Source organism: Thamnophis sirtalis, unplaced genomic scaffold (genome assembly GCF_051295495.1).
Source record: "Thamnophis sirtalis isolate CommonGarterSnake01/CBP01778 unplaced genomic scaffold, rThaSir2_p1.2 scaffold_3, whole genome shotgun sequence".
Lineage (NCBI taxonomy): Eukaryota > Metazoa > Chordata > Lepidosauria > Squamata > Natricidae > Thamnophis > Thamnophis sirtalis.
Window position 1 is genome coordinate 82,726,985 of NW_028261383.1, and position 288,358 is coordinate 83,015,342.

Here is a 288,358-nt window from a genome sequence, read left to right on the forward strand (position 1 = left end):
ACATGATCGCCAACGTCCGATGACGGATATGGCATGACAACAAGAAGTATAGCTTCGAATCAGTTTTAATTCCGAACGACTGCCTAGACAAGTCCCTGCAGGTTTCTTGGCAAGGTTCCGAAAGTGGTATGCCTTTGTCTTCCTTCTAGGGCTGGGGGAGAGGATCTGGCCCAAAACTGCTCAGCTGGCTGGGATCAGAACTTGCAGTCCCTCAGTTTCTAGCCCAGTGCCTTAACCACACCAAACTGGCTCTTCCAACAGATAATATGGTGCTAATACAGTATTAAGCCTGGAAGTTGCATGAAGAAACCAGAGGGAGGATGGGATCATTGTGCTGGAGGTGTTCAAGCAGAGATTCTGTACCTGTTTATCAGGGATACTTTAATTTGGATTAATGAACTAAGTAATGGAGTTGGACACATGACTAAGTTCACAGACATACTTCAAGTCTCTTGGTTCTTAATTTTCTTCATCATTTGCACAGTACTTGCTAAATCATAAACAATAACTAGGATTAAATCAACCAAACTTAGTAAGTTTTGCAGTTCAACCTCTAGATCTTGAACTAATAAGATTTAAGTGTGCTAGGTGAAATCAGCCAGACGCTCTCCTTTAAACCAGATAGGAGCCACAAAAATTGAGATGACTACTAGATGATAGCAATGCTATACTTTAACCATGCAATGGTTACTGACTTAATGGCTTAAGTCTTTGAAATATTCACTTTAAGCAGTTGTTGGGAGACTGACATTGTAGTCTGTTGGTTTACATGAGCTTCTTGGCAGTTTCAAACTGGATCCTTCACTCACAAGCAATTACAATTTTTTTCAGTATTTCCAGGTTATGTCCAAATTGTTCACTTGGGCAAATTATTCAAGTTTAAGAACTACTGTAGTCCCTCCCTATGGTACACTGCAAGGTTTTATACTTTATTTTTGTGCATTGGTAAATTTTAAATCAATAGTACAATACACAAAGGAGAGGAATTCATAGAAACAATGATCGAAAGACCATCTGAGAAACTTAATCTCTTCAGTGTAGGCAGGGGAAAAATCCAGTAACATTGCAAATACTTTTGAATAACAGTAGAATAGCAGGGAGGAAAATTCAAGGATATAGGAATAGAAAGTAAAAATATGGAAGTAGATTTCTTCTTTCCTAAAACCCAATTTGGTCACAAATCAAAGAAAATGAGAAGAAATGTTTCATTCTAAAACTAAAATAAAAGTTTTTTTAAAAAACCAGAAAAATATATAAGAATATAATCTGTCTATAACTCCATACAAATTACAGTAAAATCCATGGAATACATATAAAATATCCAAACATCAACACAATTATATATAAGCAGTCATTGAAACAAAGAATCACACAATCAATGGTGACAAGTCATCCTCTCAAAGGCTCTCCAAAATAAGTTTTTAACAACTTAAGTCCAATAATGTGGGAGGTGATATGTTATATCAGTGTTTCTCAACCTTGGCAACTTGAAGATGTTTGGACTTCAACTCCCAGAATTCCCCAGCCAGCGACTGCTGGCTGGGGAATTCTGGGAGTTGAAGTCCAAACATCTTCAAGTCGCCAAGGTTGAGAAACACTGTGTTATATGAACCCAATTGATTATGGTTTATTCTGTTAAATCATAGTTAACACACTATGACTTGACACAATGTGTAAAACTTGTTGCAATGTATGCTAGACTCTGAAACAAACCTCCCTAATTTCAGTGAGTTATGCTCACTTAACTAATGAGCTCAATTTGCAATATTATTTTGCCTCCAATCACTAAACTTGTATTAGGTTTTTAGATATCTATTTTTATCATCCTTGGTTATAAGGGAGATAGCCTTTGACTTAAATAAAATTACAGGTTTCCTTAATCTGATGCTCTCAAGATGTTGGCCATGCAGATTGTGGCTGAAACTGTCTCACATCAGGTTGGGAGACAAAATACTTCCTCTTCCTCTTTATAGGAGAAAGACATACATAAATCTTGGCTCGGTAGGCAATTTTTTTTAAAAAAACAATTATTATATTGTAAATCCAAAAATATTATCAGATACACAATGGCGGCAATATAGGAATATTCATATTTTATACCAATGCCAAATCATTTTAATTGTCATATGTACAATATAATCAAGCACTACTTGATTTTGTAGAAAAAGTGTGTAGTTGAACTTGGAAGATTGTACAATCCTTCCATTTTGGAGAACTGTTTGCCAGACGTTGGAAATGCGTATCATAAGTATTTTCTTTTATTTTCTTTCACATATTTCTATTTTACTCCTTTTTGACTTCTGAGGCAAAATATTACAAAAAGAGGTTGCTCTGAAAACCACACTGTTTTTGTTTTATTCAATGTTCTTTAACCATAGTTGAGTAACTCATAATTGGCTGGTTCACAAATAACAAAAGATATAAACAGAAGACCTATAACTTATAATTCTTAGATTAATTTCTATTTCACAATATGTCATGTTTACATGTCATGTGAATGATATGTGGAACCAATTATATCTTGACATAATATATTTTAGTAGAAGAAAATTATTTTCCATTTATTTTCCTAAAATGCACACAAAATATTCCAACTGTATTTTGCACTGTTTTTCCTATCCAAAGAGCACAGTTTCTTTTTTATTCTTCTTTGTGTGTTCTTGCAGAACTCCACAAACAGATGGGTGAATCATAACACAATTATCTTTCCAATTTGTCACATAACCTTATCTTCACATATAACTTGTATATACTTCCTGTTATGTCCACACGCACAAATGTTTTCGTTCATGCAGACATCACTATCATATTCAGAATTCTTTGGGGAAGGTTTAGTCTTGCTTTCTCCTTGGGGAAAATGAGGTGAAGGAAAATCATCCTATTATCAAGATTTTGTTAACAATTCTGCCTACAGCAATAGGAAAACAATTATCTTCCCAGTACTGAGCTTGTTGCAAAAATAGAGAATTGGGCTTCTTAATTAGGATCACTAGGATCAGGAGGAGGAATTTAATTCAGATGTGGTCCATCCATGGGATGAGCTGGGTTTTAAGTAAGATACTAAAGAACAGGGCGATACAATCAAATTAAGTGCTGTACGTTATGATTCTTGTCTTTTTATGTACACTGAGAGCATACACAGTGTATGCTATTAAAAGCAAGGATGGGGAACAGAAGCCTCAAGGTCACATGTGGCTTCCAAACCTTGTTTTTCCAAAGTCCCCATTCCTGCTAACCATAATTACAGAAAATCAAAGGTAGGTGAGAGGAAATACATTAAAATGTAATGTAAACCTTTAAATAGGTTGAGATAGTTTTATTCGCTACCTGAAACATAGGAACATAACCCAAGAACAACGGCTAGCTAGTTAAAGAACACGGTTAACTATTCTGCCTCACTGCAGAATGTAAAATGAGGTTTCCCCTTCGGTTATAGAGGAAAGGAAATTTTAATTACAGTGGATGTTTTGCCGCAAGATTGCTGAACTTAGATATTCAAAATGACAGGAGCAGTCTTTGCTTCCTCAATTTTACTCAGGCTGTTAAAGGCTTATTTATTTGTATAAAAGCAACTTTCACTCAATATATGTATTCCTTTAAGCATAGGGATACATGAGCAACAAATAGATTTATGTGGGAATGTCAGAATGATGAGGTTCCTCTCTGGATTTGGGGTCAGTAACTCTGCAGGTCTGTAAATAATACCTAGAGTTTTATTTGAGAGTGGAAACGTTTAAAGAGGTCAGGAGGTAAGATTAACCTATTATTGAGTCAAATTGTGTATGAATGATTTAAGAATGCAATAATAAGTTAAACAAATCAGCAAAAAGATGTAGGGGCATACAATTAGCTTTTCATCCACTTGCAAATAAATGGTTTTCCATAAAGATGCAGAGAATAAAGAAAGCCATTAATGAAGTTAGGACATTAGCCATTTGAATGTTAATAAATGTTTTAAACAAATAGAAACAAGTAAATAGCAAGCACTTGAAACAAGTAGTTACAAAAGAAAAGTTTCTATATGGCCATGGGTGGTTAGGTTTCAAGAGGAAGTTGATCAAAGCAGCTAGAGTCAGATACAGCTGTGGTTTGACATTTGGCAGATAATCTATAGGTGATAATAGTAATAACATTAAAATATTAAATTTATAGCCTAGGCAACTAACTCTGGCTGAGATAAAATAGCAACATTAGTCTGTCTTAAGCTTTGTCTTTGTTTTTTGTAATAAAGTTGTACCCCATCACATTTATAATTCTGTTGGACTTCTAGGGAAGAAATGGCAGACTGATGAAAGATGGAGCCAATAACTGCAGTGAATTGAAGAGCTTTTTTCTTTATAATTTCTCTCCAGACAAGGAAAGGACTTGAGATCACCCATAAAAATTCCAAACAGCAACTCCTTGCAATGAGTCTGTCTTCACTAGTTTTAAAGATCTGGGCAACAAGGAGATAGCCATCTTGCTAAAACTTCAGCAACATCTTTGAAATGACACTTCCTTTTCTAATTACTTGAAAACTGCTTGTTAATTTCCTATTTTGCTCTTAGGAACCTTGGAATCAAAAGGTTTTACAGCATCATGTGAGTTTCCTTCAATCCTTAGCAAAAGCAATTTTACCTTTAAGTTTAAGGAATTAACAAAATGGAATAAAAATGAAAAAAGTGATTAAAGTTTTGATATTAGAAAAGTACAAACAAACCAAGGATCCAGATAAATTTGAAATATGATTTTGGAATTAATTATAAAAAAATCCTCCTGTAAGAAAATACTTTTGTTTTGATTCTTTTAAAAAAGAATACAATAATGCGTTAAAAAATGGAATTAGATTGGAACTAGAGGGAATTAGAAGTAAATACGGATTTTAATTAAAGGAGAACAACCTTCAAACTCAATTTAGAATACAATTACAGAATGAAGCAAAGTATTTTAATATTGGACATACTGAAGGATATTTTTGAGCAATGGACCCAGAAGTTAATTTTAATATTGCCTGCCTTTATAGATTATTTGTGTTGAAAAGCTGCCATGGAAGAGGAACAAATTCTATTTGGTAAAATCAAGACTGACTTGAAAGTTTTTTCAAAATTGACAAATTAGGAGAATGACATAGAAAAAGATATTATACTGGACTACAAAAGAAACCAAGTGGTGTCTTAATAATTAAAAGGGATATTAAAATATTAAACTAAGAGAGTGTTCTATATGATTCCCTACACTGGATTTATAAAAGGCACTTGTTAAATTTTTGAAGAATTTTGTGAAGAAATGGTTTTAAGATTGTAAAGGAGAAGGAATGTATTGTAAATTTATTTAATCAAAGTCAAAATAGATATGTTTTTATTTCTGGTAATCCTTCATGGACTTTTGTTAACATCCGTGACCCGACAAATGCGCGAACGTCAAAAGCGCGCCGACAAAACCGCGGCACTAAAACCGCGATGTCAAAAGTGCGCTGACAACAGCGCGCCGACAACAGCGTGCCGACAGAAGCGCGATTTAAGTTAAGGTAAGGTTTAGGGTTAGGTTTGGGGTTAGGTTTAGGGTTAGGTTTAGGTTTTGGTTTAGGGTTAGGGTTACAGCGTGCTTCTGTCGGCGCGCTTCGGTCGGTGCGCTTCAGCGCTCATTCGTCGGCGCGGTTTTGTTGGCGCGATTTTGTCACCGCGGTTTAGTCAGGTGCGCTTTTGTCGTTCGCGCATTTGTGGTGGAACCGTTAACATCAGGACTAAGTTGATGAGGCTTTATAGATTTGTTTACAGATAAGAGATGGGATATAGGAAGAAGGGATTTTTGGTTTTTATTGTATTTTAAGAGGTGATATGTACTAAAATTGTTTATACTTGTTGTTACGAAGGTGGAAGACACTTCTTTATATATTTCTTTTCTTTTTATTTACTATATTCCTATTTCTTCTTTGGATTCTACTTGTCAGGCCCAAGCCCAAAGATGACATATAAAATCAATCTAGTCCAATCCTTTATTGTTTACACATAATGGACATAATCTTGTCAAACTAAAGCTATAACCTTCTAACCTACTAGATATATCCTGAGAGATTCTAGGGTATGGATACCCCAAATCTCCTCCCACATACTCCATCTAGCTCAGGACTGCTGCAATTTCTTAATCTAGGTCTCTTTATAAAATTATCATCCTGTTATTTTTCTTGTTGAGAGTCAATTTGGTGTAATGGTTAAAGCGCCATGTTAGAAACCAGGAGACCAGGAGTTCTAGTCTTCTTTTCAGAATGAAGCTTGCTTGGGGACCTTGTGTCAATCACATTCTCTCAATCCCAAGAAACAGGTAGTGGCAAGTCACTTCTGAAAAACTCTTGCTAAGAAAATGGCACAGAACAGTCCAGGAGTCAATGACAATTTTTGACTCAAAGCTAAAAAATTCATACGTCACCAATCCATCCTTATTGGTTGATTATAAATACACCCTGTTGTTTTGTTAAATTCTTATTTCAGAAAATTGGTCCTGCCCAATGAAAAGCAAAAAAATAATAATCACAAAACAAAAACGCCTTCTAAATCAAAAAGGCAGAAGGAACCAGCAATTCATGTTTTTAAAAACTTAATTATGGCTGCAAGGGTTGATTCCATGTTCAATTCAATTTAACTGGAACTTCATTTTTGATGTGCTAGGTTAAAAGTGCATGCTTTTAGTTCTCATGCATACACAATATTCTCTAAATACAATCTATTCATAAAAAAATGCCATAGAGAATCAAAATTCTTTCTCTTGTGCTTCCATTTTAACTACAGCTCAGAGGGGGAAAAACCATTCTCCCAGTCTGGTAACTCCTTCTGAATTACTTGTGTTTATTGCCATTAATAGGGATTTTCTTTTCTTTAAAAAACACCTGGGACTTTCTGTCTGTCCTTTTTGTCCCATTTTAGCACTTTAATGGAGATCAGATCTCAGATCAAATCTAGACAGCATATTAAAAAGCAGAGACATCACCCTGCCAACAAAAATGTGTATAGTCAAGGCTATGGTTTTCCAGTTGCAATGTATGGCTGTGAAGGTTGGACCATAAGAAAGACTGAGCACCAAAGAATTAAGGCCTTTGAACTATGGTGCTGGAGAAGACTCCTGCAGTCCCTTGGACTGCAAGGTGATCAAACAGGTCGGTCCTAGGGGAGATCAACCCTGACCGCTCTTTAGAAGGCCAGATCCTGAAGATTAAACTGAAATACTTTGGCCACCTGATGAGAAGGAAGGACTCACTGGGGAAGAGCTTAATGCAAAAGAAGAAGGGGATGACAGAGAATGAGGTGGCTGGATGGAGTCACTGAAGCAGTAGGCATGAGCTTAAATGGACTCCAGAGGATGGTAAAGAACAGGAAGGCCTGGAGGAAGGTTGCCAATGGGGTTGCGATGGGTCGGACACGACTTTGGAACTAACAACAATAACTCAGATCAGTGGAACACGCAGAGGCACTGTGACATGTTTTCTCTTCTAAATATATGTTTTCATCAAGAACTCAGTCGTATGGAAAACAAATTATTCTTAAAAAAATTATCCTAAAAACCTGTGCCATTGAAAAATGGCACTCTCAATCTTGCACCCTGAACATGTAGAGATACTTAATAAAACCTTGCTGCAAATGCAAAGGATTTAATTTGTTATTTGTATTAAAAAAAAACCTTGAAAAGGGTATATGGGTGAGACAGCTCCCACTGGTTTTCTCTGGAATAGTACTGTGTCCCATCTTTTTCCACCTCTTCCTTGTGACCTTCAATTAATATATGAGGCAAGAGACAGACATGGTAGTAGCAAATCTTACAAAATCTGGAGGAGGGAAAGGCGGAAGCAAATAGGAGCAATTAAAACATGCTCTTCAAACAAAGAAAAATAAATAATAGAAGAGGAATAGAAACCTTGACTTCTCACAAAATTCATACAAAACTCACAAAGACCAGATTAAACGGTGAATGTGATGATGGCCAATGCCTGCACTCACCACAGAAAAAAGTCCAACTTTTTAAAGAGACAACATATAATTTCCAAACCTTTTCTGTGTATTCAAAAGGTTCTCACACTGATATTTTGTTTTATGCACTTCGCACACACCTTTATAGAGATAAATACAGACAAACAAAGAAGCAAACCCACCAATGCCTTAGCACAACTTCCACACTTGTGTTTGCATTGAAACTATAACAATCTAAAAAATTCTTCCTCCCTACTTTGCAACTGAAACAAAAAACTGTTCACGTGGAATCCAATTGAGAGGGAGACAGTTAAACAAAACATGATGTTTTATTAATTATATATGTAATGTATCATGATAGTATTTGCTTCATATTAGTTTTGATGGGTTTCAATTGTAGATGTGCAGTAGTGCAACAAAAAACTGCTATAATTTTAAAAAAGCAACTTCTAAACTTCTTCAAAGTTCTTTCAATGTGTGCTGTAAAATGCATCATTAGAACTCTGAACAATGCTACTTCTTTGAAGACTCTTAATCAGATTAATTTTGCTCCTTGACCAAATTAAAAGGAAAAGGTCTGGAGGCAATGATATAATCAATTGCTGAATTGAAGGAGCATATTTCATTCAAATGTTGTGGCCAGAAATTAAAGTAGCCCAGTTTTATGTTATTGTATATTCTCTCTCTCTCTCTCTCCCTCCCCGCCATCTCTCCTTCAGAAGTTTTAGTTGACAATTTTGTCCAATTTATTATAATTATTGAAAAGCCTCTGCCAATTTTTCTTTAAGTAATGTTATCTTTTGATTTTGAAAAAGAACAGTCCAGCTGCTTCTGTGGGAGTGTTGGCTGCTTTCAGTTGTTGCCAGCTTTTCATGGGGTTTGTGTGTGTGTGTGTGATTTCATTATCTGCAGTCTAGTTGATTTATTTTTTTACAAAGTGGGAAACTTCTGAGGCTTTATCTCGTGCTCATACATTCCTTTTTGACTTGATCTGCTGTCAGAGATGAATACAACTCCTTCTCCAACTGGCCTTCACCCCTTGTTTTGCAGATGGAAGCGCCTGCATAATTGCAGGTTCTGCACTTTCACTCATTGTCCTCAGATATATTCCTGGAGGCAAAAGATTGGAGCTAGGTCACCCTTATCTCTTCAAATAGATGAGGCTAGCAGATCAAGGTGAAGAGCAAAGTTTTTAAAGAAAACATCTGGGTTTGCACTCAGACTGCCCTCAGCAGTCTTGAATCAAAAAGAGTCCCACTGCCACCACCTCTCCTCCCATGAAAGGCATCCAATGTATTTGTCAATTTCCCTATGCACAGTATGACCCCTCAGTTTTACTATTTCCTTTGCTCCATGTATTTAACCGTTCCCAGACCAAACCGGTGTTTCATAAACTTTGGAGCCTCCTGCACAATTCCCCGAGACTGCAAATTTCTCATTTGCATTCCTCCCAGAGATTCTTACATTTCTCCTTCAGATTATCTGCAAGGTTTCTATCCACATTGGGATTTGGACAGTATTCTTGGTTGGCCTTCCCTTTTCCTTTCCTGTGTTGATTATTGTGGTCCTTATATTCATGTCTCAGTTTGTTTCTGACCAGGGAGGAAAAGAATTGGGGATAGTCTTTGTTCGACACAGAAAGATCATAGTTACAAAGATCATTCAAAGCCAAATTCCCCTTTCCTTTCCAATGACCTTCAGTCATTGCTCAGTTGAGCTCACAACAGAGCAGCAGCAGCTAAGAATTGGAATGGAAGGGACCATATTCAACAAATCTCTCTAGCTAAAATAGACTTTTAGACCCAGATTGTTGTCTTACACCAAGGGTATCAAACTGAATTTCATTGAGGGCCATATCAGGGTTGTGTTTGACCTTGGGGGGCTGGGGTGGGTGTGGCCAGCTCAATGTCACTTGTGTCGGGAGTGGCCCGAGCACTCTGCCAGCAAAAATGGCTTCCTACAACTTTCTGCCACCAAAAATGGAGCTTGGGAGGGCCACACGCAGCCTTCCCAAACTCATTCTCACTGGCAGAGGCACTGCGGGTCAGTCCTTTGCTGTTTTCAGGGCGGCCCTGCGGGCTAGATCTAAGCACTCTGAAGGCTGAATCTGGTCCTCGGGCCTCGAGTTTGACAATCTTGCCTTACACAGACTCCTAAACAGTGCCCTTATGTGGCAGTGGAAATGCACATAGACGCAATCTCACAAAACTCACCCTATGGGGTGCTGCAGGTGTTGCTCCTGATTGCAGTTCAAAGATTGTGAATCTCATTCTAACACCAGTTTCTATAGAATCAAACACAGGAAACCACGCCCCCTGCAAACAATTAACGCTCACTGCAGTTATTATTTATTCAGTGTACACTGGAGGAATTTCCCTCCAGAAAATAGTGGGAGGGATTCTTACAGACTAAAGGATGCACTCATAAATACATTTCAGGAAAGAAGGAAAAATTACAGTCATAGATATACATAGGTGATAGATAATGTAAGCATAAATATTCATAATCAGTAAGCCTCAAGTTAATTATCCATTCATTTTCTGCTATTATCCTCAAGAAAGAGTTACAGCTAATCCTCAACTTACAGCAGTTCATTTAGTGACTATTCAAAATTATGACATCACTGAAAGAAGTGACTTATGACCTTTTTCACACTTAAGATCATTGCAGCATCCCCATGGTCACATGATCAAATTTCAGATGCTTGGCAACTAACTCATTTTTACGACAGTTGCAGTATCCAGGCGGGTTATGTGATCACATTTGCAACCTACTGTCAAGCAAAGTCAATGGGGAAAACTAGTTTCACTTAACAACTGTGTTACGAACTTACCAGCTGAAGAGGTTCACTTAAAAACTATGGCAATAAAAGTCATAAAATGGGGCAAAACTCACTAACAAACGTTTCACGTAGCAACAGAAATTTTGGGCTCAATAGTGGTTGTAAGTGGAGGGCTACCTGTAGTTGTCCTAATAAAAAGAAAATATCAGTTGCATTCCCACAGCAGTTTCGATAACTATACTGAGAAGTGAGGACTTCAAGGCCCCAATTAGCTTACATTCTTTCTACCTTTCTGCCTTGATAACACACTCCCACTCCTCCAGAAATTGTTTTCTTTACAGTAGACAAAGCAAAGCGTATCTTGACAGATAGAAAGCTTGTAAGTCACAAATGAAACAGCTGTTCATTTGTACAGATTTTTCTCCAAAAATATACTGTACACAATATATTAACCTTTGTGTGTATTCTTGATGAAGTAAGATTATGAAACACTAACATCCTTACAAAAATAAATCATTGCCATAAGCACACAATGTGAATTATTAATTTATAACATCTTGTATGACAGAGGTGTCAAACTGGATTTTTTCAAGGGCCGGATCAGCATTATAGTTCTTTGCGGGCCGGCCAGGATTGAGGGAAAGACAGGACAGATGCATCCTGCAGCACTTTGCTGGCTAAAATGGGGTGCCCCGTTTTGGCTGCCAGAGGCACTGTAGGCTGGTCTTTTGCTATTTCCAGGCCGGCCTCATGGGCCAGATTTAAGCACCTCTTAAAGCAGGCCTTGAGTTTGACACCCCTGTTGTATGTTAACAAGCTATTGAATGTGCATTTGGTTATCGCCAAACTCCAATTATATGCCAATGAACCCTTGAAATCCTACTTTTGCAAAAAATTGATTGCATTCTATTGTAGTACCATGAAAAAGAGCAATACTGATGAATCTTAATATGGTATATTAAGCAACAGCACACTATTTCACTGAGGTTATAAACATATTACTTGTATATACAATTTAAACAAAATAGCAGCACCCAATATTTATAAGCTAGTCTTGAAGCAAGATTTGGGAAACTTTAGAATGGCTTTGGGGTTGCTTTGGAGTAGAAAATCAGATGATATTACTGATTCCATGATACTATTTTCTTAGTGACCGTATATAACAGTAAGGGTGACAAAGGAGAGAGCTTTTGTCTATAATACAAAAATTGCACAACAAGCACGGTTTGAACAAATATAGCTCTTGCCTCAGCATGTTGGGAAGAACTGCAGTTTGAGAACAAGAAAATCTTTCAAAAGCATGGATTTTCCTAAAAGGATACCCTGGTCACATCAAAGATTGCTATTTCAATAATCTCAAACTTCTGCAACTTAACTTTTTTCATTTGGCAGGGTGCAGGTATCAGACTTATATGGCTTCCAAGCAGTGGTGAAATTCATTTTTTTTTTACTACCGGTTCTGTGGACGTGGCTTGGTGGGTGTGGCAGGGGAAAGATACTGCAAAATCACCATTCCCACCCCACACCAGAATTTCCACTACCACCCCACTCCGGGGCCAGCCAGAGGTGATATTTGATGGTTCTCCGAACTACTCAAAATTTCCGCTACTGGTTTTCCAGAACCTGTCAGAACCTGCTGAATTTCACTCCTGGTTCCAAGCATGCATCAATGCTTGGAAATTAAGTCCGATGAACTCACTTCCGTAGATGTTTCTTGAAAATCTTGCAATATTTTTCATTTATTTTCCTTTTAACTTTCCTGCACATGCACAGATTTTTGAGGTTTCAATGGCTTTGAAACCAACATCGTTTCAGTTAGTCTTAAAGAGCATCTAATTTTGGTGAATGGACCAAACTTTCCACTGAAGGGAAATTGTAATAAGAGTATAAAATACTGGAATACTAGAATTAGTAGAAACTTGTTATTCTATAAATATTTGTTTCCTGTAAACACACACACACACACACACACACACACACACACACAATATGCCTTTGGATTTGTAGCAAAAATATGCCACATTATGCCTTTGTTTCCTATAACTAATTTTCTGCTGTATTAGGCCTCTGTAAAGTTCCTGATACTTGATCTGTCAATCCTCTTTCTCTCCTGCCTAGCAAGTTGGAGCTGCACCTTTGATCTGGGCCAAGTGGCTAATTGTGAGAACAAAGGAAGAGATGAGTTGATAACGCTAATGAGAAGGCTTCTATCCTTTTGCAGGAAATACACAAACCTAATTAAGAGGCCGGAATGGGTTTAACTGGTATCTGAACAGTATCTGAACAGTATTAAAGGAGTTAGTTTTCTGAAGTGTGTGGCATTTCCTCGCATATCTTCTTGTATATGTCTGAAACTGTGTACCCAGCTTTCTAAACTTTGATCAAAGATTAAATGCCGATTCTTTCTCAAGCTTCTGTTTAAATTCTTATTTTGGCTCTCTCTGTGGGCTTAAACGTATTCTGGGACCTGACACCAAGTTTTCTTTTTCTGATACTGTGTGACAAGGAAACAGCAAATAAACGAAACTTTCTCTATAAGCAGGGGGACATTAATTAGGTTGAGTAGCAGGTATAAAACGCTTTTTTAAATAGTCTCTTCTTTCGCTGTGCCTTTTAAATTTTATCGTAAAATACGGCATTTTATTTTTTTCACAGTTAAACGAGCGGACGTTTTTCCTTTAGAAGCCACAGCTCGCCTTCCCGAGAATCAATGAAGAGAAAGTTTCACCACTCAGATAAATGAATGTATCGAAGAGATGCCAAGCGATACTAGTAAAAGCGCGTTTCGATGGTAAAGAACGCCTCTGCACTTTTATAGCTCTACGGCGCTCAGAAACACGTTCCTCAACAGACTCTCCCCCCCCTCCACATCTCTTGCCTGTATGAATAACGTACCGGAAGTAGAACCTTTGCAACTCGGAAGGAAAGTGGTTCTGCAGCGGCGGCGGGAGGGGTGTGTGTGTTCTGCTGGCTTGAGCCAGGCTGGGCTACCATGGCTGTTTCTCCTTACGTGAAGGACATGCAGGAGAAGTTCCGGGCTAACACGCGGAGCCGCGAATTCCCCGCGCACGGGGCCAAGGTCCACTCGGTGGCCTGGAGCTGCTGCGGACACCGCCTGGCCTCCGGCTCTTTCGACAAGACCGCCAGCGTCTTCGTGCTGGATAAAGACCGGCTGGTGAGTGCAGGGACGGAGGAGTGGGAAGAAGCGCCAGCAGCGGCTGGGGAGCTTTATTATTGGACTCTCCGACGGCCGATGTGGGAATTGGAGCCCCCCCTTTTTTTGGGAAAGGTCGACAATAAAGGATTGAAAACCAACCTGAGTTTTCCCCCCCAATGCCATCACTCTGCTTAACAACTAATTCCCACAACACTGTCAAATTATCTACTAAGACTGCATTGCTATTCTTCTTCTCTTCCTTTCTTCCTAGTATCTGTCTCTCCCCACTTATGACTATAACCATGTTGCTTGCATCTTTCAATGTATATTGTTTTTATTTGTTTCCTAGTATGATTTGATAGCTTATTAGTAACCTGGACTATCACTAAGTGGTGTATCTTTTTATTCTTAATGAATGTATTTTGTTTCTCCTTATGTACACTTGAGAGCAGTGGCACTAAAGACAAATTCTTTGTGTGTCCAATCACACTTGGCCAATAAAGAATTAAAGAATTCGGTGGGACTCGCTTTGGTTCCATTGGTTGGTGGCTTCCGGATGTTGGTAGCGGATGCAGATCATTTTGTCCATATCGATCCAGTCTTCTCTTGAGTTCATAAAACTCCTTGCTTGGGTCATCGGTGACGGTTTCTTCTTGCCGCTTTTGGGTGGCATTCGATTTTTACCAAGGATTGGGCTCCTTTTCTATAGTGATCACTTTAGATTACATATTTAAAAAAACATCAGCTGCATTGTTATCGCATACTATTCTGCTGAGTAGTATTAGTATTACTAATAGTATCCATATTACTCTGCTGAGCTCTATAATTTTACTTCAGTTGTTATTAAAAGATTTATGGGGGGGATTCTCAACAGTTTTCTCCAGTGTTGCTTCTTGAAAAGCATCAATTCCCCCCACCTTTCATAACCATATGTTACAAAAACATGGTCTTGACAGTACATATCTGTATTGTCAGTGTGATAACTTTCATATCAAAAATTTATCTGGATCTGTTTTCTACCGAGCAGCAGACACATTTTTATTTCATGGCTACAGTCACCATCCCTGTGAGTTTTTTGGGACCAGGGAGGTAAAGTCAGCATCAACGTCTCTTCTGTTTATTTGTATTTCTGTGTTGACAGAATTTATTATTATTTATTATTTATTAATTTATTTCAATACTGGGCAGCAGACCAGCTTTTCTATATATTTTTTTCACTTCCTTTCTATTTCCTCTGTTCCAGCATTTCTCATAATATAGTTTGCCTATGTTAAATGAATAAGATGACAGATTATAGGCTTGACACAGTTCTTTCCCAATTTTGAACAATTTAATTACTCCATATTTAATTCTAACTATTGCTTCCTGACCATCATATAAAATGACCAAATATACCTATGAACACAAAATCTTAAGGACTGTTCAGAGTTTCCGATAGTCAAAATCTTAATATAATCAATAGAGCAAAAAAAACCACATGTTTTTAGAACACTCTTGATTTTGACACTATCCTTATATACCAGCAATTTGATCCGCTATCCATGGATACTAGCAAAATGATTGCTTCTTCTGAATTCAGGTTGTTTATCTGTTAGCTCTTGTTCCATAATATGGTTGCAATATGGATTGTGAAATCCTTTTTAAAAAATTGATATGTGATATTAAAGACAATTGTTTATTAATTTTGAGTACTCTTCAATAAAGCTTCTTTTTAGTATTGAAATAAAAAGGGATGCTTTTAATTTTTTTGGCCATTGCTCTGTTTTCTATACAGTTCATAAAGCATAAGTAGCACTTCAGAAATACCTTATAAGAATTTAAAAATGATAGCTGATATTTCTTGCAGATTTGTTGTTACCAATATTCACTTTCTAGCATGTTTGTTTCCAGTTCATTGATCTAATCTTTATATCTTTGATTTTGAGATATTTTTTAAATATAATTCTTCTGTATATTTGGATTAGAATAAATCGGGAAGCTGAAAAACCATCCTAGAATGTGATAACAAGACAGTTACATGTTAATATCATACACTAAATTAATTGTTATCTTTAAACCGTATGAGAAAAGTTGTTTACAGAGGAAGACTATAGGGCAAGATACTGGGAGTACCTTCTACCTTATTTAGTCAACTGTTCAGTGGTGGGTTGCAGGCGGTACACCTCGGTACGTGCATACTGGTGCCTGCCGGAAGCAGCAGCTATCATACCAGAGCAGTGCTTTGGAGGGCCTGCCCACTCGCCCTCGTTCCTTACCTGTATTTGAAGGAAACAGGCCATCTGTGCACGTGTGCACAGTGTACGGCGCCTGCGCAATGCTCCACCCAGCAGCTGGAGCATTGCAGTCAGTGGGTGTGCATGCGTGCGCAGCGCGTGTGCCCGTGGTGCTCACCTGGCTCCCGTTGCAGCGAACCGGTTGCAACGGGTGTTGAAACCCACTACTGCAACTGTTCTTCAATAATTTTGTCGAAGTGCATATAGAGAATTCTTGAATCAAATCCTGCACAGTCAACTATCTATAGTGGCATTTAGATTATGATGAAGTGTATGTGATAAAATGAAGGGCCAGAAGAGTTTGTTGAAGATTTTTGTATTTTTTTTGCCCTTCAGGTCAAGGAAAACAATTACCGTGGTCATGGAGACAGTGTGGATCAGTTGTGTTGGCATCCTAGTAACCCAGATCTATTTGTTACAGCATCTGGTGATAAAACCATTCGAATATGGGATGTTCGAACCACTAAGTGCATTGACACAGTGAATACAAAAGGTATTTTTCTTCTTAATTAAATAAGAGATCTTGTGGGTAAAATTACATATTGAATTCTGTTACTTCCTGATCATCATATAAAATGTCCACTATATCTATGAACACAATTTTAATAAATGTTGCTTTTAAGGGAGAAACCTTTTTTTGTGGTATTTGACCAAATCATTCTCTTTATTTTCTGGCCAAATCTGAAATGCACTCTTATAATAGTTAGTTAATAAATGTTGTATTATAAAGTTATATTTTCTATCATCCTTGCTTTACAAATAGAAAAGCCTGTGTAAATTGTTCTTGCTGCAATTAGTAAATCAGAAGGTTTGTTTTCCCCCTTTCTCCTTTACAGGGGAAAACATTAACATCTGCTGGAGCCCTGATGGCCAGACTATTGCAGTAGGGAATAAAGATGATGTTGTCACATTCATTGATGCTAAGACACATCGGTCCAAAGCTGAAGAGCAATTCAAGTTTGAGGTGAATGAGATATCTTGGAACAATGACAACAACATGTTTTTCCTCACCAATGGCAACGGCTGCATCAACATCCTCAGGTACCTTCTCCATGGCCTTTACCAGGAAGGACAGCTAGTGAGTTGGCTGTCCTGTCTTTTGATCTAAGTGATGATGGGAAAGTATATTTGCCTTTGACATAGATGCAGCCTTGTTTATAGATATTTTTTCTTTATTCTGCCTTCCATTTTTGCTTCTAATTGGAGCTTATATCAGGATTGCAGTGATATTATTAGCATCTGTAAAGCTTTTTGCAGTATCTTCTCATTTCAGGATCATAAAATGTAAAGCAAATAGAAGACAATATATATAGCATAGGTTGAACTGTTGAGTTGTTGGTGCTCTCTGGGCTTGGCTGTTTCCTTGCACGCTGGCTTGGTAGAAAACAATCAAATTCAGAGAGTACCAAGAACGCAACAGTAATATAAAATATTATTCTATTTTCATGGATATCTCTAAATAGTGTTTCCTCATAAGAGTTCTTTGTGTACCATTCATTGTTCCTGCTGTACTAATATTAAGATCCAAGGTATCATGAATTTAATTCTTCACCTCTTAATGGTGGCCACTGCCACATTTTTCTTTCTTCAGTTAGATAATTAATTTTTAATTGCTCTTCAAGGAATGTGAGATAGCACACATGGAGATATCTCCTTGTTTTCTCAGCAATATTCTGAGTGGCTCTGGAGTTAAAAATCACCTAGTGATTTTGTGTGGTCAAGTAGGGATTTTTATTTCAATTCTCTGCTCCATTTTGACACTAATGAAAGGTGTTCCAGTGAAGGACTAGTAGGCAAGTATTTTAAAAACTAAATAAAAAGCATCATATTCTATTCTCTTTTTAATCAGTTTATCACTTAACCAGGAGAGGAATATTGGCATATGAGCTCAGATCCAGATTCAGACACCAGATTTGCTAGCAGAAGAGGAATTTCACTATTAGGGTCTGCTTAGATATTTATTATGCTGAAACAAATTTCCTTCTTGCATTTGAACTGACTTAAATAAGGGTGACTATTGTCCCGTGTGTTCTCATTCCCTATGTGTGCAAACCCTGAAGCAACGTCCCTTCTTTTTAAAATATCTCAATTTTATTTGCCTTTTAGCAGTCTTAGCAGATTAGGATAGACATACTTTTTTGCAGCAAAATGAACAGAATCTTCTGGAATCTTAAAGATCCTTATATTGATGTAGCATAAATCTTTATGAGCCACAAACTTTTCTGCCTTTGTTTAATTTTTTAAAATGTATTAAAGAGCCCATGCACTTTCTTTTATATTTGCTTATTCAGTGCTAATGTAAAGTAAGACTTGCTATTCAACTATGCAGCTTGTGATTCCTGGTATATAATAAGGAGCCTGCCTTACATTTAGAGATTGCTAAAAAAGACTTCAGGGCATGTCCTAGTTAGTGAATTATATGTGCATTTAATAAACTGTTTTTATTTCTTTTCTGCAGTTACCCAGAGCTGAAACCCATTCAGTCAATTAATGCGCATCCCTCAAATTGCATTTGTATCAAGTTTGATCCAACGGGCAAGTATTTTGCTACTGGAAGTGCTGATGCATTGGTTAGCCTCTGGGATGTGGATGAGCTGGTGTGTGTACGATGTTTTTCTAGGTGAGTTGTATTAAAAGCTTTTCCAGATGTCAGGCTTGTAGATAAATAAATGGAACTTTTCTAAGATTAATAGAATGAAACATATTTATAATCAAAATACTGTTCTAAGTGCAAAGTAATTGGAAGGATGCACTATAGAAATGCAATAGCGCAATGTGTGAGCTATGCAGTATAGCGTAATGATATATAGAGCCAAGGTGGCGCAGTGGTTAAATGCAGCACTGCAGGCTACTGCTAGATCAGCAGTTCAGCGGTTCAAATCCCACCGGCTCAGGGTTGACTCAGCCTTCCATCCTTCCGAGGTGGGTAAAATGAGGACCCAGATTGTTGGGGGCAATATGCTGACTCTCTGTAAACCGCGTAGAGAGGCCTGAAAGCCCTATGAAGCGGTATATAAGTCTACTGCTATTGCTACTGCTATATAATGGAAGTATATCCTAGGGCCTGTGATGATACACTTATCCTGAAAAAAATGGAAAACAGGAAGAGATTCAATGTAAAATTTATCACAGTTTTTAAATTCCATTCTTGTTCTTTCCCTGCTGCTGTGATTTATAGTATAGATCATATCAGTAGTAAGTTGATTAAAAAGTAAATCCTGCTTTGTCTTTAAGAATGGGTATTTCAAACAATTTAAAATCTAAATTTAGAATCTATTTAAAACAATTTGGAAACAAATTCTGAAAGAATTATTAAAAATAAATAGGAACGTCCCATCTTAGTGCTCAAGTAGTCCTCAATTTATGATAAAAATTGAGCCCAAAAATTTATGTTGTTAAGCGAGACATTTGTTAAATGACTTTTGCCCCATTTTATGACTTTTCTTGCCACAATTATTAAGTGAATCACTGCAGTTCTTAAGTTAGTAACATGGTTGTTAAGTGAATCTGCTGCCTTCCCCATTGATTTTGCTTGTCAAAAGTCACAAATAGTGATCACATATCCCCAGAACACTGCAATCATCATAAACATGAATCAGTTGCCAAGCACTTGAATTTTGATCACATGATCATGGGGATGTTGCCATGGTCGTAAGTGTGAAAAATGGTCATAAGTCACTTTTTTCAGTGCTGTTGTAACTTGAATGGTCACTAAATTAATTGTAAGTTGAGCATCATCTGTATTAAAGTGTAATTACATTTCCAGTATGAAGTCAAGTAAAAGATTTTCTGTTAGGAAAAAAATAGAGATCAGGATGCAAATGAGTAAACTATTAATTTATATCTAATATAAATTAGGTAGTATAGTTACTAATTGGTGAGAGTTACCTAGAACCAAACAAAGTAATAACCAAAAGCCAACATGGGTTTGTCAAACAGATCATGCCAGACAAATATTATTGCATTCTTTGACAAAGTGACAAAATTAGTGCACCAGAGGAATGCCATTAATATAACTTACTTGGACTTCAGTAAGGCATTTGATAAAGTAGACCATAATCTGCTACTTGATAAGATAGAAAAATGTGGATTAGACAGCATCACCACCCGTATTCAACATATACTCCTCAATGGAACTGCTTCTATGTGGAGCGAAATATCAGTGGGATACCCCAAGGTTCTGCTTTAGCCCCAGTAGTCTTCAATACCTTCATTAATGATTTGGATGAAGGGATAGATGGGGAACGCATCAAATTTGCAGACCACACCAAGCTACCAGGAATAGCCAACACTCCAGATGATACGCTTAAGATACAGAAGGATCTTGACAGACTTGAACATTGGGCACTATCTAACAAAATAAAATTCAATGGTGAAAAAAGTAAGATTCTACATTTAGGTAAGAAAAACAAAATGCACAAGTACAGCATATGTGGTATCTTGTAAGGCCACACTTGGAATATTGCATCCAGTTTTGGTCACCACTATGTAAAAAAGATGTGGAGACTCTAGACAGTGCAGAAAAGATGATTAGGGGACTGAAGGCTAAAACATATAAAGAACGGTTGCTGGAATTGGGTATGTCTAGTTTGATGAAAAGAAGGACTAGAGGGTGACACGATAGCAGTTTTCCAATATCTCAGGGGCTGCCACAAAGAAGAGGGTGTCAAGCTATTCTCCAAAGCACCTGAGGGAAGAACAAGAAGCAATGGGTGGAAACTAATCAAGGAGAGAAGCAACTTAGAACTGAGGAGAAATTTCCTGACAGTTAGAACAATTAATCAGTGGAACAGCTTGCCTTCAAAAGTTGTGAATGCTCCAACACTGGAAGTTTTTAAGAAGAGATTGGATAACCATTTGTCTGAAGTGGTATAGGGTTTCCTGCCTAAATGGGGTTGGACTAGAAGACCTTCAAGGTTCCTTCCAACTGTGTTATTCTATATTTTTTAAGAGTTGTCCTTTCCTGTCTAATAATATGAGAAATAGGAGTAATCCAACAAAACCGGCTGGTAGTAGATTAAGAACAAAAATCATACAGCACAAAATGTGTTACTACAAGATATTGTGGTCTGTCTTAGAGAATTTTAAAAGAACATTAATAATTGAGATACAAATTAGTTATTGTACTCAAATGACATCTACATGGTCAAATGCAATATTTCTACTTTTGAAAGACTAGAGTCTAAGAATGACAAAGTAGACTGTTTAATGGTGCCCAAAGGCACTTCTCTCACCTCTTATAATCAGTCTATTTCTCTTATTTCCTTCTCTGCTTCCTGATCTTAGACTTGATTGGCCTGTCAGGACTTTGAGCTTTAGCTGTGATGGCAAGATGCTGGCTTCAGCCTCTGAAGATCACTTCATTGATATTGCTGAAGTAGAAACTGGTGAGTATTGCTTTCTTGCTGCCTAGCTGGAAAGTAATTTAACCTTTATTAGGAGAAGAGATCAACTGAATGAAGACATTTTTAAAAGGATGGCTAGTAAAATATATGCACACATTGATATATCTTAATTTTTTCCTATCTTCTGCTTTGTATGATTTTTGGTGTCATTTTAAATGCTGTATATTTGGCAGATCTTTATGCTTAGGCTAGTATAATATCTAGGCATAATATCTATGAATGAAATATATGAAAATTCCTGTAGGTCTTAAGGTGTTTTGAAAATCTTGCTCTTTTCTTGTTGAGAGAGGGGGCGGTTTGAACTGCCCTTATAATTCTGAATAAAAGAAACACTTACTCAACAGTACTTCCTAAATTGCATTCTTGTCTATAATGTCTAAGGCTAGAGGGTCTGAGCTATGATAGTTTGTCCCAAAGGCAGTATTTAATTGTGTATTTGTTTTTTAGGGGAGAAGCTCTGGGAAGTACAGTGCGAGTCCCCAACCTTCACAGTCGCTTGGCATCCAAAACACCCGCTATTAGCCTACGCTTGTGATGATAAAGACGGCAAATATGACAGCAGTAGAGAAGCGGGCACTGTGAAGCTCTTTGGTCATGCCAATGACTCTTAAAAGAAATCTGCTAGAGACTTTATTTATGATTTAGGATTCTAAGCCAATGCAGAACATTCAGAAGACACACAACTCTCTGGGTTTGTTTTTCTTTGTGGCAGAGAATAGTGCCATGAATTTTAATTCCCTTGTCTGGGAATTTGATTTTTAAAAAGTTTTTGTGCATTTTTAACTGTTCTAGAAGGCAGAGAAGTTGAAATGATGTGGACTTCTTTGGAATGCAGAGATTAATTCAGTATTTTAAGTGCAGAATTACAAGGGAGCTATCAATATTCTGATATGCATTTGTGTCCTCCATCGTAACAGTCTCTGTCCTCTGTTTAATTGAGAGTATCAGAGGCAAAAACTTTTCAAACATGGGTTATACATCACTGTCATTTTCCTGTGTCTTGATAATGGAAATTCTGGTTGAGAATTATGCTGGTTTCTTCCAGCCATCTTTGAAACTCTCCTTTTCATAGTTAACTTTTGAGAAAAATGTATATATGTATGTGTCTAATTCTTTTTATACTGTAATACTGTAGTATAATGAAAGGAGTAAGGCTGGAAAATACTAATTTTTGTATGATCCCGTTTTTGTATCTTGGATAAAGATATTTGCTAAAATGTTGTGTGTTGTGGTTTAAAGGGCAATTTACTGAACTTCTAGGGGGAAAAATCATACAGTCTTGGAATACTGATCCTCCTGTCTCGATCTTCTGGGGAATGATAACAGCAGCACTCAAAGAGGCAAAGAAAGCAAGACTAGGGAATTTTGTTGCCTTGATTGAAAACTTTCTGGAAGCAACTTGTTGATGAGTGAGAATCAGGATATTGACTGGATCAAGCTTTTGTTTGACATAGAATGAGCCGTATATACTAATCGATAAAAACAGTCAGCTAGGTGTTCTGCAATTTATTTTTTTTTCAATCAAGAGAGTTGTGCGGTTGGAAAACAGTTTCCAGAAAAGGAAATATAGCAGTATTAATATTTTCAGTCTTGCCATATTGCTCCAATTCTGGTGTCTCAGCTCCATTTTCCTAATAGGAAAGCCTTTTCCTTCCTTGTAGAAAATCCAGACAGTTTATGGAAGAGCTTGATGTCATGATGTGATTTATCCAATTTGGTTTTATGAAGTGCTAATGTTAGTGAAGGTGACTGAAATCAATTCAGAATGTTCCCTGCATAAGAGAAAATAGTGGAGGCAGTTACTGGGGAAAAAGTTAAAAATGAGTTGGGGTAGCATTTTTTAATTACAGGCGTACTTTTATTCAGGTCAGTAATTTATTCTGTGAGTAAAAATACTAGAAGATATGGGGAAGAGACATCAGGCTTGCAATAGCTACTTCGTTTTTCAGTAGCTGCAATCAAATCCTCAAGCAAATCCTCAAATAAAATGGATCGGAACAGATGAAATTCAACTCAGAATTTGCATTTATTTAGTTTAGAACTTGCTTTTCAAATCTTTTTTTAAGAGGAAGCCATTTGTGACTGATGCCAGATACTAAGTTCATTACACAAAAGTACACACTTAACTCTCCCAGTATTCTTCTTCATCTAAAACTAAAAAACAAAAAGGTGTTACTGTTTACTGTTAGACACCTTGAGTTAGAAGCAATTGGCTCCTAATGCCCCTGTATGCAGTCATTTATGCCCTGCAAATCTACATGGGGTTATCTTTGAAAAGTATTTGGAAGCTACAGCGGGTGCAGAATGCAGCAGTGTGCACAATTCCGGGGGGCGGGGTGTGTGTGCTTAGATGGCACAACTACTGTTGTGTGAATTGCATTGTTTGCCAGTTTGCTTCCAGGTCCAATTCAAAGGTGGTTGGCTGAGTCATTTTGCAAACATCTTTATGCATGTTTGTGTTTGTTGATATGCTTTAAATATCACGAGATGGATTTAGGTTTAGATTGATTTATTATGACAAAGTGGAAATATTGTTCAATTTATAAATAATTAGCATGAACATCAATTTGATGGAACTTTTGGGATTTTTGTATAAAGAGCATGCAAATACACAAGGGACCATTTTTAATTTACAGAGACAGGCTTTTGTGCGCTTCCCGTTTTCATGTTGCAGGTTTCCCTGAGCTATTAAGATTGCCTTTCTAATTAGGCCTTTGAGCCTCCCTCAAAATTCAATATGCTGCATACATACAGAAATTACAGAAGGAATACAATGCAAACATCTTAGGATAATAAACTTTCTTCTGTATCATTAAACTAACCTGGATTTTTTTTTAATGAAGAGCAATACAGTCTATCCCTATATCTATCCCTACCTGGGACAGGTAAGCAAGCACGTGTTGACCTGAATACTGAAAAGGAAACTCAGCAGTTTAAATTGGGCTGTTTCCATTCCTTACTTTCCTTCACAAATGGATTTCTAAGCACATTTCTTCTATTGGCCTTTTGTCTTCTTGATAGGCGTTAGTTGCAAAGTCCTTGAGTCCATTTAAGTTCACGCCTACTGCTTCAGTGCTTCCATCCAGCCACCTCATTCTCTGTCATCCCCTTCTTTTGCATTAGGCTTTTCTCCAGTGAGTCCTTCCTTCTCATCAGGTGGCTGAAGTATTTGAGTTTCATCTTCAGGATCTGGCCTTCTAAAGAGCAGTCAGGGTTGATCTCCTCTAGGACTGACCTGTTTGATCGCCTTGCAGTCCAAGGGACTCGCAGGAGTCTTCTCCAGCATCATAGTTCAAAGGCCTCACTTCTTTAGTGCTCAACCTTTCTCATCATCCAACTTTCACAGCCATACATTGCAACTGGGAAAACCATAGCCTTGACTATACGCACTTTTGTTGGCAGGGTGATGTCTCTGCTTTTTAGTATGCTGTCTAGATTTGCCATAGCTTTCCTCCCCAGGAGCAAGTGTCTTTTAATTTCTTGGCTGCAGTTCCCATCTGCAGTGATCTTGGAGCCCAGGAAAATAAAATTGGTCACTACCTCCATTTCTTCCCCATCTATTTGCCAGGAATTGAGATGGCCAGATCTTAGTCTTTTTAATGTTGAGTTTCAAGCCAGCTTTTGCACTTTCCTCATTCACCCGCATCAAGAGGTTCTTTAGTTCCTCTTCACTTTCTGCCATTAGAGTGGTATCATTCTGCATATCTGAGGTTGATATTTCTCCTGGAAATCCTAATTCCAACTTTTGATTCATCCAGCTCCACCTTTCTCATGATGTGCTCTGCATGTAAGTTAAATAGGCAGGGTGACTGTACACAGCCTTGATGGACTCCTTTCCCAATTTTGAACCACTCAGTGGTTCCGTGTCCAGTTCTCACTGTTGCTTCTTGACCTGCATAGGTTTCTCAAGAGACAAATAAGATGATCTGGTACTCTCATCTCTTTAAGAACTTGCCACAATTTGTTATGATCCACACAATCAAAGGCTTTAACATAGTCAATGAAGCAGAAGTAGATGTTTTTCTGAAACTCCCTGCTTTCTCCATGATCCAGCGTATGTTGGTATCTAGTTTCTCTGCCTCTTCGAAATCCTGCATGTTTTGGTATCCAACATACTGCTGGAGCCTAGCTTGTAGGATTTTGAGTATAACTTTGCTAGCATGTGATATGAGTGCAATGGTGTGATAGTTTGAACATTCTTTGGAATTGCCTTTCTTTGGAATTGGAATGTAAACGGCCCTTTTCCAATCCTGTGACCACTGCTGAGTTTTCCAAATTTGCTAGATGGGAATTAAATGAAAATCTTCTTGATGGTAATTAGTTCTTACTACCATTGGGGGGCAGTGTAATGCTTAAGTTGGAGTATGGAATAAAATAACAATTTGGCTGTTATTCTTCTAATTGGTTCAGCTTGAAACCTCTGTGTTTGTGGTTGCTTTTTGTATTTTTCTTCCTAACAAATCACATAGTAATTTTCTAAAAAGTGTCAGTTTATTGGAAATAAGCCTAGGACTGCAGCCTGTGACAATTACAAGCTCCAATTATTGGTCTTTGTGTTGTACACGCACAAGTTGTTAGGTTTTTAAGCGGGAAGGCATTAATGCACTGTTCAGTGTTATTAACGTCGTCGAAGTGCCTTCAGCCATACAAAGTGAATGGCATTCATCACACACTTACCAACAGGTGTTCCCTTGACCTCTCTGTCAGTTCTTTGAAAAACCTTGAAAACAATGAGCTCAACGTCTAGCTGTCGGTTCATTATAAGAAATAATTGTTTGATATCTTCCATGATTTCTAAACAATGAGCTCAACTTCTAGCTGTCGGTTCATTATAAGAAATAATTGTTTGATATCTTCCATGATTTCTAAACAATGAGCTCAACTTCTAGCTGTCTGTTCACTATAAGAAATAATTGTTTGATATCTTCCATGATTTCTGCATGAAGCTGTCCAGCTTTCACTCTCCATTTTGAAACTTGAATTGGATCTTTTGAGTGTCTTATTTTCCCACCCCATTATTCCTCTTTCTGTCTAAAGTTCCTTTGGATCAGCTGGCGTGGCTGAAAGCAAGGGATTGTGAATTTAACCCAAACTGCCTGAAGTTGTCTTTTCCGGTTCCACCACAAAACCGCGTTCGACTAAAGCGCGCTCGACGAAACCGTGTAGCTGACGTCATCACAGCGCGACAACAGCACGGAGAAAAAAGCACGCTGTAAACGCTAAAGCTAAAATTAACCCCTAAACCTAAACCTAACCCCCCTAAACCTAATCCTAAACCTAACCCTAAACCTAACCCTTAACCTAACCCTAAACCTAACCCTAAACCTAACGCTAAACCTAATCCTAACCCTAAACCTAACCCTAACCCTTAACCTAACCCTAACCCTAACCCTAACCCTAACCCTAACCCTAACCCTAACCCTTACCTTAACTTGAATCGGCTTGCTTTCAAAGCGCTATTTAAAGCGCCCTTTTTTCTCCGCGGTCGCTGTTGTCACCCTGCTGATGACGTCAGCGACGCGGTTTAATCGGGCGCGCTTTAGTGGAGCGCGGTTTTGTCGTGCCATGGTCTTTTCCTTAGCATAACAAGTGACATAGGGAGTGAACAAGATATATTTTCTTACTTGGGCTCATCTCTGCTGTACCAGAATGCCCTTGTATGACATTGAAAGCATGCAAACACATTAAACTGTGATTACTATAGTAGTTGCAATGATATGAGCTGTGGTGGCACAGTGGTTAGAGTGAAGTATTGCAGGCTACTTCTGCTGATCACCGGCTGCCAGCAGTTTGGCAGATCTAATCCCACCAGGCTCAAGATTAACTCAGCCTTCCATCCTTCCGAGGTGGGTAAAATGTGGACCCAGATTTTGGGGGGCAATATGCTGACTCTGTAAACTGCTTAAAGAGGGCTGTAAAGGGCTGTACTATGAAGCGGTATATAAGTCTAAGTGCTATTGCTATTGCTATAAATGTTCTGTGCAGTTGCCTTTTGCAGAGTTTGGTAAATGTTGCACCAATCTCAGTTCACTTTCCGTTTTTGCAATATTTATTCTCTGCCAGGAAATTTTAGTGACATTTTTTGAGGTGATGAGTTCAAACGCAGTCCAGGATTTATGGGGATTCTAAGCCTGTACCCTGCAAGAAAGACAGCCCTCTCTAGAAATGAGGGAATCCACTAGACACTTGGCTTTTTCCCTATTCATCATAAATTGTCCAAGGGGATCATGAACTATAACTATCCACGACAAATCAGTTAATGGTTAGCCTTAATAGTTCAGGCTTTCAGGTAGGATCAAAGGGAGATAATCTGACATTGGTATTCATTCTGCTCATTATTCCATATGTTAATGACACAGTTATGGTTGGGTGATCTCTAAGCTGCTCTTGACCAAGCTGAGGACAATACTTTAGGCATCTTTAAATTAATCTGTATTCTCATTTTTACAACTTTGTATGAGAGAAAACATATTGGAGAAGACTCCTGAGAATATCATGGAAATACACTCCTCCTGTTTAGGACCTTCAATTGGCAAAATGGTGCATCACAGGCCAAAAGGTTTCGAATCAAGGTTCCTCAAATGGAGTTAAGCTAAAGAACGTGCCCAAAGTTCGGTACCCATTACTCCTATGTGATTGAAATGTCAGGCATCTTCATACCAGCTTTATTTGCAAAGTTGGGGCTGTTGTACTATCACTGTGATCATGATTTCTGATTGCACCTCCCAGGGTGTAAAGGAAAGGAAGATGGAGAGGTGTGTCCCAATCCTCTTTCCCACTTCAGTGTAATCCCTGTGCCAAATTGGTTGGTGGCAAGGCCTGATGGCTGAGTGGCAATGGGCTGCTTTGGAACGGAAGCCAAAATTTGAAATTTCTTAACGGTAATGGGCAGCAAGAGAAGGATGAGGGAGGAATTCGGATACCTGCTGGCCAAGTCTGGCTGGGGGTGTCAGTAGTTGACAGGTGAGCACTTTTATTCCTTAGAGAGAGTGGTCCCTTGGGAATATGCTAGGATGAGGAGCAGGGATGCAGTTTTTCTCACAGTCCATGACCTAATTCCCCCTCCAATCATCAAAGTGGTAGGGAATTCCATAGGTCAGCCAAAGGGGAGGAGGAAGAGGCTTCACTGGAGTTTTGCTGAGGGTCACGAGGGGTGGAGAAATGGGTGCCAGGCTACATTATATATAAAAGAAAAGAGGGAGATAGTGGTGCAGAAATGTGAAAACTAAAAATAAAATAAATGACAGTCATGGGTTGTCTAGTATAAATTAAATATCTGTGGAAAAGTATAAAAAAAAGATGAGCCGTATTAACTTTTGGGACCCTTCATATGCAATGTGGCTATATGAAATTATATTATTTACAGCAGGCCAGTCTCTTAAGTTCTCCTGTGTCTCAGACAAGAGAAATAAGTCCACATTCTCTTTTTTATAGTTTTAACTGGGAATCATAGTCACTGAATTTTGGAATGTTGATTTGCAAAGCCTTTGCTCCCTTCTATACTTCCTCCCTGGTTTTCAGTAAACTTCTCTCACTCAAGCTGTATTTCGGGTTTGACTTCGCTCATTAATCCATTGTGAGATAACTGGACTTATAGTGGAAACTATTTTGCCTTAATGTATCCCATTTTAATATAAGCCGCCGCACACTCCTGCTTATAGGCAAGAAGACCAGTGTGGTAGGATTTTTTAAAACTTATCAAATCCAGTGTACCATTTCTGTTAATAGACAAGAAATGTATCTAGGAAGCCCATAGGAAACCATGAGTTAGTCAAATGAAATAACTTTTCATATCTATCTTACACATAACCCCGAACACTCAAAATCTAGTTTTTTTGTCCTCTTTGGTTGCTGGCGGAGGACAGCCAGCAGAAGAGACTATTTGGAAAGGTACAGGAACATCACAGCTTGGGCTGGTACCAGAGGCCTGTCAGGAAACTCAGCAGGCAGCTCACTGCCACAGCTCTCCGGGAGACTAATCACAGCCATTACTTAATTTTAAGCTGAATAGGGTGGAACCCTTTCCCCCAGAGAGCTGCTATTATCCTCTCCTCCCTCTAATGGTTGCCTTGGTCCTAGCCTAGGCCCTAATACTGCCTTCAGGAAATTAGCAGATCAAGAGCAGGAGAGCTTCCTGCTCTCTGCTCAGGCAGGCTGCATTTCTGCTTGATGTCACCCCCTCAGCTCTGTGTGGCTTTTCTTCTATAGAATTTGCAAGGAGCAAAGCAAGTAGTATTTCAACTGTTATGCATCAGGACCTAACTGCTGAACCCACTTTCTGAACTAGAGGAGTGTTTCTCTCAAGAAGAAGCCGTGCTGTAGAAACCGCATTTAGAGAAGGGTTGAGTTAGTGTTGGTAAGGCCATGTTTTTGGATTGGGAACACATCTGGAAAATATGGATGTTGAAAAGGTCAAGATTAACCATAAAATCCTAGTCTGACAAATAGCTTTCCAGATGTTCTGTGCCATCTCTTGTTGGTCCAAAAGAAGAATTGAAAATAAATATGAGACTAGGGTCTAGTTGAATGGGGCAGTTCGATGGTAGATGCTACCAACCTCATAGTAGGCTTTTTCTAAATGATATCATAATCAACAATGATGACTGTTGTAGCAGTGACAGCAACTAATTATCCTTGGCTGATTTATAGCCCTTGCTCCAAAAGCTTTAGGCTTGCTTAATAGTTAGGACAACACCATGAACTCTGGGAGCTCTATAGTATATTGTCAAAAACATCTTGGAAGAAGGTAATGGCAAATAGTCTCCCTATTATTTTTATATAATTAATTATTCTAATTATTTTATATAATTAATTATCCTAGTCAGGACACATAATTCCCAGTTCAACTCAACGAAGACTTTACCATTTTGTATTAATGGAAATATGCCTGTATTAAATTAGGCACTACTATCTTTAGCAGTTAATATGGCAGGAGTGATGGATAACACTTTCTTATTAACAGTGGTTTCCATTTTTGGAATTCAATGGACAAGCAATTTGTCAAATTCAATTATTACTGATTTCTAGCAGGCAAGATCCTAACTTCTGTATGAAACACAGCAGGGGCCTTAGATGCCTTAAAAATATCTGGTAGGGAGATCAGATTTTGAACTTTATGAATCTCTATTTTTTTCTTTAATCTTCTAAATCTCTTTTAGTAAATCGTCAGGAACTGGCCATTAAGATAATGTATAGGTGATTTTACATTCTATTAAACTTGCATATCAAACATTATACTGTTTCTACATTGTGTTGACATGGATGTAAACATGGAGATTCATATTACTTTTTCAGACAAAGTAATACTTTTTCATTTTTTACCATGACAATCTGTGCTCTTAAAGAAAAGTTATGTAATTAAAAGTACAAACTTCCAATAGAAAAGAACATATGCAGCTCAGGGTTGAACTGTGGAGTCTCTGAACTTCATTGTTTGCTTACAGACATTTTATTGTCCAACTAGGTAATATTATCAATAATAATAAGTGTGTGGCAATACTTTTTTATTATTATTTTTGCTTTGAACATTAAACTTGTCAGGGATTGGATAGATGTTCTCTAATATTCCTTTCAAGTCTTATACTCTATGTAGCATTGGATTTGAAATGAGATGTGCTCCCTTGAGATGGGTTTGAAAGACAGCTTATTTTCAATGATTAAAATAGCAACTATTTAATACGATGTACCTTCTTTCTATTGCTTATAGATATAGGAATATGGAATGGTTCCCCCCTCTCAATTAGGGCGCCATTTTCAATAAATAATGGTGCCACAGTTCCCTGAAATATATGTACTTTCTATTGAGTATTCAGGAAATATTTCCTCTCACCCAGCATTAAGAATTCATGAACATAGAAAGTTGCCTTATTTTGAGGAAGATCACCAATCCACTTAGCCCAGTATCTGGAGTTTAAGGGCAATGAGAACAACCAGATACTCCCCAGAAGTTTTAGATGACATTCCCATGATCCCCAACTTCTAGCCAGATTGATTGGGGCTGATCTGATGGAAATTTTTCTTCAAATATTTTGGATTTCATTATGCTGCTTATTCATGTTCTGCTCTGATTGGTTATAGATCTGTAAGCATTTTAAAAATTCGGCATAACTATTAATAGCAGTAGACTTATATACCGCTTCATAGGCCTTTCAGGCCTCTCTAAGCGGTTTACAGAGAGTCAGCATATTGCCTCCAGCAATCTGGGTCCTCATTTTACCCACCTCGGAAGGATGGAAGGCTGAGTCAACCCTGAGCCGGTGAGATTTGAACCGCTGACCTGCTGATCTAGCAGTAGCCTGCAGTGCTGCATTTAACCACTGCGCCACCTTGGCGCAGGTAGAGAAGCCATGCTTAAAAGGTAGAGAAGCCATGCTTTATTCTCTGTAGCACTATCTTAATAAATGTTCACATGAAAATGTGCAGAATTCTAAAAGACATTACTGTGCCATGCATGACGAACATTGGCAGAAGAAAGTTCCACGTAGTGATCTTTGTAATGAGAGCTAAGGTACAGGAAGAGGTAACCTACCAACAGTTCGAGGCAGCAAACCTGCATTGAGCAAGTTATTGGCTTGCTTGGTGTTTTATCACTTCTATAGTTCTGACATTGTTGGAGAATGACTACTTTCTGCCATCTCTAAGCAAGCATATGGCCAGCACAGTCAGACCCTGCACACTCTAGCACAGAGTGAAAAACCATTGTTCCTAGTTCTGCCAATTTGTCATGAACAGATTGTGGCTACCAGGATTATATTCTGAAGTCCTCCTGGGGGACTTCATTTTCATCTCTCATGAATGATGTTAAAGGCCACAGGGACAATTTGCTCAACCACCTATTAGAGCATACAAACAATGGGTTTTGATGGACTTAATTCAACAAAAGCTGTTATTGAGCCTACTGATTGTCACACAAATTGCATGCTAAACTGAATTCCCATCTTGTACTGCTACTGCAATCCATTAATCATATATGATATGATGCTGCCAACTGTAAACACATTTTGGACTGCTGTTCTAGTAATAATCTTTTCTCTTAAGAACTTGTGGTAGATGAGTTCAGTGCAGAGGTATCGCTCAATAATATTTATGACTACTTTGGGATCTCTAAATATGGAAGGCAGGATGTCACAAATGCATATTTTAAAAATTCATTTGTTTGATATCCTGCCTTTCTTTAAAGGCTAGGTGACATGTGGACTGGCAGTGGTGGTTGGGGTGGGGAGAATGGATGGTTTTGTGAGTACACCTGCTGCTTGTGAAAATGGAGCTTCAACACTCACACTTGCCTTGTATGGCTTGGTTCCCAATGGGCAGCAGCTTAGTATCAGGCCGCAGGCCAGGGATTCCTGCAGCAGCAGATATAAGATGCACATTTCTCAATTGTAGGAAAACCCATGCAGCTGGTATCACTGGAAAGGGCACTCAAAAGTGACCGCCTCCTGCCGATTACCTCTCTCAGTCCAATTAGATCGCACAGGTTAGGTCTCCTCCGGATTCCATCTGCCAGCCAATGTCGGCTGGCGACTTCCCGGGGGAGAGCCTTCTCTGTTGCAGCTCCGGCCCTCTGGAACAAGCTCCCTGTTGAGATCCGGACCCTTACTACCCTCCCGGCCTTCCGCAAAGCCACCAAGTCCTGGCTGTTCCAGCAGGCTGGGGGGGGGGGGCGGGGGCTGAGAAGCATTTACCTCCACGGAAATTGTGAATGTTGGTTTTGTTTTTAATATGTTGTCTTTGTCTCGTTCTCCCCCTTTCCCTTGTCTTTTGTGAGCCGCCCGGAGTCCTCCGGGAGTGGGCAGCATACAAGACAAATAAATAAAAAAAATAAAAAAAAGTGTTGAAATTACTTCCCTAGCCAATTAGGTCTCTCAGGGGTAGACTGTCACTGCTGCTTCTGGAGCATCAATAATGTCTTATTGCTGTGTTCCATATCTATCTTCCTCCTAATAACTTCTTCTTGGGGCTGCCCTTGAACACTACCCAGAAGTTGCAACTAGTCCAAATGTAGCGGCATGTGCAGTTTTGAGTGCCCTGCAGTTGACCCAAAGTGCAGTGCGAGCTACACTGGTTTATAGTTGCTTTAAGATGCTAGTGGTCACCTGTAAAACCCTACACGCCACAGGGCCAGGTTACTTGCAGGGTCACCTCTGCCTGAAGGTATTGACCTGTCTTAACAGGTTAGATAAGAGTCGGTATGTTCCAGGTGCCTTTTCTTAAATGATAGCAATAGCAATATCACTTCCTTACATACCACTTCGCAGTGCTTTCTCTCTCCAAACGGTTTATTGATGAGGATATCTCAGATGCAAACCTTTTCCGTGGCTGCTCCAACCTTTTAGAAAAGCGTCCCACTTGAGATCCAAGGGATCCCTTCATTTTTAGCCTTCTGGAGAGCTGTAAAGACCTGGCTCTTCTCCCAGGCATTGGGCTAGGATGGTGTTTGAGCTATGAAGGTGATTAGCATGGCGTCTGGAGGGAGGTAGGTTGCTTTGTTTTTAACTGTTTCTTATGAATTCTTGTGAACTAGAATCATTATATGAGACAGGAAGACATATAAGTCTTGTAAATGAATAAATAGGTAAATAGGTCCCACAATTAAACCCCTGCCCCTTTCGTATGTGCAGCACAGGATATTGATTGCATAGTTTTGGCTGCCATCTTGACTCTCCGTGCACACTCTTGCTATTGTTACTTCAGCGTAGAAAAGACTGGGGAAGAGAAAAAAAATCCCTCTTTATGACCCAGTTGAGGATCCTGTCCACGTTCTACTGAAGAAAGGTGTGTGCGTGTGAGGGGGTCAAGTGCTTCCCATTAGAAAACTTTCAGGTTTGCAGGATCCTTAAATTTCTTTCTGTCAGAATTCCATTTTTTGCTTTGTTTTTTTTGTTCCTGCTACACTTCATTATGAAGGAAGAAGGCAGAAATATCCCAGTTAGATACTTTATGTGCACATTTCAAAAAGATTTCGAAGGTGGCTTTAAAACCTGAGCATCCACCCACAGCACCTTTGTGCCATTCAAGCGTGCAAGACATTTTCAAGGATCCACCCCAGCCTCCACTCCCTGAAAAAAAAGAGAGAAAAGCTGCTGTTGCTGCCTTGAGGCAAAAGTCAATGATTAATGTGACTCTTAATTAATGATGGTAATTATTGGATTCGTTAAAGCAGCAGGAGCAGCTTTTTTTTTAGACTGGCACAGGATTTACCTTTGAAATACAGACAGCTCTAAACTCAATGCCATCTCTGGCGTGTCCCCTCTCAGAAAAACAGCCTCCCTCTGTAGCCTATTCAGACAGGCAAGACTTCGGCCCCAGGCTTCTTCTAGCTCCCTGGTCTTTCTTCTCCCCAGGTGCATCACTGGGCCAATTCACTGTGTGTTATGAAGTGGTGCTTGTGCTGACAGTGTCCAGAATCTCTTCTGGTTGAATCTCAGAGACAGTTGACACAGGGCAATGTACAAACTTCTTTATTTTATTATTTTTCTCCAAAGACTAGGTAGAGCAGAATGGTCACCATAGGGTGAATGGATGGAGCCCTTCAAGTCTTCCCTGCCCCTTTTGCCTACATCTTTCACCCCACACAGACCGGGAAAGGAGCGTAACCAGTTCCCTGCCAGCCCCCAGGTTAAACAAAACAGGTTAAAGTCAGAAATCATGTAACCCTTTGGCTCAGATTCAGCTACAGCCTCCCCCCACACAGCAGCAATAACCTGAAGGGCCCGCAGGGAGCTGTTTGCACTGGATTGCCCATATAACTCATTTGTCCCATCATTGTGATAGATGCCCTTGGTGGTTGCAGGTGGGACGAGGACTAGCCAATTAGACACAATGATTCTAGAAAGCAGATGGCACAAGCAAGACAGAATGGTTCATACGACCTCTTGGCTTAGCGCGTGGGCAGTCAATTTCCTCAACAGATTAGTGAGAGGAAAGTAGAGAAGAGAAACTCCGTGCATACGACAACTAGCTCCTCGGCACCAGCCAAGGAGGGGACAGGATGCATTGGAAGGCTGGAGTCAATTACTCAGTGACAATAGTGAATTCCCAAAGGATGTCCAATTCTGGAAGCCATTTGGAAAAAAAAATAGCCCATATTTTAACTGATTCTTAGAAAACAGATTCAGAAATTTCTCCTGGTTTCATGGCAAGACATAATTGTTCCCCAAGGCCTGTACAGCACAGAGACAGATACACCCACTGGTTTGTCTTGTGCTCTCACATGGCCATGTGCTTGGAGAAAATGCAAGAAACATTCAACATGCCTTCTTACGTTATGCTATTCTCTCTCATTCACCTTTCACCCATGAATGCTTACAAATGGTCATTCTCTGACATATAAACATTCATTCGTAGCAAGGACAAGCAAATGCATCAGGGTTTGTGATTCATGTGTACTTCCCTTTGTAGGCAAACCTTCTGTGCAAGTTCTTTGGCCATGAAGAGTGGTGGAACCAAAAAGGGGTGTAATCCTCAGCCCCAGTCAAATTGGTCAATCTGAGCAAAGTGGATCCATGACACAGGATACGCCCCTTATGAACGTATACATGTCATATTGTTTGTCCAAAAGGGACTTCAACACAATGACACTGCTTTTATCATTTTGGCAAAAGCAGCTGGAGTCTATAGATACCCATTAGTCTGGGACCTAGAAGGATATCTTAACTTTTATATGTGGGATAAGGTAGAATTCTTCAAATATGGTGAGATTCAACTTGAAAATTTAGGGAAATGAATCCCAACACAATTGCAGGACATCAAGTTGGGAAAAGCTGGTTGAGGGAGACTGATCAAAAGCCATCACTGTACTTGTTTTGCCTTTTATTTCTTGTTCTTTTCTTTCCATTCTTTCTCTCACTCACTCACTGATGTCACATGCATGCATGTATGCATGCATGCATACATACAACACATATATTCTCTGCATTCAAATTGGAAGCTGATCCAGCTCCATTAAGTAAGATTCGAAGCAGAATATTAGGGTTTTCTCCTGGCTACCACAATGACCTGGAAACCACATCCCACAGCTCCTCCCACTGACATGATAATATCAGAGGTCAAAGATCACAGGGAATCAAAACGGTTCTTCCCCAGCAGGGATAAGGATGCTAAAATGAGGAGGAGCTGCAGCACAAATACACCTCCTGTGGTTCAGGGCTTCTGCTCCTATCCTAGTAGCAGAGGAAGAGGCTTAGATTTCTGATTTGTATACTTTTTGTGTGAATTGGGGCTAGGATGGCTTATTCACACATATTGAAGCTAGGTTTCATTTTGCCTCATTTCTGTGGGCATTGCTGTTTCATGTCTCTCCAGTATTCTAAGACGTGGGTTTGGGTTGTTTTTTTTTGCTTCTTGTTCTTGCCCAGAATGGAGTTCTCAGATTGGTGGGGTCCAGAGACTTACTGGTACTTACTTCTCTCTGCCTAAATACTAAACAATGGGTATAGTGGTGATTTTGTCAACTGAGAGCAACAGCATCACCATAGTGTGGGAAGCTGGCTTCAGCATCAGCCCTTTGCCCCATGTGAAAAGTGGATTTATTGCAATTTTCAACATTCACCCAGGAGGATTATGTAGACAATAAACAGCTTGTGTTCCCCTGGCAAAGTCCTGCCATTCTGGCACAGAGTTTCAACCAGTATGAAACTTTGCAGGACTCTCACAATCACACTCTTTTGTCCTATGGGATGACTGCAGACAAGCTGACATTATATTGACGAAACAGGTGCTAATGGGCTGTCCCCTTACCACCTTCAACCTGGTCCCCTTTTCATTTTGCCTGAGGACCTTTTCTTCCCAGCTCCATGGGGCTGTATGATGACCATCTAATGAGTGACTAGCAGAGACAATTAGACAGATAACAAGTGTTGGGGTGATTTACCCTGTTACAGAGATACCTATGCAAAACATGTTGGGCGGCCAGAGACAAAGACAAGCAGGCAAGGGGATAAAGGGGCGGTCCCTGACCCCAAGACGCTCCTCTATACAGCATGACAGAGCGCAGCCTGCAGAGTTTTTAGCGTTGATAGTATTGCAGTCTAACTGATATGGCTTTAACTATTAAGGAAGAAAGGAAGGATAGAAAGAAAGAAAGAATGGCGTATTTTGGATGCAGGGAGATAACTCCCAAACTCAAACTTGACCCCATCCCCAAACAAAAGTAGAAGGGACAGAGTACCAGGAAAATTTACCAAATAATCCAGGCCTTCCTTCTTCCCAAATAAACACAAGAATGAAAACTACAAAACTTCCCCATAGAAGGATGGACGTTTGATTTTGTTTTCGGCAGCGGCCAAGGACTGTTGGTACTGGGGAGAGGGCACTAGGCCAAATCAGCAGCGAGGCTTCCTCCTTGTCTCGTAGTCACCTCTTTTTTTGTGTAATGTTGTGGCTTCGAAGAAACGATGGGGAGAATCGGCCACGGAGTGAATGCAACAACTGTGCAGTGAAGGGGAGCTACTGGCGTATGCTGGGGTGTGGGTCGGGTGCCCACCACACTCCCAGGCCACCTTGGGCTGCAGATATTGAAAAGTGGGAAGTTTTTCTCATAGACCGTGAAGGACCCACCCTTGGGAATCAGCATGTGTATCTGGGTATGCATGGCTGTAGTCTTTCTAGACACTTGATGAAAGAGGAAAAGGAAACAATTTCTACCTTGGATGCAAGAACAGTTCTGCTAATATTTGGGTGGGCCATTATGTTTCCATTGGGAAAGAGATTATCAACGTCCTAGGATCAGGATACGTATGACAGGGATGGGCTTACTGGCTTTAACCCTTTGGTCTAGTAGACAACCAAAACTCCCTGGCTTGAGAGGATGTGCTGTTCTCTCTATAAGTGTTAGTGCAGGGCATTCCTACAACCTCCTAAAGAAAGCAGGGATCTTTGGTCGAATGCGTGAATGCATCCCGTTTCCTCAAGTGTCTTCATTTTTGGTCAGTTGACCTTTAAACCAATCTCCACATTCATCGCTTTCTGCAGCATGGGAAGGAGAGTGTGATTTCATGCTTTGTCTTTTTACTCTAAAAGTCTGCAAGTGTGTCAGCTAGAGAATTTTTTTCCCAATAAAATACAACTACTGGACGATGGAAGGGGAAAAATCATCTAAGGGCCCCCTAAGCAGCCCACGGTTTTTTTTTGTCTACTAGTAACTCACAATTCTTTGCAGTGGGCCTCCATGCTAGGCTTGTGGTAGGAGTTTGATTCTTTTCAGGAATGAGCTCTTCCTCCCCAAGGATGTGACAAGACTATGATTTGCCAACTGCCCTAAAGCAAGGATTGGGATGTGTGTGTGTGTGTGTGTGTTTGTGTGTGTGTGTGTATCCAACTGGTCCTTCCCTTGGTCAGAGATGGAATGTGCAGGGGCTACCTTGGCCCCCATGAATTAGGCAAGAACAGAGATTTACAGGCCACAATCTCTGTTTGGCAGTCAGCACAGGGTTAAGGAATATGGGGGAAGGAGGCGGGCTCAGAGGATTGTGCAGGGGCCTGGCCTCCCTCTGGTGCCTCCTCCTCCAAAACCCCATGAGGTTGCGTAATTGAATTTGGTCCCAGTTCCCATTTGTTTTTGCTTTGCTTTGACTTTCTAGTCAGCTGGCCCTTTGGCACCACAGAAGTCCACTCCAGCTCTGTGTCAGGAAGGGAAAGCCCAGGGGAGGGGAAGGAGATAAAACTCCTGGCAGTGCCCAGCCTGTGGTTCCAAGAAATCCAGCAGCCTAGAGTGATGATAGCAAGGGGGCAGGGTAGGGAGTACGTCCCATGCCTGATGTGCTTCTCTTGGGGACCGAGAAGAAGGCCTGGGAAAGGCCTGTGGCACAAAGACGTGTGTGAAGTCTCCCCTTGAAACAAAAACTGGAAAGGAAAATGCCCCATGAAACCCCAAAAGAAAGTCCCTTCACCACCCAGAAGCCTCAACCGAATGTTGGAGACTCTGAGTGGGACTTGGGCTGGTATGGCAGCTACTTCTTGAACATGTCCTGCAATGGACCTGGCAGATACTTGAGCACCGTATCCAGAATGCTCTCTTCATCCTCATCGTCATCATCTCCACAGCCGGCTGGGATGGCTTTCTTGGGTCGTGTCAGGCTCCCCTCACAGGGCTGTTCCAGGGCTGCCTTCTCCTCTGCCTCTTTCTCCTCTTTTTTCTTCAGGCCGTACTATGTGGGGGAAACACACAAGACTTCTCAGAGAAATGCAGGAGAAGGTAGATCTTGACTGCAACACCATTGGGCCTTGGGTCATAGGTGTCTTAAATTAAGATTGCACTAACTTAATCACTGAGGCTTCTGAAGATTAACCAGCTGCTCCAGTAAATGACATCAGCTGCTTCCATAGAGATAGTCTGTTCTTAGGGTTACAATCTGGAACTGTACAGAAAAGACCTTTAAATTTACTGATAATTGTGAGACAAAAACTGCATCTTCTGTTGACTTTATGTATTTCCCTTAGTGTCTAAGCTAAGGCAGACTCTAGATGGCTCACTAAGTACTGGAACAACACATGGACCCTGAATGAAATCAGAGGTAACACTAACCGCTTACCTTTCACGTTAATGGAAAATCTGGAAAAGTATTTTATGCTTTTTCATTCATTTAGAAAGTAACTTCCTTGCCGACTCAGTTAAGGATGTTTTACAATAACCATAGCTAGCATGTCAAATGAATATGCTGGATCTAGGCAATGAGAGTTGTAGTTTGACGTGACTTTAAGGCCCCATGTTGGTAATTGGATTAAATAGTGTAAGTTCTACACTGCACATCTGGCTAAAGCATTTGAAGGTGCTATGTGCCTGCATAACATTTCCCTCTCCTCTCATAATTGCTTCCTACAGCTGGGATAATTTCCCTTTAATTCTTTCTGGTATCAGCTTTGATATCCAACCATTTTTTCCCAAGCTGGATTTGTTATGGAAGAGCTCAATAGGAGCACTTCAGTCTTCTCAGCATTCAAACTATGCAGAAGACTGATGGAGTAATTGTATCAGTGCTGGTTCTCTCTGGTGCCACAGAATGAGAACTGGCCTAAAAGATATTAGGGAAATGAATGAATAGGCAAAACTTGTGATGAATTGGAGTCTGTCTTCATTGAGCTCACTGTTTGTAAAGGAGAGCCAGGCATTAATACTTTTAAAAGCAAAAAAAGGGCAGATACATCGAAGACAGAGCAAAGCGCACTGCCTCAAATTCTCCTATCTTTGCATAATTATTTAAGGGGACAGCACAACCTGCTTATGCTCAGCTGTTGCTGTCTTAATTTTAAGGTTTTAAAAAAGGCAGATGACAGAGACTGAATTTTAGTTATTTCCTGTGCCCTATATTATCCTTTTACAAGACAAATGAGCCAAGAGGAGAGGAATGACTGAGGGAAAGAAAATAGCAAAGGAGGATGCCAAAGAACACTCTACCAGCACCGAGATTCAGTGCAGGATTTGATGTCTCACGCCTGGCCCAAAGGCTATTCATCCATTTATTAAATTTACATGTCCCTTGAGACCACACTCCAAATCTTCATGAATGATTCTTCTCTTGCTACAGTGCAAATCATTCATAAATCTTTATGAATGATTTTCCTCTTGCTGCAGTGCAAATAGAGAAATGGGAGTCAGAGAAAAATCATTCATGAGAAAGTGCATATAATCTCAGGGGAGAGCCAGCTTGGAAGTTAGGCTGGATCATACTGTATCACTCTGCTGAAAAGGCTATCACTTCTCCAGGAGTGCCCTCATAGTTCTGCCTTCTGGAGTTGAGAAAAGAAAAACTAAAAGAAAAGGAAAAAAATATGTAAAAAGGAACAGTGGATGGCCACTGAACCAGTGAGTTTAGCACGCAGCTGAATGAATGACTGTTGCTAATAGCAGAAAACGGCTTTTCTCTTAACATCAAGAAGCTGAATATTGGCCAGCTTTAGTACATTTAAGGATTATCAGCAGCAACAACAGAAGTTCACATCAAAGGATGGCAATCTTATGGCCTGGCAGAGACCACTTCAACTCTAGTTGCTGGACTCCAATAGAAGCTCTTTAAATAATTATAGCTGGCCCTGGAATAAGAGCTACAGAGAAGAGGCTGTTCTTTGCAGAAAGAAAAGAAGGAATAATGTTTGGAAGGTAAATGAGTGTAAACGTGTTGTGTGCAGATGGGTTTCTCTTTCATTCATCTGGAACGACTGCAGCGAGGAACAAGCAATGTTCCAATGGGATACAAATAGATTCAAGGGCTCATGGCAAGAGACCTTGTTGCTTTAATTCACTTTCCCTCGGTGAAGAGGGACAAAGCTGTGAGGCTTTGTTCTCAATAGGCAGGGTCATCCTGCTGGCATAATGCTGTCAACCAAGGAGAAAAACAGGATTCGATCCCTTACCAGGAAGCAGATGATTTCACGCAGTAGTGGGTTCCGGATCCCGTCACAATCGGTACACTGCGACGGGGCCAGGTGTCCTCGCCGGGCATGCGCACGCCACTGCCCAGTGACACTCAGCTGCTCGGCGAAAGTTGGGCAGGCACCAAAGGCTGTGCGCGCGTGCACAATTGGCCCGTTTGCCTCAAAAAGCGGTAAGGAACGCGGATGGGCAGGGAGTCCAAATGGCCCACCTTTCTGGTACAGTAGCCGCTGCTCCCAGCTAGCACCGGTACACCCGTACCGGGCTGTACTGCCCGGAACCCACCACTGTGTGTTTCCCTTCCCATTCTCTGGATGCTACCCTGTTCCTGGGGAGGAATCATTTCCAGGTGCCAGAAGCCCTTTCCAGGAGCTCATCCCTGAAGGTATTTTTCAGGAATTCAGTTGTTCCATGCATTTCCCAAAGCACAGGGCAGTGAATTGGGCGTAGCTGGCTGCACCCTGTGGACATCTAGTGGAGAATGGAAATGCTGGACTAAAATGGGCCTCGGTCTGACCCAGCAGGCTACTTTTATATTCTTACCTTCAGGTGCTGGCTGCCCAGGTGCCATCTTTGCCCAATCTTCATTGTTCCCCTTTGGGGAAGCCACATTTCAAGTGCAATAGAGACCTGAAGTTGCAGCCCTTCAGTGGGAAGGCAGATGGGGGATGGGGCAGGGTTTCAGGGAGAGACCAGGGGGTTCAAGGAAGGAGAGGGACCTGGCTTGGGTCTCTAAGGGCTAGATGGAGCAACTAGGAAGGGTTTATCCCATGGACTGGAAGATCTCCATTCCTGCTGTAGATAACTGTCCAAGATGCTGGATCTGTAAGGGATATTATCTATTGAGTTTTGCAATATTCCCATCTCCTGTAATTGCTCTAGCCTGTGCTAGACAGACACCCAATGCCATGGGAAGGCTACATTAGATATGACATAGTTATATGACAGTATTTCTGGCTCTCTTTCTTCCTTTATTAAAAAGCTGATGCATGAAGGAGTTGGAGTGGCCATCCAAATGTCAAGCCTTAGGGTAGCATTACTGTATCTTCAGATGTTATTAAAGTACAACCCCCAGCAGCTGATGCATGGCTAATAATAAGGAATGGCGGCCTCTATAACAAGGCACGAAGAAGTCAAAATGATGACACTGATTATGAAATCATCATGAAAACGGCATGTTTATGTAATGACATCATGATGTCTGAAGCAATTATATTCCCCTCAATTCTTGCTCCTTCATGGATGCCCAGTAGGAGAGATGCTCAGAATTATAGTTTAACAACAACTGCTAAAAGATACAAATTTTTCTGGGTAATCAATGCACTTCTCAAATAATTCAGGTTAGACTGCGTGGCTTCTCAAAACTGAGTTTTTGTACTTTTAAAAAAAAGAAGCCAAGTCTTGGCCATCATGATCAAGAATAACCACTTCTCCAGTTTCCTAAAGCTAAGTCTCCCTACCCACTATCCTTTTCTTGCCATTTCTTTAAAACCACCCCAAGATCTTAGTGACAGAGAGATTACCGTATTTTTCGGACTATAAGACGCACATTAACTTTTAGAGGAGGAAAACGAAAAAAAAAAAATCTGCCTCTGCCGCCTATTTGCCACCACTGCGGCCCATTGGCCACCACCTGTTTGCCGCTGATCTCTGAGAATGGGTGGCTGCGGAAATGATAGGCAGCGGTGACCCCCACCACCTAGAACAGTTGATTGGCACTGCACAAACCCCCCCTCTCCCCATGCAGCAATATTTGCTCTATAAGATGCACAAAGGGAATATTGCGGCAGGGGGGCTCTTTTGGGGGTAAAAAGTGCGTGTTATAGTCTGAAAAATGCAGCAATTGGAAAATGGCAGGAAGGTGACCCACCTTATCACGGATTTGCTGCCGAACCTTTTCCCGTTCAGCCTCCATGCGGGCATGCTTTGCCTTGCGCTCTTCCTCTTGCTGACGTAAGGCTTCTTGTCGTTCTTCTTCCTTCTTCTGGGCATCGGGGTCTTTTTCCTCTTCTCCTCCCAACATTTTACCCATGTCCTTCGTGGCCCCTGCATATGGCATGGTTGAAAACATAGTAAGAGGGACTTCTGGGGGAAATCGTTTCTTTTCAGTATTTCCCAGCAGGCTGGTGTTACCCACTTCTACTATTAAGGAGAAAAATAAGGAGCGAGTGGATTGGTTCCACCACAAAACCGCGTTCGACTAAAGCGCGCTCGACGAAACCACATAGCTGACGTCATCAACAGGGCGACAACAGCGCGGAGACAGAAGCACGCTGTAAACGCTAAACCTAAAATTAACCCCTAAACCTAAACCTAACCCCCTAACCCTAAACCTAACCCTAAACCTAACCCTTAACCTAACCCTTAACCTAACCCTAAACCTAATCCTAACCCTTAACCTAACCCTAACCCTAACCCTTAACCTAACCCTAAAGCTAACCCTAAAGCTAACCCTTACCTTAAGTTGAATCGGCTTGCTTTCAAAGCGCTATTTAAAGCGCCCTTCTTTCTCCGCGTTTACTGTTGTCACCCTGTTGATGACGTCAGCGACGCGATTTAATCGGGCGCGGCTTAGTCGAGCACGGTTTTGTCGTGCCACGGAGTGGATTGACTGATGAAGTCTCTTCAGTCAGGCAAAATGACTGTGTGTCCATCAGCCTTATAAAAAAAAACCTGAAACCTGCTAGGGATTATTATAATCTCTACCAGGACCAGTGATTTACACTTTCTTTTCTAGATGGAAACCTAGATGGGTGTTTTAGGCCTGAAAGTGGGTGACTTTGGGCCAGTCACTCTCTCTCAGCTGAACATTCCTCCCATGTTGTCGTATTAGATTGCATGCTGCCTTCAGTTATTTATAACAATAGAGGCAGGATAAGAGCAAGCAAATAAATAAGTCTCTCTCCAAGGCAGAATCTCAGAACCAATAATCTCCTTTTTGGTTGTGAGAAGTCAGTATGAGACAATTAGCAAATTTCCTTGACGGATCTCTAGGGGGAGCTCAGATGTCACTAGACATCTGAATAAGAAGGGCCTTTTTCTCTTTCTCTCCTATTTGCCTTGGTTTTCCCATTACGGCAACACTGTCTAAGCTTGAATACAATATTATATAAGCAATACCTTTGTACTTAATAATAACCATGATTGTGTTATTGTGGGCAAATGCCAGGACAGTTCTATCTTCTTAAAGAAAATAAAATGAGAACACTTCTATATTTGCCATAAGTAAAGTTCAAGAACTAATCAGACAGCATAGTTAAGGAATTGAGCTGGGACTCAGAAATCCAGATTCAAATTCTATTTGACTTAAGAGCTCATGCAATAAAATTGCACCAGTCCTTTCTCTCAAAACCACTTTTTATGATGAAGATATAATGAAAGGGAATCTCCCTTCACCTCTCAGAAGCTCAAAAGCAGAGAGGGATAACTTGTGACCAAGTCCTCTTTTTTTTAATAAGCCTTAAAACTCTCTCCAATCACATATATGGGCATTCACATTCTGTAGTAGATGTCAGCTGAGAACTTAATAGGATAATATTTTTGGCCTTCTCTGTTATAAACTGTATGTTTCAACAATGGGAATGAGTTACTTTTAATTCTAGCTGTGCAAGGGATCTACACATTGGATAAGCACTATGAGTATGGGAGGCCCTGCCTAATTTAAAGAACAGAATTCCAGATATTCACTGAGCTTCATAAGGTAGGTTGTAGAAGTGTGTCACTGCTGGAAACAATATTTCTGAAGAACTTGGAAAAACAACTGTTGATACCCATTAGACTGAAAAAGTTTACAAAACTATTCCCAAAGTGTTTGTCCCCACTGTCAGGCAATTCATCACCATTGTTATATATCCCTAGGAGTGGATGACCAATCAAGATTACAACAAGAGCATGGCATATAACATCTCAAAAAAACCAACAACACCCAGGGTAATGTCTAGGGAATGAAAGGTCTCCTTTGCATTGACAAAATGTCAGAGTTCGTGATACCACTATCAGGAGAACACTGAGCAATAAAGGTATGCTGTGTGGCAGACTGAAGAATGCCACTGCTCTTGAAAAATATCATTCCTTCCTATCTACAGTTTCTGAAAGTCCATGTGGATAAGCCAGGATACAATTGGAAAAATGTTCTGAGGAGGGGACAAACGAGATCAAAATAAGATTTTTTTTGGCCTGAATGAAAAACACATTGTTCGGTGAAAGCAAACACTGCATTCCAGCCAGTGGTGGGTTCTGGATCCTGGCGTCCACCACATGAGAGCGTGCAGCACGTGCATGCGTCCTTACTTCTTGCAACGCCTCTGTGAGCCTCCGTGATGCTCCAGCTGCTCGGCGGAGCGTCGCGCAGGTGCCGTGCACTCCATGCGCATAAGCCCTGAAGAACTCAAATACAGGTAAGGAGCTCGGGCAGGCGTGCCCTCCGGAGTACCGTACTGGAACGGTACCTGGGCAGGCACCAGTACACCCATACCGGGGTGTACCGCCTGCAACCCACCACTGATTCCAGAATAAGAGTCTCATCCCATCTGTGAAACATGATGGTGGCAGTATCATGATTTCAGCCTATAGACCCAAATTTGCTGCTTCAGGACCAGGGCTTGCTATCATTGATGGGACTATGAACTGTACCAGCAAATTTTACAGGAAAATGTCAGGGTATCTAGCCTTCAACTGAAGCTCAAAAAAAGTGGGTAATGCAGCAATGACCCAAAATACACAAGTTGTACCTCTAAAGATTAGTAAAAGCAGAAGAAAGGAATGGCCAAGTCAAAGTCCTGATCTTAATCCTACGTAAAAAAAGAGAGGGCGAGAAGTAGATTGTCATGCAAGGAAGCCCACCATTATGCCTGAGTTGAAGCTGTCTGCTTCCACCGGAAATTCAGTCTTAAGTGATTGGAATAGTAGAACTAAGATAATATTGTGAGGAGGTAAGACTTACCCCCTAAGGCTTGTTTCATCACAAAATCCATTACTGCTGGCCACGTTAGTGAGCTCTACGAGGTTGTTGAATTATCATCCAGTGCTGCTGATAGAAAGCTTGGAGTCAAGGGCTACCTGGAAGGGAAATGAAATCAAATGAGCAGGATGAAGGGGGAAAAAATCATTGACTGTTGAACTAAGCTCCGACCAATAAGTCATCCATTTCTTCAGAAGCCCAGGTCCAATGCAAGGAATTTAATATAATGAATAGCAATGGAAGAATAACTGAGCTTTTAAGAGGCACAAGTGTACCAGACTTTAGGCATGTTTCAACATATTATGGTGTCATATCAGAGAAGGGTTCCTACTGGTTCGGATCAGTTCGGTCGAACCAGAAGTAGTATGCCATCGTGCGTCACAGAACCGGTAGTGGCCCAGGCTGGACACGCCTCCGAACTAGTTTCCTAGTCGCCGCCATCTTCTTTTTGAGTTCTGCGCGTGCGCAGAACAATTTCCGTTGAATTGTGCATGAGCAAACCAGCAGTAGCAATAGCAGTTAGACTTATATACCACTTCATAGGGCTTTCAGCCCTCTCTAAGTGGTTTACAGAGTCAGCATATTGCCCCCACAATCTGGGTCCAAGTAACCCACCCCTGTGTCATATCCACCTTTCTACAGAAATGAACAAAGCTTCAATTTTTTTAAAAAAGTCAAAAACAGCAATCTGTTAAATTTATGGATATATCCATCATTCTTTGGATCCTGTAGCTTTTCTGGCACCAATGATAATGTTTAGATAATGAACACAACAGAACTACAAAACTGCAAATTGTGAATGAGCATAAAATTTCAACCATGGAACTACAACGAACTACACACTCTTTAAAACTCTGCCTCTTGAATCTTTTTTAGAGTGAAAGACGTTTACCACAATATATTTTTAAGAATAAATGTAGCAAATAAGCAAATAAGCAATGCACACCCACCTGTCTGAGTTCTGTAATAAAAATGCATTAAAATTGCCTCTAAGTGCTGTTCAGCTAAACTTGAATTTAGAATGTTCCATCTTTTAAAATTTGACAACTGTCCATTAAGAACAGAGGCAGCTTATCCATTACAAAATTGCACTCTGTGGATTATGCTGACACTTCACAAGCACCATGTAGGAGTTACCATGGCTCAAATGAAGTTAGCATTTGCTGACAAAAATTCATGCCATGAATAATTTGTTACTATTTAAGCTCCATAGATAAAAATCAAAACTAATAATTGATTTTTGCTGCAACAAGCAAATATAGCTAACTCTCTAGAATGCATTTATCAATATTAAATTGAGCTGACCACTGATCAAGAAATAATTTTTGATCAAAATCATTATTTTTTAAAAATCAAAACTATTGCAAACCTTCTTGTTTTGAAGATTGACTTCTACCTATGTCTCTAGTTTATGACTGGCCCATATCTAATATTAGCTGGGAATATGGTTGCTGGAATATTAGATCTCAGGGTGTGATGAAGGAGAGTCAGTCTTGAAAACGCTTGAAAGCCTGCAAATCATACGTAGACTTTATAAATAATTTATGAGTGCCGTATTTCCTCATTAGGCATTTTCCATCTGTTGATACCAAATAATCCCTGATTATTTGTAAATTCCAATTTTCATCAGCCTCTGCCTACTTCTCCGAGTCTGAAAATTGAAGCAGCCTCAACTACATACAACAGGTTTATACTGCTCCATTTAAACACCCTAAATACCTTTTCTACTGATTACTTTCTTCAGGAAATGCCTTGCTGGGAGCCAAGGGAGCATTTATTAGGTACCATCTCTGGAGAATGAGATGCATGCTCCAGTGTATGTGTATTCAGAATGAAATCCTACCCAATTTATTGGAACTCAATCCTAAGTAAGTTCATGTTAGTTTGAATTATGAAAGAAGGCTTTGCTCCTAAGAGGGCTTAAAACACCATTCCGGATATAAAACTGGAAAGTTCATACAGACAAATACACACATATATAAAACTAGATCTCATTGCTATTGACTATAATTCTAACCTGACTCCCCCCGCCCCCCTCAGGCCAATTGCAAGAGTGATCTGGGTGGCTGGATCACATTCAACTACCTAGCATGATAAACTGACCTTAGTAAGTAAATGCAAGTCCTTTTTCCATACTCTTTTTTTCCTTGGCAATAGTTTGCCAGGGATCAGCTGATTCTAGGAACAGATCTTTGAAGAGCTGGAGCAGCCTGAAAACAACTGTTCATATGTGATATATCTTGAGGGGGCTAGATGTGAGCCAGGCTCCCTGCTACAAAAATGGCCATGAGCACAGCTAGATGATTTTAAGGAAGGAGGAGGTATATTCACATACCACTGCCCCAGTTTTCATTTCAGGTAGAATCTTTGTGTGCCATTTTTACTTAGGTTTGAATTAGGAGGACAATGAACAGAGTGTTGTCCTACAATCATAGAAATGATAGGGGCATAGTTTTGAAGGCTTGATCACGATACTTCGGGTACTTATTTATTACACCATAGAAAGAGCCATATTATAAGGCAATATGAATCCCACTGATCATAGTGGAACTTACTACCGAGCAGAGAGGACTGTAAAATGGAGTTAAACAATTGTTGTTATATGCTGCCCATATGATTCAGTATTTGGTTCATTCAGTGTACCGTACCAATGCTATTATGGAATGCGCAATCCAGAACCCCACAAAATAGCAATAGTAATAGCACTTAGACTCATATACAACTTCATAGTGCTTTACAGCCCTCTCTAAGCGGTTTACAGAGCCAGCGTATTGCCCCCAGTAATTTGGGTCCTCATTTTACCAACTTCGGAAGGATGGAAGGCTGAATCAACCTTGAGCTGATGAGAATTGAACTGCCAAACTGCTGGCAGTCAGCAGAATTATCGAAATAATTGCGTGGATAATAATAATGTGCATGCCATTCCGTTCTTCAATGTGTATTTCAATTGTGTCCATCCCCTAAAAATATGTTTGAAGCAACTAGAAGTAAAAAGGAGACAAAAGAAATTTTGGATTTTATCAGCCTCTTTTGCCATATAGCTAAACTGTTCACTCTAAATTCAAGCTAAACTCTTTATCATTTGGAATGTTTATGTCACTGCCACATTTACAAACTTCCATTTGTGAAAATGTGGCCTGATGGGGGGAGGTGGGGGAACCCAACACCACCTGATGTAGAGAGCTTAATCTGACTCATTTGCTTTAATGTTGAAATGTGGGTAGCTATTTATCTCTAGGAAGCTGTGCCGACAACTCACTTAGACCTGTAATTGCTGTGGTGAGCTGAGGTGAGGAATCCATATCTCTCTATGCTAGTTTCTAAAATGGAAAATATGAACTGATTTCTTTGAATCACGTTGGGAGTGATCTGTGTGCATGTGTGCATTTTCCGCCCCCCTGCTGTTGACTTTCTGGCAGCCTCCCCACAAAATTGATCCTGTCCTGTCTACCATAGATTATCTACCGCTGTTTCTTAGTAATTAAGATCATTTTGGAAGGCAGAGAACACTGCAGCGGTCCAGGTCATAGGAGATAATGGCTTGTTAGCACTGTGGCGTATTCTGTGTTACACTTAACATCAATGCTTTATTCTCTATAGTGCTTTTAAGCCCCACCACAAAAGCAGTATTTGTAGTCTTGGACTATCTCTCTCTGATGCAATGCTTTGGTACAAAGAAGAGAAAACTCATCCCAGCCAGTTGCAGCAACGTTCAGCAGAAAAGTGTCCCGTATACTCTGCTGACTTGAAGGAGACTTAGACAGGGGTGGGCTTCAAAAATTTCAGCAACTGGTTTTTTGCCTGGTTGCTGGGTCGGTATGGCCATTGTAACCATGGCCTAGTTGGCCTCCTGCATCATGGCTGGGGGGGAAGGGAGTTTTCACCTTCCACAGGCTCCGGAGGCTTTCCTCGAGCCTCAGGGAGGGTGAAAACTGCCTCCACTGGGTTTTGGAGGCTCTCCGGAGACTAGAAACGGGCCCAGAACTTCCAGGAGACATGTTTTCCCACCTCCCCGAGTCTCATTCAAAACAGGCTGCACGGAGGCTTCTAGGAAGGATGGGGTAGGAGGGATGGAATGGGCATGACCAGCTAGGGGTGGGATTTTGAGGTTCTTGCCCAAATCTGGGTGAACCCGTAGCAGCCCACCCTTGGATGTAGGATTATTAAGCTACAGTCTGCAAGAGCTATATTCTGGAAAGATAGTCTCATTAACAGAAATGGACTTCCTTTAGATTAAGTAGTAACAACTGCTTAAGTTTTTTAGAATCATGTAGAGAAAAGGAATTACCTTCATAGGAGAATGGAATTCCAACAGGATGTAGTAGAAGATCTGAAATCGCTTTTTCCAATATGAATACATAACTATCTGTGGGGCAGTCTATATCTTAATAAATGAGGCTTGGAAAATGAGGTCCGTAAAATAATTCCCACTGAGTAATAGGCAAGATAAATCCTAGCAATAATAATAAGCCAGGGAATAATAACTGTTGGAGACAGAAAGGGCCTATGAGCTCATTTGTTGCAACTGCCCACTAATGGCAAATAAAACTGGCTAATATATTCTGAGCCTACAGACCATCTGGTTGAATGCAACTTTCTTTTCACCAATCAGCAGCGTTTGTATTTTGTGTTTTCCAGATTGTGGGAAAGAGGCAAAATAATTATAAACTAATCAATAATGCACCTCAAAAATGAAAAGCAAGAGGCATGGAAGGTGACACTTTTGATTCAGCTAATTTCAGTCTGGTCAAAATGTGAGATTTTGAGTCACAGCAATCTTTTCTGAAGTCTCATTTGAGAACTGCATAATACTTTGGCTTAGTTCAGGGAAATAGGATCAACTAGTTGACATATTTGATTAGAAGCCTTCTTGCTTTGATACAGAAAGAAGACTGGACTTCTTTATATGGATAGTCCTTGAATTAGAACCACAATTGAGCCCAAAATTTATATTACTATGTCAAACATTTGTTAAGTGAGTTTCTCCCACTTTATGATTTTTCTTGCCACCATTGTTAAATGAATCATTGCATTTGTTAACTTAGTAACATGGTTGCTAAGTGAATCAGGCTTCCTCATTGATTTTTGCTCGTCAAAAGGATCACTTGACCCTAGGACACTGCAAATATGAACCAGTTGCCTAGCATCTGAATTTTGATCATGCATGGGAATGCTGCAATGGTTGTAAGTGTGAAAAACTGCTGTAAATCACTTTTTAGTGCTGTTGTAACTTTGAACGGTCACTAAATAAACTGTTGTAAGTCAAGGACTGCTTGTAAACCAAAAATAAACAAGGGATGGGGTAAGCATGATATAGAAACAACACTGCAGCACAGAAATATAAAGAAACTAGTCTACAGAAGTAGCCCTTGACTTACAGCTGTTTGTTTAGTGACTGTTAGAATTTAAAAGGCACTGAAAAAAGTTACTTTTGATTGGTCCTCACACTTATGACTGTTGCAGCATCCCCGTGGTCACATGATGAAAATTCAGACGCTTGGCAACTGGCCTGTATTTATGATGATTGCAGCATTCCAGGGTGACTTGATTGTAATTTGCAACCTGCTCAGCTGGCTCCCAACAAGCAAAGTCAATAGGGGAAGATGCATTAGTTCAACTGCGTGGTTGACTTAAACAACTAACAGTGTTTCATTTAACAGCAGTGGCAAAAAAAAGTCATAAAATTGGGTGAAACTCATTTCTAAACTATCTTGCACAGTAATGGAAATTCTGGTTCCAATTGTGGTCATAATTCGTGGAGTACCCTGTAAGGCAATTTCTCTTTTCTAATATCATTAGAGGTTTATAACTTTATAAAGGCTTACAAAATTATAGTAATAGTGGGCAGTCAATAAGCAGTGTAACTTTTTAAATAATTCATTAATGTAATAACTAATGCAGTGTTTCTCAACCTTGGCAACTTGAAGATGTCCGGACTTCAACTCCCAGAATTCCCCAGCCAGCCAGCATTCGCTGGCTGGAGAATTCTGGGAGTTGAAGTCCGGACATCTTCAAGTTGCCAAGGTTGAGAAACACTAAACTAATGTATCCATGAACTTTACAGGATAAAGTTGTTCTTTACCAATCCAATTACCTTACAATTTGAGTTCCAACATGTTTTATTTATCACCATTTTTCTCACAAATATTTCCCCTTTTGTAACAGGAAAGTGGGGTTAGGCAAAAATTTGGTAAACCTGTAACAAAACTTGGCTTTGAGCCAAGATTTCCTAAGGAGAATTTTCTCTCTCTTTAGAAAGAGTGTACCAGTTTGGTGTAGTAGTTAACGCAGTGTTTCTCAACCTTGGCAACTTGAAGATGTCTGGACTTCAACTCCCAGAATTCCCCAGCCAGCATTTGCTGGCCGGGGAATTCTGGGAGTTGAAGTCCGGACATCTTCAAGTTGCCAAGGTTGAGAAACACTGAGTTAAGGCATCAGGCTACAAACTGGGACACTCTGAGTTCTGGTCCCAACCTTAGGCACAAAGCCTGTCCTTTTGCTAGTCATTTTCTCTCAACCCTAAGAAGGAGGCAAGGGCAAACCACTTCTGAAAAACCGTGCCAAGAAAACTGCAGGGACTAGTCCAGGAAGTCTGAAAATTGGACCTGATTGAATGGAAGAAAAATAAGAGACCCGACTTTCTCTGCTGATATTTCACTGTGCCAATAAATAGAATGAGAACTATGGTAGCAGCTACATATTGTGTGAACAGGACAGAGTGAGGATTCAGGTATAATGACTGAATGTCACAGTATGAGAACTAAACCCTGAGATTTTATGGGACATCCTATAAACAGCTCCTGTCCATTCATCCTTGGACACTTGGGTAGAAACAATATTTTAAACACATGCAGTGAAAGAGATGGTTTCCCCCCCCAATCAACAAGCCAATGAGCCCTCTTCCCTCAACAAATTACCTATAGAGCTTCAGCAGCTTGAATTCTGTGTGAGTTGATGACAGTCAAACAAGCCCTTGTGTAGATATGCCAGGAATGCCAATTGCCTAGCCTCGGGACCAAGTTCTTCTGCATTGGCTGCCACACACACACATTCAGAAATTAGTTCTGCTGTTGTGTTCTTTATCTGCACTGCCCTGTTAAATACACAAGCAAGCTTGCTTCCTCCCCGCTGTCTATGCATGCATGTCTCAATGTGCCTTCAAGACACATAATCTTAAGATCTCCTGCAAAGATGTTTCTAGAAAAAACACAAAGAGTGAAATTAGATTTAATATGTGCAAGGATGGATAGCAATTATAATTCCAGATGGTGGGGAATTTAACCCTTTCGTCTCCTGAGATTTGAGGAGCCTGAGGAAAACACCCTCTTAGAACTGAAATTTCCTTTGATTCGGATGTCTGATATTTAAATGGGACGAGACCATCGTAACATGGGTATGCTGCCTGGCTGCCTGGGCATCATGGGAATTGTACTCTAAGACATCTAGAAGGCATTAAGGAAGAAAAAGCAAGTAATGGGATGGTCCTTGACTGTTTTACACGTATCCCTTTCATTTTTATATCACGTCCTTGCATTAAATATTTGCATTTTATAGTACGTATTCCCACCTCCCGTTTAATAGACATATTTCTTTATGGTCTCTCTCCATTTCTTGCACAAGCACACATAATTTTTCACTGTTACTCAGGCCACTAGAGGCTTTTATAATTATTCTCACTGGCTACACTTGCACACTCTCTCCTTCCCAACAATGCAGTTCTCTCTTTCTCCCACCCACACGGTGTCTACCAGCAGCCATATGCTCATGCTTTCTTGCACAAAATGGACTCATGAAGAGGCATATACATCCACAGTTTCTTTCACACCTAATCTATCAAACACCCCCTCCTCCTCCTCCTCCTTTTCTCTCAATTAGGTAATAAATATGACTCTCCCTTTTCATTTTTCCTGTCGGCATACCTTTCATTGGCTTAAACCTCTTTAGCTTTCCCCAACATATGATATATATTTATACACACACTATTAATGTTAAAGACGCTTCAGCTTGACTAAATAATGCAGAGTGGTGTGGGGGAAGGGAATACAAGAAGGTAAGTTCAGTTGAGTAGGTTGAAGTTGGTCAATTTACATTACTATGGGGCAATGGGTAGTAAGAGGAAACAATGAAGAAATACTATCTATGTTGGCTATAGATTCATGAACCATTAAAATGCTAATATGTGTGGGCATCTGTACTGAACGTTCTATTACGTAGTTCTAGTGAGGGTCATTTACTTTGACAGTATATAAAATGATAATGTCTGTGAGTATTTCCTCCTGCACATGACCAGCTCACCTTGAGCAGGCAGCCAATTTCCAAATTCTTTCACACAGATCTTGTGAGCTACCTACTGTATGTATGTATGTGTATATGTGTGTGTGTGTGTGTGTGTGTATGTATGTATGTGTATGTGTATGTATGTATGTGTGTGTGTGTGTGTATGTATGTATGTATGTATGTATGTATGTATGTATATATATATATATATATATATATATATATATATATATATATATATATATATATATATATGTACATAGATACATACATTAGGTATGTATGTATGTATGCATGCATGCATACATACATACACATACATACATACATATATATATAGCCAAGTAAATCAATCTTCAGAAATCCAGGTAACTCAACAGGGTGTTTTTCCCATATAAACCTCATATGCTTATCCTTTCCAATCCCGTCTCAATTTAGTAACGGTTGAGAGAGTGAGAAATACTAGTCAGCTTTTTGCATAATGTGTGAATTGTGTGTGCAAGAGAGTGAATGAGTGAATGAAATTCCATTTGGATACCAATTTCTAATCTCAAAAGAGCCACAGGTGGCAGCATTCTTCAGCATCTGTCTAGCTCTCCTACGGAAACTTCCATTGCAGAGTCTAGAAGCAATGAAAGTCAAAAAGCCAGCAGGATTTGGACTTTTGACACTAAGTAAGTAGATTGGAGGTTAGTTGACACAGCCATGTTTTGCACTGCACTGCACCAAACATGTGACCAACCAAAAAAGAAATCACAAAAAGACAAGCAAAACGTTCCAAGACAGATTTAACAATTTTAAAGCAGCATCAAGAAACGTTACATTATCAAACCAGCTAGTAGATCCCCCCCCTCAATTAAAACTATCCCGCAACTGAAATGCTCCCTCTTTACCATTTTGATTAAAAGCATGCACAAAATAAGACAATATTTTTTTGACCCACCTGATTTAGGCTCTGCTTCCCACTCCCTAAAAGGGGGCTGACTCCTGCTTTCCTTGCTTACTCATGTGCTGAACTTAAGATCTATCTGTATTATATAAGCATGCTTTATTTACTACTGAGAAAGAAACATATGGTTAAGTTGTGCTGAAGCTGCATTTTGTCTTTATAAATATATTCAGGTGATATTATATGAAAAAAATATACAGACTGCAGATCTAACAGGTGCATAAAGGTTGGACTGTAGTTTTTGTATCTATAAAAGTCAAACAGGGCACACATGTAGTAAATAAAGATCCAGGACAAAAACAAGCACAGCACTGAATTTCAACCAAGATTCTCAATTCTTCTATAACTCAACCCTGATTTCACTATTAGAACCCAGTAAGGGAAAAGGCAAGGTAATCAGAGAGGGGCTGTAAGGTTACACTGAATGAATTTTACACACCAACAATTTTGACATCAAAAAGATTATGATAAGTGGCCACACTAATAATCCTCGGAGAGTATGAACAGTTAGTGTGTGAACAGTGACATTAACATCCAAAGCCAACCTGAGTTTCCTCTCAAAACTCAAAAGTTCTGTTTCACATAAAGCCCAATATTTCTATGAAATTATTTACCAGAGGCACCTGTGTTCCTATGACAACATGCACACAATTGATGCCTAGTTATTGTTAAACAGTGAGAGCAGTTAATGAAAAATCAAAGACCACAGAATATTCTAAGAGTAGCGCATGCCACATCAGATTGAATAGGAGTGCTAAGCAACATTTTGTAGGAGACACACTTATACATTACCTACAAATCATGGGCTGTAAAATACATGAAAAGAGGTATATGCACAAAATAAAACAAGTATAAAGATGCTTGTAAGGCTAGTATGCTACTAAAGTAAGAAACCAGAAGATAAAGCCCCAAATAATTTGAAAGTCACAACATCCATGATCTATATGATGGGAGACAAGCTATATGAAACGGATGCATAGTTTATGCTTCAGAGAAATGTTTGCACACAAAATATAATCCATTTGTTTTATACAGCAACTCTTCTGATGTCTGATCAGATCTACTGCCTTTCTATGGCAGAATGATCACACTCCCTCCTCATTATCCAAAGAGTTATACTTGTGTGAGATGCATATTTGTGAAATATTTTTTCCCAATAAATATTCTAGGTAGAAAAATGGGCAAGAAGGTGAACTAAAACCAGCCTAGAAAAACTACAGAATTAATTTTCCTTGGAGTATTTCATGCAAAGATCGAGTTCAAGGTATTGGTGGATATTGGCATAAAAAAGAAACAAATAACTCCATTGCTTTTTAAAAGAAAAGTTGCATTTGACAGCCTCAAAGATCCTTTATGAGTGTCGTATATGAAAATTCACACACGCACACAGGGGTACATACATTCATACATACTGGGGTACATACAGTACATGCATTTCACAAATAAAATAGAAAATAGAGTGGGAGAGATTCCCTATTTGCCTTTTTGGTTTTTTTTCCTGCTGAAGTCTGAAGAATTTTGAATCTCTGAACCAGTCACTAGTGGCCAGTGAGGTTTTCGCTTGCTGATTTTCTTAACATCTCAAAGAGGAGTTTGAAGGTGAAAATTGCACCAGTTGTTCCAACTGCTGGAAGGAGACAGTGAGGTAAAAAGGGGGGGGGAGGCAATCCACTATGAAGGGAAGCAAGGGAACCATGCAGCAAGAGCAGAAGAGATGCAGACTCTGAAGATAGCTTCAGTCTCATCAGCTGACTGAAGGAAAAGGATACTGCTCGGAACCTTAGGGCTCATTTCTCACCAAGCTGGACAGAGTGGAGAAATTATGTTTATTACTTCTCTAGCAGATGAATTAAAGAGCCAGAGACAAGAGATCTCCAAAACAAGAAACACCTGGGAGAGGTCAACTGCAAGCGGCTTGGGGTAAAACATAAGAGTGGGCATGACTGGAAGTCTCCTTTTCCCTATCTGATTGAGTAAAAGGTATGGGCACAAGCTCTCCATCTCTCACCCCAGATTTGGTCCCATTTCCTGAGCTAGAGGAACAAGTGAAGGAAACCCATAGAACATTTTCCAGGGTTTTGCTTTTGTGTAAATAAGGCTGTTCCACTACCTTGTCTCTATGATCCTGAGGATGGACTTCTGCTGGCCTTTCAGTCCATTGCAGTTTGGAGAATATCATCCAACAAATACACTTCAGAGACATTGTGTACTGAGTACAGGAACATAACCACGTTCAAACGATGGATAGTCATTGGATTGGGTGGGGTGGTGGTGGTGGCAGAAGCTAAAATCTACAATCCTGTTAGGTTTGAGCCAAAGCTGGTTCTTCCCCATCCAAACCCAAACAGCCTCGGCAGCATCCTTTGGCTGGCCTAGGATTGAACATCACCACCATTTCTTTCCTGTCTCTGAGCAGCCTTCCCTCTGGAATATGGCCAGGTTGTCCTATTGCCCTTCCACAAGACTGGGAAGACATGGGACCATTCATGACCCTAAGGCCATTAGGGTCAGGATATTAGTAGGGGAGTTCTGGCATGGACATATCTGTCAAGTGGTTTATTACGAACATCAAGCATTGATGATGCAGTTTTAACTGTTTTTTAAAAAATGAATTTGTGTTTTGTTTGCCATTCAGAGGATCTTAGAGAGATAGATGGATTATTAAATCCACCTCTTGCTCACTGGCCACCTGTCCCATATCTTGTCTAGAGATCATCCCAAGGAGAGTTTGCTTTCCTATCAATGAGCAGACACAATAGGTTGCTCATTTATTTCAATGGCCGGTTCCAAACTACCAGAATGATGGAGTTGTGGGGAATACAGGTGCACAGAGCAAAAGGAGAATTTGGCAGAGCAGTCAGCTGAGCCCTGTAGACAGGCTGCAGGTGGAGCATGTGTATCAACCTTTCTGGGGACTTGCAGCGTTTTCTAATACTGGGGGGGGGGGTATCCATCCACCTCTCCCAACTAGTGCCTTCTCATTCGTTGGAAAGCCTACCTGTGACAGGTTGTAGGTAAGTTAACTGCCCTGCACACCATATATCCCCTTTCTCTTCCCCCCTTCAGTTTTCACTCTCCGGTTCATTCCTCCCGCTCTGACTCTCGGCGAAGACCGTGCAGTTGCCCTCCACCTTCCGTCTCCGCATCCTGCATTATCCAACCACCATCCGCACTGCCGACTTATTAACATGCAGAGCAGGCAGCTCGCAGCTCCGATCCGCTACGGGTAACGGGCAAAGATCGCAGCCTTCCTGCTGGGCTACCAGCCTCACTTCTGCCAACGAAGCAGGGAGGTCAATCCACAACTTGGACAGCTCCTTCCCGGGAACTCCCAGCTTGTGGCAGGCAGGGCGATTCCCAGACCAGCCTCCAGGCAGCGGCAAGCGGGGACCCTGTCCGGAGCGCTCCGAGAACTCGGCCCGCGCACTGCAAGTTCCCGCTCAGGGTTTAGCCGAGGCGAGGAGCGCTGGCGGGGGCAGCCCCGAAACCTCTCGCCCTTCTCAGGCTCGCAGCTGCGGCATGAACAGCCAAGCTCCCCCCGCTTTCCCCAACCAAACGCTGCCACCCCGGCCAGGGCGAGCTTCCCGAGGCGACTCTTGGCCTTGGACACTCCGCGGCTGGAGACAACCCTCCGTCCGTCCCCTGCCGCCCCGCCCCTGCCCTTCCCGCACGGAGCTCCCGCTTGACCCGCTCGCCCACTCACCCAGAGCGGTCCGCAAGCCCGCGGCCGGTAGAGGGAAGGGGCTGCTCTCTTCAGTCCGGCGGCGCCCAAAGCCCGCCTCCCGCTCTTCCCGCAGCCTGACGGTACCGCTCCAATCACTCCCCTGCAACCCTGACGCGCCTGCCCGTCTCTCTCCGTGCTGCCTGACGGAGTGGGCCGGCTCATGATACCGGGGATCCTGCAGGCTCAGCCTCCTGGGAAACAACGCGAGGCTCGCTCTGCCCCCCTCCCGTCCCCCCTTCGCATCTCCCCGCAAGGGCATTCCTGCTTTCCCCTCCGCTCGTCTCCCTCACCCCCTCCCGCCCGGCTGGATAGTATTAAGTCACGCGTCCGAGCTAGGAGCCGTGTAGCGTCGACTTCTTCACCGGTGGCTTATTTGGCTCTCTGGGGCCCCGGCAATTAGGCATTGACAAGGACCGCTGGAGCTTCGGAGGGAGTATTTCCTCTCCCCACTCCAGAGCGTGTGTGGCTGGGTATGCATGTAACAGGTCAGGGGTGCCAATGGGAGAAACTGTTATAATGCTCCAGCTCTTGAGACTGGTGTCCATGGACCCCTTTGCTCTTCTGCAAACCTCAACGATGATTGAAAAATACTGATCGGCAAGGCAAGGACAAACCCACACCCACACCCACACCAGGTCTTACTAAAAGTATCATGCTGCAGCTAATTGAAGCAGTGGGATGCAGTTTGCCCAAGCAGGACTCACATTAGCCTGTTCTTTCCCTATTCAAGAATTCCCAGGGAGCAACCCAGCTGGTCAAAAGCTTCTCTGGTCACCAATGGGACTTTCAAGAACAGAGAAATGCTGTGGGGTGGATCTGGTTCTTTTGAAACAGATCCTTTTAAGGGGCAGCCTGGATCTGAATCTGAAAAGTTGAATTCTGTCTCACTTCAATGGGGTTCCCTGAGGGATGAATTCTGGTGCACCACTATCCTTCACCTTTAGGGTCTCATCTGTAAGCCTGGAGTAGTAATCATGATTTGTAGGAGAGAGATGAGACTGAGCAAAAAATACATCACAAGAAAAAAGGAGAGAGAAACAGTTTCCTAATTTCTTTACTTTAAGGAACTTCAACAGATGGCAGCATCTGACTGACCTGCCTAGGTCTGGAGGCTGAGCCCTGATTAATCCTTGGACAGGAGACCAAGTAAGAAATTCCAAGGCCAATGCAAGCTTTTAATTTTTTTTACATGTGTTCATGAAGTCACCAGGAGTTTAGCCAGCTCAACTTGAGGATATTTTTACCCCCCTCCCCTTTTTATGGAAGGTATATTTATTCTTAAAAGTTGATCAAGCAGTTGGCAAAATTAGTATACAAAAGAGTGCTCAGGTTGTGACTCCATGGGCGTGCCTATACAGTGCCTCTTGAAGGCAGTGTGGAAGGGGTTGCTTTTCCTAGGTAGGAGTTTCCTAGATTTTCTAGTATAAGCCTGGTGGTATGAAAGACTCCTTCTGAGCAGGAATACTGTGGACATCTGTCATGTAACAAGAGAGAATTGTGGGTCATTGCTTTACAACGCACAATGACTAAGAGAACAAAATGCTGAGGTTCTTTGAGGTAAAGAACATAGGAAATGGTTTATTATTACAGGTAGTCCTCAAGTTACTACCACAACTGAGCCCAAAATTTACATTGCTAAATGAAACATTTGTTAAGTGAGTTTTGCCCATTTTTATAACCTTTCTTGCCACAGTAAAGTGAATCACTGAAATTGTTAGGTTAGTAACCTGGTTCTTAAGTGAATCTGGCTTCCCCATTGACTTCCCTTGTCATAAAGTCACAAAAGGTGATTTACATGGCCCCAGGACATTGCAACTGTCATAAATATGAACCAGTTGCCAAACATCTGAATTTTGATCATGTGACCACGGGGATGCTGCAAAAGTTGTAAATGTGAAAAACAGTATCTTTGAACAGTCATTAAATGAACTGTTGTAAGTCGAGGACTACCTGTATTATTTTGTTGTTTTGCAATGGAACCTGCATTGCCTCTTTTTGCCTGACAAATTTATATCCTGTCCAGATTCTCTTTGATTTCTGATTACAGAAATCCACTGATTATAGTGGATTAAAGTGGCTCTCCTCCCACAATGTCCTGAATATTAACTCTGGAAGCTAGTTGTCAAATATCAGGATTACATTTAATCCAAAAAGGTAATAAGATGTAATACTAGAAAAATGGCACTATTTAAAAATCAGTTGCCTCCGCTCTTGTGACCTGACGTTCTCATGACTATTTTGTTACATGTCTTCAAGATCAGCCAAATTAACCAATTGCAACAATTATTGTTTATACTTCAAACTCAACCCTAAAAAGTGCTACCAAGAATAGCCTTAAATTTAAATTTTTAAGTACCATTAATACCATTAAGTACCATCAATATGCGGACGATACGCAGTTGTATCTGTCCGCCCCGTGCCAACTCAATGAAGCGGTGGACGTGATGAACCGGGGCCTTGAGGCTGTTAAAGACTGGATGAGAGCTAACAAACTGGTACTCAACCCGGAAAAGACCGAATGGCTGTTGTGTTTCCCTCCCAAAAATTTGGTTAACGTTCCATCAATCAGGCTGGGGGGGCAAAATTTATCCCCCTCAGATAGGGTCCGCAACTTGGGAGTCCTCCTGGACCCACAGCTGAGTTTTGACCACCATTTGTCGGCTGTGACCAGGGGGGCATTTGCCCAGGTTCGCCTGGTGCGCCAGTTGCGGCCCTACCTGAACCGGGAGGCTCTCACAACAGTCACTCGAGCCCTTGTGATCTCTAGGCTGGAATACTGCAATGTGCTCTACATGGGGCTGCCCTTGAAGAGCATCCGGCGACTTCAGCTAGTCCAGAACGCGGCCGCGCGAGTGATCATGGGCGCACCACGGTTCGCCCATATAACACCAATCCTCCGTGAGCTGCGCTGGCTACCTGTTGATCGTCGGGTGCACTTCAAGGTCTTACTCACCACCTATAAAGCGCTCCATGGTAGTGGATCTGACTATTTGAGAGACCGCCTCCTGCCAATTACCTCCCTGCGTCCCATCAGATCGCACAGAGTAGGCCTCCTCCGAATTCCATCCGCCAGTCAGTGCCGACTGGCGACTACGCGGAGGAGAGCCTTCTCAGTTGCAGCTCCGACATTATGGAACAACCTCCCCGTGGAGATCCGTACCCTCACCACAGTCCAGGCCTTCCGCACAGCCCTCAAGAACTGGCTATCCCGTCAGGCCTGGGGATAGGATTACTCTCACCCCGCCCGAATGTTGAGTGAATGTTGTGTTTTTATGACCAATTTCCTTTAATCACGTTTCTTTTCTTTTTAAGTCTTGTCTTGCACTCCCTTCCCTTTATTGTTGTAAGCCGCCCTGAGTCCCCTCAGGGAAAAGGGCGGCATATAAATTTGCAATAAACAATAAACAATAAACAAACAAACAATAAACAAATTGTTCAAGAAAATGTCATGCAAATGTTGGAATTAGTTAACTAGTAAAATTTAAGATGATCTGTTCCTTTTTTTAACTTTAGCTCCTTTTGTAGTTGTATATGTAAAAGAAAATCATGCATACAAGAATACATATCCATCCATCCATAACTACCCTGCTATCTATTTTTCAGGTAAGCAAGCTTATGCAAAGTCTAGAAGAGAAAACAAAAAATAGAAAACTTTAGAAATTCAAGACATGAAACATGGTAAAAAGAAGAAATGGGTATGTATGTAGCTAAACCAGGTTTATACCAACACCATTTGCTATAGCTTTCTACATTACATTTGGGCTTTACAAACCATCCTTTCTTCCTCCACATTTATATATCACTTCACACACATCATATTCTGTTCTTTAAATTCCTTCACCTCCCTCTTTTGAACATTATTGTCCCCATCCAACATAGAGTTTCTCATCCCTCCGTATCTTCTCAACCCATTCATTCTTCTTTCGTTTATTTGTTTTGAACTTTATTATTCTCTCTTTTCTACAGAACACTTTTGCGTTCAGTTCACATCCATTCCAAAATCATTCAGTCTTGACCTCCTCTCTTCTGATTTTATCACATACTGTTTTAAATCCTCCATTCCCACATAATTTAATTTTTCTTTCCCCTGCCACATTCAGCATTTTGTTTCCATAGAACAAAATGGGCACAAGCACTCTGGTGCAGGAGTTTTCACTTATTTCAACCACATACAAACATAGATACAATGTCAAGGCTTTTTCATTTTTTTCTATTTTAATAAATATTCTACAAAATTGTACAATTTAAATATGTAATTTGCAATTGTTCACTCTGTTCTCTATGAAATACAGTTCCCTGATCTTTGGTATACTACATTATAGATTCATACTCTGTTGCATTAGAATCATAGAATTGGAAGGAGTTTTAGAGGTCATCGTGTCTAACCCTCTACTCAGGAAAGATCCACTATGGATGATATCTAGACACTTTTGAAGATCTGTAGTGATGGGAACCTTATTTTATGTGGTAGAGCTGGTGGATAGTGCACATAGATAGGGAGTTCTTCCTGATATGTAGCCTGAAATATCTTCCTTTAAAAGTTAATCTATTGCTTCTGGTCCTGCCCTTTAGAACAACAGAGAATAACCCATTCTTTCTGTGTGGCAATCCATCAGGTATTTGAAGACGGTGAATCTTTTAATGTTAACTGTTCCTTGCTTGCTCTTTTGCAATGATCTTTTTTCCTATATATATGTTATGCAATATCTGTCTGTCTTTTTTTTTGGCATGCACATTCTCTTAGTGTTTTTCCTCATACTCAGCTCTTTCACCTTATCATTCCACCTTTTCATTCCTGTACTTCATAGCATTAATTCTTTTTATTCTGTGAAAATGAAAGCTGTTTTAACATCATTTCCCCTTGTCTGCTTTCTATTCATTCAGTTGAGAGATAAGTCTGTCTTCTAATATTTTTTCATACAGGACTCATACTCTTCTTGCAGTCATTCTATTTTCATTTTAATTTCTTTCACTTCTTTGATTTTCTTTCCTATGAATTGTTCTGAAGATCTACTTGTGAAGATCTTACAATAGTTGGTTCAATATGTGGGAACCTCGCATCACACACTTATGCTTAACGCATGCATTTGAACAAATATTTTACAAATTTTTTTTTCTAAGCAGATTACTCATCAGTCTCCATTCTCATTCATTCCTAGGTCTCCAAATATCCCAGTCAATTTTTCCTGAATATTCTTGTTCTGTTCCTACCTATCCATTTATGACACTGACAGAATATTTCCTCCTGTCCCCCCAGGTAACATTCATTCAACCACTTGGACAATTTTTATCAACACTCATATCTGGTTCTCTAATATTATGTGCCATCAAGTCATTTTTCACTCTGAGCAGACATAAAATACTTGGAAATAGTTTTGCTTTTACCATGAGACTCCCAACTCCTCCACCCCCAGCCAAAATTTTGAGATTCTCCCATGGATGATATGGATGCCTTTAGAGGGAGGTACTCACCTATTCACACTGATAAAAAGAGATCTGTGGGATTCTGAGCTTGGTGGCTGATCCAAATGGACAGGTCTGTAGGGAGACTAGTTTCTAGAAATAGACTAGATAATAGTTTTGGTGGGCGTGTCTAATAGATAAAACTGTTTTTATATTATACTAGTTGATAACCCGGTGTTGCCTGGGTATTATTTGTAGGGGGAAAATGTCTGGACGAAACATAATTTCTAATGTTGGATTTTCCTCCTTACCAGAGGGAGTCCCCTTGTGGAGTACTGTGAAGCCGTTACCATGGCAACTCCACTATGCTGTACAGTTGAATCCATTTTATGGCAATACAGTAGAAGCCATTTTAAGACACAACAGGCTGTATCTTAACAGAACACACACCCCGAGGGTTGTTAGGTGTGTCTTACCCCTACAGTATTTTTTTTCAGAGAGTAAGTCATCTGTGTACCAAGTGTAGTTGAAATTGCTCGAAGCGTTCCAGAGTTATGCTGGAACACATGCGCGCATGCGCGCATGCGCGCGCGCGCGCACACACACACACACACACACACACACACACACACACACACACACACACACATATATATATATATATATATATATATATATATATATATATATATATATATATATATATATATGAAGAAAGGCTCATTCATAATACTAAGTGAATTATCTAGAAATAATAATGTGATAAAGATTTAAATATCAAGGTATATCTTTTCCTTTCCTTTCTTTTCTTTCCCTTTCTTTTCTTTCCACTTCCACTTCCCTTACTTGCCTGTTCATGTATTTATTCCTGTATTTATAAAAGTAATTCAAATAATTCCATCTCTCGGAAGATAACTGGTTATGATTTAAATGACAGTTCTAAGAGTTTGTAAGTTTTCCCATTAGCTCTGGATTTTTCTGTAAGAGCAAGAATGTTGTGTAAGAAGGTGCTAAAAAGTGGGGTGTGCACACTTTTTGCCAACTCAGATTAATGCTTCTGTGCAGACTCTTCCAAACAGCTGCTGATTTGAACTTGTTCCCACTCTCAGGAGCAACTGAGGGTCAAACAACTGGCTTCTATCAGTCTGAGTGAATATCCTCCCTCCCTTTGAACAGAAGATTCCCACATTTTAAACCAGCAGCTTTTAAAATCGTAGGATATACAGTTAAGTGTAACCACATAAGTGGTTAAGTGTATTGCAAAATAAAATGAAATAAAAACAGCATACTTCATACGTCTAGATATTTTGATCCCATTGCACAATGGATTGTCAGCTACATTGACCCCAATTTATTGCTGAGATTGGTGTAAAGCTGTTATTTTAAGATTTAAAATAGCTGGGGACCAGGTTATTCTTATCTCTGTCTCTGACTGTATTTGAACCTTAGAAACCTCTATAGAAACTTTCCCCCCAGTGTCCCCTTCAATGAAGTGGGGCAAATAATGACTGGGACAGGACCTTTTTAGCCAGGGCATTGTTTACAACAATCTTCCCAGAAATTCTTCCTTGCAACCACATTTATATGTGTCCAGTTTTAATGCATTTCCAGTTAAGATCAGGTAGTGTTTATGTTCTGGATCCCATTGATTGAACAGTGTAAACTTGTGGAACCCAGAATGAGGACCTTCTCTGTGAAGGGTCCTGCTCCCTGATACTCCTCCCTGAGATTCCTGTATCTCCCACCCTAATGACATTCAGAAAATCATTAAACATTTGGTTGTTTTCTTATGCCTTGAGACAGGGTGGATGTCCTCTAGCCTGTGTTTTATTTTAATTGGTAAAGTGTAGTCTTATGGTTGGTTGTGATTTCCCCACCCATGCAACTTGTTTTCCCTCTTTTAATTGCCCAAAGTCATTAGATAGGCACTCACATTATCCTTTTCAGCACAAGATAAAGACCTATTTATTCAACCAGAGCTTTTAAATTATGTATGCCTTTTATTTTAAACCTCTTTGCTCTGAAATTATACTTCTGCCTGAACAGTAATAATTTTATTGATTTCAATTGTACTTCAATGCTGTTAGTGCTCAAAGAAATGGTATTTTAGAGAAACCTAGTAAGAAACTAAGAGAAAGGAAATCTCTTTTGAGATTTATACCTTCTGAAAAAGAAGGGCCAGATAAGGAGCCCTATAGCTTGTTCATTGCTTCAAGACATTTAAGGGAATATGCATCATTAATCATTATCTCTAATCATCTCATTTTTTTTAACCTAGCTAATCGCTTTTTTGTGATCCTGGTTCACTCATTTCATATATGCAGGACCATAAAAATCAGAACAGAAATAGTGAGGGGTAAAACAAGGCACATGTCTGTTGAAACAGCAGGTTTACGCTCCTCTTATTTAGGGATGAGTGTTCCAGCTCTTAAAGGTAACAATTTACAAGCAAACATTCCAGTTCACCTAGGGATAAATGAACTTCCTTGCTTGAAATGGTAGAGGATTCAGAGCTTCATGAGAAATTTCATGGTTTAAGGTCTTGGAAGGCAGTGGCTAACACTGGCATCATCTTTGACATGGGAAGATCATAAGACCTGCTGAAACTTCAGCTGGCATTCCTGCTCTTCATCTTGCAGGGTGGTTCCATATAGTTGACATATCATTTATACCCTCTCTGATGCATACTTCTCCCTGCTGTGCCTCCTTTCACACATATTCAGCTCCACTGGCCATGGATTGCATAAATAAAACACCAGAGCCTGCAATCCTAGACAGAATTAGTAAGAAGTAAGAGCTTAGAAGTATTTGTTTCTGAGTAAGCATTTCTTCCACTGTGTGCATATTTGCACGAATGTTTATTATGCTGAATGATATTAGCTTTCTTCTCTCATGCTTGCTTTGGATTTTGGAACACAAGCTTTTTCCTAAAAATCTGATTTTGTAAAAATTAATGACTTAAATTAATTCTTTACTGTATTGTAAAAGTTAATGAAGCTGTTATTGCTGGGCAATATTATTGAAATGATGCCTACTGAGTCACAAAGTGTTGGAAGTGAATAAATGAATAAAAAAAATGACAATAAAATGGATACATTCAACAAACTATGCCATTACCATCAGGGTAAAAATGCACATTTTTTTCTAATACAACAATTGGCTATGGCTAATTATCCCAGAGAGTAGTTTAGCATACCGAACCTGGAAGTGTTATAATATTGACTGTTCCTCAGCCCCAGTGATCTTGAAAAAGCACTGCTTCCTTTTGCATCGCTAATGAACCACAGCAAGAAATAATACTTTACTTCTTTAATACTTCTTTAAGAAACGGTGGGAATGATGGTGGTGGCTTTGGAAGAAAGATTAACGAGACAGTGATATTATTCATTTCCTTGAGCAGGAAGGAGAAAGATGATGAAAAAGATCTCCATCAACCACTGCTGAAACCTGAGGACTATTAAATTCTGCACTTGCTTTTGTCAGAGCCTTTCACTTAATTGTTGGTGCACATAGCACAGCATTGCAAGGAGAGAATTTGGAAGTTGATTAAAACAATCCCTATAGAGATACAAGACTTTTGTGATGATAGGTAGAGATACAGTGGAAGGACTAAATCTAAGAAAGCACATTGTTGAATGCAATCACCGAGCTACAGCTCTCTGGTCTTTTACCATCTAACTACCTCAGATGTCTGGTTGTAAGACACCATTGAATAATCAAACAGTGCCAGTCTAGCAAAAGCCACAGTCTTTCTCTATGTCAATATTAACATAGCTAGTGCTTACAGGCCGTGGAGGCAACTTCGGGAAGATAAAGAAAGAGAACCTGAAATGGGTTTCCATTCTACACATGTTTAATGGAATTGAACCAGTGTTCAAAGAAGCTACTCACTGAGATAAGTGGGGGAACGCTTTAGCAATTATCTCCTGTCAGCTTCCTACTCACATTAGGACTGTTGCAGAAAAGTTATTTTCTCTGTCCCAGGTACTGATGCTTAAAGGGAACTATAGTAAGGAGACCATAACCCCAGAAGAGCAGATGAATAGGTTGAAGACAGGTTGGTCAAGGCAGGCTGCAGTTAAGCAAAATTCAGAGGTAATAAACTATGGCTAGTCCTGCTCAGGTTTCAATCATGAAAATGTGTACTCATTGGGAGAAACATTTTCAAAAGGCAGATTTGGATAATAAGCATATAGTGCCTCCCTTAAGCAAGCCCTACCGGAATAAAAGGCTTTTGATATGAGAAACATGCTGTTACATAACTACCAAAAATGGCTTATGCAAGAGACATTTCCAGCACCATTTCATTTCCTGAGCATTAAAATTGTGGGAGATTCCCACTGAACCTGTGACAGACTTTACTGCCTTACACAAGCATTGTAGCAAAACCCAGTGGCAAAGAGGTACAAATGTCGGCTATGTGTGCTTGTTTACTTTATGGGAAAGAATCATGATGGAGGTCAAGACCTTAAGTTCAAGTTGCTAAAGGAACTGTCCGTACAGATGGAGTAAAATAGATGTTTTCCCAGCAGTGATTCCATATAAGCAGGTTTATTGTATTCCCTGCATTTCGGTTTGGACTACAACTCAAAGCATAGTTCCCCCAAATGCATAATTTTCTGAAATACTGCTTCATTAGTGCATGCCACACCATATTTTTTTTTTTACTGTGAACTAAATGAGGTCTTCCTGCCAAAGCTACTAATAAAGGAATGGTTTTTCAATTTGAAAGTAGGAAAGAATCTCTTAATTGTCCCTTTTTTCTGGGCCTCATTTTTCCAAGGTTAAGTCAGTTCTGAACTGCTTCAGCCACATCCAGGTTGTCTTAAAAAAAAAGGTCCTTTGGAAAAATTATGAAACATTTCTCCAAACAAAATTTTGTATGCTTTATGTCCTAATTTACCCAGATCTGATATTTTCCCAACATCGACATGTTCCCCAGTATAATGTATTTTAGTGTGTATATTTTTGGGTTGTGATATTTTTCACATTTGAAAAAGTCAAGATTGATATTTCTGTTCCAACTTGGCAACAGTCAAGAAGTGTGAATTGGATAACTTTGTACTTCAGTGGAATTTGAACAAATTCTGTTCCTTACCCCTACTCTCTTTTTTCTGTGTGCTGAATATCCAGGATCACTTTCATTGCAGGGCTTCAGAAGTTATTGCCATCTGTGCTTTGAGAAGCTTCTTTGGAAACACACCCAATAAACATGATTCCATTTATTTATTTATTGCCAGATTCAGGTGCTGGGTTAATTTTTTGTACAATAGAAAGGCTAATTGCTAAAGTGCAACCTGTGGATGAGAAGCTACTGAAACTTTGCCCATTTCCTGATGTTAATTTCTTCCAATACCTTCCTCTGATGTAACATATCCTCTGCTTTCCTGCTATGATGCTGCTGTCAAGAGCAGCTGTCCAACAGTCCCCAAATGAAACTCATTAATGAACATTAAGGACTATGAAATTCTTAACATGATACTGCTGTGAGCATTCTCGGAAACACAAACCCTGATAGTCGAAGGATTTATGACAATTCTCCATGGCTAACTCACCATGGCCAAGTTGTCATGGACAACTCACCATGGCCAACTTGTCTGAAGAACTTTCCATGGCCAATTCATCAGAGCCAACTTGTCATGGCCAACTTGCCACAGCCAACTTGCAATGGCCAACTCATCACAGCCAACTCACCACGGCCAACTTGTCTGGGCAACTTGCCACAGTAACTTGCCACAGCCAACTCGCCACAGCTCACTTGCTGTAGGACACCTTGCTGCGGGACAAGAGCTATACTAATATCAAAGAAATAGTGGAATAGAATAATTAAATAAAGGATGAAAAAGGAGGGACAGAATGAAATGTGAATGGCAAAAATTAAAATATTTTTTTATTTATTTTAAATAAATAAATAGAATTGTTAAATTGTCCCACAGCGAGTTGGCTGTGGCGAGTTGTCCTGCAGTAAGTTGGCCACGGCAAGTTGTCCCATTCTGCAATCAAAGTAGAGCAACTGCATTCTTTTTTTCCATTAGTCCAGTCAAACCAAAAAACCCACAGAAAGATCTAGCTGAAGGCAGCCTACTGAAGCCAGCAAGCAATCCAATAATCAGCAAAATTATTGTGGGAGCAAGCTATGAATGAAAAAAACAAAAAACAAAATGACATTTTGTAGGGCTGACAAGTTTTTGCAAGAGCCATGTGGTGCCTCTGTAGATCATGCCCCGAAGTGCTACTATTCTGGCTTCAGCCTTCAAGTCTGAGACAACAATTAGCCTACTGCATATTATGTGGGAGATGGACTTCCTGGATGGTTTTCTCCCTACAGCTGAAGGGCGGTTAGTGTATGTGTGTATGCACTTCTCTAGAGAAATAGCAGAGATAACTGACAAAGTTATTTAACCTGCCTGCCTTTGTTTTGTTTTCCCCTTTGCACATCTGCCCAATTAAAACAGTCCTCTCAAGACTACAGTCTGTCTCACTGGCGTGCATTTTTTTGCAAAGCAAACACACAGAGCAATAAGGGGTATTTTTAACTGAGAAATGGCACAAGGGATCACCTGTAAACATTTAAACAACCCTCAGATCTCCAGAGAAATAATTTGCCCTTCCTAGCTGCATTCGAGGTTGAGCTTTTGGAGGTCTGGTTGAACTTTTAGGGAAAACATTTAGCATTGTCACTAAATAAATGGTTGTAAGTCAAGGACTGGATGGTATATGAGAATGACCTTGGGAGACAGGAGGAAGAGTCGCAGCCTAGGAAACTGTCATGCAAAATGTATCTCAGCCCAATGTCTATGGAGATTCTCAGTCATCCAGCTCATGGTTTTCCCAAAGATGCTTTTTCAAGAGGTAGCTGGACTTTCTGTTTTTTTCTTTGAAGACGTTTTTGCTTCTCATCCAAGAAGCTTCTTCAGCTTCTCCAGTTGCCTCTTGAAAAAGCACCTTTGGTATCTCAGTCCACAGGAAGAGGAGGTGTGGGAAACAGCTCAAAAGTGCCACTCCTTAGTTCTCTGGAAAGTAGAAATAAAGGAGGTAAGAAAAATTTTCAGTCTTGTGAGATTCTGGTACTGTAACCTCACAATAAAGGTAATGTTAACACCCATGGTTAATGCTCCTTTTTGGATTACAGCAAAGGGCTAACATTTGCACAGGATCCTTGCTCTGGCTCAAAGATGTCCCTTCTACCATTTGTCAAGGACACATCCACACAGCAGTGCTTCCATATTGTTGCCAGCCTGTTAAAGCTGCATTTTGGATCAGAAAGATCCAGCAGGAAAGTGAAGGAGGAAGACCTTCTATGCACACATTCTGTATAGCATATAGAAATGAGTCTTCAGAGGACTTGTGACCTGCTGGGATGCAACTGGCTCATTTCAGGACCTCTCCCTACTTTCCAAAACAGATGAGGATCTGTGTGCTTTTATGCCTATTTCTACTGTATCTGCTAGAGAGAACAAGCATCTATTTTATACAGTTATATCCCTTTCTTTTGTCTTCTGTTTAAAGGGAATATTGACCTTTTGGGAAACCAGGTGTAGGGTTTTCCATGGATATTCCCATTTGTAAGCAGGAAGTTGGGCCTCACCAATAATTTTTACTTATCTTACAGTTTGAGTGTTTAGTCCAAACATTTGATCGTAATCTGCTTACACACATAGCACTCACCAAATAGTATAATACATAGTGATCAGTCAAATAGCAAGCTGTCAGCCAACAATCAGCTGGTAAGAATTGAGAGGCAGGTGCTGTTGTGTATTTAGTGGTGTCTTCCCTCCTCACCACCTGGCACAGATGGTAAATAAAAGCAGCTGCAGGGAAACTGAGCAAGGTGGGGAGAGATGGCTGAGTTCTGGTGAGCAGAACTGAAGGAGAATAAAGAGAGCTCTTTTCCCGCTCTTTCTTCACAGTGACTCCAAAGAGCTGCTCAGGCCAAATCACCCATCATTTTGCTCCCTCTTAGGCTTCTCCAGGCCTGGTTTGCTGGCCTTCATGTGATGGCAGCAATTCTACTAGCCTTGTTGCTGCGGAATGGTCAAATATATGCTAGCTAGTCACTGGATTTCAAAATGTCTTCAGAATAGGAGGAAAATACGTCACCCAGGATGTGTGGGTAAGTCCCTAGTTGAAGCCAAACGTGCTAAAAAATGTTGGTTTCATTATGTTTGATCTTTAATAAAATTGCTGAAAAAATAAAGTTCACTGAAATTTTAATCAAATCATAATGGATCTGATATCAACTTCTTTTTTGGTATGGGCTTCTGCCCTGGTCCTCTAATTTTTAGTTAGTACTAGAGAAGCCTGAAGAATTGCATCTATCACTTTATTTGTATCTCCAACTTGCACATGGCTGCTCTCCTCAAAGCCCAGCGGGTAGATGTAAGTTAAGGTATCAGTATGATGATCTATCACAGGGGTGTCAAACACGTGTTGTCACGGCGTCATCCCACGTCGTCTCGCGACTTCCCCCCCTCTTTGCTAAACTGGGCATGGCCATGGCCAGTGCATGACACATCTGGCCCGCGGACTGCGAGTTTAACAGCCCTGATCTGCTGCATCAATGTTGGTGTAGACCTTTTCTGCAAATTTGTTCCATCTCCCTCTCAGCCCAATATTTAGGAAGATCTGCCCACCTCAAACACTTTTTGTCACAGAAATACTGTCAGGAACCTGGCTCTCTCGCTCTTTTTTTTATTATGGTAATTATTCTTGTTCTCCTTCTCCTGTTGCAAGTTGGGTGGGAAATTATAGGCCTTTTATTCCCTTTCATAGCAAATATTTCCTTTCAACTCTCTTGCTAATTACTTCCTTCCCCTTCACACTATTGTCCAAGCAGCATTAATAATCCAGACCTGAAGGTTCAAAGATTGCAAAGCAAAACAGTTCAGGTAAAGCCATTGTTGGATACAAACCTCATACACTCCGTCAGAACAGGTTATCTTCTGAACTCAAAGGGTTACCATTCAAAAATAAAGCCATAGGAACATGACTCCTTAGATTACTCCTGTCAGAGCCCATAGTTGTACAAAGAGAATGGCCCATTTGTAAGAATGCTTCAAACTTTTGCCTCATATGCTCTAAGCCAGTGATGGCGAACCTTTTTTGGCTCACATGCCATAAGAGGGGGAGCACAGACGGATCGTGTGCGGGCGTGCCACATGCATAATGCAACGCACGACCCCCCCCCCCGTGCACATGCATGCATGAGGCGCTCCCCCCCCATTTTTCCATGCTTTTTTCGCCCTCCCCAGGCTCCAGAGGCTTTATAGGAGCCTGGGGAGGGGAAAACAACCTCCCTCGCCCCCCCCCCTGGAGGAAGCTTCCCTGAAGCCTCCGAAGGGCAAAAAGACGCCTCCAAGCAAACTGGAAGTCACTTCAGGTTTGCTCGTAGAGTCAGTTTAAGCCCTCTGGAGGCTTCAGGGACCTTCAGGAGAGTCCTTGAAGCCTCTGGAGTGATTAAACTGATCCTACGAGCAAACCGGAAGTCCGTTCCTGAACTTCCTGTTTGCCCATAGGGCCATTTTTTTGCGCTCTGGAGGCTTCAGGGAAGCTCCTCAAACCTCCAGAGGGCCTCCGGGGGGGACAGAGGTGCTCTTTTCACCCTCCCCAGGCTCCTATAAAGCCTCTGGAACCCGAGGAACGCGAACTCAGCTGGCTAGTGCACGCATGTGCACTGGCCAGCTGACAGGGCAACGCCTTGCGTGCCCTGACAAATGGCTCCGCGTGCCACCTGTGGCACGCATGCCATAAGTTCACCATCCCGGCTTTAAGCAATCCAGATCCAAATGATCTAATTGAGATTGCTGGTAGGTTAATGAACATCAGTTAGGAAAAAAAGGCACAGCCAGCTAGAAAGTAATGAAACTACTGTGCAGAGTCCCAGGAACACATAACCATGGAAGCTTGAGAGTTGAATAATTACACATATCCTAAAAGCACTTTGCAAGAATCAGTGAATTTATAGAATGTGCTACAAAGAGATTTTTTTGGGATGTGTGTGTGTTCCTTTGAGTCAGTGCTGAATCAATGGTGACTTCTGGCCAAGTTCTTGCAGTTTCCTTGGCAAGATTTTGAAAATGCTTTGCTATAACCTCCCACCACTCTACTACCTGGGTCTGCTTTTCAAAAGAGGGTCATTACTATTTTCCTTTTCTTTCACGGTTGAGTATAGTTTTGCCTCAGGTTTAATGTGAACCAGGGAACTAAAGTGGAGGAAAAAGCTGGGATCATTGAATCTGCACCAAAGAACCAATGATTTATTTCTCAAGGCCACCTGCCTTGGCAGGGTTACAGATAGATACTAAGCTCCCTTTGTGTTCCTTTGTATGTCTGGGGCTTTGTATTCTTTTTAGTGTATCTCCATCTGTCTGCAGGTACCCTTCCCTTTAGCCAATAAAGCAGGAAGCAAGCAACACAAAAAAGTTTTGTGTTTGGAAGATGCAAATTCTAATGGGTATAATGTTGAGGGAGTCAAATATAAAGTGAAGTGCTGAGGAGATGTTACACACTGACAGAACCAGCAGACTAAAAGATTGGAGCATACTAGTGGGAATTATTTTTTTTAAAAAAATATTCAATTTATTATTAAATTTCAATTCAATTCAATTTATTAAATTTATATGCCGCCCTTTTCCCCCGAAGGGGACTCAGTATGATGCTTCCTTTCTACCTTCAATAGGCCCATGTCAAACAGCAAGTTTCCTTCTTAGATTCAGGCAAAACATTTGATTATTTCTGAGCCTTAGCTATGAACTTAGTCTCCAACTTCTAGTATCCCCCTCTTTCTCTTACCCTAGAATCACCAGGGGATTTCTACCCTCACTCCCATTAATAATACCTCCTGGCCACAGTCAGTTTAGTGAAGCCAAGTATGGATGCCATGATACCCTGGGAAGATGCCAGAGCCACTGGCCAAGCCAGCTTCTCAGTTCTCACATCTTCTCATCCTCCTCGAGGGATTGCTAAATGAAAAACCACCTGAAAAAGGACCTCATTCCTTCCAGAGTGGTAAATGTTCATTCCACACCTCTCTTTTCCTTTCAGTCTTATCACTTCATGTTTGTGTGTGGGTAGGGAACAAGGTTTATTGTATTAAAAAAAAAGCACACATCTCAACACCAAAGGATGGAAGGATTTTAAGCACCCTCCCCACATGCTTGGGTGCTCTAACACCATGGAGATAAGAACCCAGAGGTCCAATTACCTGTAATAATGGTGGTGGTGATTTTCCACTAAAGCAAAGGGACAGCCCAAGTCAGTCTGGCTTAGGGCTCTCAGATGAAAACAGTCCTGCATATAACAGAAATGCATATATATTCTTTTTTTAAATTATATACTCCTTTTTTAAAATTATGGATCTTTGTCATCTTTACTGGCCTAGACCTAATGCCAGAAGCTTCATGCAGATATTCCTTGACTTCAACCATTTGTTTAATGATTGTTTAAAGTTATAATGGCAATGAAAAAAGTGACTTCCAATTGGTCACTGCACTTAGGAATGTTGCAAATCCCTGCAGTCACATGATCTAAATCTGGGTGTTTGGCAACCAGCATGTATAGTAGTATGCCCCGAGGGTCATGTGATTGCCATTTGCAACTGTCCCAGCCAGCTACCCACAAGCAAAGTCAATGGGGGAAGGTGGATTCGCTTAATAACTGTACAATTCACTTAATAATTGCAGTCATTTACTTAACAGCAGTGGCAAAAAAGATTGTACAATTGGTTGTAACTCACTTAACAACCTCTTTAGTGCCAGTTGAGGTTGTAAATTGAAGACTGCCTGTAACTATCTCCCCTTAAGGGGGTTTATTTCATTTTAGATGTTAAATTAGCTACCGACAATAGGATACACTATACTGCATCATTAAATTTGTCTTTATTAGACTCTTCAATGGAGAAATGCATTCTGAAATTATCAGAATTTGCAGAAATGATGAAACTGCCCTGACAAACAATACAAACTTTTCTGAAAGCCTGGAGCCCTTATATGAACTTTCTGCTGAATGAAGGGTGGAAATGAAAGCGTGGAACAACAACAGCAAAAAAATCACTCTCTCTCTCACATGTTCCTCTTTCTATGAAACAGAAACAGCCAATCTTTTGATGCTAGAATTTGAAGAACAAGTTGTAAAGTGCTCTTATGAAACGCTTGCCTATTGATAAAATAACTGCCATCATGACCATGACCATTCATAAAATTTAAAAATAAATATAGCATATGAATGTATAACCTCGCTACCTATGCAGAATCTTTCTCGCCATCATAACTCTAGGATGTGTTTTAGCTTAGTTTTGCAGTTTTTTCCCCTCCTAGGTAGTAAACAGCTTTGGCTGCAGCCACCAATCTTTTTATTTTCTAAGAAAACCATTGGAAGCCCTGTGTCATTCTCAGAAATGTAAATGATTCTAAATATTTGTAGCAAATCAGTTCTTCCTTATTTTTAACTAAAAGCAAAACTAGAAAGTCGGTTGAAACAAGAAGCTTGGCAACTACTAAAGGATATATAAGTAGGTACAGTGATAGCTACAAATGTCAGTTTGACTTATTTTCAATAAGGGGGAAGATTGAGAATAAAATTATTGTCAGTACATTCATGGTTCGTTTTCCCACATTGTCTTTCTTGCTGAGTTTCTAAAATGTAAATGTTTGGATTCAAAAATTCTTGCTGCTGAAAACTCAGTCTGCCGTTGTGTTTTTTGCCATCGAGATGCAATGGAGAATTCTATGCAATCAGGCCAAAAATAGAGAAGTATGACAGAAGGACTTTTAAGTTTCTAGCTTTCATACATAAAAGAACATAATAAAACAAAAGGCTGGAGAACATACAAACGATGCTTGATAAAATGTCAGATATACTTTTGTAAGATTTCCACTGGCTGATCATGTTTTCCTCATGATTAGGAACAGAAATCAAATAAACGATACAAAGTCATGAAGTACATTGTGATTGATCACATAATCCAGGTTTCTTGGCTTGAGACAGTGATTTCTTTTGCAGGACACACATAATTTTGCTTACGGTTGTGAGCATCTCTCTATAGCTTCTGCCTGTCTATAGCCAGCCACATTGGGGAATTCTGGGTATTGAAATCTCAAAGTTGTCTCTCAAAGTTGTCAAGGTTGAGAAACACTGCTCTAAAGTAAGTCATGTTACCAGCGGAAGAACAGCATGGTCTTTTGCTTTTTATTGTGCATAATAATGTATTCAGGATACTGATAGGAATATCCTACAGGGCTTAATTCCCTGGAGAGATATCTAAGGATAGTTGTTTATCATAACAGCTTGAATGAAAATGTCCTGCTAGGACTGATAGTCTCAATGAGCCTGATTAGCTTGCATAGAATTGCTGGCAGGAAAACAGAGGTGAATGGATTGTGGGAAAAGAGAGAGACAATTGTGGGGGGGGGGATGGGGGAGGGGTTCATTGGGCAGATGCAACATATAGTTGAAAGTTTATGGAGATTCTTAGTCATCCAGATCGGGATTGTCCTGAAGGTAATTTTTCAAAAGGCATCTGGGCTTTGTTTTGCCTTGAAGACATTTCGCTTCTCATCCAAGAAGCTTCCTGGATGAGATGCAAAACATCTTCAAGGAAAAACAAAGCCCAGATGCCTTTTGAAAAAGCACCTTTGGGCCAATCACAACTTGGATGACTGAGAATCTTTGGGATATGGTTGAAAGCAGGGGTGGGCTTCAAAAATTTCAGCAACAGGTTTTCTGCCTGGTTGCTGGGTGGGCATGGTCATGGTGGGTGTGGCCCAGTCGGTTTCATTCACCATGTTTTGGGGGGGGGGGTGTTTTCACCTTCCCCAGGCTCTGGAGGGTTTCCTCAAGCCTCGGGCAGGGCGAAAACTGCCTCCCCTGGGCTCTGGAGGCCTTCCAGGAGGACTGTTTCCCCTCCTCCCTGAGCCTCCATGTGGGCCCTGCCTTACCTTGCATCGAAAATGGGTCACATGGAGACTCCTGGGAGGTAGCCGCGGCCAGCCAGGGGTGGCATTTGGAGAGTCTCCGAACAGCTACGGGTTCTCCCGAACCTGGGCGAACCCGTAGCAGCCCACCCCTGGTTTAAAGTAATCAGGTCTGGCCCCAGGGTTGGGACAAGGATGAATCCTTCACATTACATTATTGGAACCCATCAGCTTCCGATTGCTTAGCCAGCCCTGTGAATTTCTCAATAATCGGTGCTTGGCTCCGGGAGCCTGATAGTGATTAATGGGAAAGAGACAGAGAGGGGTTGCATCAAAAATGATTAAAAGGCCTGATAAATAGTCACAGTGTCCCCTGCTAATGGTTGCAATTTGATGAAGAGCTGTGTCTCCCTGTGCCTCGAGGTGAAAAACTGATCTGAGCGACAAACAGGAAAGCAAACTCAATCTGGAAGAGTGAAAGGATCATTGGATTGTGCTGCTGAGCTAAACACTTGAGTGACCCTCTGCATATTGAACACCGCACAGCAGCCTTTTAAGAGACATGCAGAGCTTTCAGGGCTGCACATCTTGTAGCCTATCAACCTTTGCCAATCTGGTATCTGCCTGACAGCTTGAACTTTTTCCCTTCCATCTTCCCCAGCTAACTGGTGGGGTTCTGGGACACAAAATACAACATAGCTAAGGGCTCTGGGATTGAAAAAGAGGACCTAAATGATTAGCATTTACTCTGACATGGATTTCTCCATCCCCTTCCCCCCCCCCCATCCGAGGCACTTTTCTTTAACCTTGTGCTCTGCAAATGTGGATGCTCTCAAGGGGTAATAACTATAGGCAGTCCACAATTTAGGACTATAATTGGGATTGGAATTTCCATCATAAGTCAGTGCAGTCGTAAAGCAAGTCACCACATAGCCAGACTTGATTTTATGACCATTTTTATGATGGTTGTTAAATGAATCCAGTTTCCCCAATCGATGTTGCTTTTCAGATTGTTGCAAATTGCAATATGTGACTGTAAGATGCTGCAGCTAACTTTAAATATAAGCCTAGTGCTAAGGGCCCCAAAATATGATCAATTGGCTGCAGGGATGGTGTGATGGTCATAAGTGTGAAGACAGGTCGTAAATCATTTTGCAAGGCCGTCATGACTTTGAATTGTCATTAAAAAAAAAAACAATTGTAAGCTGATCTGTAACCCAATCTCTCTAGAAGCCTGTCTTAAGATCTCATGTACTGTACAGTATGTGACAGTGATGGCTAACCTTTTTGTTGCTGAGTGGCCAAAGTGTGCATGCGAAACCCCAAAATGCAATGTGAGTGGCCCTGTGCATGCGCCCTGCCCCCCTGCCCATTTTTGGCTTCCAGGTTAGTGCAGGAGGCTTTCCAGCACAAAACAGAGCATGGGGGTAGGGTCTCATGTGGTGCCCCAGCACTCCATTTTGGCCTCCAGGTAGGTGCAGGAGGCCTTCCAGGCCCAAAATGGAGTACGGGGGACACGTGTGCACACACATGTACCCCCAAAATGCAATGTGAGTGTTAGATACTAGCTTCAGTTATAATGGTTTCCAACAAGGTGCTCTGTTCCGGCGGGAACAGGTTTAATCTAATTGGTTGAAGGGTCTGATAGCTCCCTATAAAGAGGCTGCTGTCAGACTCAACCTTTGCTGGATTGTTCTTACTTGTTGTGTTATAATAAAGAACTGTTCTTACCGTTAGCCTGTGTGTGCCTGTCCATTACCCGATCTAACACTGGCGATGAGGACTGAAAGGCAATTAGGCGAATCAAAGAGCGTAGCAATCCAGCAAGTACATCCAGACTGAAGCTCAGCGTGGCTTCGAGCAGACATTTTTGAGCGGCAAACTCAAAACGCCCTCAGAACGTCAAGGTCTAGGGTGCACATTGATTTTGCTGGCCCAGTTCATGGCCAGACATTCCTCGTCGTTGTGGATGCCTACTCGAAATGGCTAGAGGTAGTCCTGATGACCTCCACTACGGCAGAAGCGGTCATCAAGGTACTACGGAGACTTTTCTCCACACATGGCCTGCCCGACGTCCTGATCTCTGACAACGGCCCCAATTCATGGCCATGCAATTCGAGACCTTCTTAGTATCACAGGGAATCAGACATGCCCTGGTCGTGCCATTCCATCCGGCTCCAGTGGTCAGGTGGAGAGAATGGTGAGATCTGCAAAAGAGGCCATATCTAGGATGGGCCCGGGAAATTGGCAAACACGGGTTGACCATTATCTGCTAATTCAACATATCACGCCCAGTGCCACTACAGGGAGAAGCCCCTCTGAGCTTCTCATGGGTCACCGGCTAAGGTCCCACTTAGACCGGTTACACCCAAACTATTCTGCCGCACCGCCCCCTGACTCCACAAGCAAAATTCAAAACTTTAGAGTAGGGGATTCAGTTTACGCCCACAACTACGCCGGGGGAACTCTGTGGATTCCTACCACAGTGGTAGGCATCACCGGGCCTCGCTCTTATCTCGTAGAGTTTGAGGACAGTCGGAATTGGAGAAGGCACGTTGATCAACTCAGTTGCCGCCGCTCCAATTCCACTCTTAGCAGCCAGACGTAACTCCTGCTCGAGTTAGCCAAAGCCCTACCCAAAAGGAGCACAAAGTCACTACTTCCACAGCCAACTCAAAGCCAAAGTCACCAGGATATTTAGCTTCTTGTGTTGCAGGCCCACAGTGAGGTCTGAGCAAACCGGTTCTAGAAGCTCCAGCCGCGGCCTGTGAAAGGTTCCAGAAGCTTCCACCAAGCAGAGCTGTGGAGAAAACAGGTCCCTCCGACCTGTCCGAAGAACACCCTCCGACTGAACTCTGCAGGTCTGGCAGAGCTACCAAAAAGCCCACCTACCTGCGTGACTACGTGACCAGTAGGATTATCCCATCTAAGAGGGGAGGGGTGTTAGATACTAGCTTCAGTTATAATGGTTTCCACCAAGGTTTAATCTCATTGGTCGAAGGGTCTGACAGCTCCCTATAAAAGGGCTTGTGTCAGACTCAACCTTCACTGGATTGTTCTTACTTGTGTTAGAATAAAGAGCAGTTGTTACCGTTAGCCTGTGTGTGCCTGTCCATTACCCGATCTAACAGTGAGTACCTTCCGTACATGCACTCTGTCCCCCCCACACATATGTGGCAGAGACCTGAAGACCAGCTGGCTGGTGGGAGGCATGCGTGCATGCGCGGTGGAGCTGGGCTGGGCTATGCCATAGTTTGTCATCACAGGTATATAAAATTAAGCTGCCTTGAAACAGCAGATAAAAAACAGGGATATTGTGAATTACACAACAGTAGTCCTACTTTTTTCTTCCATCCATTAACCTTTATGCAAATGCAGATAAGTGACCTGATACTATACCTCAATGCTTTTCTCCCACCTTCTTTTGTCCTAACTCCTGTGAGCCAGTGGTCAATCCAGGCAAACTGTAAAATATGTTATATCCTGGGACTGGAATATTTAGTCAGGAGGAGTATATTTGAACACTCTTTAGCAATAATTCAGACCTGACACAGACAAACCAGAAGCGAGTTGTAGTGGAGGTTGCATGTAACCTTTGAGTGTTCCCTCTTCCCTCAGTGCTGCTTCTGATATTTCTTAGCCATTCTGTTTTTTTGCATGCAAGGAAAGGGTTGGGGGACAGAGCCCAATGTACAGACCAGCGGTGTCCAATCCTAGCAACTTTAAGACTTGTGGACTTCAACTCCCAGAATTCCCAATAAATCTTAATGCTACCAAGGTTGGGACACTCCTGGTATTGGCTTGGCATGTAGGTTTCTAGTTCATCCCCTGGTACCACCAGTTGCTATTAAAAAGGGACAAAGCTTATCAACATAGATATAGGTAGGCAATCTTTTTCATATGTTAGCTACAAGTCAGTCTCCTGGCAGCTGGCAGTTTGCAAGAGACCTTTGAAAATACAGTGTTTGGGGACCGTAAATGGATGTTTGAGGGCTATGTGTGACCTGAGGTTTATCCTCCCTTGGGGTAAACAGGGAAAATTAGACAGTCAAATGATTTGTTTCCTATACTCCTAGGCATCATACTAACTTGTCTATCGCTAGCAAAATCTCGCTCAATACTGCAATATGTGTACCTTGACCAATTGTCACCAGTTCTATGCATCTCTTATAAATCAGAAAGGCCAAAACAATGAAGTTACTAAGCACACTTCTATACCCATTCAATAGAGGAAATAAAAACTGAGGTAAAGAGAATGCTTAACCTATAAAGAATAGTGGTAAAACCTGCCTCAAATAGGAAAACAGCATAACAAAAAACAAGCTAAAATATTTCTGCTTAGTTTGGAATTCAGCTAAGATTACTTAACTGTTGTCCTGTTGGGACTGCCCCAGTGTCCCAACCAAATGATCTCAACAGCACAATAACAGCACATAGACAGTCTCCAGTTCAGGAGCTTCTACACTATTAGTAGAGGTAGAAATTATCCCTTACCTCTCAGCCCAAACAGCGATTATGACCCTAAATTAGCACTGGTTCTTTAGTGCTGGGGAAAGGCCTATACCTGGGAGTCAAGTTATCAATAATTTTTCTATCAGAAGTGGCAAAAGAAGTGAGAATCTTATTTTTGGTGATTATGTATGAACTGTGTACACAAGAATGGAACATTACATAATGCCAGCTGTTTGATTTGCACCATATCTTGTTTGTAGACAGGAAAACACATTTGCTGACACATACTATAACAGTTCTCTTAGCAGATATGGAATGTATCTTTAAAAACACAAACAAATATAATGTGTGAAGCAGTTGATGCTCTGGATCACAAACCACCAAATGAAGTTGTTGGGAATTCACTTAATTCCATGGAGCTACTTTCCATTTTCCCTTCAGAATTCCCACTTGCAACACAAATAGCATCAATCAAGAACCTTATGTTTTATGACTCAAGGAGGTTGACCTCATTTTAATATGCAGATCAATAGGCTAGGAGCTTGGGGATATTTCAGACAGGAACTTGGCTTGAATTTGAGCAAAGTATCTCTTAAGATGCTCATGAGTAGAGACAATCTTCTTGCCAAATCTCCTACAGGTAGTGAGAGAGGCAGATCCATTGTGACAGCCAGTTAGAATGCAAAACTTCCTTAGTTAGATTTCATGTCCAACCTGGGACATAGGACTCATTTGCTTTTCTGGCATTAAAAAGAAAAAGAAAAATCTGAGTGATTTATCCAAAAGCAAGAACTTTTTAAATATCAGACATGCAACTGGCAGCAAGTTCAGAGTTACATTCCCTTTGCAGCTGAGCCCCAGTATCTTGTTCTTCATCAAAGCTGATCAGTGAGTATTAACATGCAATTGATCAAAGGGAAAAATATATATTCATTCCAAAATTCAGTGTCCCCATATAAAAGACAGAGAGGATTTTGTCTTTTAATTTCAACCCATCTAGCATTTAGATCATTGGGTCCCCCTCTAGCCTCTTGATGGATACCAAAAATGGTTTAATGAGTTTTATTAAGAATACACTAATTAGAGCTGGGTGTGTTCATTAAGTTCAAGGATTAAAGATTAATACACCAATGCTTTTTCCTATGGGATCAGACTTCACTCAGAATAAAAGCTGCTCTGGTGGTTAATAGGGCTATGTAACTGGATATGATAATTATGGGCTATTCCTCTTCTAATTTCAAAATAATTCAGTGAGCAGAGCAAGAGGCTTTTGATCTGGCTTATTTGGCTTTATCAAGAAACACTGAAGACGAGATCTAAATGTTGCTACAATAAAACTGGTTATTGGTTGATCATCCAGGTTTAGCCTGGGTTTCCCGGGTGTAGATACTCTGCTTATCACTTTATGAACATAACACCACCTATGCTTTGTGTAAGCTTAGCAGGTTTATTGCTGCTGCTGCTGCTGCTGCTGCTGCTGCTGCTACTACTACTACTACTACTACTACTACATGCTGGAAGTACTTAACCTGGTTGAAAGATTAGCTGGTGACATCACTGTTGCCCATTACCTATTTATCTACTTGCATTTGCATGCTTTCAAACTGCTAGATTGGAAGGAGCTTAGGGCAAATTAACCAAAGTTCATTTCATCGTGTGGCTTGCTCTTGGATTTTGAACTGCCAACCTGCTGACTTTTCAGTTGTCAGCCTCTTAACCACACTAGGTTTACTACTTACACCACCTGTAGCAGCTTCCTAGAAAGGTCATTTTCAAAGACATACCTTGGACATACATAGAGATTTCTTGCCTTTTTCCCTACCTCAAAAATTTAGATATATTCAAGGTTCCTCACTTGATATTTCATTTTTATTTTACATTGATGAAAATAAGAAATTAATTTTAAGAATATAGGTGTTACCATGCTGCAAAGAAAAATAATAACTGTCAATAACAATATCTGATTCCCACTGAAGGCTCATAAACTAAATTAGAAAATGATTTGAGGGTAAATCCAATCCTCATTAGGAGATATGTTCTTTTTTGGAAGTATGAATTATGAGGCAGAGATGGGGGGGATGGGTCAGCTACGAAGGAATGAAAGGCAATGCACTACGTTAAGCTGGCATGGAACAACTGTAAGAGTTTTTTCACAAACCAAAATATTGGATTCACACAACATTCTAACAACAAACAAATAAATTTTGGGTTAGTTTGAAGTGTTAGCCCATCCATAAGTTCTTAAACATAAAAGTTAACCTAACCTAATCCTTAATAAGCAGCAATTATTCTTTACATCATTTTGTTTCTCTCACCGTCTATTAGGTCATCTTTATTCCCCTCTGCATTCACTTGTGTTTTTAAAGTTTAAAACATTATCATCTTCTATCCCACTAACATATAAAAGTAAAATGGGTCTAGAATTGAGTGGTGTCAAATTTAAATGAAATGACACCAATCCCTCTTCCCAAATTTATAAGCACAATTGGTATGAACTTTGCAGAAAAGAAAAATTCTAGCAAAATAATTGGTGAACATTTGTTTATTTTATTTATTTTATTTATTTATTTATCCAATTTATACAGACACCCATCTTAGCATACTCCGACAAAAAGAAATGATGCAGATTAAAAATGTAATAATAATAGTGAAAACTGAAGGAATCAAAATGTCATATGGAAAAAAACATCAAGAGTCTGGATGAAAACTATCATTACAAATAATACCTGGGCATCCTTCAAGCTGACAACATCAAGTGCACTGAAGTCAAGCAAAAGGTTAGAAGTGAATACATCAAGAGAGTGAAGAAAATCCTAAAATCCAAACTCAGTGGAGGAAATGCCATCAAGGCAATTAACATTTGGGCAATTCCACTCATTAAGATACACAGCTGGAATAGTGGAATTACTCAAACAGAACTAAAAGCCCTGGATAGAAAGACCAGAAAAATAATGAGAATGAATCATGTCCTTCATCCATAGAACAATGCTGACAGATTCTACTTGCCAAGGAAAATAAGTGGGTGTAGAATGTTGCAAGAATACTAAACAAATGAAGAAGAAAAAAAGGACATTGGAAGAATATTTGAAGGATGATGATGTAGTGACGCTAGTAAACAATGAGGGCTTCCTGAGGACTGGAGAGACCAAACTGGCTTACAAGAAACACAAAATGAAGAATAGAAAAGAGAGATGGCAAGGCAAAGCATTACATGGCTGATACATAAAAGAGAAAAAACACAGCAGATGACAACTAGACCTGGCAATGGCTAAGAGCAGAAAAGAGATGGGCTAATTCTGGCTGCACAAGAACAGGTGTTAACAACAAATGCATACAAAGCCAAGATAGTAACAGAGGGAAAATACCACCCCTGGAAAGAAGCTGAGGAAACAGCTGGTTTCCACCTAGTTAGCTGCTGCAACATCGCACAGACAGACTACAAACAATGGCATGGTAGAATAGCAAGAATGGTACTTCGGAAGATGTGCAAGGAATGCCACTTGCATGCAAGCAAGAATGGGTGGGATTATAAAATAAATGAAGTAATAGAAAATGAAGATGCTAAAGTGTTCTAGGATTTTAGAATTTAAATATACAAGCACCTCCACATAACACCTCAGGCTTAGCAATTTCAATAAGAAAGATTTTTTAAAAAGTCTGGGTACTGAAAATGGCAGTACCTGGAGATATTAGAAGAGAAAATAGTGGAGAAGATAACAAAATACAAAGACCTGCAAATAGAAATAGAACAATTGTGCCAAATAAAGCAAAAGTAGTACCAATAGTGACGTGTCGTGTGTGAAATTTCTAAAGCAACAGGAGCACCACTTGAACACCAACAGCATTAACAAAACCACAAACAGTCAATTGCAAAAGGCAGCTTTACTTGGAACAGCTTACATCCTGCAGCAATGCCAACCAGAGCCATTCTTGAGTAGCTTAAGTCAGCATTGACTTCTATCTATTTTATAAGAATTTCACCAGACTGCTTGCCTTCCTCTGGGAATAAGCAGATAAGGTTTTGTGGATCTTGAGGAAGGGAGGAGTCAGACTTATTCCTTTTGTGACTGCACAAGAACTCAAAGCTAATTCTATACTTGACCCTTCCTTCCAGCTTGACTGGCAGTTTCCCAATACTTTAATACATCAAACAACAATACCTGCTTAACCTGGATCTTGGGAAGGACGAGATATAGATAATAATGCCAAATCCAGTCTAAACATCTAACTAACTGTATAACAAGTCATTGTCGTCATTGTCATCATCATCATCATCATCCCTGGTTATATCTAAAGAATTTCCTTGATATCTGGAAATGATGAATTTATCAGATCTGAACATTCTAATTTAAAAAAACAAAAAACAAAACAAAAAATAAACCAACAATAACAACCCACTCTACTTTGAACCGTCAATATTCCTACAAGTGTCTTTAATAATGGTTAGGACTTGAATTATTAAGCTTCCATCAGTATTATACTGAGAATCTAACTGTAGATTACCCACAGATAATAATAATATATAGCAAATGGTTAAAAAAGGCATAATAAAGAAGGAAAAGAAAAGGGTCCTTTTAGCATCTCAAGAACAGTTGTTGTGTGCAATTGAAATGAAAGCTAAATTTGAGAAAACTCAGCATGACAGTAAATGGCAGTTATGCAAACAACAGGAGGAGATTGTTGAACACCTCATAAATGCATGTAAGAAGATTGTGCAGATTGTGTATTTAGAATGACACAATAAAATGCCAACTTAATTCATTGGAATCTTAATAGGAATTACACTTCAGCAGTAACAAAGAATTGGTGAAATCAAAATATTGAAAAAGTGGTTGAGAATGAAAAGGTGAATATCCTATGGTATTTCTAAATACAAACTGATAAATATTTGGCTCATACTATGACAGAGATTAATGTAGTTACAAAGTAACAAGTATAGACAATTGACATTGATGTCGCTGGAGATACCAGAGTCCATGAAATAAACAAGAGACAGAAAAAATATAATGACCATCAATATGTGCCACACCACAATATTTAGAAAAGCATTTGGACATAATAGGAATGAACAGAATCTCAACACATCAATTATAAAATGTTGCTTTACTTTGAATAGCATGGATGCAACAATGGCATTTTTAGCTATCCTAGATTTTTGCAAGGATCCTATTCAATCAGAATTATCTCATGGAATTATCAGAGTTATCTAATCATCATCATCATTATCATTATCATCACCACCACCACCACCACCACCACCACCACCACCACCACCACCAAATATAAGTTTGAAGTTATCTACTTCAATTTCCTGTCAAGCACAGCAATCATTACTATAGCATTCTCAACAAATGGCTACCCAGACTCTGTTTAAACCTCTCCGGCAAAGAAAAGTCTATACCTCCTAAGGGTGTCTGCTCCACTGTTGAACAACTCTTATCTTTATGATTTCCCCCAATATTCAACTAAACTTTCCTACCTTGTATTTTATGGACAGAAGAACTTTAGATTCAGAAGAAAACTTTCTACAGTGCAATCGTTATTGTAGTTCTTAGAATCATTTTCAACAAAAAGCCATAATCTCTCCAGGGGTAAACTCTCCCCTAATTTTCTGTATTTTGGAATTCAACTGTATATCCACTCAAGTTTCTTTTACAACCCCAAAGTATTTCACTATCTTTACTTTATTCAATAGCTCTTGAAATATCGTCAGACTAGTCCAGGGCAGTAGTGGGTTCTTACTGGTTTGGCTGAACTGGTCATCGTTTGGCGGCCTGGGTCGCTGGAACTGGCAGTGACCCAGGCCTGCCACACCCTTGGTTCTCTGGGTGGTGCTGTAGGTGCCACCATCTTGTTTTTTGCTTCTGCACAGAACAATTTTTATTTTTATTGCGCGCCCACAAGCAAACCGGCAGTAGTGACTGCCGGAACCCACCCCTGGTCCAGAGGTCCTCAAACTTTTTAAACAGGGGGCTGAGTCACAGTCCCTCAGACTGTTGGGGGACTGGACTGGCTGGCTGGACATGGCTAGGTGGTCATGTGACTGGGTGGGCATGGCCAATTTAGCAGTCTATTTTGCCTTTGTTCTTCCTGTACTTGCCCTACCCCTTCTCACCGATTGACCCTAGATCATATGGCTGTGCAAAACACCCTGAAAGGCTGTTTTTAAAGCATTCCTAAAGATTTTAAAGCGCTACTTTTCAAGCCAGCAGCAACCCCTCCCCTACTCACCCACCGGCCCTGGATCATGTGGCTGCACTGGCGAGATGACCCCTCAGTCAACTGGTCCTCCCCACCACTGTTCGGCCCTCTCTTCGGCAGCAGCAATGTGATCAGAAGTGCAGTTCAACAGGTGGAATAACTAACCAGAAGTGCAGCTGGAGTGGATGCCTGCTGGAAGATAAGGCTGACGGTGAGGGGCGGGGTGAGGAGTAGGATGAGGGGCGGGGTTGAATCTCACCACTATGCGGATTGGATACTTTGCATTGGCGGGTCATATCTGGCCCTTGGACCATAGTTTGGTCCAAGTTTGAGGATTGTTGGACTAGTCTTTGGATATTTTATGTACAAATGAATGTATCTTTCTGACTTTCCTGTAGTAAAGTGTTTCAGAGTCCTGTGGGAAGAGGCAGGCATGGAAGAAGATTCAAATGCAAGGTGCAAACAGCCCTCCTGGCTTTAAATTAAATCTTGGCTCTGAGGAATCCCTCTGGAGGTACTTTTACATGTTCTTGAAACCTACTGGAGCATTCCAATTGTATTAGGGAATGAGATTAAAGTGATTGTTTTCACACAATTAGGTTTCTATTGGACTTTACTCCTTCCACCATTTCATTCCAGGAATCTCTTGGGGTTTTACAAGAGGAAAACATCAAGTATGGTACTTACTGTTCCTACTATAGGTTACATGAATGTGTTGAAAGGAAAATCAGGTCATTTGAGTTTTATACCCTAACATGGTAAAAATAGGAGCTGTTATCTATTCTGTAGAAAGGAAGATGGGAGCAGCCGATCTGTGAGCCAGCAGGAAGGGAAACAAATTCTGTAAATCTGTCATTTCATATTATCAGATTAAAAGGAGGAAACTTCAGGAAGAAAGTCCACATATTAATATAAATGTGCTCTCAAAGGCCTACATGAGCGTCCCAAGTCAATAGCTTCAGAAGTCAAAATTGCCCTTCTTCTCCTGATTTCCTAGCAATTCTTTAATGATGTTTATCGATGGCATGTTTGCTTGCATTCATGGGCAAGCTATCTGCAGTATTTCAACAGATCGACAATAGGATCAGTCTCAAAAGAAGCCCTATAGGAGTGTTATCTAGCTGGTTCAGTCTCATTCATGAGAACCGGTTATTAAAATGTTGTACACATTACAGCGGCTAAGCAAAAATCTCCTATTTTTCTTGCTCATGCTGGCAGAGCAGGAAGGAAAGCCTGGAGCATTTTTGGCAGGGATCGGGCTCTGCTTGTACAAGCAAAGCCACAGACTTGACAGGATTGTACTACAGGCTTTCTGGACTGCCAGCTTGTTGAAGCGCAGTGGGAAAAATGCGAGTTTATGGCTTAGCTCTAATTGTATTGAAAACACTGGGAGTTAAGCTCCTAATATAAAGAATGTTACTTCTATTGATTTCTTTTTAACATAACTTGATGTGTGTAATTGGGGTTTATCAATGAAAAATTATCGCATTTTATATGTGACCATACACCCCTAATAGTTTGATAGGAAAAATCATTATATTGTATCTATTTGATAAAATATGCCAGAGTCTAGGATTACAGTTGCTGCTCCTAGACTTTTACGTTTGTTTATATATCAAGTAGTATGACATTACATATAGCTATTTTCACCCTCCACGTTCAAGAGGGGTATCAGACAGATTCTTTTATGCCTTCAGTCCTAGCAACTCAGATAACTTTTCTCACATTTTATTATCAAGAAATGCCACCTGTCCCCGAATTGCTTCTTTTTGAAATAATATTTTTGGTCAGTCCTCTCTTCTAAAGCCAATCTATTTCTCAAGGAGTTCAATTTAGATCAGTTTTTTAATTAGTGATACCAAGGTGATGAGAAAGATCAATCGTAATAAAATGTTAAGGGCTCGTGGCATTGCAAGGTTTGAGAAATTTCATCAGAATGCTGTTATTGTGATTCATTTTCCAAAAAAACCTTTAGTGAAATAATACAGTTTTTTTTTTTAAAAAAAGCCATCTTGATCCAACTTACTCTGATATTTCTCATTTGGAAAAGCTAACATGATTTATTGTCAGCACTGGCTGTTGCCTAATTTAGATAACACTGCTGGAGCATTGCAGGGGGGGAAAAGAACAGCTAGTGGAAATAGGAAGGATTATGAGAACCTCTTGACCTTCTTGTTGCAACAGCTGGAGGGCTTTTGATGGATTTCAACTACGGTTGGAGAACTTACGCTATAGTTTTCATGAATTGCCTGCCATAATGCAATTGTTACCCTTCATCATTTGAAGATTTACCAGTTTTAAAGATTTCTTGAAGAAATCATACATAATGGGGTTTACATAGATAACAGCTAGTTCTTTCAGTTAGCTAGCAGGCAGTTCATCTGGTCCTCGAGAGTAAACCAATTCAAAATAATGAGCTATTTCCGGTCTATGTCTCTACTTTCAATCTCTCCCCTTCATCTTGCCCTTCACAATGTTCTGTTGGATCACAGAGCATTTTTGTTGGAGAAAATTGAGCCAAGATAGGCATTGAGTAGCTTTATCTTTCTTATGTTACCCATTTGTATTTTGCTTTCTTCACTGAGCATCTGGATATATGGATTCTTTTATTTTCCTTTTCTTTGGACTTCTATAAAGGAACCCTATGCCAACCTGAGTTCATTCTGACTTTGTATCTTCTTGATACAAGTTATACAGTTCTAAACTTTTCATCTATGAACTGGTGTTTCCACTTCCTAAGCCTTTTTGTATAGCTTCACTGGCTTATTGTGCTTTCTTTCTTTCTTTCTCGTTAGGCATATTCACCTGGGGAAAGCTAAAATGATTATTTGGACAAAGCATCGACTCGTCTACTTTCATCTCACACCATGTCTTTTGGTGTGACTAATTTACTGATTTCAAACGATGGATAATCAAATAATGTATGGATATGTGTACAGCTGTCTTAGGGGTAATTAGGTTTTGGAAACATGTGTTAGATAATATGCATTTTTCACACAGCGCAGTAATAAAAACCTTGATTTTGCTATTTTTCCAAAGACTGGATGGTTTGGGCAATTTCAGGATAGTTCCTGTCAGACCTTCCGGTACTAATTGAACCAGGACCAGGAAATCAGCTGCAGGTAATCCTCGACTTACAACAGTTTGTTTAGTAACCGTTCAAAGTTACAACAGCACTGAAAAAGTGACTTATGACTGCTTTTCACACTTATGACCACTGCGGCATCCCCATGGTTATGTGATCAAAATTTAGACACTGGGCAACTGACTCATATTTATGACAGTTGCACTGTCCCAGGGTCATGTGATCACCTTTTGCAACCTTCTGACAAGCCAAGCCGGTGGGGAAGTCAGATTCACTTAACAACCATGTTATTAACCAAATAACTGCAGTAATTCACTTAACAACTGTGGCAAGAAAGGTCCCTTAACAACTGTCTCACTTTGCAACAGAAATTTGGGGCTCAATTGTGGTTGTAAGTTGAGGACTATCTGTACACAGGAAGGCTAAAACTACTTCTACGGTAACATACTGCTAACTACTTCTTACAAATTTGATTGTGTTGTGCCTCCTATCCTTTCTTATACTCCAATGAATCAGGAAAGTATCTGTCCGTTTCCAAATGTTATTTTGTTTCTCTGAACTTGAAGAAAATGTTTCTTATGTAATTTTTCTTGCATGTTTCCATCCATGTAATTATTCTTGTATATTTCCATTAATATTACCTTTCTTTCTTGCTACAGTTTGTTAGTAAGTAGACTGACAGCCTAACAGAAAATATGCCTGAAAAAGAGTAAGAAACCTCGATTCAAAAAGAAAGGAAGAAATTACAGAGTTAGGATTTACCAATAGTGTACATGCTCCACAATAAGGCACCAGATTTTTGACATCTGCATTAACTGAATAACCAACAAGCTACTGCCAGTCCTAATCATTGGTCTGGACAAAAGACTGGTTTGTTTCAACAGAAGACATCCCATTAATTACTAAACAAGATTAGGTACTCTGGCAGTTTGCTTATCAAGGCATCAAACTGTGCTTTTAAAAAAAATAATAATAGCAGTGGGCTTTGTTGGTTGGTTAAAACTGAGCAGGTTCCCTCGAAATTTGATTTGTTTTTCAGATTGATGGTTTCTAGAACCAATTTCCCCTTTTTCTACATGATTGTCTGTGTGATACTGAGCACAACACTCCTCAGAAAGTCTTTTATATTAAGGAAATTAATCCTGACCTCAACTTGAATTGCAAATCTATTTTGAAACAGGTATTTTAAAAAGCTACCTTTTAAAAGAATTGGAAACTAACTTTTTAAGTGAGAACATTTCTAAACTGTTGCTAATAAATGGGCCCAAGCAAAAGATGCAATTAGCTGCCCACCCAGGAGAAAATGAAAACAGAAACATAAGGCAAGGGAAAATAATGTTGTGCACTCCTTGGTGTTCTCTGACTTGTGTGTTCTTGCCGAGTTTTCATTCCCCAAACTAGGTAAAATTCATCAAGAACCCTAATGATGTTGCCTAGTTTGGGTAATGAAACACCTGCAAGAAAACAACCAAGCTCAGAGATCACCACGGACCCTTCATTTCAACCCTGAGCTACAAATATCTTCTTTTATCAGGATATAAATCTGTTCTTACCAGAGGAAGATGTGTTAAATTGTAAGATGCTATATATCTGGGATATCTATGGTGGGGTATATGATTTTAACATCTAAGAACCACTAGAGTCCTCTTCAGCCATTCAAAAGTCAAAATGTGGAAGACATTTAAGGACTTACATACCAGGCTTGCCTTATGGATCCTATGTTTTCCATAATGAACTGGGAATTCTAAAAGGAAATTATAACTTCCTTTTTGCTATGGTAATGTACCAGTGTGGTATTCAGCAGGTTCTGATCAGTTCTGGAGAACCAGTAGCAGAAATTTTTGTGTAGTTCAGAGAATTGGTAAATACCACCTCTGACTGGCCCTGCCCCCATCTATTTTCTGCCTCCCAAGTCCCAGCTGATGAGGAGGAAATGGAGATTTTGCAGTAACCTTCCCCTGGAGTGGGGAGGGAATGGAGATTTTACAATATCCTTCCCCTGCCACGCCCATCAAGCCAGGTCCACCAAGCCACACCATGCCCATCAAGCCATACCCACAGAACTGGTAGTAAAAATGTTTTGAATCCCACCACTGTAATGTACACCACACTTTCCTATTCCTTGGTGCTCAAGATAGAACAAAAGAAAACATAAAAGGATTACAACAGCATATATGGTAGTCCTAAATAGAACTCAAAACAAGTCTCTGGAATAGGAGAACCTTGATATATCTCTGAAGAATTATGGTCCCAGCATAATTCCCATGGCAGTGTTCCACAGCTGGAGAAAATGCTTTGGAATCCTCTATGCATCAGAATCAATGCTTACTTGGAGGACTGTAACTGCCTCCAATCCTATGTAATTATAATCCTTATGCAGTTCTTCTAATTCAGGGGTGTCATACTGGATTTCTTCGAGGGCTGGATCAGCATCGTAGTTCTTCACGGGCTGACTGGGGGGGATGGATGGACAGACGCTTCCTGCGGCACCCTGCCAGCCAAAATAGGATGTGGCCTTGCCCCGTTTTCAGCCTGGACAGCCTCCTGCAGCAGTGCTGATTTTGCCCAGCAGGGTGTTGTAGAAAGCCATCTAGGCTAAAAATGATGTGTGGCCCTGCCCTGTTTTGGCTGACAAGGTGCTGCAGGAGGTCGTTCAGGCCAAAAACACCCGCATCCCATTTTCACTAGCAGAGGCACTGCTGGCCAGTTCTCTGTTATTTTCAGGCCGGCCCTGCGAGCCGGATTTAAACACCTTGCAGGCCAGATCCGGACCACAGGTCTTGAGTTTGACACCCCTATTCTAATTCTTCTAATTAAAAGAGCAGGGGTACAGGAGGCTGGGATAATACTACTACCTGTGTTCCCCCCCAGGCAGGCTCCCCAGACCAAATACATGGGGATGAATTTACTAAAAGTAAATGTGTATCAAAATACTCTTAGTCAAAATACCACCCAAGACTGAAATGAGAATCTTTCCGGTCTAAGTTGCTCAGAAAGGATATTGAAAAACTGGAGGAGTCTCAGTGTAAAGTGATGAAAATGATTAAAGGCCTAGAGAGTGTGTCATATACAGAAGAGCTGAAAATAAAAGAGATTGCTTCCTTTACATAGGAAATAAATAAGATAGTTGCTAAGATGAGCAGAGAAACTAATGAATGGTACAGAGAAGGCAGACAGAGAGCTATTCTTCTTGTGATCTCCTAATACAACAAAGAGATGAATAAGATGGATCTCAATTTTAACAAAAGGAAGTGTTCTTTGACAAAGTGCCACTGGCTGATGGAACTCACTGCCTTAGTATATGAAGTATATGAAGATAACATTTTAAGAAGATGCAATGAAGATGGAAAGAAAGGCAATCTATTAGCATAACAGAAAAAGTATGAAACTTTTCTATCTTCAGTGATGGATGGTTAACAGACTAGCAAAATTAAAACTGACAACATGTGTGGCTAAAGGAGAGAATATTAAATAAAAAACAAATATCAACTTATATGTTGTTAAAAAGGCCAGTTCAAATTAGGAATTGCACATAAAATCTTGGGTTCAGATTCTGATTATCTCCAGGAAAAGGAAGGGAGTTTCAAAAATATGGGATGGGTATCAAGTAACACCGTGGTTTATTTTCTTTATTTTACTTCTACTTTCTTTCTGGACTGGGCGAATCTTCAGGGAATGATCTGATCCTTGATTTGGAAATACATGTGAGGAAGGATACCATGCTGCTTTCCCTCACTGTCCTTTGGAGGACAGTTTCTCTTGCTTCCAAAAGGGGGATGTTACCGCTGCTGTAACCTGAAACTGATCGTAAATAGCTTTTAGGGAGTACGTCATAACTTCAAATGGCTGCTAAGTGTCTGGTTGTACACCAAGAACTACCTGTATGTAAATAAAGACTCCTTATACCCATGTTGTGTGTGGGTCTATGGAACTGCACACATATTCTGACAGAATAACCATATTATTAGAAAAGGCTGTTTTCAGCAAAGTATCAAAGCATGTCACCCCTTTGAGGTTTATGTCGAAGGATACATTCCTATTTAGAACTCTGATTACAGCAAGCTTTTGCCTTGGTGGCACAATGGTTAGAGTGCTGTACTGCAGGCCACTTCTACAGACTATTGGCTGCCTACAATTTGGCAGTTCAAATCCCACCAGGCTCAAGGTTGACTCAGCCTTCCATCCTTCCGAGGTGAGTAAAATAGGGGCTCAGATTGTTGGGGACAAATTGCAGACTCTGTAAAACCGCTTAGAGAGGGGCTGTAAAGCACTGTGAAGTGCTATGTAAGTCTAATTGCTATTGCTAAGTGCTATTATGCTATATCAGAGGAAATGGAAATGCATTGGCTAAGTTTTTCTGACTTTAATCAAAACTAAGAACTAAAGTCATTTAGATAATAAAAAAGGTTCATAGACAATCTAATAAGAACCCAGAAAAGAACACAGTTAGTGTCTCTAATTAATTTAACTCTAAAAGATGGATAAGTAGATACAGCTCTCAACAATCATCAGGAGATCTGCGATTTGTGGAAATGCAGCAAGGAAGTGGGCAACTAAACCAAGTCTTCCAGGAATCCCTGCTTTCCTTTTCTATCTCAGAGTCTAAGGAATGATATCAGGAGATGTCAGAGAGTTATCAGTAGCTGGCACCAACACAAGAAGCTAAGTTAGGATACAATAAGCATTATAATATTTCCCATCTCAATCCTTTCACTGAGAATCTGCAAAGGAAGGGACCAGGGCACCGTGGAAGCTGTAGGCTTTGTTGTAGATGTTTCTCCATACTTTTGTATCTTCATCAATGATTGCTACTTTCAGGGATTTTATACAAGCAGTCAAGGCAACCAGCATGATAAACAGCAGTTTAATGAGGGCATTAAATGAAGATTGATCCTATTTGCAGAAGCTTGGCTAGGATGATTTAGAAAAAGGTCTTGATTAGCCACAATGTAAGCTATGACCAAAGAAGAACACATAGAGAAAGGTGACAGGATCCCTTTGATTTTGATTGTAGTGTGAATTAAAATTGTTAACAGAGGATGAAACTTGAAATAATCTCAAATAAATTCATATATGTAGCCAGACACCCCCCCCCAAAAAAAAACCCTCCCACATACCCCAGAAAGAAAGAAAATTGTAGGATGAAAGCTGGTTTATTGTAGCCAAAAATGTAAGAAAATTAAGCAACCTTGTTGTGCTCTTCCTCTAATGTAATATACACTTTGCCATTGTTGGAAGACAAGTCAGATCATTCCAAGCAGGAGAAAGATGCTGAAATAAAAAGGAGGCAGGCTGCAGGAAAGAAGGTCTCCGTTTTTTTGGTAGCCAGAAACGTCAGTGACAGCAGCGTGTTTCTGAGGTGGCTGACAAAATGGGATTGAGAATTGGTGGACTTTTGTACATTATTTGGGGCTTTGTGACTGAGATTCCTGTTCCTGTGCAAAAATATGTCCTTTAACATTTTAATGGCTGTTGCCAGATTCCTATGGGCTCATGTAGAGGTCATGGCTGGCTCTACAGGCAAAAGGGAAAATGCAAATCCCAGGTGTTTTCTTTGTGAGCTAATCTTGTCATTTTGGCTCCTTGCCTATTGTGTCGCTTATTTGGAGTTTCTGGCTGCTCTTTGTTTATGAATAGAGTGAGCCAGTCTTTCTGAATGGATACAAAACCTCCATTCCTAAAGATTAGTCTCTTCATGCTTCTGCTTGAGGGTGTTTTCCTATAGCAGGCTTTCTGCCTTTGAGAAGATGTCTCTCCTATTCTTCTTTGGGGGAAAAATATTGTATTCTGCCTCTTTTTAATATTAAAAATAAAGAATATTTTATTCTGGGAGGGGGGCTTTCTTACACCATCATTTGCCAACAACACCCCTCTGGTGTCTATGAAGGACAAATATACCAGACATCTGAAAAAGAATTAATGGACATAAATATATCAGGATTCAAGATAAGGGCAAAGTAATGGGAGAGTATTTTAACCCACAGATCATTCCATTACAGATTTCAAATAAACATTTTAGGGGGGGGGGGAGACTCCATTGCTACATACATAACTAGATTTCAGGGTATTTCAGAAGGTCTGAACAAATTCAGTGGGTGCTTTAACACATTAAAATTGTTAATTAGCAAGGTGATTGTAATCTCTTCCCCTAGAACCTTCATCTGCATAACCACTCTATCTCCTTCCCTCTCTTATTGCTATTTATTTAAGTCCTACATCAGTTAAGGGACTCCGTGTGAAGTAATTGAAAGCTGTGCCTTGTTAATTTTAAAAGGTGCTCAGGACACTTTCTGAGAAAGAAACAACGAATGACAAGCAGATATTCACATACAACCATTAATGTAAAGTATTGGCTTCCTTTTAGGGAGGATAGCAGAAACTATTTGATATTAATGATTTGGTTGCCTTTCTTTGTACTTCTGTTGTGATAAAAAGAAAAGCTATAGTTTTCAAAGTATACTTTTAAAACAGGGCATTAGCCTGAAACAAACCACTTATGCAAATCCCAAAAGCACACAATTAAAATTATAATGGATAAGCTTATCCTAATTCCACTGTTTCTCCCACATCACAACTTAATGGCAGAAGAGCAATTATAATTTTAACTTTAATTTGATAATGTTAAATTCTCTTTCCCACAATAGGTTATAACAAAATTTTATATCTAATAGTTCAGCAGTAAGATCGGAATAAACTTGCAATCTTCCTTCTTTTTTCCTTGGAAGGCTTCATATTAAATCCAAAGTGGAGAATTTTTCCATTTGCAAGAATGTTTGTCTTGATAAAAAATTATTGTGAGCAATATGCTACTGGCCTGTAGAATCAAAGACACAGAATCACCAATGGAAAAGAGTAGTGTGGTGAGCCTCCCTCCCTCATAGATACACTGTGCATAGATCAAATGCATACAGGTGGGTGCACAAATGCACAATTTTCTCATACTCACGCCTACATAAACAGCAAATATCTTAAATGGGAGCAAATGGGAAAAAAATCAGTCTCTCTTTCTCTTAATCCTCAACTAAAGAAAAGAAATATGAGAAACTGTGAAGATGGAGAGGGCTAAGTGATCCTTATTCATAGCTTTCATTCTTTGGTGATGCTCAGCTTTGTGGTTGACAGGCTTATTTCTCTGGGAACTAATTAAAAGTTCTTGATCCTCTGAGGCAAACAAGGTATTTATTTCAACTTCAAAATGGCCCAGGAACCTTGCATCCAATTCTCCCAATCACATCTACCCAGGGGGGACTTCTGAGTCAAAGGCTGTCTGAGGCTGGATTATTGCTGATATATCCCATCAGGAGGGAAGCTGAATAAAAGAAATATTAATCCCAATTTTACTGGGCTAATTGGCAACTGTTAAAAGAGCTCTCAGTCACTCTTGGTGATGGACAGTAAGGGAGAAAAAGGTTTTTGTAAAGGTTACCAGAGCATCACAACCATCTTCATCTGAGATGAACAGCGATGCTTGAGTTTTGAGTGTCTTTGTGTAAAAGGAGAATAAGAAGCAGCCATATGTATTAATTCTAGCCTTGCCCATACATATCTCAAAGGTGACAATAGATAGAATCTGAAGTCTTCTATTAATCAACACAATATTCCTCAGAAACGAAATGTAAACAACTCACACTTCTCTCTTCTTACAAAAGGTAACAATGGGCCCTGTGTGCAGACGTGTGCTTTCCCTCAGTCCTGATTAAGTCCTATATCTTGAATAGAAAGTCCGTCCCGAGTCTCAAATCAGCACAAGAACCATTTCCAATTACCAACTTCCCAGAGGCATTGGTGTTATTTTGATGCTGAACCCTTAGTGATACTCTTGAACCAAGAAGCTTCGATAAATCAAACATGCTGAGGAACCAACATGTTAGATTTGTAGGAAGATGGGTGTCAGACTGTTTGAGATCTCAATTACTGCATAATACCAATTCAGAACTAACAGATGAATAGAAAACTGAGAAGGCAAGAAAAACAGGCAGTCTTCAAAGGCAGGCAGAATTAAATTGCTTTAATAAAGCACAAAGGCAAGGCTTTAATTTTGTCAGATAAAGCTTGCAGCAGTGAGACTGCAAATAATGGGGAAATGTGTTCTAGGTTTATTTTGTTGTTTAAAATTTGAATAACCAAATTTGTACAACCATCATTATTTTTAGTACTGTAAACAACTAGAGAAATGTTACAGCACTATGTGTTTTCTTTTTTTCTTTGCAGTTTATAGCATTTTGTTTTACTTTTAAGTACATAATTTTTTTGCAACTACTTTGGAATGCAATTTATAAGTTGACTTTAACTGTTATTTAAACTTTTTATTTTTAAAACAGTAAAATTATATTAAAAAGTTGCTAATTTGGCTTACCTTTGTCCCTAGTGTACAGACAAGGAAATACAACTTAGCAAAGAGAAGAGTTAATGTACATCAGGGCTGTCAAATTCAAGGCCCGGGGACAGGATCCGGCCCATGGGGTGCTTAGCTCTGACCTGTGGAGCCACCATAGAAACAGTAAAGGACCGGCCCACGGTGCCTCTGCCAGCGAAAATGGAGCTTTGGAAGGGCCACATGCGGCCCTCCCAGGCTCCGTTTTCAGCTTTGACGGCCTCCTGTCACCCTCTGCCAGAAAAATGGAGCTGGGAGTGGGCCGCACACACCCCGAGCTCTGCTTTCACTAGCAGAGTGCGGCAGGAGACTGTCACAGCTGAAAATGGAGCTCTAGAGACCATTTTCACTGACAGAGTGCTGGGGCCACCACAGGCACCCCTGACATGAGTGACATCAAGTTGGCCACACCTACCCTGGCCATGCCTCCCCAGTCCCCGAGGTCAAACACGACCCTGGTGTGGTCCTCAATGAAATCGAATTTGACACCCCTGATGTACATGAATGGAAAGTACAAGTAAAAAAGGATTAGAAGCTACTACTAACATTGAAAATTCCAGTATAGAAGACAGTTTTATACTGCAACCAAATATGTAAAATAAATGCAACTTATGGCTCATGATAAGCTTGGGTAAAATTCCATGTTAGTACATATTAATTTACCTCTATTTCGCCCAACCCTGTGGGCAATTTCTACCTACTGTAGATTACAGACTGAGAACAACAATGCTTGTAATTCATGTGTGTGGCACCAAATTGAAAAGATTGCTCTGCAGGTGCTTCCCATACAGGTGATTTGTAATTAATGAAGTTACTTTCCAAGAACAGAAGGAGTGACATTTTGAAGCTGTATAAGCAAGCAGTGAAATAACAGCTTATAAACATTGTGTGTGGGTTGGTTCTGTATAACTGGGAATGACACTACTGAAGTTTTTTTAATGGGGATTTGCCCCCTTCCCTCCCTGAAAAAAACAACCTCCTGTCTTCAGTAGGGTAGCTGTGAAAACATTGAGTAGAAATACTTGTCTCAGCATCACAGATGATGACTAAGATGAAATAAACAATTTAATGCAGAGGGTTTTTTTTGGTCAGAAAACAGCATCCTCTCCTTAGTGTGAAAGCAATATTTGACAATGGGGTGAAGTTTGCCTGGGGAAGTCTTGATATTATATAAAAAAACTTCTTGATTAATAACATTTGTAGGTTTCCCATATCCAGAACCTTTCGAAAATTAAAACATTTCTTTCAAAAGCAGACATTCCTCACCTCACATTTCTTTTTTCTTCCTTTTACTGGGTTTGAAAATGAACATCTCTTTTGGGAGTGTTGGTGATGGCAAAGGAAGCAATAACAATTTTAAGGGAAAATCTCATAGTTTGCGTCTGAAGGCTGCAACCTTTCTAAATGAAAATATTTATTTCCTGTCTTACAATGTTTAATTTGCAATGATACAACACATTAAGGGGAGAAAGAAGAAAAGTAGATCTCGTTTGTGATAGAGAATTTTGATAGATGCACAATATAAAGATGGAAAGAGGAGCAGTGGAGGGGGAGATGGACCAATGAGAGTAGAGAATTTGTGACTGGTGGTTTTTGGGAAGACTCCAAAGTCATTTGTGACTCTGCTTGAAAAAACCTTGGTCTCCTTTTGGTAATTTGATTAATCTGTTGGTGGGTAAATTGAAATGATGGTTCACAGGACCATATCCCACAGTGAAAGGCACCAGGGATAGCAGCTCTGCCCAATTGTTTTCAATGTGGGCAGATAATCCATAAATGGTATGCAAATGCCCGACGCAGAACTAAATACGCCTGACTAATCTTAAACTCAGAGTGGGAATTAGAAATTTGAGCTTAGTTTCTCCATTTTAAATTCATTCTGTGTTATTTCCCAAGTTCTGCACAAGAAAATTATGCACATCCTGGCAGGGTGTTTGTTTTATTACATATTTTTGTATATACTTTCTCTTGTAGATCGATTTCACATGTCCTTTTCCTAATATGCATATTTTATCAAGAGATCTGTTCCTACAGTCCAACATTTGTATTCAATTTTTCTAACACATAATTTTTTCCCTCAGAAAATGCATCCTTATGGAGTTTAATGTATGCGTTTTTGTACATGCAGTCCCCATACACATTTAAACACATTTTTGGAATTGTAAAATTCACCACAAAATTTAACTATTAGCATCCATCTGCTCTGATTTACAGATACACTGGACAAAAGTGAACGGTAAGCGTTTATTAAACACAAGCCCAACCGATTTCATGTTCTCCAGTATTAATTCAGAGCTTTCTAGTCTGATTTATGAGATTTGTATGCATTTTATGGATTTTAGTTTACGTCAGATTTTCAGAATTTTGTCTTGACAAGGTCATTAACCATCATTTTATCTAGCATTGTGACACCATAATCAAGAACTTTCTGGTCCTAAAATCTCTCACTAGGAGATGAGCAGATATCTGAACACCGAGGATGCATCTGTGGCTTTATATTTAGTTCAGGCTCATTTTTTGGAAAAGGACATAGCTGGATATTGGTACAGAAAGTTTTAATGCTAGGCTAGAATAAAGAAAAGTGAGGAACAACAACACATCTGGCTTGTTTTCATCTGGTTCCTTAAAAGCATGAAAATCCTGCCATTCTTTCAGAATGGTACTGTAAAAACATGTAATATTTAGATAGATAAATGAATCAGTTAATTAATCTAGCATGCAGAAACGGACTTCCTCTAATTCATCTATAAACAGATGTATCCGCAAGGTAGAGCTGAACCATTTTACAAGTAGATATGCAACTAATTGGCAGATTTGTTTTCCAAGGTAAAGACAACAACCCTCCGGTATCTTTTTCTCTCATTTACCAAGAGCAACAATTTGCTAGATATTTGGATTTTCCCAACAATTCTGCTTTGAAGTACACCAGTGTACTCACGTTGTCCACATTTAATGGGTCGACAGATGTATCAGAGGAGGTCCATTTGATGTCCACTCACAAGGTGACTTACTACCTAACATGGAGAGTTAATCCAGTATTTATATGACTGGGATATTTGGCATTCCTAATAGGAGTTGTTGCTGGATAGATTTTAACTTTCATTTTGATGGCAGGTTCAGCTCCAAAAACAATAGCAATAGATATAGCAATAGCAGTAGACTTATATACCGCTTCATAGGCCTTTCAGGCCTCTCTAAGCGGTTTACAGAGAGTCAGCATATTGCCCCCAACAATCTGGGTCCTCATTTTACCCACCTCGGAAGGATGGAAGGCTGAGTCAACTCTGAGCCGGTGAGATTTGAACCGCTGAACTGCTGATCTAGCAGTAGCCTGCAGTGCTGCATTTAACCACTGCGCCACCTTGGCTCTTACACACCCTTACTCTTGTTCCTCACTCTGGGATCAAATACAGAATCCAAATACAAAGCTGTGATAGAGCTCCACACATTACGCTACACCCAGCAACATCACTGGATATAACATGGAACATGCTGAAATCATAACCCATAGAGTAGGTCCCCAAGAAATGCAGATCTGAAAGCTTTCTCCATCCTGAAAAAAAACAAATGTTTTGTTTGATTAGGAGATAGGTACTGGGCACAGCTTGTTCTGGTAAGAATCCACCCCCTCTTTCATAACAGTTGCTCAGTTTTAATCTTATGATTAGGAAACATATGCTTACTAGTGTCTCCCTCACCCATTCGCCTCCTAGGATGAGTACTGCTCTACATATATTAAAAGGATCTATGGAAGCTCAATGGGTTTAGAGAACAGAGTAGAACTGGGCTGCATATAAAACAGAGCACTAAGCCAAGTGTTCCTAGACTAACTCACATTACAGATCAGTTCATAAAGGGGAAGAAGTGGGCCAACAGGAGGCTGCATCCTAATGATTTTGGAAGTGGTATCTCAGGGCAACCTGCTGGGGACTGGGCAGGGGAGATGCATTGCGGCTGAGCTATTGCAGACAGAGAGACAAAATAATAAATTATTCTAGCTCCTGCTCTCAAGGTGGATTATTGAGCAACCTTTCTTGTTTTGGGCAAGGATTTATGGCACCCTCAGTTGTGCAACCCTGTTCACACAAGAAAAGTAACTGGATCTGAATGGGGTTAGTGTTGGCCAATCAGTTTGATCCACTTAACTTTCAGAAACCCTGATATTGTTTGGGGCTAAGTGAATTGTTCAGATTCTAGTGATGATAGCAGGAGGATGTAACGGTGATAGATAAAAACAAACAAAATATGCCCATACAACATCCCTAAGAAGGGAGCCTGTCCTTTCTGCTGCTCTACAGAGACCTAGCAAACTTGCAAAATGGAGTTTCTCCAGCAACTCCCTCCTACTGGTTACTGTTTTTTTTTTAACCCACCCTCCCAGGCTACAAGTATATACCTGTGTATAAAGCAAGGGTCAATAAAAGGGTTTTCCTAACTCTGCTCACTATAGTTCCTACTCCAATTGAGTGTCCACAAATGTCCCCAACTTATTTTTTCTTGGAGGGGGTGTTGAGAACTTAAAAACAAATGGCAGGAAATGCCAATCTCTCAACTTTCCTGATGGGGTTTTGGCCAAGCTGACCACTCCAGGGGTGGGTTCTGTCAGGGACTACTGCCGGTTCGCTCGTGGGCATGCTGCACATGCGCACTGCAATAAAAATTGCTCTGTGCATGTGCAGAAGCAAAAAAACAAGATGGCGGCACCTATGGTTGGGTACCTCTCTTGAATTCCCATGCCAATTGGCAGAGGCAGGTCTTAACACTTTTTCAGAAGACCAGAAGAATGGAGCCCAATCTCACCTCAGGTAGCAAGAGGTTCCATAAGGCAGGAACAGCAGCAAAGAAGGATTTTCTCCTAGCCCTGGCCAGTCAGAATTCTTTAAATGATGGGATCCATACGGGGCACTTTCTGCCTGACTTGATGGAATGGGTCAATATAATTGGGGTGGGATGGTTTCTCAGGTAACCTGGGCCCATGCTACAAAGGACTTAAAATGTCATAACAATCACTTTGAATTGAACTTGGAAACACACATCCAATGCAGCAGAGGTATTATATGCACAGCCCTAGAAGTGCCCACAAGGATACCATGATCAATGGTAGTAAAGCCTGCCGAGGTCAGGAAAAGCCAGGTTAGATGCACTATTCCCTTCCTGCTCCTGCCAGATATGACCCAAAAATTTGACCAATCTATTTCTGTCCCACATCTGGGACAGAAACCTTCTTGGCAGGGGTCCAATCATCCAGGATCCCTTGGAGCAGAGCTACAATACAAGTGTCTTCTCAACTACGTTCCCCAAATAGGGAAAGTAGGAGATTGGGCAAAACTTGTTCAGAAGGATCGGGCCCAGTGAGGGTGAACCAGTGTCTCTTTAAATGGCACTGGAACACACACACCCTTAAAGAATGAATTAATCATTTCTAATTCATTACTTATTGTTGTGTGAATACAGCCATTGTGCATATTCTGTAGGTTTGTTTGTACGTGTATGAGCATGAGAGCTTAGGTAAAAGAGATTTGCTATAAAGCTGAATGGAGGATTTTTTGAAAAGAGAATTTAGAACAGAGCAGTAGAAATATATCCTTCAGATATTACTGATCCACCAGTTCCAGCATTTCTTATCCAAATTATTGTGGCCTCGTAAACCTGAATATAGTGATGCAGAATAAATTGAATAATAGAATTTGACCTGAGTAAATTCTGAACCTGGAGCAATTCCGGACAACTCAGGACAGAGTATTACTTACTCAGTCAAGAGAGAGCGCTTCAATTCAAAAGACTCCATAAAGCTCTTGCCCAGATTTGTTGATTTGGATACCAGTAAGTAAGCTTATCGCAAAAGATTGGGACTTACTTGAAAAAAGTATCCTGACAGTAAGGAGAGAGAGGGTGAAGAAAGGAGCATATTGAATTCAGCAGAGGTGGTATTCAGCAGGTTCTGACCAGTTCTGGAGAACCGGTAGCAGAAATTTTGAGTAGTTTGAGAACCAATAAATACCACCTCTGACTGGCTCTGCCCCCATCTATTCTCTGCCTCCAGAGTCCCAGCTGATTGGGAGATTTTGCAGTAACCTTCCTCTGGAGTGGGGAGAGAATGGAGATTTTACAATATCCTTCCCCTGCCACGCCCACCAAGCCACGCCCACCACGTCATGCCCACGGAACAGGTAGTAAAATTTTTTGAATCCCACCACTGGAATTCAGGGATTGACAGAGTGAGTCCTTCGCAACAAGGCCACCACTGATTGCCTCCACTCACTTGACTTGAGACAGCTTCAGAAATCTGGAAGGCAATCATAGTTTTACTGTTAGATCCATCTTATTTCCTATTCTTAGTTGTTTGATGGTGATGAAGGTTGATGATGTTTTGTGAGCTGTTTTAACTATCTGATTGGCTTAACAACTATTTTATAAAAAGGAGCAGTGAATTAATCTCTTGTACTTCTCTCCATTCTCACCCCTGCAATCAGCTCCATCACTTCTAGGAAGAAGCTTCATTATTTCTTAGTATTAATCCTTCCTTTGTTCAAAACTCCTTCAATATATCCATCTTAGATTTGTAATAGTATTCCTTGCACTGTAATAGGAATATTTCCTCATTGTCACTGCAAACCTTCTCTCATTCTGACTCTAAAAAAAAATAGCTGAGCATTAAAAGAAGTAGTGAAGCTTGAAACCCCTACATCTTTTTTTATAAACTACAATGCATTTCACCTCCTCGCTGTATCTAAAAATCCTTTGCAAATTTTGTCCTGCATAGTTTAAAAAATAGTCAAAAATATAGGTATTTTTTTCCATGCTAGATGACAAAATGGCAGTGGTATCTGGTTTTCCTAACTGACCTGAGATAGGACGGGCTATTTTAGGAACAACCAATCTGTCACTTGAAATGAATTAAATGGTCAGTACCAGTCTTACTGAAAATCTGACCAATTATTATCTGTTCACAACATTGTGAAATCACAGCTCCCGGTTCCCTGGTGTTAGCCTTGATACACATTGTTCTTTCCAAGAACTAGGATATCAACACAGTATATGTGCAAATGCAAGCAGTGTAACATTTTGCAACAGAAAATAGAAATTTTGTAAATGCATAGATTTTCTAAGTGCTCTCCAAGATTTTTTGGTATGGCACTCAAGTGGGCTGATAACCACCCTGGCTGATTTACGCCATAATCACTCAATTTTGATTTTCAGTTCTTGATACTTTGTGATCTTCTCAAATTCTTTGACTTCTATTCTACTATCCTCTGGTATTAACACATCAATTCTTCACACTTTCCTTTTTTTAAAACCACAATTATATCTGGTGTGATATGAGTCAGGATTTTCTCACACTGTATTGCAAAATCCCACAAAATTTAACCTTGCTCATTTACAATGACTTTTTCCATTATACATTCTCACCAGTTTTTCCTCTATTGGTACATGATAATTTTAAAGATACTTCAGGGCAGCATCATTTTGGCAATTTTGTTATATCATTGTTTATTATCAGTTTGTCTGATCTTATTGCACAAGCTGAGTATATGAGCTACTGTTTTTACAATCTGCACTTTGAATCATTTTATCATTATTATTCCACTTTTTCTAAATACTGTATATCTCAAGGCAGTAAATATACCTAATACTCCTTCCTTCCCCTTCCCACTACCCCACAACAACTCCTCTGTGGGCTGGACTGGGCTGGGCTAAGAGGGAGTAACTGGTCCAAAGTCACCCAACCAATTTTCATACCTAAGGGAATTCTAGAACACACAGCCTCCTGATTTTTAGTCCAACACCTTAACCACTACATAAAATGGCTTTCATAATGTCCAACACACTGATAAATATCATTTCTATATTATTGCCAAGAAAACTACATGGATTTATCAGGTAGTCAGTAGAAGGCACACTAAGCTTAAGGGAGTCTTTACATTCAATCCAGTGAAAAATCCAGTAGAACAATAGCTAGAAATCTCCATCCATTTAGCACTCTGTCAATACTGCTGAAAATATATTGCAAACATCGCTGTTCAGGTACCACAAACATTTGCAACTGGCTATAAGGGCCCATAGTCTCAATATTCCAGTCCAGAACACAGAAAGTTCCCTTTACCATAGGGGTGGGTTGTTGCCGGTTTTACTAGTGGTTTGCAACCTGCGCGCAATCCCCACATATGGTTGCTTCACTCACACGCGAACCAGACGTGTGCTGCGTACGCACTGTTCAATGTAAATTGTTCTTCGCGCAGGAACAGAACAATTTACAATGAACTAGCACGCGCAGTCACTAAAATCCAAAATGGCGGTGGACCAGAGGTGGCGAGGGAACTGGTGTAGCAGGCCTGGGTCACTGCTGGTTCCGCCACCCAGGCCTGAATTCCACTACCGGTTTGGCCTAACTGGTCCGAACTGGGAGCAACCCACCTCTGCTTTACCACCCATGCAAGCCATTATTTGCAGGGGAACTGAATACTGGATACCATCCTTCCAGATTTCAAGCTGACAGTAGTGAAGGCTTTGAAAGCTCTTGTTCCTCAAGAACAATTCAAGAAGTAGGGGAGCTTTTACTTCCTACTTTATCAACTGCAGTGAAGTAGAAATTCACTGCTGTTAAATATGACAACTCAGTGGAATTAAAGAGTCACTCTAGGAATGCCTGTCATATCTGACATTTTTGCTCCCCAGGCTGGTTCTTAAAAGTTTCTCATTCTCAGCAGTGCTTCAGATCATTTGAAGATGTTACTCCTTAGCTGTCAAATGATGCTCTCATGATTACAAATAGTAGCAGGCAAGCCAGGCTGGAGAAATGTTGATGGTGGCTGATGCATGGCCCTTTGAAGGCCTGTTACATCACAAAGATTGTCTGGCCACAGACTCTTTGTAGTTCTGAATGAATAGTGTTTGGAAAAGGAGAGTATAGCACAGGTCAAAGAGCCAAAGTTACTGGATTATTCCTCCAGGAAAAGGCATCTCTTCTTTTTACTCCTGCTTTGAAGTAGAAACATTACAATGAAGGGTGGAAAGGGAAATCACTGATTGACATACTTAAGACAAGATATTTTTGTATTTTGAAGAACACAGGTTTTATTTTGATGTCCCAAACAAGAGGATGATGCTGTCTCATTTTTTCATGAGATTTCTTTTAGATGAAATTTGAAACATCATAGGAAAATATATATGTGCCTGATGTTGGACTGGTGGAAGCTTAAGGTGACATAGAAGCAATGAATATCCAGTAGCAAAGATCCAGTATGATGCTTTTAAAGTATAGGTTGTTTTTTTGACACCCCAATATTTTCAGTGATGGCACAGGGAAACATCCTATTTTAGGGGAATTTACTAGACAATGTTTGACTTCTTCACCCACTGTTTTAGAAAAGTTAAAATTTTCACTGTGGAGTATTAACATCCTCCTATGCCTCTCTACATCTGCTGCTCCCAGATGGTTTTGCAAGAAAAAGCTGGGAGAAATGGGCTGAAGTTTGATTTATTTCAATCTCAAACTTTAGGCAACACTGCAGACTACAGGGTTCACTACTAAGAGGGTCCAAGTTGATTAATATAATCAGGAAATACTTGCTGGAATGTATTTGAATCAAAGTTCACTACAAGCAATTTCCCACTTAATGGACTATAGTGATTAAAAATTGATACAACCAGCAACATGCCTCATCCCAACTATGAAAATCCCAATTCATGAATAATGGAACTGAAAAGGATCATCAGAATCATGACCTAACATGATTGTAAGGCAGTCAGCTGGAGGATTATAAGATTCTATCTTGGAGTGCAGCTAATGGGGAGAAAGGATTAAGTACAGTAGAACAAATAGATGTTACTTCATATTTTTGGTCTTTTTAAATTAAAATGTTATTGTTATGTTTTTGGTTGTTTTGTTGTATTGATTTTGTGCTTTTAGCTTTGTATGCTGCTCAGAGTCATGTATGTGAAATGGGCAGCTAAAACTAGACACAAAAACAGTTCTTCTCCTCTCCCCACCCAATGCCCTCACTCTGCTAAGTACATAATTCCTAAGGATACCGAACCCTGTAGTTGGATTGTATTACTATTATCCTTCTCATCTTTCCTCTTACCTACTCCTATTGGTATCTTATGACTATCACATGGGTGGTGATTATGATTGTATCTTATGATTTATGATACCCAGTGAAGTGGGTAGCAATGCTGAATAGGTAGCATAGGTTACAAAATAATTCTGCCTTGCATCAGACAAATACTCTGTTTCCCCAAAAATAAGACCTCCCCAGATAATAAGCCCAATCGGGCTTTTGAGTGCATGCACTGCAATAAGCCCTCCTCTGAAAATAAGCTCTCCCCAAAAATATTGCAACACAGCAGCAGCCATGAGGTGACCAGGCTCACTGCCTCTTGCACCTAAAAAATAATAAGACCTCCCCGAAAATAAGGTCAAGTGCTTATTTCAGGGGTCAAAGGAAAATAAGACCCTGTCTTATTTTTGGGGAAACACAGTAACTCAGCATTTGTATAGTGCTAAAGTAGCAGTCTGTGTGGGATTTGGTTCCAAATCGTCTGTTAAATTTATCAAATTATAAAATACGAAGAAAAATCAAAATCGTGGAAAAGTAGAGGAGGAAAAAAGGAAGAGGAAAAAATATGGCGGAAAGGGGAAAAACAAAAGGCATTGACTTCTGACTCTCTTTAATGCAGAATAAGAATAAGCCTCAAATTTTTACTTTTACATAATAATATGTACTACCCATTTCTATAATGACAAGCCTATAAAATCAGCAAAACGCAAAGTCAAAGTTTCTTTCCCCCCCCCATCTTAAGCACAAAATCCAGAAGCAGTTTCCAAGTGGAAACAAAGTTAGGTTTGATTAAGACAAAAAAAAGAGGAGGGGAGAAATATTTTCAGTCTTGCAAAATTCTGCTTATTTTGTATTTTACTTCATAAATTTTTATGCTGCCCATCTCTCCTTTAAGCTGATTTTGGGCATCTTACAAGTTATAAAATAAGTATAAAATAATTCAAATATTAAAACTACACAGATTAAGATTTTAATACTATACTGAAATCAGAACTAAGAGATGGACAGGATGGGGAATAGGTCTTCTATCCTGTGATCCACCTCCAGCAGTGAGCACCCCCTGCCCTTTAATTAGGGGTGGGTTCCTGCCAGTTCTAACCTCTTCTATAGAAGAGGTTCCACAAATCTACAGTGCCGTTTAGAACCAGTTCCAGCTCCCTCCCCCCGCCTGTCCACACATCATCAAGATGAAGAGCGAGAGGAGGAATTCGGGAGTTGAAGTCCACAAGTCTTAAAGCTGTCAAGTTTGAACACCCCTGGGGTTTTTTTCCTAAAGGGTTAGGGGTTCAAGGGTCTTGTAAATTGACAGCTTTAAGACTTGCACACTTCAATGCCAGAGTTCCTGAGCCAACATGACTAGAGGAGGAATTCTGGGAGTTGAAGTCCACAAGTCTTAAAGCTGTTAAGTTTGAACACCCCTAGTTTTTTCCCCCTAAAGGGTTAGGGGTGCAAGGGTCTTGTAACTTGACAGCTTTAAGACGTGCATGCTTCAAATGCCAGAGTTTCTGAGCCAATATTTTGGTTGCTAAGCAAGAGTGTTGTTAAGTGAGTTTCACCACATTTTACAAATTGGCCACTCCTACTCAGTCACATGGCTGGCAAGCCACTCCCACAAAGCAGGCCACACCTACAGAAGAGGTTCTAAATTTTTTTGAAACCCACCACTGCCTTTAATGTAACCTCATCATAAAGGTAGTGCTGTTGTTCCCGTTTGTGCTTGTTTGTATTACTTTGAATGGCTAACATCAATCTTGCAAGTCCCTTCCAAAGGAGAGTCCCTTCTGAAAAGCTTTCCATGCTTTCTGCCCCCACTCCATCTGCAGAATGAGCTGTCACTTATCAGACCATGACCTAGGCTACAGATCTCCCTCCTATCTCCCAAGGTCATTCCCACATACCATCACACAGTCCCTCTACAGGTAGTTCTTGTTTAGTGACAAGTGGGTTCAGCAAATTAGTTATTAAGTGAAGTGTTCATTAAATATAACCGTGACAGTGCTTATGATCTTACTTCAAATTTTCTTTGCTTTACAGACTGTGAAGGTCGTAAATATAAGAATTGGTTGCAAAGTTACTTTGACATCATTGTCATAACTGCAAACAGTTGCTGTACAAGGCAGTCGATAAACAAACACTGCCTGTATTTATAAAGTGGCACTCTGCTAAGGTCAGAAGGTTTTCACTCCTATTTAAATGCTCAGTTGTGCAACCAATTATGGCACACTGTTACTGAATCTCTATATAAATTACTACTAACCGTCAGATTAGCAATGCTACTATTCTCTGGTTACCACCCAGTAACCATTAGTAAGCTTCTCTAAGCTTAAAAAACTCGCTGTGAATGCTGCTGTAACTCTTGTTTTATTTCTCTTAGGGGCAAACTGACTAGCAGATGGTGTATGCTAAGAATTATCTGTACACAATTATTTTCCTGTCCAAATTTCCCAATTAGGTTCTGAAGTATGTCATAGGATGGGATAGAATTTCTTTTGCAGACTCCTGTGCTTTCTTTCAGTTATGGAAATAAACTTGGAACCATTTTTCATAACTTCCAGCAAAGTGCCACTTTCGTCCACTGAGAGGTTCTCCGTGGGAATCTGGAACCCATTCTATTGGGCGAGTTTCCAAACCTGTCATATCGCGCTTGCTCCTAAACCAAGAGCTAAGAATCTAGGAGCTCTGATTCCTAGCATTTATTAGAAAAAAGATAAAGATTAAGAATTCTACCAAGGATTATGTTTTCAAATAAGATGCCTATCTATAGGAAACAGATAGTGGCAAAACTCTTGCCCCTTTCCACCTGCTTTTTTGAGGTAGAAAGGAGGAGGTTGGTCCCCTTGGCAAGGGCTATATCTCTTCATGGTTTTGCTAATGGCTATTACCGTTCTTCAGTATGAAACAGAAATCTCACAAAACTTTTGCAATAAACTTGTACCATTTTATCTGCTCTAAAGTAATCTTAGTGAAACTATTGTTTACAAATCATTATCTTGCTACTTAATTAACAGAAGAGGTTGAGAGTAGATTTTCTGCAGAATATCAGAGAATGTCAGAGAATATCTCCCTAATTTCCCCTAGGCCTGAAGGAAGCTTTGCTGGCTCTGCTTCAGAGTCCCTTGACATCAGAAGAAATGAAGGTGGTTATCAGATAGAGGAATGTCCCCTCTATCTAGAGGTTTCCTTCTTTAGAGATTGTCACCAAAAGATTCAATTCAAGATCTTTTTCATATTTTAGCCACTCCCACACAGCTTTTCTTTCAACAAGGTGCATATGACTTAAAAGAAGAAAAAGACTGATAGCAAACATCAGCTATGTTTACACTTTAGGTGATTGCTAATATTATTATTCCTCAAGTAGTTGAATCTCTATGAGTTATCCATTAATTAAATGATGTCATTGTCACAATTTATACCATTTACATGATGAATATATCATGATGCATACAACATAAATTTCATAATTTGTGTAATTCTTAGTTGTGTATTTCGGGCTTAGGTTAGGTTTTTTTTGTTTTGATTTGGTTTTTTTTTGCTTGAAGTCACAAACCAGACATGTCTGCCATAAGTATGGAGTCCCTGCATATTTTACATTGCTGACTATGAGGGGATGATGCTCTCCATTTGAAGGCCATTGAGCCTGTGCTGTATGAAGACATTTCTGTGGTCATGTGGCCAGCACAATGTGACTGAGCGCTCTTACCTTTCCTATTTATCTCCTCTCATTTGCATAATTTCAAACTGCTAGTTTGGCAGGAGCTGAGATGAGAATGGGAGCTCACCCCATCATGTGGCACTTGGGTCTCGAACCTGGGCTGCTGGCTTTCCAGCCAACAAGGCCGAAAACTGCTGAGCCACCATACTGCCCTGATGTCTGCCATGGTATAGGCTTACCCCAAATTTCTTTTTTTCTTTTTCGTTCAAATTTTATATTATCTCTAGAATGATCCATTCCTACTTGGCAGTTTCTAAACATAAGATGCAGTAGCTCTTTAGCCTCTCTTACACCTCCTCCTCCTTTTTTGGTCATGCCCTGTATAACAGCTTCTTTCAACTTCTCTTTTTTCTCTTTATAGAAAGCCAGAACATTATTTTGCTCTAAAAATGTATTACATGTTAGTTAAGAATAGCTATCTTGATCTCCCATAACCTCACTATAAGGTGCATGCTCCAGAAGATCAATAATTGATGCACACACCTATAGTACTTGGGACAACAGAATATATTAATTCATACCAAATTTACTTCTTTAAAGTTTCTAATTCTTCTGTTGAAATCTGAAAAGGCAGAGAGGGAAGGTTAAATAAACAGGACTAAAACAAATGAACTGGCTTTGCTGGCTAACCAAATCTTTGAAATAATGATGGCTTTCATGACCTAGCAATGTCGGGATCCCATTCTAACATCCCATTAAGCCTCTCAAATAAAGTGGAAGGTTAGCCAAAATCTTCTTTAAACTGAGGGGAAAGTTTCTGAATTAATCTTAATCTTCCTATCCAGCTTGGACCTTTTGGAGGGCCTTGGAAGCTCAACAATATTACAAAGAAAATCTCTCCCTCTAGCTCTAAAGTTCAAGATATGTGGAGAAAAATATTCTGCTAGCTATTAATTTAGCCTTTGTGTTTCATCAAATATATTGGGAAATATAAACTTCAGCCTTCCTCTGGGAGCTGCAGCCCTCTTTCTTTGCAATGAGTGACCGAGGTGGGAGACATCATTTCCACAGGTGTAGGGATTTAGAAGCACCCCATGGCTCCAGGGATCAACTATGCTGGACCACATTATCTGCTTTACAGCTGCAAGAGTAAGAGAAAGGATGAGAGGCTTCACCTTCAGTAGGCTGCAGAAATTGCTCACCAGAGCACAAGCGGGATGTGAAAATGTGCAACTCTATCCATAGGAATTTATGATGCTGACATGGGGCTCCAAAGCTTAGGTGACTCATTTTGCTTTCCTGGGGCAATCAGAGCTAGCACAGTTTAAAATAAATCATGCACATTAGTTAATTTGTAGAATTTAGAAAGGTGACCAAATTGGTTTTCATTACAGAATTTGCATTATTCAATGCTAAATATTCAACAACTTATAATTTACAGTCCCTTCCAGGGAATTACCATCTTGATATAGAAGGATCAGTTGCTTCAACAATCCTTAGAGTAATATTAGTCCAAAATAGAACAACTGGTAGAGTCATGCTTTCCGGTAAGGGTAAAGGTAAGAGCAACCCACAAAGGGAATGAAAGCACATGAAGCTCTGAAAGCATGAGGAAAATAAAATTATTAAGGAGAAGCAATATTAACTGTGGAAGAAGACAATGGTAAATTGCAACACTATTGGTGTCAATTAAAATTTATTGTGAGGACATGCTAGAGATGGTGATCATGGCAGCACCTAAAAATAGTTTGATTAAAGTAGTTTTCATAGATTAAACCAGTTATTAGAATGTACCAGATTCTCCCTTCATTTTATTCCTATAGGTAGGAAATGATCAGGTCGAGCCAGATAGAGGGGATCAAACACATCATGAGTCTGATCACGTCCCTTCATGCCCACGAAAGATCCAAGTCCGGCCCACCTTGAATTCCATTGACTCTTATCTACCACCAATTTGCTTTGACCATAAGTAGTTCAGATTCTTGTAGAGAGCCTAAGCTTGCAAATAAACTTTTATATTCATCTGAACTGCCTGGACTTTCTGATTTTCCTATGCTTGACAGATAGATTGATTGACCGAATGTCCATAACAAATGTTTGGGGATAGACCAACAACTTAGCTATTAATTAGTTTTCATACTAATTTTACCTTCTTCCAACTCTGAAAAGTTATCTTCAGAAGTATGCAGTTTTTTTAGTTGCTCAGGCAATCAAGTTGACCATTTGTCCTCCAGTACAGCGGCCCCCAACCTTTTGGACACCAGGGACCAGTTCTATGGAGAAAGTTTTTTCTGCAGATCAGAGGGGGCGTGATTTTATGCATGACCCAACAAAAGCGCGAACGTCATAAGCGTGCCGACAACACCGCGGCGCTAAAACCACAATGTCAAAAGCGCGCCGACAACAGCGCGCCGACAGAAGCGCGATGTAATTTAAGGTAAGCTTTACTGTTAGGTTTAGGGTTAGGTTTAGGGTTAGGTTTAGGGTTATGTTACAGCGCACTTCTGTCAGCGCGCTTTTGTCGGCGCGCTTTAGGGCAAATTCGTCGCTCATTTGTCGCGCGGTTTTGTCACCGCGCTTTAGTCACCACGGTTTAGTCAGGAGCGCTTTGTTGTGCGCACATTTGTGGTGGAACCTATTTTATGTGCCGCCTGCATCCTGCAGATGGGGCTTCACTTGCTTGTGCGGAGTAGTTGCTGGCATGTGCAGACCGGTGCCGGTCCACGGACCGGGGGATAGAGACACCTGCTCCAGTAGATGGTAGGAGAATATGGGGAAAATGATGAAAGTGCAAAAAATATAGAGGGTTGCCTGCATCATAGCAATAGTACTTAGACTTATATACCTCTTCACAGAGCTTTACAGCCTTTTCTAAGCGGTTTACAGAATCTCTAAGCAGTTTACAGAATCATATTTGATTCCTAATGGCATGTGCACATTCTTGTCATTTTCTTACTAACAATAAATTGTTTCCCATGGTCTTCTTCCAGATGGTACATGTATGTACAGTAAGCGTGTATGTGGCATAGAATTCCCCTGGAGCTTTCCATCCAGTACTAAGCAAGCCGGACTCTGCTTTTCTCAGAGGAGACAAAGGTCAACCAGCTACTCCATCTGCTGAGGCAATAACCTGAGAGGTCAGCCCAAGCTTATTAGTGTTAGGCATTATCTACTGACACTTCCTCCTCTTTCCCCATGCTGCCCTCAGCAGGAAATAGCTATCAAAGTGCCTAATCTTTTGGAAGGATTAAACTTGTTAACTCAATTTTCAGAGGCTTTTTTTGTGTGGTTTCCCCTAGGCTGATATATAAAGAGATTTTCACATAGCCACTTATGTTTTTTTTAAAAATCTTGTTGCCTTTTAGTGATAATTGCATTTGGTGAGATGCCTGCTTGGGATGGAAAATGCAGTCTCTCAAACAAACAACAATAAAACCAGGCAGAAAGATGGCAAAGAATCAACCTAATCAGCCACCTCTAGATGGACTTTTAGGTCTGCATTTCAGGTTTTTATTTAAGTGAAACTCATACTATCAGTTAGGGAACTGTTCTGGACTATATCTCACCAATACATGGAAATAGGTAACCTGCAAAGAAAACAACAAATTGAAAAGGGATTTTTACCTTTAAGAAAAAAATTACCATTGCTGTCTCAGGAGAGAAAGATACTTTCCCAGAACCATCTGATGAAGTGAACTTCAACTGATGAACAATATGGAACTGAACACACTCAAAACCGTAGAAAGGGTGGTAGACTTTAGGAGAAACCCTCCCATACTACTACCTCTTACAATACTAGACAACACAGTATCAACAGTAGAGACCTTCAAATTTCTAGGTTCTATCATATCTCAAGACCTAAAATGGACACCTAACATCAATAACGTCATCATAAAAGCACAACAAATAATGTTCTTTCTGCACCAACTCAGGAAGCTCAAACTGCCCAAGGAGCTGGTGATACAGTTCTACAAAGGAAGTATTGAGTCTGTCATCTGCACCTCTATAACTGTCTGCTTTGGTTCTGCAACCTAACAAGACAGACACAGACTTCAGAGGATAAACAGAACTACAGAAAAAACAAATAACTGCCAACCTGCCTTCCATTGAGAACCTGTATATTGCACGAGTGAAAAAGAGGGCTGTGAAAATATTTACACACCCCTCACATCCTGGACATAAATTGTTTCAACTCCCATCCTCAAAACGATGCTATCGAGCACTAAACACCAGAACAACTAGACAAAGAATTGTTTTTTTCCTGAACACCATCACTCTGCTAAACAAAAATTTCCCTCAACACTGTCAAACTATTTCCTAAGTCTGTATTACTATTACTATTCTCATCATTCCTATCACCCATCTCCTCCCACTTATGACTGTAACTTTGTTGCTTGTATCCTTACGATTTATATTGAGTTTTCCTAATATGATTTGATTGCTTATTTGTACCCTATAACTATCGTTAAGTGTTGTACCTTATGATTCATGATGAATGTATCTTTTATTTTATGTACACTGAGAGTATAAGCATTAAAGACAAATTCCTTGTGTGTCCAATCACACTTGGCCAATAAAGAATTCAATTCAATTCAATTCAATTCAAATAAAATATGTTAGTTGAAGCTACCAGACTCTTCCTAAATTTTTACTGCCATAGAACAATGTGGCTCACCTCCTATTATGTGTCCTAACGAAAAATGGTTGTTCTTTATTGGTTCACATTGAAATTAGAGCTCAATTGTCATAAATAAAGGAAATCTATTTTAATTTTGCATTCATAGATGTGATACTAGCAATAGCAATAACAACAGCACTTAGACTTATATACCGCTTTACAGTCCTCTCTAAATGGTTTGGAGTCAGCATATTTCCCCCAACAATCTGGGTCCTTATTTTACCGACCTTGGAAGGATGGAAGGCTGAGTCAACCTTGAGCCAGTGCGAATTCAACTCTGGAAGTCAGCAGAATCAGCCTGAAATATTGTATTCTAACCACTGCACTACCATACAGTGGTGAAAATACTAGCACATTTTCCTTCTCAATAATTTACGACAGGAATTGTATAATATAATACACTATATGAGGGGAAGGTCATAAAGTATGGCATTTTTTGGATGCTTAATATCTTCTTATGGTAATGTTTAATATTTTGCAAAGTGCAGAATGCTTCAAGATTTCAAGCAAAAGTTTGGATTTCCGATGAAGTAAAGAAATCCAGTTTGTTCTCTACACAACTCCAGTTATAAATAACCTCATCACTTTGTTGGTTTTGAAAGGGCAGGATGGTTAATCAATTACAAGATGGACTATACTGATGGGTAGTTTATGTATCAGATACTTTTTACATTAGGCATTTTAACCATAATTGGAAAGCTATAGAGATCACTATTTATTCTCAAGATTACAGAGGGATGCATGCTTGTGCTGCTTCCCAAACTGGACCAATTTGGAATTTTAAAAACTTAAATGGATACTGTCTAAGGTGCTTGTTTATTAGCTTTCTCAAGTTCCTTTGGGGCAGGAAATTTAAAAAGCAAGATTATATCAAGCACAGTGGTATCAAGAAAGAAATAATCTTTTGGTGGCTTTTTCTCCCAGGCAGAGACATTTCATTTCCCAAATCATGGGTTGTTCCCTCTAATGCTTGACATGTGGTATTTATGGGCTAGCTTTTCTTTCCTCATCATAGTGTAATTATTTCTTCGCTGCAGTACTTAAAGGTATTTCCTAACAACTGCTCTAGCTTGTTAGATCTCCCTCTCCCTCTGTTTGTTTGTGTGTGTGTTTTGCCAAGCATTCATAAAAACTAAAGACTTTCTACTACCTTAAGGAAGAATATATTCCATAATTAAGGAAACTTTAGAGAAGCACTAGAATTATGTGGAATTTTCAAGAATAAAATGGAATAAAAATATGCATTTGCTTAAGCATTTTCATGCCTTCATTTCAACAGCAATTTAATGTCCATTTTTGCTTCCAGCTCTGCTGGGAATTCAGGATGCCAAAAGTTAATTAGGAACAAAGGGACAGAATGATAGCAGGAATGTTCATAAAAAGAACTGTCAATTCATTAACAGGATTTATTAATTGTCTTGCTTTTAAGCACATGAGTCAAAACTGAGGAAAAGAATATCAAGCAAATTCTTTAATTTGTGTTTGCTTATAAACATTTCAGTGCATATCAGAATTTATTTTTTTATAATTTTCCCAATAAGATGTACATTTCTCAGCAAAAGTTCCTTTAATTAAAAAAAAAAGATTTTGAAAATGCTGAATGTTGAAACTATCACCTTCAAGTTCACTCTGTGAACCTACACCTAAGGTTTCTTTTATGTTGCTTTGTTTACACAAGTAAAATGGGTTTTGGCAGCTGTCATGCCCACTACATAGACCCCTTTCTACCAGTGGTGGAATTCTACATTTTTCAGTACTGGTTCTGTGGGTGTGGCTTGGTGGGTGTTGCAGGGGAAGGTTAATGCAAAATCCCCATTCCCTCCTGATCAGAGAATAGATGGGGGCAGGGCCAGTCAGAGGTGGTATTTACTGGTTCTCCGAACAACTCAAAATTTCCCCTACCAGTTCTCCAGAACTGATCAGACCCTGCTGAATACCACCTCTGCTTTCTACCATCATTTTGGTTTGAAGTCTTGAGACAAAGTAAATAGATTTTCTGAGTCAAGAGACAGCTTCACATTTCAGTGTTATGAGTCCAGATGAGAAGATTTCTTGCACTGGAATAGAGATGCTTTAGAAGAATCTGCATGCAGAACTGAAGTTATAAGAAGAAATGCCCAGGAGGGAAATATTTTACATTGGACCATTTTGTCCACCAAGAGCTCTGGACATAGCAATAACAATAGCATTTAGACTTATATACCATTTCACAGTGCTTTACAGCCCTCTCTAAACAGATTACAGAGCCAGCACATTTTCCCCAAGAATATAGCACCTCATTTTACTGACCTCGGAAGGCTGGCAGACTGAATGCATCTTGAGCTGGTCAGGATTGAACTCCTGGCAGTTGACAGTCAGCAGAATTAGTCTGCAATACTGCATTCTAACCACTGCGCCACCAGGGCGCTTAAAGTCGTGTTAACTTAAAGGTAATATTGTAGATTTCTTAGTACAAGGGTGAGATGAATCTATGTGGTTAAAATGATAATCCTTTTCAGAAATTTATGAACAAAATGCATAAGTAGTGATGTCCTACCCTTATAAAAACTTTCAGATTATATTCTCATTTCTGGTAGCCTTTCCCTCCACCCCACTCCCCAGCATCTGATCCAGCTGTTCTTTCCAGAACAAAATAAAATTCTGGAGCCAAAGTGTAAAAGTGACATTAACAAAAAAATATTATGCAAAATATGCCTGAATAAGAGTCACCACATCTGAACCACTCACACAACTACTGATTTAGTCAGTTTTTTTCATCTCTCCAAGCAACTAATGATTATACTTTAATGTAATTGGAAAGGACCAAGTTTCAAATAAAACATTTCACATGCTTGTCAGTATTATGACCAAAATATTACTTTTAGTTCTGAGGTTTAGTCCGGATGTAAAGAATAGTCTTTTGTATACATGATAACTATAGTGTAACCAAATGTTATTCAAGAGCTGGGATTTCTGTTTTATATTTTCCCTTTCATCGCATGCCCCATTATTTAGCTTTTTGCTTTTGTATTATTATTGTTGTTGTTGTTAATATCATTAACCAAAATAAAGAATTTGCTTACTATTTCCTGCTCGTTGTAAGATTTTAGAAAAACACTGTTTTGTAAAAGACTGCATACTTAGCAAGGAATTACATTATTTTCTATTTGGTCTATATGTAATCCTCAATTTACAACCCCAAATGGGATCAGAACTCCCATCATTAAGTGATGCAGTTATTAAGTGAATTGCACCTGTTTTTACAACCTTTTTTTGCCATGGTCATTAAATGGTAAGTTCTTAAATGAATTACATGGTTGTTAGGTTAACTTGGCTTCCCCCATTGCCTCTGCTTATTGAAATTCCCCTGGAAAGGTTGCAAATGGTGATTGCATGATGCTAGGATGCTGCAACCATCATAAACACATGCCATTAGCCAAAATTCAAGTGTCTGAAATTTGACCATGTCGCAGGGATGGTGTGATGGTTCTAAGTGCATGGGCAGGTTGTAACTTTTTCAGTGCCATTGTCACTTTGGTTGTTAAACAAATGGTTGTAAGTTGAGGACCTGTGCTATAACCCATTATTTCAGGAGTGCCCAACCCCAGGCGGGGACCAGCACCGGGCTGCGGCAATCCAGAAACTGGTCTGTGCAAACAAATAGGATGCAGGCAGCGCTTCCCCCCCTCCTCTGGTCTGTTGAAAATCTTGTCTCCACAGAACCAGTCTCTGGTGCCCAAAAGGTTGGAGGCCACTGCGTTATTGGATTCCTTCTTGGAATAACATTACAATTATAAAGGCTGCTATGCACAGGAATCATGTGTCACTTGCTGCTTGCAGGTCTGTTTGAAAAATGAAATGTGTGACAGTACCTTTGCTCTTCAAATGACCTCTACGCTTTTGCATAGGAGGGAATAATTACGGAAAGCTAATTTCAGTACCTAGTCATGCATGTGTCTTCTCTCTCCCTCCCTCCCACCTTCTCTTTCTTGTACAGCAATCTTCATCTTTTACATTTCACCATCCTTTGTTTACATAATCCCCCTTGCAACATAAGGCTACAATGAAGTTTACTCTTATGATTTTTACTGATAAAATGTTGGGGTCTATTCATTTCAGATATATCTTTACAATGTGCTTTTTTTTTTAGTAGATATCAGCTCTGCTGGGATCCTGAATTTTCATCCAAATTGTGTATAGAAAAGCAGCATGTCAATGAAGGCATCCTGGTTTTAATACCAACACCTGGGATATTGGTAAGTGTCCCTTGAAAAATATACATTTCCCCTCTTAGGATTTCCTTGAAATGGTGGGAAAAGATATGTGCAGTCTATGAAGCCTCTGTGTACCTTCTTACAGAGAAAGGCTGTGGCTTAGTGATAATGTATATAACTTACATAGAGAAGCTCCCTTCAGTTCTTAGCATCTACAATGGGGTGGAAACAAATAGGCTAATGATAGTGAGGGCCATCTAGATTCTTTCAGATTTTGGACTCAGATGTTGGACTCTAAATGCCATCAGCATTACCCAGAATGGGTAATTGGGAATCCGTAGACTACTAATAGATTAATCCATATAAATTAATCTATAGGGATGCAGAACCCTATACTTCTACTAGTTCAGATGTAGAACATCCTAGTTCTACATCTGAACTAGTAGAAAAATGATCTGAATATAAAGCATTTTGTCATAGTTCTTAAGCATCCATAGAATTTGTGTAAACCAGTTCAAAACAGCCCATACAGTCTCCCCATTCTGAATTTGTGCTCTGTAAGTTTCATCATAATAGTTTTATTTTTCATTGTTTTCAATGAAATGAATGAAATTAAGATTAAATGAAATGAAATTTAATTTATAATAGTTTTATTTTTCATTGTTTTCAATGAAATGAATGAAATTAACTGAAATTAAAAAAGCAGTTCTTAATACACAATGAGGTCCTTCTGATGTTGAAGTAATTTGAACCCTGCCTGTATTCCCAGGCCTTGGGGTAGGGTGGATGCCCCCACTCCCACCCCCATTTAAGATTTTATTGCTATTTTGTAACTATCTTGTAATTCTCTCTTTTTATTCTATTATTCTAGTTTGTATTAGGTTTTTTTTTTACTGTTGTAATTAAAATGTTAGGGATTTTCAAACAGAAGTCGGGATCGTAATCAATCAGAAATGATCTAGTGTACAAGTGTCAAACTCAATACATCATGTGACGTATCTTGACTTTTTTGCCTTTGCAGAGTTGGGGTGGGCGTGGCCTATGCATGATGCATCTGGCCAGCAGGCTGCCAGTTTGATAGGCATGATAATGGATTCTGCATGAGCAGAGGACTGAACTAGATGGTTTCTAAGTCCCGTCCCCTCCCAACTTTATGACTTTATGATAGATTGGGCTGTAGTATATGTAGGTAGGTATAAAAAACACTGCATGGTCATTTCCCCTTTTCTGTGAGTGAAAATATTATATCCATGCTTGGCTGATGTTGATGCAGAGAGGAAACCTATTTGTGATTGGTGTACAGTAATAGGTGCATAGTTATCAGGGTTGCCACATTTTCCCTATCAGAATTGTTCTTTTCTGATGCTTTCTGTTGGCACGAAGAAAATCCTGACTATTGCGTGTACATAAGCTGCCCCTCTGGTATGGAGCTACATAGAGTTAATCTGGAAAGTACATCCCCATGCCATGATGCCAAGCAGTGGTGGGAGTCAATTTTTTTTACTACCGGTTCTGTGGATATGGCTTGGTGGGTGTGGCAGGAGAAAGATACTGTAAAATCTCCATTCCCTCCCCACTCCAGGGGAAGGTTACTGCAAAATCTCCATTCCCTCCTGATCAGCTGGGACTCAGGAGGCAGAGAATAGATGGGGGTGGGACCAGTCAGAGGTGGTATTTACTGGTTCTCCAAACTATTCAAAATTTCCACTACCGGTTCTGCAGAACTGCTCAGAACATGCTGAATAACACCTCTGATACCAAGAGATATTAAATTTAAAAATTTTAGCATGCCAATTTCATCCAGAGTAGTGGGCTTCTCAATGTTAAATTGGTTAATCATACCCCTAATTATTTTATTCCTGGTCAACTTATACCTCTGTGTGATATTTTTTTTTGCATTTGCTGGACATACATTCTGAAACTGCCTTAAGATATGATGCAGGAAGCCTTGCGAAATAGCACCACTCACTCATTTATGATGAGTCACTGGCAGCTGGATCATCTGCCACCAGCATTCTCCTAATCACATCCTCAAATTGTTTTTTGGCTCAATGAATAGACATCAAGTAATGTGCTTCTCCAATTGTCACTTTCCTAGATTGTTAAGATGCAGAAATCCTGCATATTTTATATTCAGTATGCAATACAAGAGGATCCGTCTTCAGAAGCAATTGTATGACAATAGTATTGAGATTTTCATTTAATTAATTGTATTGTTATTATTGTTGTTGTTGTTGTTGTTTTTATTTTGATGTGCCTTCAAGTCAGTCTTGATTTTTGGCAACCAGCTTTCTTTTAGGAATGATTTGTCACTGTGCTTTTCCTAGTGATAAGAGACAGTGATTGGCAGAAAAGTCATCCAATTGGCTTTGTGACTAAGGCAGAACTATAATTCATGTCTCCCAGTTCTAGCCTAGTACTTTTAACCACTAAATTAGCTTTCACCAAGTAATTTACATTTAGGAAAATGAATACAGGAAAGAAACAATTTGAAGAAATGTTTGTCTTAAATGCAGCAAGATAATACTAGTTTTCCATATACGGTATTTCCTATACAATTATTGATAGAATTGTGACATAGAAGTGATTTTTATAGATCAACCATGTTTCCTTTTTTTCTCTTAGTTTAGTTAAAGTCCAAATATTTCAGTTGCATATAGGCTGTGGTTGTTCCTTGTTTCTTGTGGAAGAAGGCTGCCATTAATATAAAAGTCTGCCATAGAAACACAACTGGCAGCCAGAACCAGAGCAAGCAGTGGCAGTTTCTTTTAAAAAAAGTGTGAAGAACCAGTGCTTTGCAGAAATGACAGAGGAACTAAAATCAGACTAAAAGAAAACATTTTCTGTTGCCTTGCTACTTAGGGTAGATAGAAATGCCCTACCTCTTCACCCTTCTGCTCCTGATCTCCCAGAGTAGACAGGGAGGATTTAATACGAATATGATGTATGCATGATGATTTTTTTCTACTCAGGTAATGAAACATCTACCAGCAAACAACCAAAATCAGAGAGCACCAAGGACTCCACAGTTCAACCCTGAATGAAATTTATTCCCTTCTATTGATGTGAGTATGTCAGGCATTGGGTTAAATTACATTGCTCTGTAAACCAAGAATCTTATAATATGATATTCCCGATTGCACAGAATGGAGCAACTTTGTTAGCTACTTGTAACTGAACTTCTCTTTCAAATCCTTTTGCATCTGATGTGGTAAAGAGAGATTGGGGATTGAAGCTACATCCTCACCTCCATGTATTATGAAAGAAAAAAAAATGTTTTCATTAGATGCTCGTTTTGTCCTTTCAAGGCCATAGCCACACATAATTTATCATGAATTAGCACCATGTAAAAGAGATAAATAAGGAGAAATATAAATCTATAGATGTTTGATACGAGAGAAAGTTAGACTGAACAGAAGGTGAGGGTGAATTTCTATGGAAAGAGCTGAGGAGTGGGGGTATATAATTTTAGGAGTGGTGGTATATAATGAATAATAACCCTAAAGGGAAGATACAGAGATATGAGACAGAAAAGAAAAGTGCCTGAACACAGAAAGGCAAGAGGTCAAGGTAAGCCAGATGAGAGGACTGATGCACAGTATTTAAAACATGGCCCTAAGCATCTTGCTGCAGTAGTTCTGTTTTGCAGTAAGATTTCCGGAAAATATTTTTCTACTTAAAATGCCAAGACTATAATATGAAGCTCCCTCTCTTCTACTTTTAAAGCTGAAGTCTTCCCACCAGAGGTGTCTTCTGATTCTCAGCTGCAGCCATGCTGATTGAGAAGTTCTAATCTGCAGTATGGAAGGCTTCCAGCTGGGAAAAGGAAGAATGGGGTACAATGATGAGAATAGGATAAAAAGAACGGATTTCACTGTCCATCTACAATCTTGTCATATTATTATCACAGGGTGACACATCACTAGAAGGCTTGCATAAGCAAGCGAGCAAGGGAAGAAGGAACTCTGCTGGGTTCTAGCAACTAGAGTGATAGTGAACCAAAAAAGAGAGGAGAAAATGTAATGGGGCAGATAAATATGAAGGTTGCCAAAGTTTCAGAGATGGCACAAAATAAGAAACTTCTAAATGTTCAGGTTTGTGGATGTTAGTTCCATGGAAGACCTGCACAGATTCACAAAATGTTAGGTCTTCCTTTTTTTCTTTTTCCCTGAGTCAGTGGGAACAATCTCAGTCGCCTTTGTTTCTTCTAAACTTCTAATAAACCTCTTCAGTTCACCCACGTAACACCTATCCTCCGCGAGCTGCACTGGCTGCCTATTGGTCTTCGGATACGCTTCAAGGCGCTAGTCGTCACTTATAAAGCCCTTCATGGTATTGGACCTGGGTACTTGAGAGACCGCCTGCTGCCAATTACCTCCAATAGACCGATTAGATCCCACAGATTAGGCCTCCTCCGAATTCCATCCGCCGGCCAATGCCGACTACCCGGAGGAGAGCCTTCTCTGTGGCTGCTCCGACCCTCTGGAACGAGCTCCCCATGGAGATTCGAACCCTCACCACCCTCCAGGCCTTCCGCATAGCCCTTAAAACCTGGCTGTTCCAACAGGCCTGGGGCTAAAGAGCTTTTGCCCCCCCCTCGAATGGTATGGTTGTTGTGTGCTTTTAAATTGTGTATTGTTTTGTTTGTCTTTTTTATCCCTTATCTGTACCCCCTTCCCTGACTTGGATTGTGAGCCGCCCTGAGTCCCCTTTGGGGAAAAGGGCGGCATATAAATGCAATAAATTCAATTCAATTCAATTCAACTTCTGACTTCCCACAGCCTCTCTGACAGCCTCACAGGTTTACAGGTGAGCTGTTTTATCTCTTTGTCCTGTGTTTGTCTATTTGTGACTCAAGGGAAAATAATGCACCTTCCTGGTAGGAACAGGTCATAGCAACAAAAATGTATCTTGAGACTCTACAGATCACTCCATACCTTCCCGACTCCCAAGAGGCATTTCCCCCGAGAAAATAAAAATGAAATAATGATTACAAGCCACAGATACTTTACATGCAAGAATTTTGTGGGAATGTTTATTTATTTACTTTTGGCTATGGAGGCAACCCCACAATATGGTGCTCAGGAAGGAAAAAGGCTGTCACAGCTCTTTTGCTCTCTTTGATATAGAGAGCAATATATAATGAAAGCAATTCCCCTGGTTATTCTGACCCACATAGAAGGCACTTACTCTCTGCATGTCTGAAGGGCTTTTGCCAAACTTGCTTGGGGTCCAAACTTCATACAAACATGTGCAAGAAGCAATACTCTACAACTGCAAGAGAGAGTGCCATAGGAATTTGGGCTTTTTTTGCTGCCACTTTTCTCCTTTTGTACCTCCTGTCTACTAGAAAAAAGCAAAGCTTTTATTCCCCAAGAACAACAGTGGGTGGTAAGTGAGGGGATCAGAGAGCACTAGGTGGGAGAAGCCATAAGCACATTCCTATTCTTGGTTGCATGTTTAAAGAAACAGGACAATTCTCTAGATTGTCACCCTAGCAACCCTCTCATCCAGACTGACCCTTACAAAGCTTAGTCCCACAGAGGGTAGGACAATGTTCAGGCACAAGGCAGTCTTCTGTTGCAAGTCATCCTGTTTTATTATCACATTCTTCTCACTGTATCATTCTTTCAACAGTGCATCAAGCTTTGGGGCTAACATCTTCATCATATTGGGCTGATTTATTTTCCCCGATTTCTTTAGTGAGAATATATTATTCTGTCTCCTGCTGTCTATGGGGCTGAGTAGCACACAGCCTGGAGACCACATTTGGATCTTGGCAACTACCTCTCTGTCTCCCTGCTTGTGCTCTTTCAAACATTTGCTGCTCAGTTTGTTTCCCAAGCAAAATATTGTGCATTCCCTGGCAGCCCTCAAACAGCTGTTAGGCAATCTGCCCAGGGAAAGTGTACTATTGAAGTACACACACAAAAACATTTCTCAACCCAATAACACTCACCTGCAGCTCTTTCAGAAGGCTGCCAGAGCTCTTTCCTGACAGAATTGTTGAGATGGGATGGGGAGGATCTCCTTCCCTCCTTCCACAAATCTGGAGGCTGAATATTGCAAACAGAATATTGATCTGCAGAAAGACTGCTGGGAGGGATGACAGTGAGACTTTCTCTTTCCAGTAAATTGGTTCAAAACATAGATGAGATAGATATACTTGCTTGGATGTGTGCAAAATTGGCATGGGGAGAAGGCTTATCTCAGATCATTCCCACCGTATTTCCTCCAAGGGTGGTGTGGAAATAAGACAAGCCAATAAGACATAATTAAATCTGATGGCCAGGCCAGGCCAGTATGAATATGAAAAAGCACAAAGGATAAAATGAAATCCCTCAGCCCCACAGGACAAAATTATCATGGGCTGAATGTTATTTGCTCTGTATCACTGTCTGGAAATCCTCCGGCAGATAGAATACCAAGGTACTTTTGAGAAACCAGTAGAACCAAAATAAATTGATATCTACTGTCTTTCATTGGGAGAAATTCTTCAGAGCAATCAAAGCAATTTCAGTACAAAAATTGCCTTTTTTATGGTTAAACTGCAGGATAAAAATGTCAAACATAAATAATGAATTTAAGTAAATAAAACTTAGCCTTGGAGAAAGGTTTTGGAAGAAGTTAATGTCTGCAACAAAACAAAGAATGAGATAGAGGAGAGAAAAAGAAAGATTCATCACTATTTTAAGATGTTTTTGAACATAGCAGCAGTGCAGGAGATAAAATAGGCAGGACTGGAACAATCTGTGGATTTAAAACCATTCCTTTGGATCCACATTGTTTTTGATCCAGCATCTGAGCAACGCAAATCCCATTGCCTAACAGGTAAACTAAGTGCAGAACAATTGGGTAGATGCCTAGGCTAGGATGAAATATTGGACACATTTTAAAAATGAAGAAAAGAAATATTTTAAAAAGATAATCTCCTAGGAAGCCATCAGGAGAGGTCTGTTCTCCATAGTGCTCTGCATAAAACACCTGTGGTAGCTTTGAGACGGTCTGCATAGGTGCCTGATTGACTATGCTCTGAGCATCCTAGAGAGAGGTATCCTTTACACCTGCTCTTAGAGATATGCCATGAACTGCAAGAAGGAAAGAAAGCTTCCTTTCTTGCTGCAAGTTCTACAAATAAACGAACAGGAAGGTATACTTGAGATGTATGGTGGGGCTACGGCTGCTAATGAAATTGATTTTACTCTTTTAGGTAACTTGTTAGAAAGAACAGGTTAGTTCTACCTACTCTGTGCCCCTTCTTAATGAAAGAACTATGCCCAATTACAGCATTATGCTGTTATTGTTACTGTTTTTACTACTGATTGCACATGAAAACATAAAATAATTGGTATCCCCCCTCTCCACTAGAAATGCTAGATTTAGACTCATCTAATTGAAACAGAATAAGTAAGAAAAAGAGTGGTGGGTCTTTCAGTGCTTGTTTAATTCTTAACAGCAAATAGTATTTGCTGTATGGCAAATAGTGTTAGCAGTAAATAGTGTTAGCATGACAGGGGGTATGACAGTGATCCACGAATAGGCAAAGATGATGTCAAGATAGAGATCAGGCCAAGCAAAAATCAAGCACTCAAAACCTCAATTCTTTTACATAGTTTTTTAATAGTTCCCAATATCCCAGCTTTCCTTAATAGAATCATTTAGTGCAAATAAGATCTATATATGCTGCTACTTATCATCTCCTCCAAGACATATGGCATCCCCTCTTCCATTCTGGGCATCTCAAATAATCTGGTAGTCTGCTGTTAGTGCTGCCCTTTCTCTTTCTTCTGCATTCAGTCCAAATATTTGGCAAGGCAGATTATACCACTGTAGATTGGGCAAGCAGTTATAATAGCCAGTTTGAATGATACAGAGAACAATATAAGACCTAATCTTCGGCTGGAATGTTGCTATGGCATGGAATGGAAGAATCCTGCAAAAATCTTAAAGCAGCCTGGAGGGCAACACATGGATATTTCTTGCCTTTTCAAATATAAGACTAGCAAGTCTATCCCCTACTGGAAAACATATGCTTTGCTGCTGATCTGCTAGGATGACAAGGTTTCTGCTGGTATCCAGAGCAAAAAAGATGAAGACACGTGCAGAGCTGTTAAAGGGCACTGTGTATGCTCATGTGTTTATGTGTAAGAGGATTTCTGGAGCAGAGGCAATTTTCAAAACAGAATCAGCACATAAAGGAGAATTTTGCAAGTGTGAGACTGAACGTTGAATGTTTTTGGAACTCCACCAAATTTTAATACAAGGTTATCTCACCTGAATCTCCTATTTTAATGTTGGAATATAATCTTAGAAGCTATATGGATATTTATTTTTCTGCTCTCAACTTCTCACTCTAATTTTTCCTCTACATCATTCCTCTATATTCCTCTGACCTAGAGTCAGGAACGACTATGTGTGAGGGGAACCTTTACCTTTACACAACCAAAGTATCATAGAGTCTCCATACTAACTTACACACATGCTAGTCTCAATTCCCATCTATGCCCAGTACCTGAAGAAAGAGCTGGACAGCTCAAGTTTCAATGAACGATTTCTTTGTTTTGTTTTTGCAGAAGGCTTTTGAAACTGCACATACATTCACATCAAATCTGTAGTATTGATCAAATCCACCCATCCATCCAATTTACAGAATGCCCAACTCCCAAGAGATACTGATTTACAATACACAAGGGGACCCCAACCTCAAGCAATTAAAAAAATGTATATCCACAAAAGTAAAGCAGTCAAACATATCCAAACCCAATAAAAATTAACAAAGGCTTGTATCCCACCCTACCCCAAGTTTGGAAGTAGACCCACGTTTTTTTAATGACTTCCAGAACAGCTGTAGTATGAGATACATATGAATGGAGGGATGCTCTTCCAAAAGGCAGGCACCACGACAGAGGTGTGCTCTCTAGATCCTAATACATGATACTTTGATTGAGGGGACCTGGTGCGCACACACTTTGCTCAATTTGACTGGGTGGGCAGAAACTATCAGACATAGCCTCCCAGACAATACCAGACTCCATGCTGTGAACAGCTTTACAGATGACACACAACTGATTTGCAACTGGAAGTCAATTAGCAACTATTATAATTCATGAAGCAGGGATGACACATGGCACAATGTGACCAGTCACTGTTGCCCAGGCTGCTGCATTCTGGAACAACTGGATCAAGTGATCTTTGTGGGTAGCCCCATACAGAGCATATTACAGTAATTCAGTCAAGAGGTGATAAGGGAATGAATGGCTGCCTGAAGGCATGGGCAGTGTATCATGTGGACCTGTGTAAAGGCTTTCTTGACTACAGCTGTCACTTATTCCTTGAATAGGAGCTATGAATTCAGAAAGACAACACCCCCCCTCAGTTGCACACGGGTCTTGAATGGGAAGTATAGCCCCATATGAGACTAAATATGAAAAATCCTCAGATATATGGAGCCCAAATAACCACAGCCAATTTTGTCAGGATTGAGCTAGTCTGTTCCTTCCCATCTAGATTGCAAGAACTTTCAGACACTGAGTCAGGATATTGACAGCTTCACCTGGACAGCTCAAGTTTCAATTAGACATTAGTCAATGGACCTCAAGTTGATGGATGAGCCTATGCAGCAATTTCATGTACATTTTGAACAGGAAGAATGAAAGTATTAAGTCCTGAGGCATCCCACAGATGAGGGATTGGCAACATGACTTCTCCCCCTTCATCAAAATTCACTGTGACTGGCCAAGGAGGAAGCAGAAGCAACATAAAACAGTAACTCCCTCTCCCAGCGCGTCCAGAAAGATACTGTGATTGAAGGTGCAGAAAACCATTGAAAGATCACCTCCCCCACACCCCAGCTCCAACAATGGTAATCAGTACATGTCTATAGTGGATCCAAATAATCTACTTCCTCCAAAGTCCTATGCCACTCTTATTAGACTAAGTTCTTACAACTTTCCCTTTAAAAAAGGGGAGATTGGAGACTGCACAATAGCTATCCAGCATTGTTATATCCAGTAAGACATCTCCCTTAGTGAAGCCTGGGCTCAATTACCAGTCTCTTCCGTCTTTATTAATCCAGGAGGGTCCTGAGTCTAATAAACAAGTGGCTGAATCAGAGGACCTTGATCATATCTTCAGGAGTCACAGGTTCAACCCCATCCAGATCAATCACAAGATTGTGCCCTAGGCACCTCAAATATTTCCACCTAATTCTGAGCAAACCTGATAAATATTGTCCCCAAAGGTCAAGAAAATTCTTCACAGCAGCCCTGAAGACGTTCCTGTGGACCATCCCTGCCCAGCAGAGAATCCCTCATCTTAAATAGGGTCAAAATGGTTATTGTAATTTGCCTAGGCTTGTTTAAAATGGGTGGCCCTATAAATCTTTTAAATAAATAAATGGATAGCTTATTGGTGGATGCCACCAAACGAATGGGTCAAACCTGTGAAAACTCAGTAGGTGTCAAAATTACCATCTCAGAAGTAAGTATCTGGGAAAAGCAAAATCAACTGTTTCTTTGAACTATAACAAGAGGGGCAGATAAAAATATTTTATATATTTTATTTATATATAATATATCCTCTAAGATATATTTGGCCTTTTGCTTCATCAAGACAGCTAGACAACCCATCCTGTCTCCTTATGCTGTGGCTTTGTATAGTACAACCTACTTCTCTCTATCATTGCCTTGAAAATGGGAGCTGGTTCTTACCTGATATGCTCATTTTTTTGGTAGAGTAGAGACAGCAGCCAGACTGGGTATGCTCCGTCCATTAAACAATTGGACTGAGTCTACACTTATGATGTCATCGGGCCCTTGAGGCTCCTCCCCAGTTTCAGATGAAGGAAAACTGTAGACTCAAGTGAGAATTGTGAGCAAAAAGTGAAAGTCCATAGTCACTGTATCTCTCTCCTACACACAAGGAATCCCCTCGCGTGACCCATATCAGGGTGGGGCTGGCTGCTATCTCTACTCTACCAGAAAATGAGCATTATCAGGTAAGAACCAATGCCCATTTTCCTGTTATCATAGAGACAGCAGCCAGACTGGCACATACCAAAGACTGGGCTGTCCACTAGGGTGGAAAATTGTAAAAAAGGTCTGTTAGGGCACAAGCACTTGTTATAGCACCCTGCGCCCAAAATCCGCATCAGCCGACGCATACTTGTCCAACTTGTAATGACATATGAAGACTGTGGGAGACGCCCAGGTGGCCACCCGGCAGACTTCTTCCAAGGTGGCTTGAGTGGACCAAGCTGCAGATGTTGCAGCGCTGTGTGTAGAGTGAACTGTAATGTTTGCAGGGACCTGTATGGATTGAAATTCATAAGACAGTTTAATACAGGCTCTTATCCAGCGCCCCAGACTATACGATGAAGCCTTGGTACCCAAGGAGGTCTGGCGAGAGATGGTGCAGTCGATGTAGATCTTGAGGGCATGATGTACGTCAATAGTGTGCCACTTGCGCTCCCTCTCGTGACGGGGAGACGGACAGAAATTAGATAAGGTCAACTCCTGACCTCGGTGAAAACAGCTATTGACCTTCGGTATGAATGTCGGGCCCAGACCTAAGACAACTTGGTCTGGATGGAACACGCACAAGTCATGCCTGACTGAAAGAGCAGCCAAATAAGAAATACTGAGGTTACAACCACTGAGGCTGAGGTTACAACCACCAAAAACAATGTTTTAAAGGACAACAGTTTCAAAGAAGTGGATCTCATAGCTTCAAAGGGTGGGGAAGTCAAAGCCTCTAGGACACGAGGCAAGTCCCAAGTCAGATATCTATGTATGGCAGGGGGACGCAGGTTGGATGCGCCACAGAGAAATCTCCGGATCAAGTGGTGAGAAGGCAGTTGTTCGGATGCCAGGCCGTCCAGAACAGAGGCCAGAGCGGCCACCTGTCAGTGTCGCGTGTTAGGGGTAAGTCCCTGATCAAGCCCCCTCTGCAGGAAGTCCAATATCTGCGGAATGGATGCCATAAGTGGGTCAACAGTCTGGTTGGAACACCACAGAGCAAAAGACTACCACATGGCATCATAAATGTGGTTAGTAAAGCTTCTGCGTGATGCCTGAATGGTAGCAATGACGTTGAGGGAGATGTTATCGGTTGTTAAGGCTTGCCGCTCAATCACCATGTGGTTAACTGCAGTCACTGGGGGTCGGGATGACGAACTGACCCTTGGTGTAGAGACAGGAGAGACCGTGGGATGTGCCATGGGGGGGGAGATTGACAGAGTCACTAGGTCGGCATACCAAGGCCGGCGTAGTCAATTTGGCTCACCCGTTTGCTGGCCAGGCGCTCCTGATCCGGTCCACCTGGGGTGATCCCGCATTGCTGGGCACTCCAAACAACTGCTGTAGAGTTTGTGGCTTTTTTAAAGCGTCAAAAATGGCCAACTATTTTTCTCTGAGGCTTTTCCGAGCCTCAAAATGGCCACCGCTATCTTCGCCGGCTTTTCCGACCCGCAATATGGTCACCGATACTAAGTGTGGCCAGGCGATCTGCAGAATGTCCACCGGACTCGCCTGGAACCGCTGTGTGTGAAACGGCCAGTCGCTCATTCCCTCCTAGTGCCCAGAATCAAGGAGCGCTGTGGAGCGCCCAGAGATCAGTTTCGAATTTCCCTCCAATTTGTAGAATAAAGGATTATTTAAGGAACCAATTTAAAGGAACAACAAAACTTTTTGGAAAAATTCACCAATTAAAGATATAATTAAATAATTTGGAGGAGAGATCAATTCTCACAGCCAGTCCAGGTTGGACTGAGTCTGAAACTGGGGAGAAGCCATAAGGGCCCGATGACATCATAAGTGTAGACTCAGTCCGATTGGTTAATGGACGGAGCATACCCAGTCTGGCTGCTGTCTCTACGATAACAGGAAAACTGGAGCACATCAATTTTATAGTATAGATGCTGTGCATTCAGCAGAAAACAAAAGCTGATAAAACATTGCATGTGCCTTCAAAAGTGTGCATTTCTAAATATCCAGCAGTCCTTCTCGTTATCTCTATCCTGATACTCTAGAGAGACTCGGGTACCTTTGGCAGGTGTGCTTATCTTTAAATAAACATCCACTGAGGCTCAACCTACACCTGGCGCTCATTCACATGGATGACACAGTGAGATTTATTTTTTAACGACATAGCACTCCACCTGGCAGAAGCCCAAGGGAGTAGAAGCTCACCATGGGAGCCCAAGAGAAGACAGTCACTTTTTAATGATAATTATGGGACTGTCATCTAAAACAAACTCCTGAGGCAGGAGGACTACAGAGAGATGAAGGTTGTGGGCTTTTGCACACCCGGATGTTTGTATGGAAGAGTCCATAATTTTGAAGGGCTTCTTGCCCAACGCTAGAAGGGTCACCAGAAAACAATGTACTAGTAAGAAAACTGACAGGAAATTTTGTTCTCCAGGGAACCTGAAAGGTTAGCATTGGAAATTCAGGAAAGAGAACAGTGTAATATAGTTTCCATTTGTTTTCAACCTCAGAATCACAAGACAATGTGCAGAGTTTTCAGCAATAATAATCAGAGTAGGCTCTGAGGGCCGCAAAAAGAGGACGGGGACTAAATGTAATCCTACAGCTGCAAGTAACCCACTCTTATGTTTATTGCTTGTCCATAAAACTCTGTTTTATTACTGCAGGTAACCGGATGATCCACTAGGACTCTCCCTATGTTCTTCTCAATGGCATGATTTTGCAAAGTCAGAGGACTCTTAGCAATAGCAATGGCAGTTAGGCTTATATACCGCTTCATAGGGCTTTCAGCCCTCTCTAAGCGGTTTACAGAGTCAGCATATCGCCCCCACAGTCTGGGTCCTCATTTCATCCACCTCGGAAGGATGGAAGGCTGAGTCAACCTTGAGCCGGTGAGATTAGAACCGCTGAACTGCAGATAACAGTCAGCTGAAGTGGCCTGCAGTACTGCACCCTAACCACTATGCCACCTCGGCTCTTAACCTCTTTCCATGTCCTCATGTCCATGCAACAGGTTAGCTCTTTTGTAATGAGCTTACTAAACCTCATCAATGTAATACCATTCTGCAATGTTATTATCCAGTCAGGAAGTAAAATGTTGAACCAACAATTAAGAACAATGCTAAAAATCAGCATCAACATCCTTAACATTCCTATGACTTAGTATTCATGTCTTTTAAAATGTTATCATTTTCCAATGAAACAAATGGAAAATTGATCTCCAGTCAGCTACAATATTTGCAACTAACCAATACAATAAAAAAAGAAATTACATAGGCAATAAAGAAATCCAACTGCATCTATTTATGCACCCAAATTGAAACTGCATCCAATAAGAGTCCAGAGACTGGGGACAGGAATATTTGTGTGATGGTAATAACCATAAGCTTTTGAAGAGATATGATACAGTAATCTAAGCATTTACTATATTTCTACTGCTGCAATAAAATTCTACAGTAAATGGAAACAGAAGGCTTCCAGCTCATATTTTCTATAGATCAAATATTTTGTGTCTAGGATTATATAGACATGAGAATATTCCTGTATCCTGACATAATCTGCATGCAGAATTTAGTCCAAAAATACACTACAAACCACAACAGCAGGACTTCTTAAGCACTTGAATCCAACTACTTCTTGGAATAGAATGCCCAACTTGAAAAGTTTTGTCCTGATTCATCCTTCAAAATCATATTATAAGCTTCATGATATGTCTATGAAATATTTAGCAAAGGAGCACTGTAAAATAAATAGCTCATAGTATTACTTGTAAAGAGAACAAGTTTGCTTTCAGGTTGTAACAAACTGGCACAGGGCAGTCTTTAATTCCTTCACAAATGAGACAGGAAGGGATATAATTTTCAGCTATTCTCATGCAGCTCTAAAAAAAAAGCTTCAGAAAATGGGGAGGACAGATACCAAAGTTACAAGGCAGAAGGGAAATCAATAAGCCTTTGATCATACAATGAAATTATTTAACTTATACTTTAAAAAAAATACTTTTGTTTCTATATAAATTTTATTAAACATTTTAAAGGGAGTACAAAAACCTAACATGAACTAACTGAGAAGAAAGAGAGGCAGAAATGATACCGAAAGGATAACAAAAGAAATAAAGAAAAATACCGAAAGGATAAAAATAAGTTTCTGATTTCCTTTGTAGCAAATATAAGTACAGTTATGAAGTTACTCATGATTATAAAAAGCTCATTTTTTTCTATTATCCATTTTTTCCTAATCATCAAAACCCCAAGTCATAAGTGTATTTTTTTCTGCTTCATGAAATATGTCTATAACTGTTTTCCAGTCAGGCACAAATGTAGATATTGTCTTTTCTCTAATCAAAGAAGTTAATTTAGCCATCTCTGCAGGTTTCATCATTTTCACCAATCATTCATCCATTGTGGATATCATCTTGAACATTTCCACTTTTGAGCATGACAGTTTTTTGTTACCTTATATGTGTATATAGCTGTTCCAAGGCCCTTTGCTATTAGATGGCACCAACTGTGCAACCGATGGAAAGGGTGTGGATTTGTGCATGTGTGAGTGTATTTGTAAAGAGACTACAGAAAACCTGATGAAGGCCTGAAAAAGATCATTTCTGATCACAAATCACAGAGGAAAAGGCAGTAGTAGCAATCTTTGGAACAAAAGCTGAAGAAACGTAAAAGACAGTTCAGCCTTGTATCTATTGGTTTATTAGATAACAATGGGTCCTTCCTGTATTTGACAAGAGAGAAATATCACACTGCTGAATTGTCTTAGCCACATCACTTTGGCAAATGAGGAACAGAGACATCACAAAATCTTATTCAATTATTCAAAAACAAAGTAGCTCTCAGAGGGCTCTTTCCACTGGAAACTCAACTCAAGGGCAACAAAATTCAAGAATTAATTACTGTGCTGTGTGCAAAGAATAGTCTTTTGATTTTAAAAGCAAATTCACATAAACTCACTTTAAAAAAAAACTATTTACATGAAGGGATGTCTGTTAAATTTGAATTTACATCATTTACTTCAATACACATCCTTAGTGTAATTATGTAACTGATGTAAATGACATCATTTGCAGCTAAGCAATTTAGCAGATATGGGTCTCACTGTGAAAGTCCTCTCACACTTAAGAAATAAATGTAATGTGCATGCAATAAATATTTTTGCATTCATTTATTCTTACCAGGCTGATTTTATGCACTTCTGTCTGTCATGGCTGGGAGGCTCAAAAGGTCAGGCTGCATCTGGTTATTGTCAACCATTTAGCACCACCCAGGGAGCATGTGAAGTTTAAGGAATGCTACATATGTGGGCAACTAATAGGTACACAAATTATCAGCATTCAGTGATGGTCTGGAACCATCATTTTACAATGTAATAACTCTCTGAAGTACCTGGAAGTAACAATGGAGATATCACTAACCTTTTGACAACATCTGGAAAAAATAGCTGCAAAATTGAAAAACTGCAACAACTTACTGAACAGACTGGCTGCGGAACATCCCCAAGTGTTGCTGCTAACACTCTACGAACCACAGCATTGGCTTTGGTTTATTCCACAGCTGGACATTGTGCCAGTTTGGTAACAGTGTCCACACCAAAATGGTTGATGCCCAACTCCAACACACAAGACTTATAATCTCTGGCACATTGCACGCCACTCCTATGCACTGGTTACCAACACTTAGCAATATCACACTGCCCTGTGTTAGAAGACAACAAGTTCTCATTCAGCTTTGGTCAAGACTGCTGAACAACAAGCTCTCCCATCCCCTTATTCACCAGGACAATTCATGGCCCATCATGAATTGTTACTAACTTAACACCTGCTGTGATCTACTCAACAACTGTGGCAAGAAAAGGCATAAAATAGGGGAAAATTCACTTAACAACTATCTCACTTAACAACAAAAATTTTGCCCTCAATTGTGGTCATGAGTTGAGGACTACCTGTACTCTTAAAAGAATGAAGATTCTGTCGCCTTCATCAAGTGTAGCAAGTCGGAAATGGGATGGGGAAAGGTGTTTGGCCTGCTACAGCTGGGCTCATTGCTGGTCCTGGGCAGTGACATAGCCATGGGGGCAAAGGTCACAAGGCATCACATTTCTCAGCCCCCCCCCTACCCCGGCTGATCCAGTGGATGGGTGGGAGGGTTCTGATTAGAGGGTTAGGATAGTCATTAAGATAGGCCAAGAAAGGAAGCAATGATGAAATAAGTAAGGACAATGATGAGTGATTTTTTTCCCCCAATGCACCCATAACAGTGAAGACTGCTATTTAGATGAGTATTCACAAAACGTATTCAGATTACTGTGGATACAGATGCATTTTCCCACCACTGTCTAAAGATGCCATTTAGCAAAATGTTGGAAAGCATCCTTTTCTCAGCCACAACTATCTCAGTGAGACAAGGTGAAGATCAGATGATGGTAATCTTTCCAATTCTCTGATGCAAATCTTTGTATCAGAAACTGAGCAGTCTGAAATGGTATAGGGCAGTGATGGTTAACCTTTTTGCCATTGCGTGCCAAAAGCGGGGGGAAGTGCAGAGAGGTTGTGCGGGGAGGTGCCCACACCCATAATTCTATGTGCCCGACCCCCATGCTCATGCACGGACAACACCCCCATGCGCATGCATGTGTGACCGCCTTCCCCCCGCTTTTGATCTGTGATTGACCCATTTTTTGCTCGCACCAGGCTCCAGAGGCTTTCTAGTAGTCTGGGGAGGGTGAAAACAGCCTCCCCCCACCCCCCTAGTGGCCCTCTGGAGGCTTTCCTGAAGCCTCCAGAGGGTGAAAAACAGCCCTATGTGCAAACAGGTGAAAAACAGCTGAAAATGAAGGCCAAAGTCAGCTGGCCAGTGCACGCATGCACACTGGAGCTGACAGGGCAAATGCCTCACGTGCCCTAACAAATGGCTCTGCGTGCCACATGTGGCACACGTGCCATAGGTTCGCCATCACAGGTATAGGGTCTCCTGTTTGAGCACGGGATTGGACTAGAAGACCTCCAAGCAGAGGTGGTATTCAGCCAGTTCTGACACTTTCTGGAGAACTGGTAGCAGAAATTTTGAGTAGTTCGGAGAACTGGCAAATAGGCTGGCCCCGCCCCCACTGCCTCCCAGCTGATCTTCTTTTGTTGCCCTGAACAGGAGAATGGCGCTGGAAAGCAGGTTAGTGGGTTGGGGAGGGAATGGGGATTTTGCAATATACTTTCCCTGCCATGCCCACAAAGCCACGCCCATAGAACCGGTAGTAAAAAAATGTGAATCCCACCATTGCCTCCAAGGTCTCTTCCTATTCGGTTATTCAGTGCTCTTTCTAGTAACAATCCAGATGAAATTTCTGTATCTCTATTTTTGCCATCTAGTGGTAATCTGGAACAAAGCCCCAATATGGCAATTCTAGTCTTCACGTTAGGCCCTATCAGGTCTGAGAGGTAGCTTGGACTGCACAATCCAGCAGAAAAAGAGGGGGTGCTTCTCAACAGCATCTGGTGGTAGAACAGAATGTTTTCCTTCCTCAGCCTGTAAAGTGACATGTCTGGGAAGAGCCAGGAATGCATGAAACTTCTAGTTCAACCTGAAATGTAAGAGGGACACAGGAGATTGGTAGGACACTAGGAGACAGAAAATTATTGTAGTAGCAGGGTGGGGCACAGGGAGAGATGGATCTGTGGGGAAGAGCTCCCCAAAGCTTTATGATGCTTGATGCAGCCACTCACTTCGTGTCTCTCTTAAAGTAGCTGCATTTAGTCCTAATGAAGATTTTTAATAAGTGCTTTTTGGCTACTTTTCTTAAAATATTTTTTGTTTAGTTTATGAGACTCCCGCAGGCTTTCCAATGTTTCGTTTCTCAGTCTCCATATCAACCAGAACTCAGCATCCAAGTTTGTTTTTGCATGCATCTGATGACATACATAAACATTTTTCTCAATATAGATTTGTGAAAATGTATTTCAGCATTTTGTGGGCAGGGAGGGATCAAGAGAGAAAGATGTTGCTAATTGCCTTTCTAGATTCAAGAAGCTGGCGAGAATGAGTAGTGTCAAAGTACAGGGGTTTAAGAAAACTGGGAATTCAGCAGGCCTTCTGGGGTCCAAATAGTGTGAAGACCATACACTTTTTCAGCCAAGCATAGCAAACCATCTGCTCTTTTAAAATTTAGTCAGAAATGATTTTTTTTACACCTCCTTTCCTTGAAGCCCTTGCATTGTTTCACCACAAAGTCATGAAATAATAAAAACCAACATATTTGTTTAAAAAAAAAGAGGTGAAAAGTATTAGTTCAGTTGCAAAACAGTTGCTTTGTGGGCAGAAGTTCAGCCCCTGACATCTGCACTTAATGGGATCTGACTTTGGGGAAGCTAAAGACAGGAGGGATGAATGACCAGACCTGGTTTAAGATAGCTTCCTCTGATTCTAAGTGGAAAAAAAACAGCAGATGAAGAGACACAGAAGACACAGGATTATAAGTGCCAAATAATAGCAAGGAATCAGGCAAAACATCAGTAAAGGGCACATATCTGAAATATTCTGATAAACTAGGCAACAGTCTTCATTTTGCAATTGTTTAAATCTGCTTATTCTTTTATAAAGGCAGCACTGCACGAAGCAATTTGCAATAATATAACAGGGAGGCAGCAGATCTTTTTAATTATGCAAAACTCTTCCTTGCAAAGCTTTCCCTACTTCTGTTTAAACTCGGCACAGATTTTTGCTCAAGCATCTCAATATCTGAATATTTTTTTTATCTGGCTAAATTTGATGTCTTTGTTTCAGAGACTGCTTCTCCTTTTCTATCTTCTACTGCCTGATTTATTTACTTTTTCATTGTTTCTCTGACTGCTGCCATGGCCCTCTGTTTCTTGTTCCTCTCCCTTTTTATTGTAGTGCAATAGAGAAATAAAAAGTACATAACCTTCTGATGTTGCATATACAAATAAAAGATGTGCTTGCAAGAAACTTGCTGAAAAGATAATAATAGCTCAGAATTGGGAGAAGAAGAAAATCTGTACCCTGATTTACAAGATCTAATAGTGTAAGAGTGGATATTATAATTTAAAGTTTCCTTGGATAGGTCATGTTTTTCTAATTATGTAGGTACTATTATTGTTATTATAAAATCTGCAAAATTATCCAATAGTCAAACAGCTGCAGCATAAATGAAAAAGTATGTACTAATAAATGAAAATCAATACATATAAATAAAAAGGTTTATATGTTCATTTATATCAGAAAAACCTCAATCTGAGACTCTATCATAGTGTTTTTCAAACTTGGTAACTTTAAAATGTATGAAATTCTGGAAATTGAAGCCCCAGAATTTTAAATTGCCAAGTTTGAAAAGGCTAATCTAAGAAAATGGCTCTAGATACTCTAGCAATCTAACCATCCTGTCTTGCAAACACCTTCGCAGAGTAACTCCAAAATTGCCACCAAAATTAAACCTATAGAACATAAAATAATTAGTTATACCCAATTCCATTAATTGTAACTAAATGAACAATATATATTCATGTATAGATCTCTAATACTTGATGATCTTTTGGCATAGCAAGAATGGATGGGAGAGAGAATTGTCTCTAAACTCCAGGCATGTAAGATTTGGCTAGCAGATCTGTTCTGGCAGTCTACTTGCTGGTCACTCACAGTTTTGTAGCCCATATTTGGTTGCTTTATAAGGCTAAACTAAGAAACGGAAAAAGATATCACAGATACCACCTCTGTAACATTGCAACAAAACTGCATGAATGTAGTTGAATTTGACTAAAAAAATATCTTCATCTTTTTACATTTATATTAAGTCAGATTTAATTTTTGTTATGTATTTTTAAATCTGGATTTCTTTACTATTTGGAGGGGCCTTGCAAGTGTAAGTCTTAGACCTGCATTCTTGATATGAAGTATACTGTTAGCCATACTGTGGTTATCTTCAGCCTATTCATATTTGGAAACCCACTTTTATCATACACATACACAGTAGCTTATTAGAGAAACCCATCCATAAATACAATTTATGATTTAATTCTTCTTCATGAACATATGTAATCTTAATTATGGCTGTGCAAACTTCAGAAAAGAGATTTTCTGAACTCTTTTAAAATAGTTGTATCTTTTTTTCCAAGCTTCCATACAAACTTGAAAAAAGATCTATATGCTTGAATCAGCTGACTTGTTAAAGCTACTGTGTCTGAGAAAACAAGACCTAGCTATTTTAAAGGGAGGCTATTCTTGTACTTGTATATGTCCTTAAAATATATTTTAATTTTTTTTTCAATTTTTGAAGCATTCACTGTCACGGCTGTACTACTTCTGTGACCCAGGTAGATTATGATATGACTGTAACCCCAATCTGCAGATCAACATCACTATGGTTATCTATGCTCTGATAATATTCTCAAAGGATTGTTCATGTTCTGATATTATTCCATAAGAATTAAAGCTGAATAGGCATGCACTTATCACAGATTCTCACACCAGAAAAAAAAACAACAATTTGGTAAACTAGAGATACACTATATTGCCAAAAGTATTCGCTCACAACTGAATCTGGTTATTTGGATGGGTGAGCGAATACTTTTGGCAATATAGTGTATATGGTGGAAATCTTTAAGGCTAGGGAATGAGTATTCATATAGCCAATGAATCAAAAAATGCAAAAAGACTTTGGGACTAGTATATATAAAAAGCAGGATTTCTGGGTATTGTTAAATAAGTATTTTTTAATATGAACTACTTCATAATTCTCTGCAATTAATCTACTTATCTAAACGTATTGAGATTGCTTGAATAAGTTTAACAGGGAGATTAATTATTGTACTTGGCATGAAGCCTTGACATATCAATTATACTACTCTAATGTGCTAAAGATATTTGTCTATGGATGTAATTTGGAAACTTCAGTTAGAACATAATGCATTGGCTTGAGATTTGACTGGCACTGCTCACTCAAATAATCTGTCAATCTCCACTGGCTATTTACTTCTGGATAAACTCAAAATGTTAGACTTCTCTAAGTAATTTGTAGTCCAATAATCAGAATAAAAAAAACAATTTAGAGCTCAGGCACTTTAACACGTTTTTAGTATTTCAATTTATTTTAAACAATCCATATTTGAATCATGTTTTTATCATCTGGTTGTTTTCTATGGATATCTTGTTTCACTTTGACATTTTGTCTTGTTTAATTTTGCATTGTGGGAGGGTGTGTAATGATGTAAACTTAAAATGTTTGTTTATGTGATGAAAATGGCTAAACTGAAAAAAGAGATATTTTAAGAAGCGATAGAAAAGTGTTTAGCCACCTGCTTCTCATATCTCAGCCTGCTCATGTAAACATACCTTGTTTAGCAATGACAGCTGCTAATGTGCACACTGCCCAGAGTAAAGCAAGCTGTTCTGCAAATCATAGACAATAAGACTGTAGCTCCACAAATTAGATAATAGATAGCTTAATGTATTTCTTCGAAACCAAGCTTTTCAGCACCTAGCTATTGCAGCTGCTCTTGCTGCTATGAAATGAGAGAATGGACAGCAGTCTTCCCCCAATCAGCACCCTCTCTTGCTGTAAGGATTTTAACTCCCAGAATTCTCACAAATGGTGATACCAGCTGGGGAATTTTGGGAGTTGGGAGTCCACATATCTGCAGGAACTCCAGAAGGAAAGGCTACGCTGCCAGTGTACTCTTCGAGCCAGGCTTTGAATTTACTTCTTTCAAGCAGACTCTCTGTTACAAAGGGGGAGACTAGCCAGACGTTATGATCTATAATCCCAACTACTGTGTCTTTTGTGTCTATGATGATTGAAGCTGATAGGAACTGAAATTATCACAAGGTTTTGAACATCTCTCTATAAAGAAAATACAAAAGGTTTCAGTATTGCCTCAAGATTTCTGCCAGCATATTTCCAAATCCCAGTAGCTGAAGTACAATAGCAGAAGAATGGTAAATTTCCATCTCTTGTATGGAGGGCACTCCAGTCCAGAGGCATCTGGCTGGCCACAGTGAGAAACAGAATATGTTCTGATGGACTTTGATGGCATGGCAAAGTTTCTCTAAAGGGCATTCTTGGAAATCCACCATTTCCAGGACTGCCATGCTATCATTGTGTACCTATTTTATATATATGGATAACATGAGATTGTCTGATTCTAGTATATAGGCTATGTAAATTTAATGTGGAAACCATCTAAATAGAATAGGTAGGTACACAATGATAGCATATCAGTCCTGGACATGGTGGATTTCCAAGAATGCCCTTTAGAGAAACTTTGCCAGGCCATCAAAGTCCATCAGAACATATTCTGTTTCTCACTGCGGCCAGCCAGATGCCTCTGGAGTGCCCTCCATACAAGAGATGGAAACTTACCATTCTTCTGCTATTGTTCTTCAGCTACTGGGATTTGGAAATATGCTGCCAGCAATCTTGAAGCAATACTGAATCCTTATGTATTTTCTCTTTAGACAGATGTTCAAAACCTGATAATTTCAGTTGCCTCTTCTGCAAATTTCCCAACTATCATCTCCTGCACAAAGCATACAGTTCAGTTGGTATACTTTATTCCAAACACCAATAATGCCTAATTTTAAATTAGGAATTAGAGGTAGTTCTCAATTTATAACCATTCATTTAGTGGCAGTTCAAAGTTACAACAGCACCGAAAAAAAGTGATTTACAACTGCTTCTCACGCTTACGATCGATGAAGCATACCCAGTCACGTGATCAAAATTTGGGTGCTTGGCAACTGGCAAGTGTTTTATAATGGCTGCAGCATCCTGGAGTCATGTGATCACCATTTGTGACTTTCTCAGCTGGCTGAGAAAGGCAAGGCAATGAGGGAAGCCAGATTTGTTTAACAACTGGGGTGGTTTGCTTAACAATGGTGACAAAAAGATCATAACACTGGGAGCAACTCATTGAACCACAATCTTGCTTAGCACTGAAAATTCTAGCTCCAATTGTAGTTCTAAGCCAAGGACAACCTGTACCTTGCTGGAAATTTTATGAATTCCTCTGCTAATGATCTCTAGCATGGAACTAGCTTTTTTTCACAGCTGCTACACAATAGATTAACATCTTCAGTGACTTATTCAGGATATCCTCAAGATTTTTCCTGGTTACAGATACTTAAGATTCCATTAGAGTACTTGTGCAATTAGGACTCCCTTCCCCCAATGGACATTTTTAAAGAGAATCACATTTGCTATTTTGTTGACCAATTTAAAGAGACCCTTGAACTCCTCACAAATCACTTTTCATGTTTTTTACCCTGAATAATTCAGCATCATTTATGAACTTGGCAGCTCGCTGCTGGAGATCATTTATGTTATAAATGTCAAGTTCATTTATGAACATATTAAAAGGCATGGATCCCAATACAGATCCTTAAAATACTTCACAATTTACTTTCCTCCACTGACTATTTATTTTTACTGTTTGCTTTCTGTTATTAAACAGTTAGCAGTCCCCAAAAGGACAAACTCTTTTTGTTAGATTAGGAAGCCAATATCATACAGGCTAATACTACTATTATGAGTTTACAGTAACAAAAGCATGCAAGTCTGAATGTGCTTTCCCCCTCCCTCATTTGAGAAAGACGGTGTGTGTGTGTGTTTCTTGCCTAAGACACTTTCTCAGGTTATGTTTCTGTTCCAAGCTCAGATTTCTTTTATCTGATGCTGTCTTGGCAGTGGCTCTTCCTCCTGCTCCTCAAGGTCATTCATTCTACCCATTACACTTTTATCCCTTGATTGCAGAACATTATCAAAACTTTTTGAAAACCCAAAAAAATATATCATTAACAGGGCCACCTCCATCTGCAATCCTGTTGAAATTCTTTTTAAAAAACTGTAAAAGATTGTTGAAGTAGTATTTCTCTCTGTTGAATCTATATTGATTTTCCTTAAGGAGGCTTATTCCTCTATCCATTTAGTTATTTTCTTTGATTACTGCTCCTGTCAATTATGCATGTCCAGCCTGTAATTCCTTGGATTTTTTTCTTTTAAAATTCTCTTTAAAATTTTCTTTAAAATTCACATTGGCTACCTTTCAGTCACTTCACATCTCAAATCTTAATGAAGAAATTACATATTTTGGCTGGGAAGTTAGCAATTTCACTTTTGAATTCTTAAGAACACTTGGAATGATGGTATCAGGACCTAATGATTTATTATAGTGTAATCTCCCAAGAACTTCTAAACTATCTTATTGTCCTTTAGTTAGTTCAGTTTACATTGGTTGTTTTGACCCATTCCCTTAAAAAGTCAATAATGTCTCAGCTATCTATCTAATAACTTCTGAACATCCCTTTCTTTCATTTGTTATGTAATAATCAGACTACTTTTTTGGCTCCTTTCCTGTTTCAGATATATTTAAAGAAGTTTCCCTTCTTGCTCCTCAACCTATTTGCATTACTTACTTACTTACTCAACACCTTTTCTGCCACTGTCTTCATTTGTGTTTTCTTTTTTTCTCCTCTTTTGCCTAATGATGGCACGTACATTGTGTAACAGCAACAGGACATCTGGTTACCATGTTGTAGAGCCAAGTGTGGCATATTGATCAAAGTATTTAACTTGGAGAGGAAACCTGGTTCAAGTCCCCTCTCAACCCTGGAGCTCATTAGAAGATTTTGAATAAGTCAATCTTACTCAGGTCAACTCCCTTGAGAAAGCTGCTGTTGTAACAATTAAATTAGAGAAGACCCCCATGAACCATGTCAGAGAAAAAAAAACACAATAAATAAATAACTATGTCTAAAGTGACTTCCAAATATATACAATGAGAAGAGTGTGGAGATTAGAATAAAGTAGCATTTGCAGTAGAAAGCCACACCATTTTGAATGAATTCTGCACTAGCTTATCTTTTCCAAAATGCATTTGATGTCTGTAGACATACTTCAACTAACCCACACAGTACCTGCACTTTCTATAATGCAATCAAGTGCCTCGCATCAAGGAACTGTGTTGTTATTATTGGAGATGGAACGGAGCTACTAAAGGTTATGCTGTTTTTTCTAGTTGTTTTAGAAGAGTCCGGTAATTGTATCTGCAGCTACCAAGCTATGCAGGAAAGCAAGTGTAAAAAGGAAAGACTACCTGGTTTATTCACAGCTGGGCAGGTGAGCCCTGAAAAATAGCATCTGAAAAGCCCATCTCCCCTGAGGTTTCCCATTTGCAAATCCTCTCCTCTGATCTGAAGTCAAAGACAAAACTGGAGAATATGTTGCAAAACAGGCACTGTAGCTTTACATGCACTTCTCCTGGGAAGAATTCAGTTACCACTAGATCAAAAAGCCTGGAGTTTGGTAGAAACTTGAAATCACAATAAAAAAAATTATAAAAGTGAAAAAGGGAACGCTGAAGGGGAAATAGTCTCAGGTTGGTAAATGCATCAAACACCATGGCAGGGAGCCAAAGAACCATCATGAAACACAAATTATCAACTGGCCTCAAGTCCTTGACAACATAACAAGAAAAAGAAAGAAAAGCTTTATATCATGCTACTTTAAAGCATATGTGCAAAATGTATTAAATGATTCATACATCCTCTCTATAAAAAATCTCAGCCAAAAAACCCATCAAAGAAAGCTCTGTGCAAAATTATAATATGCTTCTCCTCTAGGAGAGAGTTAAGAGAACAGGAGATACAATATACTCTTTCAGTTTGAGGAGGTGTTGGGTGAATTATTGCACAGAAGATTCTTGATTTGCATGTTAGCATAAAACATACCTACCCTTCCACATTGGAAAACTGTATGTGGCAAACTGCTAAGATAAGACTGTGGGCAAAAACAACAGTTTGGGGGAAAGAAAAGCAATCAGCGGCAACCTGAGCCATGTCTCAAGATCTACAGTTTATCGATTCTTGCTTTCCTAGAAGTGCCATTCATACATTTATGCAGGCCATCCACTATGGCTTTAACATTTCCCTGAGTGATTGTTTTGACTCTGAAATTCCTTCCGTTTAAGAAGTCTAAATGGAGAGAACTGGGGCTTTCCTCTTAAAAACTAGAATATTGGGCACAACTGTCAGCGCAACTCTAATCTAGGGCACTGTGGAGGAGTCTTCCAGCAGTTACATTTTAGGCTTAGCAGCTGATACATTGGAGGAATTGGGAGTGATGTGTGATTATGGATGTGGCTGCAGAAATACAACTGGCTAATAGAGATGTTTGAGAGTGACATCACAGCTGGAACCAAGCCTGAAGTGTGTTTGGAAAAGACAAAGTTCCTGTCAATGCCTGTGGAGCCCATTACTCATGGCTGCCTGTCTTTGGGAATTTGGAGACTTTGTGGCAGCTGAAAGGCAAATGGATCTGAAAAGTCATAGGCCAGCAGGGTCTCTTCTTGAGCACTATATTTAGCTGCAAAAACTGACAGAGACAAACTGTAATGGTGTGTGGGAAAGACCTTGGGAGATAGGACCAGGGAAAAAGCTGCCCAGGGAAGGAATGGTCAGATAGAGACTGCATATTCTGCAACTAAATAGTGGGGTGAGCAAGAGGCCCAAAAGAGATGTTCCCTAGTTTCTTGGGCTGTAAAGGAGGTGGTGGGAGATTTTCAAGATTTGAAAGATTCTATTCATGTAGCTTTACAATAAAATAGAATTATCTCATCTGGGCATGTTTCCTGCCTGATCTATCTAATAAAGCTGATCCAAAGCAAATGTCCTGAGGATCAATAAAGCAGAACTGGTGAGCCTTGAATGACATAACAAAAAGCTAAATAAAGTATTGGAGTAACCTTACTTGGAATTAAGAGCTTGCAGCCCAACCCACTGGGGAAAGCACTAGAATGAACAGTATTAATTTACTTTCTTATGAGTAAAATACCTGAAAATATTTTACTTCACCTCTTGTAGGAAAAAATGCCTTTAATTGGATTGTTTTAGATAGCACTAAAACACTTGGGTAAGTCTTCAGGTAATCTTAAAACAGATGAAGTCCACAGTTTAGGGCTGTGGTAAAGTATCCTTCTTGCCCTTGAAAGCTAAATAACAATAGAGTGGATTGTGTGCTATAGTGTGTCACATCTGAGCAAAATGAGAAAAAAAGAATAAACAAAGAAATAAAGACCACTCAAAAAATAAAATAAGACTTTTTATAGCAGGATAGGATTTTCCCAATTTGGTACCCTTCAGCATCAACTGTGACTATGAATTTTGTAATTGCAGCTCTTATACATCTGACTGATAAGAGAAGATTGCTATAAATATACATTTGTAAATAATTACTTCATTGTAAATTAAAACACCAGCTTTCCCAACAATTTTGTGTTGTAATCATAGAGAAAGAAGTAACTTTGTAATTGTAATATTTGCTGCAAAACAAATTATAAGCTTCTTCTTTCTATTTCTTTTGACACTTTTTTTCTTTTCCTTTCTCTTTTTTATGCTTTTTCTTTTTATTAGTTTGTGTTAGTTTTTAATGTCCTGATTAAAACTTTTTGTACAAGTTTATATATAATAAAAGGTTCCACCACAAAACCGCGAAGCCCTTATCCGCGCCGACGTAAGTGCGGAGGGCAAATCCGCGCCGTTCGAAGTGCTAAGGAAAAACGCAACCCTACCACGATGACATAATCACGGAGGGCAAATCCATGCCTTCCGAAGCACTCAGCACCCTAAACCCAACCCTAAACCTAACCCTAACCCTAAAGCAAACCCTAAACCTAATCCTAACCCTTACCTTAATTTAAATCGGCTTTCTGCTGCCGCACTGTTTTAAAGCGCCCTTCTGTCGCCACGCTGTTGTCGCGGCGGTGATGACGCGCGGTAATGACGTCGCGGCTTTAGCGACGCGATTTTGTCGTGCCACGATAATAAAACAGTCTAGCAGGTACATATTTTAAGGGAGGTTTCTATTCACTCCTTTTTTTACCTTTCCAAATAGTTTGATTGCTCCTAAAATATGCTTATAAATCAACATGTGCCAGCAAAGCAGAAGCAAGCAAGTAGGCAGCCACCATGCATATTAAGTGTAGATTAGGTATATCTAAGTTTTCTTCATATTGATGTATTCTATTATTAAAAACTTCCATTGCTAGGAAAACCAGAGTCTTTGTTGCTAAGTTGGTGTTCAGATGAATTGCTTATACTTTATGGTGGAAATATTCATGTGGATTCAGTTATAAAAGGTTCCATTCTTACTGTTCCCAATTCTGTATTTTATTTAAAAAAAACCAGGAAATGTAAAATAACAATCACCCCTGGAATATTACTTAGTGAAATAGGACTTTTAAAGTCTCCAAAGACAATACATAGCTGGAGTGGGAGCTGTTGAGAAATATGACAGTGGAGGAATTATATCTGGGCAGAAGTAAAACCTCAAGGCAAGCTGTGCAGAGATCACACATTAGGGAATGCGTGGATGCCAGCTTCATTTAGAATATTTGTAAAGGGGTGCTGCTGCTGACACCAGAGGAAGCTGAAAGCAGAATCAAGTCAACCGGGCATGGCTAAATATTAAACTGGCAAAGCACAATTGTTTGTCTCTGTTCTTAAATTTTTTAAACTCTATTCATTCTGTTAAAGTATCAAGCAGGCAGATGCTAAGTACAAGCAGAGTATCTCTCCAGAGCAGCTGCCCAGGAATATCATTATTGGGGCAGAAATGATGGCATAGTTCAAGCCAGTACTTCAAAACACACAGACAAAAGCCCCTTCTCTCAGTAGGATAACCATTTTCATCTAGGTGTAAAGAACAACATGATTTGGCCTTTGTGCTCTTCTCAAACTAGAGTTTACAGTAATTTAAAAGAAAGAAAGAAACAACTAAATTGGTGCTCCCACTGCTACACGGATACTGCAGGGAAACCTCTATTGGGGCTGGAGACTAAAACAAAGGTTGCTGGAATTGGGCATGTCTAGTTTAATTAAAAGAAGCACTAGGCATGACATGATAGCAGTGTTGCAATATCTCAGGGGCTGCCACACACACACAAAAAGGTTCTCCAAAGCACCAGAAGGCAGAACAAGAAGCAATGGATAGAAACTAATCAAGGAAAGAATCAACCTAGAATTAAAGAGAAATTTCCTGACAGAACAATTAATCAGTGGAACTGCTTGCATCCAGACATTGTAGATGCTCCAACCCTAGAGGTTTTTAAGAAGAGATTGGAAACCACTTATCTGAACTGGTATAGGATCTCCTGCTTGAACAGATAATTGGACTAGAAGACTTCCAAGGGTCTTTCCAACTCTTGTTATTCTGTTAAACCTGTGGCCTCTCGATGAATTAGAACCAGAACTCCCAAAAATTAATGACTCGGGTTTCCTGGGGGTTGCCTAGGATATTTGGCAATTTGGGAGGCAGTAGGTGACAATATTTATAGGTACCAGCCAGGTTAGTGAAAGGTGTCCTAAAATTTCCCTGGTTAGATGCTTTGTGTTCATACGATCACATCCCTGCTTATTGGCCTCAGCTGTAACACTGAGAGTGAATCCAACTGAAGCAGCCACCTGTTCTCCACCAGGCAAAAAGGAACAGGATTTTCATTTTAAGAAAGTTTTAATGCAAAGTACAAATGAGGATGGTCCCATTTCCCCTTGAATTGTGGGACAAAACAGATGATTTTGCAAAATGTTGCAAAAGTATCCCAACTAAAGCCCTTCTTCTCTCAGAAGTGTGAGCCCGAATCAGTTCAGTGGTAGTTTTTTTTAAAAATGACTTTTATTGAAGAAGTTTTTCCACCAGATTAAAAACAGTACAAATTCTAAATTAAGAATAAAGGTAGTAAGAAAGTAAAAACAAAAGAAAAAAAAGGAAAGGAAAGAAAAAGAAAGAAAAGGAGAGGAAAGGAAGATTCTGAAGAAGCAGCTTCAATCTTCTTCACAGTAGTTATAAATACATATAATATATCTCCTCGCTAATATTACATCATAATTCTTTTTTTTCTATAAACTACCTTTTCCCAAACCCATAAATCATAAGTTTGTTCTTCTCTTTTTTTCTCAGCAAAAAGTTTGTTCTTCTCTCTTCTTTTTCAGCAAAAGGTCCATAAGGGTAGCTCAGTGGCATAGTTTTCATCCATGACTGCAAATATCCAGCTTGCATCTACATCTACCCAAAACTGCACACTGTGTGCACCAGATCATGAAAACCACCAAGAAAGCCAAACCATGTGTGTCTGCATTTTTTCCTTTGTCTGAAGGAAAATTGAAAGTCACAGCAGGAAAGCTCTTCTTCTATTATGACAATGGCAATTGGCATATATTCATATCTGCCTAGAAATCATGCCTGCTTCTACACCTGCACATGGGTGCATGGGAAGAGAGCTATATTCCAAAGGAACACATTCTGCTCATGCTGCATGCATGGAGAAGGGCATAGCATTGCTAGGTGAATGCTATAGAAAGAGCATTAATGGGCTCTAGACAAATAACAATACCAACCATGATAAGAGTGTGTGCATTATGAGAAGCATTTAATATCACTACCTCTCCGAAGCCTAAAATCAGTCCCATGAATTATTTTATCAATACCTCTAAAATTTGAAATTTGGGGTTGAGAAAGATAAACTATTTTAATGGAAATGCAATGTAAATAAGCTGATGGAGATATAGTAGAGACTTTCCCTACCTACATGGATTTCCCAGTCAATTTACAGAATGAACATGAACATCTAAAGGCTGCACAGCTTCTTTCCTTTCTTTATTTCATTGAAGCCAAGTGTGTTGTAGGTCATGTTTAATCAGGTTAAGGGCCATTTGTTGATTATTTTTAGATTATTTAGTCAAGGTAACTCATTCCTTGTAGAGGGGCCAGTTGCAATGAGGGAAAGAGAGGAATCCTGCAATACTGCAAAGGCAGTGTTGATAAACCCTCATACAAACATCTGGTTCTATCATACATAATTTTTGTTGCTATACTTCAATGCTTATTGCTGAAAAAAGCAATTTGCCTATGTGATATGGTTAAAATATTTGGGAAGGACGGTTATGTCAGAAAAATGGTAAGGCAGGACCTAAAGTGCATATATCTCAGCAAGGTGTGAAGGTTTCTCTTATTTTTTCAGGGGTTGTCCACTGATGTCGAATTGTGAAAAATTTAGGGCATGCTAAAGAAAGTTATAGCTACAGGGCATAGTGAAATTACAGAATTAGGTCCCTTGAGATACAGCAACGGCTACTACTTTAGACTGTTTTGTAGAGGATTAGACAACGTCATGGAAGAGAAAGCCATGGATATTCTTTGCCTAATACTGTAGAATTCCATGCAACTTTTAGACCACAGACATAAGTGGCCCTCAGAGAAATGCTGTGAAATGAACGTTTCCTTGTCATGAATGACCAATAGTATTCTATGAGCCATGCACCTAAGGGAAAGAGGAATGCATCATTACTCATTTCCCCCTTGCTAATCTTCAATTCTCAAAACCACCAGCACTACAGCACCTCAGGGCTATCTGTCCTCGGAATCGAAATAAATGACAGTGAAAACTATTGCAACTGGCTTACAGGCACCACTCTGTCACAGATTTACATTGAGGCTGCTGCCAAAGGATCTTGCTAATCCTCCTACCCCACTTCCCACCTTCCTCCTCTGACCATATGACCTGTCTCCTTTGTTTGTTGCCCTCTACTTACATTTCCCTCGTCTTCATTTCTCTTCCAAACTTCCTTTCCTATTCCCTCCTTAACTTGGTCATCTGTTTTCTCAATATTTATCCTCTGCTTTTCCAACAACCATGCTTCCAAAATGTTATCTTGATCAATTGCCAGTGAGACTGGTGCTTTTGAAATAGCACTTGGATCATGTTGCCTTGTTAAGGTACTCCTTTATTCCCTTGAGTCTCTTCATAAAAATAAAACATTGCGTGGTGGGAGGGGACTCTGGATTACAGTATTGGAATCTTTATGTTTACAGGCAGCATGTATCTAAATATGGTATCAAGTAAGAAGTTTTGTTGCCCCAAGAGCTCTCAAGTGTCCCATTTGGTGGTCATAGCTAAAGGCAGAATGTGGATAAGACAGAGCCATAAAATAAATAGAATTAGTTATGTATTCCAACCCCAACATACATGCATACTCCTATATTTTTTTTCATTCATTTACCCACACCATTTCAATCGCTGCTTATTCAAGCTCCAAATTTATTTTCCATCTACAGCTTTTATCAGCATTATACTGAAACAATTGAGGGGGAAATTAAAATAAATTCACCAGAAATTTTTTGGATGAAAGCTTATGGAGAGTATGAGCTTTTAAATTAAAATCCCCTTAAATCTATGTCAGTTGATTTAATTCTATTTTGTATTCAAAATAGATGAAGCCCTCTTTTGCCTGATTTTATATTCAGCCAACACTTAGGGTCCAGATTACTAATTTATTTCCTTCTCTCTTTTTAATAGTGCAGGTACCTTGCTACTAGCCATTAAGAGTAGCATATCCAAGTATTCAAAAACTTTTACTACTGGTTCTATGGGCATGGCTTGGTGGGCATGGTGTGGCTTGGTGGGTGTGGCAGGGGAAGGATAGTGTAATATCTCCATTCGCTCCCCACTTGAGTACCCCACTCAAGTACCCCACTTGGGTACTTGAGAGACCGCCTACTGCCAATTATCTCCACTAGGCCAATAAGATCCCATAGATTAGGCCTCCTCCAAATTCCATCAGCCAGTCAATGTCGACTGGCAACTACCCAGAGGAGAGCCTTCTCGGTGGCTGCTCCGACCCTATGGAACGAACTCCCCGTGGAGATTCGTACCCTCACCACCCTCCAGACCTTCCGCATAGCCTTAAAAACCTGGCTGTCCCGACAGGCCTGGGGCTAAAGACTTCAACCCCACCCGAATAGTATGACTGTTGTGCTTTTTTAATGATGTATTGTCTTTATGTGTGTATCTTGTTTTGTTTTTCCCTCCCCCTGGATTGTGAGCCGCCCTGAGTCCCCTCAGGGAAAAGGGCGGCATATAAATAAAGTTAAAAATCCAAAATCCACTCCAGGGGAAGGCTACTGCAAAATCCACATTCCCTCCTGATCAGCTGGGAGTCGGGAGACAGAGGGGGTAGGGCCAGTCAGAGGTGTTATTTACTTGTTCTCCAAACTATTCAAAATTTCCACTACCGGTTCTCCAGAACTGGTCAGAAGCTGCTGAATACCACCTCCTATCCAGACTGCAAAATATATCTAAAGGAATCTTAGTCCTGATGAAAATCTTATGAAAGGGACCAAACTACAACAATCAATGTGAATTGATTTTCTAAAGTAGGGATGGAAAGGGAATTGATTCCTACATCAGTATTTCTTAAGCTACATCCCAAGGAATTACAATGTTTCCTGAGCAAATTGACGGTGTGGTGCCATTTCATCACAAGGTCCAAGACAAGCTTTTTGAAATGTCTTTTTGATCCTTTCATTTTACTAGTGAAACAACTTGCCCTAAGAAGAAATGTAGGCAGATCTTTTATCAGATGTAACACTGAAACAATTGAGAATATTTTTTTTTTAAAAAATCACCAGAAAACTTCTGGATGAAAATATATGGATAGCTTTTAAATTAAATGCCACTGACAGCTCCACTAACTTTTCTTTGAACACATTTTTAGGAAAGCAGATTTTCAACACTTTTTATAATCAAGACAAAACATCAAAATAAGCTGAATGTTGTTCCCATAACCAGTCTCTTTAACAAAGCTAACTCCTACGCTGATAAAATTTGATGTCATCTACAAGATCATACTTCCCTTACAGTTTTACCACCAGTGTATTAAATGTAATGGAAATGTAATAGATTATTAAATACATTTTACTTCATATTTCACTTTACAAAAATAGTCATAGACATTTCTTGTGTTTATAGATTGCCTCCCTAGCATCAGAATATTATAGCCAATTTCAGCTCACACTTTATGGTAGTAGACTAACCTGCCAATGATGGTAAGAAGCTTTCTCCAGACTGATGCCCTCAATTTCTAGCTTCACAGGTGCTTTTCAAGACAAGTGGAGGCCACCAAGTTAAAAAAAAAAGGTAGGCTATTATTATCACCATCATACAAATTGTGTTAGGGCAATGCAACACTGATTACTAAAAAGTTAATTACACCAAGGCACTAACTTTATGGTCCTAATTTTTTGAACATTCCAAAGACAATAGCTGGAATGGTATCATTGATTTATCTAACTCAGTATGGTTTATACTGACTGATCAATTTCTGGAGTTTTGAAAAGGCCCTTTTAGAATACCAGAAAATAAGATGTGAGTACTTTTACCCATATATCTATGATTCTATCACTCAGTTATGGTTCTTCTTTACTGGCATTTTGGGGGGATATTGGCACATTTGGAATTTTGAAAACATGTTTTGAGTATTCTCATGAAACGGATGTCAGCAAGACTTAATTTTCACCAGAAGGCACAAGCACAATCCCAGATATGTTTTTGCACTGTGATCAAGAGGAAAGAAAAGAGCTTCTTTTACTATGGGAAAAAGACATCTAGAGGTGTTGTGACTCCTCAACCCATATGAGAAAGTCTCCCTGTTTAGCAATGGGTGGCAAAGTGGACAATGAATGTTTCCACATAGAGCTGGAAAATCTAGAAAATGCAATACACAATGCAAGAAGAGCAGGGACTAGTGAAATAAGAAAATAGTTGTTGAAATTTAAAAAAAGGTTCTCCTCCTCTTGAATATATATTTTACAGCCAAAATTGTATTATAACACAATCCTATTTATGTAAGACATGTTGTTTGTTATCTATGACTAGGAAATACCTTTAAAGAAACTAGAATGGAATGCGATTTACCCATTCTGGTTTCCCTAAAGTTGTTCTTTAATCTTATGAATCTGCCAAATGGAATTGGGTTTCAAGTCTTAGGACTATGCATTATTAAATATGCAGACAACAATCCTTCCTTGTTTAGCTTTGCTTTGCAAGGTTTTAAAGTCTCTGATTCCCCCCCCCCTCCTAAAATCAATGTTTTAGGTCGACTGCAACAGTGATAATGGCTTTTCTTACAAGATTTAAGATTTCTGTTTAAATTACAACCATTCCTAGCAAAAATGCCTAACTACAATTTCCTATCAAATATTTATAAAGCGTTCAATCTTAAATGTTATCATTAGGCAATAGCAACTTTTGGTCTTGATAAAAGGCATTGATAAAATTTTATATTCCTATTGCAATATATAAATGGCCTTTGGCGACGAGTCCAGCCTACTTATATTTATGACAATGCATCATGCATTACATAAGGATAAATAAAAGAAGCAGTGTGGAGACATAGTACTAATTCCCTCTCCTTATAAGACATAAGAAGCATTCAGAAGGCCCTGGATGAAAGAAAGCTCTTTGTCCCATAACAAAAAATTAAGAGCTGTTTCAAAGATGACAAAAGGCAAAATATTGATTTTGCCAACCATCTCTGCTCAATGGATAAGCTATAGGAATGTTTAAAAGCATCCTGTTCATTTCTCTGCTTTTTATGTATTTCTGGTTTTATGGAAGAATAATGCACATGTTTTGTATGTAGGCAGACTCATATTTGGTACCTAGCCCTCATATCAAAGATGCATAGGACAAAGTCCAGAAAATGCCAAGAGGGCATGCAATTTCATAGCAGAAATATAATCCATTTCCATAAACAGGTCAATTCATGGTGTTGTGGGATGAAATTAATTCATTTCAATATAACTGGTTGTTTGAGTCATTTGTTCGGCTTTGCTAATTATAGAAAAAGGTAAAGAAGTATGCAAAGCATTGAATAATTCTGTTTAATGACCAGCTACACTAGTCATTAATTAGTTATAATTCACTACTAGGTATCTTTTTAACTCTTGATTGGAGTTGCTAAGTTATCTATATGCAAAGGCAGTCTAGTCTGAACTAGTGATTATAATTAAGCAAAAATAATATAGGATGAAACTGTAGTTCACTCATAGTAATGTGCAACAAAGTAAAGTAATATCTATAGAAATGGTATTTGCACTGGATTTGATCAAACTGGGATTCTTTAAACTTCTCCTATAATTTCCCCAAAGAAATCAGAACTGAATCCAAACATTTCATTCACAATAATGTCCTCTATTATTCTACAGCAAGTAAAGACTATGCCAGCAAAAATAAATAAAGTTTTGCTGTTCAATAAAACAAACATTGTACAAAGTGAGAAAAAGAGCAATGACTGAAAGTTCAAGCAATCATCAAGAATTGTTTATTAGATGTCATCCTATCATAGAACTTTAGGAAAGAGTTGTGAAATATTATACATGTGAATGTGATGCTATTTGTCAAACAATTCAGCAAACGAAAAAGTTGTCGGTACTTTCTATGTTTTAAAAATCCAAGTAACAAACAAAAACAATATGTCTTGCAAAAGAATTTAGCTCAAACTGCCCAACTAACTGGCAGCACTACAGAACGTGGATGATCTTGAAACGCTAAGTAGGGTCAGACCTAATTAGTACTTGGATTGAAGATCACTGCTAAATTCCAGAGCTATAAAATAGATGGAACTGTTTTTAAAAAATCATCCATCCTACGTCCATAAAGCCATCAGAAATCAATCTGACCCAAAGGTAACTTGATTGTTTATCTACATCTGGGCAGATTTTTCTCTCAGTCTGCAAATTCTATTCCATTAAAAAATAAAATCAACAGCCATTCCCATCTTACTCAGTGCGAATTATAATGGTATGGTTTCTAAATTTCACTTTAAGTTCAGGTTTGATGTTAAATCAGACAGCCTGCTTAATCAGGAGTTATCTTTCAAACCACAAAATTTGGCCCACACCAAATTTTGTAGTTGGTGATGCAAGCATTTATTCTCTCCTTATTTTTAGGTCTCCTATTTTACATGTCCATTTCTATATTCAATTATAAGATACATACGGTAAACAACTCTCATGTTGGGATACTCCAGTAGCAATAGCAATAACACTTAGACTTATATCCAGGTGGTTTACAGTCAGCATAGTGCTCCAACAATGTGGGTCCTCATTTTACCAACCTTGGAAGGATGGAAGTGAATCAACCTTGAGCTCATCAGACTCCAGGTTGTGAGCAGTTTGCCTGCAGTACTATATTCTAACCACTGTATCACCAGGGCTCCAATAACTGGATCTACAGGGGGTTGCTTGGTACTTAATATACTTTTCTATTGCTTCAAATATTCTATCAGGATGAACAACTGGGATAAGCAAAGGACACAAAAATTATCTTCTTCTGAAACTCTGCCACCTATTTTGAAGAGAGAATCTCCTCTAAAACATGCTAGAGCCAAGTTAGCAATCTATACCTTTCTCTATGCAAATTCAACGAAGTAGCTGAGAAAATTGCATTTGCTCTCATTGACAAATCCACAACTGCAAGAAAATCAGGAACAGCAACATATAATTGCTAAGGTCAACCTGGGAAGGCTAGTTCCAGATCTCCTGTCCACCACAGCATTTATTAATTGATGCCTTTATCTCTCAGCTCAACTGATGTTGCTGTGTTGATAAAATTAGGGGTGATCTCTCATGCAAACTATCTTGGTCTCCGAGAAAACAAGGCAGGATATAAATACAATAAATTGATAATCAAATAAGTAGCACAATGGGAATAGAATTAAAACACACCTACCTTTTTGAATTGCCAAGGCAGTGCTCCTTCAGACAACTAATGCAGTAGTTCCTCAGTCAGGCAGCACATGTCAAATGTAGCTCACACCCTGGAAGTGCACACAGATTAAGAGGACAGAATCAGATAGCCTGAAGTTGCATTCATATCACTGTTGAGTGCCACTGTTATTCTTTCCAGCAATTATACAGCATTCCTAAGATTATCTTTACTTTAGCAGCAGGAAGAACCTGCAACTTATTATAAGTATTATGGTAATTATTACTGTGAGTATATAGCCATAAGGTATGGAAAAGTGCACATCACATGTGCTTAGCAATGGGTCTCTTGGAACAGCTTGTCTTCAAAAATTGTCTTCAAATATTCTTCCCTCTCCAGCATATAAGCTTTGCTATCTGTTAAGGGACAGTTCTAATTTTTAATGGGAGTAGCAGTACCATGTGAAGTTTCTCTGTGAATTATTTGGCTGCCAAGGTTTCAACACTCTTGTATCAATGTATGATTCCTGCCAAGTTCTCCAGAATAACAGATTCTGTATCCAGTTCACTCTGATGTTCCCTCGAATCCCTACAAACCAAAATCCAAATGTTTGGATAATAATGAACATTGATATGGAGGAATCAAAAAGTGTAGATCGCAATACATTTATGTGCCAACAACATTATGTTGGCACATAAATGTAAGAAGCAAACAAATAAACAAATGAGAAATTACTATAGTTTCATCATCTGGGAAGAGACTAGCACTATAGGTAGTGGGAAGTATTAAACCTGTGTCACTTGCTCATCATTGCCTATTTATTTACGTAAATATATAGTCTTTCTTAAATTATTCCAGCTGAGTTTTGAGAGGCATTAAAAAAAATCTGTGCTGGACATTGTAATGGACATACATAAACACACACACACAAATACAGACACAATCAATCAATCAATCAATCAATATATATATATATGTATATGTATATGTATATGTATATGTATGTATGTATGTATGTATGTATGTATGTATGTATGTATGTATGTATATGTATGTATATCAGAAGATTTGAGTTGGTATCTAGTTTACCAATCCATAATGGATACATTGTTGTATTTTTAGACTTTTCATGATTAGGAGAGTGGGTCAGCACATCTGATTCACATATAGAAATTCCTTGCTTCAGTTCCTGGCATCTCTAGTTAAAAGGATTAGGTTGTGACTGTTGAGAAAAGGGTGCAATTAGATTTCTAAAAGCTGCTGCTAACTGGGCTAAATAGACACCTGGTTACTAAGCTGCAGTAAGGAACTTTCCTATGTTATGGAACTAGTGATACATTTTAAAAGGAAAAGTGTCATCTTAGGGATATCAAGCACACATTAACTGTATTAGGCAAAAACAAAACAAAACCCAGCTTTGAAATGTCAACCCCATCATGCACTTTTCTAGGAAATAGTCCCACTCTGATAAAACAAGAGTGTATATTATATTTCATGAAACTTTTTATTAGATATGGCATTCTAATCTTAAGACTTTTTCTTTCAAATAGTCAAAGGACCTTTGATTACTTCAAGTGCAATTTGGAAAAGGTACTCTTGAAAAGCAATAAAACTTGAAGCAAACACATCCTCCATATATCTACGATATACCCGTATTTTTCGGAGTATAAGACGCACCTTTTTTCCTCAAAAAAGAGGCTGAAAATCTGAGTGCATCTTATATATCAAATACAGCATTTTTTGCCTCCTGAAGCCCTGCTCCTTCACCAAAATGGCCGTGCCTAGCCTTATGGAGGCTTTCAGAGAACTCCTAGGGGCTGGGGAGGGCAGAAATGAGCAAAACATGGGCTGTGTTTTGCCGCTCCAGCCCCCAGCAGCACTCTGAAAGCCCCCCCCCCAAGGGTATTCATGCATTTTATTTGAAAAAAAAGGGGCCCATTTTCATGAAAAATGGGCTGTTTTGGGGAGGTTTGCAGAGTGCAAAAACTTTTTTCCCCCTTTCGGAAAGCTCTTTAGTTAGAGTGATTGATGAGAATTTCATTGATCAAGTGCTGTGCCAGTAGAAACAAAGACTTAGATGCTGCAGGTTGCCAGTGATTTCCTTCCCCAGCACATGGATAAATGCACCTGGAAACATCTACCCACCTACCTATTCTCTCTCTCTCTTTCCCTACCTACCTACTGTATTTCTCTCTCTCTCTATCCCTCTATCTACCTACCTACCTACCTACTCTTTCTCCCTCCCCCCTACTGTATTTCTCTCTCTCCCTCTATCTATCTACCTACCTACTCTCTCTCCTTACCTACCTAGTGTATTTCTCTCTCTCCCTCTACCTACCTACCTACCTACCTACCTACCTACCTACCTACCTACCTACCTACCTACCTTACTCTTTCTACCTACCTACCTACTGTATTTTTCTCTCTCTATCCTTCTATTACCTACCTACTCTCTCTCCCTCCCTCCCCCCTACTGTATTTCTCTCCCTCTTTCTACCTACCTACTTTTTAAAAAAAAAAAGCCTCTTCAAAACCTTGGTGCGTCTTATACTCCGGTGCGTCTTATACTCAGAAAAATATGGTTTGAAATAAACGGTAAAGGTTTCATGTCTTCTTTTTTTGAGCAAAAACATTTATTCTTCTTTTTAATTTTCAAAAAAGTGCTATATTTCTGATACACAAGAGGATGCACAGATAAATCTTAAGAATTTCTTTCATCTCCCTTTCTCTCTTCTCCAAAATATATTCATGATTATATAGATAGCACCAACTCTGATGTAATCAATCACTTACTTATTGAAATGTACTCTTTGTACTCTTCTGAAATACAAATGTTAAAATATGGCACTGATACTTTTTCAATTAAATTGCATATGCATCTTAACTTGAAATATTTTTTTTAAAATTGAAAATTGCACTGAGTAGTGCATTGTGATGCCATAGGAATCAGAATTTTACACAAGATACAACAAACCTCGTTCTTGAAACTCAATTAGCACTCAGGAGAACTTAGCATTTAGACTTATATACTGCTTCACAGTGCTTTTACTAAAGCTCTGTGAAGCGGTATATAAGTCTAAGTGGATTTTTTTTTTTACTTTAAGCAGATTTACAGAGTCAGCATATTGCCCCCAACAATCTGGGTGCTCATTTTACCCACCTCGGAAGGGTGGAAGGCTGAGTCAACCTTGAGCCTGGTGAGATTCGACCTGCCAAACTGCTGGCAGCTGGTGATCAGCAGAAGTAGCCTGCAGTACTGCACTCTAACCACTGCGGCTCTTGCAACTTGCAACTATAACCATTGTGGTAACTACTACTGTGAATAGCTACTGGTATAAAATTGAAGAAAAAAGTGCACATCACACATGCTTAGCAATGGTTCTCTTGGGACAGCTTGTTTTTAAGTATTCTTCCCTTTTCAGCATATCAGTTTCACTATCTGTTAAGGGACAGCTCTAATATTTCATGGGAGTAGGAATATCATGTGCTGTTTCTCTATGAATTATTTGGCTGCCAAAGTTTCATCATTCTTAAACCTAAAGCATTCTTCAGCATATGAATGCTTTATATTCTTTATTATGGTATATAGCTGGTATTATTGAGATATCTAATAACAAAGATCAGCTACAGAAGAATATAGACAACCTATTCTATAATTTATGGTGGTGCCAAGGTTAAATTTTAGGTTTCTTTCTCTTGTCTTTCCATGCTGTTTTTTTTCAACCTTGGACATGGAGGGCATCTACACCATGTTTTGATAATAGTCTTATCTACCTCAGGTTCTTTGTTTCTGGGGTTGCCAGCTTCACCTTTCAACACTCATAAGAAATCCACTCAGCATGAACTCAGTTTTCACTGAATTCAAAACTGGTTGGAAATAACCATCCAAATAATAACAGATAGGTATCTGATAAAACAACACCCCAGACTTAACAATTATTAAAAAGAAAGACAAAAAAGTCTGGATAGTGGACACTGCAATACCTGACTACAGCAGAATAAAAGACAAAGAACTGTAAAAAAAAATCCCACAAGCTATAAAGACCTGCAAATAGAATGACTGTGGCAGAAGAAAACAAAGACAATACTATAGTATATTAGGCCATTGGCGCAATCCCAAAAGATCTGGAGCAAAACTTGAATGCCTTTGGCATTAACAAAAATCATCACCAGTCAATTACAAAAGGCAGCTTTACTTGGAATAGCTTATATCATGCAACAAGGAAAATAGGAAACTAATTCCCAGACTGAGATTCGGGCCTGCTATCCTACCATGAGACTTAACTAGATGTCTGATGCAGTAGTAGCATAGATGGTTCTGCGGGGAGCTCTCCATGGTGCTGCTCTTTGCTAACTGCTTGCTCTACTTGTGAATTTTGCTTGGAATTGATTCCTGACCTTATCATTGTAAAAGTTCAAATCCCGATCCCATTCAAGATGACTGGGTAATAACAGCACATTACAAATTCCTCAAATATCAATTAATTTGTACTTGTACATAACTTTCCTTTATATTTTTTGCTTGTCAACAAATACCAATAATACAAGTATTCACATATACGCAAAATAATCCACACATTACAATTGAATGTGTCTGAAAAAGATATCACGCCAGCCTATTTTAATGGGATAAGCCAATCTATTACTTTTGGGTTTGGTATAGGACAGCGGCCCTAAACTTTTGGGCACCAGGAATCGGTTCCGGGGAGAGACGGTTTTCCATAGATCAGAGCAGGTGTGGTTTTGTGTGCTCCCTGCATCTTGTGGATGGGGCTTCGCTTGTTTGCATGGCCCGGTTGCTGGTTTCAGACGACGAGGAAGTAAGGATTGGAACTAAATAAAATAGTACAGTCATTAAACAAAAAGAGTAAATTCCTCAATGACAGCTCAATGTAGCTCTAATTGGACAGGAAATAACAATGCCATTTTCCAGGTGCTTTTTGCCAAAGCTATAAGTGCATAATCGACTCGGATTTGTTTAGAAAAATTATTTATTTTGAAAATTAATATGGCTGTCCATCTTACATATCAAACCATTCAGTATTTTCTATACTATCTGTCCTACATTGTGTAACAAATTATGTTGCCAAGGTTGGAATCCAAGAGCCTGAAATCAGACCAGATTATCATCAAAACATGGAACAATTGCCTTCCATGTACAAAACTGAGAAATGGAACGTTGGTCCTTACCTGAACGTGTCTTTTCAGTAGAACAGAGGGGTCACCACTGGGTATTTTCAAAGCCTTTGGTCCAAAGACTAAGGGAATTTTCTTTTAATGCTCCACCATTCCCTGTGGTTCCCAGTTTCCTCGAGGTCAACTGATGAACACTGCAAAAAAACAGAAAGCCCCGACCCACCGTCAATCTAACTAAGATAGCTAACTAGGGCGGGATGTGACCCCTCCCTCTGTCCTACTGAAAAGAAACGTTCAGGTAAGGACCAACGTTCCTTTTACAGTAGAACTGAGGGAGGGGTCACCACTGGGATGTACCGAAGCTCAGTCCCAGGGCGGGCCATCAAGATCCTGAGGGAGGGACAGCCACTACCTGTTGGAGAACCCTGTGTCCAAAGGATGCATCTGCCGATGTGAAGACGTCTAGCTGGTAGTGACGGATAAACGGGGTCGGAGACGACCACGTGGTTCCCCAGCAAATGTCCTCGAATGGGGCTCTGATAGCCCACGCTGACGTAGTTGCGACGCTCCATGTGGAATGGGCTGTGATCTCTGATGGGGGAACCTGACCTGAAGCCTCATAGGCAGAAACAATAGCCTGTTGTAACCACCTGCCAACTGTGGCAGAGGACACCCTGGCTCCCAAGGAGCTGGGCTGAAAAGAAACAAAGAGAGCCTCCAATCTGCAAACTGCCGCTGTTCATCTAAGATAAATACGCAAAGCGCGGCGGACATCCAGTTGGTGCCACAGGTGTTCTCTCTCGTGAGAGGGCGAGGGGCAAAAGTTAGGCAGGATAATTTCTTGTGCCCTGTGGAAGGAAGAGTTGATGTTTGGTAGGAACGTGGGGTTCAAACTGAGGACCACCCTATCCTGGTGGAATTGGCAAACGTCGTCCTTCGATGATAGGGCCCCTAACTCAGAAATACGCCTTGCAGATGTCACAGTTTAGTTTAGTTAGTTTATTGACATTTATAGTGACCAGAAAGGTGACCAGAAAGGCTACTTTCAGGGATAGGAATCTGAGATGAACCGTCCGTAGGGGTTCAAAAGGAGCTCCAGTGAGTGCTCTAAGTACTAAGGGCAAGTCCCACATGGGGAACCCGTGGACAGGAGGGGGACAGAGGCTGGCAGCTCCCTTAAGAAACCTCTTAATCAGAGAAACCTGCAAGAGAAGGGAATGACTGTCCCCGCCAAGGACCGAGGACAGGGCCGCTACTTGGCGCCATAGAGTGTTTTGTGAGAGGCCCCCCTCCAACCCTTTCTGCAAGAATTCAAGAACCTGAGTGACCGAGGCCTCGGTCGGACTGATGTTGAGTGGAACACACCATTTGACAAAGGTTGTAAATTTATGTGGTGGATTGGCGTTTGGAGGCCTCAATGGTAGCAATAACATGGGAAGACAGGTTTGTGTCCCTCAGGAGGCTCCACTCAAGTGCCAGGCAGTCAAGTGGAGCCATTGAGGCTCTGTGTGTATCAGGACCCCCTGGCACAGGGCAAGCTCCTCCTGAGGAATCCTCCATGGGAGGACGTCTGGACCAGGAACGTCTGGGCCAAATGGAGCCAGCAGAATGATGTGTGCCCTCTCTACCACTACCTTCCTCAGGATGCCCAGGATTAGAGTGGGGAAAAGGCATAGAGCAGGCCGGTGGCAATCTGCTCCTGAGTGCATCTGTTCCTTCTGCGTTCCGGGCCGGGAAGTGGGAGAAGAATCTTGGCAGTTGAGCATTTGACGGGCTGGCAAACAAGTCCACCAATGAGGTGCCGAATCGATGACAAATTGCTTGAAATAAGTTGGGGTAGAGTTGCCACTTGCTGTGGTCAACTGTCGTGCGGCTCAGCCAATCGGCCTGATGGTTGGCCATGCCTGAGATGTGTTCTGATGTAATTGATGCTAGGTGCTTCTCTGCCAAGGAGCTGAGCTTCAGCGCCTTCAGCCAGAGACCCTTGGAGTGGGTGCCCCTATGACGGTTTATGTGTGCTTTTGCGGCTACATTGTCTGTCAGGAGGAGCACATGACAATTGACGATCGAGTCCTGGAAGTGAAGGAGGGCAAGACGAGCTGCTTTCAGTTCCAGCCAATTGATATGGTGGTGCAGGTCTGAGATTATCCAACGACCCTGCACCAGCTTTGAGTTCATTAGGGCCCCCCAGCCATATAAACCCATCTCTGTAGTGATCATGACACAATCTGGCTCCCAAATTGTTGACCGTCGTTGGAGAGCAAGAGATAGCCACCACCTCAGCGATAGATGAAGTCCCGGAGACAGGGGAATGATGTTTAAAGAGTTGCACATTCGCCGACATTGATACAGAATGAGAGCCCACTGCAACAGCCAGGCATGAAGGTGGGCCCAGGGCACTATCCCTATACATGACACCATCTTTCCCAACAAGTGGGCCAAGGTCAGGATGGAAACTGACCGTATTGTGCGGACGTGATGTGCCAGCAACTGGAGGTTGGTGATGCATTCAGTGGAAAGTTGGACCAGTCTATTATTGCTCCAAGATGGAGGGTTCTCATCCTGGGCAGAAGGTGACTCTTGGGGAAATTGATGGAAAATCCCAGGGCGTGTAATGTCTGGATGGTGCGATTTAGGTCATGGACAGCTTGTGAGTGAGACTGGGCCTGAACGAGCACATCATCTAGGTAGCATTGGAGTCTCACCGGGGAGGCTCACAGGTGAGCCGCCAATGCCGCCAGGACCTTGGTAAATGTGCGCGGGGCGGAGGCTAGGTTGAAGGGAAGGACCCTGTATTGAAAGTATTGCTTGTTGTGGGAAAAACGGAGAAATCTGCAATGGGCTGGCAGGATTGGGATGTGAAGGTAGGCTTCTGTTAAGTCTACAGACGCCAGATAATCCTCCCGCCAGATCCCCAGGAAAATGGACCTGAGGGAGCCCATCTTGAAGTGCCTGTAAACCTGGTAGGTGTTGAGATGCTTCAGGTCCAGGATCGTTCTCCACCCCACCCACCCACCCGAGTTCTTCGGGACCACAAATAGGTTGGAGTAATGGCTCAACCTGTGTTCTGCCCTTGGAACCGGTTCTATCGCCGGATGTCCAGCAGATGTTGAATGGCCAGATTCATCAGCCGCTGACGTTCCAGGTCTTGGAACCAAGGGAAGGTCCTGAAGAAAGTCAGGGGAGGGGAGAGACACTCCAGATGGAGGCCGTACCTGACGGTGGACCTGACCCATGCATCCGAGGTTATCCGGTCCCACTGATCCATGAACAGTTCTAGGCGGCCGCCTTTGGGAAGACTTGGATTGGAGTCATTTCCCCCTGTGGAAGGGGCGGCCGCCCCCTCCATGAAAGGGCCGCTGGACTGTCCTTGGTATCTACCCCTATCCTGGTAAAACGGCCAATCAAGTTGTCTGTCGGCCCTATAGGGGGTGTACCTGTGTTGATAATTTGGGCGAGTGTCCTGTTACTTTGCATTAAAGGGTAGGACCTTCTTCTTATCCTTATTCTCTATGAGGATTGCATCTAGGGATTCCCCAAAGAGATTAGTGCCAGAAAATGGGCAGCCAAAGAAGCCGTCTGGAAGTCACCGAGGTAGCAAGTGCTTGGGACGCAAATTTAACGGAATCCAGAGTGGCATCAACAGAAAATTGATTGGCAGCAATAATTTTGGTGATATCTTGCTGGAGACACTTGTCCTGGACAGGAATGTGTTCCTGCAATTGGCGCAACCACATAACAGCAGAACAATTGAACTATGAAGCCACTGCAGCGGATTTAATCGCCCTTGCGGAAGCAGTGAAATTATTATGTAACGTAAGTTCCACGCGTTTATCTTCTGGTTTTAACTTATCTGCTGCATCCCGAGACTACAGAAGAAACCAGAGCAGCTATCGGAGTGTCTATGGCCGGAAGCTGCAGGGCCTGGGAAAAGGCCTGCTCCATGTTGTAGAAGCGGCGATCGTTACTCCCAGGGTTGGGAAAAGTGGAAGGGTGGGCCCATTGGTTCTTAATTATCTCTAGGAACAAAGGAGGGGCAGGAACCTCCTTTTTGTTGGCGGCCGTGTTGGCAAACATGGCCAAGTTAGGTCCCTAGGCTGAGACACCGTCGGATCTCCTGTCCCAATTTTGGTGGACTTTTTTGCCTTGTGTAGGAGGGTCTTGAACATAAGTGGAGAGAAAAGACCAGGGAAGGTCAGAGGATCAGGAGGAACAGAGTCCTCATCCTCTGAAAACCCCCATGTCGTGTTTAGCCTCCTCCCCCAGAATGGAGCTTTCACTGACTACGGATGGGGATGGAGGTCTGATGCTGTCCTGCCTATGAGAAGCAGAAGTAGAATGTCTAGTCTGGTGATCAATACGTGGCCTACTCTCGCTAGAAGGGGCACGTTCCCGTTGGGAGAGGCCTCTGGCTATGCCCTTGGTAATGGCTAAGGAGATGAGATTCTTGATACTCTTGGGAAGGAGTTCTAATTCATGCAGGTCATCCTCTGATGGCCCCAGTGGGGGTTCCTGGGGAGCAAGACTTGTAGGCGGAAAGAAATCACGATATAACCTTTCTAATGGGGTCTCCCCGTCTTCTCTGACTGACATCGGAGAAACAGGAGGGGATGGTGAAATCTCCTGTCTAGCTTGCCTGAGTGGCCTAGCAGGGGAAACAGAAGGAGAAGGGCTGAAACCCCTAGGAGGCAAACCAGAAAGGTGAGACCCAGACCTGACTGGAGATCTGGATCTATCGGGCCTGTTGGGTGGACTGGGCCTGATGGATTGGGTCTGCCTTTCCACCCTGGCAATGTGCTTTTCTAGTGCCCGCTGCCTTCTTTGTTCGTCCCTGACGGTGGCTCAAGAAGGATGCTGTGCAGCCGAGGGTTTGGAGGCAGCAGCCCTAGTTCTGGGCCTGTCCATCCTCTCTTCCCTTACATCCCCTTGGACTTGCATAGAATCTTCCATAGAATCCGCCATCGCGCACTCACATGCTACCAAGGAATTCGGCCCAGTAGGAACACCTGTCGGTGTCGAGACCATGAGGGAGCAGAAGTGGCCGCTAATTAGGTCAATGCTGCCTGCCGGCCTCAATCAGTGGCCACAATACAGGCCCGATTCTCTGGAAAATGGCCACCTCCATGTGTGCAGAGAAAATGGCCACCGGATCCTTCTTCACCCCTCTTGAGCCTTCAGGAGTCACAGTTCTCTGTTTAAATGCCGCGGCACCTTTTCAAGCCGCAGCTGGCTCTTAATAGCTGCTGCTTGCTGGATCAGGCTGCAGCTTGCCTTTTAAGTCGCCGCGGCTCACTGTGAAGGACAGCGCTTGAAAAACAAACTGCAGCCGCGGCTTGTTTTAAAGCCACGATGCGCGTAACCTAGCCACGGCTCGTTTAAAAGCATGGGTCTCACCTTAGCGCTGTCCTGCTCGTTCGGGGACTTGCAGCTGCTCCCTGGAAGCTGTTGGCGTGAAGCGTGTCACCCCCGTTCGCCCAGGGACTGGACAGAGCTCCTGGGCCCCTGAGATAGGAGGGATTGCCAAGGCAACCTCCTTACCTTGAAGACGAGACGGATGACCTGGTCTCTGAGGGATGCAGCTCAATATAATATTTAGAATTTATTCAGGAAAGCCAATTAACCAAATTAAAAGAGCAGAATAGCAACAGTAAATTTTTCCTCTAAGGGAACCGAAACCAGTGCTTGGACCAAAGACTGAGAGGAAACTGGGAACCACAGGGAATGGTGGAGCATTAAAAGAAAATTCCCTCAGTCTTGGGACCAATCAGGCTTTGAGAATACCCAGTGGTGACCCCTCTCTCTGTTCTACTGAAAAATAAGCCTATTATCACCTAGTGACAAATGAAAAGGATGCAAAACAAAACTTGGGATCATATATAAATGAATAGCTAGATTCTAACACTAAGTGATCTTGTTAGCTGGGCTTCTTTTTTCTGTAATAAAAGCAACTTATCTATCTGATCTGTGTCCTTGTCATTTTTGTTCTTCGCTCCCAAATGTAGTTGAGTTTCTAAAGAAACTATGACTTGGTCCAAGCTCTGACTGTTAGAAGCTATTTTGACTAATTGAACCATTGTTTTTATCTAGAAAACAAATTAAGGTACTGTAATATTGAGCACAGAATGCAATGAATCAACTATGTGGAAGTATATACAGGTAGAAATTCTAATTCCTTCCCCAGGTACCATACAACTTCAGGTACCATAGTTGTGAAAATAACTTTTCTGGCAAGACTCAACATTTTTCTTAGTAATAAGAAATGTATGAAAGTGTATCAATCTCAATGATTGCATGTCATCTGCACCTTCTACGTGGAAGGCTTAAACTAGACTCTGAATAATGCAGCTATGTGCCTGTATATACAGTGCCTCCAAGATATATTTCTCATAAATCCTAAAGAAACATGATTAATAATATCAATTATGTTGGAAGCGATATTTCTCTGATGTTGGCTCATTCAAAATTGGCTACTATTACACACTCTGAATTGTTATTGAAACTATGGCCCTCACTGCACTGTCTTAAGGGTCTGGCAATAGCCTTAGCCTGGAAAAAGGAACTATTTTATGAGTCAGATTTGGAACTAAGATATATTTGCATTTAATTGCCTTGAATTGCCAATGAGAATACAGCCTCTCTGGATGATATAATGCTGCAGTTGAATAACTTCCTCAACAAATGAAAACTGGGACTTCTTGTCATCCATATTAGATTGGTATTATATTATACTAAAGTTCAAGGGGGTTCCATTCATCCTTCATTATAAAGATAATCCATATTTGAAAAAGAGACAGAATAACTATGCATTGGTTATATAGCAACAATGCCTCCCAGAAACTGCTTTAACTTTGAAAAACCAGGTGGTGGAGATGGAAGAGGAGGAGGAAAAGGGTCAAAAAAGGTTGCCAAGACTTTTAGTTGGTCAGTCCTGGCTAGAGGGCTTGCCTAAATGTCCTCCAAGTTATGTTCCAACTCTCAAAATAAAAATTCCGATTCACTGTCCAGCAGTGAAGTAAAAGATATTTAATTTAGAGGAAGAAATCATGTATGACAGCATAGCTTTATTGAGAGAAATTGACATATTTTAAATTAGTTCGTTTTTATGCACCATTTTTTGACAACACAAGAACTGTGTTGAATAAAATTAAAAGTAAATCTACATTACCATCATTTCTCATGGAAGCCAAGCAGAGAACCAAAAGAAGAACAACTGTGGAATAGCAGCCTCCTGCTCATTTCCCCTCCTACAACTATATGGAGAATTGTATGCCTTGGAAATGGAATACAATAGAGAGTGTGTGTCAATGCCTTGGAGTCAGTGTTGATTCCCTGCAATTTCTGGCACTTTCCTAGAGGAACCAGCTTAAAGTCACCCAGGAGGCTTCATGCCCTAAGGCAGGACTGGAAATCAGACTCCCAGTTTCTAATATGCCTGAAGCATTGCACCAAATTGGCTGCCTCAACAGATAGAAGTCACTAATAGCTACATCACCTGTAAATTTGTCTAATCTTTTTAAATCTAAATTTGGGGCATTTAAAAATTCTTTAATTTGCCTGGATTCTTTCATGGTTTTTCACCTGAATCTGAACAATGGGTGAATTTTATGAAAAGAAACCTAAGACCTTTTTGTGGTAATGGGAGGATTAAGGAAGAAATACATAAAGGTTTCTCCATTGAGGGAAACTTAAATAAAAATGCTCAGATTACCCCTAAAATGTTAATGTGGAGGGCAAAAATGTCTAGTTATTCAAGAATAGCAATAGCAATAGCAGTTAGACTTATATACCGCTTCATAGGCCTTTCAACCCTCTCTAAGCAGTTTACAGAGTCAGCATATTGCCCCCAACAACAATCCAGGTCCTCATTTTACCCACCTCGGAAGGATGGAAGGCTGAGCCAACCCTGAGCCGGTGAGATTTGAACAGCCGAACTGCAGAACTGCAGTCAGCTGAAGTAGCCTGCAGTGCTGCATTTAACCACTGTACCACCTCGGCATATCAGATTAGTAATTTATAAAAAAAATAAGATTTTCTTCGTAGCCATGTCACCGATCAATTGCTATTTTTATTTTATTCCTCTCAAGAAATAAGCTGTTTCCATGTGTATGTACACATATAAGGTGACTTATTACATTAGTCTGTTGCCCAGCAGATGAAGGATTTTAACTGCAAAAAAACAAATATAATCTGTCAATCGGAGGCTTGTCATTTTTTTGTATATAAAAATCCATGAGCAATACTGTTGGGCCTATTTAGTAAGCTTGCAAAGTGCTTCAGGTAAACATTAAGAGGACTTAAGGCGTGAATTCAATTTCTCATCTTTCTCTCCAAGGTGTTAATAGCTGTGTCTAGTTGAGATCATTTCAAATGCAACTTCAGGGTATACAGCAAATCAAAAAAGCCAAACTCTTTGATGCTTTCAAAAAAGATTGAGAAATCCATTGATACCCATCATTCTGCCTTTGGGGGAAACAAAAAGCTTCATTCAGGAATTCTGGAGCAGTACGGTATGCAAATATGTAGAGAAGCTCTCAACTCTGCATGGGCATCTCACATGGTTAGCAGTAATGTCCGCAGGAGCAAAGCATCTTCACATATAGCTGCATTATCAAGGTTGTTGCTCACTTGGAAGTCAAAGCAACTTCTAGTGGAAGTCCAACTTAACTATTTTCTTAGAAGCATTTACACTGGCTATCACAGTGTAGCACAGATTTGCTTGCTTGAATAAGGCTAATGCCTCCAACATTTTCCAAAATAGGAATTATAGGTGCTATTAATATCATGAAATTAACACACTCATCACCATACAAAGTAGCCTTCCCCTACAGGTCTCCCTCCAGATATTCTCAAACTTTAATTCCTTTATCCAAGGGAAATCCAAATAAGCTTTAAATGGAGCAATGTTTTAAAACTTGTCCATCTGCATCAGCTTCTACAAGTTATTTTCAAGTTTTGACATTTCTACTGATAGTATCTATATTGTATAGTCATGACATAGATACAGTCCTTGACTTATGACTGTACTGGTACCTGCCTCATCATATGGGTTTAAAGTAAGTCATCATATGACCAATTAAACTTTATGATCCCTTTTCTGGCAATAATTAAGCAAATTTCCATGGTTGTTTAGTGAATCTGCAGTCATTAAGGAAATCTATAGTTTGCTATGGGGCATTTCTGCCAAAAACTTAAAGCCAATTTTCAGCAAAAATGTTATAAATTGTGATCATGTGACCACAGGATGTTGCAATGGCCATAAATGAGGGCCAGTTGCTGAATACCCAAAATGTGGTTACTTAACCATGGCAGGGGCAGCGGTTGGAACTTCAGAAATGGGTCATAAAACCCTTTTGGAGGGGTGGGGGGAAATCCGACAGAGTTTCAAATTGTCGCTAAGCAACCAGTCGTAAATCAAAAACTACCTTATGCACTTCAAAAATGTCCTTTTTCTGTTTCTTGACCATCTAATAAACATGAATTAGGATAAAACAACAAAGGAACAGATCTAAAGATTATAAATGTTTATATTTATTCAACGTAATACATAAATAAAAGTGCCTGCTTTTTCAGTCTTCCACAGTTTTCCTTTTTTTCTCTGTGCTATTGCTGACCTCTAGCAATAGCAATAGCAGTTAGACTTATATACCGCTTCATAGGGCTTTCAGGCCTCTCTAAGCGGTTTACAGAGAGTCAGCATATTGCCCCCAACAATCCGGGTCCTCATTTTACCCACCTCAGAAGGATGGAAGGCTGAGTCAACCTTGAGCCGGTGAGATTTGAACAGCCGAACTGCAGAACTGCAGAACTGCAGTCAGCTGAAGTAGCCTGCAGTGCTTCACTCTAACCACTGCGCCACCTCGGCCGTGTATCCACCTGGATAAACACATAAATCGAGAGCTAGGCCAAAGTGCTGCTTGGATGAGGCCCTGTTCTCTTCACGGTAGAAATCCTTACTGTTTAATAAGCTTCAGATACTGCATATATTCTTGTCACTCTTTATACAAGATTCCCTCTTTTCTTCAAAACAATGTCATTATCACATGTGGTCACAAAGTCCACTGTAAAACAATTTGATTAAAAGCCTCAACAATTACCCAGAGAAAACTAAGTTATCACCTTCTACATCAGGAGTTAGCCTCTTCCCCAAAGACCATCAAGATTATTTTTGCCAAAATCCAAGGGCACAATAGTATGAATATGTGTGTCTGAAATTCAATTCTTTCAGCTGCCTTACATTAATGCAACTACCAGGGCTTTCATTCATATATGAGTAACTGGATCATCCAAAAGAAATAGTTTCTCTTAGTTCTTCGCGGCCATGTTCACAGGTTTTCCTCTTCCCCAATCCTAAAGAAATTGGATTTATTTTGGATTAGCAAACCTGAAAATTTATCTTAATCACAAAGATGACTACAGTTATTACTCCAGTCTTTTAAACCCTTTGAAAAAAGTTAATAAAACTAATTTCCTCCACTAATTTGGAAAGAATGTTTAATGAGAAATGGTGTTTAATTGACCTCCATTAAATTAAAATGTGATTACTCCTTGTTTTATAATTGCCAAAGAAGAAACGTAGGACAGATAGGCAGACTAGCAAAGCATATCCATGAACAGCAACTATCAGTCAGTCAGTCAGAAGACACAATGAAAACTCCTTAATCTCACAGCACATGGATAGACTCAATCATAATTTCAGTTGGAAAATCGTCAGTATCCCAGACTAAGCTAAATTCAAAATGTTAGGGAACTCCTTGAAGGATGTCATTCAGGCAAATCAGCCATTATCAACTACATAGTTATTAACCATGTTTACAGGCCACTGATAATAAAAAAGCTAAGAAGGAAGCAAAAAAAAACAAAAAACAAAACAGAATATATTTTTTCTACAACCAACATCCAGAGAAGCAGGGATTAACACCAGACAAACAAGATAAGTAATCAAGGAACTACCAAGGAGAAAACAACGTGTTTCACTGACAGGGCAAACTAAGGTAATCCTCAATTTATGACTGGTTGTTTAGCATTCAAAGTTCTGGCACAGCTTCTCTGGGAATATTTTTGACCTGGATTTGACGTTCCAATGGTTACACACACCCCGGCAGTCATGTGCTTGCCCTTCAGGCATGGCAACTAATCTGCATTTATGGCCATTTGCAGCATCTGCGGCTATGGGATGACCACATGGCATGTTTTACAATGGTTTTGCTGAAAATCAGCGTTTAATTCCAGTTTTCGGTAAAACTAGCCTATAATGAACCATGGTTCACTTAACAACTGTGGTATTTATTTAATGACCTCCATGTTGACCTAATGACCACCATAAAAAGGTTGTAAAATTAGGTCACTCACATAGGTGACCCAGTTCACAATGGTCATGAGTAATGACCATGATGGGCAGGATCCATTACGCCGATAATTCACGGACTACCGGTACCTACAGAAACGGAGCAAATTCCACACTCATCAGCACTGATGTTACTTAGTCAAGTAATGAAATGTCTGCAAGCAAACATTCAAGCTCAGAAAACACCAAGTTCTTAAAAGAAGAAATGGCGTACAAGACAAATTATAGCTGCTCCTTGTATCATATCGAGAATGTAGCAACTAGATCTCTATTATTTGCTTGTACATAATATCCGTGTCATTCTGTGTAATTGTACCTATGAAGCTTTGCTTAGGACTTCTATAAATCTGATATGCAACAGTCCTACCAAAGAACAGACCGAGTAACACAACTCAGTTTATTCAGAGAATTAAACTGTATTGTTTATAGTTATCACCCATTTGGATGAGAGCATGTATTGCTTCATCAAAATGCAAAGACTTGCCCTTTCCTCTGTACCAGTGCTATCATTCCATGTAATATTTGCATTCCAGACTTTGAATAACATCAAAGCTAATGTATTTGAAAAAATATCCGAGAGACCCAGGGTCAGATTAACCTCCAAAGAATCAATTCCTTTAGTTGTAATTTAGTCCTCTCCTTACAAACTTTTCAATGATTGGTGGGACTGGAGTGAAGGTGAAGAGAACATTGACTCAAGCCATTCTGATTCACTTTGGATAGTAAGATGGGCAGCATGTAAATTTAATAAATAAAAAATGAATAAAATGTAGGAGATGACCAGGATGAGCCCAGGGAAGGAGTCAAACTCATCATCAGTCTCAAGTCCCTTCATCCATCCATCCGTCCGTCCGTCCGTCCGTCTATCTATCATCTATCTATCTATCTATCTATCTATCTATCTATCTATCTATCATCATCTATCTATCTATCTATCATCTATCTACCTACCTACCGACCGACTTACCTGTCTATCTACATATTCATATTCATCCTGTTCTTGACATAAACAGCATTATGTAAGACTCCAAGTACAGATAGTCAACTTATAACGACAATTGAGCCAAAATTTCTGTTCCTAAGCAAGACAGTTGTTAAATGAGTTTTGCCCCATTTTATGACGTTTTTGCTATAATTGTTAAATGAATCACTGCAGTTCTTAAATTAACAACACAGTTGTTAAGTGGATTTGCATTCTTCACTAACTTTGCTTGTCAGTGCAAAAGGTGATCACATGACTCTTGGGTCCTGCAACCATCATAAGTACATGCCAGTAGCCAAGCATCCACAGTTTAATCACACGAGCAAGGGGATTCTGCAATGAGCATGAGTGTGAAAACCAGCCATAAGTCAATTTTTTAAAGTGCTTTTGTAACTTTGAATGGTCAATAAACAAACGGTTGTAAGTCAAGGACTCCCTGTATACTTAAGGCCATGATCTTCTCATTACATGACATGTTCAAAGGCCATGTCACTTGAATGTTTCTTCCAAATGGAAACTGAAAGAGAAAATCTTGTGGGAAGACAACCGGGATGGTGATGGTTGAGATGCCAGGATAGATGCCAGGGCACACAGCTCCCTCTCACATTTGCTACTGTCTCTCAGAGGCTGCACTCTGCCAAAGGATAGAGCCGATCTGATAGGCCTACCATACAACTTGCACACAGCCTATGTGTATGCTGGGTGTGTGGGGGAATCCCAAATTACCCCCACACCCACCAGGCTGCTGCCAGAACCGCCCTGCGATCGCTCTTTCATTACTTTTGATTACATAAGAAGGGAACAGGAGTCTGTTTCCTCCCCCCACCTAGCTCTTCTTTTATTTCTGAGGCCTCTCCTCTCCTCCCCTCCCTTCCCCAATGCCAGTCAACGGGAATAATTAACGGGTGCAAAGAGAAAGACAATAGGTTCCTTGCTATTAATAGGCGCTGGGAGGGAAGAGGAGAGGAAATGGGAGGCTTTGCAGAAGCTTCCATGACTTACGCTTGAGGCTGGCCTGAAACGCAGCTCGGAGCCGTTTCCCCATTGCACACAAGACCAGAGGCAAAAGGGGTTGGCTAGCCAGAAAAGAAGAAGAGGAGGAGGCGAGGATCGACCGGGAAGGCCCTTAAACGAGGCCATTTCCCGCCTCGGCTGAGAGGACCCCCCCCCCGGGGGGGGGGGAACAGCTCTACGCGAGGAGACGACGGGAGAAGCTTTTCTTCCCGCGCGCGCGCCCAGCGTCTCTTCGCCCGGGGAGAACCGGGGATTTAGAAGCCGCGCTGGCCGGCGCGCAGGTTCCGAGAGCTGGAGAAGCGGAGCCGAGCAGCGGCTGGAGACACGCCCAGCCCCGAGGGGCTTAAAGGAGCCCGCTTTTGTTTTTACTTCGGTTCGGGGAGGGGGGGGGAGACACGGACAACCCGTGGGCCTCAGCGGCCTCGGAGCGAGAGGGAAACCGAAGGCGAGGTGGTGGATAAGGGGCAACGGGACTAGAAAGCGTATCTACTCACCTGGGCGCTGGGCGGCGGAAATTCGTTCTGCTTGCTGGCTGACGGCCGGCCGGCCGTGGGGTGAAGAGGGGCAGTTCGGCCAGCGGGGCTCACGGCGGCGTTGGCGCTCAGTCTGTGGCTCTCCCGGCGCCGCTGTTCTACTCTAGGCTTTGCGAGGGGAGGGAAAGGGGGGGGGAGAGAAATTGCAGGGCTTTCTAAAAATAGCCGCCTCCGGCGCCTGGCGGGGAAGTTAGCATAAGGTGACCAGATTTTCAGATTGGTAAAGAGGGACACCTTTGACCGGGGTGGGGTGGGGGGGTTGTTGATTAAAAATTTTATACGGAGCAACAAAAATTTTCATACAGCGCAAAATTAGTATTGTAATATTTTTTTTATTTCAACATAATTGCAATTTACAAATATAAATTGTAACTGTTGCCAAACATCAAAATTTTGATCGCGTGACCATGAGGATGCTGCAACGGTCGCTAAGTGTGAAAATGGTCGCTAAGTGTGAAAATGGTCATCAGTCACTTTTTCAATGCCATTGTAACTTTGGTCACTAAGCCCATTATACCACCTTTCTTGCCATGGTTCTTAAGTGAATAACTGCAGCTGATAAGTTAGTAGCATAAGTGAATCTGGTTTCCCCGTTTGGCTTTGTCAAAAGGTGATTATATGACCCCAGGACACTGAAACCATCATAAATACGAATCTGTTGCCAAACATCAAAATTTTGATCGTGTGACCATGAGGATGCTGCAACGGTCGCTAAGTGTGAAAATGGTCGCTAAGTGTGAAAATGGTCATCAGTCACTTTTTCAATGCCATTGTAACTTTGGTCACTAAGCCCATTATACCACCTTTCTTGCCATGGTTCTTAAGTGAATAACTGCAGCTGATAAGTTAGTAGCATAAGTGAATCTGGTTTCCCCGTTTGGCTTTGTCAAAAGGTGATTATATGACCCCAGGACACTGAAACCATCATAAATACAAATCTGTTGCCAAACATCAAAATTTTGATCGCGTGACCATGAGGATGCTGTAACGGTCGCTAAGTGTGAAAATGGTCGCTAAGTGTGAAAATGGTCATCAGTGACTTTTTTCAATGCCATTTTAACTTTGGTCACTATACCACCTTTCTTGCCACAGTTCTTAAGTAAATAACTGCAGCTGGTATTTTGGATAGAATCTTTTTTTAAATAGTCTAAGACAATTTAAAAAAAGAATCCACACAGAATAAAACTATTTTAAAAAATCCTATGCACAATAAATAAAATATTATTTTAAAATACATTAAAAAAATAAAAGAAAAAAACCCAGTTCACTTACCAGCAGGCACAAGTGAGCACTCCAAGTCAATCCAGAATGATGTAGATGTTAATACAAAGAACTGAGCAAATTAAAATAGTGAAATTAGTCAGGGAAATAGTTTTCAAAGAAACTTTGCCACCATTTTTTCCACACAAGCCGACCTCCAACCTCCATGCCCCTCCCCTCCGGAAAATCCAGGAAGGAACACTCGCTACCTCTCTAGCCAATATTTCCTGGAGCTCTATGGTTCTGGGTTATCTTTTCTTATAAAATGAGGTAAAAGGGGTGGGGGGGTGTCTGTTTTCTTGCTTAAAGTTTTAATATCTTCAATGAAAATACTGAGACAGAGAGAGGGTTTAGACAGAGTGTCTTTTGTCTTGCCCCGGTTAGGATTTCTTAAGCAAATCCACTGGGCTTTCAACATGAAGCCAGAAAATTGGGACTTTTTAAAAACACCCCGGGACACGGGACAAATTGTTATAAATCATGACTGTCCCGCTGAAATTGGGATGTCTGGTCACCTTAACCTTGGGCTCCCAGCCTTTCGTTTCCCTGGTGCAGCGGCTGGACATGAGCGGCAGAGGCTTTCGCTTCAAGCGGACGGCCAGCATGTGATATGCGCCATCCCTTGTCAGAGCTTGAGCAGATGTGTCAGAAAGATGAAAGGGAGGCAGTGGGGGGGGAGGGGAGGAAGGAAGGAAGGAAGGAAGGAAGGAAGATAGATAGATAAATAAATAAATAAATAAATAAAAGAGTCGCCGTTGCGCCTGCTGCCTGGGGAATCCCGAGGTTGCGGGATGAGGGCGTGGTTTAAATAACTTCAGCTTTATGCGGGAGGACGGAGAGCAGAGACATTGGTCCAGTTGAGAAGGGAGGGAGCCGGTGATCTCATGCTCTGGCTACGAAGAGCACAGACCAAAGGCGGCTTACCCTCAGGGTATTATAGACTGCTCGCTTGGACTGTGCAAAAATGCGTCCCGCTTAGTGATCCGGCGAGATGTAAACTGGACAGTGAACTGGACCTGAGAAGGAATCGGGTTTACTAAAGTCATCCCGGGACCAGGGACCAGAGGATCTGAAAAGTCTGAAGAATCAAATTAAGAATAATAACGAAATAATAAATAGTAGATTTACAATGGGGGTGCAGCATTAATTAAGAGGAAAACTGCAGTCCATCGTTAAGCTTGGAAGAACTGAAATCAACTCTGGTTTATTCTTCTCTAATTAATTGTACCCTGTTCTAGCCTCTTTCCCCAGAGTATCCTATTCAAGAAGTTATTTGGCCATATCATCAACTTGAACAGTTTTTTTAAAGAAGTGATCGGATATGTCAATGAAGACCCTCAGAAAGTTTGTAACACATTCAAAGTTCCATGTGATTGATGGTTTCTAGTTGAGAGAGGCACTAGTGATTAGCAGAAGTCAGTTCAGTTACAATTCAGGAATATAAGTAACACTCCCAAGAAGTGGTCACCTAGCTACCCGCAGAAAGATCTGAGAACCTTTAGTTTCATTGTCATCCATGACAACAGCATGCATATTTTCGATGTCTATGGAGATTCTCAGTCATCAAGGTCATGGTTGTCACAAATCTTGGATGAGAAGTGAAATGTCTTTAAAAAAAACACCAGAAAGTCTAGTTGCCTCTTGAAAAAGCACCTTTGGGACATCCATATTCTCCATTTTATCATATATACAAATAGGCTGGGTTATTAAGAGTACACCTCCTGCCCAGATACCATTCCAGAAGATGTTAAAGACACACCTCTTTACCATGCTTTGGGGTAGAACCCCCTTGTTAGAGGTTTTTGACATATATTGTATAAGTGTTGATTTGATTCTGGATTCTGTTTCTTTTCCTTATTTAATTTTTATTATCTTAATATATTTTGTTTTTATATTGTGAACTGTCACTTTGTAATTGAGCAGTGCCACAATTTAATTAAATAATAAAAAATAACTTTGTTGATATAAACCAGAGGCTACCACCTACTACTTTTAACTTGCCACTTTCCAAATATGTTGATCTTTCAGTGCTATCCCAGGACAATGAGAATTATTCTATTATCCATGCAGGGCACTTGCAAATTATGGGAAAGCTTGCAAAGCTAAGAAAATGTTCCAAATGATCTATCATGAACTTAAAATGTAATGCACTAAGCTAAATCAAAAGTCTTAAATATATATTTTTTCAACTGACATCATTTCTGGAATGCTATCATCAGAGGCATGAAGTGTTTTTATTTGGAATTCCAAAAAATTCTAAGAATAATTATGCATGATGTTTGGTAAATAGATTAATCAGAGAATAGATGCCAATCAATAAGGACAAAAAGTCTTTCCTTTTATTAAAGAAGCTCATATTCCTCATTGTTCTCCTGGAGCACCACAGTCTTTTTTTTTAAAGAATATTCCACCACATCCAGTTCATTTTTAAAATTATTATTGATAGTTTTCACTGAATACATTTTTAAGACTCTTCATCTTGCTGCTATATTGCTTTATAAGAATTGTTTGCATATTATGGACATCACCATGGTATTCTTTCAAGTGGAAGGGCTTCATAAATATATAAAATGAAATAAAGTAAATAAAAATAATGTCAACTTGTATTTTTTAAAGGTCGCTGAAGAATAAGAGTAGATAGAGCTGCAAATGGCAGTGTTTGGAAGCTGGAAAATGGATAAAATCAAAATATACCTCTAATAAACATCCTCTTAAATAAAAATATTAAGTTTTAATATAAATTCTCTGAAAGAAAAATACAGGAATAATTTCCTCATCAGAGCGTACTACGGCTTTACATTCAGCCGGCATGTTGAAATATTATTGAGACCTAAGTCCTGATGATATGTTGTCTCTATCTCCAAATGTTCAATATCTGGTTCATATTCATAGGTTCATTTCATTGTTACAAGAAGATTCACTCTGGAAATATTTGATGCAGCCACCATCAGGGACTAACCATCACAGCTGGGATGTGTTAATGAGCACTTTATTCCAGGTGGTAGGTCAACAAACAGGTGGAAGATGCAAAGCCTTGCCATTCAATGCTTGCCATTTTTTAAAAAGGAGATAAAATATAAAATTGGCTTGAACTTCAAAGAATTCATGGTTATTTTAAACATAACTATTGATGAATTTTATCAATTCAACAATACCTGGGTGGGGGAGAGGGAGAATGTTCTCATGGCTGTATAATAGTGAACGATGCCAGGAGATCAAACGCACAAACTTCCATTGCAAGACCAAGAAGTGAAAGAGCTTGGGGCAGGTGATCAGGCCTACCTGGAATTTGCCCATCAGTTACATTTCAAGAGGCTTTGATGGAATCACAAATAAGACAAAGAGACTAAAATTCAAAGAGATTGTGACTATTGTGGCATCAATCGTTTGATTGCTGGATATGAGTCAATACTATATAGATTGTATTCTATATAGATTTCTATGGTATCTCTCAGGAAGAGTATCCTGATGAACACTTTGGCTTTAGAACAACTGTAGACTCTGTTCTGTGGTAATCCACAGTTCTGTGGCATTGAGACTGACCGCTGTGGCCTGAAAAATATTTTCAGAGTAAACCTCGCTGAAGGACTGTTAAAGCTGAAGGGTAGGGGGAGCATTTATATTATGAATGAGTATTCTGACTAATGTAGGTTTTCCACTGAAACTGACAGAAGCAGAGAACTGTTTTGCCTGTATACACTCTAGAAAAAATGCACTGGCAAACCACTTCTAGTACTGTTGCCAAGTAAACTGCAGGATGTCAAGCTTGACTTGAAGTAGACTTTACTTTTGACTCTATTTATTCTCAGGCCATTCTTCTGTCTGTGTAATATTGAAGCTTGGTGTTTGAAAATTACTCTAAGAGAATCGACTTGATATTCTGTGTGTAGTGGGATTCATTAACTGCAAGGAATTCCCCAAAGAAATATGATGTATCCAAAGCATTATAAACAAGCAAACTGAAAAATACTAAATGACTTTTTAAAAGCCAGATATCTGGAGCCCTAGTTGCAAAGTACAGTTTTGCAGCTGGCAACCTGCTAAGATTGTATAGATTATGTTCTAACGTTCTTCATTGGACAGAGAAAGTCAACTCCTCCTCAATAGTGACAAATAAATTATAATAATCTGGCTTATTTTCGGCAGTGCAGAGACTGAGCGGTTATGATGCTAGGCTTGTGAGCTGGAAAGCCGGTTATCCAGGTTTGAGACCCAAGCACCACACAATGTGGTAAGTTTCTGTCCTCGTTCCCGCTTCTGCCAACCGTGCAGTTTGAAAGCATGCAATGAGAATAGATAAATAGGTACCACTTCAGTGGGAAGGTAACAGCGCTCCATGATGTCATGCTGGCCACATGACTGTGGAAATGTCTTCGTACAGCACTGGCTCAATGGGCTTGAAATGGAGATGAGCACCACCCCTTATAGTTACTAGCAACGATAGTGAAGTAAAATCCGCAGGGACTTCTTTACCTTTACTCAATTTAACAATTTATCAATTACAGTGCCCTTTACAGCTCTTTATAACTTGATCATAGTAAGTAATCACATCTGTACAGTTATGGTTGCAGTAAATATAAGAATGGGCAGGCTAATAGGGACAATCTTCTTCACCTCACACCATCCAGATATATTCGGAAAACAAATCCAAGAATTCCCAGCCCGGGATAATGGAGAAAGCTCTGAAATTAAATAAAAGAGCTTTGTGAAAGCTTACAATTTATATCCTGTTGCCAAGAATAGCCATTCATACATATCTAGGAATATTGCACCTTATTGCTATTAAGCCTCTGAATCTTAGGAATATTGTTTGCTTTTCCATTTTAACAAACAACTATTAAAAAACAAATCATGTCGCTTATTTTTATAGACTTTTTAAAAGCTAATTAATAGATCGAATCAGCTAATCAGTGAAGTCATAGGAAACCATAGGAAAAATTGTGTTCCAATATATTAAAGAAAAAACAGACGGCATATTTATTTTTATTCATTTTCTGTGAAGCAGGCATAATTTAACCTCTTAACAATATAACTTTTTAAAATATTGATATTTTAAAAATCACTTAGTAAGCAAACATAAAAACATTCAGCTCATGGTTGTTATATTTATACTATTATGTCTGATGCATCTGGACTGGCAATTGTAATTTCACAGTTCCGTTCATATACTTACATGGAAGTAAATGTAGAGTTTAGTTAATCATCTACCTGTAAGTATCATATTAGTAAGGAAATAGTGATAAACATCCTTCTCTGTGTAAAATTGTGCCCTATAAAAATAGATATTGCCTTGATTGCCCTCTGAGACAAACCCCACTTTAGTAGGGTACAACAGTGTTCTCTGAAGCATTTGATAAAATGAGCCCAACTTGACAGATAAATGAAATTTCTTTTTTTTTTGACTGCTAAAAACTAGTCTGCAACTTTATCATTTCATCAGGTGTTATTAAAATAAGGGTTTAACTATTAGACAATTTATAATTTGCTTATTGGACATAGAACATCAGAGAGAGAGAGAGAGAGAGAGAGAGAGAGAGAGAGAGAGAGAGAGAGAGAGAGAGAGAGAGAGAGAGAGAGAGAGAGAGAGTGTTTTACTGGATAAAACAATCATTTAACTTCTAGTTATGCTCAGTATTCCATAAAACAGAGGTGTGTTCTCAAGATAAAAAGAAAGGTCAAGAAGGATCTGTGTATTAGCTTTCAAGCAGAGATCCTAGTCAGAGCACACCTGACTGGGGAATTCTGGGAGTTGAAGTCCACTTCAAGTTTACAAGGTTGAGAAACACTGTCCTAGATCAGTGGCCCCTAACTGCTTTTGGGCACCAGGGATCAATTCCATGGAGAGAGGTTTTTCCATGGACCGGAGGGGGCGTGGTTTTGCATGCTGCCTATATCCCTTGGATGGGGCTTTGCTTTGCACGGCCCAGTTTCTGTCATGCTATGGCCCGGTGCCAGTCCATGGTTGGAGACCTGTCCTAGATCATTTCTGTCTTACTGAATCTCTGCATTGAACTGAAACCCACCAGCTTATTCATGGAGGTGACAAATAATTAGCTAGAATGACTGTATTGATATGTACTTGGAATTCTCTGTGCAATTATTTCCCCAGTGAATCCATTTTGTATTGAGATTTGGCTTCACTGTTTAGTAAGAGAATTTTTCATTAAAGTCTTCCCATGGTGCCCACTATTCTCTGTGTTGCAGAAAGTTTGTTAAGTTCTGTGTTTGCAGGTTGGTGAAGGGAGAAGAAGGTCCAACTGAATGGATCAGAGAGTATCAAGAGGATCAATCTCATGGGTGACAGCTTATCAAAAGCATTATTATTTATCAGGGAACCTCAGAAGAAAGGCTTGACTAGTGATGTTAAAATTGCCCCTGTCATAATTTCAACATTTTCAATTGTTGATATTTTTGTATCATTCTTTATTCTGAACATTTAAAAATGATTTTCTATTCCATATTTTCATCAAAATTAGTCATAACACAGCTATATGGGTGATGCCTCTTCTCGCTTCTCTGTAACTGCCAGGCACCAAACTAGACAATTATGTATTCTTATTATTCCTCTTTAAAGGTAAAGGTTCCCCTCGCACATGTGTGCTAGTTGTACTCAACTCTAGGGGCAGTGCGCATCTCCATTTCAAAGCTGAAGAGCCAGCACTATCCATGTGGCCAGCATGACTAAACACCCAAGGCGCACGGAACACTGCTACCTTCCCACCAAAGATGACTCCTCTTTTTCTACTTGCATTTTTACATGCTTTCGAACAGGGACAAGTAATGAGAGCTCACTCCGTTCTGCGGCACTAGGGATTCAAACTACCGACCTTTCTGATTGACAAGCTCAGCGTCTTAGCCAATGAGCCACCACATCCCTTATATTCCTCTTTACCTAATTATTAATGCATAAATGTGAATAAGTTGTGGATTCATCTTGTAATCTATAGCATTATTGCTTTCAGCTGGGGGCTAATGTGTAATTTGTTTGCACATATTTTAATTATTTTAAAAACACTGTTAGCAAATCCATTAGCAAATGGTAATCTTTTTTATCTTAATTCCAGGTAGCACAGTTTGAAACCGGAAGGAAGGAGCATGAGTGGAATTTGATTTAAGGTATTTATCGGGTTTTCGCCCCCAGCTTTCTGCAAAGCTATGTTGAAAGGCTCTTTTTTTGCCTTAGAAAATGTTTGAGCTCAAAACCTTAAAGTCTATCTTCTGCCATTTACACCTGAGAATCACTTAACAAATTGAGATCAGTAGCTTTCTGAACTAAGCAAAGCAAAGATCAAGGATGAAATCTGTCCCTCAGTGAATTTATGGCAAGGCTTCTCATCTTTACAAACATATTCAAAAACAAAATCTGCAAAAATCTTTGTTGTCTTAGTAATCACAAACACCTTTTTGGATATGCTTCTTATGTCCTAGCAATGGATTTTTTTTTTATTCCATGGGATCCATCATATTTCATGCTGAAGTTGAGCTCTGTGTCATACTATTTACCTAAAGCTATATAATAATGGAAAACAGTATACAATCAGCTAAACTAAGGAAATGAAAAAAAAATCCCCTCCAATACATTAGTTAAGGTAATGCACTGGTTTATTGATGAATTATGTAAAGCATCTGATACTGTTGTACTCTCTCCAAGGACTATTGATTATAAAGGGATCAAAGAAAACTACAGATTCAAAAGGAAAAAAAGAGAATTTATTAGCTGATGTATCAAATAACAAAACAAGAATATTGAATACTGAATATGGAATAGTGTTAAAAATAGAAATAAATCTACAAAATCATGCTAGGATACATTTTATTTTGCCTATTTCTGTTACATATTTGTAAAGTTATTTCTATTTTATATAATAGTGAATGAAATACAGGAAGGGAGCATGGAAGCACCGGAGAACAGCAGAGGAAAAGAAATCACATGAACAAATGAAACAGAAGAAAAACAACTAGATAAATCAACATTTAATAACTTCAAAAATAGTAAAATAGTACAAATTATAAATTCCAGAAACAGATAAAAACCTGGAAAAGGCCAGGCTTCAGAAGAATAAAATGCATAGGATCATCTAAAATAATACCAATTGATTCCTATAAATGTTTCCAGATTTTGCTGGTAATGGAACTACAAGTCCCCTCCTCCCTCTTCTCCCCAGTGTTTTCTTTTTCTATCCTCCTCTCTCATATTTCATTGAATAAACTTATTTTTTCCCCCCGCCAAACATCTATAAGCATCTAAGAACATGTCTGTTTCAAATTTGGAACATATTTCAAGGTAATGTTCTTATAGCTGCTTTATTACTTTTAAAATGAATGCGATTGTTGGCCTTACTAAAACATTGAGGTTATTTCAGTTTAAGGAGAAAAAGAAAAGGAAATTAGAGCTGCATTGGTTACTCACTGGCTTTTCAGAGTGATTCAAAGCTCTGGTTGCAGCTGATGATTGGAAGACTTTCTTTGGTGTGATACAACACATGGCTTATGGTATATGGTAGTTATTTACTATGTTCAACTATTTTACTAGTTTAAATGGTCGCTTAGATAGAAGCATAAACCTACCAATCTGAATAATAAGTGCCACCATAGCTAGGTCCCTACAGTGGGGGGGGGACACATGACGACAAAAAGGTAGAAGACAGGAGTTTCCCAAACTGGAATACTTTCAGCCCCACAATATTTTGGGATACACTGCAACTCAACCTCAAATACATTACTTTAGATGGCAAACAGGGACTATGTCATGGAGTCACTGAAGAGTGGTGCTGATACAAGAGCAGGGTTAAGACCATGCAGAGAACATCTTCTCTTTCCTCTCTTCATTCGTTAAAGAAAGCAAAGAATTCCTAAAACAGCATCATTAAGTAACACAGCCCTTCACCTCTAAAGCATGAGGAGAAGCTAGCCTTGTTTTAGCTCATGTTGCTCCTTTTCCACTCCCAGAAGCTGTCAGGGTGGCCCAGAAGGGACTGCCAATATAAATTACATCATTACTGCATCTCCACAAGGTGAAAAACATCACCTCTGCAGCCAACGTTTCTGATCTTGGGGAGTTAGGACTGCTTCGTACAGGTGTGACTCATTTGTGGTCCCTGATCCATCCTTTAGAGTGGAGAATTGGGTTAAAAGTTATTTTATTCTACTTTCACTATGAATTAATAACGTTTTCATATGGCTTGATTTATACAAAAAAGTGAGTTAACCATCTGTGAAGGATACACTTTTGATTGCTGTGTCATCAAAAAGTAGTCTTCTTAACTCCAGCCTTTTAATTTCTATTCAGGATTAAAATCTGTCTCTGGTTTCAAGTCTATATGTTGTTTTATCATTTTTCCATCCATGTATGTATTTTTGTCCAATATTTTTTCTCTTTTTGACATGTTCACCATATATGTTAATATGAATCAGGAATCTGGTGACATTTCCAATGTTTTGCATAATTATCCTTAAACATCTTTGTTTAATGCCAACTATAAAACATTTTATAAAGATTTTCTTTGTATGCCGTAGACATTATTAATTTAGAATTTCTAACCCATAATTTATGCCATTGAGCTAACTCAATTGAATGGCCAAACTTTTTAGCCCATACTATCATTGTCTCTTTTACTTGTTCATCTTCCATCTTAATACTTAACAAATGGCTATATATTTTCTTTATTAATTTTTTATCTGCCCCTGTTAATATCTAATTGAATTCTGTTAATTCTTTACTTAAACCATACATTTTAACATTCTTCTCATATCTCTTAGTATGTAATCTTAAATAGTGACTTTGTCTTTAAGATGCTAATGCTCAGTGATTGGTGGAGTCTATGGAAGATTGTAGTAGACCATTAAATCAGGTGACTAAATCTGACCACTGAAAGTAAATCTGAATTGTTTATGCTGGTCTTTGACCACAATACAGATTTTATTTAATTTTATTTGGTTGTAACTTATCTAATAGAAAACTACTTCCAGGACTTCTAGACTAAGGTCTGTGTTATCTGTAAACAATGTCTGATCCTATGGTAGTCTTTATGAGTGATTACTGGGTATGTCTTCTCAGCTGTAGCACTCATATATGTAGCACTTATATATGAGAAGACTAAATGGCCAGGAAAGGCTACAGCTAGAAGAAATATGTCTTGAGCACAAATCTTAGTGAGTTTATATGGTAATCAGATACTTAGTCAAAATCTCAGAGAAAAATTTGTGTCTGGAGGAGAAAAGTATAAGTTGGAGAACTTTTAGTAGTACTTTATTTTTTTTTACTAAGTCACAATTTGTGAAATCAGAAATAGGAAGCTAGACATTTCCTTGCCAAGAACTGCCATAAATTTCCACTAAAACCATTTGTATTCCCATTTGAATACAACTGGAATTCCCATTCAAGCAACAGCAGAGATCTGAATACAAGCACACTGATGTTTGAACTAATCTAAGTCATCTTTGCCCTAGTGGAATTGACAAGACTTTTGTTTATAAATTTCCCTTGTGTTTATATGCTATCTGAATGATGAGCAAATGTGGACAACATTACTTTATTCAACAGTACAGGTTTTGCTTATTAAAAACTCTTGGGGTGAAAATGAAAAGCTACGGTTGCTTTATTGGGTTATTAATTCATATGCCAGAAATGGGAACAATTACTCTGATAAATATCTTGAGAAATGCCTAGTTGATTTCATTGCAATTTGGTCTGTTATATTTGCATTTCCCTCCACCAAATGCAAAAAAAGAAAAAAGAAAAAAAAGAATCCATAATCTTATTAATTCACTGTATGCTGCATGGACTTGGTATAACAATATATAACTTTATTGTTTGCAATGTTTGTTTATTTGAATCATTATTTCTTGCCCTTTCCCAAATGCTGGAAAACAAAGGAAGATGAATGTGGATTCTCTTGCTTTCTTCATATTAATTATTTGGTTTTTTGCTTTCTTTCTGGCTATTCCCATGGACCCTGGTCCCCAAACATTGGCACGACTGAGTACACATCTCTTTTTTTTCTTCCAATGCTGCTAGGAATTACAAGGCAGCTTTTTGCTGGCTTTGATCACTTTCTCAAAGCGTGTTGTGTGAAAATGAAGCATTCCAATATTTTTTTAAAATTTCGGAATTATTACATGCAAGTGGGGAATAAGGTAGCAAACGATTAAAACAAATACTGTGTGTAAAAGAACCAAAAGGAATATATTTTCTCTACAGGCTCCACTGGATATGCTGGATATGCTGAAATAGGAGATGGGTTACCCTAGCAGGCAGAATACAGTACATCGGGTGTCCTTTTCTTTATCCTTTTTAGTTATAATGATTATTTAACAAGTTATTCATAGCTGAATAATTTCCAAAAGGATCAATGTGGCCCAGTGAGAGAAGATGCAGTATTTTTTCTGTTGCTGAATCCCATTAATTTGCCCCTCCTTTTTGCTTTTATCTGAAGGACCTCTCTCTTTAAAAAAACAACAACAACTTTCTCCCCCTTTCTTTCTTAATTGCCAAGGAAGCGATACATCCAGCAAAATGCAGCCAGTGGTAAATGCATGCTCATTTCAGTCTCATTGAACATGTAAATAATTTCAGAGCTGTTTCCATGGGAAGTAATAACTGCTCTTCAGTTAACAGGTAAACAAGCTGAGGTAAATACAGTGCAATTTTTTTAACCAGTAGCTATGAAAATGTCTCCAATTGCTTTATCCCTAAGTTTGGCCTTAAATAAGATGTCTGATGCTGCACTTTTGTTTCATTTAAACCTTCTGCCAATTAAAATCATACTTTAAAAAAGCCTTTTTTTTCCTGTCTTCAGTGACAGCAGCCAACAGCAGACTATCCCCATGGAGGCCTTCTCCAGGGGGTTGTTGACAAGTGATCTCACCTGAGGAGAGAAGAGAAATATGTAAACAGTTTGGTGAGCTGCTACCATACATGGTCATGGTAACCACTTTTTTCTCTCAGGAATTTTTGAGAAGCTTCTCCTCTTGAAAGAAATAGAAGAAAGGCAAATTAAATCTGACTTTAAGACAGGGGTGGGTTCCTGCCAGTTCTAACCTCTTCTATAGAAGAGGTTCCACAAATCTACAGTGCCATTTAGAACCGGTTCCAGCTCCCTCCCCCCCACCCATCCGCACATCATCAAGATGAAGAGCGAGAGGAGGAATTCTGGGAGTTGAAGTCTACAAGTCTTAAAGCTGTCAAGTTTGAACACCCCTGGGGTTTTTTTTCTAAAGGGTTATGGGTGCAAGGGTCTTGTAACTTGACAGCTTTAAGACTTGCGTGCTTCAATGCCAGAGTTTCTGAGCCAACATTTTGGTTGCTAAGCAAGAGCGTTGTGAGTTTCACCACATTTTACAAGTTGGCCACGTCCACCCAGTCACATGACTGCCAAGCCACTCTCACTTGGTCACATGGCTGGCAAGACACTCCCACCCGGTCACATGGCTGGCAAGACACTCCCACAAAATAGGGCACACCTATAGAAGAGATTCTAAAAAATTTTGAAACCCACCACTGCTTTAAGAGAACAAGTAAAGTTCCTCTCAAGTCAAGCTTGATTTCAGGTGACTTCATGGACACATCAATCTTGTTTTCTGAGTCATAAAACAGAAGTGGTTATTCATTGCTTTTTTTTAAAAAAAAATCCTAGTTTACCCCACAAACCTTGGCTCTATCATCTATGCTCTAAATAGGTTTAATTTAGTTTATTTTTGTTTATTTTATTGTCATTGCACATGATACAATGAAATTAAATGCCATCTTCAGTGTACATTATAACTATATAAATAAAAAAGCACATACATCCTTTACTTTCTATATAATTGAACTTGAAAACTATCCATCTATCATCTATCTTTTATCATTTATCTAACTGTGTGTATCATCATCTAACTATTCCAAGCCAATCAAGGGAGAAAACAGATGACTTGTAAAAGCCTCAGATGTGTAAGTAAATGAACCACCATTATAAATGTCTACTATATTTCTTTTCCCTAATTCCTTTATGGTATTTTGTATATTGGATATGCATTCAAGGATAGGCTTTGCATTTTATAAGCAGTTCTAAAACTTCTTTTAGAAGGATGGTAGAGGATGGTAGAAGACAGGAAGGGCTGGAGGAATGTTATCCATAGGGTCGCGATGGATCGGACAAGACTTCACAACTAACAACAACAACTTCTTTTAGGGAAGCATGGAAATAGTCAAGGTAGCAAAATACAATTGTTATCATAGATAGCAGATAGCTTCTAGTTTATTCTCAAAAATTAATGTTTGAGGTTTTCACTGATCTCCCAATCTCCCAGTCTGGTATTTTGATTTGTACAGATAGTCCTCAACTTACAACAGTTTGTTTAGTGACTGTTCAAAGTTACAATGTGATTTACATTTGGATGCTTGACAACTGATTCACATTTATGACAGTTGCAGGGCCCCAGGATCATGTGATCCCCTTTTGCGACCATCTGACAAGCAAAGCTAATAGGGAAACCAGATTCACTTAACCACTGTGTTACTAATTTAATAACTGCAGTGATTAATTTAACAAATGTGGAAAGAATAGTCATAAAACAGGGCAAAACTCACTTAAAAATTCTTCACCTAACAACACAAATATTGGGCTCAATTGTGGTCATAAATTGAGGATTACCTGTACAATTCATTGTAGCTTCAATATTGTCATTTTTATACTGTATTTATTACTGTGATCCATTTTAAACCATCTTCAATAGAGGGCAAAATGTAAATTATTTCAATCAACCAATGAAACATATAACTTCTCAGTGCTTATACTGTGGATACAGATTTATCTTCTGTAATACAATGGATCAGATAGAGGTTGTATCAATTTTCTCAACCGTGATTACAAATGTCGGCCAGGGATTTAGATATGTTCTATAGTCCTGCTTTATATACAAGGCATGCAATTGATTCTTCAAAATTCGCCTATAAAGATATTTAGATTCCATTCAAGGAAAGCTCAAAAAGAGCTCATTTTGAAGAATTATAGAAGAATACAATAGAGATGCTTTGGATATGAGGTTTATTCTCCTGCTTGTCCTTTGTTCACCTGAGTTAGTTATTTTAAATACTAATAAGGTCTATCTAGAACAGAGGTGTCAAACTCAAGGCCCTGTGGGCCAGATCCGGCCCATGGGGTGCTCAGATCATAGGCCTCCCTGGAAACAGCGAAGGACTAGCCCGTGGTATCTCTGCCAGTAAAAACAGAAAGGTCATCACAGCCAGAAACAGAGTTTGGGAACCTGTTTTCGCTGGCAAAGTGCTCGGGTCATCACAGGCGCCGTAACACAAGTGATGTTGAGCTGGCCACACCCTCCTAGCCATGCCTCCCCCCCCAAGGTCAAACACAACCCTGGTGCAACCGTCAATGAAATAGTGTTTGACACATCTGATCTAGAAGTTCTCATGGCAGGTTATAATCCATTAGAAAGCAACAGAAAACACTAAAACTATATAAAACAAATAACTGAAGGGTGATCTTCAAACTTTCTACCACTTCCTACATTATTTACCTATAGCTTCTGAACAGTCTTCAAAGGCAGACATGTTAAAATAAATTTATGTTGTTGGTACATTCTTTTAATCTTTTACTGTTAGATTTCACTAGTAAACATATTCAAATGTATGTTTGAAAATGTTTATTGCCTATTTCCATTGAGCTGGAAACGATTACCCTATTTTCCACAGAATTATCACTTCAAATAATGCAAATATGAATAATATGACCATTTCATGAGATTCTTTATCAGTCCTAATCAAGACTTACCGATGTACAGTACAGACTTACTGTACATCGCTGGGCCAATAAAGAATCATCTATCTGATGTTTTTCAGTTGTCAATTAGACAGCTATAGTGCATTTCATAGAACTGTGAAATTTGTTGAAATCTTACAGTTTCAAAATCCTGACAGATAGCAATTCAGGTCATGACCACCTGAGACATATTGTGCCACTGGTAAATACCTCTTACCATTAGAAAGTCTCTACTGCTTATCTAAAATCTGTTTTCCTGCAATTTTCACTCTATGATTCTTTTCAGATCTGTCTTCAAATCTGACACAAACAGAAATGTATTACTATTTTCTCCAGCAGTAATTTAGCAGGAAGCTAATATAGTAAAGTGAGACTTCTGCAGCAGGAAGACAACTATCCTAAAACAGATCCACCATTGTCTTTGTAAAATGTTCGCTCCTTAATACCAAGCATCTCAGGGACTATATCGTCAATATATAACTTGCTTTCAAAAAGTGATTGAGGAATGAATTTGAGTTTTGTGCAATGAATTACTCTTGAATTTTGGCAACTGGATGACTGAAATGATGCTATTGAACAGCTCTGCACAACAGTGGAACTTGCAATACATCCAAATTTCCCATTCAGAGTTGCAAATCACAGTCTTGTAATTCTACAGGTGAACCATTTCCAGGTCTCCGATGGCCAAATATCAGGGTCACGTGCAGCAATTCCAAAAGTAAAACAATGATAAACCATTAAAAAAACAAAACAGAGCATTAGATATTTGCCATAGAATGAATATATCCATATTAACCTTAATCTAATTTTATGAAAAATAGTCAAGACACAAACATAACCAATGTTTGTATTTTGACAATGACCTAGTACTCTTTCTTCCAATTCAGTCACTAATTATTCCCTCTCATTTGTGTGTTTGTGCCTGTACAAAGTTATATGTGGATGCTTCCATGTAAACTGGAATCCCTAGGGCACAAGTTTTTATCTTCCATGTAAATGTTGTCCATTCAGCTACATACACAGCACCATCCTTCCTGAATTTCTTTGGACTGTATAGATGGACCTGATAGGAAGTTGTAGAGAAATAAGGAAATAGCCTTGAGACAAATTAGCAAGAACTGTTGCATAAATGAAGGGAGGTGAAACATACATTAGGTCCTAGGAAAAAAGATAGTATTCAGAAGAGACTCAGGCAGGCTCCTTCCTAATTCATTGGAAAGGAAGGCAAAGGTAAGCACAAATAGCCTGTAAGTTTATGTTACTATAGCCTATCTCAAAACAATATTATTAAAGAGAAGAAGAAGATGACCAAAAGCAAGATGGAGGGACTCAATTACAGTGGCAATGAGAATATGGCTGGAAGACCTGAAAAACCAAGTTAGTAAACACATCCTCATGGAAAACAAAAATGTTTTATGTGGTCACTAATAGTCAACAACTACTTGATGACAGATAACCAATCAAATCAAAAGGATTTTCAGAAGCACATGAGTTATACCTAGGAGGAACCAAAAATAATCTCTTCTGCTTTACCTATACTTTTCTAATGAATGGGATTATGTTTCTTTTTCTGTCCATCATCATACACTTGTAAACATGCACTCAGTGAAGCTTAGGTCATGCAGTTTATCTCACAAGGAAGAGGAGTAATCCATCATACTGCGTGACAGAATGGTGGTTATGTTACTTAATGCATTTAAATGAGTTGTGAATGGATAGATTGTAAGAGCTAGAAATGTGCATCTGACTTTGCCATTTTCAGGTTTTTTAAGTATCACTAATAAACTAAATGAAATTGTGACGTTCAAAGGTGCTGCACTTGAGAGTTCATAAATAGAATAAGAAGATTATTGCTAGTCTGTGTTGAAAAAAATATGTATATTCATTTTGCTTTGTGAAGATAGAAGAAAGTGCAGCAGCCAGTATGAGATGACTATACTTGTTTGGGTAGATGACTACTGGCTTCTAAACAGCATTTTACTCAAAGGAAGGGACAGGGGAATACATCACCTCATGAGGACACAGATTGTATAACTTTGCACTTACTAATGCTTCATGTGCCTAAACCAACCCAGTCCAATACAAATTATTATAATCTGATGTCATACGTTGTTTTAGCCTGCTGGGGAAGAGAGTGAACTTATGCCTTGGGTATCTACTCTACTGTCCCTAAGTTTGTGGTTGATAGGTTACTTCAAGAACAATCTCTACTCTCTTTTTAAGCCACTTTACCTTTGGACAAAACATGGACATTCTTCAAATTTGCCTTCAAATAGAGATTAGCCTTTCTAAAGTAGAACTCATGGCCATTCTAACACTAACCCATTCCACTCCTCCTAGCTATACAGTTATTTAGCAAATCATCCTTGATTAAGAAACAAAAAATCACAAATACGGATCATCAGCAAGTCCTAAAACAATTAATTGTTTAGAATGCATAAACCATATCTGAGCTCTTGGGAGAGTGCCAGGATTAATTAAAAAAGGGAGATACAATGAAACAATCAACTTTTATTCTTGGCAACTAGGTGTTTATGTACAGTGCAGAGATACCATGGGAGGCAGTCCATAATCTTCAATTTTATTAGTCTACTAAAGGAAACTATTGGCACTTCCATTTAAAAATATTGGCCATTCCACTTAAAAATGGCCAATTGTTTCCTCTTTTTTATTTATTTATACCTCGGTTCATATATATTTGGTATCTCTTCCAACTTGCAGTACTTTACAAAGAAATCTAACTTCAAGTCTATTCTCAGCTGTGATAGCACACTACATTCTGGACCATGGTAATTAAGGAAATAAGTTTTTTTCTGACAGCCCATTTGATTTCAGTACATGTTTTACCTCCCCACTGAAACTGACAGCAGTTATATGTGCTCATATTTAACTAGGATCAATAAATTAGTCAGGATCACTAGATATTTTTTTGGCCATGAAAGCTAAATATGTCAATTCTAAAAGATAGAAACCAACAGCTCTGTTAGGATTATTTCTTAATAATCTGATGACTTCACTGTTGAATAAAAGATTTAAAAAATCCTTGAAGATCAATCATAGTGATAGCTTCATTTAATAATGTATCTATGGCAGCTCATTTCAGGAATGGTTGTGTTTGCACAAAATCCTGCTAGAGGTCTGCATGAAAAGAACCATTTCTCATTATCTTAGACAAGTGATGGCGAACCTTTTTTGGCTCACGTGCCAAAAGCAGGGAGAGCACAGGGGGGGGTCGTGCGCAGGTGTGCCACACCCATAATGCTATGCGCACTACCTCAGCGGGTATGTGTGCACAACCAGTGTTCCCCATCATTTTTACTGTGCTTTTTTCACACTCTCCAGGTTCCAGAGACTTCATAGAAGCCCCGGAAGGACGAAAACAGTCTCCCACACCTCCCAGGAGGCCCTCTGGAGGCTTCAGGAGCTTCCCTGAAGCCTTCAGAGCACGAAAAACCATCTCTATGGGCAAACCGGGAGTTTTGGAACTGACTTTCGGTTTGCTCGTAGGACCAGTTTTAGCTTTCCGGAGCCTTCAAGGGCCTCCAGGAGGCTTACCTGGAGGATCAGGAGGACAAAAATGTATCCTATGAGCAAACTGGAAGTGACTTCAGGTTTGCTCATAGGGTCATTTTTCATCACTTCTTGTTTCTGCATAGGGTCATTTTTTGTCCTCCGGAGCCTTCAGGGAAGCCTCCTGGAGGCCCCTGAACTCTTTGGAGGGCTAAAACCAGCCCTACGAACAACCCAGAAGTCTGTTCCTGAACTTCCGGTTTGCCCATAGGGCTGGTTTTTCATGCTCTGGAGGCTTCAAGAAAGCCTCCGGAGGGTGAAAATGGCCTCAAAAGAAGGCTGAAGTAAGCTGACCAGCGCACGCATGCGTGCTGGCCAGCTGACACGGCAACGCCTCGCCTGCCCGGACAAATGGCACCGCATGCCATCTGTGGCATGCGTGCTATAGGTTCGCCATCACGGTCTTAGACCAATCGGCAATCATGAAGATGTTCGCTAGTCTAGACATTGAATTTGATCCAGTTGTGGGCCATAATAGAAGTCATTAGCCTTTAGAAGAGGAAAGCTAAAGCTGCCCAGTACTTTACTACTATCACAGAATCTCCTTGAAATTCTTAAAATGAATTCAGCCGTACATTTTTAGCAGGCAAGTTTCATGTGTCAGTGGTCTTTATTAAATAAAGCAAAATAAGGGTTTCTTAGATAATTTCTAAGTGGACAGGGTGAAACACTTTTTTACTGTGACTTTGACAAAATGTTACAATTTGATCTTCCAACCAATCCTGGACCTTCCTTTGAAGAGGCTGATTTTGTGGGCAACTGATTCACTCTTTGTAAGATATAATGATTTTATATAGGGTAGTAGAAATGAAAGGGATTTGTCCATCGTCATAAAATGAAATTGATTGGGCACAGAGAAAGAGAATCAGGCATTTAAGAGCTGTAGTGGAATAGTGGTTAGTATGCATTATTGCAGGCTAATTCTGTCGACTGCTGATTGTCAGCAGTTTGGCAGTTTAAATCTCACCAGGCTCAAGATTGACTCAGCCTTCCATTCTTCCAAAGTTGGTAAAATGAGGCACCAGATTGTTGGCAGCAATATGCTGATTCTGTAAATTGCTTAGAGAGGACTGTTAAGCACTGTAAAATGGTGTATAAGTCTAAATGCTATTGCTATTGCTTATGTCAGTAGGCTACATTAGATTTTCAGGTATAAGTCTTGAAGAGCCAAGGCAGAAAGTGATGGCTCCCAAGCTAGAAAGGGCCAGTATATAAACATACTAAAAGTGTATAGCTTCAAAGAGACTATGTGCAACATCTATTAATTTGGAAAGGTAAGAGGACAGTGCTTCTAGAATTTAAACTTATAAGTGCTAATATTACAGCTTTCCATTATTTATACTAATCAATTGTAAATGGCTTAATTCTCATTTTAGTAAGGATTCTTATCTATCTGATGTATCTGGGAATCTTCTGTCAAGTCAAGCTGAGAAAGTGAGCTAAGCCATAAAATAACAGAAGCTCTGTGATTTAATTCTGATTCCAAGTTCCAAGTGCTGGCAATAACCTTTGTGGGGGAAAAAAACCTAAATTTGACAGTGGAATTGGGTCTTCATTGCATTTTGATACAGGTAGTTGATTCTACCTGTAATCTAAGATCTACAGTAAGATTACACTTGCATACTTGACAGTAAAATCGGTTAGTTTGTCTGAGCACAACAGGCAGATCTGATTAGTAGCTCTGCTTGGTCTTTTCTGTTTTGCCACCTAAGGAAACACTGAGTTTATTTTTCTTAGGTTTCCATTTCCTTAAGTCAATTGTGTTGTCAGAAGTAGTTTTTCACATGCATCTATGTTGCTACATCTATTTTATGTTTTCCCTATTATGTTTATACTGGGGCATGTGTGTTACATTGTCATGAAAGTTGGCACTGAGAAAAAATTAATAAACCATTGAAACAAACAAAAGAATAAATACTATTTAGAACTATTTGTAGCAATATCTATCAAGCAATATCTATCTTTCTTTATTGACCATTTTTTGTTCCGCAGCCTGAACAAGAAATGGTCATGCTCATATTACTCAATACTTTGATTAAATAATATTTTTTTCTTTTTAAAAAAGATTAAAGTAAGAATTTCAGTGAGTATTGTACTTTTAAAACCTTGAGAAATTGGAATAGGGAGATTCAAATTCTTTTTCTTGTGCTCTTTCAGAAGAGGAAGCATGGGGGCTTTTTTTGTGATGTGAAGAAGGGCCAGATTGTACTTGTAGATTGTTTTTGGAATGGCTAGTAGAATTCCTGTTGTTCTGAGAATGAGTTCTTGTGGTGTCTCAGGACTACAGTGAAAAACTTGCGGTGAGTCAGGACTACAGTGAAAAACTTGCAGTGTCTCAGGACTACAGTGAAAAACTACAGTGGTTAAGTAATAGAGTTATCCATAGGCACTATTCCTTTCCCTTCCCTATCAACTTTTCTAAATCATCCACTTCCAATATCTTCCACTTTATTGGAACTTTTACCAGAATAAGAGAACACCCCCTTCCAGAAAACAGACATACTTCCAAGTAAGTCCAGAGAACAAGTTTGGAAAGGTGTAACTTGTTGAGAATTTTAATCACCTTAATTACCTTTCATTAGTGATTAACAAAAGCCTAGATATAAGGGAATTCCTTATAAAATCTGATCTTTCAACTGATAACAAAACCTCCCTTAACGCACCAACCCCCAATTGTGAAATGTGTATGTCAGTATGAAGCTCGTTTTTTTTCTTGCATCCCTCATATAGATTTTCTCCTTTACTGAGAGGGAAAGCAGGAGTGGGGCACAGAAGATAAAAGAGAGAGAGTGGGAGTGAACATCCAATTCTACCATTTTTATTTATCTATTTAGCATAAAGCATATCATACATGGATTACATTTTATCTAGATCAGTAGGACACGATAAAATATAAATGTTAAAAGGATCTATGTTTGAATACCAATGTCTAGGTCATTGAACCACTGAAGCGCAGTATTGTTTATATTTTTTAAAAAAATCAAATACAATAATACAATAGCAGAGTTGTAAGGGACATTGGAGGTCTTCTAGTCCAGTGTTTTTCAACCTTTTTTGTGCAAAGGCACACTTTTTTCATGAAAAAAATCACAAGGCACACCACCATTAGAAAATGTTAAAAAAATTTAACTCTGTGCCTATATTGACTATATAGCGGGTGTTTTTCCCACGGCACACCTTACACTATATCACGGCACACTAGTGTGCCACGGCACAGTGGTTGAAAAACACTGCTCTAGTCCAGTGTTTTCAACCTTTTTTGTGCAAAGGCACACTTTTTTCATGAAAAAAATCACAAGGCACACCACCATTAGAAAATGTTAAAAAAATTTAACTCTGTGCCTATATTGACTATATAGCGGGTGTTTTTCCCACGGCACACCTTACACTATATCACGGCACACTAGTGTGCCACGGCACAGTGGTTGAAAAACACTGTTCTAGTCCAACCCCTGCCTAGGCAGGAAATCCTATACTGTTTCAGACAAATGCCTATCCAACATCTTCTTAAAGACTTTCAGTGTAGGGGCATTCATAACTTCTGGAGGCAAGCTGTTCCACATAATTTCTCCTCAGTTCTACTGGACCACTATAATATATATATGTATATATAAATAAATACTGGACCACTATATGCCTTCAGCTTACCTCTGGTCACAATATGATCTACAGTTTGACATGGGACCCCACAGTCACACTTATTTATATAGGCCCATTTATACAGTGAGTCCTGGCAGATGCTGTGTGAGGGCAGGATTGTCCATTGTTCATATAATTCTACCACAAATGATGAGTATGAAATAAATTGTTTCAATATTATCTCAATGGTTGGGAACTTTTATAATTTGGCCTTTGTCAGCAAAGGGAATGCAGATAAATCATCCAGTCTATCTAGGCAGACAATTTTTCCACATTAAAATTTGTATTGATGAAAGACGAACTTTACCCAGGGCTGCCGGGTGGATCTTGGCCTAAGGATGGCCTTGTTGTTTTGACAGATAAAAGATATACTAGTTCATAAAAGATATACTAGATCTTTTATCTGTTTTGACAGATAAAAAAATTACTAAATCTTTTAAAGAATGTAAGGGGAGGAATGGAGTTGGGAGTGGAAACTCCAGGGTGAAAGAATAATTCTACAGGCTTTTCTTTATTTAAGTTACAGCAGATATGTAATCCCGTGGTTTCATGGTCATTCCAGAAAGTGCCAAAGAAAGTCTAACATTAGTAAAGGGCTAGTGTTGCTATAAGTGTATCAGGCTTTTTAAAACTTAAAAAAGGTGTCAAAGAGTGCTTGAAAACCTCATTAAAAAATAAATTAATCTTTCACTTGTTCTCACTGCATACTCTTTTTTTTTTTATGACAGAATGAATGCTAGCCAGATTTCATTCCTGCTGGAATTCATTCTCTTGTAAATATGTCATGAATTCAGGTTGCTCTGAAAATTTGGATCTGTGGCAGAATTCTTTAAAAGAATGTTTCTGGATTATCTAGATCCATTTCAGGCCAGTTTGGGATACCTCAGATCATGGAGGTGTTTTGGCCATCCTGAATAAATAAATAAAAACAAGAGAAGTAATGTGTCCCTGCTTACACACTTGGATATCTTAGCAGTCTTTGATACCATCAGAGTTATTTCTGCACAGGGGAACTTCTATTTCCCCTTGTGATCTTAGGGCTCAGTTCTGTCCTTAGCTAGTTTAAATCTTTACATGGTTGCTGGAAATGATAGATATGATGAGGCTGAGTTTGATTTGTATGTGAATGGATCCCCAGGGCTGCTTCTATTTTACTGTCCTTGTCAAGTGTACTGAACTCCTGGATCGCCTTCGGCCCAAAACTGAATTCTTACCTGGTCTTTTCTGTCTTATTTTTAAAAGAAAAAATCTTAAAGTGTAAATTTATTAGCTTCACCCTCATGGTAACCATGTCTATTTGCTGTCTATTTTTATTCATGCATTTGATATATTTTAACTGTATATTTTATTGCTTGTTACTGTTATGTTTTGGGCAGCTTCATGAAGGTTGCAGTTTACTTGGAGTGATTTTAATGTTGGAGTTGTTCCCTTCTTAGCTCTTCTTCATTTAGATAGCCAGTTCTGATAGGGATCACTTTTTAAACCCCCATTGTGTATTTGAATAACCTCTTCAGCAGAAGAAACTGGTTGTTCATTCAGCAACACAATCTGATGGTAAAGCCTTCTATTTATCCTTGATATTGTAGGTGCTGGATTCAGCCTCAAGAATCAATATCCTTTTGTTATAGTTGATTGGAAAAGAAATCATTCAAAGTACATGACCTACTTGCTGATTTTCAGACTTGGGCATGGTTTGGAAGTATAGTAGGTCAACTAGTGTTTTAATGTATTCTTGTGTCATTTAGACTCTAATAGAATTACACAGAGTCTGTGGTTGTTTATGGTGAAGCATAAGCTTCTCCTTATGGGGAATATATAATTTTGTTATCTCTGACATTCTAAGTAACTGTCCATGTAAAGTGGAGGATGGAAACACCAGAAGCAGCTATAGATCATAACTCTAGTAAACAACTCTCTTTTCTCAAGGGGTAGAAGATAAGGAATAACCATCTTGTCATATCATCTTGCATATATAAGTTGATACATGAACAATAAGAATGTTGTAAGAAGTTATACGATCATGTGCTCTATGATAACTCTTTACCTGCCTGCCTTTGAAATGTTTTTACAGAACATGGAAGTTGTATTGCTACCTTTGGAAAATGTCTCTGGATCTATGTGTGTCAGGCACATTCCATAACAGTAGGGTGCTTTCACAAAAATACTTGCTGTCACTATTAGTTATGAGATGAAGAACATCCTTAGTCTAGAGTTCTGCATACAAATAGTTGAGAATGGTTGTCACTGACTTCCAGTACAGGAACAGATGGGGGCAATATAGAGTTAGCATCATCTGAAGTGTTTTCCCCCATGTGGTTGAAATCATAAAAATGTTAGCGCATTTTAGATGATTATGCTGCTGTAACTTTAAACATAACCATGAAGTAAAAAAGAATCAGTATACAATGAAAATATCAATAGATAACAAAGTTGGAATTATTCATCCAAATTTTATAATAGTTTTCTCCAACAAAAGCTTTTGAAGAGCAGGATGTAAGGGGAGAACTGAAGGCATTGAACAAAACAACCACTTCATAAATGCACAACAAAACATACGAGAACAAACCTATCAGGACAAGATTCAGCAGTCCATCTGCATTTAAAAGACAAAGGCCACTCTTTCGAAGACAGCAAAGTCCACATTTGGACAGAGAGGACAGCTGGTTTGAAAGAGGGGTCAAAGAGGCCATCTATGTCAAAATTGGACAGCTCTCTCACAACAGAAGGAAAGGGATACAACTTCTTTTATCTCTAGTCTACAAAACACTCCTTTGAACAGTTCCAAGGAAGCTCCACACACATTTGCACTACTCAGGTGACCCTGATGACACAGATAAACCTCCAGGTGGCCTCAATGACTCTGTAAAAGAATGCAAATGACCAGCTGTCTGCAAGGAATATAAATCCTTCCATTCCCCACATCCAGTCAGAGCTGGAGAAGCTTCTTGGATGAGAAGTGAAATGTCTTCAAAGAAAAACAAGAAACCCCAGTTACCTCTTGAGAAACATATCTTTGGGACTACAGACATTATATTTTGGGTTTATTGATTAATTAAATTTACATACTGCCCATCTCACTATCAAGTGACTAGGGGTGGATTACATCATAATATAACTATATAAAATAATTAGAATACTTAGAACATTAAAAGCATTAAAAACATTGAGCATTTAAAGTTGAAACCCTAAAATAAATATAAATTATACATCTTGATTGTACCAAAATGTTTGACAAATAATCGTTAACAGTCTAGCACTGGACAACAGGAAATTAAGTGGACATATAACTGGCTTAGAAAGGCCTGGAGGGACATTGTCCACGGGATCACAATGGGTCGGACACGACTTCGTGACTAGCAACCACAACAACAATGGCTTGAAAATTACATGAAAAGATATTTATTATGAGTTTTATTATGATATTAGTATGAGTTTTGATGAGCTGCAGTGAAAGCTGGCCATTTATCATAGCAGACAGATGAAGGTGTTGCTGGGAACAATATGTTTGTTTTCTAGCTGTGTAGTTTTGTTTGTCATGTTTTCTGCTTCACTCTGGATTGACACCGTGTTTGGAATTGATTCGTGTCTTGGAGATTCTGCACTTTTTTTGCCTCATGAGTTTTCTTGTTTGTGGATTTAAGCTTGTCTGGTGGAGTTATTTTGTTTGAGCAACTTTCAATGGCTGGACTTAATTGGGACAGTTCTGAATTTTGGTGAAGGGAATTGCTGGGGAATATTAATAATTTCACTAAACCACTGTTACGTGTGTATGTGAGTTAGTGGGGCAGCTCAATTACTTTGTTTTACATCTTTTCAGAGGATCTTCTTTCCTATTTAGCATGCCCTGTTTCCTTCAAAATAAATGCATTATATTCATGGATATTTTCTTAGAGGCTCAGAAAGCTGTAATGCTGATGAGTTAACTTCCTTGAAGGATATCCTTATTGTCTGGAAATGGGGGGGGGGAGGAAATATATGGAACAATAATTTTCTTATTCTTTATTTGTGGTCCATTATTATAGAAGTCCCTTACAAATGTGTGGGCTGTGCCATTTTGAAATGCTGATGGTGACCTAGATGTCACCAGTGGGGAGCAAATAAGGAAGCAAAAAACAAAACATGTCATCTATCTATCTATCTATCTATCTATCTATCTATCTATCTATCTATCTATCTATCTATCTATCTACCTACCTACCTACCTACCTACCTACCTACCTACCTACCTACCTACCTACCTACCTACCTACGTACCTATAGATAGATGATATAAATGGTAGACAAATAGATGTAAATAATCATGGAAACCCAATGTAACCCTGTGGCTTAAAAAAAAATGCACGGACGAAAGTCCTGGTTTTTCCATCTTTTTTGGAACTGAACAGCAAACCAATTCAATAAAGAAACAAAATATTTTTTCATCATGGCATTTGTACTGGTTGCCTATCGTTGGGGATTCATGTGTTGAAATATTTTTCCATGAAGCAATATCCCTGCATACAGAAAACTTACTTCTCAGAAAAATTCCTTGTCTCGTGACATTTAGTTTTCATGTGCAAAAAACATACTCATACATATTGATATGGATCTAATCATTCAATGAAGTGAAGCTTATCTACCACTTAAAGTAATACAGTTTTAGTGTGGAGTACTAAAATATGAATTTAACAACATTTGCTTCTGCCTTTCTATAGTTTTATTTTATACAGATTCTTTTTCAAGTTATGTGTATCCTTTTAGTTATATTTCTGCAGATGCTTATTTAAGTGTGAAATTTTACTGCTGCTGTGCTGTCAATGATTCAGATGCTTACAGAATTTACGCCTTTAGCTAAGCAGCAGATTTAAAGATATGTGGTGTTGCCTTCTTATCTCTTTCCTCCTTCTGCGGTAAAGTACAGAGTCAGCTTGTTAGAATATCAGAGACTTGGCACTTCTCATATATCAAAACTGCTATGTTACATTTCAAAGAATGTGTAGTATGAATCTATTTGTCATCTTGGATCCTTATATTTTGTGAAGCAATTTTCTTTGCATTTTGAGGTGCCTGCTTGTTTATACATGTGTTTACACTGTCTTTGAGCAACATATAAGACCCTATGTAACATTGGGGCTCTTGCTCCCAGCTGTTTTGAATGCCAAACACCAGTGATTCATTGTAAGTCTTATCTTTAGATGTATATGGAGAGTCTCAGTCATCCAGGTCATGGTTGTCCCAAAGGTGCTTTTTCAAAAGGCAACTAGAGTTTCTTGTTTTTTCTTTGAAGATGTTTCACTTCTCATCCAAGAAGCTTCTTCAGCTCTGACTGGATGGTGGGAAATGGAAGGATTTATATTCCTTGCAGACAGATGGTCATTTGCATTCTTTTTGAACTAGTTTTAGAATTAGAATTAATAAAAAACTTTGTTGGATCTTCTCCAGTTGCTGGCATTTCTTTAGGTGAGTTTTTTACCATGCTGCAGCATAGATTTGCCACTTAATCCTTTCATATGGCTGATTGGAGGGAGGACAGGGGATTTTAGATGGGGACTAAATTTTCATATGCTAAATGTATCACATGCATTACTGATTTCTCTTTTCCCACTTTGTTCATTATTCTTAACTTTGATCAGGAGGAAAAGACACTTTGAAGTGACTCCAGTTATGGACTAGAATGAGCAAACAGGCAGTAGCAACTTTTTCTGTTTTGAGGGGCCTTACTCTCTATTGTCAGAGGATAAAGTAGTAAAACTGGAGAATGCATCAGAATGACAGAGAGAACTGTCCTCAAAAGTCATTGTCCTGGAAGATGCAGTGCAAGAGTTGCCTTTTTGCCAACATCTCTCTGTCGAGGAAGCTGTGTTTCTATCTCTATCTCCAAGGATTCCAGTCCAAAAGAATAATAGTTTTCTATTGGATATTTGGATTGAATGGCTGTTGGAGAATGCTAGGTTCCTTGAACTGAACAGGGTTTTCTCAGTTGAACTATGTTTTAGTTAGGGGACATATCCTACAGCCTGAAACTCCACGTGGAGCTGTCCAAGGTGCTGCTCAAATTCTTCCTTTGAAAGAATATAGATTTTACTGGAAATTAGAACATCTTCAGATTTCTGTTGGAGTGGAGATCAAGGCCAATATTATGGGACTTTTAATCCCAACTCAAAAACACCAAATTGCCTATTTTTATTTTATAGTTTAAAAAAAAGGTCTATTCAATTTGGAAATTCTGTTTCATCTCCAAATCTATGTGCTTTAGAAGAGCACTGCCTGGCTGTCTAAACTTCTTTTCTCCGCATTCTCCTTTGCCAAACTAACTCAAGTAAGTATATCCAAGGACTGAAAAACTAGGGTAATCTATGAGAAATTGGGTTCAGATATCTAATCTTCCCATTTTTGCAGTAACATGGTTGCATTATCTCTGGTGTTATTTGTAATTTTGCTCGATATAAATCAAGTCCTCACTGCATCTCATCTAATACCCTTTGCAAAAGAGCACTGCAGTCTTGTCATTCAGTCCATTATTCCTGACTGCAACTTATTTTGCCTGGGGCTGATGGAAGGGAATCAATAAGTGGGAAGTTTTTCATCCCCGGTTTAAAAAATTCCATGCTAAATGATAAAATGGAGTTGTTGTTCATCACAAAGTCCAGGGTTGCAAGTGTGAATTGTGAGATACAGTTACAGATCAAGTTGATTGTTTGAAGCAGTCAGAACTCATGGCTCATATTCTGTGATCGATCTAACTTTTGCATTGTTAGATTGATATCCAAAACACCAGCTCACATTAATTCATAGTATTCCAGTTGAGCTACTTGTATACACTGGACAGTCCGTCCTGTTTTCAATTCAGCTTTTTGAACTTGATAATAAGAAAGTTCCAGGATACAGCCAGTTTGCGGTGATTGGTGGTGAACGGGCGATGGCGAATGGATGGTGGTGAATGGACCATGGTGACTTCAAATGGGCTCCAGCAAATGGGTGGTGGTGACAGTGAATGGGCTGTAGCAAATGGGAGGTGGTGATGGTAAACAGGCGGTGGCAGCGGCAAACAGGCCATGGAAGCAGAGGCAGATTTTTTTTCTTTTCCTCCTGTAAAGCTAATGTGTGTCTTATAGTCTGGAGCAATTTATAGTCTGAAAAATATGGTATATACTTGTAGAGACTTTTGGATAATGTATATTCAATAGACTTGTACACTAAAATGGATCAAGGTATTAAAAACCACAACTGTGAAGTACTTTCAGTTTAACTGACAAAAGGCACTTTGGAAGCCTCCCTTCACCAATGGTTCTGGAAAAAAAAATAAAGTTGCTTTTAATGAGTCACAGGAGGAATCTGCACTCCTTTGCAGACCAAAGCATTTCTTCTTGCTTGAGTCCAAAATATTTGACAGCCCTGCTATAAAGGACTTGTGATTATTTTAAGAGAATTATAGCAGGCTCCTTACAAATTTTAATTGGATTACCTTAATTGTCAATGTCATTATTAATATTAAATAAAGTTAATAATAAATGTCATTTAAAATTAAAGGAAAATAATACTATACAGGAGAATCAATAGCAATAGCAATAGCGGTTAGACTTATATACTGCTTCATAGGGCTTTCAGCCCTCTCTAAGCAGTTTACAGAGTCAGCATATCGCCCCCACAGTCTGGGTCCTCATTTCACCCACCTCTGAAGGATGGAAGGCTGAGTCAATCTTGAGCCGGTGAGATTAGAACCGCTGAACTGCAGATAACAGTCAGCTGAAGTGGCCTGCAGTACTGCACCCTAACCACTGCGCCACCTCGGAATCATTTAGTGTAGTGGTTAAGGTACAAGGCTAGAAACTGGGGGACCATGAGTTTTAGCCATGCCTTAAGCGCAAAGTCAGCTGGGTGACCTTGAGCTGATCATTCTCTCTTGCCACCCTAGGGCAAACTATTCCAGAAATCTTGCCAAGAAAACTGCATGGACTTGTTTAGGCAGTGACCAGGAGTCAAAAACTGAGTCAAAGGCATGCCTATATAAAGGGATATAGAATATTAGAAAAGACACACTTTGAACTGAAACCAAATGAATGTTCAAAGATGCTTTATAAAAAAAACTGAATCGAGTAGTGATCTACTAGAAATTACGTTACTGTAGCACTGTATATAAAGTCTGGTAAGATAGACCAAGAGAAATCTTGATAGCAATGTTTCCCAGCACAAAAGGAAATGTAAAACTGCTATCTCATAGCCCTGATAAATTTGTAACAAGCAAAGAAAGAACCTGCAGTATCCACCCTGATTCCTTCTCTTAAAATGTATACATTACAGTAACTTTGGATGCAGAACTTGAATAGCTGACAGACTATGGGGTGTTCCCCTTTTTCTTGTCATCAGGGGCATTAATATCAGCAGTGTATTTCCCATCAATTTCTGGCAGGAAATAAAAGGAATACAGAAGATGAAGGGTCTTCTAAGATTTTAGCCTTTGTTGGTGGTGGGTATTCCCCCCTCATCTACAGCCCACTGTCTTAGTCTACAACTGAAATGACATATCCAATAAAAATCGTAATTCCTGCTTTATGTTATTTTGAACATAAATGTTGACATCTGCATCTTGCCATGCAGGAGTAGGAAAATGTCTGTTAATTGAATTGTTCTTCTATACTTTAAGGGTTTTAAAGTCAGGAATTGTCAATTTCTTAGTTAACTTTGATCTGCGGATTAGTGCAAGAATTTTTAAAGGCCAAAGTGGAGCAAGGAATAAAAGCAAAGAGAAGGTGGATGCCATTTCTGTTATCAGAAATGACTTTATTCAGTGCACTCTCTGTCCCTCCAGGCTTTCTACCTAGCACCTCTTTCTCACAGTGGACCTGGCAAATTTCTAACTTCTAAAATATAAATTTATTCATTTGTTGGTTCAGTGGTTTGGCTAAAAATTCCAGCATTACCTGCTAAAACAAATGGCAAAAGGGGATGTGATAAAATGTTTGAGAAAGAACAAAGTTGCCTGCATGTGAAATACTAGTGAGGGAAATACAGTCTGTTGTTGTTGTTGTTGTTGTTGTTGTTCTTCTTCTTCTTCTTCTTCTTCTTCTTCTTCTTCTTCTTCTTCTTCTTCTTCTTCTTCTTCTTCTTCTTCTTCTTCTTCTCCTCCTCCTCCTCCTCCTCCTCCCCCTCCCCCTCCCCCTTATTCTTCTTCCATAGATGATGGCCTTAAAATTGTTCAGCAACTTTGCCTGATTGTAAATATTTCCTTGAAAGCTTGAAGAACATATCTAGGAAGGGATAAGTGTCCCCTAGGGAGAAAGGCTGCTGTTCTTATAAATAGCAAAAGCAGGAAGGCTGAATTCTAAAATGTGACATCCAGTCTCTGGTTAGTAATTGCCTTCAGTCAAGTCTGTCTATCATTTATCAGCCGAAAGAAAGAAAATGAGGTTGAGCAAATATTTTTAAGGACAGTACAGCCAGGGCATGCCTAAGCAACCTTCTGGGTGTCTATAAAAGTCTGATGTGCATGCTGCAAGAGTAAAATGATCATCAGGGAACTTATGACAGCTCACTGTGCATTTTTCATTCGTTGTCAAACCACCTCCCAGCCATTTGGAAGGCATTTTCATAGACAAGTGCAGTACACTATTTTAATTCATAGCGTCGCCCAAAAGTTTCAAATTGTCTGGTATTTTGAGAATCGCTGTGAATGCCTGAACTGCAAGGTTACTGTGCTTTGTGGACATAATCTGGTTGAGCCTGTGACTGCAATAACTACAGAAGAAACTTCATGATGGATTGATTGGTGTAATCTCCAGAGAAAAACAACTTTACTGTTCTTGGGTGGAATTATTAGGACAATCAGCAGCACAATCATGCCAAAAGATGGGCCCCACTTATTGGTTTTTATTTTTTCTGTCTCTTTGCTTTAACTTTCTACTATTAGATATTCCTCAGACATATTGGATTTCAACCTCCCATAATTTCCAGTCAGCATGATAGTTCTCCCTAATGTTTCTTTAATGGACAATTGTAACCTATATTGTTATATAATAATTAAATACCTCTTTGAGATTGCTTGGGATTTAAAAGGTCATGTTCTTTTTGATGATATGAAAGTGCCATAAATAAAAATGTAACAACTCAAGGGAGCAGTTGGTTCTCATGCAGTTGAGAACTTGCAAGGACTTGTGAAGAAGAAATGCAACTAGATCTTTTCTGTTGGCTGTGTTTGTGTGTATGTATATGCACTGTATATTTGTTCTGTATGCTGGTCAAAGAAAAAAAAAGAGAGCAGATGTTACTGTCATGCCAGTCCTTGCCGGCTGTTGCACCATGCCGACTATTTTATCCCTTTCTAGCATCATTTTCTGATTTTTCTTCTCTTTTCTATTTAGACCAATTGAAGTGACTTCTCTTTGGAAATGCATGGGAGGTGGTGGAGAGTGGCTTGAGTTACGAATTCCATTTCAGAGCTACTCCTGATCAACAGATTCTTCTGCATGAATCCACATGGCTAATGAAAACACTTATTTCCTTTCATTTGGAAACTCATCCATAAGACATTTTACACCTTTCCCGGGAAAAGAAAGGAAACGACACATTTCCAAGAATGAGTATTTTTTTCCAATTCTTTTATGATAAAATGCCCATTTATCCTGAAATCCAGACTGAGTTCACAATGTTGGTGCTGAGATACTTAATAAGGAGGAAAGGGCTGGGTGAAGATGCACTGTATCTTAGCAAATTACTTGGCCATGTTCATTTCCCCTCTTTTGAATCCTTGCATTATACAATGTTTCTTACTGATAGAGCTTAATATTCTCCCTGCCTTTTAGGTCAATTACAAAGAACTTTACTTCTGTTTACCAGTTTGGATGGCGGGGAGTATATTTCTTTGATTCAACTGCTCCTTTTGGAACATTCAATACCATCAAATATTGCATTTTTGAGTTCTTTGCTAGGTTAAGTACTTTGATGGCTACTGATACAATTAAATTAGCATTTGAATGACTATTGTATGGAATCTGAAAGCTTTTAACTGATGATATAAAAAGTACAGTCAGTTCATATCTACATAACCCAGCATTCAACTCAATACACTGAGATAGGAAGATCAAAGGACAATCTGAGAAAATAGGCTTCCCTATAGAAGACACTGTGTGAATGTGGAGAAGAATAATCCATCTCACATATGCCATGGTGCATATGATGTCCTTCAACATATATGGAGGAAGACTTCATGCTGGCAAAAGATGTGGCCTAATACTGGGCAAATGTCATTTATTCTATTTATTTACATACTTTCAACATTTGCTATATTTTTATTATCTATTTTATTTTATTCATAATAAAAATTATCTATTTTATTTGCTCAGTATAGAAGGTTAAATATCAATAATTTGAAAGTGCTCCTGACAAATGAAAGCCTTCAATTTTAGGATTCAGCATTCCTTTATCACACCATCAATAAACTCCAATTGGGTAAATTTGCTTTAATGCAGAATGGAGAGCTCTCACTTCAAGAAACAGGATCCAAAAATGTGATAAATCTCTATTTTTTCTTGAAATTCCAAGTTTTTTCTTTAATATCAAAAATAGATCAGATGCTTGGATAGTTGTCATAACTTCTTATCTTCTTTTTCTTCATAGCATTCATCAAATAGCACATCCAATGAAACAAAACAAAATGCAGCACCTTTTCTTGGCTTTCTGTCTCAGTGTGAGAAGAAGATTTGCCATATATGTAGAAGATACTCTCCCGAAGAAAGGATCCAATAATTATCAATGAGCAATAAAGAACCCTGATGGGAGCTACAGATTGCCACTAATTCAACCCATACATACCACTAATTCAACCCATACATTTTAAAATTTACATCACTTCACTTTGACCCTATAATCATCACTCCTTACAAGAATTCCTCTCCCACACTGTTGTTTGATCTTCTGCCTTCAGCATTTTAAGGATCTACTTATTACAGCATTTATTAGTAGGGTCTTTGACAACCCAAAGCTTTCTGGATAGGTGGACCTTCAATTTCTATAATGTCTGGCCAGCAAAGTTATAACCTGTATTGTCTGTGGATTATTGGAATTGGTCCAAGAAAGAGAGTTAAATAGCCACTGACAGTGTTTATGCAGGAGGTGATACCAGAGTTAAATAGCCACTGACAGTGTTTATGCAGGAGGTGATGCCACTACCAGCTCCCTAACCTAATTACATTCAAAGAACTAATCAAATTCCTAGCAGGCAGAGAAATGGGAATGCCTTAATAAACATGGTAGTTCCCAACAGATTGATTCAGCAACCTGAAAACAAACACACAGGACTTGTACTGAATTCCCATTCCCTAAGATTAATATGGCAATAAAGAGAAGCCAGATGTAAACTATTGTTGCTGGTGCAAAATCTTTTAGACAGATGCAATTCTGCATTTAATGTTAGCAAACTGCCCCAAGATGGTAGAAATGAAGATGTTTCAATAAAAAGACTCAGGGTTTTTGCAAAGTTAAAAGATGTTTAACCAGATCTGTCCTGGTGCTTGCCTTAGCATTACGTGGAAAACTACATAAAACTGCTCTTTCCTGGTGCTTACCAGACATATTGGAATCGTATTTCCTAGATTTCCAGTCCGTATATGGAAGATTGGGGCTTATGACACACATCTGAAGAGCAGCATTGGCAGTGGGGTTGGCAATGGACATGTTCATGGAAAGAGCCTTCATCTTCTGGCAGCCTTTTACTGTTTCTGGTGCCAATTCAACATTATGTCTAAAACTTGCTATTCGCAAGAACTCACAATTCCTATCAGCATTGATTACATCATTTTGGTTACATGCTGTGTAATAGGCAAAGCACTGAATGGATTTCTCAGCCTGTTTGTGTTGTTGAATAGCTTGTTCCTCTGCATGTTCCTCACTCTGTTCCAAGTCTAATTTGCAATCCTTTCAGGGATTTTGCTTATTCTTTTCGTGCAAACGTTTTCAAATATGGAAGTATTGATACTCATGTGGCAGGAGAGTAGCAACACCTGGTGCCTACTTATTTATTTGTTACAGTTATTTCTTGCCTTTCATTCATGAGCTCAAAGAGGCATATTGCTCTTTCCGCCAATTTTTTAAAAAAACCACCCAACTCTGAGAGTAAATGACTCATCCAAAAGTCATTCAGTAAGCTTCTGTGGCTGAGCATGGTCTTAAATGTGAGTTTTCCCCAGTCCAAATCTAACTTTTTAAGCGCCACCTCATGGAGAAGGGAGCGTCATTGTTATCAGGCATTTCTTGAACTGAAATGATACCAAGGCTATATAAATTGCAACTTTCTCAATCAGCTAGATTTATGTAACCAGGTTCAAAAGAGGGAATGTATTACACTTCCCTAACCAAACATGACTCTTTTGACTATGTCCCAAAGGTGCTTTTTCAAGAGGCAACTGGACTTTCTGATTTTTCTTTGAAGACATTTTTCTTCTCATCCAAAAAGCTTCTTCAGCTGAGCTTGGATGAGAAGCAAACATTACCCCTTGAAAAAGCACCTTTGGGACAACCATGACCTGGATGACTGCTAATCTCTATAAACATCTTTTGACTATAATTTCCATCAACTTCTTTTTGGGATTGGGGGTCTGTTCCTATAATTTGGGCTATTCACCTCATTTGCTTTTAATTTATTTTTGATTCATTGTATCTTAAAAATATGGTGTGCGTGGTTATGTGTGTATGAGTTAAAAGTAATTACCAATTGTCATAGGAGCAGCTTTATTGATCTTGTCAATGGTATGCAAACCTGAGTTTAAAGAACCACTTTTTAAAGCTATATTCAATTATGAAACCTTGCCTCCATTCATAAGAAGCAAATTGTAAATTCAATGACAAAGGGATAAGATTATGTCAGAGCTGTCTATAAGATATGGTAAAAAAGATCAAGATGGTGGCTACAAAATTCCAATAAAAACTCTACCAGTTTATTGTGTCTAAGTTTAGGATGTATATAAAAATAGCTGAGCTTTGGTGACATTGTTATGGCTGCCATCTTGACTGCTTTGACTGTATTCTGCAGATACTCCTGGAACTTGCTGTAATTTTTTTTTATTTTAGTCATATTGTGGAGATGTTGAAGTCCTTTAGCTAAATGTCTGTGTTATCGTAGAACGTCTAGAGAAAGGGTGGAAGACCACATATTACATAGCACATCCACCTCTGTTATTGATTAAAGTCATCCTTTTTTAAAGGCTTTTAGGACCTGTATGAAAAAAAAGCAAAGTGGTTTTGAGTTGCATTAATTTTAATGTTGATTTTTTAAAGTAGCCACTCCTTGTGTCGGGGTGACCCAGAAGCCTGTAAAAAAAACTAGTGAGTATTTTTCTCACTAGTAGAAAGGTGCTTTCTCTCACCTCTGCAAAATTTAAAACAATTTTTCCAAATCATATTAATTAAATATGCAATTTATTGCAATATTTATTTCTTTAAGTTCTAGAATCATTTCTTTTCTGAACAATAAGTTCTATAAGTGGAATTCACACACTGAGTGAAAACGTGTTCAAGTTTCATGATATTTTTCCATTGAATTTTGTAAGTAAGATGACTCTTCAAAGGATAAAACATATCAAGTCTTTTAAGAAAAATGAATTCATATATGCACATTATTTTAAGGCATATGATAATATGAATTGCTTGGTTCTAAGCCTGAACAGTTTAATAATGGATTCATTAGGCCCCTGCCTTCAAGCCAAATGTGGTTTCTAGAGCAACTGGAGAAGCATACAGATGACTTCCAAGGAATCTAGTAAATCCCTAGTGAATCCCAGAAAATCCACTTCAGTTGGTCGAGTTTTGCAAATACCAGGATGGAAGAACAATATTCAAACATCTATTACGATTTGGTATGGAAGTCTATGTAAATCAATATGATAAGAGTTACTCTATGACTGAGATGGACAGTATCTAAATTTGACAAATAAATAAAATCTGAAAAAATGTCATGCAAAAGATTAGGAAGTTTTCTCTGTCATCTCAAATCACAGGAGGTGGAATTCAAACTACAGGAAGGCAGATTCCAGCTGAAAGTTAGAAGAACATTCTCAACAAGAAGACCAAGGTCAGGGGATTGAAAAAAAATCAAGATGTTTTCCATGACCCTACAGATAAAGCTGCCCAAACTTTACGTACACGCTTTATGTACATGTAGCATTTATGAAAAAGCATTGAGCTTCATTGTCCAATTTCAGCTGCTTTCTTGACTTTTTTGACCTTATGTTCCTAAGATCATTTTGACAATGGTGTAAAGTAGCTGGGAATGTGGTTGGCTATATGTATAAATGTGTGGCTTATAAATACCAATACAAGAGTTACTTTGATAATTTTGAAGGAGAAAACTGGAGAAAACTCAGGAAAACTTGATAACCATTTTTCTGAATCCAACTCTTGTACTGATCTTGATGGGAGGAAGAATCTTTCTTTCTTTCTTTCTTTCTTTCTTTCTTTCTTTCTTTCTTTCTTTCTTTCCTTTCTTTCTTTCTTTCTTTCTTTCTTTCTTCTTTCTTCTTTCTTCCTTCCTGTCTGTCTGTCTGTCTGTCTGTCTTTCTTTCTTTCTTTCTTTCTTTCTTTCTTTCTTTCTTTCTTTTCTTTTTTTCTGTTTCACATCTTTGCTTACCACTATACTTTCCTTTATTTCCTCCCCTCCATCTAAAACAGGCCATTCCACCTTTCTTTCCTAGGCTGATCTCTCTTCCCACCTTGGGATTTCAGAAACTGAAAATAATCAACATGCTTGGTGAACAGAAACTCCCTACTACAGCTCATAACTTTAGTTTGCTCAGATTAATGGAGGTGTAGGTGATGCCTCTCCTGTTGCTCATAAATAAAAGCAGCAAGTGTCATCACTGGGTTCCAAAGAAGCCTGAAGAGAGTTGCTTTAACAAGGGAAAGCCCTGCTGAGCTGCTGACTGAAGTTGGTTTGCTCTTCCCAAACACTCCATAGCAGAATTTACACTTCTGAAAAGGCTTTGTGCTGTTGAAGTAGCTGGTCAGTGAATAAAGAAAAGAGACCAGAAGAAAACCCATCTGAAAAGCACCCTTTGCACAGGGCTGGGGAATATGCTATTATCATTGAACAGATCAAGCAGTGGAATGAGATTTAGGGGGAAATATCTGCCCCCCTATTGTCTGGAGGGACTCTAAGTGGCCATAGCAATAAAGGAGGGAGAAATAGATAGATGCAGCACATTTATCTTTCCAATTACTGAAGAGATTACTTCATGGCTTAAATTTTACAGCCATTTTCTTTAAGTGCTTGTGAAAAGGTCAGTGTCTAAGGTCATATTAAAAAAAAACTGCAGAGTTTAAGAAACTGTGAGCTGCTAAAATTGCTAGGAGAGGGAGAATAAGATGCTGGTTTTGAACCAAGTTGGGAAAAGGTATAATTTTATTGGATAATCAACCCGCATTTCAAATAAAGGTAAGTAGGTTTACTCCATTGATAACAGAGGAATCTAACTCAATACTTATCAGCGAGGCCTCAGATGTTTTATGAATGTTTATAAGTAAGATTTATAAGTTTTCTCCTTTGTACTGGTCAGACTGAAGTTCTATTTGCAACTAACTTTTATTTTATTGAGGATCGTGGTTTTATGTAGCTCTTTTATTATGAAACTTTCAACATGCTCTCCCGCAGAAAGGGCATGGCTTACTTGAAAAATCCACTCAGAGTGGCCTGAGCCATGAGCTGATCAACAAATAAATTTGATAAATAAATAAATAAATAAACCATGATCAGAAATTGTTTTCCAGACTCCTTTCTGAATCAAACCTTTTCACCCATGCATTCCCCTCCTATAACAGAATGAGCTGAATATTTTGGTTGGCCAGTAGTATCAAATACACACATTGGATATATCTGGATGAGTTCTGAGGAAAGAATGAAATATGACATTGATGGAAGCTTGGTGATTTCCCAATTCTATGATTTTTATGCTTTGTTGAGTGGACATTGTTCCTCCAGAAAAGTAACGAAAAGAATCTGCTTTTTAAAAAAGTAAGTAAGAATTACAGTTAGAAGTAAGTTAGACTATTTGAAACACTATTCAAATTATTTGAAAGCTGTATTTCATAAAGAGAAGTGGCTCTGCATACACATTCATGCATTAGGCTGGAAAAAAGTCAACAATTCAAAAATTGCACTCATTTGAGCTCTGCCTGGTTCCATTGCTAAATGATAAATAATGTTCCATTCAATACTCTCAAATTGGATGCCGTCTTATATGATATCATAATCTGGAAGGTTCAAGGAATGAAGAAGGACGAAGAAGAAAAATAAAGACAGAATGAGAGAGATCTATCTTCCACATAACATTCTTGTGAAAGGAAGCCATAGCAGAAAAAGACATCTATACCAATTTCCAACTGAGGTGATTATTTAAAAGTGTTTGCTTCTTATACTTGTTTCAAAAACCTCTTAAGCAGTAAATTTGGTTTGTGACCTAAAGTAATCTTACAGAAACTGGGTCAAACGAAACAGATTGAGTAAAAATGATCAATCCAAGCTGTACTTTTTCAAGCAAGGTAAACTCAACTTGTATCTAAGGGCAGAAATACACCCAATATTAAATGTATCCTTGCCTCTAGCATGCAGTGTGGTTTAAAATCAAAATTACCTTAGATGGGGAAGCAAATACCATAGTTAATGGGATCATAACAAGCATCTTTGTCTCTTTTGTCTCCTGTGTGATTCCCAAGTAAAATACTTTCTTTGGAGTTACTATTTGCTTTGAGACAAAATATGCCATCTAGACTCAGTTCTTCAATCAAATTTTCATCCAAAAGAAATGCTACTTTCCCCAATAGATATATATTTAAAATATTTTCAGATTTTTTTTCTTGCAAACACACTCTGTATTATTGTTATGGTCTGTTGATTATATTTATTTGCATATTTTATTTATTGCTTTAACCTACTATTTTAATTGCTTGCATCTTATTCTAAATCACTTTGATTTTTTTTAAAATAGAAAGCTCTACACAACTGCTTTAACAAATGAGCAAAACAAGGAAAGAGAAGAGTTCAATTTGTCCTTGATGTCCACTTCCAAATATTTGCCATGAAATTGCTGTGTGCTAGATCGAAAAGAACAATCCCAATAGAAACAAGGGTAACTTTCTTTTGTACTTTTTGCCCGAGAAGATAACATGCAGTTCTGTTAACTTGGTTAACAGAAACAGAGCTTGATTTGATGAAGACATTTACTTTTTAATCTAAAAAAAAAAGAAAATAAATTGAATTGACCTGATAAATAGTCCAATGCTTATAAGGAAACTCCCAAATTGGAGTGCTTCAGCAACCCCTAAAGTACTACGGGTTGAAAGCCAACAGGATATTGAAACAGGGAAAAAATGAAACTTTGATTTGAGGCTTTGATTAGTTTGTTGTTTTAGAAATGGCTAATATTTAATAAATATGACTTACAACCATTTAATCATTTAGTGACTATTTGAAGTTACAGTGGCACTGAATGAAGTGACTTATGTCTGTTTTTCACACATGACCATTGCAGCATCCCCATGGTCATGTGATCAGAATTTAGATGCTTGGCAACTGGCATGTATTTATGATGATTGTAGTGTCCTGGGGTCATATGATCATCATTTGTGACCTTCCCAGATGGCTTCCAAGAAGCAAAGTCAATGGGGAAGCCAGATTCACTTAACAACCTCATGATTCACATTGCAGTTATTCACTTAACAACTGTGGCAAAAAGGTCATAGAATGGGGCACAATTCACTTAACACCTGTCTTGCTTAGCAATAGAAATTTTAGGTTTCATTGTGGTCTTAAGTTGAGGACTACCTATAAAGTAAAAAGTTGAGGTTATAACTGTATTTTGAATTTTACTGCACCAAAAAAATATTGGCACTTGCTGAATTTTTTCTCTCTCTTTTACTTTGCATTCCTTTCCTCTTTCTTTTCCCTCCTCTATTCTGTTATCTTTATTTCTATCTTTATTTTATTTTATAATGAACTTCAATATTTTTTTTAAAAAGCCAAGAGGATGAAAGTGTATAACTTCTTTTTAATAATTACCTTCAGCTGTGATTTTTCAGCGAAAACCCCTCCAAGCCATTAGACGTCATTGTAGAAGGTACTTTTGAGATGAGATGGGAATCCTCAGGTCAGACCCCTGTCCACAATCTAAGAAGTTTTCCAACCAAGCCAAGGCAATCATATAGCAGCATAAATGGATATGATAAAAATCAAACCTACAAATAGGTTACAGGAGATAAGTCAACTTATCCTACAACTGTGAGACAGATATAATGTAACCTGTTATTTATTTGCAAGTATATAGTAAGGATGTGCCAAACATGTAGACCCAACCAAAGGCTGCCCACAATACTTAGAGTTGCTTCCAAAAACTCTTAATGTTTCAGGCTGGGGAAATTACTAAATACAAGTAAAAGGAATAATTGTTCAATGCAATCAAATTTAGGTCTCTCCCCAATGCTTTTTGCTACAGCCGTCAAAAAAGTCGACTCAATGGCTGCATCAACAGAGATATAGTTTCAAGATCAAGGGAAGTGACAGTACCACTCTATACTTCACTGATGAAGCCACATTTGGAACCCTGTGTCCAGGTTTGGTGACCACAATACAAAAGAGATTCGGAGGTTCTAGAAAGAATGCAGAGAAAAGCAACAAAGGGGTCTGGAGGCTAAATCCTATAAGAATGGTTAAAGGAACTAGGCATTTTAGCTTAATGAGTGGAAGCTCATCAGAGGGAGACCCAACCTGGAAATTAGGAGGCATTTCCTGACAATGAGAACTAATAAGGAATGAAACAGCTTGTCTTGCAGTATTAAGGAAGCAGCACCTGGTTTTCAGGAAAAGATTGAAAAATCATTTGTCCAAGATGGTGTAAGGCAGGGGTGTCAAACTCGCGGCATCATGTGATGTATCAGGACTTTTTCCCCCTTTGCTAAACCAGGCGTGAGCTTAGTCAGCATGTGATGCATGCGGGCCGTGGGCCATGAGTTTGACAGCCCTAGTGTAAGGACTCCTGTCTTGGGTAGAGGGTTGGATTAGATGATTCCAAGGTCATTTCCAACCCTATGATTCTCTGATTCCATAGTGCCCTCTGGCATGCCATTCAAAGTTCAAATTGTGCCCTCAGCCTAAAACAATAGGTACCTGTATTTTTCAGAGTATAAGATGCACCTTTTTCACTCAGAAAAAAGGCTGAAAATCTGGGTATATCTTATTCACTGAATACAGCCTTTTTTGCCTCCCCCTTCACCGAAATGGCCGTGCAGAGCCTTTAGGAGGTTTTTAGAATGCTCCTGGGGGCTGGGGAGGGCAGAAATGGGTGAAAAACGGGCCATTTTTTGCTCAATTTTGCCCCCCAGCCCTCAGGAACACTCTATAAGCCTCCTAAAGGCTATACATGCCCTTTTTGTTTTGACAAAAATAGGTCCATTTACTTGAAAATTGGGCCATTTTTTGGCTTGTTTTTGGGCCCCCACCCCCCAGGAGCACTCTACGCCTCTTAAAGGCGAATTTGTGAAAAATGGGCCATTTTTTTGAGGTCTGCAGAGTGCAAAACCCTTTTTTTAATTTGCCTCCTCAAAACCTTGGTGCGTCTTATACTACAAAAAATACGGTATGTACCACATTATAGTGTGACCTGTTCTAGTTTCTTATTCTACCATTGCATCCTTTTAAAGATGGGATTCCAGGCTATTAGGTGAATTGAACCTATTTTTTTTTTAGATCAGCAAGTTGTTTACTTACAGGACAAGCAATATATACTGAAATGTTCTGTTCTGCACAGCTGTTAAAGATATACGAGCCCTATCCAATTTTACAATTGGTCACACTGGCAACAGGCAAAGAAATCAAATGTTTTATTTTATCACATTATATGTTTTGCTTCATTTAACTTTTTATATCGCAGCGTATGAGGCTTTTGGAAATCCTTATTGGAAAATAGGCCAGCATTTTATTGTCCCTTTACATATGCTTGGAGAATTCATTTAGGGCCTCATTTTTTTTTGCTTGTCTCAATAATATTTTTGTCAAGCTTGAAATGCAGAAGTTGCTGGTTTGCAGTTTTTTTTAAAGAGAGGGATCATGCTAAGAAATTAATTACACACCTGAAAACAAAATCTGGCTGTTAAAATGCACATTAGGAACAAATTGTGTATTCCAAATTAGACCATTCTCAGCTTGACTAAGTAGCCTGAGATCATAGAAAAACAGCTGAAGCTGCGGAGGAGGGATTTAGAGAGATGTGGCACCCAGCATCTTAAGGAGAGCCACTTGTTTCCAGCTGGCAACAAACGTATTTAGTCAAATGGCTACCGGTCTTCTAAGAGCAACTCTTATCTGCTTACATTGGGCAGCCCATCTTAAAGAGCTGGGAAGGAAAAGCTGAAGATTTCTTCTAATTTCAATGTACAGAAGACAGATAGTATGACGTCATTTAAAACTTACTAGGCATTTGGGGCAAAGGAATATGAAAATAGTACTGTTGAATGAAATGTCCTTCTGGGTTCAGCTCCAAGTGGGGACAAAGAAACTGGAGACATGGAGGCTGCTTGGAAAGATGGTTTAATGGCGGACAGGACCACAGGGCTTGAGTCCTGAACAGAAAAGGTGATCACATGCTTCAATGTTGGGTGAAGAAGAAGAGAGCGAGGGAAGGGGCTTGCTGGGCTTTTTATAATCTGTTCAGCCCCTGTTTCCTGTTCCTGTGTAAAGAATGTATTCTGATTAGTTGTCAGACTCCCATGGGGCCAAGTTTGAGTTTCCAGAAGCCATGTGGTGAGTTTGTCTGGAAGGCTAATCCTTTCTTTATTATGCAAAGTACACTAGCTCAGGCTTTAATGGTTCAATGAGAAAGTGGGTGGGGGCAGGAAGCTGCAGGGAGATACTTTGTCTTTAAAAACATGTTTCTCCCTTTTCACATCCAGGGAAATATAATATTCTGCCTTTTCAATATTTCCTAGGATATTTCATTCTTCTAGGAGAGGGATGGATTTTAACTTCCTATAGTACAGAAATGCTTAAATAGCTATAAACTGACTTTCCTGCAGTCTGGATTCCTTGCAGCAGAGATGATATTTAGCAGGTTCTGACCAGTTCTGGAGAAACAGTAGCGGAAATTTTGAGTAATTCAGAGAACCAATAAATACCACCTCTGACTGGCCCCACCCACATCTATTTTCTGCCTCCCGAATCACACCTAATTGGGAGGAAATGGGGATTTTGCAGTATCCTTCCCCTGGAGTGGGGTGGGAATGATGATTTTGTAGTATCCTTTCCATGGACGATTTTGCAGTATCCTTTCCATGCCATGCCCACTAAGCCATGCCCATCAAGTGCCACAGACCTGGTAGTAAATTTTTTTGAATCCCACCACTACCTTGCAGCTTAGTTTTGTTTAAAAGGAATCGTTAGAGAAATAGCACACATACCTATGGGATACCTCTAATAAAAAATCTAGAAGTTCTCTGCTGCCATGTTTAGCATCGCATGCAAACAGAGGGGATATAATGATATAATTGCTTACAACAATTCTGGGGGCTGAAATCCATGCATCTTGTTGCTGAGTTTGAGATAGACTCATTTAGAGGAATATGTCAGTAGAAGGTTTACTTTAAGGATGGTGGACCTGTGACTTTCCAGATGTTGCTCTTCTATAATTTCTAGCCTTTAAAAAACTGTTGGTCAATTCAGATGGACAACTGGAATGCTACTTCAGTAGCATTCAGATGGGCTCCTATTTTCCTTTCCTCAGCTCACAGAAACATGGAAGAAACTGCAGAATTGAAAACAATATGAATGCCTATGTGATGAAAAAATGTCAATTCCAAGCTGTAGAACAGCTTCCTTCAACCTGATGTCATTCAGATTTGTTGGGAAAACAATCCCCAGAATCACCAACCAACCTGGCCAAGATCATGCTGGCTGGAATTCAAAGGCTGGCTTACTCTAATGCCTTTAAATATGTCTTAACAAAGTATGTATTGCTTATTTTTCTCCCCTTCTGTTCACTAAATACCAAACAAAACTATAACAAAGACATGTAAATGGATCAAAATAATCCAATGAAGATGATTAGATATTTACAAAGGAAAATACTTCTCACCATTCATAATTAACATGGGGGAATTCATGACCACAAGATCTGGTAATGTCACTAACTTGGATGTTTTCAAAAGAGAGTGATACATTCACGGAAAACCTGTCTATGAAAGGAGATAAGTCTTGAGAGTCAGTGTTATTATTAGCATGCCCAATTACATAGGAACAATAGTGAAAAAAGGAGTATTGAAACCTGATCTAAATATTTACAATCCTTGTTGAGTTGGTAAGAAGTTAAGAGTTACTTACAATGTTTTTCTTTAGTTTAGACAGAGGTGTTAGAAATTAACAATATATAGGGAGAGATGAACAAACATGTTTGTAAATTAAGGACTGTATATAATAGTATCATATGTATAGGCAAAGAGAAAATGAAATAAGGAGGGAGAAGTACATTTACAATGGATGTATACCAAGGTGGAAATGTTGTACAGAAGGAAATTGCAAAAGAAGAAGAAGAAGAAGAAGAAGAAGAAGAAGAAGAAGAAGAAGAAGAAGAAGAAGAAGAAGAAAGTTAAGAGTTACAAAAAAGGAGGAAATGAGGAAGGAAACTTGAGTGTGAAGAGAGATGTTTTTTTAAAAGAAGATGTGTCTCCACACTAGGATTTTCAAATTGGGTTCTGCAGAATCTAGGTTGTACAAGAACTTCATGGGGGCTCTGTGAGCGACTGAAGGCAAGAAAAAATAATTCACTTGAACCCACCTTTTTTTAAAATCACTAAAGCTTTGGCTCTCAAACAAGGATTCTGGATTTTTTTAAAAATTAACAGTGACCTGAAAATGTTTGAAAAACACGGCTTTAGGCAATCTTGATGCTTGATATTTTTGGGATCTGTAATCAGAATACATCTGACATATATCAGGAAAATTGATTTGAGCAGAATGCATACAGGAGCAACAGTAACCCCCCCCCCTTTTTTTTTTTTTAAAAAAAAAGGAAAAACAGCTTAGGAAGAGAGGATGGGAAGATAGGATATAATAAAATGTCTGCCAATTTTCTCTCTCTTAAAATCTATAAATATGGGATTACCCAGCAGATACAGAGTAAAATACTGTACACTTATGCAACAGTGAAATCAGCTTTTGCTTTGAAGCACTGTTTGTACAGTTGCCAGAGACATCTGCCTGACTACTGTGGGAAGCCCAATGGTGGATATTGGTCTAGCTCAGAAGGTTTCTACTTACGTTTTTGTTTGGTCCTAAGAACTTGAGTGTAAAAGTTATGTTCCCCTCCTAAACCAATAAAATACTCTTAAATATGTTAAAGAAACAGCAACAACAGCTAAAGGAAAGCTTCAAATGCAGCAACAACAGCTGAAACAGCTAAAAGAAAGTTGCTTCAAATTCTTCTGCAAAACTGATGTGACAGCCCTGATGTCATGGTATATGTCTTCTGCTTATATAAGCTAGGAAGAATTGTCTTGCTAGAGCAAATGAAATCAGACCCAAGGTTCAGATGCCGGGTTCATGAGCTATGGTGGCGCAGTGGTTAGAGTGCAGTACTGCAGGCTACTTCTGCTGCCTGCCGGCTGCCTGCAATTTGGCATTCAAATCTCACCAGGCCCAAGGTTGACTCAGCCTTCCATCCTTTTGAGGTGGGTAAAATGAGGACCCAGATTGTTGGGGGCAATTTGGGGACTCTGTAAACCACTCAGAGAGGGCTATAAAGCACCGTGAAGCTGTATATAAGTCTAAGTGCTATTGCTATCAGTTGAGATGGGGTATGCTTGTAAAACCTTGAATTAAACATAGTAGATGTTATATTAATTGCATGTGGGGTAAATTGCTATTGCATTAGTAGCTTTGGCACTTCCTTTACATGGCAGGTTTTCCTGCCTGCCTTTCTCAATGCTGCTCCCTTGTACCTTGTGTGAGAGTTCTTTGAACAATTTGCCAAGAAACAAACAGGTGTCCAGGATTTCTGCAGAAGGAAATAAAAGTATTCACATTGTTTTTCTCTTTTATGTTGAAGTAGGCAGAACAGTCCACTTCCCTTCTAATCTGTAAGGTACTTACACATTCTTTGGATCTATACTGGAGGTGCACACTTGCAGGTGGTATGGACTTGTGAAGGATCTTGATACAAGATAGCCAGTGTAGTTTCTTCATTAACTCAGATTCTTGATACACACACACACACACATTTGTGAACTGGTAGGGATGGTAAGTGAAAACCACTCCTGCCAAGGACTTCTCATTTTAAAAGCTACAAATACTCTCCTGAATCAGTGGAATGCACAGGGAAATCAGAATTAGGGCCCTGTGGAAATGAAGGGCTTTTGTCCTAAAGAGTAGGAAGGGGGAAAATAGACAAATTAGGAAAGACATAAAAAAATACTTGTGGAGCTGTGGGTGCAAGGATTAGACATACACATATATGCACAGGGAGAAATGAGAGAAACAGGGGAGCAAAGTTATGAAAAAGAAAAAGGAAACTGCTAAGCTTAATAGGAAGCAATCTGGAAGATAAAGGGAATATGATACTTAGCAAAAGACTATTTATGAGTAGGTGATAAAAGGAAGAAAGGACATATCTTTCCCCCCTGCAGCACTGTGTTCTGTGTGCGCATACAAGGGGTGTATGTCAGCTTGTGTATGTAAGGGGTGCAGATCAGCTGGCAGTTCAAGCCAATATCGCTAGAAGGACTGGCAAGTTTGATTAGCAAGGGAATATTTATATTTAGTTTGTATTTATTTGTATTTATTAGTTTGTCAAACAAGTTCAAGATAGTAGGTATAAATATAAACACGGATGTGAACGAAATAAATGAATACAAATAGATGAGGACAGTAGGACAGGGATGTTAGCCATGGTGGTGCGTTTATGGACCTCTAAGGAATGGGGTGAGGTTTTTATTCTGTTGGTGGGAAGAGGCATTCTGTGCTGCTGAGAGGTAGAAGACCAGACGGAATGGAAGAGATCGCAGAGAAATGAAGCAGCCAAGGGGAGAGGGATACAATCTGATGCATGTGATTGTACAAAGGCTGTTGTGGCTGTGACTATCTTTATTATAGGAGTTGGGAGAGTTGGTTTGTTTAAGTATAAATGGGGCTTTTGAAATGGCTGATATCTCTAAAGAGACTGCTTATTCTGTTATGTAAATGTTTACATATTTACACTGTAAAAAGTTAAGTCAATAAATTTCCATTAGCTCCTTCCTGTTTTTCATTTTTTTCCTCTGAAAATGTACATTCATTTGTTTGCCAGTTAATTGGCAGTTATTCTGCAAACAACATTGTATTCTATTGACGTTCCCACCCCTATATTTTATTCCATTTTTACGATACCTCAGCTTGGATTCTGTGAAATAGAAAAAAAAAAAGAAATAATACCTACAATTCCTATCTGTTTCCAGATTATAGAACAGCAATTATGAAACAACAACTGAGCTCTTCCATAACACAGAACAAAGATAGTTTGAGCTTTTCCAGGTACAACTAATTGGCTTGTCCCTTTTCTCTCAAATATAATTTATGACCAACTACAGAAAAAACACTATATATTTCACTGTCTTAAACCTGGAGGGATCAAATCAATAAGAAATAGCAGAGATACACTTCTTGATACTAGGTGAACTACTTCTCTTGCCTAGAAATGTATTCACCCAGTTTTTGACCTATTCTCTGAATTTGGAGGAGAAAACATTTTTCCCTTTGCAAAGAGGCTTTTTTGCCCTTCCAAAAATAAGAATTGCCAAGTAATTCAGGAAAGCAAAAAGCGTTTATTAAGGGATAATTTTTACCCTGTACCCTATATTTTTATAGGGTACAGAAACAAGGGATACATATATTCAATATTGGTGATAGGTCAGAAAACAAGTGATCAAACAGTAACAATTGATTGCATGTGATAATTGAACAATGAAAAACATTGATTCCAAATAACATTCCACAAGCAGCAAAGATAACTCTTTTCCAGCCAGTTCTGTATCTTTCTTAAAACTGGCAAGTGTATTAAAGGACTTCCAAAATATGCTAACTATTCTTCAGTAGCTAAAAATGCTAATTTTTGAAAGTAAAAGAAAAATGTTTTTGGATACTAAGAAAACATGATTTCTTCAACTTCAAAGGAGATATGTTAAAATGCTATCTTAAAAAGTTACTCTTTTTTCCCTTCTGTTCAATCATGCCTGCTTCTCAGGGACAATTCCTGAACAATTCCCTGCCATTTTCTTGGTAAAGTTCTTCAGAAATGATTTTCCTTTACCTCCATCCTAGGGCTGAAAGAAAGTAACTGGCCTAAGGTCACCCAACTCCCTTTGTGGCCTAGGTGGGACTAGTACTCAGAGTCTCTTAAAGCCCTGAGACTTTAACCACTACACCAAATTCAGGAGGCTAGTAATGAAACCTAAAATTCCAGGTAAAACCTCAAGAAACCAAAGGATTATAAGCGGAGAAGAGAATTGCAGTACCGAACAATGTGACTGTTGCCTCAAAATTGAGAAGGGATTCTGACTTGAACATCAATACTGATAAATATGAGCCATCTGGATGAGCTCTCTCTGATCATTGCTAATAAGGTCTTTCCAAGGTAATTTCTGAAGAATGAAACCAACCTGAGCAATATGTGAGCCTCTAAATGTTGCTGGCTTGCAACTCCCTCCACTGCCCCCTCCACTAATGACAGCATTTCATAGAAGTTGTAGTTCAACAACAGCTGGAAGGCCATCTGTAGCTTACTTAACAAACAGACAAAGAGAGATAACAGGAGTATTCATCAGGAAGGAGAAAAATGAGTAATGAAGTAGTGTATCCTGAGGAATGGTATGCTAAACTATGAAACACTATGTTAAGCTATATAAAAAGATCATCTGGCTAGCTGCTGATTGCAAAAGGGAGCTGTATATTAATCTCAGGTGAATAGGTGACTCTTGAATAAAAAGAAACTGTAAGAGGATTACTTAGTTTTTTATCCTGTCTTTATTACTTTATAAATAACTCAAAGTGGCAAACATACCATATTTTTCAGAGTATAAGATGCACCTTTCTCCCCCTAAAAGAGCTGTTGGTGCATCTTAAACACCAAATACAGCCATTTTTGGCCTCCCGAAGCCCCCCCCCTGAATCCAATTTTTGCAAAAAATGAGCCATTTTTCACAAAAACAGAGGCTTTTTTGCCTTCCCTCAGCCCACAGCAGCCCTCTGCAGGCTTCAGCAGAACTGGGGCAAGGCAAAAATGGGAGGGTTTTTGCCTTGCCCCAGCCCTGCTGAAGCCTGCAGAGTGCTGCTGGGGACTGAGGGAAGGCAAAAACTTTTTTTTATTACTTACTTATTTGAAATCCTGGTGCGTCTTATATACCAGTGCATCTTATAGTCTGAAAAATATGGTACATCATATTCCTTTCGCCTATTTTCCTGACAATAATAACCTCATGAGATGGGTTGAGAGAGAGCGATTCATTGACCCAAAGTCACCCAGCAGTTTCCAAACCCAAGGCAAGATGAGAACTCATCGTTCCCTGATTTTTAGGCCAGCATCTTGCAGGAAGTGAGTTTACTCAGTGAGGATAATGTGGAGTTTGCTAGGAATTTTACAAGAAAGTCTCTAACAAACCTGTCATCCAGAGTTAATTTTGGTAGATAGACAGCTATTTAAATTGGTTTAATAAATATTTCTCCTCTAAGAGTTCAACCATACACTCAGTTTGTCTGGTTGACAAGAAGCTGGATATACATCTCAATGGAGCCTTCATTCTGGTATCATCTTATCAAGGAAAGAGAACCTAGATCAAGGTGACCTAGCAAGAAAATTGTATTTTCCATGAGAAAATAGAAGTTATCCTATGCAAACATTCTGATTGCATTGAAAGTACCAGTAGCTTGTTCATTTGCAGGGTTTCCAATTGTAGGCCATCCCTCCCTTTCGGCCATGGAACCTCTGGCCATGAATGCCCATTTCTCTTTTGGCTGATGGAGATAACAGACCTATCCAGTCCCATGAAGCTGGGAAAGGAAGCAAGAACTAAACAAATTTCAATAATATATATTTAATGCTAATCTGAGTTAAATACATAATCTTAGAAAGGGTTATTGGCCTTTCCCAGTCTCATTTATAGTGAAATAATTAAGGTGGAACCTCTCTGAATATTTTCAAATGCCTTTTTCCAGATTTCTCTTTACCTGGATTAAGTTATCATTTCTGAGATAAACTGAGAACTCCCTTGCCTACAATTACTTCGTATCTATCAATTGTTTATGCCTGTGTTCTCATCCATCCCTTTCCCAGCTTTTCCATAAACTCTCCCATGAGCCTTCTATGGTAGCCAATTTTATTTATTTTGTTCTGCCAACTCTGACCCTGGGGATGGTGCCTGCTGATTTAATAATTTTAGAATATTATTTAGAAATAATTACTTTCTTCCATAGCCTAGTGATCCAATCTCATCTATTTTGTGCACACTTTCCCTATTGGAGCTTCCCCTTTTTCAAACTGTCAATGATAACCGACACAAATTGCTACTTACTTTTACCTTTTAGTCAGAGCAGAAACTCTGGAATTACATTCCTTTCAGCCTGGAATATTCTCCATTAAAATAATGAATGCTTTAAACAACCATTGAAAGTATATGATGAACATGGTGAAAGTTAGATTGTTTTTCCTCCGTTTAAGAATATTGGGTCTAGAATTTAATTTCTTCACAGCATATAGTAATAGAATAGCAATAGCACTTAGACTTATATACTGCTTCACAGTGCTTTACAGCACCCTCTAAGCAGTTGAAGAGTCAGCTTATTTCCCCAACAATCTGGCTTCTCATTTTACTGATCTTGGAAGGATGGAAGGCTAAGTCAACTTTGAGCCAGTCAGGATTGAACTTCTGGAAGTGGAATGCAGAGTTAGCCTGCAATACTGCATTCTAACCACTATGCCACCATGGTCCCTGTGCTGCCTTATCAATAATTAGTTCTTCCTTTAGGTGGCAAACCAAGTTTATTATGTAATGATGATGATGATGATGATGATGATGATGATGATGATGATGATGATGATGATGATGATGATGATGATATCTATTCAGTCAAGTCTGATTGGCGATTCCAGGGGCCAGATCTCTCCAATCTTGCACTACTTCTTTGTTATTATGTGAAAACCTGCAATAAATTTGGAAAACTTGTACAAAACTGATTGTACCTTGGAAACTGGTTATATCTCGGAAAGAGCCATACTTGCTAATGGAAGCAAACTTTTTCAAATAATAACCCCCAATTTAAAACAAAACTGCCATGCAAAGACAGCCCAAAAGCCGAGGAAGTAATTATTTCCTTAAATATTATTCATCTCCTGAAACCTGACTGCATGGAGAAACAAATCCTTCCTTCCTTTAAGGAAAAGTGTGGGATGATCTTCCAGCAGCCTTATTTTTTGCTTTTAGAAAGACTGCTGTTCTAGCACATTTCTGTGCCACACTGTTATCTAACAATGCCTGGGGGCTGAAAACGGTTTAATGTTCATAACCAGTGATCTAAGCATATGGAATATGAATGCGAATAATGCTAATTTTGCTTGTATAGATTTAGCAGAACAAGCTTTAGGAAATGGAGGGGGGAAGGAGAGCAAGGGAATAAGAAAATGAAATGCCTCAGAACTGAAGGAGTCAGGTTAGTTCAAAGAAGAAAGCTATTGGGGTTAGGGAAATTTCTGAAAATTCAGGACAGGGCTAGATCATCCAGTGCATTGTGGGTTTAAATGAAGCGGTGGAAGAAAGTTTTTGAAGGCAGTCATAGGAAGAAAGAAAATGTCTTCAGCTGTAATGTTAAATGTGCTTGCTAGAAATAAGTCTTACTGAAGTTGAAGTAAACCTGTAAAGAATTGTACATTAAAGTAAACATACAGAACAGAGATGGTATTGATGAAAGAAATGTCCTTCTGGGTTTGGCTCCAAGACACTGGAGACATGGAGGCTGCTTGGAAAGATGGTTTATTGTTGGACAGGACCACATGGCTTGAGCCCTGAACAGAAAAGGTGATCACATGCTTCAATGTTGGTGGAGAAGAAGTGAAGGGCTGAGGGAGGGGCTTGCTAGGCTTTTTATAACCTGTTCAGTCCCACCTCTCTCTTTCCTGTTCCTGTGTAAGAAATGTATTCTGATTGGTTGTCAGACTCCCATAGGGCCATGCAGGGGCAACTCTCTGGGCTGTGTTTTGAATCTAGGTTTAGTTGAGTTCTCAGATGCCATGTGGTCAGTTGAGTAAAGGGCCAATATTATCATGCCTTTACTCCCATCCCCCCTGGGGCTGCAGTGGAGAAGTCTTTATTATGTAAAAGGGACTAGCTTGGGCTTCTTAATGGCCCATTAACAGTGGGGAAGGGCAGGAAGCTACAGGCAACTATTCTGTCCTTTAAAACATGTTTCTTTCTTTTCATATCCAGAGAAATATTCTACCTTTTCAATATTTCCTAGGATATTTCATTTTTCTGGGAGAGGGCTGGATGATAACTTCCCACAGTATTCAACAGATTCTGACCAATTCTGAAGAACCAGTAGTGGAAATTTTGAGTAGTTCAGAGAACTGGTAAATACTATTTCTGACTGACCGCGCCCCCATTTATTCTCTGCTTCCCGGGTCCCAGTTGATTGGGAGGGAATGTGGATTTTGCAGTAATCTTCTCCTGGAGTGGGGAGGGAATGGAGATTTTACAGTATCTTTCCTCTGCCATGCCCACCAAGCCATGCCCAGCAAGCTATGCCATGCCCACCAAGCCACGCCCACAGAACTGGTATCAAAAACATTTAAACACCACCACTGATACAGAATGCAAATGCTACCACTGCCAATATCTTTGATCCAGTCTATAAGAAAGGAAATCTTATTTGTAAAAGAGAGGTTGGTTCAAAATCGAAAAATGACATCTCCTTGAAATGGTAAATATGCTTTTGTAAACTTTTCACTAGCGGCTGTTTTTTTAATAACTGGCTTTCAAATGTGTGACCCCCAATTGATCTAAATTGGGCAGTTATCGTATTGGTTCTAAAAAAGAAACATTGCAGAAATTTCTAGAATAACATTTTTAAAGCTGTCAATATTTTTTAGAAAACCAATGGAAAAATTGGTTTTTAGTACTGTATGAATGAGACTTTTTTTGGGGGGGGGTGAGTTGGAATATTTTTGTTTAGTTTTTTGTTTAGTTTTTATGCTAAGAATGATCAATTCTAATCCCATAAGAAGCTTTTGCATCAACTCATTTAAAATGCGGAATGTTAATTGCTCAGTTCACTCAAATAAGTAGGCTTTCACACTGTCTTATTAATTGCATACAGATGTAAGAAGAAATGAATTTTACTGGATTCAGCTCTCCAGGACTGTCTTCCCCAACTGAGTACATTAGAGTTGTGTTTGAAGATAACTCTGATAATTCACAGGTGACATGGCCAAAGGTTTGGGAATATATACATCAGGAATTCAAAAGGGATAGGAAATTAAGACTTTACTGCACTGATTGATATCTCCTCTCAAATCTAGACTTCTAGTCCCCTTTTCTCCTGTTCTCTAGCTGCCTCCTGGGAAAAGTTCAAGAGCTCAAGAAAGGAAACATCATTAAGGAGTAGAGATAAAATTCCTTCTTTTCTCACAATAAGTGTGTCAGGATGACCGACAATCACTTGGCTGTAGTTCCCTGGCACTCTTTCTTTGCATGACTTGAATTCAGGTGAAGACACCCAGAGTCAATAATACAGCATGCCTGGATAACCATTTTTATTACACACCTGAACCAAACCACTTAAAATAGTTGACTGCTCCTAGTGAACTTAAAAGTATGGTCTCTCACTGTATCCACTGTTCTGGGAGTCTTGTGCTTCTTTTTTCCTGGCTTTTATGCAGTTTTTGCATTGTGTTTTCTGGCCTTGAAGCTGGCAGCTGTTAGTTATTGCATAACTCATATCTCTGCCCTGAGAAATTCTGGGATTCAATTCCCACTGAGCTCCCACTGGTGCAATGCAATTACATTTTGCAGACGTCCTGCCTTTTAATAGACCAGTGGAACTTTCTAGACCTTGTAACTCCTTGACATGTATTTAGATATTTCATAGACTACATTAAAATAATCCATGCAAAACTGAATAGAATCTGACTGATCAGCTGTAAAGGTTTAGCTCCAGGATGTGGCCAAGAAGGTTCATCAGATTGGCAAATAAAAGATAAGTCATTTTAGGCATTTGGATCACTGGTGTGGAATCAGTGAAGTGGACATACCCAAAGATTTTATTTCCCTGTAAGTTTCATGCATTCTAACTGCCCAAAAAGGAAATTTCACAAACTCTCTGTGCTATGTTTCAGAAATGTATATGAAGAAAAATACTCTCATAAAACAAGACCTTATTTCCAAAAGACTTCTCCCTAACCCTTTCTATTGTTCTCTGTTCTTCCTTAGATGCAAACCCATCTACTGTTTTTTTTTTAAAAAGAGTGTGATTTCCTTCTTAGAGTTGCTGCTCTATGACTTTAAAAAAATAGCTTTGTAAGTAATCCATCCCTCATGTAACCGAAAGAAAAGTAAATGGAAAGTTTATAACAGACATTTTGCTAATATGCAGGGAATGGGATTACTGCAGTGTGCTTTCATTTAATAGAACTTAAAAGGTTCTTAAGAAGAAGCATATTAAAACAAAGCAAAATCTACTGACTGCACACATTAAAACAATGACAATGAAGAGGAGATTAAATATGCCTGTAAATCTCTTGTACAGATGCAGACTCTTTAAGGTTTAAATGACATTTAAATATTGTATCTAAATAGAAATATGGGCCTACTGTATTAGATAGATTTCTAGGGAACCTTCTTTATTTCTTAAGAGTTTTTCAGTGTCAGGGTTAAAGCTGCAAATTTATGCTGCACATTGCATGAGTGTGAGCTAAAATAATTACCAAGACAACATTTGCATTTGAGTAACATGCACAATATTTATGTTTTGAACTGTTTCGTTGGAAAGTCATGGCCACTTGGTGAGAAAGACTAAATTGCCTGATTTCATGTAAGATAGTTTTAATCATATTGAATTTATCTGGTTTGACATTCCTACATTGGAAATGAGCTTGCTGAGTATTCTGCACTAAAGGCAGCCTGTAATACATGAAATGTGTTTATATTCCATCAGATTAAGTGGCAACCCTAGTTTCTCATGAATATGATTGGAATTTTACAAAATATTATACCTTATGTTCAATATTTTAGGTGATTATTGTAGAGTACTAAAATCTCAGATTGGGAAGAGAACCTTGGAGTATTTCTACTCAAACACACTGCCCAAGGCAGGAATCTTCATAGCATTCTGGATAAATGGGCATCTAATCTTTGCTTGACAACTTCCAATGATGGAACATCCTAACTACAGGAAATAGGCTGTTCAATTCTTAATTCAATTCTTAATTCTTAAAAAAAGAATGGTCTGACCTAAGTGTAGTACACAAAATTATCTGCTACAATGTCCTACCTGTCAATGTCTACTTCAGCTTCAACCGCAATAATACACGAACACACAATAGATACAAACTCAAAATAAACTGCTCCAAACTAGATCACAGGAAATATGACTTCAGCAACAAAGTGGTCAATGCCTGGAATGCACTACCTGACTCTGTTGTTACATCCTCAAACCCCCATAACTTTAACCTTAGACTGTCTACTATTGACCTCACCCCATTGCTAAGAGGTCTGTAAGGGGACGCACATAAGCACACCAACATGCCTACCGTCCAGTGGTGGGTTTCAAATTTTTTTAGAACCTCTTCTGTAGGTGTGGCCTGCTTTGTGGGAGTGGCTTGCTGGCCATGTGACCGGGTGGGAGTGGCTTGCCAGCCATGTGACTCGGTGGGCATGGCCAACTTGTAAAATATGGTGAAACTCACTTAACAACGCTCTTGTTGGCTCAGAAACTCTGGCATTTGAAGCACGCAAGTCTTAAAGCTGTCAGGTTAAAAGACCCTTGCACGCCTAACCCTTTAGAAAAAAAAAACCCAGGGGTGTTCAAAGTTGACAGCTTTAAGACTTGTGGATTTCAACTCCCAGAATTCCTCCTCTCGCTCTTCATCTTGATGATGTGCAGATGGGCAGGGGAGGGTTCTAAATGGCACTGTAGCTGTGTGGAACCTCTTCTATAGAAGAGGTTAGAACTGGCAGGAACCCACTCCTGCTACCGTCCCTGTCCTACTGTCCCCATTTATTTGCACCCATTTCCTGTGTTCTTATTCATGTTTATTCTTATTCCTGTTATCTTGTACATGAGTGACAAACTAAATAAATAAATAAAATCAATATATCATAGTCCGGAATTTCCCCCTTGTATTGAGTTTAGATCTATCTCTATAAAGATTCCACTTGTTAATACTTGTTCTATTCTCAGGAGTTACATAGAATAAATCAATTTCCATTTCACTTTAACAGTCCTTCAAGTATTGGAAAACTGCCACCATGCTTCTCTTTGGCCTGAGAGATCACTGGACAATCTGTGACCCAATCTGTGATTCAAAATGTTTTGCTCTTTTGCCCAATTGAAGGTTATAATATACTGAACAGACCTGAGCATTTTAGTGGCACATAGTTTAGAATTTCTATTCAATGCATCTGAGAGGCCTAAGTCCAAGTATCCTCAGTCAAGGCACTGTGACAATGGTATTTTCATTTTCAGACTTTTTGCTAACAATGTCTGGGGAAAAATATGTCCCCCGCCCTGCACCCCTCCATCCCATATATCTCATATAGACCTCACATTTTTGATTGATCTAGCCATAAAGATCCTGGTTAGACAGTACCAGTTTGAATCACATCAGAATGAAACTGCAATGTTTTACAATTATTTGTGCTTAGCTTCATTTTCCAGTTTTCAGCTTGAGTGATCCTTAGCATCACTTCACAATATGCTTGGATGCTCACTACTCTGAGTAATTTAGTGTCATCTGCAAACTCAACCACTTTGGTGCTCATACCTGACTCTTATCAATAACTGATATCAGATAAACATTTGTAAAATTCCACTCTTGACTGTTCACCATTTGAGAACAATCCATGTATTCCCATTGCTTATCTACTCTTGGCAGTTAATCATACATATGAAGACCTCTTCTGCGGGAATGGTTCAGTTTGTTGAGAAACTTCTGGCAAGAGGTTTGATCAAGATGAATTTCATGTCTGTACATGTGTGTCTTTTGATAATGGAGCAGCTCCAGCTAAGCATTTGTTTACATTCTTTTAAAAAACCAATAAGGATCATGAGGCAAGACATTTTGAGTGACAAAAATGCTAATTTATTTTCAACAAGTCTTGTTCTTCTAGGTGCTTAATAATTCTATTAATACCATTCTTATAAATAATTCTTTCTATCATTTCACTTAAAAGGGAAACTTATGGTCATTCATTTATGTATCTTGGGCTTCTTATGGATCCATTTTTGAAATGTTTTTCTATCAGGGCCCTATGTGATGAGACACATCATTATGAAATTATCTTTGAAGCAATGGACAAAACAATGTGTCAGAATAATATAGGGGATAAAATGTAACTTCTATGCTTCTTTCCTATAAAACAATTAGCACGATGTTTTCAATGACTAGGCAAAATTGAAAATTTGTGAAAAGATGACTAGGGAAAAGTGAGATAAATAACAAAAAGCAAGTTGTTGTCTTTTGTGACCGTGTGAAAGGTGCTACCATTAGTATCAGAAAGGAAGGTGGATGAGGAACTCTCTATAGAAATGTGCTCCAATAATAAGTATATTAATTTACATTATATTATGTTTGTAATTCTTTGTATTATTTTGTAAGGCTATATAACCTGTAACTTTGTAGACTTCATGGCTGTTTGGCAATGCGTTGGTCAGGAAACCAGCTATCATTGTATATGCCAATACAAAAATATTTTATTGCATTTATCTCCAAGTGCTTTCGTTCTTTATTTAGTGTACATCTTTCCCACAATAGTATTTTTGAGGGTGAGATCCTTCCTTCCTTCCTCCCTCCCTCCCTCTTTTAATTTTATGTATTTGCACAAGAAAAGCAGCACAACTTTTGTAAATTTTCACTAGCATACTCGAAAGAGAACTGGTGAGCAGAGCCAATGCTTTTCACCTTTTAGCCGCTGCCCAATTTACAAGCTGTCTCGTTAAATATTAAAACTTAATATTAAATATTAAAATGTTAAATATTAAAATGTGAAAATTGCTTACAATGTATAGGCCGAAAAATCTTGTTCTTTCTCCTTCTGCAATGACAAGCGGAAGCCTTAAGTGCACGATAATACCAACCCTCAGTGCAGATGTTTAACTGTTTCAGTATGTGAGCAGCACTGACAATTTCTCATATAGTCATGACAATAGCAAATTGCACACTTGGGCAATTTCTTGAAATTGGGGCTCAAAAGTTAAGGTTTCCATGGCAATGATAACTCATTCCTGTCACAGAGATGTACAGCAGTATGTTTGAGTATTGTTTCTAATGCCTTTAAAATGATTTTGTAGATAGTGCATCGGGATTTAAGATTTAAAGGCTTCCAAAAATTGGATTGTATTCATAAATGAAAAAGTTTAAAAAATTGATTAGACATTGTATATACAGATGAAACTAATACACATTATTAGGATAAAATAAAAAATGTAAAGAACAAAGAAAAAAGAAAACAAGGAAGCAGATGCTGTTTGTAAGTTCTCATCTTACAACCTTTTGTTTATCGATTGCTTGAAGTTACAACGACATTGAAAACTGGGACTTATCACCTCACACTTATGATCATTGCAGCATCCTCATGGTCACATAATGAAAACTTATTTCCTTAGCGACCAGCATGTATTTACCACAGTTCAAACATACTAGGCAGTGGTGAGTTGCTAACCGGTTTACTACCAATTTGCTCATGCTCGTGTGTGTGCTCGCACTCGTGCCTGCGCACAACACTTCTGAACATGCATAGAAGCATCTGGGTGGGTGGACAGAGCCTCCCGCCACCACACTACCGGTTTGGCCAAACCTGGCCGAACTGAGAGCAACCCACCTCTGATACCAGGGCAACTGATCACTATTTGTGATCTTCCCAGCTGGCTTCCGACAAACAAAATCAATGGAGGAAACTGAATTCACTTAATGACCACAAGATTCATTTAACAACTGCAGTAATTTGCTTAACAACTGTGGCAAAAGGTTGTGAGTTTAGGCATGACTCATTTAACAATCACCTTGCTTAGCAACTAAAACTTGTGTCCCAATTGTGATTGTAAGTTGCATACATAATTTTAATGAGTTATCATTATATCTTAAAACACAACAATCATTTCATTCCACATTTCATCTCATTCTCTATTAACAAACAAAGCTGCCTCTCATACTAATCAGTAAAAGTCCATTAAGGATTATCAGAAATAACAACATATCTATTACAAGCGTTACCTAGCAAACCCATTTTAATTCTTTCCTTTTACATTTATATCTCTGGTTTCTCTTCAGATCGTATAAGTCTTTTGCCTTTTACATTTATATCTCATTTTCTATTTTTCAAGCAAATTCACTAAATCTCATAATTTAAATCCAGATTCTAAAACACTAATTAAAGTTACCAGCGATAACAGCATAACGGTTCAAATAAATTTAAAATGCATTCAATAATGCATTTCCTGTACAACTCCTAGCTATCAACAAAATCTTAAAACATCACAATTAAGTCCCAGTTAAAAAAAAATCATTAAAAATTTCTAGATCCTGTACAACTCTTAGCTATCAAAAAAGCCTTAAAACATCATAATTAAGTCCCAGTTATTTAAAAAAACCATAAAAAATTTCCAGAGTTAGCAATCTATTTATTTTATCCGCAGTATAACAAATCAACTTGATATTCCTTCCACTTTATCCCAACAATCCTGCAGATAATGTATAAAAACTTCATTTCCTCCCCCATTTTCTTTTTGTCTTTTCTCAAAAATATTAACAAATCCAATTGTAAATCCAATATAGAAAGGTTATCCCAGTTAGTCTTCTAGTCTGTTATTTGCATGACCTTCTTAGCTTTTAAAACATCATATTCTGTATTTCATCTTTTTCAATATCCTTCTTCCAACCTGTTATTTTCAAGTCCACACTTGAATCAAGTTCAGTCTGATCCAATAAAATGTATTCCTCTCCCTAGCATTATTTAGTAGATCATGAATAGCAGAAAACTTTAAACTAAAAATTCTGTACCCATTTTTCCAAAATCTCTCTCCATGCATCCATTATTTTGTTTCCTTCTGGTGCCCTCTAGTATCCAAACTTCAAAGTCTCACATTATTTTTAATTTCCTTTTGAAGAACATGAATGCAAGAACATAAATAGTTTCCCATAGGAAGGATTCTAGCAATTTGCAAATTTTATTAAATCCGATCTTTTACAATCTTTATTCTATTTGTAACCTTCTAAAATCAACAATCTAATCACCCTTTTGTTATTAATTCCAGAAAAAGAATTATTTAATCTTTAAACACATACTTAAAGCTTCTTTCATAATGGATTGAAGGAAACTCACTCAGTGAAGTCCATAAAAACTTACTTTTCCATAGATCTCAATGAAAACAATAACTACATTAAATCCAAAGTGGTTGAGAAATAAAGATTGGCTGAACCTTGAATCATTGAAGGCTACATTCCATCTATGCATATAGATGTGATCCCTCAACTCACAAAATGAGACTTCAAAAATATCAGTTTCTGCTGTCAACTCATGCAGACCAGTTGTGTAGAATACAGATGGACTATCTCATGAGATCTCATTTTTCCTGAGATTTTTCATCTATTCAGATCCAGCAGATTTCAGATATAATGTTGTCCTGATTTGCATTCTTTTAGGGAATTGTTGAGACCACCTGGATGGGTCTGGACCCTTCTCGGAACCTTTGAAAGACTCTCTAAAAGAACGAGAATGATCAGCTGTCTGCAAGGAGTATAAATCCTTCTATTCCCCACTATCCAGCCAGAGCTGAAGAAGCTTAGCAATAGCAATAGCAGTTAGACTTATATACCGCTTCACAGGGCTTTCAGCCCTCTCTAAGCGGTTTACAGAGTCAGCATATTGCCCCCAACAATCCGTGTCCTCATTTTACCCACCTCGGAAGGATGGAAGGCTGAGTCAACCCTGAGCTGGTGAGATTTGAACAGCCAAACTGCTGAACTGCAGTCAGCTGAAGTAGCCTGCAATGCTGCATTTAATCACTGCGCAACCTCGGCTTTTTGGATGAGAAGTGAAATGTCTTCAAAGAAAAACCAGAAAGTCCAGTTGTCTCTTGAAAAAGCACCTCTATACAAAGCACACAGGCTCATGAGAAACACTAGAATTCTTTCTGAGATTGTGGCTGAGAAAGATCTGTGATTTGTACATTTGCTTTTTAGAAAACCTAGTGACACTGTGTTATGTATTTGTCTCTTTTGAATGGCAACAGCAAAATTAAACTTTCTGGTGTGCACTGCTATAAACCAGATCTGGAGAAGCAGGGCTCTTTCTGAATGAAGATTCTTTCAAGGAAGCAGAACTGTGGTTGTGTGCTTATTAGGGGATACAGCAATCACATAATTGGATTTGGATCTATTTCATGATTCAGAAAGAAGATTAATTCATACCCAACTGATTTGGCAAGTCCCCAGCTTGATCTGGGGCCAGTATTTGAATCTCAGTTGAAAAAAACTAAAGTCCCATATCACAACCATAGTATTAAATTCTTCTGCCCCAAATTCTTGATTGACAGCACAAAAACCTCTTCTGAGGGAACAAGCCACACCACATTTCAGGTAAATAGATTATCATCTTGATTCACAACAACCAGCAAGTTGTTTTTGACTTCCAGCAACCACATGGATAGATTTTCTCCATGACAGTCTACCCCTAACCTGTACTTTCAAGTCTCTCAATGCTGTACCCATCACCACTGTAACCGAGTCCATCCCTCCTCCTGCGAATTGTCTTCTCTTTCCTTCCAACTTTTCTAAAAGGCTAGTTCTTTATGTAATACTGTATGTCAAAAATATGATAAGGTGCTTTATTTATGCGGTGTTTATATTTTGACTTTTTAAAATACATTTTTATTTATTTAGCCTATGGCATCTACAGAGGTCATGCGATCACTGCAGTGGTGGGTTTCAATTTATTTTACTATCGCTTTGCTTGTGTGCACTCGAGCGCACTCATGCAACACTTCTGTGCTTGCTCAATGCTTCCAACCACCGCCACTATGAGTTCGCCCAATCTGGGACGAACCAGCAGAAACCCATCTCTGAATCACTGATATACAACACTAATAAAACACATTATACTGTATGTTCGAACACAAATGTAAATTTAAATAATGAATATACATGTATGTGAAATGTGTGGACAATCCAACATGGCTCTTTAGAGTTGCAAAATGTATGTTCGAAATATGATAAAGTGTTTTATTTAAGACGTGTTTATATTTTGACTTCTTAAAATAAATGAATAATTTTGAAACATGCAGTTGAATTTTGCAGTCAAAATTACAGTAATTCTTCTGAAGATATCAAACCTGTACAGGTGGTTTACTGTTTTTTTAAGAGCTTTTTATTTAATGATATTATTTATTTTCTTACTAACTATATTTATATCATGGATTCACCCAAATGTTTAGCCTCCTGCTTCTGGAAGGAAGATTAAGCAACAATCATAGAAATCTAGGTGGAGTTTTGCAATACATTATTTTAACATCTTTTAACCAAAACCCTTTAATTGAGTCACAAGATGAGACAGTATATAAATTATGATTAAAAACCCACCAATAAATAAATCAGTTGAGCATTACAGCTGTCAGTCACACAATTATATTCTTCTACCCTTCTTCATGCTGGGTTTTCCCCAATTTGGAGAGTTTGGGCAATATGTATCACAAATTGTTTTTCTGTCCTCTAAATCTCTGAATGACTTGCAAAACTGCCATAGGATTCAGATTCAGTTCTGCTGCAAGGCAATTATGCTTTGGTTAGATAATTTCAGGAAACTGTGCCAATGAGTACGATTTCTTAAAGATTTGGCCAAATCTGATGAACTCCTTTAGCTGTCCTTTGATCTCATTTAAATGCTACTGAACTTGCTTTGTGCAACCTTTGCATGAAGCATTTTGGATGGCACTGTTGTAATTGAGAACTTGTCGGGGTTGGATTGGGGTTGCTGACTACCTGGTACTTGATAAATATGAAGAAACACGATAGAAGTATTCTTTCTTTCCAGCACATAAATGGTTAATAGCTAAAACTAGGACTTAAACAGTAAATTAAGTCTGGACAAATGAAAGGGATAACCAGCTGTATTGTGCTCTGCTTAGAAACTTCCCAGGGGCACCTTCCGGGCTACTTAGAGACAAATATTAAATCAAATGGAACTTTGATCAATCAAGCAAAACAATTACTTTTTCCTCCTTATCTCACTTACTCCTTTCAGTGTACTCGAGGGATGAGAAACCTATGGCTCCAACTTAATTTCATGTTTTAATTTAATGTGGTCCACAGAGACAGGATAAGAGAAAGCAAGTAAGCCAGAGACACTATGTAGTTCTATAAAATTTGCCCCTCTAAGTCTGGCCTCACAGCCATGATTGGCCTGTAATGCACTGAGAGAAGGAATTGTTTAAAAGAAAAAGAGGTCCCATTTCTTGATAGCCTCCATGTTTCTGGTGGGATAGGAATAATATGCGCTGGGCAAAGAAAGACATGCATCCTTTGCTCTTCTGAATACCTAAAAAAATGTGGGATTGGCTTCCAAACATCCCAATTTGAACAGATGTTCCCTGATTCCATTTGTTTCTTTCCTAAGAGACACAGAAATATATGTTCTTCTCTGTTCTTCTGTGCTCTGTTCTTCTATTATCACGTAAAGAGTCTTGACTTCAAAGGCCTGAAAGAAAACTATGAAAATACAGAGACTTATTTTCTCTCATTTCAAGCCTTCAGCACTTAGACTCAACTAAAAGTTCATTTTGGCCGTTTTGAAGACAGTTTAGTCAATAGTGACTGCAAGTTGAGAAGATAATGACAATGATCTGGCAGGAAAGGCTACTCATGTTATGGTTAAGATAAAAATCAATTTCATTCGAAGTGGCTTTTCTACAGAGGAAAAGCTTAATGTAGCTGTAGAAGAACAAAGTAGGGTTTTTTTGTGTGTTTGTGGCACCTTGATAAACACTTCTCAAATCTGAGTATTACATTAGTAAAATCATTTAATTTCACTGGATTAGGTAATTAATAATGGCATCCACCAATCTATCAAAACATGAAAAAGCCATAGCAAAGCAAGAACAAGCCAGATCCACTTTTTCTTATGAAAAAAAAGAAGGAAAGAAAAAGCAAATATTATCTTATTTGCAATGTTTACTAGTTTTAGTTGAATAACTATCTAACTTAGTGGTTCTCAACCTGTGGGTCAGGACCCCTTGGGGGTCGAACGACCCTTTCACAGGGGTCGCCTAAGACCATAGGAAAAAACATATTTTAAAAAAATACAGAAAACATAAAATAATTTTATGGTTGGAGGGGGGGTCACCACATGAAGAACTGTATTAAAGGGTCGTGGCATTAGGAAGATTGAGAACCACTGATCTAACTAATCCAGGGGTGGGTTTCAGCCGGTACGGGATGGTATGGCTGTACCGGATGGTGAAATTTCCCGTACCTCTTCTTTTGGAGGCCTACTACTGGAATGCTCCCTCTAGCATTCCTCCCTCCCTAGTGAGGGCTGCTGAAGCTGTGTTGCCCCACTGGTTTCAGGGACTTCTGTCCCTCGTGCCACGCTTTGCAGCCGCCGGAGCCCTGCATGGACCTGCACCCCAAAGAGGTCTGTGCAGGGCTATAGCGGTTGCAAAGCGCGGCACGAGGGGCAGAAGTCCCCAAACCCAGCAGGGCAACACAGCTCCAGCAGTAGCAGTAGTTTCCCCCTTCCTCCACCCAGCTCTCCGCCTCCTCCTTTGCTTAGGCTCCCCACTGGGTTCAGGGGCTTTTGCCCCTTGTGCCACGCTTTGCCAGAGCCCTACGCGGACCTCTTCAGGGTGCTGGCTGGGCAACCTTTCTTTCTCCGAAGGTGTGCAAGAAAGCAGCCCCACTGCTCGAACGTGTGAAAGAAGCAAGCGGCAGGCTCCTTTGCCCTCCACCACACACACCTCCTTTAATTTTCTGTCTGCCTGAACGAGTGAAGGAGGAGATAGCTGGGAAAGGGAATGCTGGAGAGGAGCTCTCATGGGGCAAAGAGCTTCCCGCTATAGGCGCAGTCTACCTGCAGCTGTGAATGCCTGCAAGCAACAGCTTCAGGTACCTGCTCGCGGCTGACAATTCTGTTTGGGAGCAGAGGCAGTGGCAGAGAGTGCAGCGTGTGTTGTCCTGGAGCCCAGGCACTTTTGGAACCTTCGCAGGGCCAGGAACTGGCTGGAAAACAAGTCCACCGCTGCTTCCGAATGCCGCATCTTCGCTCTGCAAGCGGCAGGTGCGCCTGTTGCAAGGTCATCTTGTGCTCTAGCCCAGCCAGGGAAGACAGGTGCTCTTTGTGCCCATCAAGCCTCCCCAAGATGTGCCACCTTGGTCACGCCAGCTGCCAGTCGGGCCCGGGCAACCATCCCGCCACCTGCCCACCTGCTCCACTGCCAGAACGTGTGAAGGAAGCAAAAGGCGGGCTCCTTTGCCTCAGCTCTGTGCACCTCCTTTCTTTCTCCACCAGCTCGAACAAGTGAAGGAGGCACTCACTGGCCAATAAACTGCCTGTTAGCCATCATTCAAACCAGCCCACTTCCTCTCTCCCAGCATGGGCTCTGTGGAGAGGGAGGGAAGGTTCCTCCCAAAACCTCGCTTGTCCTGGTGGCACCCCAGCAATAGCAGCTGAGCGAGGGAAGGAGGAATGCTTGGAGTTGAAGTCCACAAGTTTTAAAGCTGTCAGGTTTGAACACCCCTGGAGTTTTTTTCTAAAGGGTTAGGGGTGCAAGGGTCTTGTAACTTGACAGCTTTAAGACTTGCGTGCTTCAAATGCCAGAGTTTCTGAGCCAACATTTTGGTTAAGCAAGAACGTTGTTAAGTGAGTTTCACCACATTTTACAAGTTGGCAACGCCCACTCAGTCACACGACTGCCAAGCCACTCCCACCCAGTCACATGACCACCAAGCCACTCCCACAAAACAGGCCACACCTACAGAATAGGTTCTAAAAATATTTGAAACCCACCACTGAACTAATCTGATAGTTTTAATAAAACTGGATCAATACTGGTTTACTTTCCACAATGGCATTTTTCAGTCAAGAGATACATACCAAAATTATTTTTTAACTGAAAGCTACATAAATTTGTACTCCGTACACACGATTCAATCACAAGGAGGAAGCCTCATTTGTAAATTCTTTATCCCAATTTTTTTGTGTTAATGGAAAAAGTCTGGAGTCAGAGTATAGCCACAGCTCTTGGTGTTAAAGAAAAACTAAAGATCAAATCAACCTAGAGGCTCCCAAAAATTTCTGTTCAGATTACAATATTATTTATGTTATAGCTCTATTACTTTTGTTCCTTTCGAACATATTAAAGCCTTCCATTGTGCATTCCAATGATGATATTCATCTCACAAGAGCTCAGCTATGAAATCATATTTGCTTTCCTATAATAAGATGAGCTCATATTTTTCATATTCTGCACCTCAATGTATGCAGACAGCAAGGGCTAAACTCGTTCTAGTATTCCTCAGGATTTTTACTGGGCTGTTAAATAGGCTCCAGCTGTAATTATTCTGTCACTATCTCCTGCAGTAAACATCTTTATTTCACTCCATTTTCAAGCCTCAGAGATTTAGCTAACATAGTTCAGGATTCCAGCAGCCAAATCCCACTTGCTATCATCATTTCTATAGCCAGTGCCTTTACTTTACTTTTTTCTTTCTAATCTGTTAGCAGAAAAGCACCTGAGTCTCCAGATTCTTCAAGGGTCCTTCTACAGCTTTGAAACCCAAAGTTCCTTGTAGCAGCTGTTGTTGGTAGTATAATCATTCTCCCTTGGATAAGCAGAAAGGAATATCTTTCCATGGATTGAATGAGTCTTGTTTCTTTTTATTACTCTCATCCGCCATCTAGCACATGCATTCTAATAATCTAATTGAATTATCACCTCTAGAAATGGGTACAATTAGTGAATTAACAGCTTTGCAAACATACTTTAACCGCCACTAAATCTAGAAGTATATTTAAGCTATGAGTCTTGAGTTTTCAGACAAAGTGTAATTGCCATCTAATGTTGCCTGAATATTTAGCATTCTTTGATTCTCTTCCATGCAGAAAAATACTTCTGTTACAGCGTTTGTTCGGCCTAAAATAACTTTGGCCTCACTTATGAGCTGAGCAGAAATACAAGCTTGTCCTCTTTGAAAATACATTCCATATTTTTTTTTAGGCAGCAACACAAACATAACATAACCATTCAGGACATAAGCTGCAGAATTATGTCTGTTCAAATTCTCTAGTACCTCTAACAACAACAACAACAACAACAACAACAACAACAACAACAACAAGTTATTTCTTCTGGTTCTCTTCTTAGGTTCTCAGATTGACTAGGTACAGTATGCAAAAATGTCATCAGGAAAATGTCTTAGTGATTTCCCCTCCTGAATATTGTTGTGGATTTTTTTGTTAACTCACTGAGTCTCTGCCTCTCACTGTTTTATATTTCTTCTCATTTTTGCAGATTTAATTTTTGGGTCCAGGTTCTGCTGCCCATATCTACTGCATGTTGTGACTTCTGCATAGATAGCTTGGTATATTCATGCAAAAAACCCAATCTGCATAGAATGTTGAATGTCCACAGCCTTACATAGGGAACTTCAAATTAACAGAGATGAAAGAAACCTTGTCTACCTTAATCTGTTCAACCTGTCACATTTTAAATTTAGACCTACAACTTCAAGGAACAATGGAAAACAGCATTTTCAATAATATTTATGGCTGAAGACTAGCTGAAATTTTATCCTTTAATCTTTCATTGTCTAGATAATAGTTATTATACTCCATTTTAGTTGCTACCAAAGGTTATAGTCATAGGGCAATTGGAGGAATTTGCTGTAATTCATTTGAATGAGAATCCGTCAGCTTCAGAGTTGATAATATAACGCACCAGGTTGGTTTTAATTTCCTCACTCTCATAAACCTTGGTGAAGATTATTGTTTGGCATGAAGATCTTTTACTCACACAATTAGATATTTCAGTGCAGTATTGTAGCTAGGAAACAACCAAAAGAAAAATCACTGAAGGAGGCACATATAGGGTCTTTAGTTTCTAGAGGAAAAGCAAATGGAAAAATCCAAGTAGATAAATCCTTCCTCTGTCTCAAGAAAGACTTAATATCCTCAATCCTCTGGCTTTGTACAAGGAATAAGGATATAGAGGAGTATAACCCGTATCACATATTTATTTAGTTGCCAACTAACTAGGAGTGGGGAAAGGAGAGAATTACTCTAGCTTGCTTCTATAACTTTAACAAAAACTATTACACAGAAATTGTCAAGCAAAGTTATTTACAGCTAAATACCATTACCTGCTAATTTCTAGAGGTACAAAATGATGCCGAAAAAACAGAAATGGCTGTTAAAAAAATAAAACATGGTCAGCATTGCTAATGTTTGATGAGTGTACTTTCAGTGCTTTCTTTTCAATAGTGTTATCTCTAAACTGTGTTATTACAATAGTTTATAAAAAACAAACAAGCAGAAAACCCTAGAAGATCAGGGACAACTTTAGCCAAGTATGCTTCAGAAAGCTGTTGTAGAGATAATTCCATTTATGAGCTCTTTATTGAAAGTGAGAGGGAAATATGTGATGCATGAATATGGAACATTGCTCTGTCATTGGTTCATCCCCCAGAGCCTTTTAAACTTCTACTGCATGGACAAGGAGCCTATTGGCCTTCAGTTATTCTGAGAGTATGACTCCCATTTCCATTGGCCATTGACCATACTTATTGAGGATGATGGGATCCACCTCTAATGTTCTGGAGGGTTAAAGTCCCCTTTTCAATGATGTAGTGCCTGTATTCCACCCACCCCACCCCCTACATTTCTTGATTGGTTTATCTCCCTAGCATTTAATATTGCTTTCACTTCAGTTTTTAACTGTATCTATTCCATTAGGTATGTTTACTATTCTGCTCCTAGCCTATTCTACCCCTATGTGGCTTGTTAACTTACTGCAAATTTGTAAGGACAGGCTGGATCTGAGACCACAGCTGCCATTCAGCACTTCCCAGAGTATCTCTAGCAGCTCAATTTTCTGCCTCAAATGCATGCAAAATGGCTTGGCTGGACTTTTTCCAGATTTAATATATTTATTTTACACTTTAAACCCACCCAGATTTCAAAAAAGAAAGAAGAAGAGGAGGTGAAGATTTCCTCCAGAGATGTGCTGCATCTCCAAGCATATATATCTAAGTTCTTTGAATGCTTAAATAATACAATCCATCCTGTGATGCAAACAATGCTCTAGGAATAAAACCATCTTTTGTCCATATTCTTTCCCATGGTCTATAATGCTGGTGAAGAATTCAGAGAGTCGGGAATTCTAAATCCTGTCGCATATGGAAATGTCTTCAATTTGTAGCATAAGTTCCAGAAAATGAGTATGCTCAAAGCTGTTAGCAAGAGGAAGCCATTCGATCTGAGAAGTCCAATAGATTATTTTCCACTCTTGCCTGTATTTTGCAACCATCTCCCAGGAGCTGATTCATAAAGAATGATAATGTCATTCCCCGCAGGGAATATGATGGCAAATCTCTGTAGGAACAAGCCTGAGAAATTGTATGAAAACAGCCCCAGTGTCAGCCACTGTTCCACTATAGCTTCCTGCCGAATAGCATTTGTCATTCTGGAAGATATTTCCCTCCTTTCCATCAGTGGGAGGAAAATAATAATAATAATGATGATGATTTGTGTGAAAGCTGTGCTGAGAGAAGAATTCAACCTAGAACAAGCTCTACAAATATTCAGACCTTGCAGGATCAATCTGATTTATTTATTTCTGAGAAACTACTTAGCTGCTTGTGACAGGAGGTAAAGAGAGAGAATTGCTTAAGGCCAGCACACCGTAAGGCTGACAAAATAAAATGTGAGTCTCATAGAACTTAATTTTCTTTTTGCCTTATGCAGCAACAAGGAATTGTTTGCAAGTCAACTTTGTGTCTCGAAGTTTCAGAGTTTAAGTAAGGGAGTCCAAAAAACTTAAAAAAAACTTTCCTGAAAACTTATTTGAGTGGTGGTGGGAGTCGGAGAATAAGAGCAATGTCACTTATATTTATATACCACTTCATAGTGCTTTACACCCCTTTCTAAGTGGTTTACAGGGTCAGCATATTGTCCCCAACAATCTGGTCCTCATTTTACTGACCTGAGAAGAATGGAAGGCAGACTCAACCTTGAGCGGTCAGGATTGAACTCCTGGTTGTGAGTTAGACTGCAGTACGGCATTCTAACCACTGCACCATCATGAGGAAAAGTCTTCTCCAAAGGTCCCCCCAAACCTTGAAGGATTAAATCTTTAATTACAGATAGTTCTCAACTTACAACCATTCATTTAGTGACTAATCAAAATTATAACACAATTGAAAAAAACTGACATGATCTTCTTTTACACTTCACACTCCCCATGATCATGTGATGAAAATTTGGATGCTTGGCAACTGTTTCCTATTTGGGACGGTTGCAGTGTCCAGGGGTCATGGGATCACCATTTGCAAACTTCTGACAAGCAAAGCCAATGGGGAAGCCGGATTCATTTAACAACAGTATTACTAACTTAACAATTGCAATGATTCATTTAACAAAATTCAATATCTCTGTCACTCAGCAATAGAAATCTTGGGCTTAATTGTAGTGTATATAGAGGACATGTTATACTCTCTTTTCTGTCTGGAAGCCCTTTGACTTGTTTATTTTTTATTTTTTTTGCCAAATCAAGTCAATTTCCAGTATTAAATACTGTTTTGGACATGAACACTAATTGGATTTACATGAAAATGATTGATGATGCTTGTCCATCATGTTCGAAGAGGACCTTGACATCTAACAGGTTGTGGGCTGTCCACGATGTGTCTGCAGGTGGCTGGTAAGGCCTATAAAGGCACAAAATGTTCTGCCACATGTCAGGCAGACATGTGTGGGCACCATTGTTGCAGCATTTGCAGCTCCGGCTTTGCAGAGTGCTTGCTTCTCTTGTGCTATGGTTGTTCTTCTGTCCTCAGATGTCTGGCAGCCTTTAGATTTAGATTTTTTTTTTTTAGATTTTATTGAACATTTATATGCCGCCCTTTTCCCTGAGGGGACTCAGGGCGGCTTACAACAATGGGGTGGTGGATCCAGCCTTGGTGGATCAGCATGCACCATGTCGATTGATCTTGTTCCGGGGTTTCCCAGGAGGTGGTTTCAACATCCAGAGACTTGACGGGGGCTTTCAAAATGTCTTTGTATCGCTTCCTTTGTCCCCCATGAGATCTGCTTTCCTTGAGACAGCTCACCATAGAGGAGCTGTTTGGGGATGGTCTGGCATCCTTGCAACATGTCCTGCCCAGCGTGTCTGGGCTTTCATCATCAGGATGTGAACTGATGGCAGGCCTGCTCTGGAGAGGACTTCTGTGTCTGGCATCTTGTCCTGCCAGCAGATCCTCAGAATTCTATGGTTGCAGGTCATGTGGAAGTAGTTCAATTGTCTAGCTTGCCTTCTGTATACAGTCAAATCTCACTGGGTAGAGAGTACATCTCTACACTGGGTACATCAGGGTAGTTAGCACTACTATTTGGTAGACTTTGAGCTTTGTAGCAAGGCTTATTCCATGGTGCTCCCACACATTGGTCGGTAATCTGCCAAATGCAGAGCTTGCCTTGGCGATTCTGCAGTTGACCTCAATGTCAATTGTCACTGCACGTGACAGAGTACTGCCAAGGTATGTAAATTGCTCCACTGCTTGCAGTTTTTGTCCTTTGACTGGGATCTTGGTATTGGGCTTTTGGAACTGGCTGATGCATCACTTTGGTCTTCTTTATGTTGATAAGAAGGCCAAAGTTGTTGCAAGCTGCTGCAAATTTGTCCACACTGGCTTGCATTTCCTGCTGTGATCCAGTATTCAGGGCATAGTCGTCAGCAAAGAGGAGATCACATAGCACAATCTCCTTTATTTTGGCGACAGCCAGGCAGTTCAGCAACACTCATGCAAAGATCTTCCCTGCAATGGAAAGCAGTGATATTCCTCTATGATTGTCACAGACTTGTCGATTCCCCTTCCTCTTGTAGAGGTGTACAATGGATGCATCTTTCAGTTCCTGAGGAATGGATCCTTGATTCCAGAAAGACTGGAACATCTGAGTGAGTTTGTTGACAAGCACTGCACTGCCATCCTTATAGACCTCGAGTGGGATTGTGTCAGATCCTGGGGCATTGCGACACTGGGCGGCTGGCTGATGGCCTGTAGGGTTTTAGTCTTTGATGGTAGGGACTCCAGGCTGTGGTTGATATCCATCTGGGGCATTCTATCAATCACCTTGTTGTTGATGGAAGATGGGCTGTTTATATGGATTGGAAGTGCTCAGCCCATCACTGTAGAATCAGAGTCTCCTCAGTGATGATAGTTGCACCATCTGAGTCCAGTAGAGGGGAGTTCCCTGAGGGCCAAGGTCCATACAAGGATCTGAGGGCTTCATAGAATCATTTAGCATCATTTCTATCAGCACACTTCTGAATTTCATCTGCTTTGGTACTCAACCAGGAGTCCTGCATCTTGCAAAGCTTGCTCTGTATGGTCCTGTGAGTATTGTTGAAGGTATTTTTCTTAGCTGTTGACGATGGGTCATTCTGATAAATATGGTGAAGGTTTTGCTTTCCAGCAAGTAGAGCCTTGATCTCTTCATCATTTTAGTCAAACCAGTCCTGCAGTTTCCTGTGTGAGGGTCCAAGGACCTTTAGTTCAGAAGAGTGCACAAAATCCCGAAAGTGTTCCTGGTCCTTCTCAGCATTTCCCTCTAATCGCAGTTCTGAGAGTTGGTTGTAAAGTTCTTCTGCTAGTGAAGGTGCTGAATTGGGGTCCTCAGTTTACTGACATTGAACTGTTTCATCACAGCTTTGTTTTCCTGTGAACATCTCTTTGGCTTGATGTGAAAGCTTAATTGGAGATGATGAGTCTATGGTCAGTTCAACAGCCAGCGCTCAGCATGGCCATGGTCACCCTTACATCCTGTCTGTCTTTCCTCCACATGATGACATAATCAATAAGATGCCAGTGCTTGGAGTGTGGGTGCATCCAGGATGTCTTTTAGTGTCAAGTCAATTTCCAGTATTAAATACTGTTTTGGAAATGAACAACTAATTGGATTTATATGAAAATGATTATTACAATTGAGTATACTCAGAATTATTATTGGTATCAGATTCCAAAAATCCAGAACAGTGTTTCCCATGTTTGGCAATTTGTGAAGGGTGATCTTCAGTTCCCAGTATTCTCAGCAATGACTATTTTGAATGGGGCATTTTGGGAATTGACATTTATAACAGTTGCCAAATGTGGAAAGACAGCTCTGAAGCACATCTTCCAGTTCCTCTCATCCTGGAACCAAGAGAGAATTCTGAGAAGTGACCACAAAATTGGTCAGGAATCTTCTAGCATCCCTTTGGGAAATTACCCTTCTCAGATGAGGTCAAGTGCCCTATAGCAGCCCACATGCTCAGAAAGATGCTATTCCTGATGCTATTGAAAACCAGTCAAAGGGGGATCTGGAGAGGAAGTTTCCAGATCCCCCACCAAGCTATCTTCATCACTTACCTTTTGTTGGGCTGGCAAAATTTGGACTTGGACCTTTTAAGCTTTCCTATTTGGTGAAGTAAGTTTTAACAGATGGATGGCTATTATTTCTTTTTCCGATTTTGTTTGCCAACTTTTAAAAAAAAAATGGCAAGCATTTTTGTATTTTATCTGCATTTTCTCATGATTCTTGGGAGTGCCTAAAATTAGAGGACTAGGCACAGAATATTTTTTTAAAGTAAGGATTTGCAAGCCCTCCATAGCAATTTCTACGTGGCAAATGTTCTGCTACCTGAAAAAAAATATACACCAGCTAATCTCCTAATTCACCTAATAAAGGGTATCGGAGAAGCAAAGACTAATGCAGGCTAAGGCTATTAACCACCATAGAAATCAAATGTGCCTGAACCAACATCTGAATCCTTTGGTAAGCTGACTTGCCTATGGGGATGTTTCCATGAAACCTTTTGTGTTTACAGAGAGTTTAGCAGCGAGATCTTCTGCTAGGAGGTTTTAAGGGCACGTTACCTTTGAAGGGGAAAAGGAACATAGTTGTCAATGTAGATGTTTTCTGAATTTACTTTAATCCCTTCAATTTAAGATGCCTTAAAGTGCTAATCTCTCAGCAAGCAACTTCCTGTAGTTCTGGCATCCAAGAACCTTCAGACTTAAGTGTATATAAACAAAATCTCAAATGTGAAATTTACAAAACCAATAATCTGTGATGCTTGAATGATACCCACCTGTTGCTTGGAGTATTACTTAGCCATGTGGCAGCTCATGGAATAAGCAGGCAAGGGAGGAGCAGGGAGAGAATTTCACTGAAACATTTACTTGGTTTCTTAATCAAATCCCAAACCACATGTTGGCACATATGCTTTTTTATTTCCCCAACCTGATCCACTTCCTTCTTGTTAGGGGATGCTCTTATATTCTGCTTATTTGACACACGGGATGAGTTTGGATGACATTTGTGAGTTTCATTATTTACAGTATGACTCTTCTGCTCATCCTTTTTGTTTCAAAAATCCTTTTGGGATGGTGTACCTCATTGAAATTAGATTTTCTGGGAGGAGAAGGGAAGTTAATGTGCCCATCAAGTGCATTTTGTAATACTTATAGTAACTTAAACAAGCAGGTACAAGCAAGAATAAGGCTGAGAAGAACAAGTAATGAACACTTGCTAACAATATAACTGATGTTGTTGGTTTTGTCTTACCTATTGCTGGATATGCAATTTCAAAAAGTATGTGAGGGGAAAAATCATACCGTAATTTTCTTCTAACTAGAAAGGAAGGCATTTATAACATAAATTAGATCAAAATTAAAATTCACAGTTGTCCTTTACTGCTTGTCTGTGGCAGACTCAAATAGAGATTTATTTTGAGTGAAATTTATTCAGTTGAATCTGAAAACATGCTTTATAAATTGAATTGTTAAATTGAACAACTCAAATTGAGTAATCCAGATAAGCTATATATGTACAGAAATAATTTTTTCCCCTAACTGATTCGGTTATCAGAATTGAATTGATTCAATTTAGTGATTTGACTCAAACTTCAGAGGAAAAAGTCCAAACTGATATCTTGAATCAGAGTTTGTTGGTCGTACAAGGCTAACAGTTCCCATTGTTTTGTGTGTCTGGCTAGAATAGTCCATTGACTCCATTGCACTTTGAAAACTGGACTATTTTGCAGATTTGGACATTTTTCTATAAGGAACACTGTGCATCTATTGGCAGGAGAGGTATCACAAGATGACCTCTGGGAACTAGACTTCCAAAACAACTCAAACTATTTTCACTATCTGTGCAACACCTATATATTTTTTAAAATGCTATACAGTCCAAAGCCAAAGACAACCAAGTGACTTTTTGTATGTCTGAAAGCTTTTGTTCTTAGGTTATGCATGAGTCTGTGGGTGAGAGAATCTTTTAACATTGACAATAAATGGAATGAGAATATTTGGGTTCCACCACAAAACCGCGGTCAACTAAAGCGCGTGTGACTAAAGCGTGGTGACAAAACCGCGCCGTCAAAACCATGCGACAACAGCGCGCCGACAACAGCGCGCCGACAGAAGCACGCTGTAACATAACCCTAAAAATAACCCTAACCCTAACCCTAACCCTAACTAACCCTAACCCTAAACCTAACCCTAAACCTAACCCTAAACCTTACCTTAAGTTAAATCGCGCTTCTGTCGGCGCGCTGTTGTCGACGCGCTGTTGTCGGCGCGCTGTTGTCGGCGTGCTTTTGACATCGCGGTTTTAGCGCCGCGGTGTTGTCAGCGCGCTTTTGACATTCGCGGTTATGTCGTGCCACGAATATTTGCAGTCAAATTGCTTTCATATCCATATGCTGACAATACTATAATCTTGCCTACCTTCATGCCACTACCATGAATGCATTCCTGCCAAATTGCCAATCTGAAATCCTAGGAATCAGCCATGCGAAACCCAAGGTGTTTGTATTGATCAGGTGGTACATCAATCATCATCATACTGGGAAGATCAATAACTATCAAATTGACCAGGTCAATGCTTTCAAATCTCTTGGCATCTTCAAGACTTCCTTGCATCTTCATCCTGGAAGATTCTCTTTTCAAACCTTTTGTTGTGAGGCCAAGCAGCCTCTAATAGAATTATTAGATATTCAGTCCATAAAGACAACAACTATGTTCTGGCAGCAATTAATTTTTTTAAAGCCACAGTATTAAGTGTTTTGCTGTATGGTGGGTAAGGTTGCAAAGATCTATTTGTCTTAGAAGAGGTACAATCCAACTTTCTGAGATCTTTAAGTTCCTTATTCTATTGCTAATGTGCTTTTTCAGGTAGAAGTCCCATGTATCTACAGGATTGATGATGATTCTGCCAGTTGAAACACTGTTTTAAACATATTTGGGGAAGTAAATCATTAGAATCATTTGGATTGTGAGCCGCCCTGAGTCCCCCCAGGGAAAAGGGCGGCATATAAATAAACCTTCTAAATCTAAATCTAAATCTAGAATCCAATCTGGGCCAGTCACTGTGACCAGAGGTTTAGTCTTCCAAGCTTTTGGACACATGCTGGAACCCATCCTCAGAGAACTTCTCTCTTCAGTGATTTTAAGTATTAAATCAGCCATAAATATTATCTTCCTTGTATTTTGTACTAGAAATTTTCATTAAACAAAGTTATCGGTATACCAGGAATGTTTTGTCTTCAATGCAAAAAGGAAGCACAAAACATATCTTAAGGCTCTGGAATCAGTTCCCAGACAGATAGGGAAAAGATCTCATTTTTATCTTTGGTGCATAATGTAATTTTTTTTATGTCAGTACATTTATGTGTATATGTGAGATAAATACATTTCTGGCAGAGATCTAGAAACTATCTACCAAATCTTCCTTTATGGCTACTTGGCATGCTTGCAGGAAAATGTTCACAAAAGGCAATTAGTAAGATTGTGCAAAAGGTCAGTTTGGAGATTAGATTTGCAAGCAATTTGATTGAATTTCTGAATTGATTTTCCAAGCCTGAATCAGAAAATCAAATCAAATGGTTGAATTAGATGCTTCTACATTAATCTGAATGTTTCAGTTATTCAGAAATAAAAAGCAAAACTCTTTTCAAAATCAGTTCAAACCAAGAAATCACTGTTTTTCTGAAACAAAATAACTCAAACAATATTTAGCCTGATGAACATATAATAATTGTCTCAACAGATGGGTGCAATTGCAGACTTTGTCTGGACTTAGAATTTAGCAGGTTAAACTGGGTAGGAGACCTTCAGGGTAATATAGGGTTATAGGTTACACTAGAAAATGGACAAACTTTCTAGAAAAGCCAATGGCCAAACCTCTGTATTGTTGCCATGAAAAAATTGTTTTTATGTGTCCATGAATTCTCCAGAAGTTGAGTTTAAATGAAGGTTTCATTTACCACTTTGCCTAAGTTTCCAGATGATTTAGCTAAAGTCCAATGTCTAATTTGCTTTCTGATTCTGTAATTAGTTTATCTGCAAATACTAGGAAACAAGAAGAGCCAAGAAGCTCTCAAATCTTTACCACTTAGCAAGTCCTTAACATAGTCTTTACTACTTTTAGTAAGGAGGAAAACAGCAGTAACAACCCAAGTTCTTCTTGTCTTTATTTTAAACATGCATTTAATCTGACAACTGTGGGATAAACTTTGAACAACGGCCACAATACACATGCTTAGCTTTAGAAGGATGAGCCATAAAAGACACTGGATCATATTCTTTCACCACCTCCTCTGACATGAGGAAGTGTTGAAAGCCTCTGCTTCTATTTTTGATGAGCTAAAGCTCATCATGGTATCAAAAAATGTGCTTCATCTAAACTATTGTTAAAGCAGTCCTGTTTCTAGAAATCATAATGTTGACTGAGTTTAGGATTCTGATATTGGGTATGTTGACATCTTGTACCAATCCAGAATTTCAACCACCATCTGTTGAAAAAGCCAGTTTTGTATATATTATTAACCCATAACTCACTGGTGTCTTTACCATTACATTTTGCCAGTTGATGTGTGCCACATGCCCCTGGCTGAAAGTTGTTCAAAGAAGTGGAACTTGATAAGTCACGTAGGAAGAAAGACACAAAAATAGGAGGGCGAATGAGAGGTGAGGAATAACAAACATGCATGATGATATACCGGTAATGTGTGATGATGGGATTGTGCAAATGCCACTACTTATGCTAACTGCAAATTATTTCATTGCATGCATGGCATTATTGTCATTTGCTGCAGATACCATGAGAAACAAACTCCTAGCCCAGGCAATGAGCTGCCTTAGAGTCTACTAATTATCTTGGTCCTTGTGATTCCCATCTAGAACCGGTCTGTTGTCCAATCCTTTGGAATCATTCCCTTTTGGAGGGTCTTAAGAAAGAAGGATGGCAGAGAGGTGCTACATCTTGCTGAGGCAGATCTACTCAGAGTGGTCTGATCCTGGAAATTAAGATTGAGTAATGCTAATAGCTCACAATTATTGTTAGGCTATGGGTGTGTTGCAATTAGACTGCATTTTAACTTTTGTTAGGAAGTTTTCTTAGAAACCCCATCCTTTCCTGGCTGTGATTAGGAACTCTGCCTTGCCCCATGAATTGTGGCTGCTAATGCTGATTTTCTTTCCTTTGAAGCATAGATTTTCTTTTAATCTGGTCTTCCCAAGGAATATGGTGAGGCTTCAGAGGAAAAGGGCCAAACTTTCTCTTGTGGGTGGTGCAACGTAAAAAAGAAAGTTAGTTTTGAAATTAAATAGGTGCATTTATTCAGAAGATTTTTAAAGACTAACATAGAACTTTTCTTTTGGGAATGATGATGAACAGTTGAAAACATTTGTTGAACTTCGTTTATGTAAATGGTGACTGCAGCAAGATTACTATATGGAAAGAAGTAGAAAGGTCTGACATGATCCACAATGGAGGAATGGATGGTGAAGATGATGGAACTTGCAGAGATGGTCAAACGGACATCTTTGATTAGAGAAAAGACATTATCTAAGTTTATGATTGACTGGAATGCTTTGTAGACTTTTTGTGTGACGTAGAAAAAACATTAATTTATATGAAACTTATGGTTTGGGTTATTACAAAAATAGATTGTAGAAAAAAATAAAAATCATGATATAACAACAGAGGAAGAGATACATTTATATTTGTAATGGATGTAAAGAAAATTGGAAGTTACTTCTTCATACTTCCTTTTGGCTTTGTTCCTTCTTTTTCCTTACCTTTCTTCTTTATTTTATATATTAGTTTCTTATACTATTAATCTTTATAACTTTTTAATAAAGTTATATAAAAAAGAAAACAAGGGTTCACCCAATGCAGAAAAGCACCATCCTTAATAATTCAGGTTGTTTACTTGTGTTTAAATTACGTCTCCCTGGCTGTGAGTTATTATGGATAGACGTTCTTAGCCACAAAGGAAAATAAAACACAGCAATGACAAATGAACCGCAATATAGTCTGCAATCTCATTCAAACATGGAAAGAAATAAGAAATTGTTCAAATCTTGGTTCAAATTTCAAAAGCTGGCATTATTTATTTATTTTTATTCTTATTTAGTTCCTTTTTCTCTTGGAACTATTCAAAGCCGCTTCCAATGAAACCAAAAATGCAATTACAATAAAACAATATCTGCAATATAACAAACGCAGCTACAGCAAAATAAAAGTAGCTACCATAGTAGCATTTTTAAACTGCATTGTTTTAATATTGTGAATATTGTCTCAAAATATATATTTGAGGCTTCACCTTAATGTTCAGCTGAAAATGCCTCATTGCTTATTTCTGTCCTGAGTTCTCTTGTAGGTGAAATACAAAACACTGATAAAAAAAATTTCACACAGAATGTTTAAAACTGGTCAAAATCACTCAGGGGTTTTCAGCAGTGGTGGGATTCAATTTTTTTTACTACCGGTTCTGTGGGCATGACTTGGTGGTCATGGCATGGCTTGGTGAGCATGGCATGGCTTGGTGGGCATGGCATGGCTTGGTGGGCATGGCAGGGGAAGGATACTGTAAAATCTCCATTCCCACCCCACTCCAGGAGAAGTTTATTGCAAAATCCCCATTTCCTCCCAATCAGCTGGGACTCGGGTGGCAGAGAATAGATGGGGGCGGGGCCAGTCAGAGGAGGGATCTACCTGTTCTCCAAACTACTCAAAATTGCTGCTACCGGTTCTTCAGAACTGGTCAGAACCTGCTGAATACCAGCTCTGGTTCTGAGTGAACTTGCTTCTGTTAGCTTTTCTCATATAACTGAGTAATAGTTAAGTATTTCCAAGAGCAAATAGTCCAGTGTAGGAAAAGACTAATGTACTGGGAACAAGATATCTGCATGCACACCCTCTCTGGGACACCATCATCATTTCCTCTGTCCAATTGCCATGTACTTATATTAAGTACGATGGGCACTGTAATGCAGAAGCATTTCAGGCTCTGAGTGGGTTGCTTCAATCATTTTCCATTTTGAGCTCAAAATCAGGCTATTGCAACCCAGACATGCTTTGAACTCAAAAAGGTGTTTAGAAACTTGTTGAATTTAAATGATTTGCATTCTCAACCTGGAGGATGCCAGAGTATGGAAAGCTGCTGCATAAAGATCTCCTGGCCAGAATTTTTTTTCTTTTCTGAGCAAATCATAAAGGAGGCCAATGGAAGTGGGACATGTGCGCTGATTTCCCCTCACTTCCGAGGGACCAGGTGGGGTGAGTGTGTGCTGGCAAAATGATAGGTATTAAATTCAGCGTAACTAAGGGAAATCAAGTGATGCTGATGTGATGTTGCTACCGACTGCCAGTAATGTAATGGATAATGATAATAGCTTAATTAATCAAGTAATTGAGGATAGACATAGCTGAATTATTCATCACTCAACATAAAACAAGCCAGTGCTGATTTTTCCTTCCTTCTTCTCTCCCCACTTTTATTTTCACTCAAGAATAAATCAGAGCTTTATTTATAGACTGCTCATGATGATAAGTGTATAACTTAGTCTGCACTATCTTTAGCCAATTATCTAGAAAATTGAATAAACAATGGTTGAATTTACCATACTCAAATAAGGCAAATACACCCTTGCTCTTCAGATAAGAACCAGAAAATCACCTGTCTTCTCCCCCCCCACACATCCTAAGGAAGTCTTCTGCCTTATATCCAAAAAACTGACTGCAGAATATCAGTGTCTTCATTTTTCCATCTTGACTCCCTATTTTACTGATAGATGTTCTCCATTTTTAGATTTATATTTTGCTGATCCTGCAGGAACTCAAGATGACACAACTAGCACTTCCTTCTTGTACTAGTCAACTCTGTCAGAAAGATGGGACTAGACAGAGTGACTGGCCTGAAAATCACCCAGTCAACTTCTATGGCTATGAACGGACATGAACCCAAAGATGCTTTTCAAAAGACAACTGGGCTTTCTTGGTTTTTTTGGATGAGAAAAAAAATGTTTTTTTTTCCTCATCCAAGAAGCTTCTTCAGTTCTGACTCAATGATGGGGAATGATTCCCCACCATTGAGCCAGAGCTGAAGAAGCTTCTTGGATGAGAAGTGAAATGTTTTGAAGAAAAAACCCCAAAGAAAGTCCAGTTGCTTTTTGGAAAAGCATCTTTGTGATAACCATGATCTGGATGACTGAGAATCTCCTTAGACAAATGGAAATGAACTTAGGTGTCCCTGATCCTAGTTCAATATACTACATTAACTATAAGAGCTGTGGTAATGGTTTCATCTAAGGCAACAACTGAGAGCTACTTTTGAGTGTATGTGGTGGCTCAGTGGCTAAGACTCTGTGCTTGTTGATCAGAAAGGTTGGCAGTTTGGCGGTTCAAATCCCTAGTGCCACATAATGGAGTGAGCTCCTGTTACTTGTCCCAGCTTCTTTCAACCTAGCAGTTCGAAAGCATGTAAAAATGCAAGTAGAAAAATAGGGACGACATTTGGTGGGAAGGTAACAGCGTTCCGTGTGTCTTTGATGTTTAGTCATGCCAGCCACATGACCACAGAGAAGTCTTCGGAGAGTGCTGGCTCTTTGGCTTTGTAACGGAGATGAGCACTGCTCCCCTAGAGTCGGGAACAACTAGCACATATGAGTGAGCTTCTTTCAACCTAGCAGTTCGAAAGCATGTAAAAATGCAAGTAGAAAAATAGGGACGACATTTGGTGGGAAGGTAACAGCGTTCCGTGTGTCTTTGATGTTTAGTCATGCCAGCCACATGACCACAGAGAAGTCTTCGGAGAGTGCTGGCTCTTTGGCTTTGTAACGGAGATGAGCACTGCTCCCCTAGAGTCGGGAACAACTAGCACATATGAGTGAGGGGAACCTTTACATTTACCTTACTTTTGAATGTATGTTGGGAATCGTTTGCCTGAAAATATCTTCTGCAGAGTCCTTTTATCTGATACATTCATGTCATGGGAAAGAGGTTTGATGTGAGCTTTCTGCCACTATCCTCAAGACATTCCAAAGTGGTGTAGTCAAGCAAAAAAGGATGATATATGAGAATATATTGCATTTTTAAATGGGCATTACAAAAGAGCCTTACGGAGAAATAAATTTTATAGAAAGTAATTAATAGCCCCAAGAGTCAGCTGGAAATAGCTGGACTATCAAGTATTCTACATATCAGTCAGCATACAAAGTGAAGCTTGGTAGATAACACCTAATTATGCCTCTTTATTTATTTGTTTCTCCCTCTTGTATTTAATTACTGCTGCCTTATGCAGACACTGAAGCAGATGTTGAGGCCTTGTAAATTGGCTTTTGACAGACATGAAAAAAAAAACCCCATTTCCCAAATGGTAGTATTTTAAGAAGATCCAATATGAGCCTGTTCTCTAAACCAAGTGGTTTTCATATGAATTGGATTAATACTAGGAGGACTAGGAGGCATGAGAAGAATACCAACCTGGGACTGGCAAACCCTTTTCAGAAGATATAAAACTGGATGAAAACTGTAGGACTTCAAAGCCACCACACAGAACAGGATAATAGGTACTGTAGATGTCTCCCCTTGATTCTGCAGGAGCTCAGACATAACCAACTCAACTCAATTTTGAGTTGGGTATACATTGGATAGTTGGCAATTAAAATGACCTAAGAAAGAAGATAACTATAACAAAAGAAAAGATGAAAGAAAGAAGGGAGATGAGAAGTGATTGTTTACAGTTTGATGCACTTCCAAAAACAAACCTGTTATATATCAGTGTATAACAGGCTATTTATGTGAGGAAATATGTAATAGAGACCAGAAAATCCTAGCCCACCACCCAATTAGGAGGAAAGTTAAAGAGCTGGTGCTACAGTGGAACATCAAGTTCTCTCTTTTTGAGTTTAGAAATATATTTCCTGTGAAATGAAAGAGGAAAAAAACAATTCCACTGGTGGTGAAAAGCTAATGGCTTGGTTCTAGATCCTAGTTGATATAAGGAAAAGCTATAATATTTCTATCAGCACTTTAAAAAGTGACCTGCATTTGTTCATCCTTTTTAAAGGATTCCATTAATAAATATTCCTCCAAAGTTTATCACAAGCCTTTTCAGCAGAGGTGGGTTCCTACCAGTTCAGCCCGGTTTGGCTGAGTAGGTAGTAACTCAGCCCGCCACGCACCCGCACCAGTTCTATCAGAGGCCCTGCAGCAATTTTTTTACTTCTGTGCATGCGTGATTAGCACGCATCAAGTGCATGTGTGCACGAAGCGTGTTCCTGAGCGAACCAGCAGAAAAAGAAGCTGGAACCCACCTCTGCTTTTCAGGTACCTAACTATGCTTCTTCTTTGATCAGCACTCACCTGAACTTCAAGAATCCCCCCCCTTTTAAAAATAGCTTAGAATAATTGAAAAATGAAAGCTTGGACTGAACATTGTGACCTGTTGTAGGTGGCAATCAAATGAACATCTCAGTGCTGTTCATCTGTCAATATTCAGTGTATTTTTGAAGCTCAGTAAGGAGCAGCAGAAAGCAGCACCGGCTACCTCATTTCCAACAAGGAGGCAACTTCAGACCAATGAAAATCCAAAATATACCTTGCAAATATACAAATTATGGGGCATTAAGGAGTGGGGAACCCACCCCAAAAGCAATTTAACAAAGAAGGACTCAATGCCAACTAATTAGAATGGAAAGCTAATAAAAGAAGAGGATGATTGGGACACTAAAACAGGAGGTTTCCACTTCACACATATTGTTGCAGTTCTCATGATTGACTCACTTGGAGTGATCTGATGTTTTGTATCCGATTGGTCTCGAGCTTTTTTGGTGGATGATTGGTGGAGAGAAGGAGGAGAACTTTTTGGGGGGATAAGAAAGATGAATAGGCTGCACGGAAGATCTTTGACAGGAAGAATTGTGTTTCATTATATAATACAATGTATAATTAATCAGAAAGCTGAACTATTGTTGGATTTAAAGTAGGTACACTTTGCATTTTTATGGATGTGCCCAAGGTATCAAACATGACATTCTGCCTAATGCCAGCTCTGCTTATGCTGATTTCTTGTATATGCAGAAGGGCATTTGGCAGAATGGGAGAAAGAAAAGAAGTGTTATTTTTGTGTTAGTAAGGGAAGGAGAGAAAGATCTGCCAAAAGGGACTACTTATTTGGACAGTTTCATATTGTGCATAGAAAGACTCATTCATTTCCAGAGGGGAAAGGAAATGAAACAGAAAAATTACTTCCATTAAGAATAGAAGATTGGTGGTGGTGTGCGATAAGATTGTCTGGAAGGCGTTTTTTTTTCTTTACTAGCTTTGTCTTGTATTACCAGAGCCTAAAGGGAGACATCAGACATGATGCATGCCTTCTTGTGCAGGATTGCTAGAACAGCTCACCAGAGTTTGGCTATGCAAAAGATGGCATGGTTTTCTGAACCAGACTTCTTTACCCAACTCCGACGATGTGCATCTAATATTGTAACCAGATCTTGCATCCACTTTTGCTCTTTATTCCAATGAATTCATTGCTGGTGAAAGCAATTTTGGAATAAATATTGGTATTCCCCAATTTACAACCACAACAGAGCCCCAAAACTTCATTGTTAAGCAGGACAGTTGTTAAGTGACAGTTGTTTCTTGCCACAGCTTTTAAGTGAATCACTGCAGTGGTTAAGTTAGTAACATAGTTGTAAAATGAATCTGATTTCCACTATTGACTTTGCTTGTCAGAAGGTCACAAAAGGTGCTCACACAAGTCCAGGACACTACAACCATCATAAATAAATTCCATTTGCCAAGCATCCAAATTTTGATCACAGGACCATAGGGATGCTGCAGAGGTCATATGTGTAGGAAACAAGTCACAACTCACTTTTTTCAGCGCTGTTGTAACTTTGAATAATTGCTCTTAAGGGAGAGTGCACAATGCTTACAAGACACACAACAAATGTTGCTAGTTTCAACCAAACTCCAGCTAACCAAATCTTTGATTTGCGAGAAGCTGCCTGTTAGCTACAAAGCAGTTCGAAAGCATGTAAAAATGCAAGCAGAAAAATAGGAACCACCTTTGGTGGGAAGGTAACAGCGTCCTGTGTGCCTTCGGCGTTTAGTCATGCCAGCCACATGACCACAGAGATGTCTTCGGACAGTGCTTGCTCTTCGGCTTTGAAATGGAGATGAGCACCGCCCCCTAGAGTCAGGAACAACTAGCACATATGTGCGTGGGGAACCTTTATCTTTACCTTACTTATTTCATAGGAATTTTCCAATAATTGTAGTTTGCACCTGGGCCAGAGTTGATGAGATTCAACAACATTCAAATGTGTATGGGAGGATTGGACCTTGCCCTCTTGTGCCTATGTAACAATTCCAAACTAATTCCCTGCATGACTCCTCCCCCTGGGTTGGCCAGTCTCTCTCTGACTTTACTGAATATGTAAAGACAGTATAACTATCACTGACTTTCCTTTTATGATCTGTGTATATGAGCATTAGAAAAGGACCGGTCACCCAGTCCAACTTCTTCCAATGTTTCCATTGTCAAGAACTGAAAGCAAACCATGATTATAATAAATCAACAAATTTATCAAGGTTTCGATATTGATAGGGCACATTAAAAGTTAGAAAAATTGACTTCTCTGACAATTTGTGTCCTCCAAAGAAATTGAAGACTTTATCTCTCAAGTTTAACCTTTTGCCCACAGTTTTAGCTAATGGAACGTGATTCAAACACCTTCCATACATCATATCACTTTCTTCTAACCAAATAGTTAAGTACAGCTGCTATCCTTGGTTCTGCAAGTAACTGCAAGCATCAATGTATTTTGATTTATTATTATTGAAATAATTACCATACATTAATGCCATTCTACAGAGTAATGCAACCTTGGTTATATAACCAAAACAGTACTACCAAGAGAAAAAGAAGAATCAGCAGGCTTTGATAGTTTGGTAAAGTGAAAAAAAAACCCTCTCTAAAAATCTTATCAGTGGGCAGATGTCCGTGTTAAAATTTTTTAATTAATATTGAGCATGCTTATTACCTGGTGAATATTGATTGACTATCAAAAACTGGAAAACTCTAGGAAAGGAATGCAATGTCGTTGCAGGTTCAATTCTTGTTGTTGTTGTTGTTGTTGTTTTCATTCACAAAGTTTCTAGACAGGGTTCATTTTAGTTTATGCACCTGTATATAATTTCTATCAATATGAGTGTTAAATTTATATCATTACTTTTCTGTATTTTTTGCTGTGGCTTCTAACAAATTAATCAATACAAGAAAAGTAATGGAAGGCCTACTTCTTTTAACCATACATGGGGGAAAAGAAGATTTACAACTTTTTGTTGCACAATAAGAGCTGTGTTCAGCTACTAAAATTCAACAGGAATCAGTACTCAAAAAATGTTTTGTCAGAAGCCAGCAGAAACAAAGGACCAATGAAGAACCAACACCACAAAAATGACCAATCAGAATTGATACAAAAGAACCAATCTGAAATCAGCTCAGCTGAAAACCAATCAGAAGTCAGGTCGCCTGACTATAAGGACAGGAACCTAGTCAGTTCCGGCTCAGTTCCCTTTGGTTCATGTAATAGACCATCTTGCCTCTGAAGATCCCAGGCAAAGTTGCCACTAAAATATGCTTTTCTCTGCCATGTCACTAAATCCTGAAATTCAACACTGCTCAATGCTGTCCCTAAAAATCTATACTAGTACAAGTCAGAACTTCTTATTACATCCTCTGTCTCCAAAATGGAGAAAGGTTTCTTATCCAAGTTTCAACTTCATATTTCTTTGCTTTTTTTGCCATTGTCTCTGTATTTATATTGTGATTTATAGCTCCACCTTTTCAAATACTCATTACTAATCTAAGAATAGGTGGAGGTCCCTGATGAGTATATTAAAACCAAATTATTGTTTTGTAAGAATGAGAAATTCAAGTTCTTCTTCATATTAATTGTATAAAAATCTTGACCTAAAGCACAGTCATTTGTCTACTTGGGAAAGCTTATAAAGATTTAATAAGTCATTGTTGTTATTGTTCTTTTACTACAGAGCCTTGTCATCCTTTCCAAAGCAGAGCTGAATAACTTATCTTCATTTGCAGAGCTGTACCTGACTAGCACATACATTCTCACAAAAGTTGGTTGTACTAACATCCACACTGCTAGTCTTACTTTGTAGGTCAGGTCTCCTCAAACCCAAACCTTCCCCGCATTCACCAACCAACATAATGGCTGGGAAAAATGGGAACTGTGATTCACTACCTTTGGAAATATATGGAGGAGACTATAGGAAGTAGGAAGTTGAGAAGGAAACCTTCCACCTGCACATTTATCATGGGTGTTATGAGATGATTGAGTAGACCAAGTCTGAGCGAGAAGCTGCCTGTTAGCTACAAAACTCTTGTGCCCCCAAGCCTAACCTTGTAAGTGCCAGCCAGGACAGATTCCTGCCTATGTCAGTCTGACTCTTGTTAGTTCTGCCTTCATGCTGAGATGCTGATTGCCTGCAGTGGCAGAAAGACATATTTGCTGAGCTGGATTTTAGGGTGTAATTAAGGCTGACAAGAGGATTAGCATTTTCTTCTTCTTCTGGGCTTTAATATGGCTGAGGTTTACCTCTTTTCTAATGGCATTTTTAACCTGTAAAAGTCTGAGCAACTATTGCTTTGGTAAACTGGTGCTTTTGTGAAGAGATCTTTGGAAGAATATATATGTTTGGGGCAATATTCCCTTACACCACAGGGTTGCGTGTTGAGTTCCTTACTCTATACTCTCTATGTACATGACTGCATTCCCACTCACACCAGTAATACTATTATTACATTTGCAGATGACACAACAGTGATGGACTCATCTCTTGGGGCCGCGGGGGGGAATGAGTCTGCCTATCTAGATAAGGTGGACCTGTTGTTTTCATGGTGTGGAGACAATAATTTGGTCCTTAGCACCAATAAGACCAAGGAGCTTATAGTGGACTATAGAAGAAGTGGACCAGACATCAGCCCTTGGTTATCAATGGAGAGCAAGTGGCCAGTTTTAAGTTTCTGGGTGTTATCATAAAAGAGGACCTGGCCTGGGCCACTCACATTATAGCACTGGTCAAAAGGGCCAAGCAGAGATTATATTACCTGAGATTTCTCAGGAAACAACAACTGAATGAAACATTGCTGTTGACCTTCTATCGCTGCACCGTAGAGAATATTTTAACTTACTGCATGTGTGTATGGTTTGCCAATTGCACAGTGGCAGATAGGACAGCACTCCAGAGGGTTAACGTCATTGCCCAGAGGATCATTAGTTGCCCTCTTCCCTCTTTGGAAGAGCTTTATAGCTCCTGCTGCCTTAAGAAAGTTCAAAACATTCTTAAAGATCCAGCTCATTCTGGGCACCCTTTCTTTTAAACTATTACTATCTGGCAGATAGTACATGACAATAAAAACAAGGACAAATAGGCTAAAAAACAGCATCTATCCCAGTGTAGTAACTATATTTAATTCTACTGTGTAATGCGATATTAATGCAGTATCAGGGATTTTCAATTCAATTGTATAGAATGTGAAGGATGTGTGTTTTTGCTTTATTTTTATAGTTTTCTTATGTATGATGTACACCGAAGATTTCGTTGCACGAGGTGTAATGACAATAAAGTAAACTAATTAACTTAGAAACCTCCTCGATTCTATATTACTGCAGGCATTTTGAACTATGATTATAATTATCTATAAGACTGGTCAAACACACCGGCAAAGTAGCAGTTGCCAATTACAAATTACCTAAGTAGGGCTCTTTTGTGTGTGTGTGCCTTCACGTCAGTGTTGACTATGAGGACTGTCTGGAAAATCCCTGTTATTTTAAATTTCCTGATGCAAAACTGACAGACTGAAACATTTCTGAAATCATGGAGATGACACTAAAGCTGAAACTGTGACCAGGTAAAAGAACCTGATCAGCAGAGCTTCTCCAGATAAGGAAAAGCCGAAGACATTGCTCAAATGACATCAGATAGCTGCTTCTCACAAGGAAGCCTTTAAGATCCACAGGAACTCTGCAGGCACCTAACACATGGTTCTAGGACAACTCTCCACCACCAACTCGCTGTGGGATAATTCAATGCTGTATTAATTGTTTCATTCTGTTACTTTTGTTATTGGTGATGTTTTCGTCAAAATTATTGTAACTCTTATATTTCTGGATTGACTTTCTTTATTTTATTATTATTGGCCATGGTTTCATTAAAATAATTTTAACTTGTGTATTTGTTGAATTGTCCGAGGAGATTGTCCCATAGCAAGTTGGCCATGGTGAGTTGTCCTATTATGCTCACAAATACTGTGGCAGAAGCCAAAGAAGGAAGATCAAACTTGCAGCCTTAACAGAGCCTTTAATGCATATTGGGTCTAACCTACTCCACTTTCTAAAGTATTTTGGATTGTAACTATTTAAAAGTTAAAAGTTAAAGGAGATCTTCAGAGTGTCCCTACGGCCTGCAATATGACTAACAGAGAAAGAAAAGGGAAACTTACAAGAATTTAATAATTAACCTACTACAAAAAGTTTTTAAATGGACAAAGACACCTGAGGTGTTTTTATGGACTTTGTTTACTCTAAGTTCCTTTGAGTTAGATAAATGGGAAAGACTTGCATTTGAGTTCTCTGAGGAAAATGACTGATGGACTTTGTTAAATAAAAAAGAAAATGTATTGTAAAAATGCAGAGTCTATATTGAGTGTAGAAACATGGAGAGTTTAAGGGCACTGCTGTGAAAATATGTTGGTTGCAGAATTATGAAAAAAGAGGACAATGTTTTCCCCTCTACTATGTTTTTTCATTTTGGTCTATGGATTAAAATAGAAAAAGATGGGCACTATTACAAAAGAAGCTAAAGAAGGAAGGAAATGATTGTTGATTGACTAATCTGCTTGCCTAACATCTGTAATTTTACAGAGATGTCTGAAAAAATAGGGAAAACTATCACAGCCTTAACAGCAGTTAAGTGTCTAAGACGAAGACAGGAACTCATAGTCTCCCAGTTTCTAAGTTGGTGCCGTAACCAATACACCAAAGTGGCTCTATTTGTTTATTTACCCAGTGATGTTAACAAAGTAAAAAAAAACCAAACCCACAAGATGCTTTGTGCCCCAAGGTAGGTCAGCTAACTAGACACGACATGTGTAACCTAATCCCATCAAGAAAAAAAAGCTGCTAATCAACCCTAGATGTCTATGGAGATTCTCAGTCATCCAGGTCATGGTTGTCCCAAAGGTGCTTTTTCAAGAGGCAACTGGACTTTCTGGTTTTTCTTTGAAGATGTTTTACCTCTCATTCAAGAAGCATCTTTTGAAAAAAGCACTTTTTGGGTAATCAACATTGGAGTGAACAATTAGCTTGACCCTAACTAGGGGTGGGAATCAGCTGGTTCGGACCAGTTCATGCAAACTAGTAGTTCTGGTTATCAGTTGGCCCCGCCCGCCCACCCCTGTGCTAGTCTGTCCTATATTTCCTTTGTTTGAAGCCCAGCTGATAAATGCAGCAGAGTTACTGCCGTATCTCAGCTGTTTTACTTCCCGGGGCTGCAGTAGAAGATAAGTTTTAGAACTGTTTTGAAACGAACTGCGCACATGCTCAGTGAACCAGTTCTTACACTGGTTGAATCTCACCACTGACCCTAACTTCCAGTTCTATATTGATTCAAATCAATATTCACTAAAATAAATGATTTTGGTTAGTATTGTTTTGAATGGAAGATGGGAAGATAGGATCACACACTTCTTGGCCTCCTCATTATTGCATTCAATATCATCAGATTCTATGTATCTCAACATTTGTTTTAAAAAGCCAAATTCTTTGTTATGTAATGGAACAAAAGCTGGTAGCAAAAAACGGGAAAGAAAATATCTATCAGAACTAGAAAAACTGTGTCCCATAAGATGCATCGAGTTTTTAAAATATCGTGATTCACAGAAGGTAGTAGACCAAGATACAGTTTGCTATTTATTGATTCAGAAAGTTGCTTGGCTAAGCTGAGGTGATGGGTTAAATCCAGTGGGCATATCTCTTGCATGATTTTTGACCCAGACTAACACAGTTGTCTTCTGCTTGACACATTCTAGATGGGCTGGAATGGCAATTTCTTGCCCAAATCCAAAAGGCATTAGGTTGATACAAGCTGGAATAAAACGATTTCTCTTGCAGTTGACATATGGGAAGCTAAATGATGTACTATAAGTCAGTCTTGAAAGCATCTGTCTGGCTAGAGCTGGCATCTATCACATTGGCAAATAGCGTTTTAGGGTTTTAACCAAAGCAATGATTGCAAGAAAGACAAGGGAGATGTGAAGGAAATTGATACAAGACAAGTTCTCCATTGCAGCTTTCAGAAAAAATTCTAGATAGCTCTGTGCCTAAGCTATCCATCCATCAGTCTGGCATCCTCAAGTGGATCCAAGCCCAATGTTTTATTACCATATTACAGTGATGAAGAACTTGTGAATGTTGCCTTTTACTGTTGTGAGTCTAGCATAATTTAGCCCCATGGAAGAGTTCAGCATATTGTTGTCTCATCCTAGGATGAATCTGTTTTTGCATGGCAGATACAATGGAAACCTTTTGTTACTGACTGACTGACTGACTGATAATAACAATAGCACTTAGACTTATATACCACTTCACAGTGTTTGGCAGCCCTCTCTAAGCGGTTTTACAGCGTCACATATTGCCCCAATAACCAGAATTTACTAGCTCTAAGTTACAATTATGTCTAGGAGAAATGCAGAAAGATGACAAGGAGACCATGAAATAATGTACAAGGCTACATTAATTACATGGCTCTTAAGGCCATGGCGCAAAACATTTTTAAAAAAAGATACGTTCTCTAATAGTTCTAAGAAGTATAGCAGGCAGTGATGTGCGGTGAGGATTATGGTTGGTGAGGCAAGAATGTGGCAGTGGTGAGAAGCAACATACCCACTGCTGTGTCCGACAGGCATCTCACGTTTATGGTGGATATAAACGTGAGACCCCTGTTGGACACAGCAGCGGGGACGGAGGAGGTGGGGGGCAAGGTGGCAGCCAGAGAAGAAAGGGGAAGGAGGAGGAGGGAAGGGAGAGGGGAGCAGGATGGGGCTCCCAATGGGGGGGGGAGAGAGGAGAAAGGGAAGGGGGACACAGCAAGCAAAAGAAAGAAAGCGCCAGCCCATCAGCAGAGGAGGGTAAAAGACCCACCTCTGCTGGTGGGCTGCCCCTCTCTTCTCAAACAAGGCTTCCCTCCCTGCCTCTGCCCCTTCCCTCTCTTCTCAAACAAACTCTCTCTCAAATTGAGAGAGAGTTTGTTTGAGTGAAGTGAAGAAAGAAACACATGGACACACACACACACACACACACACACAAATTACTCACAATAAAAAATTACTTACAAATTAAATTACAATAATTTTGAATTCCTCCCCCTCCCTCCGTCTGACCCACATACCTTTTCCAGCTGTGTCACAGAGCATTTCAACTCTCCTCTTGTCCGCCATGATGAAAATGTAAAAAATGTAAAAAGAAAAAGGCAAGAGCTGCTGCTGCCAGAGCAGGAAGAGGCGAGAGAACCACGTGCCTCCTTTGCATAAGGAATTTTTCGCCTTTTAACCCTTGCTTAACTCTGCTCAAGTAATCATAAAGCTAGAGTAAAGGAGGCGTGTGGTTCTCTTGCCTCCCCCTGCAGTTAAGCACTAACCAGATTCATCCACTGTGACTCTGGCAGTAACTACCTCTGCCTTTTTCCTTTTAATTTTTTTCCTTTTCATCATGACAGTGGTGAGACCCTGCCTCCCCTGATTGCATGTCCCTGATAGCAGGGATATAGACAATCAGGCAATTAAATAAGTTAAATACTTTAAGTGTGTAGGATATTTTTTCAATCACCCAAAGGAAAACTGACTAACTAAATCTTATTTCTTCTTTTGTCCAATAAAGGTCAACAATGATTCTAATATTCTATTAGATTCTAGGAGGAAACTATATTGCACCAGCAATTTAAGTTGTTTGCAGCTGAAACAGTAGCTCAGTATCTCACTGGTGAATAAGCTCTTTTTCTAGCTTCAATACCTATGAAAAAGTATGAGCAAGCTCCCAAGAACAGCAGCTGAAAACTGGCAAGTTACATTACTGTAATAGCAATAGCACTTAGACTTATGAACCATTTTACAATGCTTTACAGCCCTCTCTAAAGAGTTTTCCAGAATCAGCATATTGCCCTCAACAATCTGGGTCCTTGGAAGGCGAGAAGGCTGAATCAACCTTAGCTATTGAGATTTGAACTGCCAAACTGTTGGCAATTGGCAGTCGGCAGAAGTAGCCTGCAATATTGCATTCTAACTACTGTGCCACTACTGCTCCTAAACTGCACGTTTACAGACTGTGGCCCAAATGCCTGTTAAATCCTGGTCTAGATAAGTCAAAGAAAAAAGGACAGATTGGGAATGTAGAATTAGAAGTGAGCCGATGTTCAGAATGTATTCATCTCTCTAAGGAAGTCCAGGATGATGTTGTTGTTAGTTGTGAGGTCATGTCCGACCCATTGCATCCAATGCACAATGTTCCTCCAGGCCTTTCTGTCCTCTACCATCCCCCTGGAGTCCATTTAAGCTCACACTGACTGCTTCAGTGATTCTACCTAGCCACCTCATTCTCTGTCATTCCCATCTTCTTCTGCCCTCCATCATTCCCAGCATGAGGCTCTTCTCCAGTGAGTCCTTCCTTCTCATTAAGTGGCCAAAGTATTTTAGTTTCATCTGAAACTCTAAAGAGCAGTCAGGCTTGATCTCCTCTAGGACTGATGGGTTTGATCGCCTTGCAGTCCAAGGGGACTCTCAGGAGTCTTCTCCAGCATCATAATCAAAAGCCTCAATTCTTTGGCGCTCAGCCTTTCTTATGGCCCAACTAAAGAAGTCCAAGATGCTAGACTTACCTATCTTAAATAAAGAGTCTGGTAGCAAGTTTTCAATGTTATTAAGCCATATGAGCTTTTGTGAATGATAGTGCACTTCATTAGACGCTGTGGAGGGCTAACTTGATTTAAGATTTAAATTAGGTTGAGTTGGTAAGGAAGGGGGAAGGTGGTTATGCAGATTCAGTATGATACACGTTATAACAATTGAGCTGTAATGTGTTAAAACCGCATTATGTATCTAAAGCTTCTGAGGTTAGGGTTTGAAGTATGTGAGATCAGCAATTGAGCAATTATGCCAACAAATGTTTTTGTTTTCAAAGCAGCTACTATGATAAAATCCCAGGAGATTGAAATGTTCTGTGGCTACTTAACATTTTTTTTTAGTCATGATGTCCATTAATTCTTTTGCACAAAGTCAAACACCTTTGCCCTATGTAGAACTCCTTTCTGGAAGATAAGGACATATATAATATTGGAAGAAGAGCACATGAACATACCTCTACTATTGTGTGAATCGCTTGGGACCTAAGAAGTTGATGTACATGTAAAAAAGAGAAGTTGATGTAAATGTGAAGGCAAAGTAGACATCAGTTTGGCCTAAGTAGTTGAGGTATAAGGCTAGAAACCAGGAGGCCATGAGTTCTAGCCCTGCCTTAGACACAATGCCAACAGGGTGACCTTGGACCATTCATTCTCCTTCAGCCCCAGCCCAGCTCACAAGGTTGTTGCTGCAGGGAAACTAAGAGGAGGAAGGAGTATGAGGTATGTTTGCTACCTTGAGTTATTTATAAAAATAATAAAGGTGAGATAAAAATAAAGTTTGTGACTGGGCATGCATTTCATTTTAAGATAATTTTATGATATTTCTGATTGCTTGTGAGACTCTGCTTTACACACTGATGATTGCTCATATGCATGTATGGGCCAGCCACCTGAGAACTACAATGTCCTTGGTCAGTATGAATTGTAGCTTATTAATAATATGCTTGAGTGGCTTGAGCTGTGAACTGTAGATGACAATCTGTAATGGAATGCATGGGTGACCTTAAAGAAAGGAGACTTTCATATTTGTCTTAATGTAGCCTTACAATAAAGTAGACTTAGCTCATCTAGTCGTGTTTCTTATCTAATTTACTCAGGAGGGCTGGCATCAATCTTGCAAGTCTTTAAGTACAAACTGCCACTTCTCCACTTTTAACTGCTTGCTCCATTAGGGTGAATCCTTCTTTGGTTTCTTCCTTTGACAATTAAGTGGCTGTGGACTCCTGTCCCTCTTGTCTGATTGTTTCCTATCTATTTCTTTCTCCCCTTTCCTCAAGGTCACCCATGCACTCCATTACACTGCCAGTGGTGTCCTCTTGTTCTGTTACTGTGATCCATCTTTTAATAAATCCTCCCTGGGGATTGATTTGGCTTCATTAATTTGTCTATTGATTTTACTAGGTGGATAATTCAGCGTTCTGAATGTCTGGTTTACTTCCATCAGTTGAGCATCTTTATCAAGTGGGTCAGAATAAATGCAGTATACTGTAGTATTATTTAGCATAGAGCCTGGCTATAGACAATAGACTTGATGGTAAGTTCTGGGTGGAAACATGTAGGTACACAGGGAAATTTGTAGATTTCCTATTTAATGTGATGTTTATATGTTCAGTTTTATTGTAGGTAGGCTAAGGTTGATGGAAGTTTTGAGGTGAGATGGAATTTGAAAAGAGATTCTTTCCTATACATACAAATGACCATGTTCTCCTGCATCACCCCAATTTAAATCCTACATCAGTTTAACCATTTTAGGCATCTGATGAAGTGAGCTACAGTACATAAAAATCTATGCTTTTAATAGCAACAGCACCTAGAATTATATACTGCTTTACAGCATTCACTAAGCGATTTACAGAGTCAGCATATTGACCCCAACAATCTGGCTCTTCATTTTACTGATCTCAGAAGGATGAAAGGCTGAGCCAATCTTGAGCTGATAAGGATCAAACTGCTGGGAGTCAGCAGAATTAGCTGCAATACAGCATTCTAACCAGAGTGCCACCAGACTAAAATGTGTCAGTCTGAAAAGGTGCTACCAGATTCCTTCTGATTTTTGGCTACCATAGATTAATACCATTCTCCCCTTACAATGTTTCTTATGAGAAGTTGCCTGTCTTAAAAATCACCTGGGGTCTTCTCCGGAGCATGTTTTAATGTCCTCTCAACCTTTAGCATTCCAAACATATAAAGGTGCTTGACAGAACGTAGGATTGTACAATGCAGGTTTTATGATGATATTCAGTTAGAGTTATTCTGGGGCCTAAGACCAAACATGCTTGAGCAGCTGAACGAATTCAACATTTATTAATTTTTAACGGATAGAAACCCAAAGGTCACACGTATGGTAGCTCCAGGAGGGTTGGAATAATACACTTATCAGAATTATATTATATATGGTTTATAAATGGTGTATGAGCATTTTTCCAACTTGGTGTACTTTAGATGTGATTGACTATAGCTCATACTATTGCCTTTGACACTGCCAAATGCTGTTTCCATAACCCTCAGCAAACACGAACAATGAGTTAATTTGCTTCAATCAACCCCTCTTCTCCCCTCTCCCCAGTTTCAGCCTATTTCGGCAACCATAAGCCAGCCACAGAGGGAGGAAACAGCTTGGATCTGGGGTACTGTGAAGTAAGTAAGGGAGAGCAGATGAGGTTTCAAGACAGGTTTCTTCTCCTGAATCACAGATTCTTTTAGATTGAGAAATAAATAGATCCCAGACGCCACATACTGTATTAGCAATAAACATGGCAGGCATTGCATGCCCTTTTGTAGTATCTTTCTAAGTTGGCTAAGTTCAGGCTCTGCCAACTGCGATCTCAACAGCAGCATGCACAGCCACGCTCCCAGGAGACGGCCTGTCTTCTCATTCCAGCTCCCACGTCTATTCAGATGCCAGGGATTTCCACTTGGCTCTGCCAGTTTGTAAGTGAATGTGTAAGCATTGCTTTCTGTTGGGTGTAATTAGGAAGCATGGTGCCTTTATAAACATTAGTCATGTCATTTATAATATGGCAGGAGGTGGCCTGCCAACTGACCTATTTTGACTTGCTCTTACACATATTATAGACTCAAAAAATGGGTGTTTAGAGAAGAGGACTGACTGTGACCCAGTGGTGGGTTTCAATTTTTTTTAGAACCTCTTCTGTAGTTGTGGCCTGCTTTGTGGGAGTGGCTTGCAAGTCCTGTGACCGGGTGGGAGTGGCTTGCCAGCCATGTGACTGGGTGGGAGTGGCTTGGCAGTCATGTGACTGGGTGGGCATGGCCAACTTGTAAAATGTGGTGAAACTCACTTAACAGTGCTCTTGCTTAGCAACCTAAATGTTGCCTCAGAAACTCTGGCATTTGAAGCACGTAAGTCTTAAAGCTGTCAAGTTACAAGATCCTTGCACCTCTAACCCTTTAGAAAAAAAAAACCCAGGAGTGTTCAAACATGACAGGTTTAAGACTTTAAGGTTTAGCTAGGACTCTTAGAGGCAGGGGGGGGGGAGATTGGTGAGCCAGCCAATCAATCAGAGGCGGGAAGGGCAAGCATGGTGTGGACAGGTGGGGGGAGGGAGCTGGAACCGGTTCTAAACGACACGGTAGATTTGTGAAACCTTTTCTATAGAAGAGGTTAGAACTGGCAGGAACCCATCCCTCCTGTAACCTATTCCTATTGTTGCAGTATTTTGTCAGTTAACATCTTTCAGTGACAGCACCGAAGGCAAATAGCCTGGCCTCCCATAACCCCAGCTGGCTCCCCCTCCTCCTAGTCTCTTGCTATAAACAACTACTCTTATTAGGAAGATGAAAAAGCTTTATCACAGGTTTTTTCTTTCTTCTCCCTTGCTTTTCTCTAAATTATTTACAGCAAGGGTCCAGAAGCCTACTGAACATGGCGGTCCAGAAGTTTGCTGAACTTTCCCTGCAAAGTTTTTCTTTGTAGTTCTCCCATTTGTTGATATTTGGCATAATATGTCCAAAGCAGTACAATGAAGGGAGAAAATAAAGTCATTGTTTTAGACTGTAGAAAGTTGGGGCAATATGATTTGGATATATATTTTTCCCTCTGCAGAAATGCTGTTCTGATCAGAAATGGAATGTGACATTATCCCTTGTTATTGTACTGAGCTAAATTTCTTCATCAAAGAACAGAAATATTTTTGGTAATGCCAGATTCAAGACCCAGTGCTCTGAGTAAACAGAACTCCTGTTTTATTTAGAGGTAAAATCCAGTTAAGTTACCATCTAATAACTGCACTGGAAATATCATCTTAGCTTTATATCATCTCTAGAGCCAACTATCAAATCTGACACTAGTTAACAGAGGTGTCCCTTAAGGCAGCATTTTAGGACCCACACTCATTCTGCTTTACATCAACGATCTATGCAATCATATTAAAAGCAGATGCGTCCTCTTTGCCGATGACATAAAATTATTTAACACCCCTGACAATGCTGCTGCCCTACAAAGTGACCCTGACGATGTGTCATAATGGTTGCGCAATTGGCAACTCCAAATTTCAACTAATAAATGCTCTGTCCTACACATTGGCAATAAAATTAGAACACCAAAGACAAGTTGGGCAGAAGTAATCTTGTAGATGACCCTCACTCTGTCAATGACCTAGGAGTATTTATCTCAAATGATCTAAGTGCCAGAGCTCACTGTAACAGCATTGCCAAAAAGGCATTAAGAGTTGTTAACCTAATTTTGCGAAGCTTTTTCTCCGGTAACACTGTACTGCTAACTAAGGCATACCAAACCTTTGCCAGACCAATCCTCGAATACAACTTGTATGCCTGGAAGCCACACTGTATATCGGACATTAACACAATTGAGCAGGTCAAGAGGTATTTCATAAGAAGAGTACTCCACTCCTCTGCTCACGATACAATCCCTTATGCCACCAGGTTTGAAATTTTGGGCTTGGACAATCTGAAACTGCACCGTCTGTGGTTTGATCTAAGCATAGTACACAAAATTGTCTGCTATAACATCTTGCCTGTCAATGACTTCTTCAGCTTCAACCACAATAATACACAGGCAAACAATCAATACAAACTCAAGGTAAACCACTTCAAACTCAATTGCAGAAAATACGACTTCAGCAACAGAGTAATCAACGCCTAGAATGCTCTACCTGACTCCATTGTTACAGCCTCAAACCCTCACAGCTTTAATCTCAAACTGTCTACCGTGGACCTCACCCCATTCGTAAGAGGCCCTTAAAGAGGGGTGCATAAGTGCACCAGCGTGCCTATCATCCCTGTCTTACTGTCCCCATTTACCTGTATTTACTTCCTTTGTTCATGTTTATGTTCATACCTATACTTGTTATCTTGTACATGTTTGATAAACAAACAAAGAAACAAATAATGTGAGGTTCCTATTGTTGAGCGCTAAAGGCTCAGGCAGCCCCTCCCTCTACTAACATTTTATACAAATTTTACAGTTTTCTATACTGGGATTCTAATCATGTCTTCTAAATGAGTATTTTTATTACCCTTCTGGGGAAAAGCAGGAGGGGACACAAACAAAAATGTTGATCCTAACCTTATAAGAAGTCCTGTGGAAAAAAATCGGCTTCAGGAGGCCCATGTGGTTCAAATAGATGATTAATTTTGGTTATGAATATTTATTTAGCTGTACTTATAAGCCATGTAGTCTAGACAATTAAAGCATTAAAGTCTATAAAATCCCTGTGAAATAAGTAAGAAAAAAAAGAAAACTGCTGGTACCCATTAAGAGCAACAGTCTGTGAATTAAATAGCCTCTAAAAATCTTTGTCTTCTGAACAACAGAAGGGAATAGAGTTAATCTAAATTACACCTGAGTCCGTGTTCTACAAAATCGAAATGCTGAGTTCCATTTAAAAACATTTTCCCTCAGTTTTGATATTTAAATTTTTGTTTGGCTGCAGGAAATTTGAAAATCGAATTCAAAAACAGAAGGAAATGTAGCCCCCAAGCAGAAACTTAATGACGACTATAGTTTTCTACTCTGGATTTTATAATTGCCAGATACACTTTTGATCAGCTATTTTCTGAGATTACCTGCAGTTTCTTACAGCCATTGGCATTGTGCTCGGAAGATTAGTCACCCAAACTCATTTGACATTATGATGACCCCAGTAAATGTACGGAATAGCCTCTCATATTATCTCCTCCCTAGTTGACAGGGTTTGAGAGAACTGGAGCATGCAGGGACATGCTGTGTATGCTCTGCAGATTGGTTTGTCTTGTCTCATTTCATTAGCTGCTCCCACAAGGCGTTCAGGTGAGGAGCTCTTTTCCTTGGTTTCTCTAACTCCCTTTTAAATATAAGGATAAAGAGCCCTACGGAAGCTGCGGTGTACAGAGTTTCAGAAAGATAATTTCCCTGCCTAGTGATGAGGTTTACAAAAACTGTCACATCTTCTTCATTGAAGCTCTCTTGATTTTGGATGTAGGTTTCTGTGCCTATTGATACTTTCTTGAAGGGGAGGAGCTTTTACCCCCCGTGAAAATGACTGACAAGAAGCAGGGGTCACAACAGTCATGAAGGTAAGACATAGAAGAAAAGATAAGTTAAACCCCTTTATTTCAGCTACAGATATATGGAAGCTTCCTATACACTTACTCTGAATGATCTGAGGATAGAAACAGAGGCAATCAGTATTATTTTCCTTCTTTGTGTGTTCAGTATATGTGAAGAAGAAAACAAGTGGAAAGAACATCCCCTTTTCAGCTTAGTCTTACCCAGTGGATGCAGTGTTTTTAAAGCAGAATCCAGATAGTCCAAAATGTCTTCCAGATCACCCTCAGTAGAGCACTGTTAATACTCCTTGAAAACATTTAGGTCTTGCCCTGTCCTCAAACAATTCCCAGCATCCTTCGTCATCAACTTTGCTATTTATGGTTTCATTCACAATATTGGGATGACCACAGGTTCCCATCTGGAGTGGGTTTCTGCTGGCGTTACTGCCATTTCAGTGCACACGTGGTTTGCACACACATCTGACATGCACTCTGCGCGTATGCACAATTTCCTGTAAATAGGTCTGTGCATGTGCAGGACATTAAAAATGTAAAAAAAATAATGCTGTGGTGACCAGGGAACTGGTTCGGGGGCTTGGTGAGCCTGCCGTCCCTATCGGTTCGGTGACCCAGTTGCAATTTTCACTACCAGTTCGCCCGAACCGGTGCGAACCGGTAGCAACCCACCTCTGGTATAAATGATATGAATATTCTGTTGCAGCCTTCAGTTTAACCATGTTAACATTTGTGCTGCCTTGTTAACATTTTGTGTTGCCTTATTGTGCTTGTATTACCTGCTCTCGCTTTCTCTACACGTGTTGGCCATTTGCTCAGCCTCTAAGAAGTAATAAAATTACAAGACATGGAAAATATTCTATCTTTGATCATAGAGCCAGTGCATAACAATTGTGGACACCAAGTCCATCTTGACCATTTTCTCCATTATTTCTTGGGAGGAAAAAAAATAGAATCTTTTCTTCGCTAGGATTGAAATTAGTTCAGACTGTTTATTTTCTCTGTCACATTTTTGCTTTCTTGTGCTTTAAAAAAAAACCAAAGTCAGTGCACTGTGCTTTCTTAAATGAAGTTTGGTTTGTTTTATTGCTATTGGTTTCCTGAGGAATGTATCCTGTGGGATGTAGTAGGTTGAAATGAACTAGTGTTTTCAAGTGTTTGTTTTTTTAGGACAATGAAGCCATAATAGTCTTGCAACATTAAGTACTTTTGTAATTCTCTAAGAATTCTGGGTTCTTTGACAGGCCAATCCAGCTGCCTCAAACAGATTGCATTATCATTTTCCAGGTGTATAAACTTCTAAAATCCAGTAAATCCCTTTTAGTTCCTACCCCTCCGCTACAAATAAAAATCAACATGAAAGGAAAAGCTGGCACGGCTAACCAATATTTTTTAATTAGTAGCAGTCCCCAATCTTTCCAGTCCGGAATGTTATGGTCAGAACAGGATTTTCCTATAGGCTAACTAGGCTTCAGCCTAGGGCCTCAAGATCAAGAGGGGCCTACATTCAAATTGTTAGCAAAATTAAAATTACACTATTCTAAAAACAGTGAACACTAAAACACTGAACCGAAAATAAGGAGAAATTCTATGCATATGACTAATAAACAAACATAAAAATGTATTGGTTAAGATCGTTCCAGCGCCGCGGCAGTTGGAGAGCCTGCCCATGTTCCTGGCACCGGTGGTCGGGCGAGAGGCGCGGCCGCTCCCAGTAGCCGCCCCGTCGACGCGGAGCCCACCAGCAGCCAGGCAGGTGAGGGCGAGGGGGCCGAGCCGGGCAGCTGAGCACAGCAGGGGAGGCAGCTGGCCTCGCTGCCTTTGCCGCAGAGCAGAGCCGCCCTCCGTCGGGAGGCCAGCTATATATATTGATATATATTGATATATATCACAGTAATGATGTATTTTATTGTCTCTCATGTAATTTACAAACTTAAACATGGGAGATGAAAGGGCCTCATAAGTGAAATAGCCTAGGGCCTCTTTTCATCTAAATCCGACCCTGGTTATGGTGACCCCCCCCCCCAAAAGACAAACCATTTGCGAGAAGGTAGATAGCTAAACCTGCTTCTCAGCATCTCCAATGTAGTCCTGAGTGCTAGGTTCATCATCTTTCAGAGAACTTCTAGTGATACATAATTATAGTGTACTTTTTGTAGGGTTGCTGCTGGTGATAATTTTGTCAATGTTGTCTCGAGACATTTGAAGAGGCCTTATGATTTTGGTTATGCTGTTGGAGAGCCATTCATTGATGCTCCAAAATTGGAAGTTTTTAAGAAGTGATTAGACAATCGTTTATTTGAACTAGCATAACATTTCCTGCTTGAGCAGGGATTTGGACTAGAAGACCTCGAAGGTTCCTTACAACTCTGTTATTCTGTTATCTGTTATTCTGTTATTCCCCACTTCCACTGTGACCACATCATTGTTCAGACTGTATCTCTCACAGTAATGCTCAAGTGGCACACACAGAACCTTACCAAATACAGTTTTCCAGAGGTAGATGCATGCATGATCAAACTGACTTTTGAGGCCCCAACATACTAGGTTAAAATCCCTCACCCTCCTCTGGCATGAGTGAATTTCTAGCCCATCAGCAGACACAGTCTTAGGAATGAAACCTACAACCCTGTTCTCAAACTTTCTGCAATCTTAGATCACTAAATAAATGTTCAGTTAAGTGCAAGAATGGCACAGTTAAATAAAAATTGCAAAGGCAGAGCCCTTAAAGCACCTCATTTTTGAATGTGTAAGCCATACATAAGATTCCAGGTCCATAGGGCAAGGGCAAGAGTTCACAAGCAAGAGCTGAATTTCACAGGCAGAAACATGAATCAAGGTAGAGTTTTTTCAAGACCGGGGAAGTGCATGCCAAATCAAAACAATTGTTCCTGACAAAGCCAACCTCCCCCAGCTTCTCCTTAAGTCAACCCAATCCTGGTATTCCTTCTGAGGAGGAACAGGGAGACTTTCTCCTGAGCAGCCTCTCAGTGTTCTGACCTAGGCTTCCCCCAAAAGTACGAAGCAGATTCCTGGTCCCAACAAAACCCCTTTGTCAGCCTCTGTTTTGCTGCTTGCTTTTCAGCTGCCATTGAAACAGGGAGGGAGGCATGGTATTTGGGTGAGGGAAATATTCTGTACAGGAGGACTGTTAATTGGGAGTTGTTCTCACCATTCGTTTGCGCATGTGGAAGGAGGGGAGTTTCCCGCCAAGGCCAACTGTCCAGCATACCAACCTGATGATGATTTTTGAAGAAGTCTCCCACCTGACAGTTGTGGAGATATTGGATTGGACTATGGACTGGGGTTACCAAGGAGAGGGGAATGGGTCATGTATTGATATCTAATGCTTTCGCGTGCTTTTGCTCAGATCCAGCTTTGTCCAGCTTCTATTTACTTATAATCAGTAAAAGTACTCTTAATTCTGCAAAATGGAGTTGAGTGGTTTGTTTATTGGTTACTAAGTGAAGCAGC

At 39.5% G+C, this 288,358-nt stretch overlaps 2 protein-coding genes and 1 long non-coding RNA gene across 6 annotated transcripts; 2 read left to right on the top strand and 1 right to left on the bottom strand.

The window, feature by feature from the left end:
* The first annotated feature begins 13,642 nt into the window (after nt 1-13,642).
* On the top strand, nt 13,643-23,022 carry THOC3 (THO complex subunit 3). The gene is made up of 6 exons (XM_087709369.1): nt 13,643-13,894; nt 16,486-16,642; nt 16,986-17,190; nt 18,608-18,769; nt 21,436-21,536; nt 22,002-23,022. The coding sequence occupies exons 1-6, from the start codon at nt 13,712-13,714 to the stop codon at nt 22,163-22,165; spliced, it is 972 nt and encodes a 323-aa protein (XP_087565495.1). The 5' UTR covers nt 13,643-13,711; the 3' UTR covers nt 22,166-23,022.
* Nucleotides 23,023-34,998: 11,976 nt separating this feature from the next.
* On the bottom strand, nt 34,999-181,492 carry CPLX2 (complexin 2). 4 transcript variants are annotated; one of them, XM_087709373.1, is made up of 6 exons: nt 181,338-181,492; nt 162,392-162,479; nt 158,695-158,756; nt 46,865-46,980; nt 43,793-43,968; nt 34,999-39,700 (listed from the first exon to the last, which is right to left on the bottom strand). In XM_087709373.1, exons 4-6 carry the CDS (start codon nt 46,893-46,895, stop codon nt 39,503-39,505), a joined length of 405 nt encoding a protein of 134 aa, XP_087565499.1. In that variant the 5' UTR covers nt 46,896-46,980; nt 158,695-158,756; nt 162,392-162,479; nt 181,338-181,492; the 3' UTR covers nt 34,999-39,502. The 4 variants fall into 4 exon arrangements, with proteins under 4 accessions (XP_087565499.1, XP_087565497.1, XP_087565498.1 ...); XM_087709371.1 differs by lacking the exon at nt 158,695-158,756 and having other exon boundaries at nt 46,865-46,976; nt 162,388-162,479; XM_087709372.1 differs by lacking the exons at nt 158,695-158,756; nt 181,338-181,492 and adding an exon at nt 180,832-181,106 and having other exon boundaries at nt 46,865-46,976; nt 162,388-162,479.
* On the top strand, nt 61,862-65,291 carry LOC106555132 (uncharacterized). Its single transcript, XR_001313974.2, has 3 exons — nt 61,862-61,986; nt 63,436-63,527; nt 64,992-65,291. It is a non-coding gene; the product is annotated as an uncharacterized LOC106555132 (long non-coding RNA).
* Nucleotides 181,493-288,358: the final 106,866 nt, after the last annotated feature.

Bases quoted from the DNA above. Each gene is read 5' to 3' on its own strand.
- THOC3 (XM_087709369.1), top strand. From the start codon at position 13,712: ATGGCTGTTTCTCCTTACGTGAAGGACATGCAGGAGAAGTTCCGGGCT. The intron at 13,895-16,485 runs GTGAGTGCAGGG...TTTGCCCTTCAG, and splicing joins TGCTGGATAAAGACCGGCTG to GTCAAGGAAAACAATTACCG. The intron at 18,770-21,435 runs GTGAGTTGTATT...TCCTGATCTTAG, and splicing joins TGTGTACGATGTTTTTCTAG to ACTTGATTGGCCTGTCAGGA.
- CPLX2 (XM_087709373.1), bottom strand. From the start codon at position 46,895: ATGGATTTTGTGATGAAACAAGCCTTAGGGG. The intron at 43,969-46,864 runs GTAAGTCTTACC...TGCCATATGCAG, and splicing joins GATGAAACAAGCCTTAGGGG to GGGCCACGAAGGACATGGGT. The intron at 39,701-43,792 runs GTGGGTCACCTT...TCCCCCACATAG, and splicing joins GGCAGCAAATCCGTGATAAG to TACGGCCTGAAGAAAAAAGA.